Consider the following 258,573-nt stretch of genomic DNA (forward strand, 5'->3'; position numbering starts at 1 on the left):
GTTGAGATGTGTCCTCTGCAGCAGAGGTAAACTCTGGATCTTCCTTTCCTGTGGCGGTCCTCATGAGAGCCAGTTTCATCATAGCGCTTGATGGTTTTTGCGACTGCACTTGAAGAAACTTTCAAAGTTCTTGACATTTTCCGGATTGCATGACCTTCATGTCTTAAAGTAATGATGGACTGTCATTTCTCTTTGCTTATTTGATCTGTTCTTGCCATAATATGGACTTGGTCTTTTACCAAATAGGGCTATATTCTGTATACCACTCCTACCTTGTCACAACACAACTGATTGGCTCAAACGCATTAAGAAGGAAAGAAATTCCACAAATTAACTTTTAACAAGGCACACCTGTTAATTGAAATGCATTCCAGGTGACTACCTCATGAAGCTGGCTGAGAGAATACCAAGAGTGTGCAAAGCTGTCATCAAGGCAAAGGGTGGCTACTTTGAAGAATCTCAAATATAAAATATATCTTGATTTGTTTAACACTTTTTGGGTTACCACATGATTCCATATGTTTTATTTCATAGTTTTGATGTCTTCACTATTATTCTAAAATGTAGAAAATAGTAAAAATAAAGAAAAACTCTTGAATGAGTAGGTGTGTCCAAACTTTTGACTCGTACTGTAAGTATTCAGAGCCTTTGGCAGCAATTACAGCCTTGAGTCTTCTTGGGTATAATAATAATAATAATAATAATAATAATAATATGCCATTTAGCAGACGCTTTTATCCAAAGCGACTTACAGTCATGTGTGCATACATTTTTACGTATGGGTGGTCCCGGGGATCGAACCCACTACCCTGGCGTTACAAGCGCCATGCTCTACCAATTGAGCTACAGAGGACCACATACCACATCTGTATTTGGGGAGTTTTTCACATTCTTCTCTGCAGATCCTCTCAAGCTCTGTCAGGTTGGAGGGGGAGCGTCACTGCACAGCTATTTTCAGGTCTCTCCAGAGATGTTCAAGTCTGGGCTCTAGCTGGGCCACTCAAGGACATTCAGAGACTTGTCCCGAAGCCACTCCTGCATTGTCTTGGCTGTGTGTTTTGGGTTGTTGTCCTGTATGGAAGGTGAACCTTCACCCCAGTCTGAGGTCCTGAGCGCTCTGGAGCAGGTTTTCATCAAGGATCTCTGTACTTTCCTCCGTTCATCTTTCCCTCGATTCAAACTAGTCTCCCAGTCCCTGCCGCTGAAAAACATCCCCACAGCATGATGCTGCCACCACCATGCTGTAACGTAACAAAATTTGGAAAAAGTCAAGGGGTCTGAATACTTCCCGAATGCACTGTAGTCTATAAAACGCAACTTGCAACAATTTCAACTATTTTATTGAGTTACAGTTCTTATACAGAAATCAGTCAATTTAAATCAATTCATTAGGCTCTAATCTATGGATTTCACATGACTTGGCAGGGGCGCAGCCATGGGTAGGCCCACCCACTTGGGTGCCAGGCCCACCCACTGGGGAGCCAGGCCCAGCCAATAAGAATGAGTTTTTCCCCACAAAAGGGCTTTATTACAGACAAAGACTCCTCAGTTTCATCAGCTTTCCGGGTGGCTAGTCTCAGACGATCACGCTGGTGAAGAAGCCGGATGTGGAGGTTCTGGGCTGGCGTGGTTACACGTGGTCTGTGGTTGTGAAGCCAGTTGATCGTACTGCCAAATTCTCTAAAACAATGTTGGAGGCGGCTTGTAGTAGAGAAATGAACATTCAATTATCTGGCAACAGCTCTGGTGGACATTCCTGCAGTCAGCATGCCAATTGAATGCTCCCTCAAAACTTGAGACATCTGTGGCATTGTGTTGTGTGACAAAACAGCACATTTTAGAGTGGCCTTTTATTGTCCCCAGCACAAGGTGCACCTGTGTAATGATCATGCTGTTTAATCAGCTTCTTGATATGCCACACCTGTCAGGTGGATGGATTATCTTGGCAAAGGAGAAATGCTCACTAACAGGGATGTAAAGAAATTTGTCCACAAAATTTGAGAGATAAGCTTTATGTGTGTAAGGAACATTTCTGGGATATTTTATTTCAACTCATATTTTTGCTCAGTATATATATATATATATATATATATATATATATACAGTACCAGTCAAACGTTTGGACACACCTACTCATTCAAGGGTTTTTCTTAATTTTTACTATTTTCTATATTGTAGAATAAAAGTGAAGACATCAAAACTATGAAATAACACATATGGAATCATGTAGTAACCAAAAAAGTGTTAAACAAATCAAAATATATTTTATATTTGAGATTCTTCAAAGTAGCCACCCTTTGTCTTGATGACAGCATTGCACACTCTTGGCATATGATGGGTTGAGTTGGACATTTAGCCAGGACACCCTTCTTGCAACAAGTGCCATGGATCTGACCACAGAACCTCATCATAGTACCTTTGCAGGTTATGCTGCTTTTCGACTGTAACACCAGTGTTACACTTAAGCAATAAGGCCTGAGGGGGTGTGATATATGGCCAATATACCACCGCCAAGGACTGTTCTTATGATGCTATTCTCATGATGCAACGCGGAGTGCCTGGATACAGCCCTTAGCTGTGGTATATCGGCCATATACCACAAACCCCCGAGGTGCCTTGTTGCTATTATATAAACTGGTTACCAACATAATTAGTGCAGTAAAAATAAATGTATTGTCATACCCGTGGTATACGGGCTGTCAACCAATCAGCATTCAGGGCTCGAACTACCCAGGTTATAATAGTGTATATGTAACAGAGTAAGAAAATATATCCTGTTTTATTTGTGAATTACACCAAAAGTAGTTTAATCAGCATTGAATTCATGTTATTGAGTTCATGTTTCAATATGTCTTATAGTTTCAATTATTCCAATTGACAGGTTTCATTCATGGGTACTTAACTGACATCGTGTGGTTTGTTGACGGTATTGCATCCTAGCTGCTGTATTATTTTTGCGCTCCTTTTTCCCCTCAGACTTTTTAATGCTGATGGAATTTATAGTTGTTGGAAATGCTTCTCCACTCCTTTCCCAGTTAAAGGCACTTTCTTTTCATATAATTACGTCCAAACTGTCACAAAATATGTATGAATAATGTACAATGTAATGACGTAGTTTGCCATAATGGTAAGTGTATTTTGGTTGTTTTAACAGAGTTTTCATGCTAGCTCTCGTCCTGTTATGTACACTCTTAGCTAGGATTGTTTTCAACATGTACACGCCCTCCAAACCTATAAGGGTCAACATTTTTTTAGTTTTTTAAAATCCTTTTATGTTGTAGCTGTGTGAGAGAAGCCATAAGTCAACTAACACTGCAGTGCGTGTTATTGTCTGTCCCAGGTATGTGAATGAATGTGTTGTCTATGGATAATGTGTATTTGTTCTATGTAATTGTTATTGTACATTTGTATTTGATAATTTTATATGGAGCTGGTATGCATTATGAAAGAAAAAAGAAAAAAGACTATATGATCAAAACAAGAATAATATAACAGACTGTTTCTTGCTGATTGATTTAATGGAGTGTGAGAGAAGCCATAAGTCAACTAACACTGTGGTGTGTTATTGTCTGTCCCAAAAAATAAAATCAAAGATTGCATGAGCTCCAGTACCATCATGTCCCTGCCTGCTGATTGGTTGCCTTGGAAAGGAGTTCCAACGGGAAGGTTACACTTGGTGCCAGAACGTCCGGACTCCGACTCAGCCGATCACCGAGGGACATCTGCAGCAGTGCCATGTATCCAGTGCATCTCAAGTGGATTTAATTTTGCTACTTTTTTATTATATGTACTTATGTATTTATGTACTTTCTCTCTGAATTTCACTATTTGTTATTTTGAGAGTGCATTTCTCCAAGTCATTTGAGTTTTATTTTTAAACAGTTTCTCACCCTGTGGTGAATTTACATTTTATTTGACTTTTGTGATATTTGAATATTAATACCAGAAGGTATTGATAGAACCAGACTAGGTACAGGTTATGGTGGCGCTAGGCCCAAAGGTTCAGTGCACTTTGCTGATCCTAGCTCAGACCTTGATTTACCAGATCTTGAAGCCCTTAGTGACAATGAGGATTTCAGTACTGACGAGCAGCCTACTGTGAATATGCCACTGCACACATCAACACCCAGGTCCTCTAGTGACCCAGTCAGAGAGTTAGGTGTGTTGATAGAGCAGTTAGGCAAGCACATAGGCAACTCAGTTACAGCCAGACTACTGTCTTAGGGTGAAGGTGGGAAAACATCTCAGTCCTTCAGTGGTCGCAGTGGTTTAGCAAACTCCAGCCCACAGGGTACAAACCTAGATCTATCTCAGTTTAATGTAATCCTCAAATCTGATGCCAAGGATCCACCAGTCTTCAGAGGGTCAGACAAGTGTGACATTCAGGAATGGGTTGATGTGATGGGGATGTACATGAAGAGAAGGAGTGTCCCGCTAACCAACCAGTCAGAAGAGATCATGAGTAGGCTTATGGGGAGGGCAAAGGATGAAGTGAAGTTCAGTCTATGCAGTGACTCATGAATAGACCATGTGAATCACCCAGACTTCATCTATGGCATTCTAATGCAGCACTTTAGTGTGATATCATACTCCAGCATGCCACAGTTGAATTTCTACAGTACACTTCCCAGAAAAGGTGAGATATGTTGTGTGTATGTATTTATATGTAGACTGTGTGCCGTTTTTAAATGTATGTAGTTCTGTCCTTGAGCTGTTGTTGTCTATTAATGTTCTGTATTATATCATGTTTCATGTTTTGTGTGGAGCCCAGGAAGAGTAGCTGCTGGGGATCCTAATAAAATTCGAAATGAGTAGCAGCAGTACAGAACCATTGCTAGACCAGCACATTGACAGAAAACATTCTGCACTACTTTTTTTTTTTTAGGGCGTAGATCAGCTTTAATATTTAAGATAGATTGTAACTTCCATCAATGTAATTGTCTGCATCACTTCCAATCCCCCATATGTTTTTTTCTCTCGCAAATATATATATATATATATATATATATATATATATATATATATATATATATATATATATATACATATATACAGTGAGGGAAAAAAGTATTTGATCCCCTGCTGATTTTGTACGTTTGCCCACTGACAAAGAAATTATCAGTCTATAATTTTAATGGTAGGTTTATTTGAACAGTGAGAGACAGAATAACGCATGTAAAAAATGTTAAAAATTGATTTTCATTTTAATGAGGGAAATAAGTATTTGACCCCCTCTCAATCAGAAAGATTTCTGGCTCCCAGGTGTCTTTTATACAGGTAACGAGCTGAGATTAGGAGCACACTCTTAAAGGGAGTGCTCCTAATCTCAGTTTGTTACCTGTATAAAAGACACCTGTCCACAGAAGCAATCAATCAATCAGATTCCAAACTCTCCACCCTGGCCAAGACCAAAGAGCTCTCCAAGGATGTCAGGGACAAGATTGTAGACCTACACAAGGCTGGAATGGGCTACAAGACCATCGCCAAGCAGCTTGGTGAGAAGGTGACAACAGTTGGTGCGATTATTGGCAAATGGAAGAAACACAAAATAACTGTCAATCTCCCTCAGCCTGGGGCTCCATGCAAGATCTCACCTCGTGGCCTTGCAATGATCATGAGAACGGTGAGGAATCAGCCCAGAACTACACGGGAGGATCTTGTCAATTATCTCAAGGCAGCTGGGACCATAGTCACCAAGAAAACAATTGGTAACACACTACGCTGTGAAGGACTGAAATCCTGCAGCGCCCGCAAGGTCCCCCTGCTCAAGAAAGCACATATACAGGGCCGTCTGAAGTTTGCCAATGAACATCTGAATGATTCAGAGGAGAACTGGGTGAAAGTGTTGTGGTCAGATGAGACCAAAATCGAGCTCTTTGGCATCAACTCAACTCGCGTGTTTGGAGGAGGAGGAATGCTGCCTATGACCCCAAGAACACCATCCCCACCGTCAAACATGGAGGTGAAAACATTATGCTTTGGGGGTGTTTTTCTGCTAAGGGGACAGGACAACTTCACCGCATCAAAGGGACGATGGATGGGGCCATGTACCATCAAATCTTGGGTGAGAACCTCCTTCCCTCAGCCAGGGCATTGAAAATGGGTCGTGGATGGGTATTCCAGCATGACAATGACCCAAAACACACGGCCAAGGCAACAAAGGAGTGGCTCAAGAAGAAGCACATTCAGGTCCTGGAGTGGCCTAGCCAGTCTCCAGACCTTAATCCCATAGAAAATCTGTGGAGGGAGCTGAAGGTTCGAGTTGCCAAACGTCAGCCTCGAAACCTTAATGACTTGGAGAAGATCTGCAAAATCCCTCCTGAGATGTGTGCAAACCTGGTGGCCAACTACAAGAAACGTCTGACCTCTGTGATTGCCAACAAGGGTTTTGCCACCAAGTACTAAGTCATGTTTTGCAGAGGGGTCAAATACTTATTTCTCTCATTAAAATGCAAATCAATTTATAACAGTTTTTACATGCTTTTTTCTGTAATTTTTGTTGTTGTTATTCTGTCTCTCACTGTTCAAATTAACCTACCATTACAATTATAGACTGATCATGTCTTTGTCAGTGGGCAAACGTACAAAATCAGCAGGGGATCAAATACTTTTTTCCCCTCACTGTACATACATCCATACACACACACATATCCTTTTTTAAATTATATTTCCCTTAATTACTTTCCAACCCCACCCCTTCCCCAATTGGAGTACTGCACTACTTTCTCTTGTACACTAATGACCCGGGGAAGAGCTGCAGGGGAGAGGAGAAAATAAGAATGTGACTATTTGAAACCTATAAAAAAAATTAGTAGCTTGTGGTGTTTTTTTTTTTTTTTAAGTAGCTCTCATGCTAGAAAAGGTTGGAGACCCCTGCTCTAATGTACAGTTGAAGTCGGAAGTTTACATACACCTTAGCCAAAGACATTTAAACTCAGTTTTTCACAATTCCTGACATTTAATCCTAGTAAAGATTCCCTGTCTTAGGTCAGTTAGGATCACCACTTTATTTTAAGAATGTGAAATGTCAGAATAATAGTAGAGAGAATGATTTATTTCAGCTTTTATTTCTTTCATCACATTCCCAGTGGGTCAGAAGTTTACATACACTCAATTAGTATTTGGTAGCATTGCCTTTAAATTGTTTAACTTGGGTTAAACATTTCAGGTAGCCTTCCACAAGCTTCCCACAATAAGTTGGGTGAATTTTGGCCCATTCCTCCTGACAGAGCTGGTGTAACTGAGTCAGGTTTGTAGGCCTCCTTGCTCGCACACGCTTTATCAGTTCTGCCCACAGATTTTCTATAGGATTGAGGTCAGGGCTTTGTTGTCCTTGAGCCATTTTGGCACAACTTTGGAAGTATGCTTGGGGTCATTGTCCATTTGGAAGACCCATTTGCGACCAAGCTTTAACTTCCTGACTGATGTCTTGAGATGTTGCTTCAATATATCCACATAATTTTCCTTTCTCATGATGCCATCTATTTTGTGAAGTGCACCAGTCCCTCCTGCAGCAAAGCAACCCCACAGCATGATGCTGCCACCTCGTGCTTCACGGTTGGGATGGTGTTCTTCGGCTTGCAAGCGACCCCCTTTTTCCTCCAAACATAACGATGGTCATTATGGCCAAACAGTCCTATTTTTGTTTAATCAGACCAGAGGACATTTCTCCAAAAAGTACAATCTTTGTCCCCATGTGCAGTTGCAAACCGTAGTCTGGCTTTTTTATGGTGGTTTTGGAGCAGTGGTTTCTTCCTTGCTGAGCGGCCTTTCAGGTTATGTCGATATAGGACTCGTTTTACTGTGGATATTCCCATGATGTCAAACAAAGAGGCACTGAGTTTGAAGGTAGGTTTTGAAATACATCCACAGGTACACCTCCAATTGACTCAAATTATGTCAGTTAGCCTATCAGAAGCTTCTAAAGCCATGACATCATTTCCTGGAATTTTCCAAGCTGTTTAAAGGCACAGTCAACTTAGTGTACGTAAACTTCTGACCCACTGGAATTGTGATACAGTGAATTATAAGTGAAATAATCTGTCTGTAAACTAATGTTGGAAAAATTACTTGTGTCATGCACAAAGTAGATGTCCTAACCGACTTGCCAAAACTATAGTTTGTGTGTGGTTGAAAAACAAGTTTTAATGACTCCAACCTAAGTGTATGTAAACTTCCGACTTCAACTGTATGTATTCAAATCGCTAGTCTAATTAAAAACTGAACATGTCTAATTCATAAGTGTCAGATAGAAGAACCTTTTGGCTGAACCCAGACTGACATTTCAGAGCCATAAGGTTCTATCTACTATTGTACCCTCTAAAGAAAATAATTTACAAATGTCTCCGGATTTTGATACTCTGTACTTTAGGTGAGGACCTTAATGGGTTATGAACGAAGAATTCACTAGAAAATCTGGGATGTGAAAACTTTGATGCTCAATATCTCAGAACTATGGCATATAACTATGCTTTACGCAGACAGAACCTTATAGTCCGAAGGTCACTAAATCTTTGTCTATTTATTGAGAGAGCCCTTTTCATTATTTTGATTATGTAATAATACATTTTAACAACAAATTCCAAATAAGTAAATTATACATTTCAAGCAATTTTGACATACCAATAGACCAGTAGGCCTCTGCTAGTAAGTGTTGCTTGATGCCCCATTGCTGGTGAGCTTGCAAAGTAAACAGTTAATATTCTTGATCACCAAACCATTTTTGGAGGTGCATATTAATTTATGGCAATCCTTTCTCCATACAATTTGAAGTTTGCACTGCACTCGATCCCATAGCTGTACAGTAAATCAGCAATCTGTTCGCTAGCTCAGTGGTTCTCAAACATTTTTGATCCACGACCCCCAAAAAGGAGTGGTTGCTCTGGCAAAGATGCATCTGTAGCAGATTTCCACAGGTGGACTCCAATCAAGTTGTAGAAACAGCTCAAGGATGATCAATGGAAACAGGATGCACTTGAGCTCAATTTTGAGTCTAATAGTGAAGGGTCTGGATAATTATGTAAATTAGGCATTTCAGTTTTTTATTTTTAATACATTTGCAAAAAATTATAAAAACCTGTTTTCACTTTGTCATTATGGGGTATTGTGTGTAGATTGATGAGGGGGAAAAAATATTTTATCATTTTTAGAATAAGGCTGTAACGTAACAAAATGTGGAAAAAGTCAAGGGGTCTGAATACTTTCCGAATGCACTCTCTGCCCTATCAATGGGAGTCGTTTTCCACAAAGTGGCATGGCAGGCTGTCTAGCTCCCCGCCTATCCTTTAGATTGGTGGATACATCTCATTATTGTAATTCTTTTTGAATATTCGATGAGGGTTGTTGACATCAACTGCCTGTATTCAATGGAGAGATATGCTATGCTACTAGCCTCATGTCATGAATATGCATAGACATCACGAGAACTCCGATAAAGTGTTTTTTCTCAAAGTTGCTGGGATGTGTCCTACTTATATATTAGTACACTCGTAACAACTTAAGCATTCCGAAACTTCTATTCGATCAAATAAACCTCACAGCAAATAAGCCATTAATTTTTTCGTCTACCAAATACAACACTTTTTTTGTTGTTTCGCTCACCAAGCAAGGAGTATGGAGGTCAAAGAGTGTGTCGAATTTGGTCAAGGTTTATTTGATCGAATAGAAGTTTCGGAATGATTAAGTTGTTACGAGTGTACTGATATAAGTAGGACACGTGACATCGCGGCAACTTTGAGAAAAAACACTATTGGAGTTGTGACTATGAAATGACTATGCATATTCATGATATGAGGCTAGTAGCGTACTGTAGCATCTCTTTCCATTGAATGCAGGCGGTTGAAGTCAACAACCCTCATTGAATATTCAAAAAAGGATTGCAATAGGGAATGGATAGGCGGGAGATAAGATAACCTGCTGTGCTGCTTTGTGGACAACGACTCCCATTGGTAGGGCGGAGAGACATGTATCTTGTCAGTATATCCATAATCTTTGTTATACCTTAGTAGACCAGATTTGTGACGACATTGTCTTAACCTGTATATTTTCGACCTAGGCTGCGTTTCAAACTCAAAGGCTGCAGTCCAAACAGTTAAAAGACACACCCTCTCCCCACAAATTAAGTGGAAACTTCTGATGACGTTCCATGACGTCTGACGAGTTGACACTTGCAGGGCAAGGGAAGAATTCATTCATTTTAAATGGAATGCTCTTGCCCAGAAAATGTTCACTCGTTCGTTCCACGGTTGTGTTTTCAGTCATCATGGAACCACCGGTAGCTGTTGTGTGTGTGTGCTTTAGATTCGCTACAGTCAATAATGATTGCATTTCATATCTTGGCTAGAAGACAACACATCCGCAGACATCGAATGTTAGCCATCCGACTATATCAGGTAAATCAAAAATTACAATGTATAAGTGTGATGTCAGGGAAAGTTGTATGCGCAAGCTAACGTTTCCAAAAGCTAACCAAACAAAAACATAACTTTTATGAAACGTGTTTGAGCTGTCATGTGCATTAGTAGCACAACTTCTAACTTATTTACATTCGTTTTCACTTACACTTAAATGTTGACTTCTCCATATTAATGTTGGTTTTAAGTTTTGGCTGACTTTTCTTGAATTGAATTATGAGGCGTTTCAGGCCCCGGAGTGAACATAATTGTACACTAGTAAACTCGATCAAAAACGAGGGCTGAGGGGCTTATGTTACCAACTTCCCTTGCTTGGCTAATCATTTGGACCGACTTGCTTGGCTAATCATTTGGACCGACGACAAAGATGGCCGCGGGGATTCCCCCAAGGGCATAAGGCGAGGGTAAGTGGAGGAGGGTGTCTTTTTATGTGTTTGAAACGCAGCCAAAGTAGACAGCCCTTGGCTCTAAACCCTCAGCGTTTTACATCGTCACATCCGAGTGTACCTTAAAAGAAGGATTACTTTATCCTATCCCAGGTATTCCTTAAAGAGGTGGGGTTTCAAATGTCTCCGGAAGGAGAAGATTAGTTGTGTATCGTCAGCGTAGCAATGATAGGAGAGGCCATGTGAGGATATGACAGAGCCAAGTGACTTGGTGTATAGGGAGAAAAGGAGAGGGCCTAGAACTGAGCCCTGGGGGACACCAGTGGTGAGAGCACGTGGTGCGGAGACAGCTTCTCGCCACGCCACTTGGTTGGAGCGACCGGTCAGGTAGGACGCAATCCAGGAGTGAGCCGCGCCGGAGATGCCCAGCTCGGAGAGGGTGGAGAGGAGGATCTGATGGTTCACAGTATCAAAGGCAGCAGACAGGTCTAGAAGGACAAGAGCAGAGGAGAGAGAGTTAGCTTTAGCAGTGCGGAGAGCCTCCGTGACACAGAGAAGAGCAGTCTCAGTTGAATGACCAGTCCTGAAACCTGACTGGTTTGGATCAAGAAGGTCATTCTGAGAGAGATAGCAAGAGAGTTGGCTAAAGACGGCACGCTCAATAGTTTTGGAAAGAAAAGAAAGAAGGGATACTGGTCTGTAGTTGTTGACATCAGTGGGATCGAGTGTTGGTTTTTTGAGAAGGGGAGCAACTCTCGCTCTCTTGAAGACGGAAGGGACATGGCCAGCGGTCAAGGATGAGTTGATCAGCGAGGTGAGGTAGGGGAGAAGGTCGCCGGAGATGGTCTGGAGAAGAGAGGAGGGGATGGGGTCAAGCGGGCAGGTTGTTGGGCGGCCTGCAGTCACAAGTCGCAGGATTTTATCTGGAGAGAGAGGGGAGAAAGAAGTCAAAGCATAGGGTAGGGCAGTGTGAGTAGGACCAGCAGTGTCATTAGACTTAACAAACGAGGATCGAATGTCGTCAACCTTCTTTTCAAAGTGGTTGACGAAGTCATCCACAGAGAGAGAGGAGGAGGGGGGGGGGGGGGGGGGGGGGAGGATTCAGCAGGGAGGAAAATGTGGCAAAGAGCTTCCTAGGGTTAGAGGCAGATGCTTGGAATTTCGAGTGGTAGAAAGTGGCCTTAGCAGCAGAAACAGATGAAGAAAATGTAGAGAGGAGGGAGTGAAAAGATGCCAGGTCGGCAGGGAGTTTAGTTTTCTTCCATTTCCGCTCCGCTGCCCGGAGCTCTGTTCTGTGAGCTCGCAATGAGTCATCAAGCCACGGAGCTGGAGGGGAGGACTGAGCCGGCCGGGAGGATAGGGGACACAGAGAGTCAAAGGATGCAGAAAGGGAGGAGAGGAGGGTTGAGGAGGCAGAATCAGGAGATTGGAGGGAGAAGGATTGAGCAGAGGGAAGAGATGATAGGATGGAAGAGGAGAGAGTAGTGGAAGAGAGAGAGCGAAGGTTGCGGCGGCGCATTACCATCTGTGTAGGGGCAGAGTGAGTAGTGTGGGAGGAGAGCGAGAGAGAAAAGGAAACAAAGTAGTGGTCGGAGACATGGAGGGGAGTTGCAGTGAGATTAGTAGAAGAGCAGCATCTAGTAAAGATGAGGTCAAGCGTATTGCCTGCCTTGTGAGTAGGGGGGGACGGTGAGAGGGTGAGGTCAAAAGAGGAGAGGAGTGGAAAGAAGGAGGCAGAGAGAAATGAGTCAAATGTGGACATAGGGAGGTTGAAATCCCCCAAAACTGTGAGGGGTGAGCCATCCTCAGGAAAGGAACTTATCAAGGCGTCAAGCTCATTGATGAACTCTCCAAGGGAACCTGGGGGGCGATAGATGACAAGGATATTAAGCTTAAATGGGCTAGTGACTGTGACAGCATGGAATTCAAATGAGGAGATAGACAGATGGGTTAGGGGAAAAATTGAGAATGTCCACTTGGGAGAGATGAGGATTCCTGTGCCACCACCCCTCTGACCAGATGCTCTCGGGGTATGCGAGAACACATGGTCAGACGAGGAGAGAGCAGTAGGAGTAGCAGTGTTTTCAGTGGTAATCCATGTTTCCGTCAGCGCCAGGAAGTCGAGGGACTGGAGATTAGCATAGGCTGGGATGAAGTCAGCTTTGTTGGCAGCAGAACGGCAGTTCCAGAGGCTGCCTGAGACCTGGAACTCCAGGTGTGGGGTGCGTGCAGGGACCACCAGGTTAGAGAGGCAGCAGCCACGCGGTGTGGGGCGTTTGTGTAGCCTGTGCAGAGAGGAGAGAACAGGGATAGGCAGAGGCATAGTTGACAGGCTGTAGCAAATGGCTACAATAATGCAGAGGAGATCGGAATGAAATGAACTAAACATCTGGGAGAGTAGAGAGCAGGGCCTCCCTCACCAAAAACTTCTACCTCAGAAACTATAATTGTTTCACTGAACCACCCGAACAAAAACTCTACCAACTTCCACCTTTAGAAATCAGAATTGTTGTGAACCACAGCGGTTCAATGTTTAAAGGAATAGACTCAACCCACTTTATTCAGCTAGCTAACTATGACACCATAGCTAACTAGCATGCTAGCATCCAAAAACACACAGTTTAGCACCAACACTTGGTCACAACAAACCACCAATAGTGTGTTAACACACTAAGCAGATAATTCGTGTCCGTGTCTGTTGGCTAGCTAGCAATGGCCACTGTGTTGACCTTGTTTGAAGAACGGCTAGCTAGCTAGCTTCGTGCTACCCCCGGCACCGCCGAAAAACAATGCCAACCCACAGTAACTACCCACAACAGCCCACGATGCCTAGCTATGACGCCATAGCTAACTAGCATGCTAGCATCCAATAACACACAGTTTAGCACCAATACTTGGTTACAACAAACTACCAAGAGTGTGTTAACACACTAAACAGATAATTCATGTCCGTGTCTAGTTCCTTTCATAACGCAGCAAAAATTAAACGTTGGCTAGCTAGCACATTAACATTGGAAACAACTCTCCACCGTTGCACTAAACAGATAATTACCAATAAACGTTACCAGTAGCTACCCGCTAGCTAGCTAGCATACCAAGAGTGTGTTAACACACTAAACAGATAATTCATGTCCGTGTCTAGTTCCTTTCATAACGCAGCAAAAAATTAAACGTTGGCTAGCTAGCACATTAGCTAGCACATTAACATTGGAAACCACTCTCCACCATTGCACTAAACAGATAATTACCAATAAACGTTACCAGTAGCTACCCGCTAGCTAGCTAGCCTCGTGCTTCGCCGGGCTCCGCCGTAAACAATACTTAAACAATACGTAAACAATACTTACCTACAATAATTGCCTACGGAAACCTACAATAATAACTACCTAAATAAACTACCTACCTACGATCTAAATACATGGTTTAAGCTTTACTCAACACCATATGAGAAGCCAAGCTTACCTCCTGCTAGAGAAAACACAACCTCTCCTGTAACAGCAGTTCACCAAACATCAGTAAAACCGATAGGTTTTCCTTCCTTTTCCCATCCACCACACAGGTCAAACGACGTGTCTACCACTCCTGGAATGTTCCCGAAAGTAGAAGGATTACTTTATACTATTCCAGGTATTCCTTAAAGAGGTAGGGTTTCAAGTGTCTCCGGAAGGTGGTCAGTGACTCCTCTGTCCTGGCGTCGTGCGGGAGCTTGTTCCACCATTGGGGTGCCAGAGAAGCAAATAGCTTTGACTGGGCTGAGCGGGAACTGTGCTTTCGTAGAGGTAGGGGAGCTAGCAGGCCAGAGGTGGATGAACGTAGTGCCCTCGTTTGGGTGTAGGGTCTGATCAGAGCCTGAAGGTAAGGAGGTGCCGTTCCCCTCACAGCTCCGTAGGCAAGCACCATGGTCTTGTAGTAGATGCGAGCCTCAACTGGAAGCCAGTGGAGTGTGCGGAGGAACGGGGTGACATGAGAGAACTTGGGAAGGTCGAACACCAGACGGGCTGCAGCGTTCTGGATAAATTGTAGGGGTTTAATGGCACAGGCAGGGAGCCCAGCCAACAGCGAGTTGCAGTAATCCAGACGGGAGATGACAAGTGCCTGGATTAGGGTATCAAAGAATGCATGCACACACCTAAAGAGAAAAGTAGCCCCACTACAGTGCCTTCAGAAAGTATTCACACCCCTTGACTTTTTCCACCTTTTGTTGTGTTACAGCCTGAATTTAAAATTGATTAAAATGAGATGTGTCACTGGCCTACACACATTACTCCATAATTTCAAAGTGGAATTATGTTTTTTACATTTTTTACAAATTAAACATTTAATTAAATAAGCATTCAACCCCTTTGTAATGGCAAGCCTAAATAAATGCAGGAGTACAAATGTGGTTAACAAGTCACAAAATAAGTTGCATGGACTCACTGTGCAATAACAGTATAACATGATTTTAGAATGACTACCTCAGCTCTGTACCCTACACATACAATTATCTGTAAGGTCACTCAGTCGAGCAGTGAATTTCAAACACAGATTAAACCACAAAGACCAGGGAGGTTTTCCAATGCCTCGCAAAGGGCACCTATTGGTAGATGGGTAAAAATAGAACAAGAAGACATTGAATATCCTTTTGAGAATGGTGAAGTTATTACACTTTGGATGGTGTATCAATACACCCAGTCACTACAAAGATATAGGCGTCCTTCCTAACTCAGTTGCCAGAGATTAAGGAAACCGCACAGACATTTCACAATGACATGCTGACTAGATATGTTGATTTTGTCCATCCATCCAGACCAGACGCGATCATGACACGCAGGTTGAACTATCAAAACCAACTCTGAACCAACTATATTAATTTGGGGACAGGTCGAAACACATGAAACATTCATGGACATTTGGCTAGCTAATTTGTCCTGGAATATAAACATTGGGTTGTTATTTTACCTGAAATGCACAAGGTCCTCTACTCTGACAATTAATCCACAGATAAAAGGGTAAACCTAGTTAGTTTCTAGTAATCTCTCCGCCTTCAGTCTTCTTTGGACTTTATATGGCGGTTGGCAACCAACTTTAAGATGCATTACTACCACCAACTGGACTGGTGTGTGGACCTCAGTTCAGCTTTCAATCACCCACGTGGGTATATGCTCCTAAATGAAGAGATGGAAGAGGCGGGACTTGCAGTGCGACAAGCGACAAGCATAAAAAATAGAACCAAGTTATATTTTAGCACCTGGCTTCGCAGACGCTCGTTGACGTGCGCTAGAAGTTTGGATTAAATTATTGAATAACATGTATGTGTACATTTCTTTTGCAACGCCAGCGGTGTGGTCAGCATGTGAGGCCAATGGTGACTTTAAAACAGTTAGAGTTGAATGGCTGTGATAGGAGAAAACTGAGGATGGATCAACAACATTAGTTACTCCACAATACTAACTAAATGACAGAGTGAAAAGGAAACATGTACAGAATAAAAATATTCCAAAACATGCATCCTGTTTGCAATAAGGTACTAAAATAAAACTGCAAAAAATGTGGCAAAGAAATTAACTTTATGTCCTGAATACAAAGCGTTATGTTTGGGGCAAATCCAACACATCACTGAGTACTACTTTTCAAATGTTGAGACTGCGACCGCGCCTCAACATAAACCAAACAGGGGAGGGCTGGGTGGGCATTCCTCCTCGGAGGCGGTTCCGGCTCCGGGCTTGCCCACCACCCTCCAATAATCCCCCCGTAGCGCCCCTGGTCCGTTCTGGCCCCGCTGGCTGGAGCTGGACTGGACATTGTAGGAGCGGATTGCTTAAGCTCCGGTGTGGAGCAGCTGACCGGTACCTGACCAGGCACCGGTGACCCAGGCACGGGTTGTGCCGGACTGACGACGCACACCCCTGGCTTGGTGCGTGGAGCAGCAACGGGCCGGACCGGGCTGACGATGCGCACCCCTGGCTTGGTGCGTGGAGCAGGAACGGGCCGGACCGGGCAGACGATGCGCACCCCTGGCTTGGTGCGTGGAGCAGCAACGGGCCGGACCGGGCTGACGACGCGCACCGTAGGCTTGGTGCGAGGGGCAGGAACAGGCCGGGCCGGGCTGGCGACGCGCACCGTAGGTTTGATGCGAGGGGCAGGAACAGGCTGGGCCGGGCTGGCGACGCGCACCGTAGGCTTGGTGCGAGGGGCAGGAACAAGCCGGGCCGGGCTGGCGACGCGCACCGTAGGCTTGGTGCGAGGGGCAGGAACAACCCGGGCCGGGCTGGCGACGAGCTGGCGACGCGCACCCCTGGCTTGGTGCGTGGAGCAGGAACGGGCCGGACCGGGCTGACGATGCGCACCCCTGGCTTGGTGCGTGGAGCAGCAACGGGCCGGACCGGGCTGACGACGCGCACCGTAGGCTTGGTGCGAGGGGCAGGAACAGGCCGGGCCGGGCTGGCGACGCGCACCGTAGGTTTGGTGCGAGGGGCAGGAACAGGCCGGGCCGGGCTGGCGACGCGCACCGTAGGCTTGGTGCGAGGGGCAGGAACAAGCCGGGCCGGGCTGGCGACACGCACCGTAGGCTTGGTGCGAGGGGCAGGAACAAGTCGGGCCGGGCTGGCGATGCGCACCGTAGGCTTGGTGCGAGGGGCAGGAACAGGCCGGGTCGAGCTGGCGACGCGAACCCCTGGCTTGGTGCGTGGAGCAAGAACGGGCCGGACCGGGCTGACGATGCGCACCCCTGGCTTGGTGCGTGGAGCAGCAACGGGCCGGACCGGGCTGGCGACGCGCACCGTAGGTTTGGTGCGAGGGGCAGGAACAGGCCGGGCCGGGCTGGCGACGCGCACCGTAGGCTTGGTGCGAGGGGCAGGAACAAGCCGGGCCGGGCTGGCGACGCGCACCGTAGGCTTGGTGCGAGGGACAGGAACAGGCCGGGCCGAGCTGGCGACGCGCACCGTAGGCTTGGTGCGGGGAGCAGGAACAGGCCGGGCCGAGCTGGCGACGCGCACCATCAACTTAGTGCGGGGAGCAGGAACGGGCCGGACCGGACTGGTGACGCACACCACTTGCTTGGTGTGAGGAGCGGGACTGGGTTTCTTCATCACCCTCCGCTCCCTCAGCTGCCTACACAGTTCCTCTCGCCGTGCCTCTATTCTCACCTTCTCCCTTATCGCCTCCAGTAGCTCCACCCTCTGCACCACTAACTCCTGCTCCCTCTGGGCCAATAGCCCCCTTAACCTGGTGGCCTCCTCACCTAACCTCCTAATACGCCCTGTAGCTGCCTCCTGCTGCCCCGTCGCCCATGCCGTGTGCCCCCCCCCCTAAAAAATGTTTGGGGTTGCCTCTCGTCCGTCCGACGACGACCCTGTTGACGCCGTTGCTCCTCTCTCCGTCGCGCCTCTACCGTCTCCTTCCATGGACGGCGATCCATCCCGGCCTGGATTTCCTCCCAGGTCCAGGACCCCTGCCCGTCCATTATCTGCTCCCACGTCCAGGCTGCCTGCTCCTGGACACGCTGCTTGGTCCTGGTATGGTGGGATCTTCTGTCACGATCGTTGAACGGAGTAGACCAAGGCGCAGCGTGATTAGCGAACATACTTTATTAACCAAAGTGATAATACGAACAAAACAATAAACGATGACGTGACGTCCTAGGTTAAACAACCAAACACGGAACAAACCAAAAGGAACAAGATCCCACAACACCTGTGGGAACACAGCCTGTCTAAATATGGCTCCCAATCAGAGACAACCAGCAACAGCTGACACTCGTTGCCTCTGATTGGGAACCACTCTGGCCAACATAGAAATACAAATACTAGACTGTGACCATAGAACAAAAACACATAGAATCTACACACCCTGGCTCAACATATAGAGTCCCCAGAGCCAGGGTGTGACACAAATTAAGAGGAAGAAATTAGGTAATTGGATGGTGGACATCCTTTACCCCCATCGTGTTTGCCCCCTCCTGTTGGCAGCTCCTAAAATCACAGGGTTTGTGTTTTTTAAAGATTCTAATCTCTAATGGAAGGAAAAATTCTTCATACATGCTCATCTACTGGGAAGGTGGTATTTACAACATACATCTGGGAAAAGTCCACTTGAACGCACCTCCAACTGGTAATTATTAGTGGGAAACTTGTCTATCATCGCTGAGCTCCGACTTCTCCCACATGCTAACCTCTGATGTCCTCTACTAAGGAAATTTCCTCTAACAGCATTTTCGGCAGTTAAATGCAACAGCAAAACATTATTTATAAAAACCAATCTATTAATATGGTTTTTGAACACTATAATTTGTTTACAAGCATGATGGCTGTACTTCTATTTTATGGTTGACGCAGCTTGTGGGCCATTAGCCAAACAGCCTTTCTCAACGAGTTCAAAGCACGTGAATGCATCCAACTGGTATTTAGGACTTCACAACTGGTCATTTCCACCTTCCCACTTGGTTATGAACGCAGCATAAGAATACCTTCAGACTGAAAGTTCAAGCCATAACGGAACAACCCAGTGGAAATGATATGGTTAGATTGCTTGCTGATGTACATTTACGGTGCCTTCAGAAAGTATTCGCACACCTTTACTTTTTCCACATTTTGTTGTGTTACAGCCTGAATTGAAAATGTATTACATTTATATTTTTTGGGGTCACTGGCCTACACACAATACCCCATAATGTCAAAGTGGAATTATGGTTTTCAAAATGTTTACAAATTAATAACAAATGAAAAGCTGAAATATCTTGAGCCAATAAATATTCAACCCTTTTGGTATGGCAAGCCTAAATAAGTTCAGGAGTAAAAATGTGCTTAACAAGTCACATAATAAGTTGCTCAACATGATTTTTGAATCAATCAATCAAATCTATTTATAAAGCCCTTTTAATATCAGCAGTTGTCACAAAGTGCTTAAACAGAAACCGTGCCTAAAACCAGATCATTTTGAAATAATATATTTTTTAACATGTAGGTATATGATCACACTGGTACTAGATAATGTGTTGTATTAATTATGAGGCACAGCTGAGTGAGCATTATTTTTTTATTTTTTTTTACTGGACTGATGGCCTGCATCTGATGGTCAGTCTGAGGGGAGGGAGGGAGCAGCGGTGAGGCTGCCTCTCACCCGACTCACCGTCCCTCCACTCTCCCTCCCTCTGCTGAGAAAAGGGGACACAGTCTTCAAGCTGATGGCGAAACTCAAGTAGCACCAGTAGCGGTGCGTGGGTAAAATCACTGGGGAAGCCAAGTCAGAAAAAAGCCCTATTACAACCTGTGTTGTGATAATTGCATTGTTTGCTCTATAACCCGTTTGTTCATATGCCTTGCGACCGTGATATACAGTGGCTTGCGAAAGTATTCACCCCCCTTAGCATTTTTCCTATTTTGTTGCCTTACAACCTGGAATTAAAATTGATTTTTTGGGGGTTTGTATCATTTGATTTACACAACATGCCTACCACTTTGAAGATGCAAAATATTGTTTATTGTGAAACAAACAAGAAATAAGACAAAAAAACTACTTGAGCGTGCATAACTATTCACCCACCCAAGGTCATTACTTTGTAGAGCCACCTTTTGAAGCAATTACAGCTGCAAGTCTCTTGGGGTAAGTCTCTATAAGCTTGGCACATCTAGCCACTGGGATTTTTGTCCATTCTTCAAGGCAAACCTGTTCCAGCTCCTTCAAGTTGGATGGGTTCCGCTGGTGTACAGCAATCTTTAAGTCATACCACAGATTATCAATTGGATTGAGGTCTGGGCTTTGACTAGGCCATTCCAAGACATTTAAATGTTTCCCCTTAAACCACTCAAGTGTTGCTTTAGCAGTATGCTTAGGGTCATTGTCCTGGTGGAAGGTGAACCTCCGTCCCACTCTCAAAATCTGGAAGACTGAAAAAGGTTTCCCTCAAGAATTTCCCTATATTTAGTGCCATCCATCATTCCTTCAATTCTGACCAGTTTCCCAGTCCCTGCCGATGAAATACATCCCCACAGCATGATGCTGCCATCACCATGCTTCACTGTGGGGATGGTGTTCTCGGGGTGATGAGAGATGTTGGGTTTGCGCCAGACATAACGTTTTCCTTGATGGCCAAAAAGCTCAATTTTAGTCTCATCTGACCAGAGTACCTTCTTCCATATGTTGGGGAGTCTCCCACATGCCTTTTGGCAAACACCAAACGTGTTTGCTTATTTTTTTCTTTAAGCAATGGCTTTTTTCTGGCCACTCTTCCGTAAAGCCCAGCTCTGTGGAGTGTACGACTTAAAGTGGTCCTATGGACAGATACTCCAATCTCCGTTGTGGAGCTTTGCAGCTCCTTCAGGGTTATCTTTGGTCTCTTTGTTGCCTCTCTGATGAATGCCCTCCTTGCCTGGTCCGTGAGGTTTGGTGGGCCTGATCTGTACTTCTCCACAACTTTGTCCCTGACCTGTTTGGAGAGCTCCTTGGTCTTCATGGTGCCATTTGCTTTGTGGTGCCCCTTGCTTTGTGGTGTTGCAGACTCTGGGACCTTTCAGAACAGGTGTATATATACTGAGATCATGTGACACTTAGATTGCGCACAGGTGGACTTTATTTAACTAATTATGTGACTTATGAAGGTAATTGTGGTTGCACCAAATCTTATTTAGGGGCTTCATAACATATGCACGCACCACTTTTCCGTTATTTATTTTTTCAATTTTTTCTAAACAAGTTATTTTTTTCATTTCACTTCACCAATTTGGACTATTCTGTGTATGTCCATTACCTTAAATCCAAATAAAAATCCATTTAAATTACAGGTTGTAATGTAACAAAATAGGAAAGATGCCAAGGGGGCTGAATACTTTTGCAAGGCACTGTATAGGCCTAAGGCCGAGACAATAAGAAGACACAGTGGCAGGATAAGTTCAACCACACATTTGTTTCATCACAAAATCGGAGAGCTACCTCTGTCTGGTGAAGTCCACAAAGCATATTGCATGTAACAAACAGTTACATTACCTACAAGCAAGTTAATGTTTCCGACATTTTCGGACTACTAAACATTTATTGATTTAGAACCACGGAGAATTACTGCAAGTTGCAAAGAAAACAGGAGCTGCCTCCACTATTCCAGCACCATTTCAACTTCAACATTTCAACATCATCAAATCACCTATGCTTAGTCTGATAAAGTGACAACTCAAAGATACGAAATACATTTTATTCCAATCAATGTAAGCTAAATATGATGTGGCTGTCCATGGTTCTGATTTGTGTGTGTGTGTGTATGCGTGCGTGCATTCGTTCGTGCAAGTATAATTTTTTTTTTGCCTCACCCTACTTGTAGGGAAACGCCAATGCCTTCCTCCTCTCTGTCATGTTGACGAAATGGTCTATGACTCTGTCAGACAGTACACTTTAATTTTTTGTTGTCCTGGGCTACCTGGCTAAAATGCTTGCTCGCTAGCCTAACTTCCTTTCATGGGCAATGTTAGCTAGTTAACATTAGCCTTCTACGTCTAGCTACATATTGAACTTCCATCCTCTAAGTCCAGGGGCACAATGTATGAATTTATGGTTGGATCAGAATCACCATTATAATCATTGGCCAGTACAGAGAATTAAGTAAAACCACAAGTCCAAATCCCTATCTCCATCCATGGCTAATTTAGGAAAGGGCCAATTTTAGATAGCTAGCTAGCCACCGGAGGACAACAACACAATGAGATGCAACAATTCAAGTTGTTTCTGTCAATTATATATTTATCTTGATGCGATGTGATAGGAGTGAATCCTAACTGGCTTCCCTTTACACTTTTTTTTTGGTGCGCCAGGATCATTCACAGCTGAGCTCACTCAGTTTAGCTCAACACTGATTGGCTATTATGTTATACTTTTTTTATGGAGGGAGGCCAAATGCTCGCTGACTTGTTGCCGCCCATATAATGTCATACTCTTTATGACCAGAGTGCATCAGATAGATGGGCTACACGTACATAGACAGAGGGGCGCTGTTTCACTCGCTCGGATGCTTTCTCTGGTGAGATACATTCGGCCTCTTTTGTGAATTGAAGGAACATTTGGAAAACACAGAGAGACGAAAGATACATTATTTTATGTTTTTTCTTGGTCAATTTTTGGGAAGAGCCTGGCTTCCCTTGGCATCCATGAATACACACCACTGAGTAGCACTGCATTATTTCTGCCTCTGGCTTACCTGGTTAAATAAAGGTTAAATAAATAAAAAATTCTGCCTCATGCACCAATTCATGTTATTTTTACGTTTATTTAACTAGGCAAGTCAGTTAAGAACAAATTCTTATTTACAATGACGGCCTACACCGGCCATACCAGGATGACGCTGGGCCAATTGTGCGCCGCCCTATGGGACTCTCAATCACGGCCGGTTGTGATACAGCCTGGAATTGAACCAGGGGGTCTGTAGTGACGCCTCAAGCACTGAGATGCAGTGCCTTAGACTGCTGCGCCACTCAGGAGCCACTTGTTTCTCGTATGACCAGAGAAAGTGAAATATCCATCGTTATTAAAAAAGACACAAGCCGCTAATAATAACAACGCAAGCTTATCGGAGCTCTTTGCTATACTCATTCATTGCAGCTGCAGTGCTAGTTGTAGCGGTAGGCCTATAGGTGCTCTTGGCCTGCCGGGTAGGCAGAGTTCTACCTTCAGACACATTAAATGGTTCAAAATGGGAACACTTTGCCTTCCCGGCGCTAGGGCTGCGGAATCAAGTGCACCTACCACCAATAGTGCGAAAAATAGGAACGCAATGCGTTATTGTTTTTTTTTTTTTTACAGAAATGTTTGGTGATCGACTAGGAAAGCCTTGGAGATCGAACAGTGGGTTGGTGATCATTGTTATAGAGGGTGCAACGGGGGAGAGAGGGAGCATACCAAAGACCACACAGGACACCAGATAAGATAGGAGAATTACACCAGATATGACAGACTTACCCTAGCCCCCCAGCACATAGACTGTTGCAGCATAGATACTGGAGACTGAGACACTGTGGCCCCGTCCAAAGTTACCCCCAGACAGGGCCAACCAGGAAATAACCCCACCCACTTTGCCAAATCACAGCCCCCACACCACTAAATGGAAATACTGACAAGATAAATGTCTCTCTGTCCTAACAATGGGAGTCGTTGTCCACGAAGCGGCACTGCAGGCTGTCTAGCTCATGCCTATCTTTTCTTTGGATTGGTGGATGCATCTCATTAGTGTAATATAATTTTTAATATTCGATGAGGGTTGTTGATGTCAAACGCCTGTATTCAATGGAGAGAGATGCTATGCTACTAGCCTCATGCCATGAATATGCATAGACATCTCGAGATAACTCTGATATAAAGTGTTTTTTCTCAAAATGTCCTACTTATATCAGTACACTTACAAAATGTATATTCGATCAAATAAACTTCAAGTAGCAAACAAGATATAAACATTTTTGTTGACCAAATTCAACACTCTCTCGTTGAACTCCATGCAAAAACTCCTTGCGTGGTGGGCGAAACAACAAAAACGTGATGACTAAAGTGTCTTATTAGGAATTTTCTAATCTGACATCTCTATGTGGCCGTCTATGGAAATTGTATTTCTGGGCCGGGCGTCAGTTAAACTGCAGTAGCGAAGCAAAACTGTAGGAGCAGTCGAAACCGTGCTTTAGACCGGAACCCTGGCCCGTTGCTCGAGATGCGCATATACTTCCTATTTGTCTTTAGTTGATGTTTTTAAAATGGCGCCGTTGGACTTGGATAAGTATGTTGAGATTGCAAGACAGTGCAAATATTTACCAGAAAACGACTTGAAGGTGAGCATGAATCTACTTTTTATTCGTGTACTTAACCAATACCCTTATGTTAGTACATTCGCTCTAGCTATATCAATCATATTGCGACATCAATATGGCTAGCTAGCTAAACTAGCCTGATTTCCGACTTCTTCAGCTTAACGAAAGCAGCTAACTTTAGCCAGTGCAGTATAGCTTGCAGTTTGCCTGTTGTTAGCCGAACACGTCACACATTTTAGCGTCAAACCATGGGGTAATCGCTGTAGAATATATGTATATTCTTGCTAGTAGTTATCTTGCGAACTAGTTAGACCTGTGAGCTAGATATGCAGATGACTAACGTTAACGGTAGCTAACGTTAGCTAGCTAGCCATGGTTTGTGAACTAACGGGCTAACGTTAGCTACGGTAGCAGATTACTATATAGGAAGGATACTAGCTTTCAGCACATACATTTATAGTTATCTAGCCAGCTTAGTATAGTACATAGCAAATATTGTTGTCATTCGAAAACGTAACATTGTGCGTTGAAACTACAACGTTATTTCAATATTGATACGTCTAACGTTAGCTAACCAATCAGGCCCCAATAAGTTGTAGCTAACTACCATTGCACCCCTAGGTTTAACAAATCACCTGTGAAGTAGCTGGTTTGAGAAACTCGGATACCTGTGAAGATAGGGTTCCCCACTTTTCTGCTGTCTGAAATGGCCAAATATGCGGAAATTGGCAAATTCAAAGATGTTTGTATAGAAATAGCAGTAGGTCCAGTGTGCAAGCGTTATTATGCAGTCTAATAATTGTCATATCTCGCCCCTCTCAGAGATTATGTGACTATGTATGTGATTTGCTACTCGAGGAATCAAATGTTCAACCAGTATCCACTCCAGTCACTGTTTGTGGAGACATTCATGGCCAGGTATTATCCAATGTCCTTTTTGATACCTTTCCCAAATTCATTCGTTCTCCTAGTTTTGTTTTTTACATTTCAAATCATCCTCAATGAATTTAAATGCATTATCCACATGTGTTTGTATTGTTTTAAGTTATAAAACAAATCTATCTATCTACTATGCGCATTCTGAATATCCCAATTTTTATAGTAAATGTGAAATTATCTTTCTGATCCCCGTCTCCAGTTTTATGACCTATGTGAACTCTTCAGAACTGGCGGACAAGTTCCAGACACAAACTACATTTTTATGGTAAGTGAGAAGTTGTATTATATTGTTATGCTCTGCTGTAACAAAAATGGTATTTAGAACATTAGAAACTGGATCTGACTTGCGATTGATCTGAATCCTGGTCATGGCCTGTCTGTTTTCCCCAGGGAGACTTTGTGGACAGGGGTTACTACAGCTTGGAGACATTCACATACCTGCTAGCCTTAAAAGCCAAGTGGCCGGACCGTATCACGCTTCTACGAGGAAATCACGAAAGCAGGCAGATCACACAGGTGTACGGCTTTTATGGTGAGCAACATGCCTAATTGCTGGGGGCACATCAACTCTAACAACACATAAGACAATATGGATCCTTGTAGGGTCTCGGGCCATAGTTATTGGGACAATTGGTAACTAACCTGGTACCAAGAAGCAAACAAGTAGCTGAATTTCTAGTTTATTACGGTGTAGTTACCATTTTACCTTGTGATTTAAAGTATACTGAACAAAAATATAAACGCAACATCTGTGGCTATCAAGAAGCTGATTAAACAGCATGATCATTACACAGGTGCACCTTGGTTTGGGGACAATTAAAGGCCACTTTAAAATGTGCTGTTTTGTCACACAACACAATGCCACAGATGTCTCAAATTTTAAGGGAGCGTGCAATTGGCATGCTGACTGCAGGAATGTCCACGAGCTGTTGCCAGATAATTTAATGTTACTTTCTTTACCATAAGCCGCCTCCAACGTCGTTTTAGAGAATTTGAATTTGATTTGCCACTGTCCTGCAATTCCTGGAAGCTGAAAATGTCAGTTCTTCCATGGCCCGCGTACTCACCAGACATGTCACCCATTGAGCATGTTTGGGATGATCTGGATCGACGTGTACGACAGCGTGTTCCAGTTCCCGCCAATATCCAGCAACTTCACACAGCCATTGAAAAGGATTGGGACAACATTCCACAGGCCACAATCAATCAATAGCCTGATCAACTGTGTGTCGCGCTGCATGAGGCAAATGGTGGTCACACCAGATACTGGCTGGTTTTCTGATCCACACCCGTACTTTTTTTGTTGACCAACATATGCATATATGTATTCCCAGTCATGTGAAATCGATAGATTAGGGCTTAATTTATTTATTTCAATTTACTGATTTCCTTATATAAACTGTAACTTAGTTAAATCTTAGAAATTGTTGCATGTTGCGGGCAAAAAAAATCTGTGTTAAAAAAAAAGAAAAGTGCTACCAGAATTGTGAAGTATACTAGAATTTAACTTGTTGTTTTTTGCAGATGAGTGCCAAACTAAATATGGGAATGCAAATGCCTGGCGATACTGCACTAAAGTGTTTGACATGCTAACAGTAGCGGCTGTAAGTCCAATCACCTTGACCTTTCACTCTTCTTTTGAGTGCATGTGCTTTATCTATCTTACATTTTCCCACACATATGAATCAATCACTAATAGAGTTTCTTACCACAGTTGATAGACGAGCAGGTCCTTTGTGTGCATGGTGGCCTTTCACCTGACATCAAGACCCTGGACCAGATCCGCACGATTGAGCGAAACCAAGAGATTCCCCACAAAGGGGCCTTCTGTGACCTGGTGTGGTCGGACCCAGAGGATGTGGACACCTGGGCCATCAGTCCGCGAGGTGCAGGCTGGCTCTTTGGCGCCAAGGTCACTAATGAGGTAAATGCATCAAATTGTTCTCCTGAGTAGAGGGCTAACTACTAAAGCTGATGATGATATGAGCAGACCTAGACGCTAGGCTTGGGTGGTATATACCTGGGTATTTTGAAATACCAACGGTATGATTTTCAATACTGTAAAAAAGGCGGGGGTTTAGGGCACCCTAATGCTCAGGGTTTGCATGCTAAACCACTGTTTATAAATATAAGTTAACTATCTAAGATGTGCCAAATAAATTATCTCCAGCTCAGGGCTCCAGTTTTGCATTTGATTCTCTAACTTGCTAGCTAACTGGCTAGCTTGCAAGATCAAGCTTCTTGGTTACAGCAGAGACAGACAATCCCCTCCTGGATCAAGATCCCTGCTGACCAATTTATTTTGTGCATTTTTGTGTTTTTCTTTTTCCGTTTGGAAAGAGATACCTCCTAGGTTGAATACTGAGCTCATCCATGGTTCTGTTTTACCCATTTCAGTTTGTTCATATCAATAATCTGAAGCTGATTTGCCGTGCACACCAGCTGGTCCACGAGGGCTACAAGTTCATGTTTGACGAGAAGCTGGTGACTGTGTGGTCCGCGCCCAACTACTGTTACCGCTGTGGAAACATTGCCTCCATCATGGTCTTCAAAGACGTGAACACGCGGGAGCCCAAGCTGTTCCGCGCCGTGCCCGACTCGGAGCGGGTCATCCCTCCCAGAACAACAACACCTTATTTCCTCTAATCACAAGAGCCATTTTGTTCACTCCCAAAATAGCCCCTTGCCTCTTTCCCTCACTCATATCTCTTTTGCAGTCTTAAGGAAGTGGATTGGTGTAACTAAGAAATATGACAATACAATGGCTTCACCTCGGTCTAGTCCAGAACTAACCATAGCTCTTACCCCTTCAGTGTTTACAGATCTGAAGGAATGACATGGGTATAAGCAACATGATGTAAGCTCCGCTAAGCCTCATTGAATAGCAATGTTGAGCTGTCACTAGTTTGTTTACTTTACATCTGTCTCATCCCTTCAGATCTGCAAAAACCTAAGTGATAGATTCTTCTGGAATGAATCTTCTAATAGATTTAGGGGAGCTATCTATTTTTCTTAAACCTATCTGGTTCGTTGTCATCTGCAAAGGGTTAGCGGTTTTGAGACTGGGCAATTGTCCCCACTGGGCAATTGTCCCCCCCCCCCCCCCAGCTTCTCCCGACGTGACTTGCATCTCTCTATCTGTTATAATGTCAATTTTCTTTCTTGGAGTATCCAATCTCAGTCCTGCCTCATTCCCTTGATAGTATTTGATGTTGCCTAAGGCATATTTGTTTTTGTAGATAACATTGTTGCATTGGATGAATTGAGTCAATAGTCCTGTTGGCCCTTAATTTCAATTGAAGCCACATCTTTATACTATACTACATGCCAATACACCTGATTTTTAATTTCTACTCCTTCAAATTCTATTTGATGTGAGTAAATGGGACACGCTGTTCCGATCAAATGTAATTGTAGCCAACAATGTATTTGTTTGAATATGTTTTGCAGCTTTGTGCACATTCAACGGTCATTCATCTACTCTGCTTCTTTATAGGGTTATCATATGCTGTCGCGGATCGAATTCCTTTAATTGCACTGTCTCAGAATTCCATGTTAAATATTGAATGGAGTTCAGTGATGTGTAAGTGTTATCGTTCCAACTGGGTCGATAATGCAATTATGCTAAAGGCATGTCAGATCTGATACTATGGACTCTCAGCTGTAATCTATAGAAGAAAACAGTTTTCTCCTCGTGCCGTACTATCCTCACAGATATTATTTCCACCGAAGACAGCAACCTAAGTATGTTGTTTATTTTTAAACCAGATCTGGGTGATGGGGAGGGGGTAAGTCTTCGGGACTGAGTGGTCTATGAGGCTTTTGTACATTCAAATAATTGTATTGATTATTTCTCCTATTTTTCTTCTCTTATTTGTTGTATTTTATTATTGTAGACTGCAAGCAACCTACCAATTGAAAATAAAAAGCCTTTATTAACTTAAGTACCTGTTTAGTATTTTGTTGAAAAATATCCTAGAAGTGTCTTCCAACGGTGGTTGCTGCATTCGTGGCAGACGAGTTGGCATCCTGACTAGACTACGTTGGTGTGCAAATAAACCGCCTCTACCCTCCGTTCTGTTGGCGAATGTACAGTCACTAGAGAACTAACTGGGCGAGCTGCGTTCAAGACTATCCTATCAACGGGACCTGAAGAACTGTAATATTCTATGTTTCTCTGAGATGTGGTTGAACAAGAACATGGATAATATACTGTACAACTCGCTGGCTTTTCCATGCATCACCAAGACCGGTCAGCAGCCTTGGGTAAGATGAGGGGTTTGTCTCTTTGTTAACCAACTGGTGCATGATCTCTAATGTTAAGGAAGTCTCAAGTTTTTGCTCGCTTGAGTTACCAAACCTCATGATAAGCTGCAGACCATATTATTTATCAAGAGAGTTTTCAACTATATTTTTCGTAGCTGTCCATTTACCACCACAAACCGATGCTGGCACTAAGACCGCACTCAACGAGCTGTATAGGGCCATAAGCAAACAAGAAAATGCACATCCAGAGGCGGTGATTTTAATGCAGGGAAACTGAAATCCGTGTCCACATCACTAACGATCTATCATGGTCCAGACACACCAACACAGTCGTGAAGAGGGCACGACAACGCCCCTTCGGCCTCAGGAGGCTGAAAAGATTTGGCATGGGCCTTCCGATATTGAAAAAATTATACAACTGCACCATTGAGAGCATCTTGACTGGCTGCATCACCACTTGGTATGGCAACTACTTGGCATCTGACTGCAAGACCCTACAGAGAGTAGTGCGTATGGCCAAGTACATCACTGGGGAAAGGAGCTCCCTAGCTCCCTGCCATCCAGTTGCCAGTTGTCTTGAAAGCACCATAAATCCAGAGAATGCCAGACTTTGATGACAAAGTTTGATGAGAAAATATGCCCACAAAGACCGCCGCGCCACCTTCCTGTTCAAGTGAGCACAGCACAACAAGATGAGTCAAAAATGTTATTGTATGCTGCTGCATAAATGATGTAATATTTTACATTTTAGTCATTTAGCAGACGCTCTTATCCAGAGTGCATACATTTCTTTTTTTCATACTGGCACCCCGTGGGAACCGAACCCACAACCCTGGCGTTGCAAACACCATGCTCTACCAACTGAGCTACACGTGACTAATATGCCAGGGAGATATGTATACTGTAGCTAAGAAAGTAATACTAAGTGTATGTTGTGTAGTAAGCTGTTAGTAGCCCATGTGCCTCACCCTAATAATTTGATCCCATAACTTAGCCTACGGTTCAGACTTGGTGGTGCACATGTAGCCTATATCCTGTTTTAGATAAATGTTATAATCAAATATTGTAAGAGCTTTCATTGTCTGCTTAAATGCCCCTTTATTTATCTTATGGTTCTGACTTGGTGTACAGGGAGAATACTGTAAGAACGGCCCATGTTCTGAATTCTGTCGCTCTATATATCAAAAGTGCTAAACAAATAGTTATATTGACTACGTCCGTCCTAGCTCGCTCATTAATGTCTTAATCGAAATTATCCGCTCGTCGTCCCCTTATGCCATAGTTTGTACATCTCAATTGTCAGTAGAAACCACATTTGTTCAAGCAAGTCAGCCATGTTTTTTTTTAAAGGCAGTAAATGAGGCTGAAGGGACTGTTTCGCTGCCAGACAAGGATTCACACCATGGTGCTGAAAAGAAAGCTCTGCTGTTGGGACAGCTTTATGTAGGTCCTAACAGTGTGGGCACCGTTTGTCACCATTTATAGTGCAATTAATGTATTGTTTAGTGTTGTGTAGTGACTTTGCTGGCATGCATCAACAACAACAAAAATGAGTTTGCCCCACCAAGATTTACATGCTGAAATCGCCACTGCTCTCTGCTACCGCACGGCAAGCTGTACCGATGCACCAAGTCTGGAACAAACAGTTGCCCTGAACAGCTTCTACCCCCAAGCCATAAGACTGCTAAATAGTTAACCAAATACAGTGCCTTCAGAAAGCATTCACACCTCTTGACTTTTTCCACATTTTGTTATTGGGATTAAAATGGATTTGTCTTTTTTTTATTTTATTAGAACGATCTACACAAAATAGTTAAATGTGAAAGTGGAACAAAGATTCTAACATTTGTAAAACATTAACGAAAAATAAAACTCTGACCATGTGTTTTGGGTCATTGTCATGCTGGAATACCCATCCACGACCCATTTTCAATGCCCTGGCTGAGGGAAGGAGGTTCTCACCCAAGATTTGATGGTACATGGCCCCGTCCATCGTCCCTTTGATGCGGTGAAGTTCTTCTGTCCCCTTAGCAGAAAAACATCCCCAAAGCATAATGTTTCTACCTCCATGTTTGACGGTGGAGATGGTGTTCTTGGGATCATAGGCAGCATTCCTCCTCCTCCAAACATGGCGAGTTGAGTTGATGCCAAAGAGCTCAATTTTGGTCTCATCTGACCACAACACTTTCACCCAGTTCTCCTCTGAATCATTCAGATGTTCATTGGCAAACTTCAGACGGCCCTGTATATGTTCTTTCTTGAGCAGGGGGACCTTGCGGGCGCTGCAGGATTTCAGTCCTTCACTGCGTAGTGTGTTACCAATTGTTTTCTTGGTGACTATGGTCCCAGCTGCCTTGAGATCATTGACAAGATCCTCCCGTGTAGTTCTGGGCTGATTCCTCACCGTTCTCATGATCATTGCAACTCCATGAGGTGAGATCATGCATGGAGCCCCAGGCCGAGGGAGATTGACAGTTGTTTTGTGTTTCTTCCATTTGCGAATAATCGCACCAACTGTTGTCACCTTCTCACCAAGCTGCTTGGCGATGGTCTTGTAGCCCATTACAGCCTTGTCTAGGTCTACAATCTTGTCCCTGACATCCTTGGAGAGCTCTTTGGTCTTGGCCATGGTGGAGAGTTTGGAATCTGATTGATTGCTTCTGTGGACAGGTATATTTTATACAGGTAACAAACTGAGATTAGGAGCACTCCCTTTAAGAGTGTACTCCTAATCTCAGCTCGTTACCTGTATAAAAGACACCTGGGAGCCAGAAATCTTTCTGATTGAGAGGGGGTCAAATACTTATTTCCCTCATTAAAATGCAAATCAATTTATAACATTTTTGACATGCGTTTTTCTGGATATTTTTGTTGTTATTCTGTCTCTCACTGTTCAAATAAACCTACCATTAAAATTATAGACTGATCATTTCTTTGTCAGTGGGCAAATGTACAAAATCAGCAGGGGATCAAATACTTTTTTCCCTCACTGTACATGTTAGAATCAGCTTCAGCGATTACAGCTGTGAGTCTTTCTGGGTACGTTTCTAAGAGCGTTCCACACCTGGATTGTGCAACATTGGCACATTATTCTTTGAAATTCTTCAAGCTCTGTCAAATTGGTTGTTGATCATTGCTAGACAACCATTTTCAGTTATTGCGATAGATTTTCAAGCAGATTTAAGTCAAAACTGTAATTTTATAATTTAAAAAAACGGATAAAATGTACATAAATATTCAGACCCTTTACTCAGTACTTTGTTGAAGCACCTTTGGCAGCGATTACAGCCTTGAGTCTTCTTGGGTATGACGCTACAAGCTTGGCACACCTGTATTTGGGGAGTTTCTCCCATTCTTCTCTGCAGATCCTCTCAAGCTCTGTCATGTTGGATGGGGAGCGTCGCTGCACAGCTATTGTCAGGTCTCTCCAAAGATGTTTGATCGGGTTCAAGTCCGGGCTCTGGCTTGGCCACTCAAGAACATACAGAAACCTACCCCGAAGCCACTCCTGCGTTTGTGTTGGCTGTGTGCTTAGGGTCGTTGTCCTGTTGGAAGGTGAACCTTCGCCCCAGTCTGAGGTCCTGAGTGCTCTGGAGCAAGTTTTCATCAAGGATCTCTCTGTACTTTGCTCTGTTCATCTTTGCCTCGATCCTGACTAGTCTCCCAGTCCCTGCCGCTGAAAAACATCCCCACAGCATGATGCTGCCATCACCATGCTTCACCGTGGTGATGGTGCCAGGTTTCCTCCAGACGTGACGCTTGGCATTCAGGCCAAAGAGTTCAATCTTGTTTCTCATGGTCTGAGAGTCCTTTAGGTGCCTTTTGGCAAACTCCAAGCGGGCTGTCATTTGCCTTTTACTGAGGAGTGGCTTCCGTCTGGCCACTCTACCATAAAGGCCTGATTGGTGGAGTGCTGCAGAGATTGTTGTCCTTCTGGAAGGTTCTCCCAACTCCACAGTGAGTTCTTGGTCACCTCCCTGACCAAGGCCCTTCTCCCCGATTGCTCAGTTCGGTTGGGCGGCCAGCTCTAGGAAGAGTCTTGGTGGTTCCAAACTTCTTCCATTTAAAAATGATGGAGGCCACTGTGTTCTTGGGGACCTTCAATGGTGCAGAAATGTTTTGGTACCCTTCCCCAGATCTGTGCATCGATACAATCCTGTCTCGGTGCTCTATGGACAATTCCTTCGACCTCATGGCTTGGTTTTTGCTCTGACATGCAATGTCAACTGTGGGACTTTATATAGGCAGGCGTGCGCATTTCCAAATCATGTCCAATCAATTGAATTTACCACAGGTGGACTCCAATCAAGTTGTAGAAACATCTCAAGGATGATCAATGGAAACAGGATGCACCTGAGCTCAATTTTGAGTCTCATAGCAAAGGTTCTGAATACTTATGTAAATAAGGTATTTCTGTTTTCATTTTTTTATATAAATATGCAAACATTTCTAAAAACCTGTTTTCGCTTAGTCATTATGGGGTATTGTGAGTAGGTTGATGAGGATAAAAAACAAACAATTTTAGAATAAGGCAACAAAATACTTTCCGAATGCACTGTAGATTTGGCCCTGTTTTTTAGGTTATTGTCCTGCTGAAAGATGAATTCATCTACCAGTGTCTGGTGGAAAGCAGACTGAACCAGATTTTCCTCTAGGATTTTATTTTTTGATCCTGATCAAACACTTTGCTTGAAAATATGGAGAGTGGTACTCAGTAATGTGTTGTATTGGATATGCCCCAAACATAACACTCTGTATTTAGGACAAAAAGTGAATTGCTTTGCCAATTTATTTGCAGTATTACTTTAGTGCCTTATTGCAAACAGGATGCATGTTTTGGAATATTTGTATTCTGTACAGGCTTCATTCTTTTTACTCTGTCATTTAGGTTAGTATTGTGGAGTAACTTCAATGTTGTTGATCCATCCTCAGTTTTCTCCTATCACAGCCATTGGCCTCATGGTGAAATCCCTGAGCGGTTTCTTTCCTCTCTGGCAACTGAGTTAGGAAGGACGCCTGTATCTTTGTAGTGACTGGGTGTATTGATACACCACCCAAAGTGTAATTAATAACTTCACCATGCTCAAAGGGATATTCAATGTCTGTTTATTTAGATTTTTACCCATCTACCAATAGGTGCCCTTAATTTTGAGGCATTGGAAAACCTCCCTGGTCTTTGTGGTTGAATATGTGTTTGAAATTCACCGCTCGACTGAGGGACCTTACAGATCATTGTATTTGTGGGGTACAGCCATGAGGTAGTTATTCAACAATCATGCTAAACACTATAATTACACACAGAGTGAGTTCATGCAACTTATTATGTGACTTGTTAAGCACATTTTTACTCCTGAACTTATTTAGGCTTGCCATAACAAATGGATTGAATACACTTATTGACTCAATACATTTAAGCTTTTCATATTTAATGAATTTTGATAAACATAATTCCACTTTGACATTATGGGGTGTTGTGTGTAGGCCAGTGACAAAAAAAATCTCAATTTAATCTATTTTCAATTCAGGCTGTAACACAAGCAATTGTGGAAAAAGTGTAGTGGTGTGAATACTTTCTGAAGGCACTGTAGCTCCGTGGACTATCTGCATTGACCCTTTTTGCGCTAACTCTTTTTGCGCTAAATCACACGCTGCTGCTACTGTTTATTATACAGTGGGGAGAACAAGTATTTGATACACTGCCGATTTTGCAGGTTTTCCTACTTACAAAGCATGTAGAGGTCTGTAATTTTTATCATAGGTACACTTCAACTGTGAGAGATGGAATCTAAAACAAAAATCCAGAAAATCACATTGTATGATTTTTAAGTAATTAATTTGCATTTTATTGCATGACATAAGTATTTGATACATCAGAAAAGCAGAACTTAATATTTGGTACAGAAACCTTTGTTTGCAATTACAGAGATCATACATTTCCTGTCGGTCTTGACCAGGTTTGCACACACTGCAGCATGGATTTTGGCCCACTCCTCCATACCTTCTCCAGATCCTTCAGGTTTCGGGGCTGTCGCTGGGCAATACGGACTTTCAGCTCCCTCCAAAGATTTTCTATTGGGTTCAGGTCTGGAGACTGGCTAGGCCACTCCAGGACCTTGTAATGCTTTTACGTGTATTAGGATTATGCCTATGTTAAATGTTTTTAAGTGGAACTGAAAGAATGTTGATTTTAGTATCAAGAGGGAATGTTTTAGTGTAACGCCACATACAACAGACAGGAAGTGTGTTGTAGACAGGGGAGACTGGTGATTGGCCAGAAGAGGGAGCCCATCTTTTTGCATTGTTTATAAGTAGGGGTTAAACGAAGGAGAAGGCAGAGCGGCCATTCTGAGGCGTCGCTCTCCGGATGTCATGTCATCTGTCACTTATGCTGAAGCTTTTGATATGAATAAACCTTATGATCAAAGTTCAGTATGAGCGGACTCCTTTGTTTATCAGCAATAATTGCCACCATTCACCCGATACGACAAATGGCACCCAACGTGGGGCTGGTCTGCAATCCTCCTTTGTTTCATGCGTAGCCGCCAAGCTAACTCGGTCTGAAGTGCCAGAAAAGGGTGAGTTTTCCTCACAGCTTTGGAGCTTGTTAGGTTGGATGCTATGTGATTGTACACTGGAGAAATGTACCATACGACCGTGCCTCGGGTGGCGTTATTGCTGATGACTGGGGGTCTGGCTAATCATTATAAAATTTTAAAAACTGCGCAAAAGTGGTTAGAGTTTATGGATTGTTTATAGAGATGTGTTGCTTGAATAGTAAGTCAAGAACAATCGGGGCCAAGATATGTATACAAGTTAGGACATTGCAGGATTTGATAAAGCCCTCGTAACAAACGGGGCGACCGCATGGTGGGCCATAAATCCTGGTAACGCTTTATGGGTTTCAGGTCAGTCTTAGACTGGGGTTTGGTTGTAGATTTAGTGGGGGTTGCTTGCCCATCTTCTGTCCGACGGGATATTTGCTTGGGGGGGACCGCTCATATAAATATCCATACTCACGGCAGAATAAAGTTAGGACAAATGAAAAAGTAATTAAAGACGCAATGTCGGGTGCATTGTTTTTATGCTACATGGTGCATACAGGCTAAGGCTAAATGCTAATGCTAATATGCTGCATGCTAACATGTGACCGTAGAGGTCCCACTGCAATGGGAGAAAGCCTCTTAAATTATGTTTGTATGTGGAATTTCGTTGTGAGCGCTGTTAAATGTTGTTTGACTATGAGGGGGAAAAGGAGGTACAGCAGGACTGTTAACCGTCTATTTGGGTTGGGGAGAGGTCTAAGAATCTCCCTTCCACGGTGAAAAAGTATTTTAGAATGTATGCGCATGCGTTTAATTTTGCGACACTACACCACAGAAAGGGGGAGTTTATGGCACGAGATTAGGACACGTTTTGGTTTACGGTACTAAACTACAACACGTTTTTGCTAATGGGTCATATTTCTGTTGGGGGCTGCAGGGGGAGACAGAGAAACACACAGACAAAGAGATATTTGGACACGAGTATTCTAGTTGTAAAGCGGCGGTTGGTTAAAGATGAAACTTATTTTGTGACCTATTGAATTGATAAATGAGAGAGATATGTTGACGGATTATAATAAATTGAATTAGAAGACGATTAAAATAAAATAAAAATGTTTTTGAGCGATCTATTTAGTCCTGAGTTAAATGACGGATTAAAATAAAATACGTAATGAATTAAACTAAGTCTTAAAGCGAATGTGAACGAAGGAATATTGAATATGCTTGAAATAACTCAGTGATTGCATTAACTACTAAAATATTTTCCTGTGTCTCTGTTCTTCTGTCATATGAGAGGAACGATAAGCGAGAGGAGAGAGGAGATACAGGAAGTGCTGACGTGACATCACGTGACGCGGCAGAGGATCAAGTCAAAAAGGGTTTGAGACTGGTCTGGTTACAAAATATTTGATGTTATGACAATTTCACATAGGCATGGCAAATACTATTTCATTAAAAATTGCATTTTGGAGGCTATGTGCATCACTTGGGTTAGTTACAGATGTGTTGGGAATCAAGGACTGACATTATTCTGTAAAATTAAGATAATGGGAATTGTAGTGTTGAAGGGTTAGAGGCTTTGTTTTTGGGATTGCTTTGAAGTTGACTAACTTACATTTGCATTTGATGGGTTGTGGTAAGATAGCCACCACTAATTGATAAATTGGTGACATAGGATATAGGAATAAAAATTGGTTTTAATTATTCATGATTTTAATTGATTTTTTTTGGTTTGTTTAGGTTTATATTAATAATTAAAGGGGGGAAGCCATAGGCTATATAGTCTAAAATAAGATAATTCATGATAAAGGAATATAAAAGGGTTCTTACAATGGGGAAAAACGACATCAAGGCTATAAAAAGTCATTACACCGGTTGATATAATACAAAATGGTAATCCTTTAACTAAAGTATTGCTAGGTTATCCGGCAAGTGAAACAAAAGTTGCCCTTCATTCTCAAACAAAAACTGATAAAAGATTCCAGCGATAAGATAAACAAAGCTATAGAGATAAGGCTAAGGGAAGTAGAGCTTAGGGATGTTTATCCTCAGTTTCCAGTGATCATCCAGGAGGGTGATTGTTGCATCAGAGATGAAGATGAATAATAGATAGAGGACAAGCAGAAACGACGATAAAGATGAATTCAAAACTCCAGAAGGAAGAAAATGAGATGTCTGGAAGAGAAGAGTGAGGTTAAAGAAGACGAGGATGATGAAGATGAGAGTGATTGAGAAGAGGTCATGGGTGGATATGACTCTGTGATCAGAAGGAAGTTGGCAAGAGAGGAAAGAAGAAGGATACTAGAGATTTGATCTCTGATGGAAGTTGAAGGATACAAGAGATTCGAGTTCAGATGAAGACAGCGAGAAAGAGGAGACTGAAGGTGCTGTGTATTCAAAAGGAGTTTATCCTACAAGGACTAGCAAAGAAGAAATAGAGATATAGACCGATGTTTATCATGCCTGGATAAAGCAAATAGTTTAGAAGAAGTAACACAGCTGAAGATACAGAAGAGGAGAAACTGCTGAGAAAAGGATCCCAAGAATTGGAGAAGAAGAAGGAGAAGAGAAGCTTTGGTTATGAAGAATCAGAGTGAACCAAATCAACAATCACTGTTACAGCTTCAACTGAACAATATCAAATGCAATTGTACCAGCCAAGGGGGGTACCAGGTGTTCCATATCCACAGCCAGTTTCTGGACAGACACAGAATTGGAGAGGAAGAGGACGAGAAGGCTTAGAAGGAGGAGGAAGATTTCAGCTACACTTCCAGCAACTTTCAGAAGACTGTTATAATTATGGACAGGTTGGTCACTTTACCTGTGACTGCAACAAGTCAGGAGGAAACAACAGAGAACATTTTTAAGGAAGATACAGGGGCCAGTCAAGATCACCTGTTCTCCAGGTGAACCCTAAAGATTCTAGAGTGCCTAGAAGATACGAAGGGGGGTGTCAGCTGATAGCATCGATTAGAGAAGAAGAGAAAACTAACAATTGAAGTAAAACCAGAGGACTATGAGAAGTGATAGTGAATAGTGTAAAAGCTTTTATCTGTGTTGAGCCTAAAAGAGGTTAAACATCTCACTATGTAAAATTAACTAATTAGGATAGGGATTTGAGGTAGTAAAACAGCTACTCTTAAGGAAGCAATTGAGCTCTGCTATAGAACTCAAAGAGAAATCAAAATAGACATACTAATATTAGTACCTATTGCATTGTTGGGAAGAGAGGCATTGTTTAAATTGAATTGTACAATAAGATGTACACTAAACGGCTGTCTGGTAGAAGATTTTAAAAGTAGGGTTTTTGGGAATCATATTTGCTTAAAAAGATAATATCATAGGAAGGATGATAATCTATTAGACTGCCTATTAGACAATCTGTCTGAAAAATAAAGTTAAAAGGGGTGACTGTTATTCTGGGTTACTGTCACGGTTTCGGCCGAGGCTGCTCCTCTTCCTTGTTCGGGCAGGCTTCGGCGGTCGTCGTCTCCGGAGTACTAGCTGCCACCGTTCTATGTTTCATGTTCGTTTGGTTTTGTCTCTTTGTAACACCTGTCCCTTGTTTGTGTTTGATGATGTTCCCTATTTAGTTTCGTTTGTTTGGGTCAGGTGTTATGCGTGATTGTTTATTGTCAGCCTGCCTCTGAGGAGTTTATTTATCTCTCGTTGTTGTTTTTTCCGAGAGTTCGCACTGCGTGCGCTTTTCTTGTGTATACGCACTGTGTTTTGTGCGTAATTGTTTGCGCCACCCGGTTGGGTTGGCGACTCATTGTTCACGTGTTTGAACATTACTAAAGACGGTTGAAGTCATCCTGGTTCCTGCGCTTGATTCCTTCCACTCATCCAAACACACCACTCTGACAGAATCACGCATCCTTCCATGGAATCAGCAGGAGCGACCGCGCCAACAGCAGGGATGGAGGAACGTCTTCGTGGGCAGGAGGATCGAATTAACCAGGTCTGTCATGCCCTGGAGGGGGTGATGAACACTCTCCACCGATGGGAAACCAGCGGGGTACCCACGACCCCACGAACCGAACCATCCCCATCGGTCAGTCCTCCTGCCCCATCTCCGGAACCCAGTGGGATTCGGCTCTCGCTCCCGAGGGCGTACGACGGCTCCACTGCCGGGTGTCAAGGGTTCCTGCTGCAAGTGGAGCTCTACCTCGCCACCGTACACCCGGCGCCCTCGGGACACGAGAGCGTCTCAGCCCTCATCTCCTGTCTCACCGGCAAGGCGTTGGAGTGGGCCAACGCTGAATGGAGGAGAATGGACGCCGCTACCACTAACTATGCGGAGTTCTCCCGCCGCTTCCGTGCTGTGTTTGACCATCCACCAGAGGGGAAGGCGGCGGGGGAGCGTCTGTTCTACCTCCGACAGGGGATGAGGAGCGCCCAGGACTTTGCCTTGGAATTCCGGACTCTAGCGGCCGATGCAGGGTGGAATGAGCGGGCCCATATAGACCACTTCCGTTGCAGCCTCCGGGAGGACGTCCAGCGAGAGTTGGCGTGCAGGGACACCTCGTTGACCTTTGACCAACTTGTCGACATGGCCATTCGGCTGGATACCCTGCTCGCCACCCGTGGACGTCCCGGGTGGGGTTCGCCCATTCCACTCTCCAGCACCTCCGAGCCGAGCCCTATGGAGCTCGGGGGTGCTGGCGCTAGAGAACGGAGGAGTAGGAACCCGAGGGGGGCCGTTCCCTGCACTAACTGTGGCCGTGGAGGGCACACCGCGGCTAGGTGTTGGGGAGGGTCCCCCGGTGGAGGAGAAGGCAGGTCACGCATTGGGGGGTCCCCCCAGGTGAGTAGGCGCCCTACTTACCCAGAGCTTTCTGTCGTGCACCTAACCTTGCCTGTTTGTTTTCCACAGGTTGCACCTCGTTCCCAGCATAAGGCGCTGGTAGATTCAGGCGCAGCTGGGAATTTTGTAGATCGCCAGTTTTGTATAGAGTTAGGGATTCCCCTCCTTCCAGTTGATAAGCCTTTCCCTGTTCATGCCCTAGATAGCCGTCCGTTAGGGTCTGGGTTGATTAGGGAGGTCACAGCACCCCTTCAGATGATGGCGCAGGAGGGTCATGAGGAGACGATTCAGCTCTATCTGATTGACTCTCCTGCGTATCCGGTAGTGCTGGGCCTTCCCTGGTTGATGACCCATGACCCTACTATTATGTGGCGAGAGAAAGCTCTTAAAGGGTGGTCTGCCCAGTGTGAGGGGCGGTGTCTGGGTGTTTCCATAGGGGCGACCTCGGTGGAAAGTCCGAATCTAATGACAGCACTGCATATTCCCCCCGAGTATGAGGATTTGAAACTGGTGTTTAGTAAGACTAGGGCGGCGCAGCTGCCGCCTCATAGACGGGGGGATTGTGCGATAGATCTCCAGTCAGGAGCAGCTCTCCCGCGGAGCCATGTGTATCCCTTGTCTCAAGAGGAGAGGAAGGCAATGGAGACGTACATCGCTGAGTCTCTTAGACAGGGATACATACGGGCCTCCACTTCACCCGCTTCCTCGAGTTTCTTTTTTGTGAAGAAAAAGGATGGAGGTCTGCGCCCGTGTATTGATTACCGCGGTCTCAATCAGATCACGGTGAAGTACAGCTATCCACTTCCTCTGATTGCGACTATGACGGAGTCACTGCACGGTGCGCAGTTCTTTACAAAATTGGATCTCAGGAGCGCATATAACTTGGTGCGCATTAGAGAGGGCGATGAATGGAAGACAGCGTTTAGCACGACTTCCGGACACTACGAGTATCTAGTCATGCCATATGGGTTAATGAATGCTCCCTCAGTCTTCCAATCCTTCGTCGATGAGATTTTCCGGGACATGCAGGGACAGGGAGTAGTCGTGTACATCGACGACATTCTGGTGTACAGTCCTACCCGAGCAGAGCATGTAGCCCTGGTGCGCCGAGTATTGAGGAGGCTGTTGGAGCATGACCTATATGTCAAGGCAGAGAAATGTCTGTTTTTTCAGAAGTCGGTCTCCTTTCTGGGTTACCAGTTGTCTGCGTCAGGGGTGAAGATGGAGGTAGACCGGGTGTCAGCTGTGCGTAATTGGCAGACCCCAACCACTGTGAAGGAGGTGCAACAGTTCTTGGGTTTTGCGAATTATTACCGGAGGTTTATCCGGGGTTTTGGACAGGTGGCAGCTCCCATAACGTCTCTGTTAAAGGGGGGTCCGGTGCGCTTGCGGTGGTCAGCTGAGGCGGACAGGGCATTTGGGAGACTGAAGGACCTGTTTACCTCGGCGCCGGTGTTGGCGCATCCGGATCCCTCTTTACCGTTCCAGGTAGAGGTGGACGCGTCAGAGGCCGGGATAGGGGCCGTTCTTTCCCAACGTTCTGGCACTCCACCTAAACTCCGTCCCTGTGCGTTTTATTCAAAGAAGCTCAGTCCGGCGGAGCGGAATTATGACGTAGGAGACAGGGAGCTGTTAGCCGTGGTACAGGCCCTAAAGGTGTGGCGGCATTGGCTCGAGGGGGCTCAACACCCTTTCCTCATTCTAACTGACCATCGTAACCTGGAGTACATCCGGGCAGCTAGGAGACTGAATCCTCGCCAGGCCCGCTGGACTATGTTTCTAGCCCGGTTTGTGTTTAAGATCACATACATCCCTGGGTCCCAGAACGGGAAGGCAGATGCTCTGTCTCGGCGGTATGACGTGGAGGAGAGGTCCGTTGAGCCCACGCCCATACTACCAGAGTCTTGTCTGGTTGCACCGGTGGTGTGGGAGGTTGATGGCGAGATCGAGCGGGCGTTACGCACCGACCCAAGTCCTCCACAGTGTCCAGTGGGTCGGACGTACATTCCGCTCGAGGTACGCGATCGCCTCATTTGTTGGGCTCATACGTCCCCCTCCTCTGGCCATCCGGGTATCGGCCGGACAGTGCACTGCCTTAGCACGAAGTACTGGTGGCCAACGTTAGCTAGGGATGTGAGGATTTATGTCTCCTCCTGTTCGGTGTGTGCCCAGTGTAAGGCGCCCAGACATTTGCCCAGGGGTAAGCTACAACCCCTGCCTATTCCACAACGACCCTGGTCCCACCTCTCGGTGGATTTTGTTACCGACCTTCCCCCCTCACAGGGGAATACTACCATCCTGGTCGTTGTGGATCGGTTCTCGAAGGCCTGTCGTCTCCTTCCCATGCCAGGTCTACCCACTGCCCTACAGACCGCAGAGGCTCTGTTTACCCATGTCTTCCGGCATTACGGGGTACCCGAGGATATAGTGTCTGACCGAGGCCCCCAGTTCACCTCCAGAGTGTGGAGAGCATTTATGGAACGGTTGGGGGTTTCGGTAAGCCTTACCTCGGGTTACCACCCGGAGAGTAATGGGCAGGTTGAACGTGTTAACCAGGATGTGGGTAGGTTTCTGAGGTCATACTGTCAGGGCCGGCCGGAGGAGTGGGCGAGATATGTGCCCTGGGCCGAGATGGCACAGAACTCTCTTCGCCACTCCTCCACCCAACTAACCCCTTTTCAGTGTATATTAGGGTACCAGCCGGTTCTGGCACCATGGCATGAGAGCCAGATCGAGGCCCCCGCTGTGGATGAGTGGGTGCGGCGCTCGGAGGAGACGTGGGACGCTGCACACGTCCATCTGCAGCGTGCCATACGTCGACAGAAGACGAGCGCCGACCTACACCGCAGTGAGGGGCCAGTGTACGCACCTGGAGATCGAGTCTGGCTCTCAACCAGAAACCTGCCCCTCCGCCTGCCCTGCCGGAAGCTGGGTCGGCGGTTTGTGGGGCCCTTTAAAGTCCTGAGGAGATTGAACGAGGTGAGTTACAGGTTAGAACTACCTATTGATTACAAGAATATTAACCCCTCGTTCCATGTGTCTCTCCTCAGGCCGGTGGTAGCTGGTCCACTCCAGGACTTTGAGATTGAGGAGACTCCTCCACCCCCGTTGGACATCGAGGGGGCTCCGGCGTACACCGTGAGGTCCATCCTTGATTCGAGACGCCGGATGGGGGGTCTTCAATATCTCGTGGAGTGGGAGGGGTACGGCCCGGAGGAGCGGTGCTGGGTGCCAAGGAGGGACATATTGGACCAGTCCCTGCTGACCGAGTTCCATCGGGGTCATCCTGCGCGCCCTGCTCCGCGTCGTCCGGGTCGTCCCCGAGCCCCGGGTCGGCGCACGGCTGGAGCCGCGCGTCAAGGGGGGGGTACTGTCACGGTTTCGGCCGAGGCTGCTCCTCTTCCTTGTTCGGGCAGGCTTCGGCGGTCGTCGTCTCCGGAGTACTAGCTGCCACCGTTCTATGTTTCATGTTCGTTTGGTTTTGTCTCTTTGTAACACCTGTCCCTTGTTTGTGTTTGATGATGTTCCCTATTTAGTTTCGTTTGTTTGGGTCAGGTGTTATGCGTGATTGTTTATTGTCAGCCTGCCTCTGAGGAGTTTATTTATCTCTCGTTGTTGTTTTTTCCGAGAGTTCGCACTGCGTGCGCTTTTCTTGTGTATACACACTGTGTTTTGTGCGTAATTGTTTGCGCCACCCGGTTGGGTTGGCGACTCATTGTTCACGTGTTTGAACATTACTAAAGACTGTTGAAGTCATCCTGGTTCCTGCGCTTGATTCCTTCCACTCATCCACACACACCACTCTGACAGTTACATTCTTACACTAAGAGATTTCAGGCTAGGGTAAAAGGTGTTTAGTCGTTTGCCAAGTCTGTGTGTAAAGAAGTCAGAAGCAGGTGGGGACTTTCCCAATCACATATTCTAAAAATTGGTGGTAAAGGGATTTTGTGAATAAATCAGTGGAAAAGGTTTTTAAAGGTTAGGAGGAAAAGATTAGATTAAAATAAGTTAGGAGAACTAGGTTGAAGGAACTCTTAAGACAGTAAGCTAAGTTTCAAAGTTAGTAGTAAGAGAGAGAGAACAGTGGTGAAGGACATTTTAGGGTTTAGTGGGAAGATATGGTAGGAGTTTAGATCTGTTAGGAGCAGATGCATTGAGAAAGTATGTGTTGCTGAATAATAAGAGAAGATTGAGGGTGATTGAGTATCTATATTTACAATCCCCAGCAGGGAGATCAAGATAATTATAGGTGTATTTTTTATAATCAAAAGTTTGAGAGGTAGGACTGAGAGTTGGGAAAAAGTGACACTAGTGGTGATAGATGGAAGTACAAGCAAAGAGTTCAAAGCTTTGGGGAAAATGGGTGAAGTAACAATAAGGACATTAACACGTCAGTCTATTAAAACAACAGTGAGAAGCAATTTAACTCTTTCAACATTGATAGTTAATTAAAGCCATAAATATATCGCATTTGATTATAAGGGAACCAATAGCTCCAGCACCAATTTTAGGGGGAAAAATACTTATTAGGGTTAGGATGGGGACGTTCCTCCCACATGGAGAGATAATTATGGAGAAGAAGTATACTTATCTAGTGCAAGCATTAAAATTTGTTCCGGTTAAGAATTATTGGTTAAAAGGCTATGTAATTTGTAAAGTGACGCTTATAATGGAAAATGTGAAATCTGTTGAAGCTTCCACAGTCACCGAAGGAGTTCAGGAGGAGTAGATTACAGTAGCCACTCCAACAATAAATAATACACAGAGTATATAAGGGATTAATGATACGATGGCAATAGCAAATGTAGGAAGTATGACACAGACAACAACTTTTATGTTACGGATGGAGAGTGCTGTCAATGATAGTACGAATAGGGTTAAAATAGGAGAACAGATAGTAGTAGAGAGAATATAGATTCATCATGGAGGTACAGGATGAGGTCTTTGATTTTAATGACAGACAAGGAGAGGTATCTGATCAGTACCGCTCGTTAGGGAAGAGAGAAACTAAAGGGAGTGGTTTGATTCTTCTGTTGTGAAAATTAGAGATAGATGGGCAGGTTCCAGCAGCTCATTCTGTAAGATCAGTGAGGAATCTTGAGGGTCCATCTCTGGTGAGAATTCCAGCACCAAACATGTTAGAGACGGTCGCTCGACCTCTATCAAGTATGTGTCAATTTTATGCTTTGTCATGACTGTGGTATCAGCAACAATCAGTAACCAATAAAATAATGTTGTTGTCACAACATTTGTTTAAGCCTAGGTATAAGTGTTCTTGGTTAAATGAATTACCCTGTGTGAATATGTTGGATGGTAAAGAAAGTCAGGTAGCAGCGAACCCTGAATCATTTGAGGTGAAAGTAGTGAGGGCTAAAAGTTGTTTGGTTCTAATAAAACATATGAGGTAAGGGGTATGTTTATGGGAATATCAGATTGTGATGATTATATGATAACTTTGGGTATGCATGACCTTAAGGGTAGTAATGAGAAATATAATGTAACTTTTTATGTTCCAGTTAGTAAGAAGAGCAGGACTTTGATGGTTAAAGGAGTAGCTTTTGACTGACAATGTGACTATTGGGAATTTTAGAGCTATTTTGAGGGTTTGTGGTAATAAAGCATATATATTCTTACCCTATGGATGGATAGGATGTTGTTACATGTCAACGTGGAAGGTTCCATATGAGGTTTCTACCATTAAAAGAGGGGTAGCACCGGACACAGAAATCTGAAGCTAGGTTTGAAATTGGATGAAAAGAGACATGGCTACATGTCATAGTCTTCAAGCCTATCATTGAAGTATAAATCTAAGGGAGAAGGGGGGACTTTTTCCATGGTATGGTGTAACATTTGGGAAGATCCTATTGATAATGTTAGTTATACTTTGAGTCCAGATAGTTCAGATATTATCACTAGGGTTATATATGCATTGAAGAATATAAGGGATGCATTTGGGAGATCTGAGGGAGCTGGATGGTCAGCGAAGACTTGGTTGCAAGATCAGGTAGGCCAGTAGGGGCAGTGATGGGTTACATTTAATGGCAGCTTTGATAGCACTGTGTGAGATGTTTGTAATTTGTTACTGACCTTTGAGAAAGTTATGATATTGAGATAGGTTGGAGAGTGATGCCTGGAGACAACACTCAGATGCCGGTGTTGACTGTTCCTGATCTGGATGAAGATGGACAAGAGGGACTGGATGGATAAATATCCTTTTTGATTATTTGATCATTTTTCTTTTTTTTTTTTTCCAATATTGGGGTGATTTTGGTATGATTTTATGAATCAAAGGGGGGAAGTGTATGAATGAATAATTATCCTAGTTCATTATTCTATCATTTAATGTGATTCATACATCATTTATATATCATTTCTATATTCTTAGTTGATATTGATGTTCAATTTGAAAGTGTTGTTTTGCAAAAGATACTGTTTGGTCTTTTCTTTTTCTTCCAGAAGCATTTGGGGTAACATGTGGAGATTGAAATACTCAAACAAGGACAATATGAAGGGACAATATGACTGGAGGAGATGAAACAAGGAGGGTGTGGAAAGATTCCGATTCCATCATCAACAGTCCATTGGAAGAGGAGACTACGGGGAGATGAAGTGTAGTGGACTACATTCCAGTGTCTGCAATGAAATATAGACATGTGTAATACATAATTTGTGTCATAGCCTTAGGGATTAATTTTTGTAGAATGATATTTGATGTTATTGAATACATGTGAGGATCTTAGATGTTTTTGTTTATTTCGTGAATGCTTAGGGACAGGGAGTCTAGGCAGGGAGAGGTCCACTATAGGGTCCAATGGGTTGACCAGCCATAGAGTGGATATTTTTTGGATAGGATTTTGTTTGCAGGGGCTTACATGTGTATTTAATTGCATCATAGTTTCAAATGCATTTACATTGTTTATGAGTTTATTTGGAGTACCGTGGTGGTTGCCTGGGGCAGAGGGACCGTGAGAGAATTTTACTGTCTTGATTGATGGATGGATATCTGAAAAGATGGCTGCCGGACAGTTTTTCGCTCTTACACTCCATAAAGATTTGTTCATATTTCATAGTAATGTATTCACACTTCATAAACAGTTATTCATATTTCATAGAAAGGTATTTACACTCTAGAGAATAATGTTTTTGGTTTAATGTTAAAGATACTCAATAAGATAAATTGTTACTAGTCATAATCCTATTCTGTTTGTTTTCGAGACTTTTAGTTCGTCTCGAAGGGGGGATATGTCGTGTATTAGGATTATGCCTATGTTAAATGTTTTTAAGTGGAACTGAAAGAATGTTGATTTTAGTATCAAGAGGGAATGTTTTTGTGTAACGCCACATACAACAGACAGGAAGTGTGTTGTAGACAGGGGAGACTGGTGATTGGCCAGAAGAGGGAGCCCATCTTTTTGCATTATTTATAAGTAGGGGTTAAACGAAGGAGAAGGCAGAGCGGCCATTCTGAGGCGTCGCTCTCCGGATGTCATGTCATCTGTCACTTATGCTGAAGCTTTTGATATGAATAAACCTTATGATCAAAGTTCAGTATGAGCGGACTCCTTTGTTTATCAGCAATAATTGCCACCATTCACCCGATACGACAGCTTCTTACGGAGCCACTCCTTAGTTGCCCTGGCTGTGTGTTTCGGGTCGTTGTCATGCTGGAAGACCCAGCCACGACCCATCTTCAATGCTCTTACTGAGGGAAGGAGGTTGTTGGCCAAGATCTCGTGATACATGGCCCCATCCATCCTCCCCTCAATACGGTGCAGTCGTCCTGTCCCCTTTGCAGAAAAGCATCCCCAAAGAATGATGTTTCCACCTCCATGCTTCACGGTTGGGATGGTGTTCTTGGGGTTGTACTCATCCTTCTTCTTCCGCCAAACATGGTGAGTGGAGTTTAGACCAAAAAGCTCTATTTCTGTCTCATCAGACCACATGACCTTCTCCCATTCCTCCTCTGGATCATCCAGATGGTCATTGGCAAACTTCAGACGGGCCTGGACATGCGCTGGCTTGAGCAGTGGGACCTTGCATGCGCTGCAGGATTTTAATCCATGACGGCGTAGTGTGTTACTAATGGTTTTCTTTGAGACTGTGGTCCCAGCTCTCTTCAGGTCATTGACCAGGTCCTGCCGTGTAGTTCTGGGCTGATCCCTCACCTTCCTCATGATCATTGATGCCCCACGAGGTGAGATCTTGCATGGAGCCCCAGACCGAGGGTGATTGACCGTCATCTTGAACTTCTTCAATTTTCTAATAATTGCGCCAACAGTTGTTGCTTTCTCACCAAGCTGCTTGCCTATTGTCCTGTAGCCCATCCCAGCCTTGTGCAGGTCTACAATTTTATCCCTGATGTCCTTACACAGCTCTCTGGTCTTGGCCATTGTGGAGAGGTTGGAGTCTGTTTGACTGAGTGTGTGGACAGGTGTATTTTATACAGGTAACAAGTTCAAACCGGTGCAGTTAATACAGGGAATGAGTGGAGAACAGGAGGGCTTCTTAAAGAAAAACTAACAGGTCTGTGAGAGCCGGAATTCTTACTGGTTGGTAGGTGATCAAATACTTATGTCATGCAATAAAATGCAAATTAATTACTTAAAAATCATACAGTGTGATTTTCTGGATTTTTGTTTTAGATTCCGTCTCTCACAGTTGAAGTGTACCTATGATAAAAAATTATAGACCTCTACATGCTTTGTAAGTAGGAAAACCTGAAAAATCGGCAGTGTATCAAATACTTGTTCTCCCCACTGTATATCCTGTTTCCTAGTCACTTTACCCCTACCTATATGTACATACTGTATCTACCTCAATTACCTCGCAACCCTGCACATCTACTCGGTACAGGTACCTCGTGTGTATGTATGTATATATATATATATATAGCAACGTTATCCTTACTCAGTGAGTATTTATTCCTCGTTATAATTTTTTCCCTGTTATTTTTCGATTTTTGTCTGCATTGTATGGATGGGGCTGTAAGTAAACATTTCACTATTAGCCTACACCTGTTGTTTATGTAGCATGTGACAAATACAATTCCATTTGGTGTCAGAAGTGGGATGGCGCAACTACCTGCAACAGCTTGAACTCTCTTTGGATTGTGGTTAGCATACTTCAGTTGGCTTGAAGTCAGGGTTTGAGCCCTGCAGTGGTTGCACTGATTTACATATTGGTCAATTTACTTTCATACTTCATACATGATTTGAAGGTGTCATAATTAAAGGAATATATTATATCCTTAGGTTTTTGGTTATGATAACCTACGGCAGTTTACTAATTCAAGTATGTCATGAAAGTATAAATTCATTCTTCAAAATCAATGTGTTTATTTAATTTATTGAAATGACTGGAACTCTTAAAGACTGGCTTTAACCAGTTAGCAAAGACGACTGACTGAAAACGTGAACTTGATTGGTCATAAACCCCTCGTGCAGAACGTTGACGCTTTTTCTCCATTCACCCTCCTTCTTCCACAGTCTGAGCACACACGTATACAACCACCCGCAGTTAGTTTGACTGCCATCCGCTTGGTGCACCACTGTTCCGTTTATTTTTCCTAGTGTAAAACAGCTGTAAATGACAGTGTGGCACTGCATTGGAGGCTCTGACTTAAAAGGGTTCATTCATTTATACCTGGATACGGTTGCTCTGAGGACGACAGGGTGGAGACATCAGGACTGAGTCAGGTAGTTAGCCAGTTTAGCTAGCTAACTAGCTAGCTAGTATATTTGGGGTAGTCGAGAAATGGCTAGCTAGCTTTATTTTCTTTAGCTGGCTAGCTACAGTAGCTACGTATCCCACTGCCCAGTTGTTTTCGCAGCTAACTAGTAGCCAGGTGAAATTGGTTGCACATCATTAGCAAGCTTCTTAGATTTATGCATTGCTAATAGCTAGCTAACTACATGCATTGCGCTACAGTAATTGATTGCATAGACAAAAGAATCGAGATACAATAACGGTTTTGCATTACCAAGCAGTGGTAAGGCTATTTTTTCATGCACGCTTCCAAATCTACCTAGTTAGTAACGTTAACGTTACAACCTCAACGTTACCAACTAGCTAACTAACGTTAGCTAGTTTGCTACTTAATAGGTGCATGCATTATTGATTTGATGAATGAGTGCAGCCATACCGTTATTAGCTGTCTAGCTAGCTATGTAGTTATTTGCACAACGTTAAATCACCCACATAAAATCGTGAATTTACGATGTAACGATAGCTCAACTAGCTAGCTAGTAACTGGCAGTACTTTGTCACTGCAAATAACGTTACTTGCGTGTGGCCGTTTAATTTGTGCACAAATTGTCATTTTAATCAATACCTCTTCACTGATATCAAAACAATCTCATTTTAAGACGTATAGGCACCTATAGGGTCGACCTCTACTGTTCCAAGTGGATTCCGACTTGACACAAGCCTGTCCTGTTCTGAGAGGTGAGTACATTTGATATGATTTCTGAAGCCTTGGTCGCCAGATGATGATATGATCCACGTTATACACTGGAGATTTGAAATGCAATAGCACAAGCTCTTGAGTGGCAATTGTCCAAAATGTCCACTGAAATGAAATGATGGCAATGAAGCAAATTGTGACGATTTCTCCACTACTTCCAACTCCAGTCTGGGGAGGGAGCCATTCATTTGAATGGAACCTACTTTTTGGACTATACAGTGTCCCTTGCACAGTTGTCACTTTTTGTTGTTTTAGGGACCAGCATGTCAATTCAATCAACTCTCCTCTTGACCCTGTCCCCATTTATTGCCAATGACAATCATACCAATAACATGATGCAACATTTACATTTACATTTACGTCATTTAGCAGACGCTCTTATCCAGAGCGACTTACAAATAGGTGCATTCACCTTATAGCCAGTGGGATAACCACTTTACAATGTTTTTTTTGGGGGGGGGGGGGGGGGGGGGGGTGGAGTAAAAGGGGGGGGGGGTAGAATGATTACTTTATCCTATCCCAGGTATTCCTTAAAGAGGTGGGGTTTCAAATGTCTCCGGAAGGTGGTGAGTGACTCCGCTGTCCTGGCGTCGTGAGGGAGCTTGTTCCACCATTGGGATGCCAGAGCAGCGAACAGTTTGCTGCTTTAATTTGTGGATCATTTCAATATGATGTTTGATTGCCCCAGACCCTAGCTAAGTTCTCAATGCTGCCACAATATACTAGGCTACATTAGTGATACTATTGATACTGCTTCCCTTAACCACAAGGGGAAATGTGTGTAGCTAGATGTCTGGGGGCAAGTCTTGTATTCTCACACAAATTCATGAACTAGTGGCTTTATAAAACATTATCCAAAATGTCAAACATATTTTTCTGTAAAACTGGTTATAATTGGTTACACCTATTCTGCAAAAGGGGAAGTAATATGCTTGAGCTGGTTGGCTTTAACAGCAGTTGGACAGTGTAGAGCCCTTTGGTCATCTGGTGATGCAGAAAATATGCTTGCACGCTACATTTCAGTGTGTGTGTATGACCCAATCTTACACAAACACACACACACACACACACACCTTGTATGCATGCGCTGGTTGGCAAGTTACATGCTCATTGCCAGAGTCTGATCACCAGAGCTTGACAGTGAATTGTTGGACAGTGTAGAGCCCTTGGGTTTTCTGGTGATGCAAAAAAGACACACACACACACAAACAATATATTTCAGTGACTGTGTGTAGGGGGGGAGGGTGTGCATGTGTGTTTGCTGATCTGTCCCTCTTCAGCTGCATGACATAGCAGATGAACAGTGCCTATTTAGCCTCTGGCCTCACTGGCCTCCCACACACTACCTCCATTTTAACCAGGACCAAACCTCTCATAATAGACTACTCACTGTGATGAGGCTTGCTGTTCTTCCCTATGCTATGGTTTTACCTTTTCCCACAGTTGTTTAAAAGACACAAGTTCCCCCCATTTTTTTTGTGGTCTTTTGTAATCTTCCAAACAAAATGTATTCCACAGACATGGCATTTGCAGGCTTCAATTGAAAATCTATTATTCCAATTTATTTTTGTTTGAGCTTACAGACATTATATGGATATTATCTACAACAAAGAATGATAAATGACAAAATGCCCTTTAGTTTTACCATACATATTATGGCCTCTGTCAAGTCATAGATGCTCTCTGGTTTTTCAGGGGAGAGAAGCAGGTGACATGACTGGAGCTGGGGCTGAGGATGACATCCCATTGGGTGAAAGGAAGACGGTCACAGACTTCTGCTACCTGCTGGACAAGTCCAAACAACTCTTCAATGGTCTAAGGTCAGTCTCTGTCTCTTGAGGTTTCTGTAGTTGTGTTTGGATTTATGGCTGTTGATGAGTCGTTTCTAAATGTTTACTTCTCAATGGAATACTCTTTAGTTATCTGTGACATTCAATGCAGTAAGATATAAAAAATGAAAACAAATGCGCTAGGGATGGGCACGGTTAATCGATCAATCCAATATCCGAACGGACGTTAGTATTAGATTACTTGAGTGAGTGTTCATCTTTGGAGAAAATAAATGGTAGGCCTATTTTAACATTGAAAAAGCTCTAGATTTAAATGATCCTTGTGACATTTTTACCTACAATGATATACCATGATATTTGAAATTGTTAATTTAATAAAACAAACTTTTGAATTGCGTTGAGCTACTGCTGTCCATTTAGCCATACAGTCTGTCCCGAGACCGGTATGTTATTTCCCACACTTCAAATAGCAATTACAGACATGCACTTAATGTGTGTTTTGCATTGACACAGATCAATGCAAAACACTCACCAGAACATATTTTTGTTTCAGAATTAGTTCTATCATGACGAAAAAATCTGGCTTCTCTTTCAATAACCAGGTTTCCCTCCTACCTTTTTATGCCAGTAAAGTACGTCTGATAAAAAATGTAACGACAGGCCTGATGGAAACAGATAATTTGTCGGTAAACTTTCCAAATGTCGACAAACAAAACTAGACAAGGTGGGAGCATGTTTTTGTTGGTGCAATAGATTATGCGACAATTAAGGTGGAAACGCTTTTATGTGCAAATATTGACATAATAACCATCACATCGAAGTAAACTTGCAGTAACGTGATGCTATGTTGTGTGGTCCCACTGCGACTTGGAAAAGCATGCACAGTTTATTAGGTTACAGACAAAATAAGTTATGATGAACTTCACAGGGTAATTTGTGGTGGTGAAATGATGATTGGTGCTTGGCTGTCAATTGACAAAAAAATTATCCTACTCTTATCCATAATCTCATCATGTACCCTCTGCACTGTATCTGCCAGCTGTTGGCTAGAGCGCACGTACCAAGATCAGTGTGGGCACATTTGCTTTGCTGTTTATCGCAGACTTTTTGTACCAAAATCATCGACATAGATAAAAATAGGATGGAAACACTATTTTTTTCTTGGATGAAGGAAAAGTTATACGACTAAGTGCTTTATATGTGCACCAAGTCAGTTTAATGGAAACACACCTCTGGTAGGAAAATGCACATCTTTTTAAAATGCAGATTTGAGAGTATTTGCATGAAAATCTGTCGCAAATTGCTGTTAGCCAAAACTACGGAGAAAATCAGTCTGTCCCATTTACCTCTGCCAGGTGCATTTGCTTCGTTTTCATTTGTCAAGAGCAATATCTGAAAAAATGATATTATTTTAGTAGTAAAATCATTTCAGATGCCCATCCTTCACCTGCACACGTAGTTATATTTAGTAAATCGCTCGTAGACCTGAAATGATCAGTGTTGGAAATAAGCTCCATACTCTTAAAATTAAGGTGAATAAAAATATGAAGCTGTAATACACCATTTCTTTGTATCAACCCCAATTTGAAGAGTGCAACGTTGTCATTTTAATGTGGCACTTTGTCTCTTTTGCCAACCCTTACTGTTGGGTTAAGATGTTTTCTTTTCAATACATCACATACACAGAATAGACGCATGCAATCACGCACACATTAAAATTGAAAAATATTCATGTCAGACCATGTGTTCGCCATATCCCATGTGGCCAATGGGTTGTGTTGGAGTTAATCAGTCATTTCTAGTCTATTTTTAGGCTAGGTATGTCAGTAGCTGCAGGCCTCCCTTTGCTCGCTCTCTGTCTCCCTCCCCCGCTCTGTCCCTGACGAGTGTGTACAGTAGTAACAACGCGTGCCTGAATGATTGTCTGAGAGCTTGGAATTGGTCGCTTCATTACTTCTCCATTCCGCTCGTCCCTAGGATGTATGGCTAGAAACTGAAGTGGCGTGACAGCATCCCACTCTGAAACAAACGCTTCCCTAGAAGAGACGGGAAACACTGCAAACTAATTACAGCTCGACTCACTGCAACGGTGTGGTCAGACACAAGTGTTGTGGCTGGTTGTAATTGAGACACGTGCATCGCAACAGTGTTGTCAAACATGAGCGTTTTGGTTGACGCATTGGTGAAATCTGTCTCACTGCATCAGCGTTGTGAAGTCCTGCATAGAAGCCCTTTGTGTTGAAATGGGAGGGGTGGCATTATGGGGGTGTGTTTATGATAATTGCCTGTGCTAGTACGCTCAAGCCAACGTAAACAAGATGATTTAACACCCAACAAAACATGGTTTCACCGATACCAAATCACCCCAAAGGACTGGAGCATCTTGCACTGTGCGATAAGCTCTCTGCACTAGGGATGGGCACGGTTATTCGAAATATCTGAACGGACGTTAGTATTCGATTACTTGGGGGAGTATTCGTTTTGAGAAAAAAATGTGTGTATATATACACTACCGTTCAAAAGTTTGGGGTCACATAGAAACGTCCTTGTTTTCCATGAAAACATGCATGAAATGAGTTTGAAGAGGAAATATAGCAAAATGCATAGGAAATGTAGTCATTGACAAGGTTAGAAATAATGATTTTTTTATTGAAATAATAATTGTGTCCTTCAAACTTTGCTTTCGTCAAAGAATCCTCCATTTGCAGCAATTACAGCCTTGCAGACCTTTGGCATTCTAGTTGTCAATTTGTTGAGGTAATCTGAAGAGATTTCACCCCATGCTTCCTGATGCACCTCCCACAAGTTGGAATGGCTTGATGGGCACTTCTTACGTACCATACGGTCAAGCTGCTCCCACAACAGCTCAATAGGGTTGACATCCGGTGACTGTGCTGGCCAGACCATTATAGCAGCTGACTGCTTCTTCCCTAAATAGTTATTGCATAGTTTGGAGCTGTGCTTTGGGTCATTGTCCTGTTGTAGGAGGAAATTGGCTCCAATCAAGCGCCGTCCACAGGGTATGGCATGGCGTTGCAAAATGGAGGGATAGCCTTCCTTCTTCAAGATCCCTTTTACCCTGTACAAATCTCCCACTTTACCACCACCAAAGCACCCCCCAACCATCACATTGCCTCCACCATGCTTGACAGATTGCATCAAGCACTCCTCCAGCATCTTTTCATTTGGTCTGCGTCTCACAAATGTTCTTTGTGATCCGAACACCTCAAACTTCGATTTGTCTGTCCATAACACTTTTTTCCAATCTTCCTCTGTCCAGTGTCTGTGTTCTTTTGCCCATCTTAATCTTTTATTTTTATTGGCCAGTCTGAGATATGGTTTTTTCTTTGCAACTCTGCCTAGAAGGTCAGCATCCCGGAGTCGCCTCTTCACTGTTGAGACTGCCAGTTGAGGACCTGTGAGGCATCTGTTTCTCAAACACTAATGTATTTGTCCTCTTGCTCAGTTGTGCACCGGGGCCTCCCACTCTTTCTATTCTGGTTAAAGCCAGTTTGCGCTGTTCTGTGAAGGGAGTAGTACACAGCGTTGTACGAGATCTTCAGTTTCTTGGCAATTTCTCGCATGGAATAGCCTTCATTTCTCAGAACAAGAATATACTGACAAGTTTCAGAAGAAAGTGTTTTGTTTCTGGCCATTTTGATTCTGTAATTGAACCCACAATTGCTGATGCTCCAGATACTCAACTAGTCTCAAGAAGGCCAGTTTTATTGCTTCTTTAATCAGCACAACAGTTTTCAGCTGTGCTAACATAATTACAAAAGGGTTTTCTAATGATCAATTAGCCTTTTTTAAATGATAAACTTGGATTAGCATACACAACGTGCCATTGGCACACAGGACTGATTGGTTGCTGATAATGGGCCTCTGTACGCCTATGTAGATATTCCATTAAAAATCAGCTGTTTCCAGCTACAATAGCCATTTACAACATTAACAATGTCTACACTGTACTTCTGATCAATTTGATGTTATTGTAATGGACCAAATAATTGCTTTTCTTTTGAAAACAAGGACATTTCTAAGTGACCCCAATCTTTTGAACGGTAGTGTATGTAAATAAACTCAGCAAAAAAATAAACGTCCTCTCACTGTCAACTGCAGACATGTGACAAAGGGGGGGTCAAAATCAAAAGTAACAGTCAGTATCTGGTGTGGCCACCAGGTGCATTAAGTACTGCAGTGCATCTCCTCCTCATGGACTGCACCAGATTTGCCAGTTCTTGCTGTGAGATGTTACCCCACTCTTCCACCAAGGCACCTGCAAGTTCCCAGACATTTCTGGGGGGAATGGCCCTAGCCCTCACCCTCCGATCCAACAGGTCCCAGACGTGCTCAATGGGATTGAGATCCGGGCTCTTCGCTGGCCATGGCAGAACACTGACATTCCTGTCTTGCAGGAAATCTCGCACAGATCGAGCAGTATGGCTGGTGGCATTGTCATGCTGGAGGGTCATGTCAGGATGAGCCTGCAGGAAGGGTACCACATGAGGGAGGAGGATGTCTTCCCTGTAACGCACAGCGTTGAGATTGCCTGCAATGACAACAAGCTCAGTCCGATGATGCTGTGCCACACCGCCCCAGATCATGACGGACCCTCCACCTCCAAATCGATCCCGCTCCAGAGTACAGGCCTCGGTGTAAAGCTCATTCCTTCGACGATAAACGCAAATCCGACCATCACCCCTGGTGAGACAAAACCGCGACTCGTCGGTGAAGAGCACTTTTTGCCAGTCTTGTCTGGTCCAGTGACGGTGAGTTTGTGCCCATAGACGACGTTGTTGCTGGTGATGTCTGGTGAGGACCTGCCTTACAACAGGCCTAAAATCCTCAGTCCAGCCTCTCTCAGCCTGTTGCGGACAGTCTGAGCACTGATGGAGGGATTGTGCGTTCCTGGTATAACTCGGGCAGTTGTTGTTGCCATCCTGTACCTGCATGGGTACGAATTGTCTTTGAAAGACAGGGTCCTGAAAAAGGGACGTTTCTTTTTTTGCTGAGTTTATGTATATACACTACTGGTCAAAAGTTTTAGAACACCTAATAATTCAAGGTTTTTTCTTTATTTTTACTATTTTTTACATTATAGAATAATAGTAAAGACAAACTATGAAATGACATATGGAATCATATATTTGAGATTCTTCAAATAGCCACCCTTTGCCTTGATGACAGCTTTGCACACTCTTGGCTTTCTCTCAACCAGCTTCATGAGGTAGTCACCTGGAATGCATTTCAATTAACAGGTGTGCCTTCTTAAAAGTTAATTTGTGGAATTTCTTTCCATGTTAATGCGTTTGAGCCAATCAGTTGTGTTGTGACAATGTAGGAGGGGTATACAGAAGATAGCCCTATTTGGTAAAAGACCAAGTCAATATTATGGCAAGAACAGCTCAAATAAGCAAAGAGAAACGACAGTCCATCATTACTTCAAGACATGAAGGTCAGTCAATACGGAACATTTCAAGAACTTTGAAAGTTTCTTCAAGTGCAGTCGCAAAAACCATCAAGCACTATGATGAAACTGGCTCTCATGAGGACCGCCACAGGAATGGAAGACCCAGAGTTACCTCTGCTGCAGACGATACGTTCATTAGAGTTACCAGCCTCAGAAATTGCAGCCAAATAGATGCTTCACAGAGTTCAAGTAACAGACACACAAGTAACAGACACGGACACATGAAGCTGGTTGAGAGAATGCCAAGAGTGTGCAAAGCTGTCATCAAGGCAAAGGGTGGCTACTTTGAAGAATCTCAAATCTAAAATATATTTGGATTTGTTTAACTCTTTTTTTGGTTACAACATGATTCCATATGTGTTATTTCATAGTTTTGATGTCTTCACTATTATTCTACAATGTAGAAAATAGTACAAATTAAGAAAAACTCTGCAATGAGTAGGTGTGTCCAAACCTTTGACTGGTACTGTATATAAATATAAAAACAAATAGGCCTATTTTAACAATGAAAAGGCTTTGTCTAAAATGAAATAAAATTCTCTGTAACATTGCTACATAGCCTACCATTACGTAAAACATTTATAAATACAACAGCTACGGAAAAATTACGGAATTAAATTAAGTTGGCTAAATGAGAAGGTCAACAGTTTTGGCTTTTGTTTCATATGAATGGAGTTGTTGTAGACAAGTAGCTATAGGGAGCGCAGCAAAATTGCCTCAATTATTCTTGCTACTTTAGTTAGCTAACTGTCTAACCTAGCTGGCTACTGTAGCTAGCTAGCTTCTTTACAACGATGTAATGCAGTCAAGACAGGCACTACCAGATGGTATGATAGATAACCTATGGCAGCAACAAGTTTGTCTAACAAGTGTCGGTCGGTTTGGCTACTTTCGCTCTCTCTCCCTCCATGCCACACACAGACTGTCACATACACCGGCCCCTGCGCCTCTCTCGCCCTACCCTCCAGCTTAAACAAGCAGAGTGTAGCTCACCGGCTCTTGAGTCGTGCGAGCAAGTCTCCATTAAAGTTATGTTTTTTTATGTTTTTCGTTAAAACACATGTACACTGAGTGTACAAAACCGTAGGAACACCTACTCTTTCCATGACATTGACTGACCAGGTGAAAGCTAGGATCCCTTATTGATGTCACTTGTTAAATCCACTTCAATCAGTGCAGATGAAGAGGATGCATTTTTAAAGAAGGAATTTTAAGCCTTGAGACATGGATTGTGTATGTGTGCCATTCAGAGGGTGAATAGGCAAGACAAAAGATTGAAGTGCCTTTGAACCGGGTATGGTAGTAGGTGCCAGGCGCACCAGTTGAAGTGTGTCAAGAACTGCAACGCTTTTTGGTTTTTCACACTCAACAGTTACCCGTGTGTACCAAGAATAGTCCACCACCCAAAGTACATCCAACCAACTTGACACAACTGTGGGAAGCATTGGAGTCAACATGGGCCAGCATCCCTGTGGAACACTTTTGACACCTTGTAGTCCATGCCCCGACGAATTGAGGCTGTTCTGAGGGCAAAAGGAGGTGCAACTCAATATTAGAAATGTGTTCCTAATGTTTTGTACACTCAGTGTATTTCAACTATCCCCGGATATCCCCCAAAAATATATTATTTGAATAGTGAAATAATTTCAAATGCCCATTCCTACTCTGCACTCTGGTCCTATAGTAGCCGTCACACTGGGCGATTTGGTAACACATGACAGACAGAGCCTCCACCTTAGAATTTGGGAGTTGCCAGGGAAACGGCTCCAAACGTTGTCTGTGTGTGTAGTAGAATCTCTGACTCATGCTAAGAGATGATGATGGAACGATAGCTAATGGAATTGATTGGCCTAAATGTTGACAGGGATGTTTAAAAAATAAATAAATCACATCTTCTTATGTTGCACTCCATATAATCGGTATGTATATTTACAGTATAGCTTTGCAAATGATTTACAAAGAAACTAACTCGTGTTGCTGAAGAGCGTGGCAATTTCCCTCGAGCTTTGGACTCTTTTATTTTGATCACGTTAACTCCCTGACGAGCTAAGGCTCAAAGACAGCTGTTGTTTTTCATAGCTCCAGACTCGGTTCCACATGGAGTGTGATGCTTGTAGGCCTGTACCTGAAACCCTATTGTAATTGGTAGGATTCACAGGTGGCTGGTGGCACCTTAATTAATTGGGGTGGAGTAATGGCTGGAACGGAATAAATGAAACAGTATCAAACGCATCCATTCATTCCATTCCAGCCATTATTATAAGCCGTCCTCCCCTCAGCAGCCTCCTGTGGTAGGATTCTTATCATCCTGATGGGTCCAGGCAGCGTAGCTTTTTGGACGAGGCCTGCGTGTGAAATCTGGGGCACAGTGACCCTGTCTCTGGAGGCTTGGTCCCATCCTGGAATTAACCAAAGCCAGCCCTGCTGTAGTGCTCTGTTCCTCCATGCTAATTACAGAGGTTTGGTTATTAGAATCAGACCAAAGATTGGGATCAGTGTCCTAGTTCTTCTTTGGGACTTTGCTTGTTTGGTGCCCTGTGTCATATTTCAATTAAATAATTGGAATTGTTATGAATAAACTAGGGGATTTAGCATTTTTTATATAAGGTAACTGCAGACAGGTCAAATGCAACAAAGCTTTCCTTTTTACACTTTGAATGTACTTTGTAATTACAGTGCGTTCGGAAAGTATTCAGACCCCTTGACTTTTTCTACATTTTGTTACGTTACAGCCTTACTATGAAATGGCTTAAATTCTTTTTTCCCCCTCATCAATCTACACACAATACCCCCACAAAGTGAAAACAGGTTTTTAGACATTTTTGCGAATTTATATATATATATATATATACACACACACACACTACCGGTCAAAAGTTTTAGGACACCAACTCATTCATGGGTTTTTCTTTATTTTTACTATTTTCTACATTGTAGAATAATAGTGAAGACATCAAAACTATGAAATAACACATATTAAATAATGTAGTAACCAACAGTGTTAAACAAATCAAAATATATTTTATATTTGAGATTCTTCAAATATTTGACATTTTTTTTTATTCCGTAATTTTTCCGTAGCGGTTGTATTTATACATTGTTTAACGTAATGGTAGGCTATGTAGCAATGTTACACAGATCATTTTATTTCATTTTAGACAAAGCCTTTTCATTGTTAAAATAGGCCTATTTGTTTTTATATTTATATACAGTACCAGTCAAAAGTTAAGACACACCTACTCAATGCAGAGTTTTTCTTAATTTTTACTATTTTCTACATTGTAGAATAATAGTGAAGACATCAAAACTATGAAATAACACATATGGAATCATGTAGTAACCAAAAAAAGAGTTCTACCAACCAGTAAGAATTCCGGCTCTCACAGACCTGTTAGTTTTTCTTTAAGAAGCCCTCCTGTTCTCCACTTCATTACCTGTATTAACTGCACCTGTTTGAACTCGTTACCTGTATAAAAGACACCTGTCCATCCCAGCCTTGTGCAGGTCTACAATTTTATCCCTGATGTCCTTACACAGCTCTCTGGTCTTGGCCATTGTGGAGAGGTTGGAGTCTGTTTGATTGAGTGTGTGGACAGGTGTATTTTATACAGGTAACGAGTTCAAACAGGTGCAGTTAATACAGGTAATGAGTGGAGAACAGGAGGGCTTCTTAAAGAAAAACTAACAGGTCTGTGAGAGCCGGAATTCTTACTGGTTGGTAGGCGATCAAATACTTATGTCATGCAATAAAATGCAAATTAATTACTTAAAAATCATACAATGTGATTTTCAGGATTTTTGTTTTAGATTCCGTCTCTCACAGTTGAAGTGTACCCATGATAAAAATTAGACCTCTACATGCTTTGTAAGTAGGAAAACCTGCAAAATCGGCAGTGTATCAAATACTTGTTCTCCCCACTGTATGTATGTATGTATGTACAGTGAGGGGAAAAAAGTATTTGATCCCCTGCTGATTTTGTATGTTTGCCCACTGACAAAGAAATGATCAGTCTATAATTTTAATGGTAGGTTTATTTGAACAGTGAGAGACAGAATAACAACAACAAAATCCAGAAAAACGCATGTCAAAAATGTTATATATTGATTTGCATTTTAATGAGGGTAATAAGTATTTGACCCCTCTGCAAAACATGACTTAGTACTTGGTGGCAAAACCCTTGTTGGCAATCAGAGGTCAGACATTTCTTGTAGTTGGCCACCAGGTTTGCACACATCTCAGGAGGGATTTTGTTCCACTCCTCTTTGCAGATCTTCTCCAAGTCATTAAGGTTTCGAGGCTGACGTTTGGCAACTCGAACCTTCAGCTCCCTCCACAGATTTTCTATGGGATTAAGGTCTGGAGACTGGCTAGGCCACTCCAGGACCTTAATGTGCATCTTCTTGAGCCACTCCTTTGTTGCCTTGGCCGTGTGTTTTGGGTCATTGTCATGCTGGAATACCCATCCACGACCCATTTTCAATGCCCTGGCTGAGGGAAGGAGGTTCTCACCCAAGATTTGACGGTACATGGCCGCGTCCATCGTCCCTTTGATGCGGTGAAGTTGTCCTGTCCCCTTAGCAGAAAAACACCCCCTTAGCATAATGTTTCCACCTCCATGTTTGACGGTGGGGATTCTTGGGGTTATAGGCAGCATTCCTCCTCCTCCAAACACGGCGAGTTGAGTTGATGCCAAAGAGCTCCATTTTGGTCTCATCTGACCACAACACTTTCACCCAGTTCTCCTCTGAATCATTCAGATGTTCATTGGCAAACTTCCGACGGCCCTGTATATGTGCTTTCTTGAGCAGGGGGACCTTGCGGGCGCTGCAGGATTTCAGTCCTTCACGGCGTAGTGTTTTACCAATTGTATTCTTGGTGTCTATGGTCCCAGCTACCTTGAGATCATTGACAAGATCCTCCCGTGTAGTTCTGGGCTGATTCCTCACCGTTCTCATGATCATTGCAACTCCACGAGGTGAGATATTGCATGGAGCTCCAGGCCGAGGGAGATTGAGTTATTTTGTGTTTCTTCCATTTGCGAAAAATCACACCAACTGTTGTCACCTTCTCACCAAGCTGCTTGGCGATGGTCTTGTAGCCCATTCCAGCCTTGTGTAGGTCTACATTCTTGTCCCTGACATCCTTGGAGTGCTCTTTGTTCTTGGCCATGGTGGAGAGTTTGGAATCTGATTGATTGATTGCTTCTGTGGACAGGTGTCTTTTATACAGGTAACAAACTGAGATTAGGAGCACTCCCTTTAAGAGTTTGCTCCTAATCTCAGCTCGTTACCTGTATAAAAGACACCTGGGAGCCAGAAATCTTTCTGATTGAGAGGGGTTCAAATACTTATTTCCCTCATTAAAATGCAAATCAATTTATAAAATTTTTGACATGCGTTTTTCTGGATTTTTTTGTTGTAATTCTGTCTCTCACTGTTCAAATAAACCTACCATTAAAATTATAAATACTGCTAAAAAAACACTAACACTAAAATAACACATCCTAGATCTGAATGAATGAAATAATCTTATTAAATACTTTTTTCTTTACATAGTTGAATGTGCTGACAACAAAATCACACAAATATTATCAATGGAAATCAAATTTATCAACCCATGGAGGTCTGGATTTCAAAATTAAAGTGGAAAACCACACTACAGGCTGATCCAACTTTGATGTAATGTCCTTAAAACAAGTCAAAATGAGGCTCAGTAGTGTGTGTGTGGCCTCCACGTGCCTGTATGACCTCCCTACAACGCCTGGGCATGCTCCTGATGAGGTGGCTGATGGTCTCCTGAGGGATCTCCTCCCAGACCTGGACTAAAGCATCCGCCAACTCCTGGACAGTCTGTGGTGCAACGTGGCGTTGGTGGATGGAGCGAGACATGATGTCCCAGATGTACTCAATTGGATTCAGGTCTGGGGAACGGGCGGTCCATAGCATCAATGCCTTCCTCTTGCAGGAACTGCTGACACACTCCAGCCACATGAGGTCTAGCATTGTCTTGCATTAGGAAGAACCCAGGGCCAACCGCACCAGCATATGGTCTCACAAGGGGTCTGAGGATCTCATCTCGGTACCTAATGGCAGTCAGGCTACCTCTGGCGAGCACATGGAGGGCTGTGCGGCCCCCCAAAGAAATGCCACCCCACACCATGACTGACCCACCGCCAAACCGGTCATGCTGGAGGATGTTGCAGGCAGCAGAACGTTCTCCACGGTGTCTCCAGACTCTGTCACGTCTGTCACGTGCTCAGTGTGAACCTGCTTTCATCTGTGAAGAGCACATGGCGCCAGTGGCGAATTTGCCAATCTTGGTGTTCTCTGGCAAATGCCAAACGTCCTGCACGGTGTTGGGCTGTAAGCACAACCCCCACCTGTGGACGTCGGGCCCTCATACCACCCTCATGGAGTCTGTTTCTGACCGTTTGAGCAGATACATGCACATTTGTGGCCTGCTGGAGGTCATTTTGCAGGGCTCTGGCAGTGCTGCTCCTGCTCCTCCTTGCACAAAGGCGGAGGTAGCGGTCCTGCTGCTGGGTTGTTGCCCTCCTACGGCCTCCTCCACGTCTCCTGATGTACTGGCCTGTCTCCTGGTAGCGTCTCCATGCTCTGGACACTACGCTGACCGACACAGCAAACCTTCTTGCCACAGCTCGCATTGATGTGCCATCCTGGATGAGCTGCACTACCTGAGCCACTTGTGTGTCTCATGCTACCACTAGAGTGAAAGCACCGCCAGCATTCAAAAGTGACCAAAACATCAGCCAGGAAGCATAGGAACTGAGAAGTGGTCTGTGGTCACCACCTGCAAAACCAGTCCTTTATTGGGGGTGTCTTGCTAATTGCCTATAATTTCCACCTGTTGTCTATTCCATTTGCACAACAGCATGTGAAATGTATTGTCAGTCAGTGTTGCTTCCTAAGTGGACAGTTTGATTTCACAGAAGTGTGATTGACTTGGAGTTACATTGTGTTGTTTAAGTGTTCCCTTAATTTTTTTGAGCAGTATATATATATATATATATATATATATATATATAAATAATGTATTCAAGTGAATGAATAAAATGCATTATTTTGCTAAATTGGCAAAGAATGTGTTTGATTATCCCTGTTTCCAGTGTGCCCGCCGAGAGGGGATTCTTTCTCCAAAACAGAGTAAAGACAGCTTCAAGATCGCGCCATCTTGAGGACAAAGTAACGAGGCTGATGTCCATTTAAGCTGTTCCAAGGAGTTGGACAGTTTTGACTTCCCAAAAGCAGCGGCTCACTTTGAGCAGGCCAAGGTCCACCGCAAACGCAAGTAAATTGGAGGCAAATGATTGTCTTCGTCAGACCCGGTCCTAGCAGTTCTGCTTCTGCCCTAGGAAAGATCAACATATGCCGCCCCTGTGTCATGTACAGTGGCTTGCGAAAGTATTCACCCTACTTGGCATTTTTCCTATTCTGTTGCCTTACAACTTGGAATTAAAATTTATTTTTGGGGGGTTTGTATCATTTGATTTACACAACATGCCTACCACTTTGAAGATGCAAAATATTTTTTCTTGTGAAACAAACAACAAATAAGACAAAAAAACAGAACTTGAGTGTGCATAACTATTCACCCCCCCAAAGTCAATACTTTGTAGAGCCACCTTTTGTAGCAATTACAGCTGCAAGTCTCTTGGGGTATGTCTCTATTAGTTTGGCACATCTAGCCACTGGAATTTATGCCCATTCTTCAAGGCAAACCTGTTCCAGCTCCTTCAAGTTGGAAGTGTTCCGCTGGTGTACAGCAATCTTTAAGTCATACCACAGATTCTCAATTCTTTGACTAGGCCATTCCAAGACATTTAAATGTTTCTCCTTAAACCACTCGAGTGTTGCTTTAGCAGTATGCTTAGGGTCATTGTCCTGCTGGAAGGTGAACCTCCGTCCCAGTCTCAAATCTCTGGAAGACTGAAACAGGTTTCCCCTCAAGAATTTCCCTGTATTTAGCACAATCCATCATTTCTTCAATTCTGACCAGTTCCTCAGTCCCTGCTGCTGAAAAACATCCCCACAGCATGATGCTGCCTCCACCATGCTTCACCATGGTGTTCTCAGGGTGATGAGAGGTGTTGGGGTTGTGCCAGACATAGTGTTTTCCTTGATGGCCAAAAAGCTCAATTTTAGTCTCATCTGACCAGAGTACCTTTTTCCATATGTTTGGGGAGTCTCCCACATGCCTTTTGGCAAACACCAAACGTGTTTGCTTATTTTTTTATTTAAGCAATGGCTTTTTTCTGGCCACTCTTCCCTAAAGCCCAGCTCTGTGGAGTGTACGGCTTAAAGTGGTCCTATGGACAGATACTCCAATCTCCGCTGTGGAGCTTTGCAGCTCCTTCAGGGTTATCTTTGGTGTCTTTGTTGCCTCTGATGAATGCCCTCCTTGCCTGGTCCGTTAGTTTTGGTGGGCGGCCCTCTCTTGGCAGGTTTGTTGTGGTGCCATATTCTTTCCATTTCTTAATAATGGATTTAATGGTGCTCCGTGGGATGTTCAAAGTTTCGGATCTTTTTTTATAACCCAACCCTGATCTGTACTTTTCCACAACTTTGTCCCTGACCTGTTTGGAGAGCTCCTTGGTCTTCATGGTGCCACTTGCTTGGTGGTGCCCCTTGCTTAGTGGTGCCTTTCAGAACAGGTGTATAAACTGAGATCATGTGACTCACAGATTGCACACAGGTGGACTTTACTTAACTAATTATGTGACTTCTGAAGGTAATTGGTTGCACCAGATCTTATTTAGGGGCTTCATAGCAAAGGGGGTGAATACATATGCACACACCACTTTTCCGTTATTTATTTTATAGAATTTCTTTCACTTCACCAATTTGGACTATTTTGTGTATGTCCATTACATAAAATCCAAATAAAAATCCATTTAAATTACCGTAATTTTCGGACTATAAGCCGCGCCTTTTTCCCCATTTTTCGACCCTGCGGCTTATATAACGGTGTGGCTAATCTATGGATTTTTACAGCTAACGGCCACTAGAAGACCTCTTAAATCTATGGATTTTACAGGTTACAGTCCACCAACTTTAACTCTATGGGCTCTATGACCGGTCCGCGCCCCCCACCTTTAAGCGGCGGGCTCCAGCAGGAAAAGCTGGAGGCCGGAAAAGAGTGGTACGAGAGACAGAACGAGAGACAGAACGAGGGCAAGACAGACAGACATTACGAGCGCGAGACATTTTGTGCAAAGGAAGTTTTCATGCACAAAGCCTCATTATGGAAAACAAACGTAGAAATGCATATGATGCAGCTTTTAAGTTAAAGGCAGTCAATCTGGCTGTAAAAGAAGGAAATAGAGCTGCTGCACGTAGCCTTGGCATCAATGAGTCAATGGTGAGACGTTGGAGACGCCAGCGGGAAGAACTGTCTCAATGCAAAAAGTCAAAAAAAGCTTTCAGAGGTAATAAAAGCAGATGGCCCGAACTTGAAGACTTTCTTGAAGATTGGGTGAACACACAGAGAGCAGACGGCCGAGGTGTTTCCACCGTGCAGATCCGACTGAAAGCTGAAACAGTCGCCACCGAAATGAAAATTGAAAATTTTAGAGGTGGACCATCCTGGTGTTTTCAGATTTATGAAACGAAAGGGACTGTCCATCAGGGCGCGGACGACTGTGTGTCAGCAACTCCCTCCCGACTACCAGGAAAAAATAACAAACTTCGGCGAATTCACACAAAGAAAGATAGAGGAATATTCCATCGGACCGGACCGGACCAGATCATAAATATGGATGAAGTGCCTTTGACGTTTGACCTGCCTCTCACTAGGACTGTTAACAAGAAAGGTGAATCGTCCATCACGTTGAGAACCACTGGCCACGAGAGAACGAATTTCACTTGTGTTCTTGGCTGCACAGCATCTGGATTAAAGCTTCCGCCAATGGTGATTTTTAAGCGGATTACAATGCCAAAAGAAAAGATCCTGAACGGCATCTCCTTTAAAGTCAACAAGAAAGGGTGGATGATGGAAAGTGTAATGAATGAGTGGCTGAATGAGTGCTACGTCAAGTGCCCTGGAGGATTCTTTCGCCAAAAAAAAAGCTTAGCTCGTTTTGGACAGCATGAGGGCCCATATAACGGATTATGTGAAAGCAGCCATCAAGAGCACAAACTCGATTCCAGCTGTGATTCCTGGGAGCACAACGAAGCATCTGCAGCCACTCGACATCAGTGTCAATCGTGCGTTCAAAGTGGCACTACGCGTTCAGTGGGAGGCGTGGATGACTAGCGGCGATAAATCATTCACCAAAACTGGTCGCATGCGAAAAGCAACTTTCACTCAAGTTTGCGAGTGGATCCTGATAGCGTGGAGGAGTGTCAAAACATCCACGATCATTAACGGGTTCCGAAAGGCTGGACTACTGCGTGATGAAGAGGAGGACGCCGTCACAGCTGAGGCCCTTCAGAGGCTGTTCGATTCCGACAGTGAAGATGTGGACTTTGGTGGTTTTAGTACGCAGGAAGAAGACGGAGATGAGGATTAATGACTTGACCTTTCTGGTTACAGCCGTGTACTGCACCTTAGCCTAAAAGATGAAGACGAGGATTAATGACTTTTCTGGTAGGCTGATTACCGTATATATTTTAAGCAGCCGTGTTGCTGCAACTTTAGGCTTACGCGCTTACTGTCGTGTTACAGGCACTTTATTTAGCACTTTAAAAAAAACACATTTAATTTAGCCATTGATATTGCCCCGTCAAGCGCTGTAAGCTTTGTTTTTTGTTATGGTACTACTGTAGGCTATAATGTAGATAAATATTCAAAGATGTGCACACTTTTTCAAGGTTTTTCAAAAATAACCAAAGTTAAGTGGTTAAATGATTGTGACGCTATTAACTAATTTTGCTAGGGAACCCCTAGCACTCCCTCAAGGACCACTGGTTGAAAACCACTGCTGTAGATCACTGCCGGTATGTGCGCTGGGAGCGCACCGTTTAAGTTTGAAAGTTGAAAAGTTTGTGTGTCTGAAACGCTATGTGATACAGTACAGTTTACACAGCACAGTATATGTTCTGTAGCTACTATTGCACTAAATGGTAACACTTGAATACGTTATGCAAATATTCAACTTGTTTGTTGAAATGTTAATAAATGGGAGCTTCCTCAAGCGGCCATCTCTTTCCCGACAATCCCCTCTGTGCACGAACCCTTACATATGGTAATTAAACATTAAAACACCTGCGGCTTATAGTCCAGTGCGGCTTATATATGTACACATCATTCAATTTAGCTGCTGCGGCTTATACTCCGGTGCGCCTTATAGTGCGGAAAATACGGTACAGGTTTTAATGCATAAAGATTTGGAATGGGTTGATAGACTAGTATAATGATGTTTATCATGCACAATTGGTGCATTTCAGTTGAGCTTATTCAGTAGCAGTTGGAAACGGAAGATCATTGCCAACTGTTCACATCAGAGTTACAATGTTGCAATCACTAGGCAGCCAGCTGCCTGGAGTAGGAAACAAACTTGTTATCAATAAGCCACGTACATGGAGTATACAAAACATTAGGAACTCTCTTTCCATGACAGACTGACCAGGTGAATCCAGGTGAAAGCTATGATCCCTTATTTGATGTCACTTGTTAATTCTACTTTAATCAGTGTAGAAGAAGGGTAGGAGACGGGTTAAAAAATGATTTTTAAGCCTTGAGACAATTGAGACATGGATTGTGTATGTGTGCCATTCAGAGGATGAATGGGCAAGACAAAATATTGAAGTGCCTTTCAACAGGGTATGGTAGTAGGTGCCAGGCGCACCGGTTTGTGTCAAGAACTGCAACGCTGCTGGGTTTTTCACGCTCAACCGTTTCCCGGGTGTATCAAGAATGGTCCACCACCCAAAGGACATCCAGCCAACTTGACACAACTGTTGGAAGCATTGGAGTCAACATGGGCCAGCATCCATGTGGAATGCTTTCGACACCTTGTAGAGTCCATGCCCCGACGAATTGAGGCTGTTCTGAGGGCAAAAGGGGGGGTGCATCTCAATATTAGGAAGGTGTTCCAAATGTTTGGTATACTCAGTGTATATCACACAAGTCACAACCCCACGATAGTTCAAATTACAATAAACATAACGTTTATTAACATCATCCAGTAGAACTATACAAAGAGTGAGATGTATAATTTGAGCTTTGGAAACAAGTGTTTTCATAAATGCATGGCCCGGGCCTCATTTCACATGAGCATTGTAAAATACGTTTTCTTTCAATGAACCAGCCTTGACGAATTTCGTTAATTTACATATCGAATTCGATTGTCCAACATCAGTTATATCATTTCTTAAATGTGTGGCCGTCTAGTGTCCTCATTCCACTGCTGTGGTGCTGAATCTTAGCGGGATTGGGGCGGGCCGGCCTGGTCATGGCTAGAAGGGATCAAGCTTTTGTCAAATTAACGTCAAAAGTTGATTTCTTTTGCATTTTACCTAATCATTTTCCTAACCTTAATCTAATTATCATAACTTGCTGCCTAAGTTCTCCTAACCTGCTACGAAAAGTCAAATCGGACATTAATTTGACAATAGCTGGGTGACCGGCCGGCCCTTGTGTTCGTAGACATCCATGTTTTGTTATTTATTAGGCCTAATCAAAATGTTCATGCCTAGGCTAAATTAAATTAGAGGGGCTTAGATTCTGTTTGAAAACATCTGTTTTATTTATTTATAAAAATGTTCATATAAATAGCCTATAGGACAGGTCGTTCGCAAATTAGATTATACAAATATTATATTTGTAACCCTAGGTGTAAAATAGTAAATAATGGCTATTTCTCAGAAAGTTTTAAACTGTCAAGAGGAGTGAAACAAGGTTGTCCACTATCGGCATTTCTATTTATTGTGGCCATCGAGATGTTAGCTATTAAAATCAGATCCAAAAATAATATCAGGGATTAGAAATCCAGGGCTTAAAAACAAAGGTGTCATTGTACGCTGATGATTCATGTTTTCTTTTAAATCCACAACTACAATCACTCCACAGCCTCATAGAGAATCTAGATACATTTTCTAACCTCTCTGGATTACAACCAAATGATGACAAATGTACTATATTACGTATTGGATCAATAAAAAATTTAAATGTTACATTGCCATGTAGTTTACCAATAAAATGGTCTGATGGTGATGTGGATATACTCGGAATACATATCCCAAAGGAAATAAATGATCTCAATTCAATAAATTATAATAGAAAGTTAGCAAAAATAGATAAGATCTTGCTACCATGGAAAGGTGGGTGCCTGTCAATTTGTGGAAAAATCACCCTGATTAACTCTTTAGTATTATCCCAGTTGACCTATTTGCTTATGGTCTTGCCTACGCCTAGCGAACAGTTTTTTAAATTATATGAGAAAAAAATATTCCATTTTATTTGGAACGGCAAGCCAGACACAATTAAACGGGCCTATTTATATAATGAATATGAATTCGGAGGACAGAAATTATTAAATATTAAAGCATTAGACCTATCACTAAAAGCTTCAGTCATACAAAAGTTACACTTAAATCCGACCTGGTTCTCTAGCAAATTAGTAAGATTGTCTCACCCCATGTTCAAGAATGGCCTTTTCCCCTTTATACAGATTACAACCACTCACTTTCAGTTATTTGAAAAGGAAATCATCTCCCAGATATCACTATTTCTAAAACAAGCCATAGAAAGTTGGTTGCAATTTCAATTTAATCCTCCAGAAACGACAGAACAAATAATGCAACAAATATTGTGGTTAAACTCAAATATACTAATTGACTAAAAAACTTCTTTTTTTTGACAAAATGTTTAAAAAAGGTATAATCTTTGTAAATGATATCATCGGTAGGACTGGTGGAGTTATGTCGCACATGCAGCTAACAAAAACATATGGAAATGTCTGCTCTACCCAAAATTACAACCAAATAATTGCAGCCTTACCGCAAAAATGGAAGAGGAAAGTGGAAGGGGGAAAAGGTAAGGAACTTCTGTCGGCCTTGCATTAAATAACATAATTGGTTAAAGAAAACTGTGATAAATAAAAAAGTATATCAGTTTCATTTAAGGACCAAAGGATTGACAGCCGTCCCATATAGATTGCAAAATAGTTGGGAAGAGGTTTTTGACGTACCGATCCCATGGCATAGTGTTTATGAACTGATACGCAAAACGACACCGGATTCAAAACTTAGAATCTTTCAATTTAAATTATTATATAAAAATCTTGCTACCAATAGAATGTTATTTATATGGGGGATACAATCTTCCCAGCTCTGCAGATTTTGCTGCGAAGAGACAGAATCATTAGATCATTTGTTTTGGTACTGTCCATTTGTAGCTTGTTTTTGGACACAGGTCCAGGAATGGCTAAAGGATTGCAATATTTACCTCGAGCTAACCCTGCAGATAGCACTACTGGGTGATCTGAAAAGTCATAGTCAATCGATCAATAACATAATAATACTATTAGCAAAAATGTATATTTTCAATTCACAATCTGTAGAAACAATGAGAATAGAAAGGTTCAGAACTTTTACAAGACATCACAGTACAGTTGAAATATATATGGCAAATAGAAATCCTAAATGGATGGTGTTAAAAGATAGATGGGAGGTGTTGAATGGAATTGAAGGATGGGACTAATAACAACTAACAACAAACAATAACAAGATAACTAATAATGTAAGCACGGTGTGTCCATAATAAGTGTATGGGTTGTAGGTTGGGAGCTTTTGTGAAGGAGCACAGTTAGAAAGATATGGCATATAGAAGCAAACCGGATGGACATCATGAAAATGATCGGAGAGGTTGAGAGTAGAAGTAGTTCAGGAGAAAGAACAAACAAAATGTAATTATTGTAAAATTGACTGTGTCCATAAAATGTAGATAGTGGGTATGGGCTGGAAGTAGAGGGCTAGGCGTTGTTGTTCACTAGTTTACTCCAAGTGGGGAAAGGGTGGCGGGGTTGGAAAGTAATAAAGGGGAATATATATATTTTTTAAAGGATATGTATGTGTGTGTGTGTATATGTGTATATATATATATGTATATGTATGTATATATATTAGATAGATAGATAGATAGATATAGAAGAAAATAAAACAATTATAATTTGAAGTTTTATTATTATGTAGGCAACTTCTTCTTCTAGGCTAAATGTTATTATTTTTAAAAAATGATATTCATTTATGATTTATAGCAGGGATGAAGACGCAACGGGCAATGTATTTATTTTCAATAAAACACTAATTTCTATTCTGTTAAAATGAATTACAATCTAAATGTGATTTTGAGCACCTTGGGTGGACGCCCCAACGCGTTAAGCACCCAAAGCATATGGATGTCCGATACATTTAAAATCTTGCGGGTCACGTTGTCTGGCGGCAAATTTACGGAAACCCTGCTAAAACATAATCATTTCAAACCTTGCTTACATTTGTATACGATCACATAATTCTCTCTATTATGCATGGGAATACTTTGGAACAGATTTCCACAATTAAAATCACTTGGTGCTGATTTGCTGCAGTTTCAAAATGTCCCTGCTACATGGTATTGGAATAGCTTTATGTAAAGTGAGTAAAAACATTTTAAGTGGATGATTAAATAAATAGCATTTCATTACTTATTGAGACCCACCCCTTTTTACAACAACGACACCCACATTTGTATAGGTTTTCCAGTATCTATCAGACTGACCGGAAACAACAGAACAGGTTTAGCGATCTTGCGCATTTTTTGCGGATTTCCTTCTCCATCCCTTTCTTCACTCTGGTTGGGAATATGTCTTGTGGGTATTAATCTTGTTCATAGCGATACGAAATGAGTGGTGCATGGAATTAGGCTAAATTGAATTCTGCTTGATTATTTGACCCATCTTCCTGACTTGACATTCATTGTTTCCCACAGCCAGCAAGGGCATTAGGGTAAGAGATAATCACACGGGAACAAATAGAGAAATCAGTAGGCCTCAGTGTTACGTACCAGTGTATAGGAGCACACGTTTTCTTTGTGTCATTTTTACGAATGAATCTTCTATCCATTGTCCTCTATTTCATTATCTGAGAAAGGCAGTCTGTGTTGCGTTTTTTGACACCATGCATTTTCAAAAAGAAGTGCACACTGTACATATCCCCTTTTGCGTATTTGAGTACAAAGACTAGAGTTTGAAATGTATTGTCGGTCTGTCTGTTGTGTTTAGTGTATCTGCATTCCATATTCTGTATGCCAGTCTGGGTGAGAAATGTGTCGGCTGTATAATTGTGGCATAAATGGCACAATGTTGTGCCAAACATGCAGGGAAGGATTTGGGGTGTGTAGTGTTGACCAGTGTAGTGTTGACCAGTGTAGTGTTGACCAGTGTAGTGTTGACCAGTGTAGTGTTGACCAGTGTAGTGTTGACCAGTGTAGTGTTGACCAGTGTAGTGTTGACCAGTGTAGTGTTGACCAGTGTAGTGTTGGGTGTTTTCAGGCAATGTGTGCGTTTGCTGCTGCACTTTTTCCGCCACAGCCACCATTGCCCGTTCCTCTACACAGTCTCCAGAAACGTTGTCATGGCAATGCTTCAATGATAACGAGGCCCGGAGCTTCAGCGGGGAAATTAGAGGCAAAGTGGCCGACTTGCACCCCAGCTGACAGGCAGACCTCATCCAATTCCATCACATCACCACCCCTCTGACTCACTACTGCACGCAGCATAGCCCACACACACACACACACCACTCCTCAGGCACAACGTTGGCTAGTAGGAAAGCAAAAAATAGCCCAATGTCCAGAGAATGTCTCTGAGGAAGACCTTCAGAGGGTCTCAACTTAGCCTTTCTGCTTTGCTGTTGTGCGAATGAGTTGATATGACAGCTCAGAGGTGACCTGGATGGAAGTTTTGCATATGTATACTTCGCTATTATACACTGCTCAAAAAAATAAAGGGAACACTAAAATAACACATCCTAGATCTGAATGAATGAAATAATCTTATTAAATACTTTTTTCTTTACATAGTTGAATGTGCTGACAACAAAATCACACAAATATTATCAATGGAAATCAAATTTATCAACCCATGGAGGTCTGGATTTGGAGTCACCCTCAAAATTAAAGTGGAAAACCACACTACAGGCTGATCCAACTTTGATGTAATGTCCTTAAAACAAGTCAAAATGAGGCTCAGTAGTGTGTGTGGCCTCCATGTGCCTGTATGACCTCCCTACAACGCCTGGGCATGCTCCTGATGAGGTGGCGGATGGTCTCCTGAGGGATCTCCTCCCAGACCTGGACTAAAGCATCCGCCAACTCCTGGACAGTCTGTGGTGCAACGTGGCGTTGGTGGATGGAGCGAGACGTGATGTCCCAGATGTGCTCAATTGGATTCAGGTCTGGGGAACGGGCGGGCCAGTCCATAGCATCAATGCCTTCCTCTTACAGGAACTGCTGACACACTCCAGCCACATGAGGTCTAGCATTGTCTTGCATTAGGAAGAACCCAGGGCCAACCGCACCAGCATATGGTCTCACAAGGGGTCTGAGGATCTCATCTCGGTACCTAATGGCAGTCAGGCTACCTCTGGCGAGCACATGGAGGGCTGTGCGGCCCCCCCAAAGAAATGCCACCCCACACCATGACTGACCCACCGCCAAACCGGTCATGCTGGTGGATGTTGCAGGCAGCAGAACGTTCTCCACGGCGTCTCCAGACTCTGTCACGTCTGTCACGTGCTCAGTGTGAACCTGCTTTCATCTGTGAAGAGCACATGGCGCCAGTGGCGAATTTGCCAATCTTGGTGTTCTCTGGCAAATGCCAAACGTCCTGCACGGTGTTGGGCTGTAAGCACAACCCCCACCTGTGGACGTCGGGCCCTCATACGACCCTCATGGAGTCTGTTTCTGACCGTTTGAGCAGACACATGCACATTTGTGGCCTGCTGGAGGTCATTTTGCAGGGCTCTGGCAGTGCTCCTCCTGCTCCTCCTTGCACAAAGGCGGAGGTAGCGGTCCTGCTGCTGGGTTGTTGCCCTCCTACGGCCTCCTCCACGTCTCCTGATGTACTGGCCTGTCTCCTGGTAGCGCCTCCATGCTCTGGACACTATGCTGACAGACACAGCAAACCTTCTTGCCACAGCTCGCATTGATGTGCCATCCTGGATGAGCTGCACTACCTGAGCCACTTGTGTGGGTTGTAGACTCCGTCTCATGCTACCACTAGAGTGAAAGCACCGCCAGCATTCAAAAGTGACCAAAACATCAGCCAGGAAGCATAGGAACTGAGAAGTGGTCTGTGGTCACCACCTGCAAAGCAGTCCTTTATTGGGGGTGTCTTGCTAATTGCCTATAATTTCCACCTGTTGTCTATTCCATTTGCACAACAGCATGTGAAATGTATTGTCAATCAGTGTTGCTTCCTAAGTGGACAGTTTGATTTCACAGAAGTGTGATTGACTTGGAGTTACATTGTGTTGTTTAAGTGTTTGAGCAGTGTATAATACGGTGGAGCTCTGGGACACTCAGTGGGTAGTGCCGCTGAGGCAGACAGATTTACACTTAGAAATGATAAAACCATGTGTCAGTACGAAGCTGTCGCATAGTATTCACCCAAAATAATACAACCATGTGTCAGTACGAAGCTGTCGCATACTATTCCCCCAAATAATACAACCATGTGTCAGTACGAAGCTGTCGCATAGTATTCACCCAAAATAATACAACCATGTGTCAGTACGAAGCTGTCGCATAGTATTCCCCAAAATAATACAACCATGTGTCAGTACGAAGCTGTCGCATAGTATTCCCCAAAATAATACAACCATGTGTCAGTACGAAGCTGTCGCATACTATTCCCCCAAATAATACAACCATGTGTCGGTACGAAGCTGTCGCATAGTATTCCCCCAAAATAATACAACCATGTGTCAGTACGAAGCTGTCGCATAGTATTCCCCCAAAATAATACAACCATGTGTCAGTACGAAGCTGTCGCATAGTATTCCCCCAAAATAATAAAACCATGTGTCAGTACGAAGCTGTCGCATAGTATTCCCCAAATAATACAACCATGTGTCAGTACCAAGCTGTCGCATAGTATTCCCCAAATAATACAACCATGTGTCAGTACGAAGCTGTCGCATAGTATTCCCCAAATAATACAACCATGTGTCAGTACGAAGCTGTCGCATAGTATTCCCAAAATAATACAACCATGTGTCAGTACGAAGCTGTCGCATAGTATTCCCCAAATAATACAACCATGTGTCAGTACGAAGCTGTCGCATAGTATTCCCCAAATAATAAAACCATGTGTCAGTACGAAGCTGTCGCATAGTATTCCCCAAATAATACAACCATGTGTCAGTACCAAGCTGTCGCATAGTATTCCCCAAATAATACAACCATGTGTCAGTACGAAGCTGTCGCATAGTATTCCCCAAAATAATAACAACATAGTAAAGATGATACATGCACACCTGCAAAAAGCCTTAAATGTCATACTTGTAGTAGTAAAGGCCGCCCCCAAGCCTGACAAGGCGCTAAGCTCTAATGAAGAGGTGTCCTCACATTACGATGTCTTCATTTGTTATGGGGTTGAAGGCTGGAAGGTTGCCCTTTCTCCAATCAGGAAAGAGGGTGTGAGTGTGCTACTTGGCTGCATTTTCCTTCCTCTCAACCCCCTCACCCTCTTGTCTCTTGCAGAGATCTTCCTCAGTACGGGCACAAGCAGTGGCAGTCCTACTTCGGCCGCACCTTTGACGTCTACACCAAGCTTTGGAAGTTTCAGCAGCAGCACAGGTCAGCTGACCACTGACTGCTCCGTTCTCTCTGACACACATTTTCCCAGATGGATAGATCAAGAACGTTTGAGCCTAGTGGATTAGATGGAGAAATGTGTTGGCTTAAACATTAATTTTAAACGCAGCATTGCTTCTTTTTTTTCTATTCTTGCTTGGGAGCAGGCAGGTCCTGGACAATCGGTATGGCCTGAAGAGATGGCAGATAGGGGAGGTGGCATCCAAAATAGGCCAGCTGTACTACCACTACTAGTAAGGTTCCTCCCAACTGCACACGCACACACACACACACAGAATGTTGTCACATATCCTTATCTTTCATGTCCTGGAACATTTTGTTTGTCTGATCCGTGCTTAAACTCCGGTAACTTGTGTGATAACGAATCCTGGTTCAAACAATTTATGGTACTTGATGGAGAGGTCGGTCCAGTATCTAGGATCTAGGGGTGGGCCCGACTCTAAATCCGTTATTCGGATGTGCACAAAAAGTTAAACTGGGAAAGAAAATACTAAATGTTTCAGAATTAGCTGCCATTTGTAGCTATTTAGTTGCCACATGTAGCACTGTTTGTGTGCACCTGTGAATTAAGCAATAAAAAAGGTACAATGACAAAAAAACAATGAAAATCTTGTAAACTAAAATTACTATTTTATTTGGGATTAAAACTAATATGTTTGGCATAACTGAATTTTGGAAAGACTGACTAAAACAAAATAAAAAACGGTGTGAGATGGATTTCTTTACGGTATAAAAACAAGCTGACATGCAGAATTCGTATTTCCTGAAGCGTTCTCTAAATGTATTGAGTTGATCAAATTTGTTTCGTTCTTGATACACTTATTCTGGAACTACCAGGGTACCATTGTCACACTCAATACCGAGGTCTTGGCACACCATTTTCTCTTTTTGTGTTGTAGTCTTCGTACCTCAGAAACAAGTTACCTGAATGAGGCCTTCTCGTTCTACTCGGCCATCCGCCAGCGGTCCTACTACTATCAGGTCAACAAAGAGGATAGGTGAGTGCCAACGCAAGGCATTTTATTGATTTTAAGAAATTTGATAGAGCACTCTGAACATGCCCGTCTGGCTTCCATTCATTTTTGGTCCCAGGAGGTTAATGCTAGCCAGAGGCTGTTGTAACATAGCAAAACAACTGAACTATGCACTTAAAAGCGTGGGTCAATTGAATACAGACAAGGTATGGATAAAACCATATACATTTGTATTTGGAGTGAAGTATCCCTGACAGTCAGACAACTTAACAATAATGCAAAAATACATATGAGTAACAGGGGTAGTTTATATACTTGCAGTTTCTGTGATTTCTGTGATTTAAATCAAATACATATATTTTTTTTACCCTCAGCACATTACGTTTTTCAACATGTTCAAGAGCTTTTGAGGTCTGAACAACTTCAACCAATGAGATTTTAGATAGCTAGCTAACGTTGCTAATAACTTAGCTAGCTTGCTAAGGTTGGCAATGTGAACAAACTAGCTACATGATTAAGGCTGTAAATGGCTTTGTTTCATTACCTATTGGTTGAAAAGGTGAACGGTCAGTGATGAAACGTGTCAACTCGTAGACTCAAATTCTGAGTTTCCCACTTGTAACCCCGACTTGGAGCGTCGTTCGGCTATGTTAGAGTTGGAAAGTTGTATTTCCGAATTTCCGACAGCACTTGAATGCAGCTTTTTTAGCCACTAAATAATTGTCTGTTTGCTGCTGAACCAGGTGAACGTAGTAATGGGTTAGCTGGCTTGCTAACAGGTTTTAAAAAATGACATTTTTCAAAACCCAGCTAAACCACTGATGAGCTGTAAGAGCTGTGAAAGGTGGGTGAGTGATTTAGCTAGCAACAATCCACATGGCGATAATGTTTATTTTTACATAATGATATTTGTTGAAGGTGTTTATGGTAGACTGAGCCAAATTACATAATCACATTTAAACAAGTATACATGTCTTTGTCACTTGTATGAGCTCTCAAAAAGTCATGAAATCTATAGAAAGATACTGGCAGAGTACCTGCAGTCACAAAATTGTTGTGAATGTTCCAAAAGCTAGATTCATTTGGTGCTGCTGGAACAAAACACATAAACATTTTACTCTGTGTGTTTGTGCTTGCCAGGGATAGATTGTAACACAACTCTGTATTCCATTGTCTCACCCTCCTGTTAGGCCTGAGTTGGTAGTGAAGAAGCTTCGGTATTATGCCCGGTACATAGTTGTCTGTTTACTTCTGAACAAGATGGACCTAGTGAAACTGCTGGTCAAGGTAAGAAACATGTGGATAAACAAACGATTACCAGAGGATGTTCTCAATCTCCTTTGTATCTATTTAGGCCTTTCTGTTGTATTTATTTTATTTTTGGAGTTTAGTATGTAGACGTTTCAGCCTGAAAATGTTTAATTATAAAATACATATATTTAACTTGCATGCATTAGTGTGCTTTGTATGGTGTGTATAACATGGGTCTCCCCTCCTGCAGGAGCTGTCAGAGGAAATCGAGGACTACACACAGCGTTTCAACACAGAAGATCAGTTGGAATGGAATCTGGTCTTACAGGAGGTGGCAGCTTTTGTGGAGGTCAGATCCCAAATAGGTTGTGTGTTTGTACTGATATGTAGGCTACGTGTGCCTTTTTAAAATTGATGTAGTTCTGTCCTTGAGCTGCTCTTGTCTATTAATGTTATGTATTATGTCATGCTTCATGTTTTGTGTGGACCCCAGGAAGAGTAGCTGCTGCTTTCGCAACCGCTAATGGGGATCCTAATAAAATACCAAAGAATAACCTGACTGTATATAAAGAAACACTGCAGGAGTGTTTTACACACTAATGATAGGCAGTTAACCCCCTTAGAGTCTATGTCCGCGGCCCCGCAGAACAATTTAATTAGCATGATAATAATAAATCCCCATCAAAATCTGTCAGTTTAAGCTATAATGACCCCTCTTCATGGAAAGATGAGACTCTAACGAACACGATAGTGTTCTCTGTTTTGTTCTACGACCCTCACAAGCGTCACGGGACTCGTCTGAAGTCAGAACAGCCGATCTGCCAACTTCTGTCTGTAGCGTCCAAACAGTTTGGGCTACACTCTATGACCACTGTATGGAAAGGCAAGTCTGTCACGAACACGTACAGTACCAGTCAAAAGTTTGGACACACCTACACATTCAAGGGTTTTTCTTTATTTTTACTATTTTTTACATTGTAGAATAATAGTGAAGACATCAAAACTATGAAATAACACATATGGAATCATGTAGTAACCAAAGAAGTTTTAAACAAAAAATTTTTTTTGAGATTCTTCAAATAGCCACCCTTTGCCTTGACAGCTTTGCACACTCTTGGCATTCTCTTAACCAGCTTCACCTGGAATGCTTTTCCAACAGTCTTGAAGGAGTTCCCACATATGCTGAGCACTTGTTGGCTGCTTTTCCTTCACTCTGCTGTCCGACTCATCCCAAACCATCTCAATTGGGTTGAGGTCGGGGGATTGTGGAGGCCAGGTCATCTGATGCAGCACTCCATCACTCTCCTTCTTGGTCAAATAGCCCTTACACAACCTGGAGGTGTGTTGGGTCATTGTCCTGTTGAAAAACAAATGATAGTCCCACTAAACCCAAACCAGATGAGATGGCGTATCGCTGCAGAATGCTGTCGTAGCCATGCTGGTTAAGTGTGCCTTGAATTCAAAATAAATCACAGACAGTGTCACCAGCAAAGCACCCCCAAACCATAACACGACCTCCTCCATGCTTTATGGTTGGAACTACACATGCAGAGATCATCCGTTCACCCACACCGCGTCTCACAAAGACACAGTGGTTTGAACCAAAAATCTCAAATTTGGACTCCAGACCAAAGGACACATTTCCACCGGTCTAATGTCCATTGCTCGTGTTTCTTGGCCCAAGCAGATCTCTTCTTCTTATTGGTGTCCTATAGTAGTGGTTTCTTTGCAGCAATTCGACCATGAAGGCCTGATTCACACAGTCCCCTCTGAACAGTTGATGTTGAGATGTGTCTGTTACTTGAACTCTTTATTTGGGCTGCAATTTCTGAGGCTAGTAACTCTAATGAACTTACCCTCTGCAGCAGCGGTAACTCTGGGTCTTCCATTCCTGTGGTGGTCCTCATGAGAGTCAGTTTCATTATAGCGCTTGATGGTTTTTGTGACTGCACTTGAAGAAACCATGAAGCTGGTTCAGAGAATGCCAAGAGTGTGCAAAGCCGTCATCAAGGCAAATGGTGGCTATTTGAAGAATCTCAAATATAAAATATATTTTGATTTGTTGAACACTTTTTTGGTTACTACATGATTCCATGTGTTATTTCATAGTTTTGATGTCTTCAATATTATTCTACAATGTAAAAAATTGTACAAATAAAAACCCTTGAATGAGGTAGGTGTGTCCAAACTTTTGACTGGTACTGTATATGTCGGTTGTTTTGCTCTAGGACGCCCACAAGCCTCACAAGAATAATCTGAAGGTAGCCGGGTACCAGTTAAAAAAATTAATGAAGGTACAGTTGAAGTCGGAAGTTTACATACACTTAGGTTGGAGTCATTAAAACTTGTTTTTCAACCACTCCACAAATGTCTTTTTTTTTAAACTATAGTTTTGGCAAGTCGGTTAGGACATCTACTTTGTGCATGACACAAGTAATATTTCCAACAATTGTTTACAGACAGATCATTTCACTTATAATTCACTGTATCACAATTCCAGTGGGTCAGAAGTTTACATACACTAAGTTGACTGTGCCTTTAAACAGCTTGGAAAATTCCAGAGAATGAGGTCATGGCTTTAGAAGCTTCTGATAGGCTAATTTACATAATTTGAGTCAATTGGAGGTGTACCTGTGGATGTATTTCAAGGCCTACCTTCAAACTCGGTGCCTCTTTGCTTGACATCATGATAAAATCAGCCAAGACCTCAGGAAAAAAATTGTAGACCTCCACAAGTCTGGTTCATCCTTGGGAGCAATTTCCAAACACCTGAAGGTACCACGTTCTTCTGTACAAACAATAGTACGCAAGTATAAACACCATGGGACCACGCAGCCGTCATACCGCTCAGGAAGGAGACGCGTTCTGTCTCCTAGAGATGAACGTACTTTGGTGCGAAAAGTGCAAATCAATCCCAGAATAACAGCAAAGGACCTTGTGAAGATGATGGAGGAAACGGTTGCAAAAGTATCTATATCCACAGTAAAACAAGTCCTATATCGACCTAACCTGAAAGGCCGCTTAGCAAGGAAGAAGCCACTTTTCCAAAACCGCCATAAATAAGACAGACTATGGTTTGCAACTGCACATGGGGATAAAGATCGTACTTTTTGGAGAAATGTCCTCTGATCTGATTAAACAAATATATAACTGTTTGGCCATAATGACCATTGTTATGTTTGGAGGAAAAATGGGGCAGCTTGCAAGCCGAAGAACACCATCCCAACCATGAAGCATGGGGGTGGCAGCATCATGCTGTGGGGGTGCTTTGCTGCAGGAGGGAGTGGTGCACTTCACAAAATAGATGGCATCATGAGGAAGGAAAATTACGTGGATATATTGAAGCAACATCTCAAGACATCAGTCAGGAAGTTAAAGCTTGGTCGCAAATGGGTCTTCCAAATGGACAATGACCCCAAGCATACTTCCAAAGTTGTGGCAAAATGGCTTAAGGACAACAAAGTCAAGGTATTGAAGTGGCCATCACAAAGCCCTGACCTCAATCCTATAGAAAATGTGTGGGCAGAACTGAAAAAGCGTGTGCGAGCAAGGAGGCCTACAAACCTGACTCAGTTACACCAGCTCTGTCAGGAGGAGTGGGCCAAAATTCACCCAACTTATTGTAGGAAGCTTGTGGAAGACTACCTGAAACGTTTGACCCAAGTTAAACAATTTAAAGGCAATGCTACCAAATACTAATTGAGTGTATGTAAACTTCTGACCCACTGGGAATGTGATGAAAGAAATAAAAGCTGAAATAAATCATTCACTCTACTATTATTCTGACATTTCACATTCTTAAAATAAAGTAGTGATCCTAACTGACCTAAGACAGGGAATTTTTACTAGGATTAAATGTCAGGAATTGTGAAAAACTGAATTTTTAAATGTAGTTGGCTAAGGTGTATGTAAACTTCCGACTTCAACTGTATATGTGGAGATACTAGTTTAGTGCATAAAATAAGGGGTTAAATCCATGTAAAAATAATGAAGTTTCGTATATCTCTGATATAGGACATATACTTCAGAACAAACTTCCTTTAGATAATTTTTTTGACCATATGTTATTCCATGAAGCTGTTATTCAATGCGTTTCTTTGGGTTAATTAGCAGTAAGGCAAAAAAAAAAAAAGATACCTTACGTGGTCCTAAAATTTAAAATGAAACAGCTAAATGATCCTTGGTTGAAAAATTCCATATGTTCGCTTAGTAGAACCTGACTTGTCTTGTTAAATAAAGGTTACATTTTTTTAAATTCAAAAATATGCAGGGACATTTCATAAAGATACTCAGAGTAAACTTTTGCAGTCTTGAGAGAAATGATCAGCTTTGAGGATGGGTTTGGCTTATGTCGTTATAAGCAGAGGTTTTGGTTTTTAACAGTATTGGTATGAACTTACTTTATCCCTTCACGATCTCTTGATGACTTTTACCTTACTGTGCCTACTGCCCATTTCCTACTACGAAAGGGGGAAATGTCATAACTTATGAATGAAGGATATAATCAACACTTAAAGGAGGCCTCCACGAGTCAGCAAAAATTGGATGGGTTTCCACCAAGCATTACTAAAGTATTATCAACAGTGGCTAACCTATTAACTGAAGGACTGTCATTTAATTAATTCAGCATTTGGGGGATGAAATTATGAATGTGTATTTGTCAATCTGCGATATTTTGTGTAAAAAATGTTGCATACCACAGAAGTGTTAGTAGAACAGTGTGCACATTCGAGTACAAGTGAAGCTGTGCACAAGTGAAGCTATGTGTGATAGGTTTGTAAAGTGTGTGTGTGTGTGTGTTTTGTTTCTGTGAGCAGGCAGACCCAGTGGTGGTGCTGAACGATGAAAATACTGTGGTCTTCACATCCAATCGACTACAGGAGGGGGGCGTGCCTCAGTTGGAACAGGGAATGGTGGTTGGCCAGCTCACCCTGGCAGATGCACTAATCATTGGCAACTGCAACAACCAGGTGTGTGAACACAGATTCTAGTCTAAAGCCCAGCTCTAAAACAACTCCTAGACCACATTCTAAACTATAATAATTTGTGTTTGTCAGGTCAAGTTCAGTGAGCTAACCATCGATATGTTCCGCATACTCCAAGCTTTGGAGCGGGAACCAGTCAACCTGGCTACGACGACTTCTAAACCTGGAACATTGGTGAGGGGGAATACTGGAAACGCATCTTACACTAATGTGTTGTGGACAACAACACAGCCAGAATATTGCAAATGTAAAAGTCTCGAATGTGATATGGGCGAAAGGCAGCGCTGGCAACCCTGCATGAAACCTGTCCTGTAAACAGCTGCTTACTCTGTGTCTTCCTTCACAGGCCCTTACCCCATGTCTTCCTTCACAGGAACCCAGCGAGAAGCCAGCCAAGAGAGAAAACCCTCACAAGTACCTGCTGTACAAGCCAACGTTCAGCCAGCTCTACACCTTCTTGTCTGCCTCCTTTAAGGTCAGTCTCCACCGGTCTTCCCTCTGCTCTGCCTTCATGTTCCAAAATGGCTGCTTAGCCATCATGCTTGGCCGAGCTGAAGAAAGTTGTTGCTACTTTTCATCACCCCCACCTTTTATCTGCCTTTTTATAAGCTTGTGGATTTAGCAAAATGCCAGTAGCTTTTATATGTAGTCGTTTTAGTGGTACTCTACTCCTGTGCAAAGAATTCTGTCTAGCTTACCTTAAAGGTGTTAATTTGACAACAAATCAGGTCCTACCTAGGGCTGTTACGGTGACCGTATTACCGCCACACCGGTGGTCACGAGTCATGAAGGCAGTCAAATTCCACGTGACCGTTTAGTCATGGTAATTAGGCTTATCCAAGCTCTGATGCTGCTGATGGTCATTAGTAGCCTACCAAACTTGCTAACTGCCTGGTACTCAGCACTCTAATCACTCTGACTTCAATGCAAATCTAATCAAACATTTAATGAGAGCCCATGAGCTCATGTTGCGCAACATTTCTATAGGCTATGCAATTGCATGCAAAAAACAGAGTGATGGCCTCTACTAAAAAGAGGAGGATCCCATCAGCTTTCTATAGGCTAGGCCTACTATATTTATTTCTCAACTTTCCTAATATTAAGCACATTGCTTATCTTTACAACAGGAGTATAGCCTACCTGGTTGGCATGAAATGAACCACGGGAAAAGCATCCTTCATTCGCTATTTAAGTGCGTAGATGACATGTATTTTTTTACGCTGCCGCTGTTTCGAGACAGGTTCATGATAATGGTCCATTCTAAATCAAAACAAATTTCACACATATTTAGTATATGTAAAGACGAGATTAAAGACAAGATTAAATCAAGAATAGTGTGATGGGTGACAATATTAGCCTATCACTTGTGAATTATGTATTATCACTTCTGAATGATGCCCAGCTTAAGGCAAGAAACGGCACATTATATATATATTTTTTCAAATCATAGTCGCACACCTCATGGTAACCTACAGTGAGGGAAAAAAGTATTTGATCCCCTGCTGATTTTGTACGTTTGCCCACTGACAAAGAAATGATCAGTCTATAATTTTAATGGTAGGTTTATTTGAACAGTGAGAGACAGAATTACAACAAAAAAATCCAGAAAAACGCATGTCAAAAATGTTATAAATTGATTTGCATTTTAATGAGGGAAATAAGTTTTCGAGGCTGACGTTTGGCAACTCGAACCTTCAGCTCCCTCCACATATTTTCTATTGGATTAAGGTCTGGAGACTGGCTAGGCCACTCCAGGACGTTAATGTGCTTTTTCTTGAGCCACTCCTTTGTTGCCTTGGCCGTGTGTTTTGGGTCATTGTCATGCTGGAATACCCATCCACGACCCATTTTCAATGCCCTGGCTGAGGGAAGGAGGTTCTCACCCGAGATTTGACGGTACATGGCCCCGTCCATCGTCCCTTTGATGTGGTGAAGTTGTCCTGTCCCCTTAGCAGAAAAACACCCCCAAAGCATAATGTTTCCACCTCCATGTTTGACGGTGGGGATGGTGTTCTTGGGGTCATAGGCAGCATTCCTCCTCCTCCTCCAAACACGGTGAGTTTAGTTGATGCCAAAGAGCTCAGTTTTGGTCTCATCTGACCACAACACTTTCACGCAGTTCTCCTCTGAATCATTCAGATGTTCATTGGCAAACTTCAGACGGGCCTGTATATGTGCTTTCTTGAGCAGGGGGACCTTGCAGGCGCTGCAGGATTTCAGTCCTTCAGGAATCCTGCAGGATTTCAGTAGTGTGTTACCAATTGTTTTCTTGGTGACTATGGTCCCAGCTGCCCGTGTAGTTCTGGGCTGATTCCTCACCGTTCTCATGATCATTGCAACTCCACTAGGTGAGATCTTGCATGGAGTCCCAGGCCGAGGGAGATTGACAGTTATTTTGTGTTTCTTCCATTTGCGAGTAATCGCACCAACTGTTGTCACCTTCTCACCAAGCTGCTTGGCGATGGTCTTGTAGCCCATTCCAGCCTTGTGTAGGTCTACAATCTTGTCCCTGACATCCCTGGAGAGCTCTTTGGTCTTGGCCATGGTGGATAGTTTGGAATCTGATTGATTGATTGCTTCTGTGGACAGGTGTCTTTTATACAGGTAACAAACTGAGATTAGGAGCACTCCCTTTAAGAGTGTGCTCCTAATCTCAGTTTGTTACCTGTATAAAAGCACCTGGGAGCCAGAAATCTTTCTGATTGAGAGGGGGTCAAATACTTATTTCCCTCATTTAAAATGCAAATCAATTTATAACATTTTTTACATGCGTTTTTCTGGATTTTTTTGTTGTTATTCTGTCTCTCACTGTTCAAATAAACCTACCATTACAATTATAGACTGATCATTTCTTTGTCGGTGGGCAAATGTACAAAATCAGCAGGGGATCAAATACTTTTTTCCCTCACTGTATTCCATAGGCCTATATGTTTTAATAAGGTTTGTATCACAACTAAAGTGGCCAAATAACTTCTTAAAATTAAGCACATTCATCTGCTTTACAATGGGTGTAGAGCCTAACTGGCATACGTACACAGAGTGTGAGTTTCACCATTGAAATGCACCTTTATAATAAAAGCATTACATGCATAATCGCATTTGTGGTCACGTTTGAGAATGGTGTTTTCCTGCTAATGGAACATTCATGCTTATAGCCTGCTGCCGTGTGTGCATTGCTGTCCTTATAATGTGAAGAAATAGCCTCATAGTTTATCAACATTTTAAGCTAAACGTTCTCATCTGTTGCGTCAGGCTCATTGCTTTAAACAGGTTTTTTGATGCAGGTGGTTGTATTAATTTGGGATCTATCACATCCCACAACTGTCCCAGACTGTTTGGAATATTTATTTATCGCACAGAATAGAATAGGTCAACTTTTGTACTATGGGGGATAGTAGATTGACATAGGCTAGTGCTTTTGCTGTTCGTTAGGCCTACTCATCTAGTTGGCTGACGAAAAGTAAATGTGGACAGTTCTTCCAATATGCGCCTCGGAGTTGTGTCCCCAATGTGTCAGTCTTCACTTGTAGCCTGTGAGAAAGATCCAATCACGTGACTGAGAGCCCCGTGAGTGAGAGATGCTTCGGCACGCAGCCGGGAGAAGGGAATTATTATATTCAGCCCAAGGGCACAACTGCATGGATCTTTTATAGGGGCATTACGGCCACACAAAGGGGATGCAGCTGGGAAATTCGAGGCATTATCAAGTGCTTGTCAAATTGTGAGTGAGAGGTGTTTCTTTGTTAACCGCTCAACACAGAATAGCCGCATGTGCGCACTCCCTCAAATCGTTTGGAGAAAATATCCTTTCTATTTTATTCAGCTTTGTTCAATTGTATTCTTCATACTATAAAATAATAAGCAAATGTTGTCTGCTAAATTAACTACTGTAGCCCACAGCCAATTGACATAGCCAGATCAGGACCTAACATAAGGACAAGTCAGAGTATGCTATGCTGTTCTTCTAAAATAGACTACATTTTCTTCCTATCATGTTTCTTTAGACCTGTCTAAAATAAATAATGGATTTATTGTGAAGGTGTAGGCTATATTACATGGATTTATTAGACTTTTTTTAAATGAAGGTGTTCCAAAGGTCTGCATCAGTGACTTGTAGGCTGTGTGTGGAAGCCAGGAGATGCTAAATGTGTTTATGTTAATTAACAGTCAATTACCGTGAGACCGGCAGTTATTTGCTTGACTGTCACCGGCTGATAATATTTCATGACCGCCACAGCCCTAGTCCTACCCAATGGAAATGGAAACGCTGAACAGAAAAAAATCTACATCCTGTTCTAGAGAACATCCTAATGGAATCCCATCAGAATTGAATAAAATGTAAATAAAATGTATATTTGAATAGATTAACGTAGATTTGACCAAACTCTACAATTTCTGGATGGTATTGGCTGATTTTAGGTGTTGTTTTGTAGGAGTTGCCAGCGAACAGTGTGCTGCTCGTCTATCTTTCAGCTACTGGAGTCTTCCCTACCGGACGCTTGGATTATGAGGGTACACCAGCCCCCCCTTACATTTTGTAAACACACACTCACTGGTTCACACACTGGTCAGCTTCTTCCAGCAGGAGCTGAAATTCATCTGATAATTTATTCCAAAAATGTATTTGACTGTGTTTTTTTTATCAGGACCATATGACTTTGGAGGAGTTCTCACCAACACAAACCGTGATGTGGTGAACGGGGAGACTGTACAGAAAAGGAACCAAGCCCAAAAAGAGATGCACTGGTAAGGAACAGGCGCTGGCAGTCCACTTTCCTCAATATGTTTTTTAACATTTGGCAGACATGAGATGCATGTACAGTATTGGCCTTTAAGAAGTTACAGAGAACTTGCAAAGCCCACTTTATTTGTAAACATACTCTACGATATTCACCCAAATTGTTTGTAACGTGTGTGTGTGTACATGCAATGACTGTTGACTTCTGTATGCCTTAGCCTTCACCCTGGGGACTTGTTCCCTTTCACCCGGAAGCCTCTTTTTGTCATTGTGGACTCTTCCAACAGCACAGCCTATAAGGTTGGTGAGAATTACATTCATCACAATTACACCTTTTTTGGGTTAAGATGAGGATAATGATAACTTTATGAGGTGCTTTTCATACATTGGTAAAACACTCAACAACTTGTTTTAATTAAGACTTTCATCAGCATACTTAAATTGATTGATGGTAGTTCCCTGGATTTTCGTCATATTATTTTACTGAACAAAAATAGAAAAGCAACATGCAACAATTTCAATGATTTTACTGAGTTACAGTTCATATAAGGAAATAAGTCTATTGAAATAAATTCATTAGGCCCTAATCTATGGATTTCACATGACTGGGCAGGGGTGCAGCCATGGGTGGCCTTAGGAACCAGGCCCATCCAATCCCCACAAAAGGGCATTATTACAGACAGAAATACTCCTCAGCACCCCCCACCCCAACCCTCAGACAATCCCGCAGGTGAAGAAGCCGGATGTTGAGGTCCCGGGCTGGTGGGGTTACACGTGGTCTGCGGCTGTGAGGCTGATTGGACGTACTGTCAAATTCTCTAAAACGACGTTGGAGGCACCTTATGATAGAGAAATGTACGTTCAATTCTCTGGCAACAGCTCTGGTGGACATTCCTGCATTCAGCATGCCAATTGCAAGCTCCCTCAAAACTGTGGCATTGGGTTGTGTGATCAACTGCACATTTTAGTGGCATTTTATTGTCCCCAGCACAAGGTGCACCTGTGTAATGATCATGCTGTTTAATCAGCTTCTTGATATGCCACACCTGTCAGGTGGAGGGATTATCTTGGCAAAGGAGAAATGCTCACTAACAGGGATGTAAACAAATGTTTGCACAAAATTTGAGAAATAAGCTTTTTTTGCGAATGGAAACTTCTTGGATTTTTTTATTTCAGCTCATGAAACATGGGACCAACACTTTACACGTTGCGTTTATATTTTTGTTCAGTGTTGTATTAAAAACAAAATAATAAAGGTAACACAACACAACCCAGGGGGGCACCAGGGAGATAGGGAGACAAGATAGGGAGACAAGATTGAGAACAAGGCATGCAGAGCTTAGTTAGGAGATCAACTTGTTAGACTAATTTTAAGATGCATTTAAAGAAAAGTGGACTATTCCTTTTGAGAATTCACTCTGGCGTGATCCTTACTAATGCTAATATTAATGCATTCTTGTATCTCCATGTAGAATTTCACCAATCTCTTCGGTCAGCCGCTGGTGTGCCTGCTATCTCCCACAGTCTATCCAAAGAGCATGCAAGGTTAGTTTGTCACTATTATTACAGCTTTTTACGCCTATGTACTCCTCTTAATTAGCGCGTTACAGGCAACTGTCAATTACTGTCATTGTTGAAGTCGGCAATTACACTGTGCAAACTCTTAACTATTCTAGAAAATAGCTCGTAGAGCTTGTCAGTTCATTCTCAAATGCATTGGCCTATTAATACCAGCCATTGTACTCGTTTAGACCTACTTATGTGGCAGATTGTTTTCCATTGGATTCTGCTATTATTTTAATTCATTTTATTGATTTGGTTTAGAAATTTGTGGGCAGAATAAGCCACGTGAGATGAGACGTTTTTGTGGGTGTTCTGAGAAAAACTGTTCTATGAATGCATCTCAACCTGGTCTCCTTCTTCTCTCAGACCAGTCCCAGCGCGGCAGCCTCTTCACACTCTTCCTTTACTGCCCCCTTCTGGCCTTCCTGTCAGTGTGTGGCCTGAGCAGCCTACGCCAAGGATTGTGGGAGAAGGCAGAGGAGTTTCTATACAAGGTGTACCGTGACATCGGCCAGATGATTACACGCTCACAAGCTATAGGTATGTTTATTTTTGTGGCAATTTTTTAGACGTTTTGTCATTTTAAGTGCAAATGTCACAACCATAACGGTGGAATTTCTCCTTCACAGACCAAGCTTTTCTACAGTTCTACGGTGATGAGTTCCTTCGATTGTTACTGATCCGCTTTGTGTTCTGCTCGGCTACACTGAGACTGCACAAGCTCTTCCGGGTAAATCAGTTTTATTGTGCCCTTGATACTTAGTTACATCTCCCATAGTTATTCACGGCAGTTACGGTAATTAGGGGCTAAAATGTAATGTCCCTTCTCTCTCTGTCTGCCTTTTGCAGGAGTCCAGGAGCTTCCCGGAATCGTACCCTCAGCTACCCAAACAGGACACGGTGGAGAGCAGCCTCCTGCAGAAGCATGTTCTGGAGCTGGCTGCCATGTTGGATGTGCGGAGCCTCTTTTGGGACGGAACGCTGGACGTGAACTACTGACCTTCAGCTGCCCAGCTAGTCACCACAACTATACAAACACAGACCAACCACAGACACGCAGACCACCGCTATACACACTCGCACAAGGGAGAGTCCTCATCTTTCAGAGGTAATGAAGTTACTGGTTGAACACACTGCAATAGTGTCCGTTTCTTTTTAACCCAAGACCCCCTTATTTTCCCCACCTTATCTACCTTTTTACCCTATCGGCTATATTTATTTTGAATACATTCATACAGCTACTTGTGGAAGTCAACTATGTACAATGCAAACATGAACAAGTCACCTAGCTACTTATATCCACATGAGATGAGCATGTACTTCCGTGTTGTTACTCATAAAAAAGCACTCAAATGAACACATGGTGCAGCTATTTTAGTCTGAGGGCGGCAGGAGGACATATGAAGCTATTGAGGGCTTTTACACTTAAAAAGACAGAAAAGAAATTAACATAGTTTTGCAACAGCACTGCCTGCAATGGGTTCTAGATGGACTGCAAATGGACTTCAATGCAAGCTGCAGGGATGTCTCATCTTCTGTGCGTGGGTAGATGTGTTGGCCAAGTTGACTGGATGTAGGGTTTAGAGTGAGACTACTCTGCATGTTTGTTTACCCGACTAGATCTGCTGGTTTTAACACATATCTAATTCTAACGTAATTGCCTGGAAGTTGCTTTTTTTAGTTTTGTTTCATTAGTCTGTTCTGTATAACTGAGGCCTGGAGGGGTAAAGTAACAGAGTGCCTATGCAGACCCTCATGAACAGTTTAGCCCTGTTCAGAAACAACCCCTTGCCCCTACCCTCTAGGCACCAGCTCCGACCCTTTAGGTACCAGCTCCTACCCTCTAGGTACTAACATAGGGTGGCGTAGTCGGCGGCTCTGAATGATCTGCAAACATGTCAGCTCATTTAGTGCAGTGACTGAGCAAGCGGGTGGTCGCTAATCTATTTTCACTGTCTTTTACTCCTTGTATCAGAGAAAGTTTTCGGACTGTGTTTAACACGGGTATATGTTTAAGCACCCTGCAGGTACACAGCTACCCAGCCCCTCACAGGCTAATCAAAATAGATAAATAGACATCTCTCCCAATCTTCTGCTTTTTCAAAGAAATCACTTCAGAAACCAGGGTAACACTCCTTCTGGGGTGGATCTTTTAAAAGATTTTTCTTTGACCTTGATTGGCAGCATATCGTTGGCAGCATATCTTTTGAGACATTGCAGGGTTGGAAAAGGCCTCTTTCTCCATGCTGTAGCCTATATGTTTTGGGGGTTGCATCCCATGGCAATTCTAGTCTTACGTGTATCCTCTTCTTTACCGGCTTTCTCCTGACCAGTTCTTTCAGACCAGTGGGGATGAAGGAAAGTAGGTAAAGGGGGGAGATTCTGAGATTCACCCCTCCTGATTCAAAAACGGTTGGTTTCTGGGAAATGTAGGACTTTTAGAGGCCCTGTGTCATTCATTATAACTAAGCCCCCATAATGGCATTCCTCTGTCTTACGCATGATGGTTTACTGGAGAGAGTTCATGCTGCTGTTTCTCTCTTTCTTTGCATGTCTTATCAGTATTATTGTCCATAGAGTTTACTCTGTGGAGTTCATGTTAGTCTGATTGCAGGTCAGTTCCAGCGTTAGCCGTCTAGCGAGTGCTCTGCATGGCAGCAAGCATCTTCTCATTTCCTTTTATTGATGGGGGCTTGAAGCAATGGAACCGGCTAGTGCTGAAACGGACTCCTGGCAACCAGTTTTAAGTATGTGTGTGGTGATGAACAAAAATAGCCAAACAATTTAGTTTTTTGTATTTACTGAGAGAGAAAAAAATGAATTTCAAAAGTAAGAAAATCACAATTTTAAATGTATATTTATGTATAATTGAAAATAACCGTATGTGATACAGAGAGATGTTTTGTCTTTAGTACGTATGTCGAATAGTTAATTGTAGAAGCTGTGAAAAATATATGCAGTTGGCATAGCAATTTAATGAATGAACTGCACATTGTCCCCCCCCCCACCCCCCATCAGTTGTTTTGGTCAAATTCAGCCAGCATACATTCCAAGGATATGGAGAGAGTTGGGGAAACTGACACGGTTCTCCCAATTGTAACATTGAAACAAACAAAAGTGGACCATTTCAACATGGGAAATACTACTCCCCATGGCAATTATAATAATATTTTGTTTATTTGTTGACAATGATAATATGATTAATAATGATGATAAAAAACAATAGTAGCCTTGCACTTTACTGTATTGAATTATGACCTAATCTTATTTGTCATGCTGTTGGTAAAAAGGCATGCCAGAGACCATCCAATCCATTATTCCCTACGCCACCCCACGATCATTGTAATACACATTTAGATATTTGATGTTTTTTGTCAATGACAGTGGACAAGAACACTGTCCATATTTTTTGTAAAAACATTAATTGTTGTGATATATGATATTATCTATGTTCTTTCATTAGAGCATGCATGTCTGTCCATGTTTGGGATGGCAGCACAGGGCATGATCATCCATGCATGATCATCCAGATCACACAAGACAAGCAGCCTAGCTCACTGGGAAGCACAAACTAGCGCAACAAGCTACACTACCGTAGCTCATATTCTCTTCACTTAAGGGACCCACTTTCATAGAAATGTATATCTACAAAGCCTCTGTGGACTGTTTCATTCAAACTGCCTTTTGGTTTTATCCAGTTTCTTTTTTCTTTTTTCTTCAAGCACATCATGGACCAGGCATCACAATCCAATTTTTAATTGCCTCCATTTTTATGGACAACTCCAATTCCCATAAGAGTTATCACTGCCAATACAAGTTGACTGATAAACTGTCAGGGGAAGGCCATGAAGAATTACTGTCCAGTTGAGCATATCACCCATGTCTTCTTGGACTATCCCTGATTCATGAATTTACAAACATGACAAAATCCTCAAGGGAAGAGGAAAAGCCCAAACACCCATACTTAACTAAACCTGATTCACCTGATTGATGCATTGTGACCGTGTCATATCATAACACTGTGAATTGTATGCAGTAAAACCATTTCGGGACACGTTTTCCTGCTTTGTCTTTGGGCCTTTGTTTACAGCCCGTTTTAATCTCGTGGTGACTTTACTCTCCTCCATGTAGTGTGTTATTGTGCATTGTAGTTAGGAGCAAGAGGGGAACAAAAAGCACTCATATTCTTACAGAAAAGTGTCAACGCTTCCTGTGCAAACTTAAGTGAAGCAACCCCTTTACTGTGTATCCCCATCCCAAAATAGGTCTTACTAGTGAGGATAGTACAGTACATGTAAAGTACATATGATATTTATGCATAATGACAAAGCCCTAGACACCATTTATTTATGTTATAATACCGGTAAACTTGTAAATCGTGACAGGATGTGACTGTCCTCTTTCCCCTGTTGGCATGTAGTTGAAGCCCTAATAAGGTGGAACGTTGAGAAACAAAGGAATGTCCATTCTATAAATTACTTACCTATTATTTGAAAGTCATGTCAATTCTGTGCAATATATTTCTATCTGCAATGCTCTGAACGTTTCGCACCATTGGATAAGCCCTAGACGAGTAACACAATGATATGGAACAAAAATATATTTAAATATGAACCTAAATTAATTTCTTGGGCCTAAATCTAAAATGTTACTTTGAGAGTAAGGGTGTTCTTTCTACCGGTTCCTACTGTTGTGGGAGGGAACGATTTCAAAGTGAGATATTGGTCGGAATACTCTTTCTTTATAAGTTAAGGGTTTCTAGAGATGCTAGTTAAACATTATTTGGCATTCTTTTGTTTATGTCCTTTAAACGGTTCTGTCCCATTTGTTGCCAATTATATTTGATGTTATTGTGAAGTATGAAGGAAAAACAAGTTGACTAAAATACCAAAACATGCAAGCTTTTTTGAATGCTCTTTAAGAAAAATTAAAAGTTTGACTGTTTTGTTTCAGTTTGTGTGAAATGTATTGTCTTTATTGAATAATCTTCTGACAGAATATATTGTTTAAATCTATTTTATTTATATATCCTTTTTTAAATAGGTGATTCCTTTGACTCTTCTCTGTTAAAAATGTGACTTGTCACAAAAGCATCACTCAAACATTTATTTCACACACAAAATCAACAATACAGTAGGCATAGGCAAGATATGAAGAGATGCCTTTGGACTGAAGACATTAACAATGTTGCTGAATTCATTTACAGACTCCAATTTTAACAGATTTTTGCAATGTGTTCCAGGGCATGGGAGTGTAGTAGTTAAAGGGATATTTTTCTAACCAAAATCAATGTCCCTCACTTATTAGCATACTATGAATTGTACCTGTTTCTTCTTGCTCTCAAAACGAAAAACAAATATTTCAGGAACGAAAAACTAAATATAAAAGTCCTTACTGTGTGACAATGGTCCCTTTTTTAATGGTCTTCAGTAATCTGATTTATCGAAGGGGTTTATGGACCGATATCTGTGTCAGTGATGGTTCTTACAATTAGACACCCCTAACTTGTGGGGTATTGGTTGATTCCCTGGGTGGCTGTAAGGTGTACTTGTTTAAAACCCTGTACGAAGAAACGTCATTTGGAGCTTAACATTTCTGGTTAAGCATAGAGGGTAGGCAGTTTTCATTCATTTGATTTAGGGCTCTATTCAATCCATATCGCGGAAGTTCTGTGTGATTTTAAATTGAAAGGTAAAGTTCCCATGTCAGTGGAGACTGCATTCACAGTAAACGCTGCATGTCGGCCCAATCGAAAATTAACTTTGTTTACTGCCGCCAACACTGCTTTACAATTTTTATAAATTCAACCTTGCCTCCTGATAGGTATAGCCTTCTTAAATTGATAGTTCACAAAAAATACAAATGTACATGATTTAGCACTTACCAAGGGTATTGTCGAGCAAACATCCAAAACCAAATTGACCCCTACGTACTTGTTACCACATAGCTCCACTTTACCTTATGATAGACCAAATGGAATTTTCTCCATATTGCAATCCTCACGGCTCTCTACAAGTGCATAGGACGGGGTTACTGAAAATATCCACTTTGTGCTTGCATAGCTCATCTAATTAAAATGTGTTAAAAACGAAAAAAGAATATACTATTTGGATGAGTGGTGTTTTTCTCTGGAACTAAAGTTTGTAGATTCACAAGAAGATGAGTTCCTAGTGTGGAGATGGAGCTAGCAGTTTGTCACACATTGTGTTCAATCTGAACAGGAATACAGGTTCCACAGCCAAATTCACTACCAACCTGCAGAATATACTAGACTAGAGGGCAAATGACAAGGACACTTGTTCCCAGTTAAGATGATCCATGAGTTTTATTGCAGCAGGCACTTTACAATGAAATACCCCATTATTCAATATCCCCCACCCACCAATTAATTGAATTCAATGAATCTCAATCTCTTTATATTAAATGTACTTTGTCTGTACAAAAATGACAATGAGACAAACTTAAATCTAAATATTCAACACTGTAAGCCAAAGGACATACACTCGCAAGCACACTCAATGTGTCACACAACACACACACTGGTATAAAGGTACAGTTGGTACCAAGTAACACTTGATGCACACCCTTTTACCTGCCATGTTCATGTCTCGTTATTGGTGTATCTGTCTTTTCCTTCCCCCACCCTCAAAGAAACAAATGCTGATGCTTATGAATAGTATTAGAACAGAAATGCAATGGTGAAAGAACGACAAACTTGTGATTGGGTACAAATGATAATCCTATACATATAATTTCCTTTAGTTACAGCTAAATATTTTCTAACAGAAAATAATGTTTCCTTTTTTTGTATGTTTTTTTTTTTTGTCTTTAACTTATGTAGTGTAAGGGTTTTTATCTTCAGGAAGAAATGTATTGTAATTATAAGCTACTATCCCTTATACAGAAGGCAGTCACTCCTCTTGCCAGTGGTCATGCGGGAGATGCTCCACGTGATGATAAAGCACGTCCCCTCAAACTGTCTTTCGGGCCGTCAGAACTCGAACGATTGACCCTAAGCCCCCAACTGCGAAAGCCTGAGTGAAGACAGAGGGGAAGAGCCAAATGAACAAACATCATACACACATGATACATTAGGTCAGGGATGGGCAATTTTGATGGGGGTGGGGGTCACATCTGAATTCATCATGAGGGGCCGCAGTTGCTCGCAGGTCTGCGTACCCATGTGCATACCCCCCCCCACCACCACCACCACATTGTGAGCAAGACATTTTAGCAGCCCCCCTCTTGACAGCTGAGAGAAATTTAAGTTTTAGAGTTAATTTCGTGCAATTCTACACATAGAGAAAATTTTGTTTTAAAGCAAGTTTGCTGCAACTCTACAAATTGCCATGGAGCGGAGAGACAATTTAGCAATATTACACATTTCATGTAATTCTACTAATTTTGTCATGGGACGGAGAGGAAAATGTGCTGTTTTATAGCACATTTCCTGCAATTCTACACATTTTGCTATACAGTGGAGAGAAATGTTTACCGTTTTTAATATAAGTGAGACTGACTAACAAAATCAATGGGGGCTCCCCGGACAGTAATTCAACCAAAATAGCTGGCCGCTAGACTAATTTACCAATCCAAAGATGTTTTGCTGACATGGGCTAATTGAGTGACTATCAGTAAAAAAACTGCTGATGCACAACCAAATTTCAAAATTGCACCTTGTGTATTTTACTATTCCAACTTGCCACAGTAAATTGAGACCCCGACTAAGTTTCCCCCATAAAAAAAAAAGTTTGTACTAGGTGGCTTAGAGTTTAAAGTTCGCAAGTTCAGATAGCGCTTTCACACCTTTTCGTGCCACTGTAGGAGAATGGCACTGCTATTGTCAGAGGGCTTCTCGAAGCCTCTATATATGTACTTCATAAGCAGGTCCACCCCACTTCTGTCAAGCGACTTGACGGCTGGCTCAATATCGCCGGACTTGAATGACGTCAACACTCGCAGCACTATTGCCAGAGCCCTTTCCTGCAAGACAGCAAGAGAGAGAGAGCATGTTTACGAAAGTTATTTACATCAGTGCAGATTCCCACGAGAGGCAGGCAACATTTTTTGGATGCTTGCTAAGCCTCCTGCCATGAGCTAGTGTTACGACGTTGCTTGTTGGCGAGTACCACTTGCACCAGATTCGGCTCATGCCTGGCTTGAACTCGGGACCTCTGCTTTGCTAACACGCGTGACCGCCCTCCTTGACAACATTCCAATGGTTTGAGCCACCCAAAAGGTACCAATTGGATGGCTCCATCCACGACATTTCAAGCTAGCTGTGGAGTGGGCTTACGGTACGTTCTTAACTCTGTTACACTAGCATTCTAAACCAATGTCAATATTGACAAAAGGAGCTTCCCACAAAGTTACATGATGCAAGAGTACAATTTCAGATTTGATTCACATCTTGGCCCATTACCTTTATTGCTGGATTCTTAGAGTTGACAGGAGGGTTCCGGAGAGCAATGTGAAAAGCTGTCATCATGTCTCCTGTGCATTAGTCGGTTAAGGAATGTAATACTTCCTATTGTCATATCCTAAATAGGTTTAAGGGGCAGGAACACATAATGCATCTCAAATGTTTTTCGACCAACAGAAACAGACCGATATCAGGGAGGGTTTTGATGCCAGCATCCAATGTGAGATCTCTTTCTTGAGACCTTAGGCTGCGGTTACACAGCCAGCCCAATTCTGATATTCTTCCAGGAATTGGTCTTTTGACCAATCACGTCAGATCTTTTTCAGAGCTTATCTAATTGGTCAAAATATCAGTTGGGCTGCCTGTGTAAACGCAGCCATAGAGGTGTCCGATCATAAACAGCCAGACCAACCATATTCCCAAATGATTCCTCTCAAATGGAGCAGAATGACGCAGAGGATCAAGCGCAGAGAGATACATAGCTATACCACCTTATAACGTGGGGGGAAAAATATATATTTTACTGGCTTTAAACTAATCCTGACCTGGTGTCACTGCCCTGAATGTGGCTCACTCGAAATAAACATACCTCGACATAAGGCCCTTATTAAAGGGGCCATGTTGACCCAACTGACACTCTGAAACTCCTGCCTCACCCAAATCAAATGGCACAGTGATTTCCCTAATCGATACTGGAGCAACTGTGTGTGCTTTGCATGCTAGTTATAGCCAACTATGTTTAGACATAACTACCTAGCTAACTGTTAGTTAGCAAATAGCTAAGACATTCAAGAGTCTCGGGTTTAGGTAGCTCTGGAGGGCGCCCTGGTCTGGACCAGAGCTAAGGACTGTTCAGCCAGATATATCCTCCATTGGCTAGCTAGTTAACAACCTAAACATACATATTTACACAACATCAACTAAGCTAGCTAGCAAGATACATTTGTCAGCACGAACACAAAAGCTATGTTGAGCATTTGGGTTTTGGATTAAAAACAAAATCACATCAAATCGCCGAGGCTATCTGTTAGCTAAATGTGCTAGTTAACATGGGGGGCATGCGCATGAACGTAAAGGATATTGCCTGATGAGGTTGTCTATCTCCGCGGCGTCCGGTCCTTGATTATCGACAGCCTCATCGTGATCATCCACGAATTTGTTCTCATCAAATTCATCTATGTCGAGTTTCCTGAATCGCGACGAAAGAGTGTTTTTCGCCATCGGAGCCACTTCGCTGGAGGAAACAGTAGCTAGCAAGCCAGCGAGCTAGTCCTCCACGGCGCTGTTGTTGAGTTGATTCGAGCGTAGTACAGCGTACTTGCTCTGTCGGTGCTCTTGCTAGCTACTTGCAAGCAGCCACAGTCTACGCAGATGAGACAAGCTAACGGTGTTTTGATTGTAATTTGTCTATATAATATTATCTGCCAGTGTTACAGTCATTACTTTTCAACCAAGTATCTAGCTAACTAATTTGACACGCGATAGTGTTGTTGTCAGATTCATTTTCACCTACGTGAAGCCAGCAGCACCAACCGTCACTTCCGGGTCAAATATTTGAAAAATCCTTCAAAATAAGTGTACTGCCCTGAAACCTAGACAATTATTGTAAATAAAATATAAATGCCAAAAAAAGTAGTACGGTACACCTTTGTCATTATATATTATTCAACTTATCAAACTCAATACATTTCGAAAAAAATTGTGTTTTTTAGTTTCAGTCCATTGGCCTTTCTGCCACTTATATTCGTCTCATAGAGAATGATAGAGGCCTCTAGTGGCCAAAAAGCTATGTTAGCATGGGCAGCGCCATTGAGGGCTTCCACCATTTTAATGTAGTCAACTGGGTGGGACTGAAGGTGTCCTAATGCTTCCCAGCCGGATTCGGAAGAGTTTGTGCATTTATTATGATGACATTTTGTGACTTTTTGGTCGTTTTGGACTTCGGTGAGGGTTTTTGACTTCGGTGAGACTATTTTGAGGAAGTGTATACTGACGATGGCGTCTCAAAATGGAAAAACAGTACTATTGACACTTCTTTCTTGTTTTTTAAGCGAAGGTCTTTTAAGGCAGTATGCGAGCACACTCGTTCGGTTCGGCTAGCCGAGTTTGGCTAGGCGCCAGCTTACCTGAAGCATGCTGACGCCTTTCCAACTTAATTGTCTGATCCCTCCTGGTGACCATGTTGGAGTCATGTCCAACGGGGTCATCAGTAGGGATCAGCCAATCGTGAAGAAGAAAATGTACTACTTCAAAATGGAGATTGCCTCAATGGTGCTGCCTATGCTGTCACAGACGCTACAGTATAATGGCACAGATACAAAGATGAGTCCTCCATTTATCTCTATGATTCCTGTAGTTCAATGGATGCTTTTCCTCTGGTTGGCTGTGAAGTTGAGGGTTGGGGCTGTTGGGAAAATGTAGCATAAGTTACCACTCTCAAATTCATATATTGTGTTTTGAGATCAACTACATTACAGTCTGACTGTGCAGAATCACTGATCTACAGATCATCTTGTAATCCAAACTGATTCTCTCAAATGCACTGATAGACAGAAATATAGGTCTATGGATGCAAGGACCTAGACCAACAATCAAAAGATTTAAGTGACAACCATAACATGAAAAGTGGAGTAAAACAACCGTAGCCTATGAATTTGGTTATTACTAGGGTAAGACAGGACTGAAAATGTTGAGTTAAATTCTTCAAGAACCAATATTAAAGGGAGTCAAATGTAATCTCATGTTCGAGGGGATACACCTGAGCAAGGTGCTGTGTAGATTCACTAATGTTCACATAATGAGTTGAGGTGCTACACTTATTTTTATAAACTCGGTGGTTGGAGCCCTGAATGCTGATTGGCTGAAAGCCATGGTATATCAGACAGTTTACCACGGGTATGAAAAAAAGTACTATTTACTGTTCTAAATACGTTGGTAACCGGTTTATAATAGCAATAAGGCACTTCGGGGGTTTGTGGTATATGGCCAATATACCACGGCTAAGGGCTGTGTCCAGGCATTCTGCATTGCGTCGTGCATAATAATATCCATGGTATATTGGCCATATACCACACCCCCTCATGCTTTATTGCTTAAATATATCCAGAGATTTTGCGCAGCTTCTTCTCCTTCGGTGGGGTTTTGCAGCAGACTACATAATTTAATGCTGTATTGCCGCCACCAACTGGACGGGGGTGAAAAATGTGTCAAAGAAAAGTAATTCCATTACAGGGAAGGGAGAGATAATATTAATCCGCACAAACTACAAAAAATTATTAACATTTAAAAAATATATATATATATTATTGTGTGTCCACACCTACTCTTTCAAGGGTTTTTCTTTATTTTTACTATTTTATACATTGTAGAATAATAGTAGCCACCCTTTGCCTTGTTGACAGCTTTGCACACGCTTGGCATTCTCTCAACCAGCTTCATGAGGAAGTCACCTGGTATGCATTTGCATGCACCTGGTATGCAGTGGTCTAAGGCACTGCATTGCAGTGCTAGCTGTGCCACTAGTTGAAGTAATATGTACCCACATGTACATATTACTTCAACTACTTCAACTAGCCGGTGCCCCCGCACATTGACTCTGCACCGGTACCCCCCTGTATATATAGCCTCCCTACTGTTATTTTATTTTACTTCTGCTCTTTTTTTCTCAACACTTTTTTTGTTGTTGTTTTATGTTTACTTTTTTGTTAAAAAGAAATGCACTGTTGGTTAAGGGCTGTAAGTAAGCATTTCACTGTAATGTCTGCACCTGTTGTATTCGGCGCATGTGGCCAATACAATTTGATTTGATAGAGATCCTGGTTCGAATCCAGGCTCTGTCGTAGCCGGCCGCGACCGGGAGACCCATGGGGCGGCGCACAATTGGCCCAGCATCGTCCAGGGTAGGGGAGGGAATGGCCGGCAGGGATGTAGCTCAGTTGGTAGAGCATGGCGTTTGCAACGTCAGGGTTGTGGGTTCAATTCCCACGGGGGGCCAGTATGAATTTTTAAAAAAATAATAATAATGTACACTAACTGTAAGTCGCTCTGGATAAGAGCGTCTGCTAAATGACTAAAATGTAAATGTAAATGTAAAATTAACAGGCGTGCCTTGTTAAAAGTTAATTTGTGGAATTTCTTTCCTTCTTAATGCTTTGAGCCAATTGTGTTGTGACAAGGTAGGGGGAATACAGAAGATAGCCCTATTTGGTAAAAGACCAAGTCCATATTATGGCAAGAACAGCTCAAATAAGCAAAGAGAAATGACAGTCCATCATTACTTTAAGACATGAAGGTCAGTCAATCCGGAAAATTTCAAGAACTTTGAAAGTTTCTTAAAGTGCAGTCGCAAAAACCATCAAGCACTATGATGAAACTGGCTCTCATGAGGACCGCCACAGGAAAGGAAGACCCAGAGTTATGGCAATTAACTGCACCTCAGATTGCAGGCCAAATAAATGCTTCACAGAGTTCAAGTTATTTTATTTATTTATTTTTGTGTGTGTTTTTTTTTCACCTTTATTTAACCAGGTAAGCCAGTTGAGAACAAGTTCTCATTTACAACTGCGACCTGGCCAAGATAAAGCAAAGCAGTGCGATAAAAACAACAACACAGAGTTACATATGGGGTAAAACAAAACAAAGTCAAAAATACAACAGAAAAAAAAAATATATACAGTGTGTGCAAATGTAGCAAGTTATGGAGGTAAGGCAATAAATAGGCTATAGTGCAAAATAATTACAATTAGTATTAACACTGGAATGATAGATGTGCAAGAGATGATGTGCAAATAGAGATACTGGGGTACAAATTAGCAAAATAAATAACAATATAGGGATGAGGTAGTTGGGCGGGCTAATTTCAGATGGGCTGTGTACAGGTGCAGTGATCGGTAAGGTGCTCTGACAACTGATGCTTAAAGTTAGTGAGGGAGATAAGTGTCTCCAGCTTCAGAGATTTTTGCAATTTGTTCCAGTCATTGGCAGCAGAGAACTGGAAGGAATGGCGGCCAAAGGAGGTGTTGGCTTTGGGGATGACCAGTGAGATATACCTGCTGGAGCGCATACTACGGGTGGGTGTTGCTATGGTGACCAATGAGCTAAGATAAGGCGGGGATTTGCCTAGCAGTGACTTATAGATGGCCTGGAGCCAGTGGGTTTGGCGACGAATATGTAGTGAGGACCAGCCAACAAGAGCGTACAGGTCACAGTGGTGGGTAGTATATGGGGCTTTGGAGACAAAACGGATGGCACTGTGATAGACTACATCCAATTTGCTGAGTAGAGTGTTGGAGGCTATTTTGTAAATGACATCGCCGAAGTCAAGGATCGGTAGGATAGTCAGTTTTACGAGGGCATGTTTGGCAGCATGAGTGAAGGAGGCTTTGTTGCGAAATAGGAAACCGATTCTAGATTTAACTTTGGATTGGAGATTCTTAATGTGAGTCTGGAAGGAGAGTTTACAGTCTAACCAGACACCTATTTGTAGTTGTCCACATACTCTAGGTCAGACCCGTCGAGAGTAGTGATTCTAGTCGGGTGGGCGGGTGCAAGCAGCGTTCGGTTGAAGAGCATGCATTTAGTTTTACTAGTGTTTAAGAGCAGTTGGAGGCTACTGAAGGAGTGTTGTATGGCATTGAAGCTCGTTTGGAGGTTTGTTAACACAGTGTCCAATGAAGGGCCAGATGTATACAAAATGGTGTCGTCTGCGTAGAGGTGGATCTGAGAGTCACCAGCAGCAAGAGCGACATCATTGATATACACAGAGAAAAGAGTCGTCCCAAGAATTGAACCCTGTGGCACCCCCATAGAGACTGCCATAGGTCCAGACAACAGGCCCTCCGATTTGACACATTGAACTCTATCTGAGAAGTAGTTGGTGAACCAGGCGAGGCAGTCATTTGAGAAACCAAGGCTATTTAGTCTGCCAATAAGTAACAGACACATCTCAACATCAACTGTTCAGAAGAGACTGCGTGAATCAGGCCTTCATGGTCGATTTGCTGCAAAGAAACCACTACTAAAGGACACCAATAAGAAGAAGAGACTTGCTTGGGCCAAGAAACACAAGCAATGGACGTTAGACCAGTGGAAATCTGTCCTTTGGTCTGATGAGTCCAAATGTGAGATTTTTGGTTACAACCGCCGTGTCTTTGTGAGACGCAGAGTAGGTGAACGGATGATCTCTGCATGTGTGGTTCCCACCGTGAAGCATGGAGCAGGAGGTGTGATGCTGCTTTGCTGGTGACAATGTCAGTGATTTATTTAGAATTCAAGGCACACTTAACCAGCATGGCTACCACAGCATTCTGCAGTGATACGCCATCCCATCTGGTTTGCGCTTAGTTTATATCAGTATAGTGTACCATATACACTTCTACAGTATAGTGTACCATATACACTTCTACACGTCAAAGAGGGCAGTCATGCACACGCACAAACACACAAACACACACACACACTCACATACACACACACACACACACACACACACACACACACACACACACACACCTCAGTCTGAAGGTATTTTTATGTTCTTACTTCTGAAACCCAGCACTCTGATTTTGATTCTAAAAGTCCCCACAATGTAGGATTATAATACATAAGAAATGTGCTTAGAACTGAGATGCTTTATGGGTACATCCAACAATGGCACCCCTAATCTAAAAAAAACTAAAATTGTCTGCACAAAACATGGTTGATTGAAATTGTCCCCACCAAACTGTTCCTTGTGGGGACCTGTCTGAATATTGGTGTTGGTACACAGAGAAACTAATCAGGGATTTGTGTAGTTGGCAAGTAAACCACTATTGAATGCCCCAGCTGTTTTATTGCTGTGAGAGACCACCTTGTCTCGACATCGTTGCATTGCCTTTTTCCAATGACGTTTAAAAATAATTTATCTCATTTGGATTATATAGTAATTTGTGTCGTTTAGCAGAAACTCAACATTACAACAAGGAGGCAGAATGACAGTACAATTACTGGATGCATCTACATTTTCTGTCCATATAGTTTTTTTTAAATACGGTGCTTCCACTCACACTAGGAAAGTGTGACTATCATTTGTTTTTCAACAGGACAATGACCCAAAACACACCTCCAGGCTGTGTAAGGGCTATTTGACCAAGAAGGAGAGTGATGGAGTGCTGCATCAGATGACCTGGCCTCCACAATCACCCGAACTCAACCCAATTGAGATGGTTTGAGATGAATTGGACGGCAGAGTGAAGGAAAAGCAGCCAACAAGTGCTCAGCATATGTGGGAACTCATTCAATACTGTTGGAAAAGCATTCCAGGTGACTACCTCATGAAGCTGGATGAGAGAATGCCAAGAGTGTGCAAAGCTGTCATCAAGGCAAAGGGTGGCTACTTTGAAGAATCTCAAATATAAAATATATTTTGATTTGTTTAACACTTTTTTGGTTACTACATGATTCCATATGTGTTAATAGTTTTGATATCTTCACTATTATTCTACAATGTAGAAAATAGTAAAAAATAAAGAAAACCCTTGAATGAGTAGGTATGTCCAAACTTTTAACTTGTACTGTATATAGATACAGTGCTGCTTGAAAGTATGTGAACCCCTTGTGCAAGTACAGATTTGTTCAGTTTTTACCATGAAATCTTCATTTAATCAGAACCAGTCTTTTTGATCTGACATAACAGTTTTATATTTACCAATACCATATGCTGGTGTAGAGGAAATCATATGTGTAGTAGAAAAACAAAATTAAAAAGGAATTAGTGCATGTGCAAAAATAAGTGAACCCCAAGTTGCGTTGGTTAAATCAAGTAGGTAAGTAGAATCAGGTGGGTAAATAATTAGCTACCAAATGAACCAATCAAAGGAGAGATCCTTAGGAAAGAGTTTGGGCGGGACTCTGATATATAGAGATAAGAAACCTGATCAGTTTGGTGTTACCCATCCAGCTGAATGCAAAGCACACCATGCCGAGAGGAAAGGACATCTCAGAGGACATCAGGACGAGGGTAGTGAGAGCTCATCAGTCTGGGAAAGGCTATAAAATCATCTCAAAAAGATTTTAGCTCCATTAGTCCACTGTGAGGCAAATCATTTACAAATGGAGAGCATTTAACATGACAGCAACTCGGCCTAGAAGTGGACGCCCTTCCAAAATATCCCCATGAGCCACAAGAACAATAATACATCTGGTAAAAGCCAACCCAAACATAACATCTAGAGATTTGCAGCCCTCCCTTGCTGTATCTCAGGTAACTGTGCATGCTTCAACAATAAGAAGAACACTGAATCGAAATGCCATTCATGGGAGGGTTGCTAGGAAGAAGCCTCTGCTGTCAAAAAAGAACCAAACTGCCCGTCATAACTTTGCCAGAGACCACCTGGACAAACCTGAAGGTTTCTGGAAGTCCATTCTCTGGACCGATGAGTCCAAAATTGAACTTTTTGGTCACAATTAACACCGCTATGTTTGGCAAAAACCCAACACTGCCTACCACCAAAATAACCTTATCCTAACAGTCTAGCATGGTGGTGGGAATGACAAGATCTGGGGCTGCTTTTCCTCCTCTGGACCTGGATGAATCCACATCATTAAGGGAACCATGAATTCTGAGGTATACCAGGAGATTCTTGAACAGAACGTCAGGCCATCAGTCAAGGAGCTAAAGCTGGGCCGAAAATGGGTCTTCCAACAAGACAACGACCCAAAGCATTCAAGCAAATCTACCAAAGAATGGCTCAGGAGAAAGAAGATTTGTGTTTTGGATTGGCCAAATCAAAGACCTGACCTAAATCCAATCGGGATGCTGTGGCAGGACCTGAAGCAGGCAGTTCATGCCAGACACCCCTCAAACCTCACTCAATTGGCTGAGTTCTGTAAGGAGGAGTGGGCAGAAATCCCTCAAAACAGATGTCAGAGACTGATTACTGGCTATAGGAGACGTTTAGTCCAAGTTATCGCTGCTAATGGAGGTGCCACAAGCTATTGACTGAAGGGGTTCACATAACTTTGCACATATCAAATCTGAGTTTCTGCTAAATAAACCACTTTTGTTAAATAAACAATGAAAATATATCATGTTTTTTAGTTTCTGTCATTTACTTGGAATGTCTTTATTACAAACTGGGTTTTAGATAAGGATTTTATGTTTATTTTAATATTTTATAGCAAAATAATGACCAGCCTGTAGGGTTCACATACTTTCAAGCAGCACTGTATATATTCCCACTCCTTAAATAATTTGAGGAGTAGCTTAGTGGTTAAGAGCGTTGTGCCAGTAACCAAAAGGTCGCTGGTTCTAATCCCCGAGCCGACTAGGTGAAAAATCTGTCGATGTGCCCTTGAGCAAGGCACTTAACCCTAATTGCTCCTGGATAAGTGCGTCTGCTAAATGAATAAAAAAATACCCTGCTTAGCCTCTGAGGCCTCAGATGGTGGGACCGCAGGAGACAGTGTGGCTCAGTTGGTGGAGCATGGTGCTTGCAACGCCAGGGTTGTGGGTGCGATTCCCACGGGGGCCTAGTACTAAAAGGAAAGTACGAAATTGTATGTACTGACTATTGTAAGTCACTCTTGATAAGAGCGTCTGTTAACTGTAGGTAGTCCATGTTGCTCCTCAGATGTGAAATCTTTTAATCGCAGAAATATTTCAGGTGCAGAAACAATGATGTCGATCTTTCTTCACTTCTGTTCAACTTGTGCAGTGCCGTTTACCACCATCGCTATAAAATACACAAAATACACTTTCTTAAGATTTCTGGGACATGCTGGTGATTCACTACCAAGGGGCCTTCAGAGATAATCTTTCTACCCTTTTGACAGCCTCCGCATAGGAAACTCTCAACTGCCCTGATTTTGGCGACCTCAGTCTCTTTCGCCCAACTCGGGCATTCCAGGGATGTCACCTCATGTTCTCCACCACATTTACAACACTTTGCTCCTTGCCGATTTGGCGCAGCTCCGTGCTCAGGCCAATTTCATTAATCATGCTGTGAATATGTTATGGAGTACCACAGTGTGTTATTTGACAGACATCCCTATGGTTCATTTTTGGTCTAAACATTTATTGGTTATTATATAGCTATATATGTGTGAGATATTTATTTAATGCCGTTTTAATGTTCACTGTGAATAAAGCTTGAATGTTCACTGTGAATATTAACATATTATAACACATTTTAATTTATTAATGCGTTCAACATGTTCTAAATTAATGCTAAATGTGCACCAAGTTGTACCAATATTTCAATCACATACAGCTGAAATTATTTTGTTTTGATTTCCCCAAAAAATGCATTAACTATTACAATACTACTTACTGTACAACAAAACTGCTAAAAAGATGTCCATCACTTATCCTACTATGCTTATTTTTTTACTGGGAGATTTTATTTTGAAACCGGAAATCTAACTGATACCAGTTCTTGTCAGCATTACGAAGATTCTGATTGGTCGATAATAACCCGGTAGATGTTCCTACCTAGCCCCTCAACTTCCTTTTGGTGAGGTATCAGCGACGACGATGGTAAGCAATAATCGACAATAACTCAATCTAACACAATCTTCCGTCATTCAGGCAATTTTTGTATAGTAACGTTTATAAAATTGTTGACACACATCTCTGGGCTTCGTGTGATGAATTTGTGATTGAGGCTGTCTTCGTATTCGCTGATTAGAATGTCTAGAATCCGTGGTACATTTTTGGGGCTAACCCCCCTCAGATGGTCAGGTTTACATTACGAGAGACAGGCAAATGAATGACACTGACTGTCAACTAGGTAACTTTTATCTCACCTAGTGTAGTTAGTTGGTTGTCAATTGAAGTTTTTATTAGTCGCTAGTTAGACCTTGCAAATGTGTTGTCTGGTGTGAAGTATTTAGAGGCATTTATATAATTAAGCACTTGTCAGACCACAACTTTCTTTGGGGTTGTTTGTTAGTGCTGCATTTCATGGTTTAGGGTTTTGGATGTTTATCAAGTAAATATGTTTGTATGGGCATCTTGCCTGAACCATCCTCAATCCTAATTTAAGTAGCCTAGGACATGGTCATCATTTCTAGGAGGCCATGGTTGTGTGTTTTGGTTTTCCCTGTAGGGTGAACATTGTCATTCACTTGAATCAGAGAAATTAAAAATGTTATTGTAGATATCCTGTTAGATCTGTATGATTAGGCAGATTGCAAATATTCCATGTTAGTCTGAAGTCATCAGTAAAGCACTACCGTCCTAATGAACGTTTTGTTTATCAATTATAATTTTTTAGGCAAAAATCAAGGCCCGAGACCTGCGGGGTAAGAAGAAGGAGGAGCTCCTTAAGCAACTTGAAGACCTCAAGGTGGAACTATCTCAGCTCCGTGTTGCCAAGGTTACGGGTGGTGCTGCATCCAAACTGTCCAAGATGTGAGTATTGTTTAAAATCACTCGCACTGGCTAACAGTTCATTTCACCTTTCCTCCCACAATGTTTTGCAGACGGGTCATACGCAGAAGTGTTAGTGGCGTCATTAAAAGCAGGCATAAGGTGAATGTAAACAAATGCAACTGCACCTATATGAGCATTTCCTCACCTTTGGACAACAATGGCAGGAGTTAAGATGGAATGCTCACAGATGTGCATTACTGTGTCCAATTCACCACGCTTGACGTCTATGGGTTCTCAATACACACATTTCTGGGAGGGTGCAGGTGGGCTAAGTGAGATCACAACAGCGCACTTCATAGGATCATTATGCGCTCTACCCTCGAACCAGTTACTGGCCCAATGCTCTTAACCACTAGGCTACCTGCCGCCCCTGGTAGAACCTGAAATCTCAGGTAATGGACTGTCTATCCTGTTGACCTGGTTCTGGGTTTCCAGATAGCGATAGAAATAAGCGTGTTCAGCGATGCATCGTTCCTAAAACGGCCGACGATATCACATGCGTTTCCCAAAACTCAGCGTAGAGAGAATGTTCACTAAGTGGGTCTTTGGAGCATGTGTCGATACTGATAAGGAAGTGCTGCTCTCGGATCAGCTTTCTCTATTCAAGTTCTTACATTTTAGTCATTTAGCAGACGCTCCTATCCAGAGCGACTTACAGTTAGTGAGTTCATACATTTTTCATACTGGCCCCCCGTTGCAAGCGCCATACTCTACCAAGTGAGCTACAGGAGGGCCTAACATAAGTAGTCATACACACTACTGACGTCGGATCAGCTCCTAGAGAGACTATTATCACCTATGGCTGCAAATATTGAGGTGGTTTATTCTAATGTGGTAGCCTATAATAATGCACTAAATCATAATTGTCACATCATTGCGCGCATTGTTGTTACACGGGAAATATATTGAGGCAAAATTACTAAGCCGCAATAGCAAAATAGAACTCAATTGTATTTAAACTGAAATTGAATTCAATGTTATTGAAATATGGAGGCATATGTAGCCTGTTGACCTTAGAATGAAGTAATCTCGGGAAACCCGGCCCTGAAGGTTTTTCAACAACCTTCATTTGAGCATTTTAAAGGGAACTAATGTATCTTATGAGCATGGGTGAAAGTAGATTTAACTTCTTCCCGGGACGGGACCTCTTGTGTACGCACGCTTAATCATAGAATTACATATACAGTGAACAGAAATATAAGTGCAACGTGTAAAGTATTGGTTCCATGTTTCATGAGATGAAATAAAAGATCCCAGAAATGTTCCATACTCACAAAAACATTATTTCATGCAGAAATTTGTTTACATCCTTGTAAGTGAGCATTTCTCCTTTGCCAAGATAATCCATCCACCTGACAGGTGTCGCATTTCAAGAAGCTGATTAAACAGCATGATCATTGCACAGGTGTACCTTGTACTGGGGACAATAAAAGGCCACTCTAAAATGTGCAGTTTTGTCACACAATAAAATGCCACAGATGTCTCAAGTTGAGGGAGTGTGCAAATGGCATGCTGACTGCAGGAATGTCCACCAGAGCTTTTGCCAGATAATTTAATGTTCATTTCTCTACCATAAGCCATCTCCAATGTCATTTTAGAGAACTAAGTGGCTTGGGGAACAAAACATCGACATTTTGGGTCCATGGCCAGGAAACTCCCTAGACCTTAATCCCATTGAGAATTTGTGGTCGATCCTCAAGAGGTGGGTGGACAAACAAAAACCCACAACTTCTGACAAACTCCAAGCATTGATTATGCAAGAATGGGCTGCCATCAGTCAGGATGTGGCCCAGAAGTTAATTGACAGCATGCCAGGGTGACTCTTTGCATAAACTGAATGTCATTGTCAATGAAAGCATTTGACACTTATGGAATACTTGTAATTATACTTCAGTGTACCATAGTAACTACTGACATAAAGATCTAAGAACACTGAAGCAGCAAACTTTGTGGAGACCAATACTTGTCATTCTCAAAACTTTTGACCACGTGCTTGTTTTGTCACAAACTGTAATTAGGTGAACTTTTAGAATTTTAGCAACCAGGAAATGGCGGAGTGTTTTCTGCATAGTGCATCTTTAACTTTTGTTAAATGTATTACCTTTTTATTGTGGCATAAACACAACCAGTCATTATGTTTTTATCTGATTGTCAGACAATCACTTCAAAATAATCCTTTACTAGGCAACCTGCAGATGTTCATCCACTCGCAACATATTTCCAGCCTGCAAACAGTGGTGAATGGAAAGCGATATCTGTTACACAAATCACCAAAAAGTGTCATGACATTTGGCGATTGTCATTAGGTTAGCAATTATGCGTCCACTGCTGTCCTCATCTCTGTGTCTGCCATTCATCTCTGCCTTGCCAAAAATGTCAGTGTTCTGGTCGAACCACATCGCATTTTGGAATGTAGGCTATACCACCCGTTTTCAAGTTAATTAGCAAGTTTTTCATGCCTTTGACATGCGGTAATGATAAAAAGTGGTGTTATAGCCTACAGTTTTCTTGACATTTTGTTTTAATTATTGTGATACGCTCGTGTTTTACCGGTACGGCGTACCCCAACTATTTATTTTTTCGCGGTACCGGACCGTAGCGCCTTACTTTCACCCCTGCTTATGAATATTATTTGATCGTGAAAATCAAGTCTGAGTTGACAGATAACATTACCATATGGCCAGTTCGAGAAAAACATGTTCGACTTGCATATACTGCGCATTGTTTGACATTAATATATGGCAGAAAAGCAATTGTACATTTCCCTACGTCTTATCTGTCCAATTTGAAAGATACAATTAAAACGCGGTAAATAGCAATATGTCATTAGTTGCCACGAGCAGCACCGCAGATATTGAGATGCGCAAGATTCAAGACTTTGCTTTCACACAGTCGCACACAGTATCTGCTCATGTGCATGGGTTTGCTTCACGCTCTTACAGCGTGGGAGCAACAGGAGAAGCTGAGCATCGTGCTTCAACGCACTTAGTTGCGGAAATTCAACCACTAGAAATTGACCCACTATGCTGTTTACTTTTTGCATCTACGTCATATTGCGGAGTCTACCTTTAAGCTGTTTTCAATAATATGTTGAAAGTGCAATGTTTCATGTAATTCACTCATTCCCACCTTTATTTCAGCCGTGTCGTTCGGAAGTCCATTGCCAGAGTCCTGACAGTCGTCAACCAGACCCAGAAGGAGAACCTGAGGAAATTCTACAAGGTAGGCCTTTTATTTAAAACTTTGTTGCTGGCTTCATGGATTTAAGTTATAGGATTTTATAGTATAGAATCGCAATATCTATGCGTCATGATGGTATAGTATCGTGAGGTCACTAGCAATACTGAGTTGTAATTGTCATCACGGATTTGGTGCATCAGCGTTACAGATTATTTTCACAAATCTTTATTTGGTGCATTAGCGTCAATTATTATTTTGCTGAATTATCGAAAGTGGAATTTCCTCTAGTTCAAATCCAGCCACTTCTTCCCCAAGTAGGGCTGTTGCGGTGACCGTATTAACGCCACACCGGCGGTCACGAGTCATGAAGGCAGTCAAATTCCACGTGACCATTTAGTCATGGTAATTAGGCTTCTCCAAGCTCTGATGCTGCTGCTGGTCATTAGTAGCCTACCAAACTTGCTAACTGCCTGGTACTCAGCACTATATTGTCCCTCTAATCACTCTGACATCAATGCAAATGTGATCAAAAATCTAATCCAACACTTCATGAGAGCCCATGAGCTCATGTTGCACAACATTTCTATAGGCTATGCAATTGCGTGAGATGGCCTCTACTAAAAAGAGGAGGATCCCATCAGGTTTCTATAGGCTAGGCCTACTATATTTATTTCTCAACTTTCCTAATATTAAGCACATTGCTTGTCTTTACAACAGGAGTATAGCCTACCTGGCTAGCATGAAAATGAACCACGGGAAAAGTGTCCTCCATTCGCTATTTAACTGCATAGATGACATTTATTTTTTCCCGCTGCCCCTGTTTCTATACAGGTGCATGATAATGGTCCATTCTAAATGAAAACAAATTTCACATATTATTTAGTATATGTAAAGATTAAATCAAGAATAGTCTGATGGGTGATAATATTAGCATATCACTTGTGAATGATGCCCAGCATAAGAAACAATGCCTTTTTTTTTGTGACTGTTTTGAATCATAGTTGCACACCTCATGTAGCCTAGCCCATAGGCCTATATGTTTTGATAAGGTTTGCATCACAACTAAAGTGGCCAAATAACTTCTTAAAATGAAGCACATTAATCTGCTTTACAATGGGTGTAGAGCCTAACTGGCATACATAAGCAGCGCGTGAGTTTCAAGTTTGGGGAAGATCATTTTCACCATAAAAATGCACCTTTATAATAAAAGCATTACATGCATAATTGCATTTGGGGTCACTTTTGATAATGGTGTTTTCCGCTAATGGTACATTCGCGCTTATAGCCTACTACCATGTGCGTATTGCTGCGCTTATAATGTTAAGAAGTAGCCTAATAGTTGATCAACATTTTAAGCTAAACGGTCTGATCTGTTGCGTAAGAAAGTTTTATTTTTTTAGATGCGAGTGGTTGAAATAATTTGCGATAGAATAGGTCGACTTTTGTACTACGGGGGATAGTAGCTTGACATAGGCTAGTGCTTTTGCTGTTCGTTAGGCCTACTCATCTAGTTGGCTGACGAAAAGTAAATGTGGACAGTTCTTCCAATATCTTCAATATGCACCTGGGAATTGGATAAGGACGCGCACAGTTGCATCCCCGATGTGTGTCTTCACTTCTAGCCTGGGAGAAAGACCTGATCACGTGATAGAGAGCCATGTGAGTGAGAGGTGATTCGGAGCGCGCAGCACTCAGGGAGAAGGGCATAACGGCCACTGGCTGCAAAAGGCATGGATTTTTTTAGGGTGCATTACGGTCACACAAAGGGGATGCCGCCGTGAAATTCTAGGCATTATCAAGTGCTTGTCAAATTGTGAATGAGTGGCTGATGTAGTGTGTATGGCCTGCGCAAAAAACAAAGCAGAGCTCATGCCTTTCTACTTTTTTCAAATCATCATTAGTCGCATCATACAGCCTTAAAATGTATTAAAAATCAAAACATATATAGCCCAACATTTGTAGAACTAAAGTTAGGTCTCAAAATTAAGCATATAGGAATAACTATTTTTGTTAACCGCTCAACACAGAATAGCCACATGTGCGCACTCCCTCATCGTTTGGAGAAAATATATTTTCAGCTTTGTTCAATTGTATTCTTCATACTATAAAATAATGCCACGGAATTCTAAGCAAATGTTGTCTGCTAAATTAACTACTGTAGCCCACAGCCAATTGACATAGCCAGATCAGGACAACTCAGAGTATGCTATTCTGTTCTTCTGAAATAGACTACATTTTCTTCATATCATGCTTCTTTAGACCTGTCTAAAATAAATAATGGATTTATTGTGAAGGTGTAGGCTATATTACATGGATTTATTAGACTTTTTAAAATGTAGATGTTCCAAAGGTCTGCATCAGTTGCTTGTAGGCTATGTGTGGAAGTCAGGAGATGAAATGTGTTTATGTTAATGAACGGTCAATTTCCGTGAGACCGACAGTTATTTGCTTGACAATCACCAGCTGACGAAATTTCGTGACCACCACAGCCCTAGCCCCAAGAAATAAATGAAGTTGGCTAGCTAGCGCTGGAATTGGTTATGGGTTCCAAGACCTGGGGATCATTTGCAGAATGGCACATACAGCCTGGATCAAACACTGCATTGCTGAATCCCAAACCAGCCCCTCACCCCTACCAACTCCTCACCCCTACCAACTCCTCACCCCTACCAACTCCTCACCCCTACCAACTCCTCACCCCTACCAACTCCTCACCCCTACCAACTCCTCACCCCTACCAACTCCTCACCCCTACCAACTCCTCACCCCTACCAGCCCCTCACCCAAACCAGCCCCTCACCCCTACCAACTCCTCACCCCTACCAACTCCTCACCCCTACCAACTCCTCACCCCTACCAACTCCTCACCCCTACCAACTCCTCACCCCTACCAACTCCTCACCCCTACCAACTCCTCACCCCTACCAACTCCTCACCCCTACCAGCCCCTCACCCCTACCAGCCCCTCACCCCTACCAGCCCCTCACCCCTACCAGCCCCTCACCCCTACCAGCCCCTCACCCCTACCAGCCCCTCACCCCTACCAACTCCTCACCCCTACCAACTCCTCACCCCTACCAACTCCTCACCCCTACACTTTTTTGCTTATTTTGCAGGGTAAGAAGTACAAGCCCCTGGATCTGAGGCCCAGGAAGACCCGCGCCATCCGCAGGCGGCTGAACAAACATGAGGAGAGTCTGATGACCAAAAAGATGCAGAGGAAATCACGCTTGTACACTATTCGCAAGTTCGCTGTCAAGGCTTGAGTCTGTACCTTTTTTATATTGAAAATAAATTACCTTTCACAGGAAAAAATATAACTTTGTCTTGTAAGTGTTTGAATTAAATCTGTCAGAGAATCCCAAGGGAACAGCTTATTTTTTAACAGTATTGTTTGTCTTTTAACAATTGGAAAAAATGTACACAGCGTTAAGATGTGACAAACAAAACAAGGGAAACGACATGGGGAAAATGATGAAATAAAATGCTGTGACCTCATTCCCTCCCCTTGGCTGTGAAGTATGCTCTCTTCATTCTCCATCATTTGATCTAAAACTATGGACTGGTGTATAAAAGTTGACTATGATCTTATCCAGAAACAACCTTTTGTCACTACTACTAAGTTAGGCATTTCAGATTTTGAAGCTGCAAAAAATAATGGTACAGGTATAAGCAATATGGTTGTTGTTTCACCTTGCTATCTTGATAGGCTAAAAGGCTTTGCATGGTCAATCTGCCGTCTACGAGCCATATGGCATTTACTGCGATGAGGCCTCTGCAGAAGTCAGGGCATTTATAGTTGTTGCGCTTCGGAGAGCGGTTGTCAAGGAAGTGAGTTTGTGTTTATACTGGACCACCCGCCCCCACCTACCGTCAACCAATCATGTCAATGCAGAGCTATATCGAGCCCTCCGCATTGTTACAATATTTGGGCAGCGCACAGCGATGCGGTACAGAGCTCAATTTGGCCTCTGCATGCGCCTGGAGGCTCCGCATACGGCGCCACCGACCACACTTTCAGATGAAACATAAATGAGCTTTTAGGTGAAATATTTCCAATATTGAGTTTAGGAGTAGGTCCTGACCTTTGGTTTCGATGAGTCGTCACCAGATGGTGCTCTTGGTTCCCATGTAATGGACACTTCAATAAAACCATATGTCATGAAGTCAATCATGAACAGGCTTTTAATAAATGTTGGAAAACTTAATTGATTCGTTACTAAATCAACCAAAACCCGTGTTATGTATTCAGCTGAATTTTGATTAATTAACATGTTTTAATGTTTTGCAGTTTGTTCTCAGGCTCTCTAGGCTAGAGTAGAGCACTCTGTAAAAGAACTAAGTGTGAAATGTTTAGGTATGCAATAAATGATAAAGGGAAATCTAAAAAGTACAACTCTTAATAGGGCTCTCTGCATTGGTTGGAGCGCTTGTCAATCATATTGCCTCATTGTCTCGTTGGTGCGACCGATAGTAGAACTCGAGCTGGTTGTAAGCGTGAGGAAACAGTTGTGGCAGCAGAACCAGTGCTGGGCGCACGGGTGCACTGATTTCAAGTGCTGTTTTGTTGGAATTGTTCTGACTTTTACGTGGGGAGTTGAAAGAACATGAAGTGTGAACTGAGAACTATGTTTAGGTCAACGATGCTGGAATTACTTTTGTTTTCATTGACAGCTGGGTTATATCGTACTGCACCGCGCGCCTCCTACAACAATGAACTGTCTGTATCAAAGCAACCTGCCATGTCCGAAATCACACTCGGGCAGCTCGGCACTACCATGCCAAACTATTTACCCGAGGACAGTGTGAGGTTGTCCACAATTTCAGCGCTCTCCCCAGTTTCTACCGCGACCACGTCGGCAAACAGGATTACAGGTAAAACCACTAAATCTTACCGAACGCACAAGTTGACCCGAACAGCAAAGACCACCATAAGTGAGTCCATATCTAAGGATTCCTCTGTAAAAAACAATGATGGTACAGCCGACATAACGCCGACAATTTACATAGGAATAATTCGAACTACAACACTAACTGCTTCAACAATTTCTACATCGAGGGCTCCCGAAACAAAGACAAATTATTTGCCCACCTCGCAACCTCCACCTGTCCCCACCACTGACAGGCAACAAAGTAAGTCTCTGCTCTACCCAGTTTTGGAAATTGAAATACAGTAGGATGTTGACATTTATTTTGAAACAGGATTATTTTCATGTCCAAATACCTCGTAGTATGAAATATTGCATGAAATAAAATATTTATTTAAAAAAGCAACGAGAAACGAGGCAGTGCACGGTCACTGCCATTTGTCTCAAGACACATTACCCTTTTCCAGTTACACAAGTCAGAAAAGGCGATGGCAAATGTATGTTAACTATCTTTGAATGTCCATCAGGTAGGTGTCAGGTAAAATATAATACATTAGCCCACCCTACTCCTGGGGAGCTACAGATTACAGGGTTTTGTTCCAACCCTGCTCTAACACATTCTACAAATCATCTGCACGCATCAGGGTCTTGAAAGTTACAGGTTTTGGGAAAAAATAACTGAGCAAAAAGACTATCGAATCGGTAAACTGTATCGGTTAATTGGGGTCCCGTGTAGCTCAGTTGGTAGAGCATGGCGTTTGCAACGCCAGGGTTGTGGGTTCGATTCCCACGGGGGCCAATATGAAATAGGTATGCACTCACTAACTGTAAGTCGCTCTGGATAAGAGCGTCTGCTAAATGACTAAAATGTTAATTCTGATATGAATCAAATATATATATTTTTGGGAATGTCATTGTCTTGCCACATGTATACACCCCTACTCAACACAATAACTCGTATGTCACACTCCCTACAGGTATATCTATCCAGTCTGGAATATAGGCATTTGTCAGCTGTTTCTGGCTACCTTCGTTTTTGTGTAGTTGTTTTGTGTCAAAATAAAGTAACATTGGGAGGAAGTCACAGATGATGGAAAATGGATATCATTGCAGGTCTGTGGGAGTGACATGAACATGAACTGATAAGCCTGTGATCTTCATGTGTGGAGTGAGATTGTAAGTCACAGCGTAGGTGACATCGAACGTGCCCTGCTTCACATTCAGAAATCCCTATCCTTTCTTACCACGCTTCGGTGCAGCTGAAAGAGGCCGGTTTCTCTGCACCTGGTTGGATAGTATCCCCAATGCTCCCCACAGCCCCTGCCAAGCCCTGACAGACATTGTGGTTTGGCTCTGATTTACTTTGTGCTAATGAGTTTGTGATGGCAAGGATTGCAGACTCCTAGATCCAGGAGATGTTTGTCACAGCGCTGCCTGTCAGCCCATGTTGCCCCTCTCTGTGGTCTCCCCCTCGTATAGAACTATTTAATCAGTTTTGTCTGGTTGTGTGGTCTTTTAACTCGTCTCACTGTCAAACTCTGCTTATTCTTTTGTAATAAATGTTTCCATCTTGACCATTTTCTCTTTCAAATGTCTACTGAGCGAACAGAGATGCCTTGAGATGATGAGGTCTTTAGAAGCAGTGTGAGTTCTTCTAGTCCCTAGGCATACTATCTGATGATTGCATTAAATAATCATGGAAGCTCATAGTAGAGTAACTCTCAAATCAAATCAAATTTTATTTGCCATGTGCGCCGAATACAACAGGTGTAGACATTACAGTGAAATGCTTACTTACAAGCCCTTAACCAACAATGCAGTTTTTTAAAAGAAAAAGTAAAATAAAATAAGTGTTAAGTAAAAAAATTAAAGCAAATAACTAAAGAGCAGCAGTAAAATAAAATAACTGTAGGGAGGCTATATACAGGGGGGTACCGGTACAGAGTCAATGTGCGGGGGCACCGGCTAGTCGAGGTAATATGTACATGTGGGTAGAGTTAAAGTGACTATGCATAAATAATAAACAGAGTAGCAGCAGCGTAAAAGAGGGGGGTGGGGGGACAGTGCAAATAGTCTGGGTAGCCATGATTAGCTGTTCAGGAGTCTCATGGCTTGGGGGTAGAAGCCTTTTGGACCTAGACTTGGCGCTCCGGTACCGCTTGCCGTGCGGTAGCAGAGAGAACAGTCTATGACTAGGGTGGCCGGAGTCTTTGACAATTTTTAGGGCCTTCCTCTGACACCGCCTGGTATAGAGGTCCTGGATGGCAGGAAGCTTGGCCCCTGTGATGTACTGGGCCGAAAGCAATACCCTCTGTAGTGCCTTGCGGTCGGAGGCCGAGCAGTTGCCATACCAGGCGGTGATGCAACCAGTCAGGATGCTCTCGATGGTGCAGCTGTATAACTTTTTGAGGATCTGAGGACCCATGCCAAATCTTTTCAGTCTCCTGAGGGGGAATAGGCTTTGTCGTGCCCTCTTCACGACTGTCTTGGTGTGTTTGGACCATGATAGTGTGTTGGTGATGTGGTCACCAAGGAACTTGAAGCTCTCGACCTGTTCCACTACAGCCCCATCGATGAGAATGGGGGCGTGCTGAGTCCTCTTCTTTTTTTTCCCCGTAGTCCACAATCATCTCCTTTGTCTTGATCACGTTGAGGGAGAGGTTGTTATCCTGGTACCACACGGCCTGGTCTCTGACCTCCTCCCTATAGGCTGTCTCATCGTTGTCGGTGATCAGGCCTACCACTGTTGTGTCGTCGGCAAACTTAATGATGGTGTTGGAGTCGTGCCTGGCCATGCAGTCATGGGTGAACAGGGAGTACAGGAGGGGACTGAGCACACACCCCTCATTACAAGTTTTACTGTGCTTTATTGGTTGAGGTAGGAGTGGATTTCATTGGGCGGAAAATGAGAACTCCCGCAAACACAGTATTACCTCTGCATGTAGTTCTTTATTGTGTCTACGTTTCGTTCAAGACGTGGTTGGAGTGGAGTTGTAGACTCGCTTTTGTGGTACAGTAGATGGACTACCACTGCAGCTACGCGGGGGATTCATTTCCCCTGGTTTTTGATTTGTTCCCTGCACAGGGACCCTGCACAGGGACCCAATGGGCAGTAACTAGAGGGCTACTGTAATGGGGCTGTATTTGATCGATAGCCAAGCCTTCAGGGCGTCCTGGTCAGATGAAAAAGCATCTGACCTTGTCGCCGTTATCACACCACAGATATGCCTCATTCTGTCGTACGGGGGTAGATTGAGGCTACCGAGAGGCAGTGCCACAAAAACAAGAATCCCACACAGCTTCCAATTGGCTCATTCATCCCCCCTTTTCTTACCCAGGTCATTGCTGTAAATGAGAATGTGTTCTCAGTCAACCTGGTAAAATAAGGGTAAAATAAAAAATAAACACGGTGCCGTTGCTGAATCTGCCATAATGTCGCACAGCTGCAGTAAGATTAGGTTTCCCCTCGCTCTACCTAGACGTTGGGAAGCCATACGGTGTGCCTTACTTGAAAAGGATTCATGGTAACCTCTGACCCTGACCACCCGTTACACTAGTATTGGTTGCTTGGTAAAACTTCCCTCGACCTGCAGCTAGACTCTAGAGTAGCCCCTTGGACATCCCTCTTGCCATAAACACACTAAACTGCTCCATTTGTCTACTGTGTCTGTCTTCTTGTCCGCTATTGTGTTTATCTGGCCTTTTCAGTTTATGACCTTTGTTTGTCTTGTTTTAAACTATTACTGTGAGAAGAATGATATCCTTTAGGATATTAATCAACATTTTTTAAAAACTCTAAACAAGCAGTGTGATGACAGATAAACGGAACGTGTGTCTTCTTAGGGTCAGAAATTGTGCTGAACCAGAGGATTTGTTCTCTCAGAGGAGAATGGAATCCAAGTTTGTGACGCTGTGGATCCTTGGGAATATGTAATGGTTCTACCCGCTGTAGAGTGTGCTGAGAGCGGCCAGTCGGCCAGGGATGACCTCAGCAGAGGTCTGCGTGTAGGACAGCAGCGTTGCTCTTGGCATCTCCTGGCAGCCCTTCTGGCAGGTCCCCCTTGATGAGTTTCGCAGGTCAGGAGAGCGCCGTTCTAGCTCCCCAGCTGGAAACTTGGTGGACACAGCAGCAGTGTCTTGTACAGTACAATACTGTTTTGCTTCTCTGATTAATTTTTTCTGTGTGGGACTGTCAGTGTCTGCAGTATACAATCTCCCTTGTTCTCCCTGATATGTCTGTGCTGAGTGCCTGTGGGCTTTGTATCTTCATGTCTACTGTATGAGGCAGTGTATCTTCACGTCTACTGTATGAGGCAGTGTATCTTCATGTCTACTGTATGAGGCAGTGTATCTTCATGTCTTCTGTATGAGGCAGCGTATCTTCACGTCTACTGTATGAGGCAGTGTATCTTCACGTCTACTGTATGAGGCAGTGTATCTTCATGTCTACTGTATGAGGCAGTGTATCTTCATGTCTACTGTATGAGGCAGTGTATCTTCATGTCTACTGTATGAGGCAGCGTATCTTCACGTCTACTGTATGAGGCAGTGTATCTTCACGTCTACTGTATGAGGCAGTGTATCTTCACGTCTACTGTATGAGGCAGTGTATCTTCACGTCTACTGTATGAGGCAGTGTATCTTCACGTCTACTGTATGAGGCAGTGTATCTTCACGTCTACTGTATGAGGCAGTGTATCTTCATGTCTACTGTATGAGGCAGTGTATCTTCATGTCTACTGTATGAGGCAGTGAAAGTGAAAACAAAGTTCCATTCTTGCATAATACCAACGATTTATTCCATATTCTCGACATATTTTGGACTTGCGCACTTAAGAGTCTCAGAGTTCGAGATGCAAGACAAATTTCTGAATACAGTTAGGCCAATAAAGTGACCCAAACCACACTGAGCTGGATTGGAGATTCTCTACTCTGGCTGTAAGGGTCAGTTGTGATGTAAGCTGTGAGGGGGATCACAAAAGTGTCGGGCAATGCAAGGTGACAGTGTCACAGCAAATTCCGGGGGTCAGCGGCTCTGCTGCCAGGAGCGGGGACATGTCTCTCTCTCTCTGACTGCTCAGGCTGGTTGCGTAACTCCTGTCAAATTCTATTGGAATGTAGAACCACTGGTCAAAGAATACTTTGCACAACAAAGCCCACGTCTCTTTTGATCAGGGGGCACAAGGGAACACTTTGAGAGGAACCAGGCTTTGGAGTGTGGGAGGCACAGTTAGTTCTGACCTCTTTCTCCTTTGTCCTATTCATGCAGTCACTCTCTTACGTAACACTGGGAAGCCACCGGGCCTCGTTATGAAAGTTCCCAGGCCACCACCTGAACTGCCAGCCTACTGCTTCAGTGACCGCTGTGCTGTCCCTGCATGTGCTAATGTACATACCGTGCTCCATCCTATAGATCACTGCTGAATGGGGAACTTGATATGTTCAATGTAAAAACGGGTGGTAGTGTCCACGTCCTCCAATGCCAGAGCCTCAAGCTCATTGGACATTGTACTCCCGTTTTCACCCTAACCAGACCTCGTTATGACATGCATATCTGAATTAGGCCCACAGAATTATACCTACGGAGGAGCGGCTTCTATGAAGGAACTTTGAATGTCTTTGAACTTCAGAGAGTTGGCTTAACTAACGTTGGACCAGAGCGAGCCCTTGATCATGACTCTCAGTTCCATTACGTTACACATAATGCTGCCTAGAGTTTGAGAGCTAGACCAGATCTAGCTAACAAGCTTGTGTGCAGAGTGGCACCAGAATTAAAATAAAAACACGTCTTACCAATGTGAACTGTGATAACTATAGTATCCTTAACTAGCATTGAAAAAGTGAATCTATTCTAATTAAAAATCTCTCCCTAATTTCGTAATCATGCTTGTAACATCAGTAGCTACCGCAGACTATGCTTTGGAGAGAGGGGCAGACACTGGAATACGTTTCTGGCTGACAAATGAGGGCTTTGCATAGGCGCTTTGTGTTTTTTTGTGGGATTGGAAAAAAATGCCCGGAACGTAAAATAACGTTATTAACTGGTTCCCATGCTTTTAAAATGACTGCTCTGTTCTGGAACCGTATAAATCACTTTTGTTCTGTTTCTGTTCCTCAATTTCTATTTTACGGTTCTGTTCCCTGAACCGGTTCCAACCCCTGCTTTTGAGGTCTTTATAAGTCCCTCCCTGTTGTGGCTGTTTGAAGAGTGAAAGAGCCTTGTGTTCAATGTTATATAATGATAATCACTCTCCACTATAAAGAGCAGGATACCCCTTTCACATTTACTATATAGAACTCCAAACCCGTCCTTTATCATTGTCCTCCTGATAAAGCCATGCCGTTGACAGGAGGAGAAAGTGCTTGTGTAAAGTCAGTCAAGGGTCCTGTATCTACAACCATCAGGACGATTGAGCAGTCTGCGGCAATGAGGAAAAAAGGTGCACACTGGTACATTTTCACATTGTGTAATCTTCTCTGTGGCAACAAGGTCACCTCTGATAGAGGCTCCTCTTTCCCCAGCCGAACGGTGCTGTTAGCTGGTGCTACATTTCTGACTGCTGTATCCCTATATTTCTCACTGCGTCACCGGGCCATGTTCGCTGCTGACTGGCGGAATTATATTACAATCGCAAAATAACTGCCATCCCAGTCACTGCAGTCCATGACGTCCTTTGTTTGTGTCTTGCTATTCATTCAGTTGATTATGTAATAATGAATGCAGCTAACCATTCATCATCGCCAGGGATGAAGGAGAGGGAGAAGGAAAAATATGACTGTTTTTGAATGCCTTTGATGTGCAGAAAGCAGCAAGTTGTCATCCGTAAAGTACTTTCAAAGTGTTTTCATAGCAAATTAGAATTGGAAAAATCTATTGTTTAGTCAAATTTAAAAGGGGTTGATACTTTTGCAAGCCTGTTAGTGTGATGACAGTGGGTTCAAGTAAAGTGTCATTGATATGTCCACTTGTGATGTGCAAATATGATGCCTGTGGTCACTTTCAGTTGGCAGTCTTTTCAATGGACTTATCCACAATCCAAATGCCATGGTCACTCCACTCATTCCACCTGCCGTAACAATCCATCATGGATTTAATCTGGATCACTTCATACACAATGTTCACTCTGAATCACTCACTCACTATATTCAATTCATAATAATAGTAGAACAACACACTTGCAGACAACGGTAACACGCATTGTGCTCACAAAGAAACTGGGGATGAAAGAGTTAACACGCATTGTGCTCACAAAGAAACTGGGGATGAAAGAGTTGAACAGAGATTGCCGCAAACGCAACATTTTACCCATTTACCTTGTAATACAATGGGTAATAGACCTATAGTCCCCTCAGAGAGAGAGTGTCTCCCCCAGGACATACAGTGAGGGGGAAAAAGTATTTGATCCCCTGCTGATTTTGTACGTTTGCCCACTGACAAAGAAATGATCAGTCTATAATTTTAATGGTAGGTTTATTTGAACAGTGAGAGACAGAATAACAACCAAAAAATCCAGAAAAATGCATGTAAAAAATGTTATAAATTGATTTGCATTTTAATGAGGGAAATAAGTATTTGACCCCCTCTCAATCAGAAAGATTTCTGGCTCCCAGGTGTCTTTTATACAGGTAACGAGCTGAGATTAGGAGCACACTCTTAAAGGGAGTGCTCCTAATCTCAGCTTGTTACCTGTATGAAAGACACCTGTCCACAGAAGCAATCAATCAATCAGATTCCAAACTCTCCACCATGGCCAAGACCAAAGAGCTCTCCAAGGATGTCAGGGACAAGATTGTAGACCTACACAAGGCTGGAATGGGTTACAAGACCATCGCCAAGCAGCTTGGTGAGAAGGTGACAACAGTTGGTGCGATTATTCGCAAATGGAAGAAACACAAAAGAACTGTCAATCTCCCTCTGCCTGGGGCTCCATGCAAGATCTCACCTCGTGGAGTTGCAATGATCATGAGAACGGTGAGGAATCAGCCCAGAACTACACGGGAGGATCTTGTCAATGATCTCAAGGCAGCTGGGACCATAGTCACCAAGAAAACAATTGGTAACACACTACTCTGTGAAGGACTGAAATCCTGCAGCGCCCGCAAGGTCCCCCTGCTCAAGAAAGCACATGTACAGGCCCGTCTGAAGTTTGCCAATGAACATCTGAATGATTCAGAGGAGAACTGGGTGAAAGTGTTGTGGTCAGATGAGACCAAAATGGAGTTCTTTGGCATCAACTCAACTCGCCGTGTTTGGAGGAGGAGGAATGCTGCCTATGACCTCAAGAACACCATCCCCACCGTCAAACATGGAGGTGGAAACATTATGCTTTGGGGGTGTTTTTCTGCTAAGGGGACAGGACAACTTCACCGCATCAAAGGGACGATGGACGGCACCATGTACCATCAAATCTTGGGTGAGAACCTCCCTCCCTCAGCCAGGGCATTGAAAATGGGTCGTGGATGGGTATTCCAGCATGACAATGACCCAAAACACACGGCCAAGGCAACAAAGGAGTGGCTCAAGAAGATGCACATTAAGGTCCTGGAGTGGCCTAGCCAGTCTCCAGACCTTAATCCCATAGAAAATCTGTGGAGGGAGCTGAAGGTTTGAGTTGCCAAACGTCAGGGTCGAAACCTTAATGACTTGGAGAAGATCTGCAAAGAGGAGTGGGACTAAATCCCTCCTGAGATGTGTGCAAACCTGGTGGCCAACTACAAGAAACGTCTGACCTCTGATTGCCAACAAGGGTTTTGCCACCAAGTACTAAGTCATGTTTTGCAGAGGGGTCAAATACTTATTTCCCTCATTAAAATGCGAATAAATTTATAACATTTTTGACATGCGTTTTTCTGGATTTTTTGTTTGTTATTCTGTCTCTCACTGTTCAAATAAACCTACCATTAAAATTATAGACTGATCATGTCTTTGTCAGTGGGCAAACGTACAAAATCAGCAGGGGATCAAATACTTTTTTCCCTCTCTGTACTGTAATGTTCTCCCAGTGTGGCCTTCTTCCCTCACTGAGCAGTTATTCTCTCCTTCCCTGTACTGCAGTGTTAAATATACACTAGGGCTATCCTCTCACCAAAGTACCTTCCTCCAGGACATCGTTTGTTTGTGTTTTCTAAAGTTGCTATTTTCACCACTGAGTCTAAAGAAAGGCAAAGCGTCCGGAAACTTCCAGGCTTTCATGGCATTTAGTTTTATGCAAAAGCAATTGGCTAGAGTGAGGGGAAGAATACGTCTCAAAGCTCGCTACCAAATTGCCTCTGATCTCCTCTGTCCAGGCTGCGAGTCAGTATCGTTAAGCATCATGCGGATCCCATTGCTAATGAAATATGGTCTTGTTTTCTGTGAAGTGGGTAAAAAAGGATAGTTCTGCTCGACACAACCCAGCACATCAAGGTCATCTGGCTCTAGTGCAGAGATAATGATCAACCAGTTTTTGGCTCTTCTGAGGGGGATTTTTGAAAATGCAGGCCTTTTTAAATATTTAAACAGGCTTTTAATGAGATGAACCTCAATTTGATATGTATCTTGGCAGAGATTTACCTTGTCTTCTCAATTAGGAACTTGATAATAAGAGATACTGGGAATTAGCTGATTAGGATGTTGAATATGTTTGCATAGGTTCTTTGTACAGTATGTGACATGTGATGTGACAATTATTCCAAATGATCCCTGCTGGGATTGAACCCACGACCTTGGCTCTTACCAACTGAGCCACTTCAGCAGTGTCTTAAAGCTATTGGTTGGCTGAGGGCAGAATGTACATGTCGCACAAGCGCTAGAGCACCTTGGTGTGATGTCACACAAACACTGGAGCACCTTGGTGTGATGTCGCACAAACACTGGAGCACCTTGGTGTGATGTCACACAAACACTGGAGCACCTTGGTGTGATGTCACACAAACACTGGAGCACCTTGGTGTGATGTCACACAAGCACTAGAGCACCTTGGTGTGATGTCACACAAGCACTAGAGCACCTTGGTGTGATGTCACACAAACACTAGAGCACCTTGGTGTGATGTCACACAAACACTAGAGCACCTTGGTGTGATGTCACACAAACACTGGAGCACCTTGGTGTGATGTCACACAAACACTGGAGCACCTTGGTGTGATGTCGCACAAACACTAGAGCACCTTGGTGTGATGTCACACAAACACTAGAGCACCTTGGTGTGATGTCGCACAAGCACTAGAGCCCCTTGGTGTGATGTCGCACAAGCACTAGAGCCCCTTGGTGTGATGTCGCACAAGCACTAGAGCACCTTGGTGTGATGTCACACAAACACTAGAGCACCTTGGTGTGATGTCACACAAACACTAGAGCACCTTGGTGTGGTATGAACAGTAACCTGTGATTGTACACCTCATCTGAATAACCCACTGCCTGTTCTGTCCCCAGCTGAGTTCCTGTGTAACTGTAGCAGCGAGGGATCTCTGGATGTGGACAACTGTGACCGCAGCACAGGGCAGTGTGTCTGCCTGTTGGGCTACATGGGGCTGCAGTGTGCTGACTGCCAGGAGGCCCACTTCAACAACGGCACCACCGGCTGCATCCCCTGTAGCTGCGACTCCTACGGTGCTCTCGGACCCCTCTGCGACAGGTGAGACTTTTCATTCATTTGTGCGTTATCAGTGTGTACCAGGTATTCCAGACAAGGCAGAATTCATTCCATAGCAGTGTCTTCTTGGTTTACGAATGACTGCCAATGTAGTGGAGGAGTCTATGGGGAAGACGTTGGGTTAGCGTGTGAAAGCTCCCCGGTTGGAACCCACCAGTTACACCCAACCCCTGAAATAGCCTGCCTTTGAAATATCTCTTTCAATATGAATATCTGCTTTATGTGAGCAGTCTGGTCTCATGGGACAACGCCTCAGATGTTTTTACAGGTATGATAACTAAAAGGTGTGTCATCTGACATCACATTGTCCTTAATGTGCTCCTGCTCTACCTGTTAGACTGGTGACTCACTCACCTGAACCCAGGGTTGTGTTCTTTAGGGCACACAACTGAAAACGTTTTGCAACGGATAGCGGAATTTAGTGTTGTTTATTGGACAAGTCCAGGTAGTCCCTCCCTATTTCAGTCCGTTTTCTTTCATTTGGTGCTTTATGAACTCCAAAGAAGAGGTCTCAACCCCAAGACATGCCCTGGTAAAGTAGAGGTTAAATAAGCGCAATGACGTCACTGCAAAGTTACGAGGCAGGGAGTTCCGTCTCTGTCTATTCACTCGTGTGAGAAAATATTCCCTCAAATATCCAAAGTTGTCTGTGCATTAATTGCGTCCCGGGGCTATTGACCTCTGTGCCTGGTTTCAACTGTAATTTTTCACCTGAAAGCCAGAAGACGCTGTGTAATTCTCTAACTCTAATTTCTCTGCAAGTCTGACACAATGGTTGGTATTTTTGAGAGTTTCATGCTTGGGGTTGTTGTGGGGTTGTTGTTTATCCAATTGGTACTGGGGAAACTGTGTACAGTGTAACTACTGAGGACTCTGATGCTGTAATTAGAGCGTAACACACCCCACCATTCTAGAGAAGACCAACAGTCCTGATGAATGAATGGTGTTCCAGTTCCATTCACTGCTTATAGAATCTCATTAATTGAATCACATACCTTTAGTATTATCCCTGGGATCCCTATTACAATCATAACCAACCCCACACAGTTTCCTGAATCTTTATACCCTCCCACAAACATGTATTTTTGTGGTGTGTGAGTGCCGGGGAGTTGGGGTGACACACCATTCATACATATAGTACATGCCTAAGTGTGTATTTCAGAGGGAGAGCGTGCAATGGATGTGTACACTCTGTACATTGATACTATACCATAATATCAGATGGTGTTCAAGCCCATGACCATACACTCTTTCAATGATCTCTGTATAGTAGCTGTTTATGTCTTCAGTTCTTGTTCCTTAATAGCCCCATTGCTGATGGACTGTCATGTGACACTTCTCTCCCAAGGTTAATGTAGCATGAAATGTAGACATGGTTAATGTAGTCATGAAAGACTAAAGCTTGAACCCTGGTCTATGACTTACTGACATCTCTAAAGATCGATCAGTAAAATAGTGCAATATTGAGTTTGTTTGGAAAGAGTGGCCATCAGCGGCAGACATCAGTCTCCCTGCTGTGCTTCCAGTGACCTTCTCCCGCTGTTATATTTATAAATGCCAGCGCATCAGTCAGCGTTTTCACGCTGCCTATTTTGTCTCTATGGATTGTGGATATAATGTGAGTTCATCTCCTGAGGATGTTCTAGGATTCCTGCTGAAATGCAACCGCAGTGCAGGTGAAACACACCCCCACACACACCGTAGCATATCCTTTTCCCTGCCCAAGCAATCTCAGGTTCTATCTCAAAGGCCTGAAAAGGGCCTGTAAAGAATAGGTTATGAGGTTGTGTCACTTTCGGAAGATGCCACTGTAGTCATGATTAGGAAAATCAATGATGGCAGTAAAGTTCAGGATTCAGTCATTCCCCGCCAAAGAAAACAGCAAGTCCCTGTGTAGCAACAGCAACTCAGAAGTAAACCGTTTTTGTAACCTTGCTGTTCTGCCAAAGTGAAAGAAGAAAAATTCTCAGCTTTCCTCAGCGGAGGACAAAGTTGGGAAACTGTTGAAATTGGTACTCTCCTACATTCCTGGCTGACCCGCCTGCACTGTAATGGAATGTCGATGAGACCAGAGAGTGGCTGAGCTGCACAGAACCATCATCACAGAACATCACTATACCACAGAACATCACTATACCACAGAGTGGAATAGTGACTGGCAACAGACCGACAGTCAAAGTGGGAAGGCAGTCAGCAGTACGTTATATAAGTACAGTGCAAGTCAAAACCTCAAAGGTTGAGGCTCAACCTTTGTGACAACGAGAATGGAAAAATATGTAGACAAAGTTCTAACATGAGACTGCATCATATTGTATCTGTATCCATCGATTGGCTGCCCCATCAGCGAGCGACTGTGTACTCTCCAGTACTACTGTACTCTCGGTTTCCCAGGGGATCCCTCCCTCACACACTCGCACTCTGTTGCTTTTGTCTATTGGCTCATCAACATATTTTTGTTGTACTAGGTAAAACTGGAGAAGAGTGTCTGCAAAAATTACTATAGCGTTTATGGTGAAGTATTCTTACTGTCCTGAAATGGTTCCTCTTTACAGTTCCGGCTTTTTTCACTGCAACTGAGAACTTCTCCTTCCAGCCCCAAGATGGGGGCAAGTTGGAGCCATCTCTAGGGACTTCAGATTGGTCAAAGGTTCATAGGGCCCTATAATCCTTATTTTTTTCTCCCAAATTGTATTTTCTCCATTTAGTTTTTCCAGGTTTCCGTTTTCCAGTCCCCCCCCCCCCCTTTTTGTTCTTTTTTTCTTCAGGTTTTCGCTCTCAAAATCACACTTTTTAAAATGGGACATCATTGTAAATAAGAATTTGTTCTTAACTGACTTGCCTAGTTAAATAAAAAAATAAAAACATCCAATTTAATAGTTTTTCTAAGTCTACAACAATGCTTAAACCACATCTGGAGACCACTTTTGGAAAAAGATTTAGATTTTTGGGTCTTGTTACCCCTTTAACTCCAGTGTGCACCTAGCAAGAGGCTGTTGGTTAGCGGTGTTTTTGTAGGGCACATATGATGGTAGAGTTTGCAAAACAAATATCCACTGGATTGATAATCATGATATCATTCTGCCAGGTAAGCATAGGCTACTTTATAGTTAACAGTTTAATTGAGAAGGTTTTTAGGAAAGCCTTTCCATCTACCAGAAGATTTTTCATTAGCATCATTGGTAACGGCTACACGAATTGGTAGCTGCTACGCGCACCACATACACAGACAGGTGGAATTCTCGTTGCCTCTTCAGAAACATGCAGGAAATACGAATCACTGATGCATTCTGTTCATGTCTTATGATCAACTTGGGCAAATGATTTAATTCTCAATATATTTAGTTGATTCACTATTAAGTTCGATACATATTTTAATATTGCTGAATTCCGTTTTGTCTGGATTCAATCCACTCTCTCCATATCTCGGATTTTGTAGGACCCTAGGCTCGGGAAAGGAGTTGGAGGATATTTCTGTTTTTCAACCAGGCAATAGTGTAGTAGGGATGAAAAAGTGCCGTGGCATCTGTCTGGATACTGTGTACCTTCTGCAACCCTTCCCCTATCTGCAGTGGGAAAAGGGGGGCTTGGAAGCCCGACTCCTGATGTACTGAGTTAATTGACATGGAATGGGAATGACCTGGGTTTGACAGAACCAATAGAAATGGAAGACCTGAAACCTGGGACGACTGCTGCAACATTCATAAAGACTAATCAACCTATATAAACAGACACTCACACAATCATGCATAAACACCATCCGTCTCTCGCTCTCACACACACACGCGCGCGCGCACACACACACACACACACACACACACACACACACACACACACACACAGACATACATACATGCCTGCAGACACACACACACACTCATAAACAGACACACACACATGCCTGCAGAGACACACACACATGCCTGCACACACAATTATCTCCTATCATTCAGATCCATCTTCCACTTTCTCTGGTTGTAAATCAAGTAAGCTTTGACACTTTGATAATGAGATGTTGGTTACCCTGCCTAAGCCACTTTAATACTCTGAGCCAAGAACACAGGGGGGAATACATCCCCCTTTAACTTTATAACCCCCCCCCCCCCCCCCAAACAATCATGAAAACAACTCTTGAGGAAGATGTTATTTAGCTGGATGCAGTGGCTGGTGCTGTTGAGTTAACTCTCTGAGGGACTTAGGAGCAGGAAGATCTCTCTCCAGGACCACCAGGCAACTGTTCATTAGAGATACCGGCGTGGAGTGTGCTGGCACATAATGGAAATGTGAGAGGTTGCTTAGCAACCCCCCGACAGTCCCCCTCCCCAGTAAAGTGTTAATGTGACAAGCAGATGAGGAAATGCGTCCAGGGAAGCAAGAAAGTGGGAAGGACTGGGAAGCAGGAGGGGTATGGGGGTAGCAGTAGACCACCATCTGTGAGCCAAAGCCCACTGTCTCTGAATTGGGAGAGAGAGTGAAAGTGTGTGTGTGTGTGTGTGTGTGTGTGTTAGGGGTGGGGTTTGAAATTAGGTCATTTAGCAATTGGTTAACGCACATGGCTTTACAGTGTGCAGTTTTGCAGCATATCTACAATGGCCTCAATGCAAATACCACCATAGTATGTTGGCATGTAACATATACACTACCGTTCAAAAGTTTGGGGTCACTTAGAAATGTCCTTGTTTTCCATGAAAACATACATGAAATTAGTTTGAATAGGAAATATAGCAAAATGAATAGGAAATGTAGTCATTGACAAGGTTAGAAATAATGATTTTTAATTGAAATAATAATTGTGTCCTTCAAACTTTGTTTCCTCCATTTGCAGCAATTACAGCCTTGCAGATCTTTGGCATTCTATTTGTCAATTTGTTGAGGTAATCTGAAGAGATTTCACCCAATGCTTCCTGAAGCACCTCCCACAAGTTGGATTGGCATGATGGGCACTTCTTATGTACCATACGGTCAAGCTGCTCCCACGACAGCTCAATAGGGTTGAGATCCGGTGACTGTGCTGGCCACTCCATTATAGACAGAATACCAGCTGACTGCTTCTTCCCTAAATAGTTATTGCATAGTTTTGAGCTGTGCTTTGGGTCATTGTCCTGTTGTAGGAGGAAATTGGCTCCAATCAAGTGCCGTCCACCGGGTATGGCATGGCGTTGCAAAATGGAGTGATAGCCTTCCTTCTTCAAGATCCCTTTTACCCTGTACAAATCTCCCACTTTACCACCACCAAAGCACCCCCAAACCATCACATTGCCTCCACCATGCTTGACAGATGGCATCAAGCACTCTTCCAGCATCTTTTCATTTGGTCTGCGTCTCACAAATGTTCTTCTTTGTGATCCGAACACCTCAAACTTCGATTTGTCTGTCCATAACACTTTTTTCCAATCTTCCTCTGTCCAGTGTCTGTGTTCTTTTGCCCATCTTAATCTTTTCTTTTTATTGGCCAGTCTGAGATATGGCTTTTTCTTTGCAACTCTGCCTAGAAGGTCAGCATCCCGGAGTTGCCTCTTCACTGTTGATGTTGAGACTGGTGTTTGCGGGTACTATTTAATGAAGCTGCCAGTTGAGGATCTGTGAGGCGTCTGTTTCTCAAACTATACACTAATGTATTTGTCCTCTTGCTCAGTTGTGCACCGGGGCCTCCCACTCCTCTTTCTATTCTGGTTAGAGCCAGTTTGCGCTGTTCTGTGAAGGGAGTAGTACACAGCGTTGTACAAGATCTTCAGTTTCTTGGCAATTTCTCGCATGGAATAGCCTTCATTTCTCAGAACAAGAATATACTGACAAGTTTCAGAAGAAAGTGCTTTGTTTCTGGCCATTTTGAGCCTGTAATCGAACCCACAATTTCTGATGCTCCAGATACTCAACTAGTCTCAAGAAGGCCAGTTTTATTGCTTCTTTAATCAGCACAACAGTTTTCAGCTGTGCTAACATAATTGCAAAAGGGTTTTCTAATGATAAATTAGCCTTTTTAAAATGATAAACTTGGATTAGCAAACACAACATGCCATTGGAACACAGGACTGATTGGTTGCTGATAATGGGCCTCTGTACGCCGATGTAGATATTCCATTAAAAATCAGCTGTTTCCAGCTACAATAGCCATTTACAACATTAACAATGTCTACACTGTACTTCTGATCAATTTGATGTTATTGTAATGGACAAAAAAATTGTTTCTTTTGAAAACAAGGACATTTCTAAGTGACCCCAAACTTTTGAACGGTAGTGTACATTTAACAAAAAATGTAAACGCAACATGTAAAGTGCTGGTCCCATGTTTCATGAGCTGAAATAAAATTTCCCAGAAATGTTCCATATGCACAAAAAGCTTATTTCTCTCATTTTGTGCACACATTTGTTTACATCCCTGAGGGAGTATGCAATTGGCATGCTGACTGCAGGAATGTCCACCAGAGCTGTTGCCAGATAATTTAATGTTAATTTCTCTACCATAAGCCGCCTCGGTCGTTTTAGAGAATTTGGCAGCACGTCCAACCGGCCTCACAACCGCAGACCACGTGTAACCAGGACCTCCACATCCGGCTTCTTCACCTGCGGGATCGTCAGGGGGTGGGTGCTGAGGAGTATTTCTGTCAGTAATAAATATTCTGATTGGCTGGGCCTGTCTCCCCAGTGGGTGGGCCTGTCTCCCCAGTGGGTGGGCCTCGCGCCCCTGCCCAGTCATGTGAAATCCATAGATTAGGGCCTAATGAATTTACTTCAATTTACTGATTTCCTTATATGAACTGTAACTCAGCAAAGTCTTTGAAGTTGTTGCGTTCATCCCACATAGGATGTCTGAGGTTGTTGACCCCTATACTTAAGCCTTCATAGCTTGACTCCGGCATAGAGGCCTATGAAGAACTGTGTTTAGTGTCTTGCACCCCGTGCACATATTTAGTCTGGGTAGCACATTCTGAGCAGTAGGTCAGATTGTGAGAACACCACAACCAGACACACAGTCAAGCTCCCCCCCCCCCCCCCCCCCCCCCACACACACACAATTGGCCTCTTCTCCACGTATGCGGTTCATGTGGCGGGCAGCTAGACAAGCAGGCAGGCATCCCTGACCCACATTAGTGTGTCTCACTGCATGTTTCCAGAAGTGGGAGGGTCTGTGGGGAGAGATGGGGAATATTGCTGTGATGGAATGTGGAACGGGAATGACAAACTGTGGCACTTGTCCTTTTTATTAATGGAGCCCCATCAGCTGAATTGAATTGGATTTAGCTGCTGTGATCTTTGGGTGTTGCTATCATTTGTCCTTTTTAGGAAGGCTCAGAAAATGTTGTTTGCTTGTCATCATCTAGCTTTGCATTAGAGGAAAGTATTAGCCTTTGTAGGTGAATTGCTGCATCATCAGTAAAGGCGTCCGCATACATCGGTTTGGTTTGCTCTCAGCAGAACTTGACTAGGCGACGCGAGCGTCTGTGCTCGCATACTCCCTAAAGACCTTTGCTTGAAAAACGGCAGTAATTACTTCCTCAAAATTGTCAGACTAAAACATTTAAAAAACCTGCCGAACACCAAAATGGAACAAAAACATCATAGCATTTCATCATAATATATGCACAAATTGTTTAGACTGGGATGCAGGCGAAAGGGTTTGGTATTCATAATATAATGTTATGTGTACAAAAATTCATGTTTTAATGAAGCAAGGGAGAATGGGGTAAGTTAAGCCATTTGTTACATTCCGCATCACTCGTGAAGGGAAATATAAAAAAATTCTAACAAAGATATCTACATATATTTCAGGATGTTGTGTATCCCTGGAAACAATCAGAATTCATTGAAACATTTTAGTTTTAAAAACATAGCTTGTCCAAAAGAAGTGGTCTCTTGACACAACTTTGTACTTTTTAAAACACTTTTAACATAGGCCCTTACCTCTTAAACGGGTATGTGTTCACCCCAGCGCATATCCACTCACCTCTCTATTACCATGGAAGCCCATTACAAACGCCTGCTCTCATAACTGGACCGATAACGCCCCTGGTGCTTCAGCAATCTCCATCTCAAGGTCTTGACTGCTGGCGTCACGGGGAGTACAGTGATGATGGGGCGTGCTGTGTCCAGAATATCATATTACCATATAAATCATTGCTCCCCCTTTGAGATGGGCCCCCTGTTGCTTACTGTCTGCTCCCTCTCTTCTCGTGGCCGCGCAGCAGTCTTCAGCACCACTCCGTTCCCTCTGAAGGTTTCGCTGCTTTAGCATCTTCAAGGCACAAACCCCAAAACAAAGGCTTCTTCTCCGGTCGGTGGCGGTGCACTGAGACAGAGCTGTTTTTCCTCTGGTTTGCCATTGAAGTGGTGGAGATTTGAAGAGCGGAGAATACATAATGCAAGTACTGCAGTTGAACGGTGACTGAACAGTTCTTGTCAAGTGTTGCTCTGCATAATGTTTTCTACTTTTGGCAGAGGGCTACATTCAACAGAGCACAGTATGCAGTAGACCTGTTGACCTAAGTGAGAAGTCCTTCTAAACAAACATACTTTTAGAGTGGAACGGGCCCCGACTGGGTCGGGAGGAGCTATATGCTGCCCTTTTGAACCCTAGACTGGAAATGGCTTTAGGATGGCGTAAAATACAAGACACCAGAAACCTGACATAACAGGTCACTAGGCTTGGGCGGTATCCAGATTGTCATACCTTCATACCGACCTTGTGCAATCCTGGGATATTCGGTAACAATGGTACTGAACACAAGGGGCGCTATTTTTAAACCCCACTGAGCCTCTGCAATCCGAAGATTAGCAATGCTAACAATTACATGTAAAATCTCATAGAGAATGCTAACAAGCGCATTGCGAACATTTAATAGTTTCTTACCTAAACTATACTGGACAAAAATATAAACGCAACATGCAATTTCAAAGATTTTACTGAGTTACAGTTCGTATAAGGAAATCACTCAATTGAAATAAATAAATTAGGGCCTAATCTATGGATTTCACATGACTGGGAATACAGATATGCATCTGTTGATCATAGATACCTTTAAAAAGAAAAGTAGGGGTGTGGATCAGAAAACTAGTCAGTATCCGGTGTGACCACCATTTCCCTCATGCAGCGCGACACATCACCTTCACATAGAGTTGATCAGGCTGTTGACTGTGGCCTGAGGAATGTTGTCCCACTCCTCTTCAATGGCTGTGCGAAGTTGCTGGATGTTGGCGGGAACTGGAAACACGCTGTCGTTCATGTCGATCCAGAATATCCCAAGCATGCTCAAAGGGTGACATGTCTGGTGAGTATGCAGGCCATGGAAGAACTGGGGCATTTTCAGCTTCCAGGAATTGTGTACAGTTCCTTGCGACATGGGGCTGGGCATTATCATGCTGAAACATGAGGTGATGGCGGCGGATGAATGGTACGACAATGGGCCTCAGGATCTCGTCACGGTATCTCTGTGCATTCAAGTTGCCATCGGTTAAAATGCAATTGTGTTTGTTGTCCGTAGCTTATGCCTGCCCATATCATAACCCCATCACTAACATGGGGCACTCTGTTCACAAAGTTGACATCAGCAAACCGCTTGCCCACATGACGCCATACACGTGGTCTGCGGTTGTGAGGCCAGTTGGACGTACTGCCAAATTCTCTAAAACGACGTTGGAGGCGGCTTATGGTAGAGAAAGGAACATTAAAATATCTGGCAATAGCTCTGGTGGACATTCCTGCAGTCAGCATGCCAATTGCACACTCCCTCAAAACTTGAGACATCTGTGGCATTGTGTTGAGTGGCCTTTTATTGTCCCAAGCACAAGGTGCACCTGTGTAATGATCATGCTGTTTAATCATATTCTTGATATGCCACACCTGCCAGGTGGATGGATTATCATGGATGTAAACAAATGTGTGCACAAAATTTGAGAGAAATTAGCTTTTTGTGAGTATGGCACATTTCTAGGATATTTTATTTCAGCTCATCAAACATGGGACCAACACTTTACATGTTGCGTTTATATTTTTGTTCAGTGTATTTGCAGGACAGACATCCCAGCTCAAAGTTATACAAGTAACTAAAACATTTTACTCACAGTTTTGCTGCACGCACAAAACAAATATTAAATCAAATCAAATCAAATTTTATTTGCCACATGCGCCGAATACAACAGGTGTAGACATTACAGTGAAATGCTTACTTACAAGCCCTTAACCAACAATGCATTTTTTTTACAAAATAAAAAGGTGTTAAGTAAAAAATTTAAGCATTGTTTGTTTATTTTGTTAAAAAAATGTCACCTTTATTTAACCAGGTAAGCCAGTTGAGAACAAGTTCTCATTTACAACTGCGACCTGGCCAAGATAAAGCAAAGCAGTGCGATAAAAACAACAACACAGAGTTACATATGGGGTAAAACAAAACATAAAGTCAAAAATACAACAGAAAATATATATACAGTGTGTGCGAATGTAGTAAATTATGGAGGTAGGGCAATAAATAGGCCATAGTGCAAAATAGTTACAATTTCGTATTAACACTGGAATGATAGATGTGCAAAAGATGATGTGCAAATAGAGATACTGGGGTGCAAATGAGCAAAATAAATAACAATATGGGGATGAGGTAGTTGGGTGGGCTAATTTCAGATGGGCTGTGTACAGGTGCAGTGATCGGTAAGCTGCTCTGACAACTGATGCTTAAAGTTAGTGAGGGAGATAAGTCTCCAGCTTCAGAGATTTTTGCAGTTCGTTCCAGTCATTGGCAGCAAGAGCAACATCATTGATATACACAGAGAGTAGAGTCTGCCCGAGAATTGAACCCGGTGGCACCCCCATAGAGACTGCCAGAGGTCCAGACAACAGGCCCTCCGATTTGACACATTGAACTCTATCTGAGAAGTAGTTGGTGAACCAGGCGAGGCAGTCATTTCAGAAACCAAGGCTATTAAGTCTGCCAATAAGAATGCGGTGGTTGACAGAGTCGAAAGCCTTGGCCAGGTCGATGAAGACGGCTGCGCAGTACTGTCTTTTATCGATCGCGGTTATAATATCGTTTAGGACCTTGAGCGTGGCTGAGGTGCACCCATGACCAGCTCGGAAACCGGATTGCATAGCGGAGAAGGTACGGTGGGATTCAAAATGGTCGGTGATCTGTTTGTTAACTTGGCTTTCAAAAACTTTCGAAAGGCAGGGCAGGATGGATATAGGTCTGTAACAGTTTGGATCTAGAGTGTCACCCCCTTTGAAGAGGGGGATGATCGCGGCAGCTTTCCAATCTCTGGGGATCTCAGACATTACGAAAGAGAGGTTGAACAGGCTAGTAATAGGGGTTGCGACAATTTCGGCGGCTAATTTTAGAAAGAAAGGGTCCAGATTGTCAAGGCCAGCTGATTTGTAGGGATCCAGATTTTTCTGCTCTTTCAGAACAGCAGCTGTCTGAATTTGTGTAAAGGAGAAGCGGGTGGGGGGCATGGGCAAGTTGCAGCGGAGGGTGCAGAGCTGGTGGCCGGGGTAGTGGTAGCCAGGTGGAAAGCATGGCCAGCCGTAGCAAAATGCTTGTTGAAATTCTCGATTATTGTAGATTTATCGGTGGTGACAGTGTTTCCTAGCCTCAGTGCAGTGGGCAGTAGGGAGGAGGTGCTCTCATTCTCCATGGACTTTACAGTGTCCCAAAACTTTTTGGAGTTAGTGCTACAGGATGCAAATTTCTGTTTGAAAAAGCTAGCCTTTGCTTTCCTAACTGATTGTGTATATTGGTTCCTGACTTCCCTGAAAAGTTGCATATCACGGGGGCTGTTCGACGCTAATGCAGTACGCCACAGGATGTTTTTGTGCTGGTCAAGGGCAGTCAAGTCTGAGGAGAACCAGGGGCTATATCTGTTCTTAGTTCTGCATTTTTTTGAATGGGGCATTATTTAAGATTGAAAGGAAAGCACATTTAAAGAACAACCAGGCATCCTCTACTGATGGAATGAGGTCAATATCCATCCAGGATACCTGGGCCAGGTCAATTAGAAAGGCCTGCTCGCTAAAGTGTTTTAGGGAGTGTTTGACAGTGATGAGGGGTGGTCGTTTGACCGCGGACCTATTATGGACGCAGGCAATAAGGCCGTGATCGCTGAGATCCTGGTTGAAGACAGCAGAGGTGTATTTAGAGGGTACATTTGTCAGGATGATATCTATGAGGGTGCCCATGTTTACAGATTTTGGGTTGTACCTGGTAGGTTCGTTGATCATTTGTGTGAGATTGAGGGCATCTAGTTTAGATTGTAGGTTGGCCGGGGTGTTAAGCATATCACAGTTTAGGTCACCAAGCAGTACAAACTCTGAGGATAGATGGGGGGCGATCAGTTCACATATGGTGTCCAGGGCACAGCTCGGGCTGAGGGGGGTCTGTAGCAAGCGGCAACCGTGAGAGACTTATTTCTGGAAAGGTGGATTTTTAGAAGTAGAAGCTCAAACTGTTTGGGCAGAGACCTGGATAGTATGATAGAGCTCTGCAGGCTATCTCTACAGTAGATTGCAACCCCACCCCCTTTGGCAGTTCTATCGAGACGGAAAATGTTGTAGTTGGGGATGGACATTTCTGAATTTTTGGTGTCCTTCCTAAGCCAGGATTCAGACACTGCTAGAACATCAGGGTTGGCGGAGTGTGCTAACGCAGTGAATATCTCAAACTTAGGGAGGAGGCTTCGGATGTTAACGTGCAAGAAACCAAGGCTTTTACGGTTACAGAAGTCAACAAATGATAACGCTTGGGGAGTAGGAGTGATACTGGGGTCTACAGGGCCTGGGTTAACCTCTACATCACCAGAGGAACAGAGGAGGAGTAGAATAAGGATACGGCTAAAGGCTTTAAGAACTGGTCTTCTAGTGCGTTGGGTACAGAGAAAAAAAGGGGCAGATTTCCGGGCGTTGTAGAATAGATTCAGGACATTATGTACAGACAAGGATATGGAAGGATATGAGTACAGTGTAGGTAAACCTAAGCGTTGGGTAACGATGAAAGAGATAGCATCACTGGAGGCACCGATTGAGTCGGTCTCCGCGTGTATGGGGGGTGGGACAAAGGAGCTGTCTAAGGCAGGTTGAGCTGGGCTGGGGGCTCTACAGTGAAATAGTACAATAAGAAATAACCGAAACAGCAATAAGCAAGGCATATTGACATGGGAGAGAGGCATAAAGCAATCACAGGTGTTATTCGAGAGAGCTAAGACAACAGCTGGTAATGGCGACAAAGTTTGGGCTGAGGCTAAACATAAACAGGATGCGGTACCGTATAAAGGAACAGTCCAGCAGGCATCAGCTGTATAGCTGAGTTATCATAAGGTCCGGTGAACAGCAATAGGAGAGTTCGGAGGTAGTTTGGGGGCTGCTACAGCACTGGCGAGCAAGAGGCCCGGCTTGCGTGTGCTAGCGGGCCGGGGCTAGAAGATGGATCTTCGTGGTCGACATTGTAACAGGAAGCCTGTTGAAACCACATCAGACGATTTTGTCGGCAAACCAGTCATGTTGGATCGGCGGGGCTGTCAACACTAGGAGGTCCCGTCCGGTTGACAGAGAGGTAGATAGCCGGGAGATGGGCCTGGCTTGAGGCTAGCTCAAGGCTAACTGGTGCTTGCTAAGGGGCAATGGTAATTAGCCAACGACAACAGCTATTTGGTTGCAGCTAGCTGGATGCGATGATCCGGCGCTAGGGTCCAGTGATTCTGGCAGAAAATCCGATATGCTCTGGGTCGATAGCACGCTGTGCAGACTGGCCGACAAATTGTCCAGGCTAGAGCTGGCTGGTGGGTAGTGCAGGCCACGGACAATGGTGAAGATGCTAACGGTGGCTAATAGCAAGTAGCCATTCGGTTGCAGCTAGACTAGTTTCAGCTTAAGGTTCTTGATAAAGGTTATAAAGAAATAATAGAATCCTTTCCACGTTGAGTGAGGCGGGTTGCAGGAAAGTATATTTAGTTAAAGAATGAAAAGTAAAAATTGAGAAATATATACAAAATAGACAAACTTAAAAAACTGGCTATTTACACAAGGACACAGGAAAAAAACACGACCACACTGCTACGCCATCTTGGATTGACTAAAGAGAAGCAGTAAAATAAAATAACAGTAGGGAGGCTATATACAGGGGGGTACCGGTGCAGAGTCAATGTGCGGGGGCACCGGCTAGTCGAGGTAATTGAGGTAATATGTACATGTGACTATGCATAAACAATAAACAGAGTAGCAGCAGCGTAAAAGAGGGGGATGGTGTGGGGGTGGGGGGGCAGTGCAAATAGTCCGGGTAACCATGATTAGCTGTTCAGGAGTCTTATGGCTTGGGGGTAGAAGCTATTGAGAAGCCTTTTGGACCTAGACTTGGCGCTCCGGTACCACTTGCCGTGCGGTAGCAGAGAGAACAGTCTATGACTAGGGTGGCTGGAGTCTTTGACAATTTTGAGGGCCTTCCTCTGACACCGCCTGGTATAGAGGTCCTGGATGGCAGGAAGCTTGGCCCCAGTGATGTGCTGGGCCGTACGCACTACCCTCTGTAGTGCCTTGCGGTCGGAGGCCGAGCAGTTGCCATACCAGGCGGTGATGCAACCAGTCAGGATGTTCTCGATGGTACAGCTGTAGAACTGAGGACCCATGCCAAATCTTTTCAGTCTCCTGAGGGGGAATAGGCTTTGTCGTGCCCTCTTCAAGACTGTCTTGGTGTGTTTGGACTATGATAGTTCGTTGGTGATGTGGTCACCAAGGAACTTGAAGCTCTCAACCTGTTCCACTACAGCCCCATCAATGAGAATGGGGGCGTGCTCAGTCCTCTTTTTTTTCCTGTAGTCCACAATAATCTCCTTTGTCTTGATCACGTTGAGGGAGAGGTTGTTATCCTGGCACCACACGGCCAGGTCTCTGACCACCTCCCTATAGGCTGTCTCATCGTTGTCTTTGATCAGGCCTACCACTGTTGTGTCGACAGCAAACTTAATGATGGTGTTGGAGTCTTGCCTGGCCATGCTGTCATGGGTGAACAGGGAGTACAGGAGGGGACTGAGCACGCACCCCTGAGGGGCCCCGAGTTGAGGATCAGCGTGGCAGATGTGTTGTTACCTACCCTTACAACCTGGGGGTGGCCCGTCAGGAAGTCCAGGATCCAGTTGCAGAGGGAGGTGTTTAGTCCCAGGATCCTTAGCTTAGTGATGAGCTTTAAGGGCACTATGGTGTTGAACGCTGAGCTGTAGTCAATGAATAGCATTCTCACGTATGTGTTCCTTTTGTCCAGGTGTGAAAGGGCAGTGTGGAGCGCAATAGAGATTGCATCATCTGTGGATCTGTTGGGGCGGTATGCAAATTGGAGTGGGTCTAGGGTTTCTGGGATAATGGTGTTGATGTGAGCCATGACCAGCCTTTCAAAGCACTTCATGGCTACAGACGTGAGTGCTAAGGGTCGGTAGTCATTTAGGCAGGTTATCTTAATGTCCTTGGGCACAGGGACTATGGTGGTCTGCTTGAAACATGTTGGTATTACAGACTCAGTCAGGGACATGTTGAAAATGTCAGTGAAGACACTTGCCAGTTGGTCAGCACATGCTCGGAGTACACGTCCTGGTAATCCGTCTGGCCCTGCAGCCTTGTGAATGTTGACCTGCTTAAAAGTCTTAATCACATCGGCTACGGAGAGCGTGATCACATAGTCTTCTGGAACAGCTGGTGCTCTCATTCATGCTTCAGTGTTGCTTGCCTCGAAGCGAGCATAGAAGTGATTTAGCTAGTCTGGTAGGCTTGTGTCACTGGGCAGCTCGCGGCTGTGCTTCCCTTTGTACGTCGTCATTAGACAGCAAGGCTCTTGATCTAGGAGGGGATTCTCTGCTGTTACCAAGCGAAGCTTGATTTTGGAAGAAGCTTGACTCTAGATGGCTAACTAGCTACTAAGTTAGCAAACCAAATGCACAACTGCAGAGCATGTTGCACATTTTAGACAGTTAACTTAATAGTTATAAGATATCTAGCCGGCAAACATTTAGTTGTGAATTCCATACTGTAACCAGATCACCTGGCGTGTGCTGGCTAACAGTGAGTGACTCAAGGCTCCGGTCTCTCGTTGTGTGCTTGTAAACAAACCCCAGATCACTGGGGACTACCGGTAAACATTTTGTGACAGGTGAAATGAAGAACGAGATCTTCTTTATCTCATAATGTATTGCACAAGTTAACTGCAGGTATTTACTTAAAAAGTAGCTACAAATATTCACATTTATAAAAAAAACTTAAAAGAAATAGTTTCAACAGTATTGGAAAAACCATCCTGTGGCTATATCCAAATACCCCGGTATACGGTATACCACCCAAGCCTACTGGTCACGTCGTCAGCCCTGAACGGGTCACGTCGTCAGCCCTGAACGGGTCACGTCGTCAGCCCTGAACGGGTCACGTCGTCAGCCCTGAACGGGTCACGTCGTCAGCCCTGAACGGGTCACACTTGAACGGGTCACGTCGTCAACCCTGAACGGGTCACGTCGTCAACCCTTGAACGGGTCACGTCGTCAACCCCTGAGCGGGTCACGTCTCATCCCTGAATGCGTCACCCTTGAACGGGTCACGTCGTCACCCCTGAACGGGTCACATCGTCACCCCTGAACGGGTCACGTCGTCAACCCTGAACGGGTCACGTCGTCACCCCTGAACGGGTCACGTCGTCACCCCTGAACGGGTCACGTCGTTACCCCTCTGCCTCGTGGGCATTATTCCAGTTTTACCACTCTTAGTTTCTCAGTCTTAACACTCAAAAGTCCAACTTTAGCTGAAATATTCTGTCTTGAACAACAAGGCAACTGAACCTCAGCAGGAAACTCTATCTCCATCCATCGCATGTAATCTTTTTTTCCTTTGTCCTTTAAAAAAAAACTCTCTCTCCCACTCTAGCACTGCATCTTCGTTAATACTCGAGCCAGCTAAATGCCGACAGTGGTGACGGCACATTGATAAAGGGAGTAATTATTTCAGGAGCCTGAATAAAGTGGTGTCCAGGCTTTCCTGTACAGACCAGTCAATGCACAAGTAGCTCAGTGGGCCCAAACTGTTGAAGAGGAATGGAGGACATTTGAAGAGAAAACATTGACATTATCCATGAGCCTATGGTTGTGCACGTCTTTGATGTACGGCTGTGTGGCTGTGTGTGTGTGTGTCACCTTGCATGCACGCGGTGTGTGTGAGTAAGAGCATGTATGCACGCACGTGAGAGATGCTGTCGTCAAGTGACTCCCAGCCTCATCCCTCATCTGTTCCCAGTTGGTGGCAAATTAATTCCAGGTGATCCCAACATCCTTCCCAACTCCCAAGGTTGTTTCACCAGGAGTTCTATCTCCCTACAGAATTCTGCGACCTTTCCAGATTGCTCACTTCCTGCACTCAGATATAATATTTACACTGAAATTGAAATGGAAATTACAGGGTAGTTGGTGGTCTCCTTCTCAAATGTCACCTTCTTTGCCCACCCTGGTAGATGGAAACTTCAGGGGTAATAAAGAGAATTAATGCATGCCGTAGTCTCTGTACCAGCCTACTTAAAGGTATAATTCAGTGTAATTATGTATTATATATTTTAATGAACTATCCCTTTAAGTTCTCAGACTAGGTGATGTTATTTTATTCACTGTTGCTCACAACAGCTCTTTCCAGAAGTTTCCCCAGAAACCTCCCATCAACGGTTTCTACTGAAAAGAGGAAGTGTTGTTCTGCCATGACGTACTTCTATTCATAAATACTTTTCAGCATGCGAGGGTGTTCTTTCAGCATGCCGTGTTAGCGTACACCCATATGTCAAACAAGTCCAAAAAGTCACCTAGAGAGGGGGTGAAAACAGTGAAAGTAGATTTGCCCAGATGTTGAACACATTCTCCTCTCTAGCTAGTCTCCTCTGTCAGCTCCTAGTGGAGTGAATCCTTTTCTGGGCAGTTTTCTTAACTTCATTCCACGTGGACTTCCTTATCTCTTTTCATTGGTCCTTCTCAGTGTTTTTCTTGTCCAAGAATTAACATCTTTATCAAACAGCGATATTAACAAAATACTATCTCCATATCAAACATTGAGGACGCTGCTACCTCAAGTCATACGGCACCCTCTCTGTGTCACACCACTGTGTGCCACTGTCAGTCTAGCCGGCACCCTTCCAATCTGTGGCACTTCCAAGTGGCTGTGAAGGAGATTGGAGATGAGTAGTGACACCATAATCTCTAATCACTATGTCCTCAGAAGGCAGCACCACTAGACAGCAGTTGTTTGGCCTAGAAATGGAATTAAACTGAGTTTGCACTTATCTGGTGTGCAGCTATCGACTGTTGGCTGTATTTGCTGTGTGTGTGTGTGTGTGGGCTTACAGTACCCTTGTTTGTGTTTCATGTATTTGACCTCTGGAGTGAGTGAATGATGCAGATCAGGCTGTTGCTCAGCGGCAGCAGGCAGATGTAACTGATGGCTGTCTCCACATCCCTGTATATATTTAGCAGGAGGTCCTGGGGAGAGGCTACACGATGTCATGGTCTTCCATGGCGCTTGCACGTACAGAATCCTCGGTCGTGGTACACAAACCCACTGGTGTGTCCTTGAACTGACTGATCTTTTTCCACTATTTTAATTAAAGGCACTGTCATTAATCAGCTGTGATGATTGCAGGTACCACCCTCTCCTGTAGTAGCTTGGAAGATGAATTGAACTGTGTTAGAAGTGTAGCCATCTATCTTCTGTTTTCTCCCCTCATCAATATTTTCGGTGGAATCAAGGGGACTAAAAATATTTTTGTCTTTTATGAATGATCCACACATATTCACTCTGCATATAATGAGCTAGCTAGATAGCGCTAGAGCAAGGTCTTGTCTATACTTGCTACATAGGTTAGTTGGCTAGTTAGCTACAGTAGTTAGCTACTGCCATCAGTTGTTGTGTTATCATATTTTCTCTATTCCACCATTTGTAGAATACGTACTGGCATTTGAATATAGCGCGGGAAAAGGGAATCCGTACACAATGTGGACACGGTAGACCCATTTAAATGTAGGTGTAGACGCATGACGCGTTTGGAATTCCATGATCAGAACTCTGACCAGAATACTAAAGCTACATGAACTGTCGTGTCTAGACACTGCCCAATACATATCTGATCTTCAAACGCAGAAGGGTTTGGGGTTGGGATTGGGGAATTCATCTCTGTGCTGCTAGTTGCTTACAGCTTTGCGACAGATAAATCATGTTCTCTCCAGCTGCTCTTCCTCTCCTCCTGTAAATCTTTGCATCCTTTGTTTCCTGTTTTCCCGTATTCCACTCATTCATTTGTCCGCTGGCACATCCGCCGTCCGTACACTCAAATGAAATTGATTATTGCCACGGAATATGTGTCAGCACACCACATGCCTGTGCCAACTAACCTACACCTTACAGCATGTGTTCTGTCTGTGCTAGAACTCTACATTTGCTGACAAGGGCTGTCGCTCCCCTATTTTTTGCTTTGTTTGCGCTTCCCTGCTCCCTCCCTCCCTCCCTCCCCCTCTCCCTCCCTCCCTCCCCTCTCTCCCTCCTTCCCTCTCTCCCTCCCTCCTTCCCTCTCTTTCTCTGCGGATGGGGGGGGAAATGAACACGCCGAGTCTGTAAGTCTGTGGGTTTGTTTTTTATCAGGTCAGCAAGCTGTGGGGCGGCTCTGCGGCTCTTTCGGCAGCAGGTCGTATTCTCCGATATGTGTTCATGTCTCCAGCGAGGTGGGGGAGGAGGGGCGAGAAGGAGGGTCGAGGAGGAGGAACGTGAGGCTGCGTTTGGGATCTCGGGGTGCAACTATATTGTAGGTGTCTAGGGAGGTCAGGGAGGAGGTGGACCTCTGTTACTACACTTTACAGTCTGTTGTTTGGTACTTGCTTAGAAATGGAGTGAATTGGCATTTATATTATTTTATGCTTGGGGAGTCATTATAACAAGCACTGTTATGTACCATTCAGTTCTATCAGGCTACTTCTTTGGCTGAGTAAGTGGTTTCTGTTTAGAGACTCGGATACAGTACAGATGCACGTAGGGCCTACTACACTCACTCAAGGTCACAACGATAGTAATATACAGTGCTATGAAAAAGTATTTGCCCCCTTTCTAATTTTCTCTACTTTTGCATATTTGTGATACTGAATGTTATCAGATCTTCAACCAAAACCTAATATTAGATAAAGGGAACATAAGTGAACAAATAACACAACAATTACATATTTATTTCATTTATTTCATAAACAAAGTTATGCAACACCTAATTCCCCTGTGTGAAAAAGTAATTGCCCCCTTACACTCAATAACTGGTTGTGCCACCTTTAGCTGCAATGACTCCAACCAAATGCTTCCTGTAGTTGTTGATCAGTCGCTCACGTCGCTGGGACCCATCTGGTCCAAAAAGTTTACTCAAGTTTGCCAAAAAGCACCTGGATGATCATCAAGACTCTTGGAAGAACGTTCTATTGACAGATGATTCAAAAGTATAACTTTTTGGACGACATGGTTCCAGTAATGCCTGGCGAAAACCAAACTCTGCATTCCACAGTAAGAACATCATACCAAAGGTCAAGCATGGTGGTGATGGTTTGGGGATGCTTTGCTGCCTCAGGACCTGGACGACTTGCCTTAATAGAAGGAACCATGAATTCTGCTCTGTATCAGAGAATTCTACAGGAGAATGTCAGACCATCCGTCTGTGAGCTGAAGCTGAAGCGCAGCTGGGTCATAAAGCAAGACAATGATCCAAAACACACAATTAGTCTACATAAAAATTGCTAAAAAGCAACAAATTGGAAGTTTTGGAATGGCCTAGTCAAAGTCCAGACCTAATCCCAATTGAGATGTTGTGGCAGGACTTGAAACGAGCAGTTCATGCTTGAAAATCCACACGTCACTGAGTTAAAGCAGTTCTGCATGGAAGAGTGGGTCAAAATTCCTCCACAGCGACGTGAGAGACTGATCAACAACTACAGGAAGCATTTGGTTGGAGTCATTGCAGCTAAAGGTGGCACAACCAGTTATTGAGTGTAAGGGGGCAATTACTTTTTCACACAGGGAATTGGGTGTTGCATAACTTTGTTTATGAAATAAATATGTAATTGTTGTGTTATTTGTCCACTCATGTTACCTTTTATCTAATATTAGGTTTTGGTTGAAGATCTGATAACATTCAGTATCACAAATATGCAAAAGTAGAGAAAATTAGAAAGGGGGCAAATACTTTTTCATAGCACTGTAGGTTGCGTCTGAAACTGTAACCAGTAACGTTACAGCTGCTGGTTCACACCACAGCCAGACTTTTCCCTGTCAGACACGGGTTTCGAACCAGCAACCCTCCGTGCTCTGGTCCGCCTGTCTAACCCCAGATCAGTTGGATGGAGCATAGTGGTAACTCCAGCATGATGCAGGCAACACCAAGTATGTGAGTCCAGGACTGGCTACATATACTGTAACAATAGACTTTGTCTAGAACGTATTCTAAAATAAATAGTTTTTTTGTGTGCTCGCTGTCTATGGATTTGTGTCTGTAGGCTAATGGGCCAAGTAGCTGTTACAGCAGACTATTCCTGCCGACCACAGTGCTGGCCCGGGAGACTTGCATATAAAGCTAGAGGCTACTTATACCCTGGGAGGAAATTCCAGTGAGAGAGAGAGAACCCACTCGCATTCCTCCCCATGGTCATGGAGAGAGAGGGTGGAGTCTCCAAGACAAAAAAGAGGGAATTTCGGATGGTGCCTCAGTAGGAATTTTCACAGAATGGGTTTTCCTTTAGTCACAATTGGATGAAGGCGAGGGTGAAATCGAGCCAAACTCAATCTTTCCATTTTTAACACGATGTATCAGAATGTCCACATCTTTTCACACTTTCATTTGTTCTTTGTCTGACTCTCTCTTGTTATTATTCAGACTGGGTTCAGTTGGCTGAGATTGTTCCATTGCTGAACAGATGAATGTTCTCGCTCTGACTGCAGTAATCAGCTAATCAGCCCTAAACTGTGTCGGCACGGTAACCCGGGCCTGATGTCACAGCTATAGACAAGGGATTTCTGGTGCAGCACAATCAAGGGGCTTTTTCGTGTGTGTGTGTGCATTACTGTCCTCGTGGGTACCGGATGGCCCACAAGGATAGTAAAACAAGGAAAGTTCTCCCTTGTGGGGACATTTCCCAGATCCCAACGAGGACAAAGGCTATTTTAGGCTTAGGGGTTAGAATTAGGGTTAGGTGTGTTTCAGTGTGTGGGTTTCACTGTGTGTGTCCACTGCGTGTGTGTGTTTCAGTGTGTGTGTGTGTGTGTGTGTGTGTGTACGTTAGGCCTGGGAATTGCCAGGGCCCTCACGATTTGATATTATCACGATACTTAGGCCTAGGTGCCGATACGATATGTGTTGCGATTCTCACGATTCGATGTATATCACCCCGCTATCATCCAGAAGGCGAGGTCAGTACAGGTGCATTAAAGCTGGGACCGAGATAATGAAAAACAGCTTCTATCTCAAGGCCATCAGACTGTTAAATAGCCATCACTAGCACATTAGAGGCTGCTGCTGCCTATTGAAATCACTGGCCACTTTAAGAAATGGAACACTAGTCACTTTAATAATGTTTACATATCTTGCACTACTCATCTCATATGTATATACTGTATTCTATTCTATAATATTCTACTGTATTTTAGTCCATTCCGCTCTGTCTTTGCTTGTCCATATACAGTGGGGAGAACAAGTATTTGATACACTGCCGATTTGGCAGGTTTTCCTACTTACAAAGCATGTAGAGGTCTGTAATTTTTATCATAGGTACACTTCAACTGTGAGAGACAGAATCTAAAACAAAAATCCAGAAAATCACATTGTATGATTTTTAAGTAATGAATTTGCATTTTATTGCATGACATAAGTATTTGATCACCTACCAACCAGTAAGAATTCCGGCTCTCACAGACCTGTTAGTTTTTCTTTAAGAAGCCCTCCTGTTCTCCACTCATTACCTGTATTAACTGCACCTGTTTGAACTCGTTACCTGTATAAAAGACACCTGTCCACACACTCAATCAAAAAGACTCCAACCTCTCCACAATGGCCAAGACCAGAGAGCTGTGTAAGGACATCAGGGATAAAATTGTAGACCTGCACAAGGCTGGGATGGGCTACAGGACAATAGGCAAGCAGCTTGGTGAGAAGGCAACAACTGTTGGCGCAATTATTAGAAAATGGAAGAAGTTCAAGATGACGGTCAATCAACCTCGGTCTGGGGCTCCATGCAAGATCTCACCTCGTGGGGCATCAATGATCATGAGGAAGGTGAGGGATCAGCCCAGAACTACACGGCAGGACCTGGTCAATGACCTGAAGAGAGCTGGGACCACAGTCTCAAAGAAAACCATTAGTAACACACTATGCCGTCATGGATTAAAATCCTGCAGCGCATGCAAGGTCCCCCTGCTCAAGCCAGCGCATGTCCAGGCCCGTCTGAAGTTTGCCAATGACCATCTGGATAATCCAGAGGAGGAATGGGAGAAGGTCATGTGGTCTGATGAGACAAAAATAGAGCTTTTTGGTCTAAACTCCACTCGCCGTGTTTGGAGGAAGAAGAAGGATGAGTACAACCCCAAGAACACCATCCCAACCGTGAAGCATGGAGGTGGAAACATCATTCTTTGGGGATGCTTTTCTGCAAAGGGGACAGGACGACTGCACTGTATTGAGGGGAGGATGGATGGGGCCATGTATCGTGAGATCTTGGCCAACAACCTCCTTCCCTCAGTAAGAGCATTGAAGATGGGTCGTGGCTGGGTCTTCCAGCATGACAACGACCCGAAACTCACAGCCAGGGCAACTAAGGAGTGGCTCCGTAAGAAGCATCTCAAGGTCCTGGAGTGGCCTAGCCAGTCTCCAGACCTGAACCCAATAGAAAATATTTGGAGGGAGCTGAAAGTCCGTATTGTTCAGCGACAGCCCCGAAACCTGAAGGATCTGGAGAAGGGTCTGTATGGAGGAGTGGGCCAAAATCCCTGCTGCAGTGTGTGCAAACCTGGTCAAGACCTACAGGAAACGTATGATCTCTGTAATTGCAAACAAAGGTTTCTGTACCAAATATTAAGTTATGCTTTTCTGATGTATGAAATACTTATGTCATGCAATAAAAAGCAAATGAATTACTTAAAAATCATACAATGTGATTTTCTGGATTTTTGTTTTAGATTCCGTCTCACAGTTGAAGTGTACCTATGATAAAAATTACAGACCTCTACATGCTTTGTAAGTAGGAAAACCTGCAAAATCGGCAGTGTATCAAATACTTGTTCTCCCCACTGTATATGAGGTATCAATTAATGTTCCCAAATGCAATTTGCGGGAAAACACAGTTCTAAAATGCTCACCACACATGAGAGCGGTTTCATGGACAGAGATGAAAATATCCATTAGGAATTTAGAAAGAGGTGAGATCTAAAGATGCAACAACTATTATCGGTTGCTAATACGACTAGGATGCCTTTGGCTGCTAGACAATAAAATAAAGTTGAAAGAAAACCAATAGAACGCATATGAGGAAGTCTTTATAAAACAATTGCCTCCATGTTGCTATGGTGGGATTTACATTTACATTTTAGTTATTTGCCGAATACAACAGGTGTAGACCTTCCAGTGAAATGCTTACTTACAAGCCCTTAACCAACAATGCAGTTTAAGAAAAAAAAAAAAGGGTTAAGTAAAAAATAGCAAATAATTAAAGAGCAGCAGTAAAATAAAATAACAGTAGGGAGGCTATATACAGGGGGGTACCGGTACAGAGTCAATGTGCTATAGGCTACTTTGAAGCAAGGTAAGGCCTCATAATATGAAGTAAAACGTTTTCAAGCAGGAAAAATATAGCAATGCTAACGATAGGCCTTCAAAAAGTATTCACACCCCTTGACTTTTTCAACATTTTGTTGAGTTACAGCCTGAATTTAAAATTGATTAAATATATATTTTTTAAATGGTCACTGGCCTACACACAATACCCCATAATGTCAAAGTGGAATTATGTTTTTACACATTTTTACAAATTAATTAAAAATGAAAAGCTGAAATGTCTTGAGTAAATAAGTACTCAACCCCTTTGTTATGGCAAGCCTAAGTAAGTGCAGGAGTAAACATTTGCTTAACAAGTCACATAATAAGTTGCATGGACTGTGTGCAATAATAGGGTTTAACATGATTGTTGAATGACTACCTGATCTCTGTACCCCACACATACAATTATCTGATAGGTCCCTCAGTCGAGCAGTGAATTTCAAACACAGATTCAACCACAAAGACCAAGGAGGTTTTCCAATGCATCGCAAAGAAGGGCACCCATTGGTAGATGGCTAAACAAAACAAAAACAAAACATTGAATATCCCCTGGTGAAGTTATTAATTATCCCCTGGTGAAGTTATTAATTACACTTTGAATGGTGTATCAATAAACCCAGTCACTACAAAGATACAGGCATCCTTCCTACCTCAGTTGCCAGAGAGGAAGGAAACCGCTCAGGGATTTGACCATGAGGCCAATGGTGACTTTAAAACAGTTTAATGGCTGTGATAGGAGAAAACTGAGGATGGATCAACAACATTGTAGTTACTCCACAATACTAACCTAATTGACAGATTGAAAAGGAGGAAGCCTGTGCAGAATATTCCAAAACATGCATCCTGTTTGCAACAAGACACTAAAGTAATACTGCAAAAAATGTGGCAAAGCAATGAACTTTTTGTCCTGAATACAAAGCGTTATGTTTGGGGAAAATCCAATACAACACATTACTGAGTACCACTTTCCATATTTTCAAGCATAGTGGTGGCTGCATCATGTTATGGGTATGCTTTTTATCGTTAAGGACTGGGGAGTTTCTCAGGATAAAAAAATTAATAGAATGAAGCTAAGAACAGGCAAAATCCTAGAGGAAAACCTGGTTCCGTCTGCTTTCCACCAGACACTGGGAGATGAATTCACCTTTCAGCAGGACAATAACCTAAAACACAAGGCCAAATCTACACTGGAGTGGCTTACCAAGAAAACAGTCAATATTCCTGAGTGGCTGAGTTACAGTTGACTTAAATCTGCTTGGAAATCTACGGCAAGAACTGAAAATGGTTGTCTAGCAATGATCAACAACAAATTTGACAGAGCTTAAACAATTTTGAAACGTATAATGTATAGATGTCAATTCAACGTCTAATCCACGTTGGTTCAACGTAATTTCATTGAAATGACATGGAAACAACACTGATTTAACCAGTGTGTGCCCAAGTGAGCAATGCAAACCTGGCAGAATGATATCGTGATTATTTGCATCAATCCAATGGCCATTTGTTTTGCAAACGCCATCTCATGTGCTACAGAAACACCGCTAACCAAACAGTGCTAAGAGCCTGCTCTTGAATGAAAGGATACCTATACAAACATTTTTTCCCAGACCTCAAAAGTGGTATCCTGATGTGGTTTAAGCAATGTTGTGGACATAGAACATCCAATTTAGTTGTTTTTCTATTTAAAAAGTGCGACTTTGTGAGTGAAAACCTGAAAAGAATGGAAAAAATCTGAAACCTGTGAGTCATTTGACAGTCTCATTTATCTGTTTCAATAGTAGGACTACTATTATCCTACTAGCACAGTACAGCTTGGGTTGGCCTGACTGTGAAAGACCAATATGGGATTTATAATTTTAGGTAATTCAGAGTGTATGTCACGGTTTCTCATATAATTATTCCACACAGGGCGCCTTTCCTTCGTCGGGTGGGCCGTTTGGGAAATTTGGGGCAAATTCAAAGTATACCCACTTTTCCAGGCACCACTAAACCACTGATGGGAGTGGTCTACGGAGGGATCAGACAAACAAAGGCACCTTGGATAACTTATAAGCCCCCCCCTAATCATCACCATGGGATATGATTACACCCTAACTCAGAGCTCTCCACATGTGTTTTATTACTTCAGTGTTCAGACTGGTCCCAGAAATCAGGATCTTAGTGAGCAATCTGTCCAGCATCAAATGTGCAATTAAAATAATTATAAAGAGTTGGCAATGTTATTTGCCTTTTGGTAGGCAGTTGGTCCTTTTCAACAATGATCACAGATAAACAAACGTATGTACATAAAAAGGGCCCTATTAAACCAAAACAGTTCACTGAGGTTTCTAGAGTAAATTGTATTTGCAATTATATGAACATTTCTCCACAGAAATATAATTTTCCCACTACGTTATTAAGGAAATCAGTCCAAACATATTCTAGTCATATGCCAGAAGCCCATAAGCTAGCCACAGACACAGTGAGGTATAACTAATATATAATATAATATAATAATATAATAATAATATAATATGCCATTTAGCAGACGCTTTTTATCCAAAGCGACTTACAGTCATGCGTGCATACATTTTTTAGTGTGTATGGGTGGTCCCGGGGATCGAACCCACTACCTTGGCGTTACAAGCGCCGTGCTCAAAGATTGATGTCCATGGAACCGACATGCAGCTGGCACGTAACCAACCTACTCACTTGGACAGAAATTGGACAACCCTGAAATTAAACGGACTGTTTTGAAAGCATAGGACTGAAAGTATCCAGGAGGAAAGGATACATCTCCATTCTATTCATTATTCACATCAGGTTTTACGAACCCACAGTATCAGCAGTCAGGCCTCTCCTCAGACTGACGGAGAGTTCTTTTTCTAAGAGTTATTTTCTAAGAGATAATGAGTCCAGCTAAGACTAGCAAGACTACTGCCTACTCTCTACGGTATTTCATGAAAAACATAGATTTGTCGGGTTAAAATTATTTATAAACCAAGGGGCATGAATCCTAACATTCCCAATGGGGGGGGGGGGCTTTGTTTCAAACCAACCAACAAGCCAGCCGACACAGAAAAGTCTAAGAGTTTTGGCCTTTAAATGTTACCAGCACATCCACCAACGCAGCAGAGCCTCAGTGGAGGAACACAACAGTAGTCTGTCGGGAGGAGGGAGTAGAGAATGATACTGTAGTGTACACCCACCGGCTCCCAGTATACTGCATAATTGATGCTGCATCTGGCAGCAAACAGTTGAACTTGTTTCTTCCAATCCCTATGATGAAGAGAAATGTCCCCCCTTCCCCATCTACTAACAGTGTATAACAGAGTCCGTTTCCATTAGCCAAAGTAGCTGTCAGGGGCTCTGACAGCAGTATGGGTGGTGATGGGCAGAAGAGGGATGAGAGGAGCACTAGTCCAGAGTCCAGACAGAGGCGCTTTATGGTGGACTTATTGATCGGAGCCCCATCAGACCTGACAGCTTTCGGCCCGCCTTAGCATAGAGGAGAATGAATGGCAGTGTCCCTAGTGGCGCTATTTAAAGGCTTATAAAAAATTATCCAAATTGAAATAATTTTTCTAATATTTTTTTACACTACATGCAGGATATACTGTATCATACAATGCATACAGTAATCCCATTGAGCAACATTTCCTACCACCACAACCAAACCTAACACCCAAACTAAGAAATTACAATTTCTATCCACTATGCACACAGATCAAACTACGCCATTGCAAACAGAAATGGCCTTTTCACTTGTGTGTCCTTGGACAAGTGTCTGGTGTGGAGTGGACTGGCGTGGAGTGTCTGATTGTGGGGGTGGGGGCACACAGAGGTCTTGGCAGCAGGCTTGAATCGTATCCAACAGCCACAGCACATTGAGAACATCCACTGCTGGGACACCAGTGATAAAACACTGCCAACATTCACACTGAAACATTTGAAAATAAAATGTGTGTATAGTGTTTATTTTGAACATGTATAATTAGGGTTTAAAGGGGGACGTCTGTGTGTAAGTGGTGTATGATATGCATACCCATATAGATCCATGTCATGTGAACGGCAATCCATAGAAAAACGGTCCGTTTTCCACCACCACCAACACAACATAAAAACCTAGAATCTATTTCAAAGCAATAGACCATTATGAAAATATGCATTAATATTTGATGATTAAAAAACAAACTAGCCTACCATTTAAAAACAGGCCTGAAACTCTTGCCAATAGTCTATTTTATTCCCTCATATTTAAATTACCTGAGATTAAACTCTGCCCTGCTTTGAACTGTAAATGACACTTTCAATGTGGATTACTTGAAGGAAGCCTATGCTGAATTAACCAGTGGAGGTTAACTCTAGTAGCAGGCAGACCTTGGTTCGAATAATATTTAAAATCTTTTAAATTCTTTGAGTGTTTACTTTAGCCTACCTGGAGTGCCATTTCCAACTATCTATTGGTTCCATTAAGTCAGTCAAGCTCAATCAAGCACCGATAAAGTATATGAAATTATTTCAAATAGTATTTGAATTCAGGTCTGCTTTTGGCAGGCTGGAAGTGAATGTGTGCACTGGATCTGAGATATCTCTGCATAACTGCCAGACCGGATTAGCCACAGAGGCACTTAGCATTGGCCCGCGTCTGGGAGGACAAATCTGCTCATCATCAATACCTTCAACTTTTAGAGAGTATTTACATTTTAAGCCATTTGAAAAATTATTTTCAATAGGAAGCAATGCTTTGCAGGATCGTTTTATATATAGGCTGATGACAGAGTTTCCGTTGGTAAAAATAATCCCAAGTGCCTGCCCATACACACACATCTCTGAAGTTAAATCTGAAGTCTTGAATGTCTCGGATTACACGTCTTCCCCTCTTTCCTTGAAAGGTGACAGCTGCTTTGGACTACTAGATTAGGGTTTAGACCGTATTTTTCTCTAATCTCACATCCTTTAAAATCAGTATTTATTTCAAAAGCAGTGAAAAGGCATTGATGACCAGCCAAACCACTCAAATCACTAAATTGATGCAAACAAGAGGACATCCATTTCAGAATTTCAGAGCAGTATCAAGCTTCAGTCATTGTCATTCCACATCACACAGCCCAAAAAACAAAAGTACTCAACAGGACTGCGATCTTGAGCAACTCTCTCCATAGGCCTCTCTCTAAGTGGACCCTGCAGGCTGATTTTGACATTTTCCATCTGGCCATAATGAAATTCTAGTTGACACGATTAGTAGCCATGACTGGAGGCTGCAGTGCAACACAGACAGAGTGACAGAAGGCTGCAGTGCAACACAGACAGCGTGACGGAAGGCTGCAGTGCAACACAGACAGCGTGACGGAAGGCTGCAGTGCAACACAGACAGCGTGACAGAAGGCTGCAGTGCAACACAGACAGCGTGACGGAAGGCTGCAGTGCAACACAGACAGCGTGACGGGAGGCTACAGTGCAACACAGACAGCGTGACGGAAGGCTGCAGTGCAACACAGACAGCGTGACGGAAGGCTGCAGTGCAACACAGACAGCGTGACGGAAGGCTGCAGTGCAACACAGACAGCGTGACGGGAGGCTACAGTGCAACACAGACAGCGTGACGAAAGGCTGCAGTGCAACACAGACAGCGTGACGGGAGGCTGCAGTGCAACACAGACAGCGTGACGGGAGGCTGCAGTGCAACACAGACAGCGTGACGGAAGGCTGCAGTGCAACACAGACAGCGTGACGGAAGGCTGCAGTGCAACACAGACAGCGTGACGGAAGGCTGCAGTGCAACACAGACAGCGTGACGGAAGGCTGCAGTGCAACACAGACAGCGTGACGGAAGGCTGCAGTGCAACACAGACAGCGTGACGGAAGGCTGCAGTGCAACACAGACAGCGTGACGGAAGGCTGCAGTGCAACACAGACAGCGTGACGGAAGGCTGCAGTGTGTGCGAGGCCCCCGCTGCTCAGCCTGTGACAAAAGCCCTTTTGGAAGCAGAAACAGTGAGCTGGTCTGTTGTCCACTTGAGCAAGCCCTTTGTTCTTTACACAATGGATGAGAAGGGATGTTTTCTTTTCCTCTAAGCAACAGGCTCAGAGATTTCCCCTTTTTGAAATAGGAATCATGACTAGTACTTGGAGAGGCAGCTTGAGACAGGGCTCCAGTCAGTCATTAGAACTCAGGAACAGGGCTGAGGTCAATTCCATTTCAATTTAGTAGATTTGCTACAACAAACAGGGTGACATTTTGATCGTGCCTGCTGAAATGGCACTGTAGTCAACAGAATCGATTCAAATATGCAGTGAAGCACTTAGGCTACTTCAAAGAAAGTCTGCAATGAATCAGATTCAACTGTATTGCACGCATAATATATCCAATTTCAAGCCTGCATGAATTATTGCCACCTGCTCGTGGACATAAACACAGGGACAAATATTGAGTAAAAGTCTCTTTGGACCGCTTGTTTTACGTTATGAACCCGGACCAAAGAGAGCTCAACAGGTCAATGAGAGCGTTGTGACAGTCAGTCAGTGGGTTAACAACTCATTTAAACGAAGCCAAAACAAAGTGTCACTTGCCAGCCGATACACCCTCAAATCAGCAAACTCCAGACATGGAATTTGCCGCAGGTCTTTAAAAGCAAACCGCAGACACCTGCCTAACATTGCCCAGTGTCTGAATACCATTTGAATAATATAATAGTTAAATCCCATTTCATGCGGCCTTAAACCTAAAATATTCATGAGCCAGCGGAGCTAGGAGCTTCCAGCACCTGACGGTTTCTGGGCTAATTCATCCCCCTGACTTCCCCGTCACTCCCCCTATTGTCTGGCTTTTCCACTTAATGAGAATGGCAGCCATTTTCACTGAACTGTGAAGCTCAAAAGCAGTGCGACAAGAATTTGAATGACAAGAAGATAAGAGGGGAAGGAAGGAACTGTTGAAAAGTAAAACCTTTCTGCTAACTAATGAAGACACCCTTTTGAGGAACCATGAAGCAGATCAAGGAAAACAAAAGGCCACAAAATGATTATCTGATGAAAGTACAGATCACAGTTCTCCCATCCAAATGTCAAGCTGTGACATGAAATCATACGGCTAGATATGCTGTAAGCAAAGAATCAGTTAATGGAGAGCAACATTAGAGTTCGACCAGGGCCCAGTGGGTAAAAGTGGTTGAAATGACGTCTTACAACCAAACTGGTTAGTTATGCCCGCAGGGGAAACAATCATGAGCTGCACTCCCACTGACACACCCTGCACTCCCACTGACACACCCTGCACTCCCACTGACACACCCTGCACTCCCACTGACACACCCTTTTCACAATATTACTCCGATCCGATCTCGGCTCAGCATTATGAGAGAAAGCTACTACAAACCTAATCTGGCCCACCAGCTGGCTCTCTCTCTGTCGAAGTCTGGTTTCAGAGCGCCTCAGAACAGGACTTGAATGGCAGTCTATGGCAGGAGTGGCTAAAATACAGCCACCGGTTTTAATTGGCTGATCTCTCAGTCCATTACCATCTAGCACCTCCCCCTCTTTGTGAATTTCAAAAGGGAGAGCAGCGCAAGTAATGGGCTAAACAAGGAAGTGAGTTCCGGGAAATCGGAAAGTATGTATCTACGAAATAGTTGACTTTATATGCCCCAACTCAGAATCAAATGGTCTCTCCAAAAATAATATTGTCGCTGTGATAGAAACATTTTCAAAGTCCCATTTAATACAGCTGTAGCAGGCTTGCTCAATCTCCTACCTTGATTTTAACCAGACCCATTTCAAGTCCCACTTTGTTGCACAGTGTTACCAGGCACTATGCGACCACCAATTGAAGCCTGGGGACGAGGTTACTACCAACCTCACAGGTGGACTCCCCTGTCCCACTCAGAGTCCTATAACCAATGTCATTACCAATCCCCTGAAACCTTTCATCGCTGCACTTACTTACTTACTCATTCAGTTCAATGAGTAGCCCTGGGAGGTCAGATATTGACCTATGTCCCCTGACCTCCCTTCGTCCCCTTCATGGATGAAGCCTATTGAAAAGTCTTCATCAAATTCCCCCACACCCAGTCACCACAAGGCCCAGACCTAAGCCTGAGGGTTGGTGGTGGCGGTGGCCAACAATACTGGTGCTGTTTCTCACCATTACCTAACTAACAGAAATGAATGGACTCCTCAGAGCTTCATGCAGATGGGACACACAAATACACACTAGTGATGGGGTAAAAAACAATAGTTACATCTTGCAATATTATTTTTGGACGATATTATATAGATTTTACTCCAAGTATCGATTTGTCCAAAAAAAATATGTTGTTGTTTTTTTACTCTACTGTGGGTAGCATTAGCTAGCGCTAGTCGGCTATAACTGTGCCAAAAGTCCAGTATTTTTAATCCTATAGCTTGTTCTCCATCTTCTTTTGAAATAGTGAGCCAACATGTTTTGAGCACTTTTATTACCCTGACTGATCAAAACTTGTTATCACGCGCTCTCGTCTCTCTGCAGCAGATATACACTGAGTGTACAAAACATTAAGAACACCTGCTCTTTCCCTGGCAGACTTACCAGGTGAAAGGTATGATCCCTTATTGATGTCACTTGTTAAATCCACTTCAAATCAGTGTAGATAAAGGGGAGGAGACAGGTTAAAGAAGGATTTTTAAGCCTTGAGACAATTGAGACATGGATTGTGTATGTGTGCCATTCAGATGGTGAATGGGCAAGACAAAATATTGAAGTGCCTTTGAACGGGGTATGGTAGTAGGTGCCAGGCGTACCGGTTTGTGTCAAGAACTGCAACGCTGCTGGGTTTTTCACGCTCAACAGTTTCCTGTGTGTATCAAGAATGGTCCACCACCCAAAGGACATCCAGCCAACTTGACACAACTATGGAAAAGCATTGGGCCAGCATCCCTGTGGAACACTTGAGACCTAGTAGAGTCCATGCCCCGACAAATTGAGGCTGTTCTGAGTCCAAAAGGGGTGTGGGGGGGGTTGCAACTCAATATTAGGAAGGTGTTTGGTATACTCAGTGTATAGTAAGCAATATGTTCGCAACATCAAATTGAAATATAAAATAAATCTAATTTTATTTGTCACATACACGTGTTTAGCAGATGTTATAGCGGGTGTAGCGAAATGCTTGAGCTTCTAGCTCCGACAGTGCAGTAATATCTAACAAGTAATATCTAACAATTTCACAACATATACCCAATACACACACATCTAGTTAAGGAATGGAATTTAAGAATATATACATACAGTGGGGAGAACAAGTATTTGATACACTGCCGATTTTGCAGGTTTTCCTACTTACAAAGCATGTAGAGGTCTGTAATTTTTATCATAGGTACACTTCAACTGTGAGAGACGGAATCTAAAACAAAAATCCAGAAAATCACATTGTATGATTTTTAAGTAATTAATTTGCATTTTATTGCATGACATAAGTATTTGATACATCAGAAAAGCAGAACTTAATATTTGGTGCAGAAACCTTTGTTTGCAATTACAGAGATCATACGTTTCCTGTAGGTCTTGACCAGGTTTGCACACACTGCAGCAGGGATTTTGGCCCACTCCTCCATACAGACCTTCTCCAGATCCTTCAGGTTTCGGGGCTGTCGCTGAGCAATACGGACTTTCAGCTCCCTCCAAAGATTTTCTATTGGGTTCAGGTCTGGAGACTGGCTAGGCCACTCCGGGACCTTGAGATGCTTCTTACGGAGCCACTCCTTAGTTGCCCTGGCTGTGTGTTTCGGGTCGTTGTCATGCTGGAAGACCCAGCCACGACCCATCTTCAATGCTCTTACTGAGGGAAGGAGGTTGTTGGCCAAGATCTCGCGATACATGGCCCCATCCATCCTCCCCTCAATACGGTGCAGTCGTCCTGTCCCCTTTGCAGAAAAGCATCCCCAAAGAATGATGTTTCCACCTCCATGCTTCACGGTTGGGATGGTGTTCTTGGGGTTGTACTCATCCTTCTTCTTCCTCCAAACACGGCGAGTGGAGTTTAGACCAAAAAGCTCTACTTTTGTCTCATCAGACCACATGACCTTCTCCCATTCCTCCTCTGGATCATCCAGATGGTCATTGGCAAACTTCAGACGGGCCTGGACATGCGCTGGCTTGAGCAGGGGGACCTTGCGTGCGCTGCAGGATTTTAATCCATGACGGCATAGTGTGTTACTAATGGTTTTCTTTGACACTGTGGTCCCAGCTCTCTTCAGGTCATTGACCAGGTCCTGCCGTGTAGTTCTGGGCTGATCCCTCACCTTCCTCATGATCATTGATGCCCCACGAGGTGAGATCTTGCATGGAGCCCCATACCGAGGGTGATTGACCGTCATCTTGAACTTCTTCCATTTTCTAATAATTGCGCCAACAGTTGTTGCCTTCTCACCAAGCTGCTTGCCTATTGTCCTGTAGCCCATCCCAGCCTGGTGCAGGTCTACAATTTTATCCCTGATGTCCTTACACAGCTCTCTGGTCTTGGCCATTGTGGAGAGGTTGGAGTCTGTTTGAGTGTGTGGACAGGTGTCTTTTATACAGGTAACGAGTTCAAACAGGTGCAGTTAATACAGGTAATGAGTGGAGAACAGGAGGGCTTCTTAAAGAAAAACTAACAGGTCTGTGAGAGCCAGAATTCTTACTGGTTGGTAGGTGATCAAATACTTATGTCATGCAATAAAATGCAAATTAATTACTTAAAAATCATACAATGTGATTTTCTGGATTTTTGTTTTAGATTCCGTCTCTCACAGTTGAAGTGTACCTATGATAAAAAAAGTACAGACCTCTACATGCTTTGTAAGTAGGAAAACCTGCCAAATCGGCAGTGTATCAAATACTTGTTCTCCCCACTATACCTCCACTACACTACTTTGATACGCATCGTGGGGATTAATAAGTGAGTATACGCAATGCCCATTGAGAAATAAGTGGGTATGTGGCGTACATCCTCCACTACACCACTGCCTCCCACTTAAATAACAAAACCTATGGCTGGCCATTGGCCATGTTGCTCGTCCCCTTATCCCTGTGTCCATCCCCCAATCAGACGAGACTGTAGGCTACTTGTACATCATTCTCCACTCACAGCCGCCATCACAGTGCAGGGCGAACGGGCGCCGGCCATGGTGTTGTTGCCATGGAAACCCCAACCCCTATTGCGCCTCTGGGGATAGGATGGAGTGAGCTGCGGCTCTGCAGCGTTTGGGGATTATCCCCAAGATGCATTAAAATAGGGTCTGTTCTCCCCTTATTAAAAATAGGGTATTTTCTCCCCAAATTAAAATAGGGTTTGTTCTCCCCACATTAAAGTGAAATATCTCCCCGTGTGTACCAGCGAAGACTTGTGTAAGCATCAGAATGTAGGAACATAATGTTTTACTGTTGGTTTTGCCAATCCTCTCATCTGTTTACATTGTCACCATGACACATTGTGCTCTGCAGCAACCTTTCTCTTTATCCTGGCAGCTCCCTCCATCTAAACATGACTGAGAAAGAAAATCATCAAAGGACTGCCGGTGCCTGTGGCAGATCAGTGTCAGAGCAGCAGGCCTGTAATAATAAGCTGAGGAGAGCTGAACACCCTTCTATTCTATCACTGCAAACTCACTCCATACAAACACCAACAATACAGGACAAAGCTATTTCATTAACACATTCAAATGAATAGATTTGACCATTTTAAAATGCCATTTCAGGTGCTCCAAATAATGGAGTATCTCCAAATATTTTAACTGCCTAGGTACTCGCTGCTCAAACATCTGGAGTGGAGATGCTGGCCTAACTTAAGTGGATACTGCAAGCAAACACAAGGTGTAGAAATCTCCATGTAAAATACTAGACTTAATCTACTAGAGCTAGCCTAGTATTTACTATATGGAGAGATTGATGCACCTTGATTTTAAACCAGCTCTGTGTACTTACTATCTTAGCCCATGAAGACTACTGCAGTGACAGCCACACACTACTGTTCAGTGAGAACACTGCACATTGGCATCTTAATCAATCTCAAACTACAAACACATTTCCTCTTCCTCTCCTCCTCTTTTCCTTGAATGAGGGGAATCTCCCTCCTCGCTCTAGGACGACCCATACAAAATTCATGATCCCTTTATTAATTGAAGGTCTGTCTCCACCGTGTGTGTGTATATGTCTGTGTTTGTGGGCCAACCCACCCTCTTTTAATGCATGAGTCTGTTGTTGTTGTAGTAGTAGAACACACTTGTCTGGTGAAGTGATGAGGTAAAACTCAGGACAGGCTGTCTGGGACTGGGGGCAGTTAGTTTAGTCTGGTTTCACACACTCCTATGAGGCTCATCATCTGGCTCAGCTCTGACCCCTAGCCTGGTCCCAAGACTGCATTCCGTATTTACACAGAAGGAGCAATTCCATCATACTGGGTGGATGCTGCAATAGACAAAGTACATATTCAATGAGGACAATGCGGAGACTAACCATATAACTAGGCATAATACAAGTTTACTCTCTACAGGCAGTTCATACATTGTGTGTATTCAGAGATGAAAAATGGGAAGTTTTAAACAGCCTCAACATTTCATAAGGGTGGCGTTCCAGGCTCTGTCGAGTTGCACGCATCAACCAATATTTTGAGATCTGGCAAGCGACTGCAATGTAGTCGGCCTGGAACGCGGCCCACGTCTCATCCCTTTGCTTTGAATATGCCTACTGCAGGTGAAAGCTCTCAGGATCGAGTGCTCTTGAGACAGGAACGCTATTCAGGTCCCCTTTTTCATTGCCTGTTTTGTCAGCTAAGGGGCAGAGACATTTTTAAAAACATTTTAGTCATTTAGCAGATGCTCTTATCCAGAGCGACTTACATACATGACGTTGCAAGCGCCATGCTCTACCAACTGAGCTACACGGAGGAACCTTGAAATCTAAACCTCTTTGTGCCTTCTGCTTGCGATGAAGAGGGCTTTTTCAATTATGTTTATGAGGACTGAGGAGGGTCTAATGAAGAAATGGCATGACCTTGATTGCACAACCACTTACCGTTTCTGGGTCATCGCAACAACTTGCCGTTTTTGGGTAATCTTGCTTTATGATGATCTGTATGTCATTACTAGCACATGTATGCAGTAGCATACGTCACTCCTATGTTATATTACCAGACATAGATGTATGTCTGGAGGTTTCCTTACACCTCAAGCAGATTTTAAGAAACGCTCTTGTGAATGGAAAGAACCTATAAAATGAATAGTAGGTTTAAAGAGCTTTGATGGATGGCTCACTTGAACATTTGATGTGTCAAAGCTCCAAAGCTACAGGTTTTCAGAAGTAAAATCTCCCAGGTTGGGGTGCACGGGGTCACTGTTTAGTAAGTGGTATGTGAGTTATTTGAGGGAGAAGTAATGCAGGCAGTTAAAATGAGACCTGTGTGTTTCATGTGATTTAAGTGCACAATGTTTCGCAAGTTAAGTCCCAACTGTGACCTGTTTCAACCAAGGGAAACAGGAATGCCATTTATTGTGTGCATCCTGGACTGGGCAATGGCAGTCCTGAGAGATGAATGAATGAGGACTTTCCACCTCTGGCCGAGCTCTTCTGTTGCAGTATAATATACTTTTGTATATATAGTGTATGTGGACACCCCTTCAAATTAGTGGATTCGGCTATTTCAGCCACACCCGTTGCTGACAGGTTAATAAAATCGAGCACACAGCCATGCAATCTCCAAACATTGGCAGGAGAATGGCCTTACTGAAGAGCTCATTGACTTTCAACGTGGCACCGTCAAAGGATGCCACCTTTCCAACAAGTCAGTTTGTCAAATTCCTGCCCTGGTCGAGCAGCCCTGGTCAACTGTAAGGGCTGTTATTGTGAAGTGGAAACGTCTAAGAGCAACAACGGCGCAGCCGTGAAGTTTTAGGCCACACAAGCTCACAGAACGGGACCGCTGAAGTAGTTAGCGTGTAAAAATCATCTGTCCTTGTTTGCAACACTCACTACTGAGTTCCAAACTGCCTCTGGAAGCAACGTAAGCACAATAACTGTTCGTCGGGAGCTTCATGTAATGGGTTTCCATGGCCGAGCAGCCGCACACAAGCCTAAGATCACCATGCGTAATGCCAAGCGTCGGCTGGAGTGGTGTAAAGCTCGCCGCCATTGGACTCTGGAGCAGTGGAAACACGTTCTCGGGAGTGATGAATCACGCTTCGCTATCTGGCAGTCCGACGGACTAATCTGGGTTTGGCGGATGCCAGGAGAATGCTACCTGCCCCAATGCATAGTGCCAACTGTAAAGTTTGGTGGAGGAGGAATAATGGCCTGTGGTGGTTTTTTTCATGGTTCGGGCTAGGCCCTTTAGTTCCAGTGAAGGGAAATCTTAACGCTACAGCGTACAATGACATTGTAGACAATTCTGTGCTTCCAACTTTGTGGCAAGAGTTTGGGAAAGGCCCTTTCCTGTTACAGCATGACAATGCCCCCGTGCACAAAGCGAGGTCCATACAGAAATGGTTTGTCGAGGTCGGTGTGGAAGAACTTGACTGGCCTGCACAGAGCCCTGACCTCTCAATCCCATTGAACACTTTTGGGATGAATTGGAACACCGACTGCGAGCCAGGCCTAATCGGCCAACATCAGTGCCCGACCTCACTAATGCTCTTGTGGCTGAATGGAAGCAAGTCCCGTGGCAAATCCTTCCCAGAAGAGTGGAGGCTGTTATAGCAGCAAAGGGGTCCAATTGCTTGTTAATGCCCATGATTTTGGAATGAGATATTCGACGAGCAGGTGTCCACATACTTTTGGTCATAACTCCCGAGTGGCGCAGTGGTCTAAGGCACTGCATCGCAGTTCGAATCCAGGCTCTGTCGTAGCCGGCCGCGACCGGGAGACCCATGGGGCAGCGCACAATTGGCCCAGCGTCGTCCAGGGTAGGGGAGGGAATGGCCGGCCATGTAGCTCAGTTGGTAGAGCATGGTGTTTGCAACGCCAGGGTTGTGGGTTCGATTCCCACGGGGGGCCAGTATGAAAAATAAAAATGTATGCACTCACTAACTGTAAGTCGCTCTGGATAAGAGCGTCTGCTAAATGACAAAAATGTAAATGTATATAGGAGGATGGGATCCACACAAATCATTTGGGTTCCTGGATCCTTTCACAGCATTATAAGGCTGCGTTGAGACAATGACCCAGCTCAGTTAACCCCTACCATTGTGACGCTGAGTTGTCATAATGCTTCAGCAAATGTACATAATACTTGGGGTGTTGGTAGACACAATGTAAGTAACCTAATTTATGTCCCTCTAACTACCCTGAATGCCTCTGCTGATCCTACTAGGTGTGCCCTAGTAGGAAGTACTCTGTGTGCAGCTCTCCCTGCACCAACATAAATAACATGAGCATATCTATTTCTGCTAAGCTTCCCAGTAAAGCAATGAAAACAAGTAAGCATCCCAGAAGAAAAGTTCTCAAAATACCCCATGTTAACATATGTAGCTTAAGAAACAAGGTTAATGAAATCAGTAATTTGCTAGTAACAGATGACATTTATATTCTGAGTATCTCTGAAACTCACTTAGATAATACCTTTGAGACAGTGGTAGCAATACAAAGTTATAACATTTACAGAAAATACAGAAAAGCCAGTGGTGGAGGTGTTGCTGTTTTATATTCAGAACAAGATTCCTGTTAAGCTTAGAGAGGATCTCATGTTAAATACTGTTGAAGTAATATTGGCTACAGGTTCATCTGCCTCACCTAAAGTCCATTCTTGTGGGCAGCTAACAGTCAGTATCTGGATAACTTGTGTGAAATGCTTGATAATGTATGTGATATCAACAGAGCGGTATATTTTCTGGGTGATTTTAAATAGTGACTGGCTTTCATTGAGCTGCCCACTCAAGACAAAGCTTCAAACTGTAACCAGTGCCTGCAACCTGGTTCAGGTTATCAGCCAACCTACCAGGGTAGCTACAAACAGCACAGGAATGAAATCATCAACATGTATTGATCACATCTTTACTAATGCTGCAAAAATTTGCTTGAAAGCAGTATCAAATCAAATCAACTCAAATTGTATTGGTCACATGCGCCGAATACAACAGGTGCAGACATTACAGTGAAATGCTTACTTACAGCCCTTAACCAACAGTGCATTTATTTTTAACAAAAAAAGTAAAAATAAAACAAAAAAAGTGTTGAGAAAAAAAAGAGCAGAAGTAAATCGATCGGATGTAGTGATAACAATATAGTAGCCATATCTAGGAAAACCAAAGTTCCAATGGCTGGGCCTAATATAGTGTATAAGAGGTCATACAATAAGTTTTGTAGTGATTCCTATGTTGATTAATATTAATATTTGTTGGTCCTTGGTGTGTAATGAGGAGCAAACAGACGCTGCACATGACACATTTATGAAATTGCTTATTCCAGTTACTAATAAGCATGCACCCATTTAAGAAAATGACTGTAAAAACAGTTAAATCCCTGTGGATTGATGAGGAATTTTTAAATGGTATGGTTGAGAGGGATGAGGCAAAAGGAATGGCAAATAAGTCTGGCTGCACGACCGATTGGCAAAAGTATTGCAAATTGAGAAATCATGTGACTAAACTGAATAAAAAGAAGGAACTACAGTGGCTTGCAAAAGTATTCACCCCCCTTGGCATTTTTCCTATTTTGTTGCCTTACAACATGGAATTAAAATGGATTTTTGGGGGGTTTGTATAATTTGATTTACACAACATGCCTACCACTTTGAAGATGCAAATATGTTTTATTGTGAAACAAACAAGAAATAAGACAAACAGAAAACTTGAGCGTGCATAACTATTCACCCCCCCCCCCCCCCCCCCCCCCATTCTTCAAGGCAAAACTGCTCCAGGTCCTTCAAGTTGGATGGGTTCCGCTGGTGTACAGCAATCTTTAAGTCATACCATAGATTCTCAATTGGATTGAGGTCTGGGCTTTGACTAGGCCTTTCCAAGACATTTAAATGTTTCCCCTTAAACCACTCGAGTGTTGCTTTAGCAGTATGCTTAGGGTCATTGTCCTGCTGGAAGGTGAACCTCCGTCCCAGTCTCAAATCTCTGGAAGACTGAAACAGGTTTCCCTCAAGAATTTCCCTGTATTTAGCGCCATCCATCATTCCTTCAGTTCTGACCAGTTTCCCAGTCCCTGCCGATGAAAAACATCCCCACAGCATGATGGTGTTCTCGGGGTGATGAGAGGTGTTGGGTTTGCACCAGACATAGCACTTTCCTTGATGGGCAAAAAGCTCAATTTTAGTCTCATCTGACCAGAGTACCTTCTTCCATATGTTTGGGGAGTCTCCCACATGGCGTTTGGCGAACACCAAACGTGTTTGTTATTTTTTTCTTCAAACAATGGCTTTTTTCTGGCCGCTCTTCCGTAAAGCCCAGCTCTGTGGAGTGTATGGCTTAAAGTGGTCCTATGGACAGATACTCCAAACTCCGCTGTGGAGCTTTGCAGCTCCTTCAGGGTTATCTTTGGTGTCTTTGTTGCCTCTGATTAATGCCCTCCTTGCCTGGTCCGTGAGTTTTGGTGGGCGGCCCTCTCTTGGCAGGTTTGTTGTGGTACCATATTCTTTCAATTTTTTTATAATGGATTTAATGGTGCTCCGTGGGATGTTCAAAGTTTCTGATATTTCTTTTATAACCCAACCCTGATCTGTACTTCTCAACAACTTTGTCCCTGACCTGTTTGGAGAGCTCCTTGGTCTTCATGGTGCCGCTTGCTTGGTGGTGCCGCTTGCTTAGTGGTGTTGCAGACTCTGGGGCCTTTCAGAACAGGTGTGTATATATACAGAGATCATGTGACAGATCATGTGACATTTAGATTGCACACAGGTGGACTTAATTTAACTAATTATGTGACTTCTGAAGGTAATTGGTTGCACCAGATCTTATTTAGGGGCTTCATAGCAAAGGTGGTGAATACATATGCACACACCATTTTTCCGTTAAGTAATTTTTTTCACTTCACCAATTTGGACTATTTTGTGTATGTCCATTACATGAAATCCAAATAAACATCAATTTAAATTACAGGTTGTAATGCAACAAAATAGGAAAAAAGCCAAGGGGGATGAATACTTTTGCAACGCACTGTAAAGAATGATAGTAAAAAGCTTTGGAGCACCTTAAATGTGTTATCCAAGTATATCTGACCAAATTATGAAAGACAGAATTTTGAGTTCTGAATTCCGTAAAGTGAGTGTGGAAGAGGTAAAAATATTATTTTTGTCTATCAACAATGACAAGCCACCGGGGTCTGACAACTTGGATGGAAAATTACTGAGGATAATGGCGGACGATATTGCCACTCCTATTTGCCATATTTTCATGTTAAGCCTATTAGAAAGTGTGTGCCCCTGGGCCTGGAGGGAAGCAAAAGTCATTCCGCTACCTAAGAATAGTAAAGCCACTTTTACTGGCTCAAATAGCTGACCAATCAGGATGTTACCAACCCTTAGTAAACTTTTGGAAAAAAAATTTGAGCAGATACAATGCTATTTTACAGTAAACAAATTGACAACAAGACTTCAGCAAGCTTATAGGCAAGGACATTCAACAAGCACAGCACTTAAACAAATGACTCATGATTGGCTGAGAGAAATGTATGACAAAAAGTTTGTGGGAGCTATTTTGTTAGACTTCGCTGTGGCTTTTGACATTATGGATCATAGTCTGCTGCTGGAAAAACGAATGTGTTATGGCTTTACAACCCTGCTATATTGTGGAAAATGTTACCTGTCTAACAGAACACAGAGGGTGTTCTTTAATTGAAGCCTCTCCAAGATAATCCAGGTAAAATCAGGAATTCCCCAGGGCAGCTGTCTAGGCCCCTTACTTTTTTCAATCTTTACTAACGACATGCCACTGGCTTTGAGTAAAGCCAGTGTGTCTATGTATGCAGATGACTCAACACTTTACACGTCAGCTACTACAGCAACTGAAATGACTGCATTAACAAAGAGCTGCAGGTAGTTTCAGAGTGGGTGGCAAGGAATAAGTTAGTCCTAAATATATCAAAACTTAAAGCTTTGTATTTGGGACAAATCATTCACTAAACCCTAAACCTAAACTAAATTTTGTAATAAATAATGTGGAAATTGAGCAAGTTGAGGTGACTGAACTGCTTGGAGTAACCCTGGATTGTAAACATATTGATACAACAGTAGCTAAGATGGGGAGAAGTCTGTCCATAATAATGCGCTGCTCTACCCTCTTAACAGCACTATCAACAAAGCAGGTCCTACAGGCCCTAGTTTTGTCACTCCTGGACTACTGTTCAGTCGTGAGGTCAGGTGCCACAAAAAGGGACTTAGGAAAATTGCAATTGGCTCAGAAAAGGGCAGCACGGCTGGCCCTTGGATGTTTTTTTTATTTGTTTTAACCTTTATTTAACTAGGCTAGTCAGTTAAGAACAAATTCTTATTTACAATGACGGCCAAACCCGGACAACGCTGGGCCAATTGTGCGCCGCCCTATGTACACAGAGAGCTAACATTAATAATATCCATGTCAATGTCTCCTAGCTCAAAGTGGTGGAGAGATTGACTTCATCACTACTTGTATTTATGAGAGGTATTGACATGTTGAATGCACCGAACTGTCTGTTTGAACTACTGGCACACAGCTCGGACAACCATGCATACCCCACAAGACATGCCACAAGAGGTCTCTTCACAGTCCCCAAGTCCAGAACAGACTATGGGAGGCGTACAGTACTACATAGAGCAATGACTACATGGAATTCTATTCCACATGAAGTAACTGATGCAAGCAGTAAAATTAGATAAAAAGAAACCAGATAGAAATACACCTTATGGAACAGCGGGGACTGTGAAGCAACACAAATATAGGCACAGACACATGCATGCACACGATAACATACGAACTATACACACACGTATACATGGTTTTGTATTGTAGATACAGTTGAAGTCGGAAGTTTACATACACTTAGGTTGTAGTCATTAAAACTTGTTTTTCAACCACTCCACACATTTCTTGTTAACAAACTATAGTTTTGGCTAGTCGGTTAGGAGATCTACTTTGTGCATGACACAAGTAATTTTTCCAACAATTGTTTACGTACAGATTATTTCACTTATAATTCACTGTATCACAATTCCAGTGGGTCAGAAGTTTACATACCCTAAGTTGACTGTGCCTTTAAACAGCTTGGAAAATTCCAGAAAATGATGTCATGGCTTTAGAAGCTTCTGATAGGCTAATTGACATAATTTGAGTCAATTGGAGGTGTATCTGTGGATGTATTTCAAGGCCTACATTCAAACTCACTGCCTCTTTGCTTGACGTCATGGGAAAATCAAAATAAATCAGCCAAGACCTCAGGAAAAAAATTTGTAGATCTCCACAAGACTGGTTAATCCTTGGGAGCAATTTCCAAACAGCTGAAGGTACCACGTTCATCTGTTCATACAATAGTACGCAAGTATAAACACCATGGGACCACGCAGCCGTCATACCGCTCAGGAAGGAGACGCGTTCTGTCTCCTAGAGATGAACGTACTTTGGTGTGAAAAGTGCAAATCAATCCCAGAACAACAGCAAAGGACCTTGTGAAGATGCTGGAGGAAACAGGTACAAAAGTATCTATATCCACAGTAAAACGAGTCCTATATCGACATAACCTGAAAGGCCGCTCAGCAAGGAAGAAGCCACTGCTCCAAAACCACCATAAAAAGCCAGACCACGGTTTGCAATTGCACATGGGGACAAAGATCACACTTTTTGGAGAAATGTCTTCTGGTCTGATGAAACAAAAATAGAACTGTTTGGCCATAATGACCATCGTTATGTTTTGAGGAAAAAGGGGGCAGCTTGCAAGCCGAAGAACCATCCCAACCGTGAAGCACGGGGGTAACAGCATCATGCTGTGGGGGTGCTTTGCTGCAGGAGGGACTGGTGCGCTTCACAAAATATATGGCATCATGAGGAAGGAAAATTATGTGGATATATTGAAGCAACATCTCAAGACATCAGTCAGGAAGTTAAAGCTTGGTCGCAAATGGGTCTTCCAAATGGACAATGACCCCAAACATACTTCCAAAGTTGTGGCAAAATGGCTTAAGGACAGCAAAGTCAAGGTATTGGAGTGGCCATCACAAAGCCCTGACCTCAATCCTATAGAAAATGTGTGGGCAGAACTGAAAAAGCGTGTGCGAGCAAGGAGGCCTACAAACCTGACTCAGTTACACCAGCTCTGTCAGGAGGAATGGGCCAAAATTCACTCAACTTATTGTAGGAAGCTTGTGGAAGACTACCTGAAACGTTTGACCCAAGTTAAACAATTTAAAGGCAATGCTACCAAATACTAATTGAGTCTATGTAAACTTCTGACCCACTGGGAATGTGATGAAATAAATAAAAGCTGAAATAAATCATTCTCTCTACTATTATTCTGACATTTCACATTCTTAAAATAAAGTGGTAATCCTAAATGACCTAAAACAGGGAATTTTTTACTAGGATTAAATGTAAGGAATTGTGAAAAACTGAGTTTAAATGTATTTGGCTAAGGTGTATGTAAACTTCCGACTTCAACTCTATGTGGTAGTGGTGGAGTAGGGGCCTGAGGGAACACAGTGTGTTGTGAATGTATTGTAATGTTTTTAAAATTGTATAACTGCAGCTAATGGGGATCCATAATAAATACAAATATAGTGTAGTATAGGAAAAAATGCATCACTTCTCTGCCCCTTTGCTATAGTTTGGTAGGGTAATCGGACCAAACTGCTTGTTACAAGCTATCATTATCTCTACAGTGCTGTTATATCATGTCTTACTTTATAGGCTATGGTTTGGAGATGACATAGCCTTGTACAGACAGAAGCATGTCTGATCTACGAAATATATTATGTATTATCAACTATTTGATTTTGTCTGTTAAGCTGTGTGCACTGAACTGACATGCATGATTGTTGCTGAAACTCCGATGTTCAGATGATGGGAATTCATTTGTCTATCATGCGCACCACCGGTGTGTCTCAGACAGAGGTGTGTCTCAGACAGAGGTGTGTCTCAGACAGAGGTGTGTCTCAGACAGAGGTGTGTCTCAGACAGAGGTGTGTCTCAGACAGAGGTGTGTCTCAGACAGAGGTGTGTAGCCTACTGTAGCTGCTGGCAAAGTAATTCAAAGCCTAGACTTTATCGCTCAGGATGAAACTTTCCAGTGCTTCTATTTTTGCCATGTAATGTTGTTATTAAAAATAAAATCAGACAACCCCATAGTAAAGTAGTTGACCGAGTCGGCTTGTTGTGTGTTCTATGCAAGATAAATATTCCTCTTGAGGCGCATGTCAAGTTGCGAGAACCATAGGGAGGGAAACGTGTATTCTGACAAGCAGTGAATGCACTACAATTCTTAATGCAATTGCGGAACAATGCTTTAGAAAGCAGTTTTGCAATGCTACCACTTCATTTTACAAATGCAGTTACAACTGGAGTTTCCAGCATGGTTTAAGAGCAGCTGCACAAAAGTAGTGATGGGTCGTTCGCGAACGAATGGCTCTTTTTGAACGTCTCTTTTTGGTGAACGTCGGGAACCGAATCGCATATGTGAAAGAGCCGTTCATTTGGCTCCCTGATTTGCATACTGTTACTATTGCTTTTTGAGCACCAGACATCGATTTATCTGCAGATAAATTATAAAAACATTCTCTGAAGATGGTAATTCTGCAGTGCAGGAACAATATAGTGAGGAGAGAGCAACATTCTTATTAGGTCTGGGTGATATGGGCAAAATCTCATATCGCGGTATAAAAATTTTTTAAATGACGTTTTGACGGTATTTTATCTTTTTTAATAATATAAGTTCTAAATTTGCTTTGTGAGTAGTACGTAACCCTAGGTTGGCAACACATACATTCTAAGTGATTTCAATGGATCTTTCTCCATTCTGATTTGTTTTATACTTTTCAATTAAACTTCAACCAAAAATTATTTTCATAAATTTCTCATTTGAGGTCATTTCCACACTGCCACGTAGGACTGCATGATATCGGCAAACAACATAGGCCTTATTTTTAACCAAATGTTGCAATTGCGATTTGACTTGCGATGTAGAGCAAAACACTTGGGTGAACTGTTGGAATCATAGAAATAGAATGATTATTCTAATTCTGTAGTTAGAATATAATAGTTGGCACTTTGAATACAGTGTTTGACATGACAATGAATGAAAATGCTAGGCGGAGTTATCGTGACAGGGTAGGAACCAAAGTGTTGGTCAGTGTTTCCTAGGGGACCCTATAATCTTTGGCTACATCTCTTAGCTACTTCATGTAGCTAACATTCATGCTTCGCGTATTCCTCTTTGATTTAGAAGATACTGTTGCACAAACAACCTGCTGTTTTAGGTCTACACCATCACTGGTATTATCAGGCTGTATAGCTAGTTACGTTTGCTCTGACTCAGTACATTTATTAGCTAGCTAGCGAGCTAACTAGCAATTAGCATTAGCGGCTAACACAATTTAGGCCCAACTTGCTAAGAAAAGCAGATGTAAGAAACACAAACTAATAGTGTAATTATAGAATGCTAGTGGATTTATATTAAGAAGCAAAGTGAAAACAGCATCATTGTCATCAACATTGTTGCATGTGCTGCATTGAACATGCAGACTGAACGCAAGTTTGTCATGGTCGAGGAGCAACAAATGTGCTCCTTGAGTGACCAGCGCACAAAAATTGTGAGAAATCTCACCTTATGAGCCGGTGTCTTGAGCGGGAGTCACTTCGCAGCTCATGAATGGAACACTGGAGAGACGCATCACGCCCCAAATGTTACTCGTCGCCATTCTGTGGTATCTAAATAATGTTGCTAATTTTGCTGTGAGAACAAGGAGTCCGCTTACACTGTACTTTGATTATAAATGTTTATTTATATCACAAGATTTCAGCATAAATTGACAGACATCTGCAGGCATCTGGAGAACAACGGACTCAAAATAATATGTTGTGCTGTCCTCCTTTGTTTTAACCGTGGTATTTATATCCTATGCCCTATGTAACATAATATGGGTGTTTTCCCATAAACCAATCCCAGGAGGCCACCTAACAGACTTCTTCTAACACACCATTTGCAAACATCAACAAAGTCATACACTGTTTAAACACTACACCTAAAAGCTTGATGGTCATGACTTTCTTACATGAAAGGGTAGGTTAACTTGGCCCCAGACAATCGATCTGAGATCAACGTAAGTTTCAGCAATGATAATTTTTTTTGCTTGAATAACCCCTGGGTCTCTAACTCACTGTTACTTCAGGAATTGAACCAGTGTTCTCATTAAATGTGAGATGTGCAAAAGTGTGTGTGTGTCTGTATCTGTGACATTCTCAATTTGGCTACCCCATTGTAGTGCACATTTAAGCAGGCATTATAAGAACCCAGGGGTCCTGACTGAAGTGTCACCAGCTTTCCGTTCATTCCACAGCTCTGGGACGTGCCGGTGTAAGACAGGCGTGTACGGTGACAAGTGTGACGAGTGCCACCCGGGGTTCTTCCGCTTCAGCAGCACGGGGTGCCAGCCATGCCAGTGCAATAATCAGTCCAACTTCTGCCACCCACAATCAGGTGAGTCACCCTCGCTGTGCCCAAGGTTGAAACAAATGTCTGCCATAGCCTCTACTCTATGCCAGGGCTGTGCAGACTGCAGAGAAGCAACACATTCGCACAGATGTAGAAATGCATTAACCAAATTTTAATTTTGATGAATCAAATGAACTCTAAGGACGTATTTTCCATGTAATCATATTCATAACATGTCCCCATCAGAGCTGTTTATGCAGTAAACACGAAACAGCATTAGTTGTTATGTAACGGTAAAGAAACTGATATATTGAATTCTCCGGAGCGATTCGCTCCCATGCTGCCTGCTGACAGACTGTTTTGTATTCACACTGTGTGATATTGCCTTGGCCTTAAAAGAAAGAATTGCAAAAAAAAGAACATCCATTGGCTGTTAAAACGACTTTGTCGACCACAGTCAACATAGCTCCCATTCCGCTAATGAGGAAATGTCAGAGTCATCACTCCGCTGCAATCACTGTGATAAGCATTTTCCCCTGTACCCTTTCGCTTTTCGATAGTTCACAGCTGGGCAGAATGGCAGGCCTAAGTACCGTGCAGCATGATAAGCGAATTACGCATCTCTCCTCCTACACACATTAATGAGTATCGATCTGTATATAATGACAAGATGCTCATGTCTCTGCCCTAACAATGGGAGTCGTTGTCCCAAAGGTGGGAAGGCAGGCGACAATCTTAGGGACAAAATAAGCACATAGAAACGCATTGCGCTTATTTTGGACAGATTTTGGCAAGAGTGAAACCTCTCGCTTCGCATCTTCCTCTCTGTTTACACACACACTCATCTTCCTCTCTGTTTACACACACACGCCAAGCCCCTAACCTGCCACTCACAACAACAAAGATGAGAGATCACTTCTGATAAATGGTTCCAGCTCGCTATTTGCATTTTAGGTTTAGTCCAACAGAATCTGTCATATGGACACCGAAACGCATTGAGACATTATTTTACTGTAATAGAGGAGAAGTTAACCTTTCTAACAATACCCTTTTTATGTTTCAACTCCTCAAATTGCGAGCAGAGCAGACACTACTAAAACGGGAGTTGATTTTGGAAAATGAATGCTCACTTTGTCGCTCACGGCTTTTCTATACCACGAACCCGTTATACTAGCTGTCTAGTCTGTGTTTTATAAATGTGCAATAAGCATAAAACACAATTATATAAAGAATTGATTGATTTCAACATCTGAACAAAGTGGACAGGCTAGCATGCTGTCCAAACAATTGGAGACAGACAGAAGGGTGTGTTCATAACAAGTAAACTGTTCTGCCTTGTTCACTACCAAATAGATCCAAGTTGGCTGAACTTGAAATATAAAGATTAGCTGGCTGCTCACTATCACGTGGGCTTGTGCTTGAGAGATTGTTTAAGACCTGTGTTCATTTCCTATAATGCCTGCTACAAGAAGATAGTCATTGGGCTATTAGTGAATGTGCATTATGCTTGGTTCTGGTTCAATTTATAACACACATTTCATTTTAATAGACAGACTTGAACACCAGATCAGTGATTATTTCAAAAAAGCAGGTTAAACTATTTTGATAAAATATACTGAACAAAAATATCAACGCAACATGTTTCATGTGCTGAAATAAAAGATTCCAGACATTTTCCATACGCACAAAAAGCATTTCTCTCAAATTTTGTGCACAAATGTGTTTACATCCCTGTTAGTGAGCATTTCTCCTTTGCCAAGATAATCCATCCACCTGACAGGTGTGGCCATATCAAGAAGCTGGGGACAATAAAAGGCCACTCTAAAATGTGCAGTTTTGTCACACTACACAATGCCACAGATGTCCCAAGTTTTAAAGGGAGCGTGCAATTGGCATGCTGACTGCAGGAATGTCCAGCCTAGCTGATGCCAGAAAATGGAATGTTCATTTCTCTACCATAAGCCACCTCGTTTTAGAGAATTTGGCAGTATGTCGAAAAGGCCTCACAACTGCAGACCACGTGTAACCACGCAGTGGGTGGGCCTGGCTTCCAAGTGGGTTGGCCTATGCCCTCCCAGGCCCACCCATGGCTGCGCCCCTGCCCAGTCATGTGAAATCCATAGATTAGGGCCTAATGAATTTATTTCAATTGACTGATTTCCTTATATGAACTGTAACTCACTAAAATCGGAATAAGTCCATATTATGGCAAGAACCGCTCAAATAAGCAAAGAGAAACGACAGTCCATCATTAATTTATGACATGAAGGTCAGTCAATCCGGAGAATTTCAAGAACTTTGAAAGTTTCTTTAAGTTCAGTCACAAAAACCATCAAGCGCTATGATGAAACTGGCTCTCATGAGGACCACCAGAGGAAAGGAAGACCCAGAGCTACCTCTGCTGCAGATAATAAGTTAATTAGAGTTACCAGCCTCAGAAATTGCAGCCCAAATAAATGCTTCACAGAGTTCAAGTAACAGACACATCTCAACATCAACTGTTCAGAGGAGACTGTGTGAATCAGGCCTTCATGGTCGAATTGCTTCAAAGAAACCACTACTAAAGGACACCAATAATAAGAAGAGACTTGCTTGGGCCAAGAAACACGAGCAATGGACATTAGACTGGTAGAAATCTGTCCTTTGGTCTGGAGTCCAAATCTGGGTCTTTGTGAGACACAGAGTAGGTGAATGGATTATCCCTGCATGTGTGGTTCCCACCATGAAGCATGGAGGAGGTGGTGTGGGGGTGCTTTGCTGGTGACACTGTCTGTGATTTATTTAGAATTCAAGGCACACTTAACCAGCATGGCTACCACAGCATTCTGCAGCGATACGCCATCCCATCTGGTTTGCGCTTAGTGGGACTATCATTTGTTTTTCAACAGGACAATGATCCAAAACACACCTCCAGGCTGTGTAAGAGCTATTTGACCAAGAAGGAGAGTGATGGAGTGCTGCATCAGATGACCTGGCCTCCACAATCCCCTGACCTCAACCCAATTGAGATGGTTTGGGATGAGTTGGACCGCAGAGTGAAGGAAAAGCAGCCAGCAGGTGCTCAACATATTTGGGAACTCCATCAGGACTGTTGGAAAAGCATTCCAGGTGAAGCTGGTTGAGAGAATGCCAAGCGTGTGCAAAGCTGTCATCAAGGCAAAGGGTGGCTACTTTGAACAATCTCAGATATAACATATATTTTGATTTAACAAACACTTTTTGGTTACTACATGATTCCATATGTGTTATTTCATAGTTTTGATGTCTTCACTATTATTCTACAATGTAGAAACTAGTAAAAATAAAGAAAAACCCTTGAATGAGTAGGTGTGTCCAAACTTTTGACTGGTACTGTATATCATTAATCACCCGTAAGTTGAAAAAAATAGAGATGATTTTTGGGCCTTATCGCCCAGCCCTAGGGTATACACAAGGCACTCAATACCTTCAGTCATGTGAGTGTTGCAGTGTCATTCATAACGTCCTTTATAACACAACACTGGTCTGCGACTATTATGGACCCGTTTGGCTTTCTGTGCATTGGGCGTTGACCACACACTGTGTTGTCACAGAGTAATGCATCAATTTATACTTTTAGAGACAGTAGCCAAATTAATGCCATGGTAAAGATACTATTTCATGAGGGTTGATCTGGACAATGATAATAGCAGCTATACAGAAGAGGAAGCAGGACCGACACCCTCCCAGCTTATGTAGGCTACCATGAAATAGCATACATTTCAAGCTTATGCAATGCTTTTCAGTGCTTGAATGCTAGAGTCTTGAGTCATTTTCTATACTAAGGTTGCAAAATCCAGAAATCCCAGTTGGAGGATACCTGGAATGAGGAGGGAGTAAGAAGGAAGTGAATCCTCCTCTAACCAGAATTTCAGCAAAAACTGTGTTTCTGTGGTAAGACTGCTTGCCTCCCCAGCCTTAGAGTAGGGTGTGTACTGTACGGTCCAGTTACTCATCTATCTCACTCTCAGATCACCTCTGACCTCTAGCCTGGTCCCCGATCTGTTGCCATTGGAGTTGGCTATACAGTACAAACACACCAGGCTTTCTGACCCCAGGTCACCATAGCAGAACCCTCCAGAGAGCTGGTTGCCTTAGTGGGCCTAGGGCAGTCAACCATCTTTGAATACAGGACATGAACAGGAGACCTAATGATCCATCTCCATCTTTGTTCTCGGTCCCGGGGGGACGCCAGGGGTCTTGTGTAGGAAAAGCCCCAGCGGATGTGTCTTACAAGGGGGGTTGTCTTGGTAGACACAGCTCCTTTGATCCCTGCCTTCAAAGATGGACGGGAATAAAGGACTCCACTGCCTAGTGCCTCCTAAGCTTATTCCATTAAGTCTCTTGGTGTGTCAGACTGTCAGGGAATTATGCTTATCATCTGGTGTGCAGTTACTACTACGAAGCAGCAGTTCGAGGCCATGCTCCATCGACTGAATAAGAATAATTGGATGTCAAGACTGAAAGCTCAAAGCAGTCAAACCTCCATTGCAGTATTAACACAGTGGGTTTTTCTTGCCATGATCAAATAAAATCTCAGAATGGTTTGCCGTTGTAAAAACCTACTGATTTTAAGATCACTTTATTGGTCAATTGCACACAAAGTCCAACTGTAATTTGACATCCGCTTTTATCTCAACCCCTCTGAAAGACACTCATACATACACATACAGGTTTTTTGAGAGGTGCGGGGGGCCCCCACACTGGGCACCCGGGGAGCTGTTGTTGTGGGGGGTTAAGTGCCTTGCTCAAGGGCACAACGGCAGGCAATGGCATCTAGGATTTGATACTAGCAACCCTCTGGTTGCCAGCTCACGTCCCGCCAGATTTTTCCAGATGGACCCGGGATTAGAACTGGCAAACCACCGGTTGCTGGCTCGCCTCTTTAATCACTAGGCTACCTGCCACCCGACTGCTGCTACCAGTTATTCTCCTCCTTGGTAGGATCTTTCAGAATAACAGGTGGGCAGATGTTTGTGAATGAGGATACTGTGCGGTAATAATAATAGTAATACAATTGTATTCATAACATTTTATGGACAGAGACCTTGGTGACTTCCGTCTCGCTTCCGCATTGTCTCCGTACTGCTGTGCTGTTTGTTGCTACTTGGCTACCTGCCAAACTATTCACGTTTTACTTTTAATAAACGTTTAATCAATCTCTGTGTTCAACAAATTTACCAACTTTTTAGTTTTGTCCTCACTCATCTTTTTTCGTTAAACTTTTTCACCCCGGACGTTTATCCCGAGACAGAAGAGTCATTTTCCTGTGCGTTTTAGCTGCCAACTTTACGTTATTTTCCTTTTTTCCATCGCAACTTTTTTCCCTTATTCAACTTTTTCACTCCGGACGCTTTATCTGGACATGGTTCATCAACATCTTCAACAGCCGAAGCTAAGTAGTAACATTAACATGATGTCTTCTAATTGCAATCGCTGTACTCATAATATACAGGAGAATTGTGCTACAAGCCCAGCTTCAGACGCAATCGTTAGGCAAGGGTAATATCAGTGTAGGAAAGGAAGAAACAGCGTCTGTGCCACCAGTAAGTACAGACAGTAACGTTAGTATAAATCCCCCCGCACAGTCCCCGCAGCCGGACAACTTTCTCATGGCTTCTGGAGGGAAATACTGTTGGAATGCTCAACCGGTGTCGCTCATTCAGCCGACAGAAACCTTCAACCGGTTTTCCCCATTATGTAGCGAGTCTGAGTCTGAGTCTTCTCTAGTCTCTACTCCTCCCGTTACGGGGTCTGAGACTCCGAAGGCTCCCACCATTAGCTCTGACAAATTGAAAACCCTAGTCATTGGCGACTCCATTACCCGCAGTATTAGACTTAAAACGAATCACCCAGCGATCATACACTGTTTACCAGGGGGCAGGGCTACCGACGTTAAGGCTAATCTAAAGATGGTGCTGGCTAAAGCTAAAACTGGCGAGTGTAGAGAGTATAGAGATATTGTTATCCACGTCGGCACCAACGATGTTAGGATGAAACAGTCAGAGGTCACCAAGTGCAACATAGCTTCAGCGTGTAAATCAGCTAGAAAGATGTGTCGGCATCGAGTAATTGTCTCTGGCCCCCTCCCAGTTAGGGGAAGTGACGAGCTCTACAGCAGAGTCTCAGCACTTAATCGCTGGTTGAAAACTGTTTTCTGCCCCTCCCAAAAGATAACATTTGTGGATAATTGGCCCTCTTTCTGGGACTCACCCACAAACAGGACCAAGCCTGACCTGCTGAGGAGTGACGGACTCCATCCTAGCTGGAGGGGTGCTCTCCTCTTATCTACCAACATAGATAGGGCTCTAACTCCTCTAGCCCCACAGTGAAATAGGGTGCAGGCCAGGCAGCAGGCTGTTAGCCAACCTGCCAGCTTAGTGGAGTCTGCCAATAGCACAGTCAGTGTAGTCAGCTCAGCCATACCCATTGAGACTGTGTCTGTGCCTCGATCTAGGTTGGGCAAAACTAAACATGGCGGTGTTCACCCTAGCAATCTTATTAGGATAAAGACCTCCTCCATTCCTGCCATTATTGAAAGAGATCGTGATACCTCACATCTCAAAATAGGGTTACTTAATGTTAGATCCCTCACTTCAAAGGCAGTCATAGTCAATGAACTAATCACTGATCATAATCTTGATGTGATTGGCCTGACTGAAACATGGCTTAAGCCTGATGAATTTGCTGTGTTAAATGAGGCCTCACCTCCTGGTTACACTAGTGACCATATTCCCCGTGCATCCCGCAAAGGCGGAGGTGTTGCTAACATTTACGATAGCAAATTTCAATTTACAAAAAAAAAAATGGCGTTTTCATCTTTTGAGCTTCTAGTCATGAAATCTATGCAGCCTACTCAATCACTTTTTATAGCTACTGTTTACAGGCCTCCTGGGCCATATACAGCGTTCCTCTCTGAGTTTCCTGAATTCCTATCAGACCTTGTAGTCATAGCAGATCATATTCTAATTTTTGGTGATTTTAATATTCACATGGAGAAGTCCACAGACCCACTCCAAAAGTCTTTCGGAGCCATTATCGACTCAGTGGGTTTTGTCCAACATGTCTCTGGACCTACTCACTGCCACAGTCATACTCTGGACCTAGTTTTGTCCCATGGAATAAATGTTGTAGATCTTAATGTTTTTCCACAAAATCCTGGACTATCGGACCACCATTTTATTACGTTTGCAATCGCAACAAATAATCTGCTCAGACCCCAACCAAGGAGCATCAAAAGTCGTGCTATAAATTCTCAGACAACACAAAAATTCATTGATGCCCTTCCAGACTCCTTCTGCCTACCCAAGGACGTCAGAGGACAAAAATCAGTTAACCACTTAACTGAGGAACTCAATTTAACCTTGCGCAATACCCTAGATGCAGTTGCACCCCTAAAAACGAAAAACATTTGTCATAAGAAACTAGCTCCCTGGTATACAGAAAATACCCGAGCTTTGAAGCAAGCTTCCAGGAAATTGGAACGGAAATGGCGCCACACCAAACTGGAAGTCTTCCGACTAGCTTGGAAAGACAGTACCGTGCAGTACCGAAGAGCCCTCACTGCTGCTCGATCATCCTACTTTTCCAACTTAATCGAGGAAAATAAGAACAATCCAAAATTTCTTTTTGATACTGTTGCAAAGCTAACTAAAAAGCAGCATTCCCCAAGAGAGGATGGCTTTCACTTCAGCAGTGATAAATTCATGAACTTCTTTGAGGAAAAGATCATGACCATTAGAAAGCAAATTACGGACTCCTCTTTGAATCTGCGTATTCCTCCAGGGCTTAGCTGTCCTGGATCTGCACAGCTCTGCGAGGGCCTGGGATCGGGAGAGACACTTAAGTGTTTTAGTACTATATCTCTTGACACAATGATGAAAATAATCATGGCCTCTAAACCTTCAAGCTGCATACTGGATCCTATTCCTACTAAACTGCTGAAGGAGCTGCTTCCTGTGCTTGGCCCTCCTATGTTGAACATAATAAACAGCTCTCTATCCACCGGATGTGTACCAAACTCACTAAAAGTGGCAGTGATAAAGCCTCTCTTGAAAAAGCCAAACCTTGACCCGGAAAATATAAAAAACTATCGGCCTATATCGAATCTTCCATTCCTCTCAAAAATTTTAGAAAAAGCTGTTGCGCAGCAACTCACTGCCTTTCTGAAGACAAACAATGTATACGAAATGCTTCAGTCTGGTTTTAGACCCCATCATAGCACTGAGACTGCACTTGTGAAGGTGGTAAATGACCTTTTAATGGCGTCAGACCGAGGCTCTGCATCTGTCCTCGTGCTACTAGACCTTAGTGCTGCCTTTGACACCATCGATCACCACATTCTTTTGGAGAGACTGGAAACCCAAATTGGTCTACACGGACAAGTTCTGGCCTGGTTTAGATCCTACCTGTCGGAAAGATATCAGTTTGTCTCTGTGAATGGTCTGTCCTCCGACAAATCAACTGTACATTTCGGTGTTCCTCAAGGTTCCGTTTTAGGACCACTATTGTTTTCACTATATATTTTACCTCTTGGGGATGTTATTCGAAAACATAATGTTAACTTTCACTGCTATGCGGATGACACACAGCTGTACATTTCAATGAAGCATGGTGAAGCCCCAAAATTGCCCTCGCTAGAAGCCTGTGTTTCAGACATAAGGAAGTGGATGGCTGAAAACTTTTTACTTTTAAACTCGGACAAAACAGAGATGCTTGTTCTAGGTCCCAAGAAACAAAGAGATCTTCTGTTAAATCTGACAATTCATCTTGATGGTTGTAAAGTCGTCTCAAATAAAACTGTGAAGGACCTAGGCGTTACTCTTGACCCTGATCTCTCTTTTGACGAACATATCAAGACTGTTTCAAGGACAGCTTTTTTCCATCTACGTAACATTGCAAAAATCAGAAATTTTCTGTCCAAAAATGATGCAGAAAAATTAATCCATGCATTTGTTACTTCTAGGTTAGACTACTGCAATGCTCTATTTTCCGGCTACCCGGATAAAGCACTAAATAAACTTCAGTTAGTGCTAAATACGGCTGCTAGAATCCTGACTAGAACCAAGAAATTTGATCATATTACTCCAGTGCTAGCTTCCCTACACTGGCTTCCTGTTAAGGCAAGGGCTGATTTCAAGGTTTTACTGTTAACCTATAAAGCGTTACATGGGCTTGCTCCTACCTATCTTTCCGAGTTGGTCCTGCCGTACATACCAATACGTACGCTACGGTCACAAGACGCAGGCCTCCTAATTGTCCCTAGAATTTCTAAGCAAACAGCGGGAGGCAGGGCTTTCTCCTATAGATCTCCATTTTTATGGAACAGTCTGCCTACCCATGTGAGAGACGCAGACTCGGTCTCAACCTTTAAGTCTTTACTGAAGACTTATCTCTTCAGTAGGTCATATGATTGAGTGTAGTCTGGCCCAGGAGTGTGAAGGTGAACGGAAAGGCTGGAGCAACGAACAGCCCTTGCTGTCTCTGCCAGGCCGGTTCCCCTCTCCACTGGGGTTCTCTGCCTCTAACCCTGCTGCAGGGGCTGAGTCACTGGCTTGCTGGTGCTCTTTCATGCCGTCCCTGGGAGGGGTGCGTCACTTGAGTGGGTTGAGTTACTGACGTGATCTTCCTGTCTGGGTTGGCGCCCCCCCCTTGGTTTGTGCTGTGGTGGAGACCTCTGTGGGCTATACTCGGCCTTGTCTCAGGATTGTAAGTTGGTGGTTGGGGATATCCCTCTAGTGGTGCGGGGGCTGTGCTTTGGCGGAGTGGGTGGGGTTATATCCTTCCTGTTTGGCCCTGTCCGGGGGTTTCTTCGGATGGGGCCACAGTGTCTCCGGACCGCTCCTGTCTCAGCCTCCAGTATTTATGCTGCAGTAGTTTATGTGTCGGGGGGCTGGGGTTAGTTGGTTATACCTGGAGTACTTCTCCTGTCTTATCCAGTGTCCTGTGTGAATTTAAGTATGCTCTCTCTAATTCTCTCGTTCTCTCTTTCTCTCTGAGAACCTGAGCCCTAGGACCATACGTCAGGACTACCGGGCATGATGACACCTTGCTGTCCCCAGTCCGCCTGGCCTTGCTGCTATTCCAGTTTCAACTGTTCTGCCTGCGGCTACGAAACCCCTACCTGTCCCAGACCTGCTGTTTTCAACTCTTAATGATCGGCTATGAAAAGCCAACTGAGAGACCTGAGCCCTAGGACCATACGTCGGGACTACCGGCCGTGGTGACTCCTTGCTGTCCCCAGTCCGCCTGGCCTTGCTGCTATTCCAGTTTCAACTGTTCTGCCTGCGGTTATGGAACCCCTACCTGTCCCAGACCTGCTGTTTTCAACTCTTAATGATCGGCTATGAAAAGCCAACTGAGATTTATTCCTGATTATTATTTGACCATGCTTGTCACTTATGAACATTTTTGAACATCTTGGCATGGTTCTGTTATAATCTCCACCCGGCACAGCCAGAAGAGGACTGGCCACCCCTCATAGCCTGGTTCCTCTCTAGGTTTCTTCCTAGGTTTTGCCTTTCTAGGGAGTTTTTCCTAGCCACCGTGCTTCTACACCTGCATTACTAGCTGTTTGGGGTTTTAGGCTGGGTTTCTGTACAGCACTTCGAGATATTAGCTGATGTAAGAAGGGCTATATAAAATAAAATTGATTGATTAAACACACCACCTGTGTGTACAAGACATAAACATTAAAAACAGATTAAAAACCAGCTTGAGGGAAGCGATGCAATATCTGATATATAATATGGTCTAAAGAGATGACAAACCTAATCTTTTTGAGACAGAAGTAGAAGTCGTCAAAGAGAAATGAGTGAAACTAGAGCCTCTGTGAGGTAGAGGACCAGGGAAGGAAGTTGCATAGTTGTGTAATATACTCCATCTACTGTACTCTAAATATACTATAACTATAACCTGTGGTCCCATCACCACATGCAATGACCTTGGCATAGTAGGACTAACTATGTAGGCCAAAATACCAGACGTGGGTTCAACTACTATTTGAAATAATTTCAAATACACTACATGACCAAAAGTATGTGGACACCTGCTCGTCTAACATCTCATTCCAACATCATGGACATTAATATGAAGTTGGTCCCCCCTTTGCTGCTATAACAGCCTCCACTCTTCTGGGAAGGCTTTCCACTAGATGTTGGAACATTGCTGCGGGGCTTGCTTCCATTCAGCCACAAGAGCATTAGTAAGGTTGAGTACTGATGTTGGGCGATTAGGCCTGGCTCACAGTCGGCGTTCCAATTCATCCCAAAGGTGTTCGATGGGGTTGAGGTCAGGGCTCTGTGCAGGCCAGTCAAGTTCTTCCACACCGATATTGACAAACCATTTCTGTGTGGACCTCGCTTTGTGCACGGGGGCATTGTCATGCTGAAACAGGAAAGGGCCTTCCCCAAACTGTTGCCACAAAGTTGGAAGCACAGAATAGTCTAGAATGTAATTGTATGCTGCAGTGTTAAGATTTCCCTTCACTGGAACTAAGGGACCTAGCCCGAACCATGAAAAACAGCCCCAGACCATAATTCCTCCTCCACCAAACTTTACAGTTGACACTATGCATTTGGGCAGGTAGCGTTCTCCTGGCTACGCGCTTCAGCACTCGGCGGTCCTGATCTGTGAGCTTGTATGGCCTACCACTTCACGCCTGAGCCGCTGTTGCTCCTAGACATTTCCATGTCACAATAACAGCACTTACAGTTGACCGGGGAAGCTCTAGCAGGGCAGAATTTTGATGGACTGACTTGTTGGAAAGGTGGCATCCTATGACAGTGCCACGTTGAAAGTCACTGAGCTCTTGAGTAAGGCCATTCTACTGCCAATGTTTGTCTATGGAGATTGCATGGCTGTGTGCTCGATTTTATACACCTGTCAGCAACTGGAGTGACTGAAATAGCCGAATCCACTAATTTGAAGGGGTTTCCACATACTTTTGTGTATATAGTCCACTTTAGTGGTGCTTGATTGATCTTGCCTGTTGCAATGGTACCAATTAAAAAGTCTCTAACATGCAAACCCTGTCCCCTGGCACACCAGGTGAAAGAAAATGTTAAAAGTATTTGAAAACTATTTAAACCCAGGTTTGGTATATACAGAGCACAACTGCGTAAACTAACTGCAAAGTCCGACACTAAAAAAGACTGCAATTGGTTTAGGGGTCCATAGAGCCCAATGAGCAAAACATTTTCAGAGCCAGCTGGTCAGCTTTAGGACTTCAACTGAAGAGGGTTTTCTATTGGTATTCATTCACTTTCAAGAGCAACAGAAAATTGTAATCCCACCACCTCACCAGCCAGTGTTGTGAGGTTTAGCCCTATGCTGAAAGCAGTGGCCTGAATGAGTAGCATGAAATCATGTGGTTGTTGCCAAGTCTCTGTCCAAATCAATATACCTGTCTACAATGAAGTCAGTCAGATAAGGCCAACTGTCACGAAGCAATCAGGTGTTAAATAGATATATATTAGCAGAGGGTCCTTGTGAAACACTGATGTAGTGGTGAAAAAGGTGTGTAAGCACTGAACGGCCGTCAGGATGACATGTGGCGAGTAACCTAAACGCTACTGCTAACAATGCTAATTTAGCATAATCGTTGCTCCACGTAGTTGAGATGCTTTCTTGCTTCTAGCAAATAATTTAATTTTACAGTTTTAAGTTAATGGGGTCCTTAGAATAAAACAATCGATCAAATTAGATTTGAGTTGTTGTGGAATGCCTCTTTGAGGGAAATGTCAGGCCTATAGCATGGCGTGCTTGTTTCAACAGCTCTTCACTATGTGATTATGTTAATTTGATTAGGTTCACTTATTAATTCACTGTCTCTTATAAAGTATGTAAAAATCCAGTATTTCCCAAGAAATTCAATTTCACCTTGAAAATGACTGTTACTTTGTGGGAAAATTCTTGTTACTCAGTACTGCCTATACTTGCTATATTCTGTAGGCTATTTATGTTCATACTGTATGTAACATTATAGAAGTTCTCCTATTGGAATCATAATGAAAGCACCAGGGCTGTCCCCGACTAAAAAATACATCCAAGAGTCCTCTTTTCTTTCGACCAATTGATTGGTCAAAATTAAAACGTATGTTTCCATATATAGACACACCCTAGATGTTTTTAATAAAATCAACTATATGTACTGTCCTTTTCTGATGCTTTAACCACACTGTTTGATTTAAATAATTAAGAGACATAAATTACTTGAGGGAGCCAGAGATTATGATCCTGAAGTTGCCGGTAATAGGCTACACCAGCGGGCGGCAACCTTTTCCATTTGGAGTGCCAATTTATCTTACCATTTCTACCGATCTGGGTGCCAGTTATGATTTTCATATGCAACTTTTCATGGAACAGTTTCATTTAATTTATAATATTCTTTGTATCTCAATTATTGTCTGTGGTTAATCTACATTCTATCTAAATGAAAATTATATACATTTAAAGTAACTTTTTATTGCCATTGCCAATATGTAAAAATAGCCTACATAAAGCCAACAAATAAAAACATTGCAGCCTGAAGGTAGAACATTTCCTGATTAAAAAATAAATATCTGCAACGAACTTGAAACATTGTATCAACTAGGTCACCAGAAACTGGCACTAGCAAACTTGCAACATTGTATAAAATATTCTGGGCCCTCAGTTTCCCACAACAGTGAGCTCTGGACAGACAGCTGTAGGCTATTTATGCAAGGGATATGAAGTAATCAGGTTTTTTATGACGTTTCCACTGGATCAGAGCATTACATTTTTCCCTTTTATGCCGAGTGGTTATCGAAAGGGAGAGAGCTGGAAATATGTTTCAAATACTTTGAGGAACTATTGACATTCTCAATTGATTCTAAAAACAGACTTTGTTTACTTGCTCTTTGAGGTGAAGAAAAAACTACTTTGAGAAGCTCCACAGCTCATTAGTGGTGGTAAGTTAAGACAATCAGAAATACAATCAGACATCCCCAAATCGGCACATTTATAGGCCTACATTTGCGCGCAGGCCAGGTATACTAGTCCTACTTCTATTTGCGTGATCAGGTGTGCGTCCTTACTCATCATTGACAGGAGCGTTTCAAACAAAAGACGACGAATAAATTGACAAAACTCGTAAATGGAATGAAATAAACAAAACATTGTTTCTCACAAGTGTAGCACAGGTTGTGAGTTCTGCAAACATGTCAACTCCGACAATGACAACGGTAAACCACTGTAATAATAATATATTGAATGCATTAACAGAAATGACCTTAACCAAACAAACATTGCAGATTAGAAATGATGGGAATTAACGGTAAATGTAGGCTGCTACTGGTGATGATATATGTAATGGGGAATTGATAGACACAGCAGAAAATGCACACAATGAAGTTATGAAACAATGAATAAACACAAATTGGCGGGAGAGAGCGCATTCTGGAGAGAGAAGTGCCTTTTGCATCTGAGGCACACTTCCCTTATTCTTGGACCGTGTCATCCCCGTGGCGGCCTCAATGGATTCATTCACTGAGACAGGCGCAAATCAGACAGGTGTCTCGTGTGCCATAAAAAAAAGCCTATTTACAAATGCGCAAAAAAAAAAAGCCTATCGTCGGCTAAATAGGGTCAGCCCTAGAAAGCACACACAGTTCCGTTTGAACACTGTTCCTCCCCCTACAGAGTCACTTCCTGGTTCTCTGAGCTTTGCAGTCACATGAACTCTTTTGCACTTTCAGTTACCAGGCTGAGTTTTTTCCAGCCCTCTGCCTGTTTTTTTCAGACTCAGTCAGAAACTCACTCTCCACTGCCCTGCGCACAAGCTCCACTTCCGCCCTTCTACCCCTGTGACTCTACCTCAGTCGCTCAACACTGTGTCAGTCAGCACAGTCAACTGTTTACCTAACCCCTTGTCCCTCCTCTTTTTCTCTCAGGCTTCTGCTTGAACTGCCAAGGCAACACCAAAGGACCCAGCTGTGAGGAATGCAAGTATAATTTCTATCGGAGGCCCGGCGCTGCCCTGACTGAAGTCTGCGTCCCCTGCCCCTGCTCCAGCGTCACCTCTTCTGGCAGCTGCCACATTGGTGAGTCCCCGAATCTACTGAACCACTGACCACCACCTCATTAATAACTCTGCCAACTCTGCCTGGCTGGCTGTGTCTCCCCCCTTTGTGGGCAGGAAGCAGGGAGGCAAAAGCGGGAAGTGCCCCTACATTTGTTTTGGTTTACAAGACTGGCTAACTGGCTTAATTATGTAACAGTAGCTGCCAAGAGGCAGCCATTATAATTTTAGACAGACATCTTGTACTAACAAAGAGCAGAGTTTAGTCCCCTATGACTAGAGAAGGTTTAGGATAAAGTAAAGGACCAATGTTCTCGCCCTGTCTCAGTCCATTTTCTGTTTCCTATTGAGATTTGTTAACAAACCACATCTATGAGAACATTTTCAATGTTTCATCACGTTAGAGGTGGTGTAATAGCCCTGGTTGTAATAGCTTGTTGTCTGTCGGTACAGTCACTTGTTCCATGCCAGAGTGGTGTGTTTTTATCTCAGTGGAGAGATCTCTCTCTGTCAATTCAATTCAATTCAATTCAAAGGGCTTTATTGGCATGGGAAACATATGTTTACTAGATCATTAACAAAAGTGAAATAAACAATCAGAAATGAACAGTAAACATTACACTCACAAAAGTTTCAAAGGAATAGAGACAATTCAAATGTCATATTATGGCAATGTACAGTGTTGTAACGATGTGCAGATAGTTAAAGTACAAAAGGGAAAATAAATGAACATAAAAATGGGTTGTATTTACAATGGGGTTTGTTCTTCACTGGTTGCCCTTTTCTTGTGGCAAAACGTCACAAATCTTGCTGCTGTGATGGCACAATGTGGTATTTCACCTAATAGATATGGGAGTTTATCAAAATTGTGGGTCTGTGTAATCTGAGGAAGATATGTGTCTAATATAAAGTAAAGGACCAATGTTCTCTCCCTGTCTTAGTCCATTTTCTGTTTCCTATTGAGATTTGTTAACAAACCACATCTATGAGAACATTTTCAATGTTTCATCACGTTAGAGGTGGTGTAATAGCCCTGTTTGTAATAGCTTGTTGTCTGTCGGTACAGTCACTTGTTCCATGCCAGAGTGGTGTGTTTTTATCTCAGTGGAGATCTTTCTCTCCCCCTCTCTCTCTCTCTCTCTCTCTCTCTCCCCCTCCCCCCACTCTCTCCCCTCTCTCACGCTCCCCCCCCCCCCCCCCCCCCCCCCCCCCCCTCTCGCTTTCCCCCCTCTCTCAATAAATTTCAAAGGGCTTTATTGGCATGGGAAACATATGTTTAATAGATCATAAACAAAAGTGAAATAAACAATCAGAAATGAACAGTAAACATTACACTCACAAAAGTTTCAAAGGAATAGAGACAATTCAAATGTCTTATTATGGCAATGTACAGTGTTGTAACGATGTGCAGATAGTTAAAGTACAAAAGGGAAAATAAATGAACATAAAAATGGGTTGTATTTACAATGGGGTTTGTTCTTCACTGGTTGCCCTTTTCTTGTGGCAAAAGGTCACAAATATTGCTGCTGTGATGGCACACTGTGGTATTTCACCTAATAGATATGGGAGTTTATCAAAATTGTGGCTCTGTGTAATCTGAGGAAAATATGTGTCTCAAATATGGTCATACATTTGGCAGGAGGATAGGAAGTGCAGCTCAGTTTCCACCTCATTTTTTGGGCAGTGTGCACATGGCCTGTTTTTCTCTAGAGATCCAGGTCTGCCTACGGCGGCCTTTCTCAATAGCAAGGCTATGCTCACTGAGTCTGTACATAGTCAAAGCTTTCCTTAAGTTTGGGTCAGTCACAGTGTTCAGGTATTCTGCCACTGTGTACTCTCTGTTTAGGGTCAAATAGCATTCCAGTTTGCTCATTTTTGTTGTTGTTGTTAATTCTTTCCAATTTGTCAAGTAATTTGGTGAGTCTAATTGTGTTGCTGTCCTGGGGCACTGTGGGGTCTGTTTGTGTTTGTGAACAGAGCCCCAGGACCAGCTTGCTTAGGGGACTCTTCTTTAGCTTAATCTCTCTGTAGGTGATGGCTTTGTAATAGAAGGTTTGGGAATCGCTTCCTTTTAGGTGGTTGTAGAATTTAACTACTATTTTCATTATTAGCGGGTATCGTCCTAATTCTGCTCTGCATTCATTATTTGGTGTTTTAACGTTGTACACAGAGGATGTTGTTGCAGAATTCTGCATGCAGAGTCTACATTTTTTGTTAATTCTTGGTTGGTGAGTGGACCCCAGAACTCACAACCATAAAGGTCCAATGGGTTCTATGTGCCATTTGACTTCAGATTCTAGTAGGGTGCGGCCGGGTGCTGCAGACTGTTCTAGTGCCCTCGCCAATTCATTGATACACTATAAATACAAAAGTATGTGGACATCCCTTCAAGTTAGTGGATTCGGCCACACCAGTTGCTGACAGGTGTATAAAATCGGGCACACAGCCATCCAATCTCCATAGACAAACATGGCCTTACTGAAGAGCTCAGTGACTTTCAACGTGACACCGTCATAGGATGCCACCTTTCCAACAAGTCAGTTCGTCAAATTTCTGCCCTGCTAGAGCTGCCCCGGTCAACTGTAAGTGCTGTTATTGTGAAGTGGAAACATCTAAAAGCAACAACAGCTCAGCCACGAAGTAGTAGGCCACACAAGCTCACAGAACGGGACCGCCGAGTGCTGAAGCGCACACTCACTACCGAGTTCCAAACTGCCAATGTCAGCACAAGAACTGTTAGTTGGGACCTTCATGAAATGGGTTTCCATGGCCGAGCAGTCGCACACCAGCCTAAGATCACCATGCGCAATGCCAAGCGTCGGCTGGAGTGTTGTAAAGCTCACCGCCATTGGACTCTGGAGCAGTGGAAACGCGTTCTCTGGAGTGATGAATCACGCTTCACCATCTGGCAGTCCGACGGCCTAATCTGGGTTTGGCGGATGCCAGGAGAACACTACCTGCCCGAATGCGTAGTGCCAACTGTAAAGTTTGGTGGAAGAGGAATAATGGTCTGGGGCTGTTTTTCATGGTTCGGGCTATGCCCTGACCTCAACCCCATCGAACACCTTTGGGATGAATTGGAATGCCGACTGCGAGCCAGGCCTAATCGCCCAACATCAGTGCCCGACATCACTAATGCTCTTGTGGCTGAATGGAAGCAAGTACCCACAGCAAGTACCCTCGCTCTCTCTCGCCCTCTCTCGCCCTCTCTCGCTCTCTCTCGCCTTCTCTCGCCCTCTCTCGCTCTCTCTCGCGCTCTCGCTCTCGCCCTCTCTCGCCCTCTCTCGCTCTCTCTCTCACTCTCCTCTCTCTCTCGCTCCTCTCGCTCTCTCTCTCTCGCTCCTCTCGCTCTCTCTCGCTCTCTCTCTCTCGCTCCTCTCGCTCTCTCCTCTCTCTCGCCCTCTCTCGCCCTCTCTCGCCCTCTCTCGCCCGCTCTCGCTCTCGCTCTCTCTCCTCGCTCTCTCCTCTCTCTCGCTCTCTACTCTCTCTCGCTCCTCTCGCTCTCTCTCTCTCTCGCTCCTCTCGCTCTCTCTCCTCTCTCTCGCTCTCTCTCGCTCTCTCTCCTCTCTCTCGCTCTCCTCTCTCGCTCTCCCCTCTCTCCTCTCTCCTCTCTCTCGCTCTCTCCTCTCTCGCTCTCTCCTCTCGCTCTCTCCTCTCGCTCTCGCTCTCGCTCTCTCTCGCTCTCTCTCCTCGCTCTCCTCACTCGCTTTCTCTCCTCTCTGCGCTCTCCTCTCTGCTCTCTCACTCTCTCGCTCTCTGCTCTCTCGCTCTCTGCTCTCTCGCTCTCTGCTCTCTCGCTCTCTCCTCTTTCTGCTTTCTCTCGCTCTCTCTCCGCTCTCTTCTCTCGCTCTCCACTCTCTCTCGCTCCTCTCGCTCTCTCTCTCGCTCTCTCCTCTCTCTCGCTCTCTCCTCTCTCTCGCTCTCTCCTCTCTCTCACTCTCTCCTCTCTCTCTCGCTCTCGCTCTGTCCGCTCTCCTCGCTCTCCTCACTCGCTTTCTCTCCTCTCTCGCTCTCTCGCTCTCTCCTCTTTCTGCTCTCTCTCTCTCGCTCTCTCTCCGCTCTCTCTCCGCTCTCTCTTTCTCTCTCCACTCTCTCTCCTCCTCTGTGTGTGTGGTCCCCTCCTGTTCATGCGGTATAACTTACTGCAGATAAAGGCTCTTTAGAGGACACTGATTGGGCCAGGTATTTTCTGATCTGTTTTAAATGGCTTCTCTTTAGCGAAGCAACATTTTGTCTGGTGGTCCCAGGCCATCTTCTCACCATAATCTAACACCTACCAATCAAATAGCCTTCCCCACCATAGCCTTTTGGGGGTTTGTTTCATTTTATGAAGCCTTATAACTTTGGCCCCAATTAACGACAGGGTTTATTTAGCCAATCCCTGATTTAAAGTAGTTTTCTCTAGAAGGAAAGGCCGCTCTGTAGGGATCAATGTCCCGCAGAACAATTATCTTACAAGCAGGCTTAAGTCATCTATCAAAGTGATAAATACATCCAATATGTATCCTATCCTCCTTGAAATTACTCCTGATGCTTGCTTCTTTGTGAAGGAGAGACTGCCAAAGTAGCCACTTCACAGTGATTAAGCGCTCTGTGTTTGGACTGCAGGGTAAGAAGGCAATTAGTGACCTGCTTCACGAGGATAAAAAGTGGATTAAAAAAACGCAGGTTGTGCTCATAAGCAGGGCCGCAACTTTCACTGGGGATGGGGGGGACATGCCCCCCCCCCCCCACTTCTAAAACCAAAGTTGCGCCCCTGCTCATAAGGCCCAGACTAAACCAAGTCATGGAATGACTTGAAAAGCATTTTCAATGGAGATTTTGATTTTCCATTGAACAGGCTTTTTAATGCAGGAGTTGGCCTAATCTGGGTTTTGAGAGTTTGCATACCAACTCAGGATTAAAGGGATAGTTCACACAAATGACAAAATAAGATATTTTTTTCTTACCTTAAAATTAGTCTATGGGCAAAGAGACTAATTCACAGTTCCAATGTGTTACTTAGCCACTGCCACGGAATACTATTCAGACTGTAGGCGTGCCATCTGTGTACATGTTGCATGGCCACCTCTCAGTTAATTCAAACCAAGTTATTACACAATCACTTTGAGGAATAGCAACTCTGCCAGGGATTGTGTCATTAAACAACTTGGTTTGAAGGTATTATGATGATTTTAGCCTACATTTTAAAAGAGGATTTTCACTTGCCTTGACTTGTTTAGATTGGCCTATTTAAAGGCAGGGTGCAGTCAAAAACTAGATTTTCCTGTGTTGTGTGTGTGTATATATACAGTGGGGAGAACAAGTATTTGATACACTGCCGATTTTGCAGGTTTTCCTACTTACAAAGCATGTAGAGGTCTGTAATTTTTATCATAGGTACACTTCAACTGTGAGAGACGGAATCTAAAACAAAAATCCAGAAAATCACATTGTATGATTTTTAAGTAATTAATTTGCATTTTATTGCATGACATAAGTATTTGATCACCTACCAACCAGTAAGAATTCCGGCTCTCACAGACCTGTTAGTTTTTCTTTAAGAAGCCCTCCTGTTCTCCACTCATTACCTGTATTAACTGCACCTGTTTGAACTCGTTACCTGTATAAAAGACACCTGTCCACACACTCAATCAAACAGACTCCAACCTCTCCACAATGGCCAAGACCAGAGCGCTGTGTAAGGACATCAGGGTTAAAATTGTAGACCTGCACAAGGCTGGGATGGGCTACAGGACAATAGGCAAGCAGCTTGGTGAGAAGGCAGCAACTGTTTGCGCAATTATTAGAAAATGGAAGAAGTTCTAGATGACGGTCAATCACCCTCGATCTGGGGCTCCATGCAAGATCTCACCTCGTGGGGCATCAATGATCATGATGAAGGTGAGGGATCAGCCCAGAACTACACGGCAGGACCTGGTCAATGACCTGAAGAGAGCTGGGACCACAGTCTCAAAGAAAACCATTAGGAACACACTACGCTGTCATGGATTAAAATCCTGCAACGCACGCAAGGTCCCCCTGCTCAAGCCAGCGCATGTCCAGGCCCGTCTGAAGTTTGCCAATGACCATCTGGATGATCCAGAGGAGGAATGGGAGAAGGTCATGTGGTCTGATGAGACAAAAATAGAGCTTTTTGGTCTAAACTCCACTCACCGTGTTTGGAGGAAGAAGAAGGATGAGTACAACCCCAAGAACACCATCCCAACCATGAAGCATGGAGGTGGAAAAATCATTCTTTGGGGATGCTTTTCTGCAAAGGGGACAGGACGACTGCACCGTATTGAGGGGAGGATGGAAGGGGCCATGTATCGCGAGATCTTGGCCAACAACCTCCTTCCCTCAGTAAGAGCATTGAAGATGGGTCCTGGCTGGTTCTTCCAGCATGACAACGACCCGAAACACACAGCCAGGGCAACTAAGGAGTGGCTCCGTAAGAAGCATCTCAAGGTCCTGGAGTGGCCTAGCCAGTCTCCAGACCTGAACCCAATAGAAAATCTTTGGAGGGAGCTGAAAGTCCGTATTGCCCAGCGACAGCCCCGAAACCTGAAGGATCTGGAGAAGGTCTATATGGAGGAGTGGGCCAAAATCCCTGCTGCAGTGTGTGCAAACCTGGTCAAGACCTACAGGAAACGTATGATCTCTGTAATTGCAAACAAAGGTTTCTGTACCAAATATTAAGTTCTGCTTTTCTGATGTATCAAATACTTATGTCATGCAATAAAAAGCAAATGAATTACTTAAAAATCATACAATGTGATTTTCTGGATTTTTGTTTTAGATTCTGTCTCTCACAGTTGAAGTGTACCTATGATAAAAAGTACAGACCTCTACATGCTTTGTAAGTAGGAAAACCTGCAAAATCGGCAGTGTATCAAATACTTGTTCTCCCCTCTGTATACCTACACTATGAGGTTGGAATAATAATGTGAAATTGTGGAAATTATGATAATGCCCTTTTAGTGTAAGAGATGTTTGAAAAGACCACCTAAAATTTCAGCCAATCAGACCACTCCCAGACAGTCGTAGCTAAATTCTTGCTTGAGAAATTGCTCTTTGCTAATATTTTGTTTCTTTTTGACCATTTTAATTGAAAACAATCACAGTAAGAGACTTAATTGTTACCCAGAAATGATTTGACATTGAGATAAAAACGGCTGCAGTGGACCTTTTTAAGGTAACGTAACAGTATACCATCAAATTTATGAATTACTTACCACCACCTTTAATGGCAACTGATTCACTCTTGTCCTTCATACTGTACTTACATAATGGCAATATATTAGATGTACCTAGATTGTCCTCGATGTGGAAGCGTCACAGCTGTTTTAGCACCGGTCAGTCTTCATTCCAATCTTTTTAGTATCTATTGATCGATCTATCTCCCCGTCTGTCTGTCATTTAACCTACACACTCTCCTAATACTACTACTTCTCTCTCTCTCTCTCTCTCTCCCTCTCTCTCTCTCTCCCTCTCTCTCTCTCTCTCTCTCTCTCTCTCTCTCTCTCTGGGTTTAACGCACAGTAAGAATGATTGACAGCCAAACTGAAGGGACCACAGAGGAGGAGACTGGTTGCCCTGGCAACGCCAACAAGTGTTAAAATGCCTGTACCCCTGATAATGCTCTGGGAGGGCTGTGAAAGCCCCTCTGGCTAAGTTGATGATGTGGATAAATGCTCCTGCAGTCCAACGCATACAAATGGAGGGTCAATCAGATACAGTGCGTCCTGGGGGGCTTATGTCTACTGAACAACGCCTGGCTGCTGACTATGAAATAGGCATGACATAGTATCAGAAATAGGCTAGTATCTTCTTTAATAAAATGTTATGCTGTTTTAAATGAAACAAAATGCCCTGCTCTTGTTAAAGCTTTTAGAATTAATTTGTTTGCTTGTTCCAGAGATTATTGCACCCATTCATCCAATACTTCACTTACTATATACGACAGCAGCATACTGAATGGAATTCTGTGTGTTATGTTTATTTGAGCTACTTAAGTGTCTAAATCCAACGTGGATACTGTATCATTTTATTGGTTTTTATCGCCTACCAATCATAAAATCGAATGATATGGCTACGCGGATATTGGATGGGTATTTTGTGACGCATTCACATTTTTACAACAAACTTAGGCTTAACTGCTTCTCCAGCACATTTAGGAACATGTCTTCTCCTGTTAAACTTCCAACCTGGTCCCTAGATTTGGATGTGCAGTGGTGGTGACAGCTTTACCCCTTGAGCGTGTGTTTGGCGGCATGTAGCCTAGCGGTTAATAGCGTTGGTCCAGAAACTGAAAGGTCGCTGGTTCGAATCCCTCAGCCAACTAGGTGGAAAATTGGTCTGTGCCCTTGAGCAAGGCGACCCTAATGCTCTTGTAAGTCGCTCTGGATAAGAGCATCTGCTAAATGACTAAAATGTAAAAAAAAAAAAAAGTGCTTTGGCACGTCTCATCTCGTTCTCCACTGACTCAGAAGATTGAAGTGTGTCTGTTGGCTGTGGAGGAGAGAAGGATGAGAGGAGATTCTTGTTATCCACTAGGCAGTGAGGAAACTGCGGGAGCCCCCTAGCTAGCACATGCCTCCTCGCTCGTGTGTCCCAGATATTGGTTTCATTTCACATGCTCTGTCTAGCATGGTTTAGCATTGGTCGCAGCGTCACTGGCCAAGACGCTGAAGTGTTATACTGTAGTCTAGTCCATCAAGCTTGGAGCTATATAATATAAGGGTCGTGCGGGGTAAGGTCTCTATCAGTCACCTCACAACACTCCCCTGACCCATGGAAATCCAAAGCCATTTTTAATATGATGTGATAAAAGGAAACTGCAACAACAAAAAATCATTTTGGTTCTTTTAGTTTATTCATATGCAGCTAAAAGCTGAATTACAATACATACATAAACTCATATAATTTCAGACCCATGTTGATTCTTGTAGTTTTGTGAGCGTTTGCCATCTGGGGAAGGATCCGGCCTCCATTAATTTGCTATCGGGTCAAAAATTGGGCCATCCTTCTGTGTACACATGACCCAAATCTATGAATATGTCACTTTGAGGTTTTAATTAACTACTCGAAGGCCTTTGAACGTCTTTTGAGAAGAAGCCTCTAGACTGGTACTCAGTTAATAATTCAACAATTCACCAGATACATTTACAGTGGGGGAAAAAGGTATTTAGTCAGCCACCAATTGTGCAAGTTCTCCCACTTAAAAAGACGAGAGAGGCCTGTAATTTTCATCATAGGTACACGTCAACTATGACAGACAAATTGAGGGAAAAAAATCCAGAAAATCACATTGTAGGATTTTTAATGAATTTATTTGCAAATGATGGTGGAAAATAAGTATTTGGTCACCTACAAACAAGCAAGATTTCTGTCTCTCACAGACCTGTAACTTCTTCTTTAAGAGGCTCCTCTGTCCTCCACTCGTTACCTGTATTAATGGCACCTGTTTGAACTTGTTATCAGTATAAAAGACACCTGTCCACAACCTCAAACAGTCACACTCCAAACTCCACTATGGCCAAGACCAAAGAGCTGTCAAAGGACACCAGAAACAAAATTGTAGACCTGCACCAGGCTGGGAAGACTGAATCTGCAATAGGTAAGCAGCTTGGTTTGAAGAAATCAACTGTGGGAGCAATTATTAGGAAATGGAAGACATACAAGACCACTGATAATCTCCCTCGATCTGGGGCTCCATGCAAGATCTCACCCCGTGGGGTCAAAATGATCACAAGAACGGTGAGCAAAAATCCCAGAACCACACGGGGGGACCTAGTGAATGACCTGCGGAGAGCTGGGACCAAAGTAACAAAGCCTACCATCAGTAACACACTACGCCGCCAGGGACTCAAATCCTGCAGTGCCAGACGTGTCCCCCTGCTTAAGCCAGTACATGTCCAGGCCCGTCTGAAGTTTGCTAGAGTGCATTTGGATGATCCAGAAGAGGATTGGGAGAATGTCATATGGTCAGATGAAACCAAAATAGAATTTTTTGGTAAAAACTCAACTCGTCGTGTTTGGAGGACAAAGAATGCTGAGTTGCATCCAAAGAACACCATACCTACTGTGAAGCATGGGGGTGGAAACATCATGCTTTGGGGCTGTTTTTCTGCAAAGGGACCAGGACGACTGATCCGTGTAAAGGAAAGAATGAATGGGGCCATGTATCGTGAGATTTTGAGTGAAAACCTCCTTCCATCAGCAAGGGCATTGAAGATGAAACGTGGCTGGGTCTTTCAGCATGACACTGATCCCAAACACACCGCCCGGGCAACGAAGGAGTGGCTTCGTAAGAAGCATTTCAAGGTCCTGGAGTGGCCTAGCCAGTCTCCAGATCTCAACCCCATAGAAAATCTTTGGAGGGAGTTGAAAGTCCGTGTTGCCCAGCGACAGCCCCAAAACATTACTGCTCTAGAGGAGATCTGCATGGAGGAATGGGCCAAAATACCAGCAACAGTGTGTGAAAACCTTGTGAAGACTTACAGAAAACGTTTGACCTGTGTCATTGCCAACAAAGGGTATATAACAAAGTATTGAGAAACTTTTGTTATTGACCAAATACTTATTTTCCACCATAATTTGCAAATAAATTCATTAAAAATCCTACAATGTGATTTTCTGGATTTTTTTCCATCGTTTTGTCTGTCATAGTTGACGTGTACCTATGATGAAAATTACAGGCCTCTCATCTTTTTAAGTGGGAGAACTTGCACAAATGGTGGCTGACTAAATACTTTTTTCCCCCACTGTATGTACAGTACCATGTTGATTATTTAATGTACAATAGTACTCATTTTCAAGAGGCAGTTACGTGCTTTACCTGACTATAAGTCCTCGTTTTGTAATGAAAGGTAGACTCTGCATGTTGTGTTTCCTGCACAGTGGTGCTGACAGATGAGTTTATTGAGGGGCCACGCGTCCAGCTGGCAGCCACCCTGCTGTTTCCTTCCACAACACAGGAGCGGACCAACAATAGAACTTCCTGTAATCCTGTGTTTTTCAGACCAAGTCCAGAGTGGCCCCTTGCTCCGTTTCCCGCTCCGGGGCCACTCTATAGCCCAAAACAGTATATGAAACGCTGAGCACGTTTTACATGCACACTAATAATTCGATATCAAACGGATTATGGCAGTAGGCCGAGTATGGCATTAGTCATGTAAAAAACACCAAGGTCAAAATCGAACTAACACAATTTCCCATCTGCTGTTCACTGGAAGCTGCACACTGAGATAAATAAGGTATGGTGGGACAAGGGGACGTCAGAGGTTCGAGCTCTGCTTTAGTTATGGCTATGACCTTGTAGGCTCAGGCAATTTCTGCAGACTGATACAAGTCTGTGTTTTGACCAATATTAATACAGCAGTTCTGTATGGTTTAAAATGGGACTCCCCTGTGGCAAAAGTCAAATTAATTGCACAGGAAGGATTTATTTATCACATTTGCAATGGAAATTATTTTACACTCTGGTTCACCCAATACGCTGGGGCTGGATGTTTATTAGGCAAAAGGTAAAAAGGCCAATGCTAAAAGAGGAAACTGTTTCTCTCTCTGTGTCTCACTCTGTTTCTCTTCGTCATATGACACTTTTTCACTAGAGAACGTAGTGTCCTTAGGCTCCCTACAATCATCTGGCACACACCACACAGGTTTCAAGGAGTTTCTGAGGCACCTGAATACTTCCAGCGTGCATCACTAATCTGTCACTGTGTGTGTACACATGTGTGTGTGAAATGAATTTGCAGCCTCTCTGCTGCAACAGTAAATGCTTTTAAATGAGCCCCTCTAATATTTCACTTAATGTCACCGCTTTCTATTTCCCGTTTCCCTGCTGTGGCTGATGATGGTCATTATCCTCCTAGTCTGTTACTCTGCACATTACCTGTGAAATTGGTTTAGCTCAAAGTGTGTTCCCCCAGAGTCGCAGTCATCCGACGAGTGGATGTCCTTTGATCAGCTTGTTTTACATTCTGTTGGCAGTCCAATGCAGAAGGCAAAGTGAGAGAAGGTACAGAGAGAGGTCCTAGTGCTTACCGGTTCATTGCTTCCTGATTCAACAGTGTAGGAACTAGATGTGTATATCACCAAGCCTTTGCACCAGAGCAAATTTCACTCCTTTTTTTTTTTATCTTCCTCAGAATTGAACAATCCTGAGGTAAAGTTAACTCGAATAGTAAAAGAGTGAAATAAATTGTGCTTTTGCATTCTTTAATTCCCTCTCGTTGCCATAAAAAGAAGAGCACGTGACCGATTGATTAATTCATGATATCTAACAATACATTTGAAGTCAGTACTCACTCTTAGTTCGGGTAAGTTGGGCATTGTCAACATGCAATGAAAGCTATTAAACTACAGTATCCCAGTGGGCAGAAGTGTCTGGGAACGAGATTACTGTACCCACAGTCTCTCTGGCATGTTTTATCTCTGAAGACCTTAGACGTTGTGGGCCACGACACATCCATTTTGAGCTTAGTGATTAAAATTCTGGGCTTAAAAAACAAAGATGATGCACTGTGAGGAAATCTTGTTATGGTTTGTTTTTACAGTTAGTTTGAACACGACTCGCCTCCGGCGGATAACAGAGACTTCTGTGGTTAATCGTTTTTTAATTAGATTGGGAGTAAAGACTGCACAGACACAAAGGGTAGAAGTGGAAGCAACCGCACAGATTGTGGAGCTCAGATGTAGAACAGAAATGTCAGTCATATGTTGGGGCTTCAGTTTAATAGTACAGTACAAGCTGCTCATACAATTCCACCATTCTTTCTAATATTTTGTGTTCTAGACTGTTGGGCCCTGTGTACATCTGGTTGTAAAATGCATCTGATGATAGGATTGTGGCCACAGAGCGACATTGGATGTTTCTGGTCAACTAGGTGTACAGTATGTGCAGAGGACAAATCACCATCTTAGTGTGACACCATCTTAGTGTGACACCATCTTAGTGTGACACCATTGTAGTGTGACGGGATCTTAGTGTGACAACCTTCTTAGTTTGACAGGATCTTAGTGTGACGGGATCTTAGTGTGACGGGATCTTAGTGTGACGGGATCTTAGTGTGACGGGATCTTAGTGTGACACCATCTTAGTGTGACGGGATCTTAGTGTGACGGGATCTTAGTGTGACGGGATCTTAGTGTGACGGGATCTTAGTGTGACAGGATCTTAGTGTGACACCATCTTAGTGTGACGGCATCTTAGTGTGACACCATCTTAGTGTGACACCATCTTAGTGTGACACCATCTTAGTGTGACACCATCTTAGTGTGACACCATCTTAGTGTGACGGGATCTTAGTGTTACACCATTTTAGTGTGACACCATTTTAGTGTGACACCATCGTAGTGTGACGGGATCTTAGTGTGACGGGATCTTAGTGTAATGGGATCTTAGTGTGACGGGATATTAGTGTGACACCATCTTAGTGTGACACCATCTTAGTGTGACACCATTGTAGTGTGACGGGATCTTAGTGTGACAACCTTCTTAGTGTGACGGGATATTAGTGTGACACCATCTTAGTGTGACACCATCTTAGTGTGACGGGATCTTAGTGTTACACCATTTTAGTGTGACACCATTTTAGTGTGACACCATCTTAGTGTGACAGGATCTTAGTGTGACACCATCTTAGTGTGACACCATCTTAGTGTGACACCATTTTAGTGTGACACCATCTTAGTGTGACACCATCTTAGTGTGACAGGATCTTAGTGTGACACCATCTTAGTGTGACACCATCTTAGTGTGACACCATTTGAGTGTGACACCATCTTAGTGTGACGGGATCTTAGTGTGACACCATTTGAGTGTGACACCATCTTAGTGTGACACCATTGTAGTGTGACGGGATCTTAGTGTGACAACCTTCTTAGTGTGACGGGATATTAGTGTGACACCATCTTAGTGTGACACCATCTTAGTGTGACGGGATCTTAGTGTTACACCATTTTAGTGTGACACCATTTTAGTGTGACACCATCTTAGTGTGACAGGATCTTAGTGTGACACCATTTTAGTGTGACACCATCTTAGTGTGACACCATCTTAGTGTGACACCATCTTAGTGTAACGGGATCTTAGTGTTACACCATTTTAGTGTGACACCATTTTAGTGTGACAGGATCTTAGTGTGACACCATTTGAGTGTGACACCATCTTAGTGTGACACCATTTGAGTGTGACACCATCTTAGTGTGACGGGATCTTAGTGTGACACCATCTTAGTGTGACGAGATCTTAGTGTGACAACCTTCTTAGTGTGACGGGATCTTAGTATGACGGGATATTAGTGTGACACCATCTTAGTGTGACACCATCTTAGTGTTACACCATTTTAGTGTGACACCATTTTAGTGTGACACCATTTTAGTGTGACACCATCTTAGTGTGACGGGATCTTAGTGTGACACCATCGTAGTGTGACAAGATCTTAGTGTGACACCATTTGAGTGTGACACCATCTTAGTGTGACGGGATCTTAGTGTGACAGGATCTTAGTGTGACACCATCTTAGTGTGACACCATCGTAGTGTGACACCATCGTAGTGTGACACCATCTTAGTGTGACACCATCTTAGTGTGACACCATCGTAGTGTGACACCATCGTAGTGTGACACCATCGTAGTGTGACACCATCTTAGTGTGACACCATCTTAGTGTGACACCATCTTAGTGTGAAGGGATCTTAGTGTGATGGGATCGGTGTTGAAAATTAGTGTACTTAGCTTCTTGATGGTATCCTAGCATCTTTGTCAATAATAATAATATATTCCATTTAGCAGACACTTTTATCCAAAGCAACTTTGTCATGAGTGCATACATTTTACCTATGGGTAGTCCTGGGAATTGAACCCACTATCCTGGCTTTGCAAACACCATGCTCTACCAGCTGAGCAAGGCAATGCCGTACTGTATGTTGACTTCTTATCCACAGAGAGAATAAATGTAACCCATCAATATATTGCAAGTGGGAGGGACATTTTACCCTAACACATTCGTGATTGGTTCACATTTGAAGTTGTCTCTGGTGTTACATTTCTGCCACAGTGCTTATATGCATCCTGAGAAATGTTCTTTTGTGCAGAGATTTGCCATCTTGAAAACAAATAAGGGATGTCGGAAATGATCTTTGTTCTCACAAAAAAGCTCTTGTGGTGTGTAAAGTATACTTTCTATTTTCAGTTTCAATTGTCTATCATACCAACACAACCCACGCTCCAGTCAAGCGTTACAAACGTTTGATCCCATAGTACGCTACCACCACCTAGTGGTAGAAGGTATTCTTGACTCCTCATACTGAACCCAGCTGTGATGTCTCTGTCTTCATCCCAGACCCCAGTGGACAATCTGTGTGTGACCAGTGTAAGCCAGAGTACCAGGGGCCCCACTGTGACCAGTGCAGGGGTGGCTTCTATAACGCGGACAGCATCTGCCTGCCTTGCAACTGCAGCGGGAACGCCGACCCCGGGACCTCGCCCCGCATCTGCAACCCTGAGACGGGCCACTGCCTGAGCTGTGTCAACAACACGTCGGGGAAACACTGCGAGCGCTGCGCTGAAGGCTACGTGGGTAGTGCCATCATCCACAGCTGCAAAGGTCAGAATCATTTAAGAATAATCATCATCATTGTTCTACCGAGTATCTTTTCATATGGATGAGGAGCGCTTCAAAGCAATTAACTCTGGCAGTGTTAAATTTAACTCTCTTACTGTCTGTGTTAAATTAACATTTTGACAATGTAACTCTAAGGCAGTGTTATTTTTTCAACACTCTTAAAAGTGGTAATATAACACTAGATTATAACAATGGATTCACACTGAGTTAAATGTACATTAGCAACGTTTCTGTGAATGTGAGATATTCCCCTGTAATCACCATTGAATAAGTATATACACTGCTCAACAAAATAAAGGGAACACTTAAACAACACAATGTAACTCCAAGTCAATCACACTTCTGTGAAATCAAACTGTCCACTTAGGAAGCAACACTGATTGACAATAAATTGCACATGTTGTTGTGCAAATGGAATAGACAACAGTTGGAAATTATAGGCAATTAGCAAGACACCCCCAATAAAGAAGTGGTTCTGCAGGTGGTGACCACAGACCACTTCTCAGTTCCTATGCTTCCTGGCTGATGTTTTGGTCACTTTTGAATGCTGGCGGTGCTTTCACTCTAGTGGTAGCATGAAACGGAGTCTACAACCACACAAGTGGCTCAGGTAGTGCAGCTCATCCAGGATGGCACATCAATGCGAGCTGTGGCAAGAAGGTTTGCTGTGTCTGTCAGCGTAGTGTCCAGAGCATGGAGGCGCTACCAGGAGACAGGCCAGTACATCAGGAGATGTGGAGGAGGCCGTAGGAGGGCAACAACCCAGCAGCAGGACCGCTACCTCCGCCTTTGTGCAAGGAGGAGCAGGAGGAGCACTGCCAGAGCCCTGCAAAAAGACCTCCAGCAGGCCACAAATGTGTCTGCTCAAACGGTCAGAAACAGACTCCATGAGGGTGGTATGAGGGCCCGACGTCCACAGGTGGGGGTTGTGCTTACAGCCCAACACGTGCAGGTTTGGCATTTGCCAGAGAACACCAAGATTGGCGAATTCGCCACTGGCGCCCTGTGCTCTTCACAGATGAAAGCAGGTTCACACTGAGCACATGTGACAGACGTGACAGTCTGGAGACGCCGCGGAGAACGTTCTGCTGCCTGCAACATCCTCCAGCATGACCGGTTTGGCGGTGGGTCAGTCATGATGTGGGGTGGCATTTCTTTGGGGGGCCGCACAGCCCTCCATGTGCTCGCCAGAGGTAGCCTGGCTGCCATTAGGTACTGAGATGAGATCCTCAGACCCCTTGTGAGACCATATGCTGGTGCGGTTGGCCCTGGGGTCCTCCTAATGCAAGACAATGCTAGACCTCATGTGGCTGGAGTGTGTCAGCAGTTCCTGCAAGAGGAAGGCATTGATGCTATGGACTGGCCCGCCCGTTCCCCAGACCTGAATCCAATTGAGCACATCTGGGACATCATGTCTCGCTCCATCGACCAACGCCACGTTGCACCACAGACTGTCCAGGAGTTGGCGGATACTTTAGTCCAGGTCTGGGAGGCGATCCCTCAGGAGACCATCCGCCACCTCATCAGGAGCATGCCCAGGCGTTGTAGGGAGGTCATATAGGCACGTGGAGGCCACACACACTACTGAGCCTCATTTTGACTTGTTTTAAGGACTTTACATCAATGTTGGATCAGCCTGTAGTGTGGTTTTCCACTTTAATTTTGAGGGTGACTCCAAATCCAGACCTCCATGGGTTGATACATTTGATTTCCATTGATAATTTTTGTGTGATTTTGTTGTCAGCACATTCAACTATGTAAAGAAAAAAGTATTTAATAAGATTATTTCATTAATTCAGATCTAGGATGTGTTGTTTAAGTGTTCCCTTTATTTTTTTGAGCAGTGTATAAAGATATATAATAAAATAAACAAACCAAGCTGAGGATGCATAATAGTAAAACAATTAGCAGTGACCTTTATCACGAGACAAGACAGTGAAGCGTTCCTTGTGCTAACATACACACTTGCCTCTCTTCCCCAGCCATAGTCACTCCCACCCCTGAGCAGAACAGGACAACGACTGCCCCCACCACCACCACTCTGACCCTGCGCTCCACCACCACTACCCCCTCTAGTGACCACACCATGACTTCCACCTCCAACGCCACCACCACTCAGCTGACCACCACAGCCTCCAGCACCACACCAGGTCTCCTCACCAACACCACGGCCGCCATCTCCGAGGTGTCCTGGACCCAGTTCAATGTCATCGTCTTGGCGGTGATCATCGTGGCGGTGGTGGTGCTGATGGGCGTGGCGGGCGGTGTCTACACCTACCGCGAGTACCGCAATCGCAAGCTGAACGCTCCGTTTTGGACCATCGAGCTGAAGGAGGATAACATCAGCATCAGCAGCTACCATGACAGCCTGCCCAACATGGGGGACGTGTCGGGCTTGCTGGAGGAAGAGGCCGGCATGGAGGTGGCGCCCAACGGCCAGCTGGCGCTTAGCAGCCCCGTCAACATATACAAGGCGTGATGATGGGCCATGGGCGGGGCTGCTTCTTCTTCTTTGGTGTTTTAACGGTGGTGTGCAAGCCAATGTTTATTGGTGTTACCACCGCCCTCTGGACTAGTGTGGTAAAGACATGACGCATCCTCCTGGAAACCGTATTCTGTCCCATCTCTACCACACCCGCCCACCCCACCCCTGGTGGCCACACCCACCCAGGGACTCTGACTGGGGGAGGCAGAGATAGGGGGAGGGAGGTCTCTGACTGGGGGAGGCAGAGATGGGGGGGAGGCAGAGATGGGGGGGAGGGAGGTCTCTGACTGGGGGAGGCAGAGATGGGGGGGAGGCAGAGATGGGGGGGAGGGAGATCTCTGACTGGGGGAGGCAGAGATAGTGGGGAGGGAGGTCTCTGACTGGGGGAGGCAGAGATTGGGGGGAGGGAGGTCTCTGACTGGGGGAGGCAGAGATAGGGGGGAGGGAGGTCTCTGACTGGGGGAGGCAGAGATAGGGGGGAGGGAGGTCTCTGACTGGGGGAGGCAGAGATAGGGGGGAGGGAGGTCTCTGACTGGGGGAGGCAGAGATAGGGGGGAGGGAGGTCTCTGACTGGGGGAGGCAGAGATAGGGGGGAGGGAGGTCTCTGACTGGGGGAGGCAGAGATAGGGGGAGGGAGGTCTCTGACTGGGGGAGGCAGAGATAGGGGGGAGGGAGGTCTCTGACTGGGGGAGGCAGAGATAGAGGGGGAGGGAGGTCTCTGACTGGGGGAGGCAGAGATAGAGGGGGAGGAGGATTATCGTTCAGTCCTCAGGATTTTAATAATAAATGATTTACCTGTTGTGACGACTTCAACAGAGAGAATAATGTTGCGGGTACTAAAATGAGGAGGAGCTGGAAGGATGGAGTAACTTCAGAATCAGAAATCAACTGACTCCTGAGTCACCCAGACTGGGAGAAAAAATGTAACATGACAACCTGAGTTTGAATGGTTCAGAAGGGCCTTGGAGGAGGAACTTTGTTAAAGTGACAGAGACTTTGTGCCCTTCATGATTCAACCTTTGACCCACAGGGAACCAGGAAGAGAGTGGAGGCCCGTAAAGGCTGGGTATCCAGCCAGGCCTGTGAAACCAGTGAACTGAAGCCCACTCTGAAACGCTGCATCACACAATCAAAAACATACTGAATATTTACAGTATGTGCACCTCTTCATATACAAATCCTCAAACACTATGTTTGCACATACAGTACTGCACACACATGCACAAGCACTAAATAAACACATGCACACCTTGTACCATAACAAAACACATACACACAAAATAAAGGGAGAGTGTATTGTCCTGGTTGGTTTCAATGGAGGATAACTTGCTTCAAAATTGTGCATTTACATTGTATAATGAGAGAGAAAATGGACAATAGTTTTGCAACAATTATGATTCATACAACACTGATGTGGGGCCATTTTGGTATATTTTCCTCTGACTGAAATGACACTAAAATGAAACTATTGCAGGGCTCTGGTACATGTTAAGTATTGGGCCGATGGCATCTATTTCACTAGGAGAAAATGAGAGGCTCCAGATTTGAAACAAGTCCCGTTTTAAGTGTTTTTGTTGATGTTATTTTATAATGTATTGCTTTCTGTTTTCCTCAATAAGCTTACTGCTAATGTGTTGCACAGCCAGATTTTAGCCATGCAGATGCCAGAAGGCCCATTACAGAAAATGTATTGGTTTATGGCTGAAACTGAACGTTCTCTGACCGTTGTTTAAGTTTCAAGGCAGGAGAAGTCGTTTTCATGGTTTCTTATTTTATTAATAATAATAATAATAATAATAATAATAATAATAATAATGAATTAGATTTGTGTAGCAGGCGCTCAAAGAGCTTTACTCTTTATCTACTACTTCCACCTGGATGATGACGCTCGAGTTCAGTAGGCATGAAACAGAAGAAAAAGACTGAAACGGGGAGGCACTACCTGGACTTGTTTCGTTTTCTGTTTGAAAACGTTTTACTACCCGTGTTTCCTAGTGAACATCACCCAGCTGTCACAGAGGACAGATGAGGAAGTGCATCATCCTAATTATGAAGGGGTGATTATGGAGGCACGATTGTCTGAGGGCCTGACTGGGAATTTAGCCAGGACAGCGGGGTTTAACAACACCCGTACTCTTGCAACTTTTTTGTAGCTTAGCTAGTAATGCTACTGGAAACAGAATAAACCATTTAGCGATGAATTCAAAAGCATGCGGAAATAGGGAAGGCAGAGCTCTTTCCCAATTATTTTGAATCCAACGTAAACTGGTTTGAATTATTAGATTTGGGAGAACTATTGTCACCATACCAGATAAAGGTTTCTTTGAAATTGTAATTACCTAACAATTCTCATGCGCACTGAGTGTATAAAACATTAGGAACACCTTCCTAATATTGAGTTGAACCCACTTCAGCCTTCAGAACAGCCTCAATTCTTTAGGGCATGGACTCTACAAGGTGTCGAAAGCGTTCCACAGGGATGCTGGCCCATGTTGACTCCAATGCTTTCCACAGTTGTGTCTAGTTGACTGGTAGTGGATCTCCACTCTGAATAGCTTGTTCTATCTCATCCCACAGATAATCAGTTGGATTTAGACCTGGTGACTGGGCAGCCCACTGTTGTTTGTGGAACCATTCCTGGACAATCCTAGCCTTGTGGCATGGGGCATTATCCTGCTGAAATTTTTTTATTTGCAGATGGATACACAGCTGCCATGAAGGGATGCACTCAGTGTATATCACATGTCCAGCTTCAGTTATCACTAATGGTTCTTACCTTCCTTCAAGCTGCTCAACAGATCTGAAGCTTTGAACACCCCCCGTCTCCCTGCCATACATTTCTCCCCATCCTTCCACCTAGAGATGATGTGCTCTTACTCCTTCAGGTACTGTCCTGCTCATTGTAAATGTGAACATGATGTACAGATTGGTTGTAAATAAGAAGCTACTATTGTAGATAAAGGGTGAATTATTTTCAGGACTTTGGGAAATTCTGGGCCTCTTCTCTGGGTTGTTTTGACATCCAGCCATATTGGGGGTATTCTCAACTCTGATCTCTTCCCACTGAAACGACATACCAACCATGATTCTTCCATAGAAGCAGGGGCATAGGTGCTGAGGTTTACCAGAACCTTTTTCTGTCCGATACACCTTGTACATACCACAGCTAATGTAACCTACCAAAATTAAAATCAGTTTTTGTTAAATTTTTGTGTCAGCGTTGTTCATTTATTATATGAATGGTGCAATATGCAGAAATCGCTCCGGCATTTTCTGTTTGATAAAATTAGAATAGTTAGCTTAATTTCAGTTTGTGACAAAACAAGCAGTCATTGTGTAGAGAATCATTGTACCATCTAAAGCGCTGTGAAATTGTATTTTCAGTTGTTTGAAGCTGGTGTACAAAACCTAAAGTAAAAGACTCAAATTAATTCAAGAACAGGAAGCATAGAAATAGCACACATACTGTAGAACAGATCTACCGCTTCTTAGACTTGCTTTCAATTAGAATGATAGATCTATAACTGACTTTTCTTTGTGAATTTGGTCGGGTCGCCCAAAAAGTTACATATTGCACATATACTACATAACCAAAAGTATGTGGACACCTGCTCGTCGAACATCTTATTCCAAAATCATGGTATAACAGCCTCCACTCTTCTGGGAAGGCTTTCCGTTAGAAGTTGGAACATTGCTGCGGGGACTTGCTTCCATTCAGCCACGAGCATTAGTGAGGTCAGGCACTGATGTTGGGCGATTAGGCCTGGCTCGCAGTCGGCGTTCCAATTCATCCCAAGGGTGTTCGATGGGCTTGAGGTCAGGGCTCTGTGCAGGGTAGTCAAATTCTTCCACACCGATCTCGACAAACCATTTCTGTATGGACCTCGCTTTGTGCATGGGGCATTGTCATGCTGAAACAGGAAAGGGCCTTCCCCAAACTGTTGCCATAAAGTTGGAAGCACAGAATCGTCTACAATGTAATTTTATGCTGTAGCGTTGAGATTTCCCATCACTGGAACTAAGGGACCTAGCCCTAACCATGAAAAACAGCCCCAGACCATTATTCCTCCTCCACCAAACTTTACAGTTGACACTATGCATTTGGGCAGGTAGTGTTCTCCTGGCATCCGCCAAACCCAGATTTGTCCGTTGGACTGCCAGATGGTGAAGCGTGATTCATCACTCCAGAGAATGCGTTTCCACTGCTCCAGAGTCCAATGGCGGCGAGCATTACACCACTCCAGCCGATGCTTGGCATTGCGCATGGTGATCTTAGGCTTGTGTACCCATTTCATGAAGCTCCCGACGAACAGTTATTGTGCTGACGTTGCTTTCAGAGGCAGTTTGGAACTTGGTAGTGAGTGTTGCAACTGAGGACAGACACACTTTTACGCGCTATGCACTTCAGCGTGCCTGTTCTGTGAGCTTGTGTGGCCTACCACTTTGCGGCTGAGCCATTGTTGCTCCTAGACGTTTCCACTTCACAATAACAGCACTTACAGTTGACCGGGGCAGCTCTAGCAGGGCAGAAATTTGACAAACTGACTTGTTGGAAAGGTGGCATCCTATGACGGTGTCACGTTGAAAGTCACTGAGCTCTTCAGTAAGGCCATTGTACTGCCAATGTTTGTCTATGGAGATTGCATGGCTGTGTGCTCGATTTTATACACCTGTCAGCAACGGGTGTGGCTGAAATAGCCGAATCCACTAATTTGAAGGGGTGTCCACATACTTTTGTATAGATAGTGTACACTGTACGTCAGGGATCATCAACTAGATTCAGCCGCGGGCCGATTTTCTTCTGGAGCGGATGGTCGGGGGGCCGGAACATAATTACAAATAATTTGTAGACTTCAAATTGACCGCAAGAAGCCCAAACAGATATGTTTGACTAAAACATAATAATTTCAAACCTTGCTAACATTTGTATACGATCACGTGTCTCTCTATTATGTGTGGGAATATTTGGACAGATTTCTTAAATTAAAATCACTTTGAGCTGATTTCCTGATGTTTTTACAGTCTTATGTCCACATGGAAAATCCCGGAAAAGTCACAGAATTTTTAAATGGTGTTTCTCCAGGCCTGAAAAAGATTTGGAAAATGATCAAATCCAAAAAGTTTTGGAAAAGTCATTAACAGTAAAAATTAATGTCCATGTAATTTATTTAGGCACAGTTAAAAAATATATATTTTATCAATCAAATAAAAATCAACATATTGTATCAGCCAGGATCGGAATGACACTTTGGCACATCTGTGTTTGTGCGCATCACTTGCATGTGTGCAAGACGAGTGACAGTCGGACATTGCAGTAGCATGTAGGCCTATATAATATGATAGAGAGCAGAATAATAACTACAGTTGAAGTCGGAAGTTTACATACACTCAGGTTGGAGTCATTAAAACTTGTTTTTCAACCACTCCACAAATTTCTTGTTAACAAACTGTAGTTTTGGCAAGTCGGTTAGGACATCTACTTTGTGCATGACACGTAATTTTTCCAACAATTGTAACACTTATAATTCACTGTATCACAATTCCAGTGGGTCAGAAGTTTACATACACTAAGTTGACGGTGCCTTTAAACAGCTTGGAAAATTCCAGAAAATGATGTCATGGCTTTAGAAGCTTCTGATAGGCTAATTGACATAATTTGAGTCAATTGGAGGTGTACCTGTGGATGTATTTCAAGGCCTACCTTCAAACTCATTGCCTCTTTGCTTGACATCATGGGAAAATCAAAAGAAATCAGCCAAGACCTCAGAAAAAAAATTGTAGACCTCCACAAGTCTGGTTCATCCTTGGGAGCAATTTCCAAACGCCAGAAGGTACCACGTTCATCTGTACAAACACCATGGGACCACGCAGCCGTCATACCGCTCAGGAAGGAGACACGTTCTGTCTCCTAGAGATGAACGTACTTTGGTGCGAAAAGTGCAAATCAATCCCAGAACAACAGCAAAGGACCTTGTGAAGATGCTGGAGGAAACAGGTACAAAAGTATCTATATCCACAGTAAAACACGTCCTATATCGACATAACCTGAAAGGCCGTTCAGCAAGGAAGAAGCCACTGCTCCAAAACCGCCATAAAAAAGCCAGACTACGGTTTGCAACTGCACATGGGGACAAAGATCTTACTTTTTGGAGAGATATCCTCTGGTCTGATGAAACAAAAATAGAACTGTTTGCACATAATGACCATTGTTATGTTTGGAGTAAAAAGGGGGTGGCTTGCAAGCCGAAGAACACCATCCCAACTGTGAAGCACGGGGGTGGCAGCATCATGCTGTGGGGGTGCTTTGCTGCAGGAGGGACTGGTGCACTTCACAAAATAGATGGCATCATGAGGAAGGAAAATTATGTGGATATATTGAAGCAACATCTCAAGACATCAGTCAGGAATTTAAAGCTTGGTCGCAAATGGACAATGACCCCAAGCATACTTCCTAAGTTGTGCCAAAATGGTTTAAGGACAACAAAGTCAAGGTATTGGAGTGGCCATCACAAAACCCTGACCTCAATCCTATAGAAAATGTGTGGGCAGAATGCGAGCAAGGAGGCCTGCAAACCTGACTCAGTTACACCAGCTCTGTCAGGAGGAATGGGCCAAAATTCACCCAACTTATTGTGAGAAGCTTGTGGAAGGCTACCCGAAATGTTTGACCCAAGTTAAACAATTGAAAGGCAATGCTACCAAATACTAATTGAGTGTATGTAAACTTCTGACCCACTGGGAATGTGATGAAAGAAATAAAAGCTGAAATAAATCATTCACTCTACTATTATTCTGACATTTCACATTCTTCAAATAAAGTGGTGATCCTAACTGACCTAAGACAGGGAATTTTTACTAGGATTAATTGTCAGGAATTGTGAAAAACTGAGTTTAAATGGATTTGGCTAAGGTGTATGTAAACTTCCGACTTCAACTGTAGGTAGCCAATTCAAAACATACTGTGTCTTGTACCCTGTGGTTAACTGTTGAGCTATTATTAGCGTGTATTAATATTTTCGTCATGTCCCAAAAAACTTTCCACCGACACGCACGAATAAGGCCATACAAACTTGATTAACTTTTTAACGATTAATTTAAACAATTATTTTTTATGAAACGAAAGATTCACTTTGTATTAATTGTGATTCGGGTCAATCTTGGTGAATTGAATCATGTGAATCAAAATAATAATTAGGTGTACATGCAAAGCAATGTAGCTTTGCAAAGCAATGCACAACTCTAGATTTCTTACATACTCATATTATTATTATTGATTGGTTGTAAATAGGAAGCTACTATTGTAGATAGGAGAGGGTGAACTATTTTCATAACTTTTGGGAATTCTGGGCCTCTTCTCTTGAGTTGGTTTGACATCCAGGCAAATTGGGGCATTGTGGGTATTTTACATTTTAGTCATTTAGCAGACGCTCTTATCCAGAGCGACTTACAGTTAGTGAGTGCATACATTTTTCATACTGGCCCCCCGTGGGAATCAAACCCACAACCCTGACGTTGCAAGCGCCATGCTCTACCAACTGAGCTACAGTTGCATTACATATTGCATTACTCAGATTGGTTGAACTTTCCCACTGAAACATACCAATCATTCTTACATTGTAGCAGAGGTGCTGAGTTTTTCAGACAATTTTTCTGTTCAATAGGCTACACCATGTACAGCTAATGTAACCTACCAAAAGAAAAATCTGTTTTTGTAAAATGTTTGTGTCCGTGCTGTTCATTTATTATGTTAGTGTCTCACAGAATTCCTTTGGTCACCTTTTTGTAGTTGTAGCTTATTTCTGACTTACCCAGGGTGTTGAACCTTTTATTTAATTTTTTAAGTTTGCTGGTTATTTAGCAATGTCCAACATTTTCTGGGTCGCATTTTTGCAGCAATGCTAGTGGAACCTGAACCAGCTAGTGGTGCATACAAAAGCATGGGGCAAATGAAGGAAAGAAGCTATTTTATTTCAAAAGCACCGAAGACACAAAAAAAAAACTACCTCTGTCATGTACTGAGCAAGGAGACCAACTGAGATTTTAATTTGTATGCCATTTGGGATGGTCAGTCAATGTTCTCACTTTCAATATCAAGAATAGTCTGTTCATAGTCTTGTCAACAATGAGCACTTTTGTATACTGTGAGGTTTTTAACAGTTTATATTATTTACAGTATAGTGTCCTTTAAATGCTGTGAGAATTGGTTTGATACCAAGGCAATTTGACAAACCCTGTCTAATCATATGATACTGAATTTAATAGAAAAATTAGTCAACAGCGGTAAAATATAATTCATACTGATTAAGCCTACATTACATTTAGCTTGTTTCTTATCACACACAGCATGCCACATACTGTACATTGGGTCACTCCAGATGCATCATGGGAAAAATACTGAATGAAAACTGTGCAACTTGAGGATATCAACATACAACGCCCACATTTGTCAACAGGGTTGTCTATTTACAGGTAAGATTAGTGTTTTTATAGAGCTCATTTAAATACTTATTTCACCATTCCCTCGACTACAGCAGTTGCCAATTCTCTCCAACTCTTAAAAACATCCATTGAATTTATATTTGTAAGAGAGAACAGTTTGTGCACAGTATAAAAATAAAAGGAACATCTATTTCACTGAAGCAGTAGCGATGGAATGACAAGCAAATTGTGCCCCAGTCATTACCAGAGAGAGATGAGAAATAAATAAAAAACATTACAGAGGGAGGGAAATTATTGTCTTCTTTGTTGTGAAATTGTCACTGTCGGTGCATTGTCTAGGTGTAACATGGACTGATGAGGAAAAGTAAACGGGTAGCAAAATGCTTTTCTACCACACTCTAGAGGCTGTACATACCAGGGTACTGACCTAAAACAACTAACGTTCTGATTATGGCTACAGTGCATATAGTCACCTTAGTATTTACATACCAATATAATGCGTCTAACATGCATTTGCAAAGACATATATTTGAATACCTTTTGCCTCTCGTAGTTGTTGACCTAGCGTTCAAGATTTCAGTGAAGTTTCAAATTATTCATCATTCCCACCACAATCCGTGTCATTCCACCCTTTTCCAACTCATGATACATTTATATTGCATGTTGCATGACAGCACAACGGTTCAGTTATGATGGTACATTTGAGAGAAGACACTGATTATAGTGTGTCCGCAATTCAGTAGTGTAAGCCTCTAGGACTGCTCATAGACAAGCAACTGCTCAGCATTTAATCTCTATGAATCTCTATGTAATAGTTGGCTCAAACTCATACAGCATCAGTACACCGACGAACCTCGCCCTTGTTCGCTTCGCAGGTCTTAGTTGGTGTTGAAATCAATGACGTACTTCGACAATTAGAGCTTTGTGCGGCAGGAACACAGAATCAATATTAATTCATGCTGATGTCAAACATGAGCTGCTGTTATTTAAATACAATTAAATAAGGTGCACTTTTCCAAACGTTCTAAAAGACAGTCAGTGTGGCAGTAGCAGTTTCTAGTCGTTGGCTGCAGCATATTGAACTGATGCTCAGTATCACAGAACATAAATACATAAAGATGGTAACTGCTTAGATCCACGGTCCTTAAACTAGTAGTCTGTGTTCAGTCCCATGTAGTTCAATGTTCATTAGGCTTCGCAATGGATTTTTTAAAAAGTTGTTTCGCAACGGGAAATGAACATTTCGTATTGGACAAAGTCCAGGTAGTCCCTCCCTGTTTCAGATTGTTTTTCGCCTAATGAACCCTGGTCTTCTTCCTCTTACAGAAAAGTACCTAACTTCCTTCTGTCTGTCAGATAAATGTCTTGTAAACACATCAACGCCACTAGCTTCTGCGAAGGCGAACGAGTTTGCGGTTGTTAAATTTACTCTAATCCTGGAAACCATGATGATGAGTGATTGACAGCAGCGGCCCACCATTGTCAGCTTCCATGATTCCCGCTCTCTTCCTTAATAGGCTGAGGAGGAGTCAGAGGACAAGACAGGTAGCAGACTCCATCACTCACTTAGCAGGGTGACACAACGTTGACAGGCCATCATGGACAACTGTGGTGGGAAGAAAATAAATACATGTATAGGAGGAGAAAACTCAACTGTAAAATGTTCACGTAAATCATAATTTGAGAGGATGCGGTACTCACTGTGGGGAGTGTAGGGGAGCTGCTACACCAGTCCGTCGTACAGCGATAGAGCCTGGACGATGGAGGGGTCTGCTTTGGAGCCCTCCTGGAATTCCTGCAGGGTCAACATTCCGTCTGCGTTCTGAAAAACGACAAATCCTCACATTTTAATAATACTTTATTTAAATCACATATTACTGAATGGATAATGGCTGGATTGCTGTTCAATCTTTAAACCAGTAGAGGGCACTCTTCATCAGACCTAAGTCTCAGCATAATGTATAGCCTATTTACTGCACCCTTATACAACCGCATCAGTCAGCTTTGGTCTGGCCCAGTTCCGAATGCCTCTTGAGAGAGTATCTAACTCTCCATTGGGTTTGATAAGGAGTCTATCTGACAAAAAGCCTCAGGGCTTGGGCTAGCTAGTGCCTCCTTGAGGGGGGCATCAGAGTTTTCCGACTGAAAACAGGCCTTCTAAGTGAGCAGTGCCAGCCGCACAGGGCACATGTATCCTACTGAGCAGGCTAAGAAGATACATTGGAGCCGTTGGCCTATATTTCCCATGCATTAGACAGGTGTGTGTGTGTGTGACGGGTTTACTCTACCTTGTCCATCATGGCAAAGATTCGGTCCACTCTCTTCTCTGGTGTGTTTTCTTCCTCAGGCAACTCCACCGTGTTCCCCTTTTTTTGTGACCAAATGTTTTTTTAAATTTAATTTAACATATGCATGGTAACACAGACAAAATACAACAGTTAAGACAAAATACAACAGTTAAGACAAAAACAAAACATCCACCCCACCCTCACAGGACCTTGTTTTCAGGAAATATCACAAATTGCAGATCATAACAATTCTCTTTTTTTAACAACAGAAATTAATAACTCAACATTTGCCTCTTTAGCACCATGCATGCGGGACACAGAAAGATCCAGCTTGCAATGTTCATAAATGAAAGCACACATTGACGCCTTGGCAGAGAGTGAAGCTCCTGCCAAAGTAAAGCAATAAGCTTTTGCGGTGCTGTAAGTCCAGCAAGACATATTCGCTTTTCACAAACAGTAAGAGCCATGGAAGAACAATGATTGACAGTAGTGTTGTTGGTGAAAAGGGAATATTTTTTTGCAACAATGGTGGATAGACATCGAAACCTGATTCCAAAATGAGGAGACCTCTATGCAAAAAAGTGACTTGGGCACCATGGGGGCAGAGCAAACAATTTGGAATGGGAATTATTTTCATTTGAAATATTTTACGGGGTGTGGTGTATAGTCGATGTATGAAATCAAAATAGGTCATCTGATGATTGTGATTTCTTGATGATAGTGAGATGTTGGAACAGACCGAGCACCAGTTGATGCCAGTCTGGTAAGGATAGATCCCTACACCATTGTGTGTTAAGGGATAGAGGTTTATTTGTGGCTGTCAGAAGGTATGTATATCATTTATAGACTAAGGCCGGGATTCAATCCGATCAGCGGTAGAGCTGTGTTATAGCACGCTTGACATTTAAAGGTAGGCCTAATTTCAGATTGAGCCGACGTATGCAGCGTTTACCGTGAACCCAGGAACATTGCCTTTAAAAGGTGCAAAGCTGACAAAGCGAGATCGGATTGAATCCAATGAGCATAGTTTTGTTTTTTACAGGATTCGTAGTTAGCTCTGTTCCCCATGGCACACCATAAGCCCGGAGCGCTGCCCATAGCTGCAAATAAAACCAAAAAGAGGTCCTTGGTAAATTATATTGACATTGTACCCACCGTGTTCCCCTGTACGCGCGGCTGCGCGCAAAAAAACACATACGCACACACATAAATGCCTCAATTACCTGCAGGAAATTACTGAATGTTTCTTTAAAGGCTAAACACTACAAGGTATCATCTAAACTGTCCCAGAATGGCTCAATTAAGATTAACAACCAGACTTTCCCATTGAAATACTGATTATGATGCTCCGTCCCCATCAACAAAATTACGAGAATAGATCAAAGCTGAATATTTGATACTGAGACATCCGAGGGAGGACTTACCACCATCTGGTAAATGGCATCCACAATATTCAACATCTCATCCCGAGTTATGTAACCGTCGTTATCCAGGTCGTAAAGCTTGAAGGCCCCTGCAAAAGCCATGAAAACAGCACACAGAGAAAACTTTTTATATATTCCTTAGGACTGCTAATATATACAGAAAGGTGACACTTAATTTCACTTCGATTGAAATGCATCCTAACACCTCTCGAACTGTTAGCCAATTAATGCATCAACAACTGTCAGCAGTGGATCAACTCCTGCTAAAGACCTGAGGCATGCAGGGGTGTTTGTGTGTGTGTGTGACAGTGAGGGAGGATCTGCATGCATGTGTGAAAAAGTGTCAGTATAGCTCGACATTCTGCCTACATAGCGTTTATTCCTGTTATCCCTGCTGTTCAGGTACAACGACAGCTGTGACCACATACAGGTGTCTGGGAAGGTTAGAGAGCACCTTGGTGATGCAGATCCAGCATGGCTAGGTCAAAGGTTGGAAATGGTAGTACAAGGCAGTGAGAGAACAGGACAGGGAGGAGGGAGAGAGAGAAAGAGGGAATTGGTGTGTCATTTTTAATGCTGTGACCGACTGGGTTTGAACCCGGGTCGACTGCACGCCACAAGACTGTGCTAGCCTGCTGAGCTAAAGCTTAGGCCCTAGGATATTTTCTCCAGGCTTACATCTGAGCTTCTCATCCAGGGTCCCTCTGGAGGTGACTGACAGGGCCTGGATGAACTCTGCAAACTCAATACGTCCATCCTGCAGAGAAACAGAAGGAGAGAGGGAGATGTAAGTACAAGAGAATGAACAAAAGGAAGGAAAGAGAGTGAAGGGAAGAAGTAGAGCACAGGGAAGTAGGGGAGCTATTTTCTCCACTGAAGAGTGACAGAGACCAACCATTCAATCTAATCTCACAAATGGCTCTAGGAAAGATAACAGACAAAAAAACGAGTCTGGCTTCTCAATGGAAATGACTGCAGACAGCGAGGACACTCAATGCAAGCAAAAAAACAATTAAAGCCATTTAGCAAACGCTTTTATCCAAAGAAACTTACAGTCTTGCTTGCATACAGCTTTTGTGTATGGGTGGTCCCGGGAATCAAACCCATAGTGCAAGTGGCATGCTCAACCAACTGCGCTACAGAGGACCAGTACATTAGCCATGACATACAGTGAGGGAAAAAAAGTATTTGATCTCCTGCTGATTTTGTACGTTTGCCACCTGACAAAGAAATGATCAGTCTATAATTTTAATGTTAGGTTTATTTGAACAGTGAGAGACAGAATAACAACAAATAACTCAAGAAAAACACGTCAAAAATGTTATAAATTGATTTGCATTTTAATGAGGGAAATAAGTATTTGACCCCCTCTCAATCAGAAAGATTTCTGGCTCCCAGATGTCTTTTATACAGGCAAAGAGCTGAGATTAGGAGCACACTCTTAAAGGGAGTGCTCCTAAACTCAGTTTGTTACCTGTATAAAAGATACCTCTCCACAGAAGCAATCAATCAATCAGATTCCAAACTCTCCACCATGGCCAAGACCAAAGAGCTCTCCAAGGATGTCAGGGTCAAGATTGTAGACCTACACAAGGCTGGAATGGGCTACAAGACCATCGCCAAGCAGCTTGGCGAGAAGGTGACAACAGTTGGTGTGATTATTCGCAAATGGAAGAAACACAAAAGAACTGTCAATCTCCCTCGGCCTGGAGCTCCATGCAAGATCTCACCTTGTGGAGTTGCAATGATCATGAGAACGGTGAGGAATCAGCCCAGAACTACACAGGAGGATCTTGTCAATGATATCAAGGCACCTGGGACCATAGTCACCAAGAAAATAATTGGTAACACACTATGCCGTGAAGGACTGAAATCCTGCAGCGCCCGCAAGGTCCCCCTGCTCAAGAAAGCACATATACAGGCACGTCTGAAGTTTGCCAATGAACATCTGAATGATTCAGAGGAGAACTGGGTAAAAGTGTTGTGGTTAGATGAGACCAAAATCGAGCTCTTTGGCATCAACTCAACTCGCCGTGTTTGGAGGAGGAGGAATGCTGCCTATGACCCCAAGAACACCATCCCCACCGTCAAACATGGAGGTGGAAACATTATGCTTTGGGGGTGTTTTTCTGCTAAGGGGACAGGACAACTTCACCGCATCAAAGGGACGATGGACGGGGCCATATACCATCAAATCTTGGGTGAGAACCTCCTTCCCTCAGCCAGGGCATTGAAAATGGGTCGTGGATGGGTATTCCAGCATGACAATGACCCAAAACACACGGCCAAGGCAACAAAGGAGTGGCTCAAGAAGAAGCACATTAAGGTCCTGGAGTGGCCTAGCCAGTCTCCAGACCTTAATCCCATAGAAAATCTGTGGAGCGAGCTGAAGGTTTGAGTTGCCAAACGTCAGGCTCGAAACCTTAATGACTTGGAGAAGATCTGCAAAGAGGAGTGGGACAAAATCCCTCCTGAGATGTGTGCAAACCTGGTGGCCAACTACAAGAAATGTCTGACCTCTGTGATTGCCAACAAGGGTTTTGCCACCAAGTACTAAGTCATGTTTTGCAGAGGGGTCAAATACGTATTTCCCTCATTACAATGCAAATCAATTTATAACATTTTTGACATGCGTTTTTCTGGATTTTTTTGTTGTTATTCTGGCTCTCACTGTTAAAATAAACCTACCATTAAAATTATAGACTGATCATGTCTTTGTCAGTTGGCAAACGTACAAAATCAGCAGGGGAACAAATACTTTTTTCCCTCACTGTAACCATTTCAGTTATGCAATGGAACCCAATCCAAGCATTTGATAAGGGATGTTAAGTGATGTCCTTTCATACACTAAGCCAGTAAGGTTGTTAATTGGTTTACTGTTGTCCTGGCTTCTAAGAATATAAAATGAACATAAATGCATTCCGCAGGCAGCCTGTTACCTTGTTCTCGTCAAACACATTGAAGACGAAGCTGGCGAACTTGGTGGGGTCACCAAAGGGGAAGAATTGCTTGTAAATCTTCTGGAAGCCAGCTGAATCCAACTGACCACTAGGACAGTCCTTAATAAAACCCTTATACCTGGGGGTGGATGGAGGGAGGAATGGGGAAAGGAAGGAGAGGGGGATGCCCAGGAAGAGGGGAGGGAGGAGAGAAAACAGGTGAGGTGAATCGATGAATGGAACAATTACTGCATTCAGTGTGACTGATGAAACTCATTCCCAAAGTAAGGCTCCCTAAGGCCTGCTGGAAAGATCTGATAATGAATGTCCTGCTATCAAGTAACACACTGATAAGAGCTGTGTCTGCTTGGAAGGAGGCATAATAAATACATCAAATATTTGATATTTTGAATTTTTCTGAAATAAACTACGAAGAAATATTTAAAAGAAAAGAAAGCAAAGAAATACTGTATATAATAATAAATAAATAAATACTGAGCTATATTGTATGCTCAAAAAAGTTGGGAAATGATATTATTTAATACTAATACAATTGCTCAGAGAAATAGATTTTGTTTAATAAGTATAAAAACTATTCTCAAAAATTATTAGCACCCCTTTTGTATTTTTCGATCTTGTCTCATCGCTGCAACTTCCCAACGGGCTCAGGAGAGGCGAAGGTCAAGTCATGCGTCCTCCAAAACATCACCCGCCAAACCTTCTTAACACCCGCCCGCTTAACCCGGAAGCCAGCTGCACCAATGTGGCGGAGGAAACACTGACGACCGAGTCAGCCTGCAGGCGTCCGGCCCGTCACAAGGAGTCGCTAGAGCGCGATGAGTCAAGTTAAGGACCCCGGCCAAACCCTCCCCTAACCCGGACGACGCTGGGCCAATTGTGCGCCGCCCTATGGGACTCCCGGTCACGACACAGCCTGGGATCAAACCTGGGTCTGTAGTGACACCTCAAGCACTGCGATGCAGGGCCTTAGACTGCTGCGCCACTCGGGAGGCCTGCACCCCTTTTTTCAATACTCTAGCATGATACTGAGCCTTTTTCTAAAATGTTTTATCAGTTTGGAGAACACGTTAGGAGGGATCTTAGACCATTCCTCCATACAGAATATTTTCAGATCCTTGATATCGTTTGTTTGTTCTTATGGACTGCCCTCTTCAATTCAAACCACAGGTTTTCAATGGGGTTCAAGTCCGGAGACTGAGATTGCCATTGCAAAATGCTGATTTTGTGGTAAATTAACCATTTCTTTGTGGATTTTGATTGGTGCTTGTGGTTATTATCTTGCTGGTAGAGCCACTTGTGGCCAAGTTTCAGCCTCCTGGCAGAGGCAACCAGGGTTTTGGCTAAAATGTCCTGGCACTTGGTAAAGTTCATGATGCCGTTGACCTTAACAAGGGCCCCAGGACCAGTGGAAGCAAAATAGCCCCATAACATCAAAGATCCACCACCATATTTTAACTGTAGGTATGAGGTACTTTTCTGCATACGCTTCTATTTTTCTACGCCAAACCCACCACTGGCGTGGAGCTCTATTTTCATGTCACCATAGCACCGGTTCCAAGCCAAGTGCCAATGCCGTTTATCAAACTCCAGGCACTCTTACCTTACTGCTACTCAAACAAAACTACACCAAGCCTTGAGAAAGACCACAGAGTTTTTCATCCAAAGCCTTTCAGTTTACCCACACTGTTCAGTTTTCTTTGACTTTCACACACTGTATCTGTATCTGAACAAGGAAGAGATGAGGGACTGATACTGTGCTCCCACACAAGGATGTGAGCTGTAGGCTCACTAGTGGATGACAGCGACAGCCCCCGTTTTATTACCGCTTGATGTGTTGTTTGCCTACTCGGCAGACAGAACAATCCCCTGGCATTGTGATTTGAAATCGCTCGCTCGCCTCTATTCATGTCAGCTAGCTAGCACTGTGAACGCTGTGGGGGAGAATCTTCACAGCACGGGGTGATGCAAAATCACTTAAAAGAACACAAGCGAGGCAGAGGGATCGGCAGGGTATTGTGGTTGGTGGCGGGCGGAGAAGTTTGTGTGTGTGTGTGTGTTGTCTTTCCAATGGCTTCCTCTCACAGTGTGATCTTTGAGCTGTGATAGAAGCTCTCGTAGGCCTTTTTGCAGCTATAGAGAGAGACAAACACATTTCAGTCTAGCCCAACTCACAAAGGTATAACTGGGGTCAGGGGCATGACTAGGTACTGGGGACAGGGGCATGACAGGGGCATGACTTGGGCATGACTGGGGACATGGGCATGACAGAGGCATGAGTGGGGACTGGGGAGCGGATCAGAGTAAGCTTTAAGGCATTTGCTGTAAACTTTTCAGTATGCGCTTTGCAGCATTTTCTGTCATTTTCTGTCTCGCCTTCTCCTTCAGACTTTTCTTCCTCCTTTGAGTCTACATGTCATTTCATTCAGTAACATGTCTCTCCACGGTTCTTAATAAGTTTTTTATCAGAGTGGGCACTCGGCCCAGTGTCAACAGCTCTCCATCTGTGGTGTGTACGGGGCGCCACAAGAGAGTAAGCCACGGAACTTGGCACAAGCAGCAAAGTATTTGGAAATCAGAAATAGTCTTGCACTGGTCTGGGTCTGAGGTGATTTGTTGTGACAGAAACGTCCTTTGTTTCAATTGGCTATGTCGAACATAAATGTTTAGCTGCTTTTGCGACACCACATCTCTTGTGTTCTGCTCTTGCGGCCAGCTTCAACGCATTGTAGGTGTCTGTAAACTTCACTCAATCCTCACTGATATTTTTACATATTTAAGTTGTCGTATGTCCAATCGTGCATGTTTTACTTTTCATAAAAACAGTGAGTTCTGCCTAAATATAATAATGAGGCTGACGACCGGCAAAACGGGTAACCAATCGGAAGCCTCACCATAATTTAGCTGAAATGGAAAGGGGTGACATTTAGAAAAACATTGGCAGTGTATCAAAGCTGTCCTCAACATCAGGACACGGGACTACCTTCGTAACCCCAGAGACTAGCCAGAGGTTATAATGACTATGAGGAGATAACAACAGGGTTGTGGTACACAGCTACCACGGCAGCAGCTTGTCAGGGTGTGGCCCTCTGGCTACAGGATGAGGGCCAGGCGGGTCTAGCGAGGTTATGTCTGCAGCTGCCCCGACTGGTGGCGGTGCCAGCAAAGCCTCAGGCAGGAGAGAGCTGTGCCACTGGGCTCTGTTGTGGTACCTGGCCCACGTACATATGTGTGTGGCCTGACACCTCAGCCAACACACTGAGTCTGGGCACAGAGCCCGGCCAGCCCACCACCATACGTCAGAGGACAGCCAATGATGGATTGTTTTCATCAAGCCCTTCTTACTAGGTTTCACAGTGTTTTCCACCCCCACTATATAGGGATAGAAGTCAACCCATCCAACGCCAAATTGGGTGAAACAAGACAGCCATTTTGTGACCGAGCGCTCACCACACATCATAGTGGAGGAGAAAGCAGTGATTTAGCTTATTTGAGGCATGGGATAATTATAGGACAATGCTACTACATTACTGTGAAGGGCCAGGTATGACATTTAGAAAGGACACCCATTATTTTGCGATGTCACAGGATCTTTACCAACCACCTCAATTTAACGTTTCATTCAAAGGACGGTGTCTGTCCAAATTCAACTCAAGAGGCATCAGCTACAGTACTTTGAAAGCTGTAAAGCCTTACAAAGTGCCTTCTATTTCAAGATGTGGTTATGAAAACCCAGTGATGCATTGGGTGTCCATGGCAACGAAGGCTGAACAGGACGGTTGCTGTAACATAAACACTGTAGGAGTCTGCTGAAAGTTTTAGCGTTCCACAAATATGGTCGATGCAAAATCGACAGAACAGAGTGCCATTGCGTTCTGGTGCCGACTATAATGCACCTACAGCTGTTGTGCCCTTGAGCAAGGCACTTAACCCCTAACCTGCTCCAGGGGTGCAGTGCAGCTCTGCGGCTGAACCTGCAGTTCTCACAGCTGTATTGCATTGTTGTTGACTGACTGTACACAAGTATAATGCAGAATTTGCTAAATGAGGTTGACTTAATTGTTAGCTGTGACAATTTATTTTATTTTTTTACCTTTATTTAACTAGGCAAGTCAGTTAAGAACAAATTCTTATTTACAATGATGGCCTACACCGGCCGACGCTGGGCCAATTGTGCGCCGCCCTATGGGACTGCCAATCACGGCCGGTTGTGATACAGCCTGGAATCGAACCAGGGGGTCTGTAGTGACGCCTCAAGCACTGAGATGCAGTGCCTTAGACCGCTGCGCCACTCGGGAGCCCAATGAGAGAAACTTACCATTGTTGTACCTCTTTTTCAGTGACTGCAGACAGAAAACAGAGAAAAGGAGATTGTTAGAAGAATAAAAACTTGACAAAAAGACAACACACAAGACAGACATTGATCACTTTGTTATTATGTATTTACAGGGAGAGGCTGTTACATCTGAGGTAACATTAGGTTTACATGGTTGTTAATGGACCACATCTAACAATGTTGATTAGTGCAGTTGACTATGCTAATCTGTACCAGCCCTAGTTTCCAACAGTATTGACTGCTTCATATGTTATTCAGTCGCTGAAATAACTTACATCTCCTGGGAGTGAAATGCTATGTGTAGTCCTGCTCATCTTAATAATTTAAAGATAATATGTATATACATACAAAAGCCTAAATAAAAGGTAGAGAGTATGAATAATGAAACCCCTCTATGGAGTGATTTTAGTGCCAACAGAAAGTATATTTCTTAACACAAATTCAAAATGAAGAAATTCAGATTCGATTTCTGGTGCAACTAATATAACTCCATACGTCTCTATGCCATCCTGGTTTACCATAGCTGTGTTTCCCCCCTATATTGTGCGTAAACAGCCAACCAGAGCTGAGCTGTACTGCCCCGGCCTGGTTACACATCCACCATAGTTGCTGACACTGTACTGGAAAGGACCACGTGAAAATAAAATGTGCAGGTCTGTGTAGCTGGCGGGTTAACTACTACCATCGTCAGACCTAGAACTACAGATGTCGGATCTTAATTTGACCCCTTTCGTCGCAGAAGGAAAATAATCCTGCAGCAGGAGGATTTCAATATCTGAATAAATATTTAGAATGGCCACCAGGGGGCAGCTGGAAGCGGTGTTTGTATACACAGTGCAGTACCATACTTACATTGTACCTTGTGCCGGCTACAGAACATCTCATGTGAATTCTTATGTGGATTATAATAAATTGACATACACTACATGGCCAAAAGAACCTCTCATTCCAAAATCATGGGCATTAATATGGAGTTGGTCCCCCCTTTGCTGCTATAACACCCTCCACTCTTCTGGGAAGGTTTTCCACTAGATGTTGGAACATTGTGCTTGCTAGAGCATTGTGAACTGCTGTAGCGCAGTGGTCGAAGCAGCGCGCTTCGGGCGCAGAGCCTCAGGAGTTCGCGCCCTGTGCTGGGCGATGTAGTGACCAGCCTGAGCCTACAGTAGGCCCACAAGTTAATTGCATATATTTCAATGTTTTCATGATAATTTACATATCAAAGAAAAGTGTCTCAGCTCAATTACCTGGATAGGCTCAAATGCATAAACATCTTGTCAGCTTTACGAAATGAAATATTAAAGCCAAACCAAAGACCAGAACTAAATTGAGAAATTATACATAGCCTAACTATAAAACGTAGACGAGCATCCACTCTGGAAGAAAGTTTATCGTTCTACAGTAGGCGGGCCTACATCTGTCAATCAACTGATGGCCCAAATCAACTCAGCCAGGGAAACAAACAGTAGCCGATTATCGGTTTTCACACCTTTCATGATGTCACAATGGATAGGCTAACTGGTAGCCTACAGAATGTAGCCTATTGGAATATAATCAAATAACAAGGGGCCTATTGCAACCATCGATGGCACTAAGATTATCACTAGCTGATGTCTTGTTAAACCATCAATACTCGCTAAATTAACCCGCACAGCTGATCTCAATTGCAACCATTATTGGTCACCTCATTACCACTCCCTAAAAGATGATGTCTGTGTTACCTTAATCCTGGTGGCAACCAAAATCCAAATCAAATCAAAGTTTATTGGTCGCGTACACAGATTTGCAGTTGTTGACAAGCATTCCGTACAATACAAATAAAGGATTTAATTGTTTACCATTGGAAATCTACTGTGTTAATTTACTCGACACTTTGTATGAATGGAAACTAATGTTGATGTAGTCTATTGTTATTATTTGATTTGTTTCCTATTTATTTTATCCAAAGTGTCTGATATGGTTATTTCTTATCAAGATCCATAAAATATCCCAGGACTGTCCATATTTGAAATGTGGAAATAAATCTAGTCAAGCAGGGGATTGAGTTATTTGTGCCAGACAGGTGTGGGCCGGAATCGGACCCACGCCGACACGGTAGACCTATATGTGACACGGTAGACCTATATGTGACACGGTAGGCCTATATGTGACATGGTAGGCCTATATGTGACACGGTAGACCTATATGTGACACAGTAGACCTATATGTGACACGGTAGGCCTATATGTGACACGGTAGACCTATATGTGACACGGTAGGCCTATATGTGACATGGTAGGCCTATATGTGACATGGTAGGCCTATATGTGACACGGTAGGCCTATATGTGACACGGTAGACCTATATGTGACACGGTAGGCCTATATGTGATACGGTAGGCCTATATGTGACACGGTAGGCCTATATGTGACACGGTAGACCTATATGTGACACGGTAGACCTATATGTGACACGGTAGACCTATATGTGACACGGTAGGCCTATATGTGACACGGTAGGCCTATATGTGACACGGTAGACCTATATGTGACACGGTAGACCTATATGTGACACGGGGGGGCGGGGAGCAGGGGAGAGTGGGGGATAGCAGGGGGTTAGGAGAGCAGGGTAGAGTGGTCAAAGGAGCGTAGCCATTATTAGTCAGTGGAGTTAATCCATGCAAGGAGTGGGAGAGAGTGTGGGAGAGAGAGAGATGAAAGGAGTAATGATCCATGTCAGTGACGCCTAAAAAGCCGGTGACGTAGACCTCCGGAACTGGTGAACGGAATGAGCAGCAGTACCGGGGGGATCCGTAACACTTACAGTCAACTAATAGTAAAGCTGATTAAGAAAGTTACATTCCAAGAAAGAACATCAATACATCATAAATGTTAACACCATGTGCACTGTTAACAAGTGCATATTCTGTTACAGCTCTGTTATTACTCCTGATATCTGCATGCACCAGTTTAGTGCATGCTGTCACAACCATTCCAAGCAATTGCATTTATCAGGAGTCAACTGCATTTGTTAAAACCTAGGTATGTTCTGATAAACTATAATTTTTCTTATGAGTTCCTGACAAATGGCCAATCAACAGCACCACGAGTCCACGACTTCAACTCAACCATCTTCCAACGTTAGAATGAGCTCTATGCTCAGACTCCAGCTACGGGGCCTTTTGAACCAAATCCCATTTCCTCTGAGTGTCCATGAGAAAGTCGGCCATTAAAAATGACAGTGAATACGGTGAGCATTGCCAGAGAGAATGACATGGCTCTATTAGGCGCTTGTTTCTAAGGCTAAGGGGGCAAAGGTGACATCACAGTAGAGATGGGGACCAATGATGTGATTTGTGGTTAGTACAAGCGCAGCGTTAGTATACGTCCAGTACATTGGTTCTATTTGGATGCGCTTGCACACTCTGCATGGGCCTCCATCACCATTCTGTTGACAGTAAAGGCAGCTTAGGGATGAAATCAACTTAATGGGCTGCCTCTGTTCTTCAGAAAGAGACTGATGCTATGCAAACTGGCATCTGAGTGTTTAAAACTCAAGAGAGATATTGAGACAGCACTTGAGCTAATAGTGGATCAAGAACAGTTGAGCAGGAACTTAATTGCCCCCTCCCCAAAAAAACATATACCCAGAAAAGACTGTCGTTGGATACACTACAGTTCAAATGTGAACATTTCTGACATGATGTCATTGAGATGCGAGACGGTCTACCTTAAAATAACAGAGCTCTCCATACTCCCTAATCTCCTTTACTCAGTCGTACAGGTGGAAGAAAAAAACACCCAACTTCATTCAATCAAATCTACTACCTTGGGTCCGGAAAATAAAAACCTCATGTTGTGGGCTCACGGAAGCAATTCATCTCCATGGAAACCACAGAACAGATGCATATCAGCAGGAACAAAGGTAAAGCTGCAGTAGACAATAGGGAATATTCTGATTTTGAGTGAGTGCAGAACGTATATGAGTGAGAGAGTATTAAAAATGAGTTATTAGCCAACAATTGGTGGCAGTGGTGGGATGTTATGCTGTTGTTCAACAAAACTCCCTGTTTATGGTCAAGGTATACGTCACGCTCCATGCCAGATAAGCCGATCGATCTGGGCCAGGCTTAGGTTCAATTTCTATGCAGATAGGTAGGTAGTACACTCTTAGAAAAAAGGGTTCCAAAAGGGTTCTTCGGCTGTTCCCATAGGAGAACCCTTTCTGGTTCCAGGTAGAACCCTTTTGGGTTCCATGTAGAACCCTCTGTAGAAAGGATTCTACATGGAACCCAAAAGGGTTCTACCTGGAACCAAAAGGATTCTACCTGCAACCAAAAAGGGTTATCCTATGGGGACAGCCAAATAACCCTTTTAAGGTTCTAGATAGCACAAAAACAATTCTAAGAGTGTAGGAGGAGGGGGAGGAGGGGAGGGGGAGAGTAGGGGGAGGGGGAGGACAGTAGGGGGAGGAGGGGAGGGGAGGGGGGGGAGGACAGTAGGGGCAGGGGGAGGAGGAGGAGAGCAGGGGGAGGAGGAGGACAGTAGGGAGAGGAGGAGGAGAGTAGGGGGAGGAGAGCAGGGGGAGGAGGAGGACAGTAGGGGGAGGAGGAGGAGAGCAGGGGGAGGAGGAGGACAGCAGGGGGAGGAGGAGGAGAGCAGGGGGAAACAAAGAGAGAGGGAGGCTTTAAAAGGAGAAAGGATAGGGAGTGAGCCTCTCCAAGCGAAGGGCAGAGCAACAAGCAATCAGAAGAGACAAGCTGTGCTGAAAAGAAGAGGACAAAGTGGAAGAGAAGAAGAGAGAGGAAGCAACAAGAGAAGAAGGGAGAGGAAGCAACAAGAGAAGAAGAGAGAGGAAGCAACAAGAGAAGAAGAGAGAGGAAGCAACAAGAGAAGAAGAGAGAGGAAGCAACAAGAGAAGAAGAGAGAGGAAGCAACAAGAGAAGAAGAGAGAGGAAGCAACAAGAGAAGAAGAGAGAGGAAGCAACAAGAGAAGAATAGAGAGGAAGCAACAAGAGAAGAAGGGAGAGGAAGCAACAAGAGAGAGGCAGAATGAGAGACAAAGGGAAGAACAAAGGAAGAGCTAGATGGAAAGGAATGGAGAGAAGGGGAGTGAGAAGCAGAAGGAGAGAGGAATAGATCTAGAACGTGCATAGTGCAGAGCTATCGAGAGATGGGCAATTGGAGCTTTGTGGATGAGTGTGTGCATGGTATAGTGAGTTTGAGTGTTGCTTGTGCTGATGGATTGAGGCAATATGATCCTTTCAGCCAGTGTGTATGACTGTTCGTGTGCTGTATGGAGAGAGTGTGTGTACTCTGTGTGTGTGTGTGTGTGTGTGTGGGCGTGTTGAGCTATGCCAAAGAGAACCTAATTATACCATTCCATTTCTCAAGGAAAAACAATTACAGGGCAGAAAACAGGAGAAGCTTGCATAATCTGACAACAGCAAGATCATGCAAGACTGTAAAAAAGGGCTTTATAAATACATTTGATTGATTGATTGACTGATTTCAACCAGTCAACCAACTTAATCAGCTAACTCAGAACCCATTTACACCAGCCCCCTAGCTTATCACCAGTAACCCTGCACATTGATTTGGTGCTGACCCTGCATATAGCGTACGTTCTTGTGTAGTCTTATTTCAAGTTTGGGAAACCCTGGACTAAATGACCTCGGTGAGAGATGTGTAGCAAACAAAAGCTGGTTTCTCATCATTCCCTTTTGCATGCACATCACTTTCCTCCTCAGGACTGAAGACTTCCATGACAAATTCACTTTCCAGAGTATATGAGTGCCATCTTAAGTGCTTCTACAGCATATCCCTCATCATATCACTATCACCCTGCATTAAAATTGAAACATTGACTGTGGGGAATGCTGATTGCTGAGGCAATGAGACTAAATGGAAGTGATCTCCCTGCGATGAAGTCGCATTCAGAACCGAAGAGTGATGTCTCAACCGCACCCTCTCCCCGACAGCACTTTAGGTTGGCACACATACTCCTATAATAAGGAAACGCTCCCTGAGACCCAGTGTGAGAGCACGAAATTAGCCCCTGTGACACGCTCGCTTCCATTCTCAATGGGGGGCGTCTTCATCCAGACACACATCCACATATAAACACACACACACACACTCATTAGTTCACACGCTATGCTTCACCATGAGGAATGTATCTTGCCATCACACACACACAAACACATGAACATCTTCTGCTTATTTCTGTGAAATCTCTTCTGAATTCTAACTAGCTAACAAACTATCAAGGCTGAGCAGAGAAGCTTAAAGATGCACTATGCGAAAATTGCTCCGCCATTTCCTGGTTGTAAAAAATGAGTATAGTTCGCTTAATTTAGAGAATCATTGTACCATCTACACTGCTGTGAAATATCATTTCCATAACCCAAAATATTGTATTTTCAGCTGTTTGAAGCTGGTGTACAAAACCGAATGTAAAAGCATAAATGAAACTTAATAACGGGAAGGATAGAAATAGCGCACATAGAACAGATATACCGCTTCTTATACTTGCTTTCAATGAGAATGACAGGTCTATAACACATATTTCTATGTGAATATGGAAAAGTTATATATTGCAGCTTTAATATCTAACACTACCAGCAGGATATATACTGTACATCAGTAATTGTCTGGTAATAAATGTCAACTCCAACAACGATCCTTACCGCACATATAAGGTAACATATTACTATTGTCAGGTGAAATTGTTGCATACAGCACCTTTAAAGTTGCACTATGCAGAGATCGCGCTGCCATTTCCTGGTTGCTAAAATTAGAATAGTTAGCCTAATTTCAGTTTATGTGACAAAGAAGCAAGTATAGTGTAGAGAATCATTGTATCTAAACCGCTGTGAAATATCTCTTCAATAACGGGAAGCATAGAAATAGCGCAGGTAGGCCAGATGTACCGCTTCTTAGACTTGCTTTCAATGAGAATGACAGATCTATAACACACATTTCTGAATGAATTTGGTCAGGTCGCCCAAAAAGTTACATATTGCAGCTTTAAATATCGTATTTTTTCAGAAGATACAAAAGAAGGTAGCTTTTGAGAATTTCAACCATCTCAATGAGTGTTCTTGACCAGAGAAACAGTGAGACATAACATACATTGCGGGGGTGGCTTTTATCGTCATCCGCAAGAGTTTATCTTTACTCCGTGGGGGTGCTCCTTGAGGTCTGGTTCAACCTTTGACCCCTCAAAAGGTCAGAGTTTATCTCTGTTAGTATGGTGGTGAGTGATAAATAAGTCACATAGGCTACTGTAGGTGATAGCATTTCGCTGACACCATGTAGACGTATTGCCTGTAACGGTTTCTCAAAAGGACAGATACAGCTATTTAGTTATTGCTTTACTTGATTACATTTTAGCCTACTCTGATTTAGTGCAACATATTATTTGGTCGACATTGTTCTGGAGCATGGCTTCACCAGAAGTATTGCATCAAGCGCTAAACGGATTTCGAGTGACTACTCAGTCTCTAACGTGCATTAGCACTCCTGAGGGAAAGCCATTCAATCTGAGAGGAAGATGTACAATGGTTGCTCTGTCCATGTCTTCAAACCCCATTGCCAAATGGCTATCACCTTCCCGCATTCCAAAGGCTGTACAACCAATTTACAACAGTGTAATACACTGAAATACTTTTCAGATATTCAATATATATGATTTCAATAAGTCTCTCTTCAGTTGGGGATTTGAGATTTGCTCGTTAACAACCTAATGTCCAACTGCATTGTTGGTTAAGGGCTTGTAAGTAAGCATTTCACGGTAAGGTCTACACCTGTTGTATTCGGCGCATGTGACAAATACAATTTGATTTGATTTGGTAGGAGTAGCTGAAAAGCTTACATAGCAAAGGAAAGTCGCATAATTGTCTCCCACCATAGGATCGCCATTACAAATGTGTCTTTCTCTATGCCATTTTGGGCCCACACAGCTCTCTTCAGCTCTTCTATTTACTTGGCTTTTGCATACAATGAATCACTATCCAAGACTTGGACAAAGCACCTTACCTGGTGATCACATGGCTGTCTCTCAACAACAGAGTGCTGATAGCCTGCTTTAAAGTCGAGGATCGCAACCAACGGGTAAGTTATGTCATTTTACCTAAGGCTCTATTGTAAAATGCTAGATTCATTTCAAGGCATCCTCTTCTGTAGCAACAGATATATTCAATACAATCAAATGTTAATGATTTTTAGAAGTGGGCCATCAAAGACAGCACATAACAGAGGCTGTTGGAGAGGGAATAAGAAAGTATAAAAAGATAAGTGTTAAAAAAGAGGAAAAATGGTTTGTTATATCAAGACACAGACCAGTGGAAAATGAATAGAAAGGAAGGGAATAAAACATATATGAAAATAGTCTCTAAAGACATAGAAAGAGAGTACTGTACTTACAGTAGGTTTTCCTAGTCAGCTCCTCCACCACCTCAGGCTTTAGTTTGCTGTTGGACTTCCCCATAGCTCAAGCATATGCCTTTAAGCCTTTCTCCACGTGCCTTAAAAGACTCCTAGTTCTGACACCTTCATTACCATTTAAAAAATAAATATAATCAAAAAATACTTTTTAAAGTCTTGCTCTTCAGGTAGCAGACAAAAAATGAAGTGGAATTATAGAAAAAATAAAACAGAAAACAAGCAGGAAAAGGCAAAAAATGCGAAAATGCGATGAAAGAGCAGCAGTAGCACTAGTCTCTCCTCTCGGTGTAGCAGGGTGAGTCTGGAGAGAGGAGGGGTGTAGCCTGTAATCCACTGAGCCGTGTCCCTCCTGCTTCCTGCAATCCTGGTTTGCTGCTGCTGCTGGAACACCCTACTGGGAGTAGGGTGGAAGAGAGGCGGGAGTGTGTGAGTGTGTGTGTGTGTGTGTGTATACAGTATGTGTGTGTGTGTGGCCAGCCGGGGATGTGTTGATACTGTTGTCCCTGGCAACAGGAGCCACTCCTCCTCCTGCTCTCTCTCTCTCTCAATTAAATTCAATTTCAATTTAAGGGCTTTATTGGCATGGGAAACGTATGTTAACATTGCCAAAGCAAGTGAAGTAGATAGTAAACAAAAGTGAAATAAACAATAAATATTAACAGTAAACATTACACTCAGAAGTTTCAAAAGAATAAAGACATTTCAAATGTCATATTATGTATATATACAGTGTTGTAACAATGTGCAAATAGGAAACAAGTACAAGTGGGAAAATAAATAAACATAAATATGGGTTGTATTTACAATGGTGTTTGTTCTTCACTGGTTGCCCTTTTCTTGTGGCAACAGGTCACAAATCTTGCAGCTGTGATGGCACACTGTGGTTTTTCACCCAGTAGATAAGGGAGTTTATCAAAATTGGGTTTGTTTTTGAATTCTTTGTGGATCGCTGTAATCTGAGGGAAATATGTGTCTCTAATATGGTCATACATTTGGCAGGAGGTTAGGAAGTGCAGCTCAGTTTCCACCTCATTTTGTGGGCAGTGTGCACATAGCCTGTCTTCTCTTGAGAGCCAGGTCTGCCTACGGCGGCCTTTCTCAATAGCAAGGCTATGCTCACTGAGTCTGTACATAGTCAAAGCTTTCCTTAAGTTTGGGTCAGTCACAGTGGTCAGGTATTCTGCCACTGTGTACTCTCTGTTTAGGGCCAAATAGCATTCTAGTTTGCTCTGTTTTTTTGTTTGTTCTTTCCAATGTGTCAAGTAATTCTCTTTTTGTTTTCTCATGATTTGGTTGGGTCTAATTGTGTTGTTGTTGTTGTTGTCCTGGGGTTCTGTGGGGTCTGTTTGTGTTTGTGAACAGAGCCCCAGGACCAGCTTACTTAGGGGACTCTTCTCCAAGTTCATCTCTCTGTAGGTGATGGCTTTGTTATGGAAGGTTTGGGAATCGCTTCCTTTTAAGTGGTTATAGAATTTAACGGCTCTTTTCTGTATTTTGATAATTAGCGGGTATTGGCCTAATTTTTTGCTGTTTGTTTTCTGTTATAGGGCCAAAAAGATTGGAGAAGTGGTTTACCCATACATCTCCGTTTTGGATAGATAGCTCTTCGTGTTGTTGTTTGTTTAGTGTTTTCCAATTTTCCCAGAAGTGGTTAGAGTCTATGGATTCTTCAATTACATTGAGCTGATTTCTGACTTGCTGTTCCTTCTTTTTCCGTAGTGTATTTCTGTATTGTTTTAGTGATTCACCATAGTGAAGGCTCAGGTTTTCCGGGTCTCTATGTTTTTGGTTGGATAGGTTTCTCAATTTCTTTCTTAGGTTTTTGCATTCTTTATCAAACCATTTATCACTGTTGTTACTTTTCTTTGGTTTTCTGTTAGAGATTTTTAGATTTGATAGGGAAGCTGAGAGATCAAATATACTGTTTAGGTTTTCTACTGCCAAGTTTACACCTTCACTATTACAGTGGAACGTTTTGTCCAGGAAGTTGTCTAGAATGGATTGAATTTGTTGTTGCCTAATTGTTTTTTGGTAGGTTTCAACACCACTTTCCTTCCATCTATAGCATTTCTTAATATTATTCAGTTCCTTTGGCTTTGATGCCTCATGATTGAGTATTGCTCTGTTCAAGTAGACTGTGATTTTGCTGTGGTCTGATAGGGGTGTCAGTGGGCTGACTGAACGCTCTGAGAGACTCTGGGTTGAGGTCAGTGATAAAGTAGTCTACAGTACTACTGCCAAGAGATGAGCTGTAGGTGTACCTACCATAGAAGTCCCCTCGAAGCCTACCATTGACTATGTACAGACCCAGCGTGCGACAGAGCTGCAGGAGTCGTGACCTGTTTTTGTTGGTTATGTTGTCGTAGTTGTGCCTAGGGGGGCATATGGGGGAGGAAATGCTGTCACCTCCAGGTAGGTGTTTGTCCCCCTGTGTGCTGAGGGTGTCAGGTTCTTGTCCAGTTCTGGCATTTAGGTCGCCACAGACTAGTACATGTCCCTGGGTCTGGAAATGATTGATTTCCCCCTCCAGGATGGAGAAGCTGTCTTCATTAAAGTATGGGGATTCTAGTGGGGGGATATAGGTAGCACAAAGGAGGACATTTTTCTCTGTTGAGATAATTTCCTTTTGAATTTCTAACCAAATGTAAAATGTTCCTGTTTTGATTAATTTAATAGAGTGAGTTAGGTCTGCTCTATTCCAAATTAGCATACCAGCTCTCTGTAACCTAGAGGGCAACCAGTGGGTCCGTCTCCTCTATACCATGTTTCTTGTAGGATGACAAAGTCTGTATTTCCGATTTCTTTGGTGAAGTCCAGATTCCTACTCTTTAGGCCAAAGGCAGATGACCTCAGTCCTTGGATATTCCAGGATGAAATAGGCTTTGTGTTCCATAAAGTGTCTAATGTTGTTGGTTGTGTGGTTTGGCCTCAGTCCAGTAATTGTGAGCAGAGCCTGCTGAGCATCTGGTACATGCCATTGGCTTGGGCTAGTGTAAGAGTGGGTGTTGAGCCTGTTTGCCTGCTCACGGCCTGGGCGTATGTGTGACTTTCATGTTGAGGCCCTCTTTGTGGGAGTGGGGGGCTTGGGGTGGGTAGGAGGGGCATAGGTCTGATCTGAGGGGGCCTAAATGGGGTGTGGGCATGGTTGACTTGGGGGGGAGTTAATTGGTGGGGGTGGGGGTGTAGATGTGGCTGATGGTGCTGTGGTCTGGATGTAGGTCCTCTCTGCGGGGGTCCTCTATGTGTAGGTCCTGGGGGGGGTCCCGCAGGTCTGGGAGAGTGTCTCGCTGGTATGGGCGGGGTGTCTGTTGATCTGTTGCTCCTGTGTGAGGTGTTGGGTCTGCGGTTGAGGGTGATATCCTTTAGGGTCCGGGCGAAGGTAGGCACTGCTGCCTTGTATAGGTGGACCTGGTAATAAAGGCTGTTCACGTCCAGGGTGTAGTGGTGGGCCAGGTAGACATTTGGTTTTGAAGCACAGTCACAGGAAATACTTGCGTTTACCCGCTGTATGGTAGCAGGGTGGAAGTCTTTTCGTGGTAACAGGGTTGAGATAACCACTTGTGCATTGGGGAAAGTAGAAGAAGCTTTTTCTATCACTCCCTTGAGTGCTGTGGCCACCCTTTCCTGCTGTGTTCTCAGGTCATTTGTGCCTGTGTGTATTATTATGTGGCTGGGTGATCCTAGTCGGTCCTCAGACAGAAGGTTTAGGGCGCGCTGGGTGTTTGGACACCAGAGTTTAGACACTGTGTGTTTTGGAAAAAGTTTATTTTCTTGTATGTATTTCCCGTTTTAGTCCATAAGGAGTACAATCTGTGGCTTGTGTATGTCCTCAGTGGGTGTGGGGGGGTCGTCATGAGGGCTATCAGGGTGTCTGACAGAGGGGTTGCTCAGAGGGGTTGGGGTCCCCAGGGCTTGGGGTTTTTCATTTGTTTGTCTGGGTGTGATGTCGAGGCTATGGTCAGGGTCTAGGGTGTACTGTTCTGCTGGCTTCTCTGCGGGGGTGGCCAGCTCTTTAATGGGTTGTTCTATGTCACCTGTCATCGTTCTCACCTTCTCCTCCAGCACTCTGATCCTCTCCTCTAGTGCTCTGTTCTTCTCCTGCTCCTGCTCTTTCTCCTGTTGATGTTGTCTCACCACAGTCCAGAGTGCAGACATGTCTCTCTCTACCTCCAGCTCTCCAGGTCTAGTTAAGGGGGTGTTGTTGTGCTGGACTTTTGTCTGGGTCTGTGCTGACTGGAGTGTGTTCACCTGCTGTTCCAGCTCCACCTGCCTTACCTCCAGCTGGGTGAATTTATCCTTCATTTCAATGAGGGAGAAGTACTCTGTGCTGGGAAGTTGACTTCCTGCTTGGGGTTGCTCTGTGGGGTTATTTAATGAAGAGGTCTGGTCTGACCTGCTCGGGGTGGGGGTATCTTTCTCAAGGGAGAGCTTCTCCTGCTGAGCTATTTCTTTGATTAGGTGAAAGTCCAGCTGGAACTGTTTGGTGCTGCCTTGAACCAAAACGGTTCCAGATTTATAGAGATTAATATTAGACGACTCAGAGTCCTCGTTGTCCAGTATCCTGAGTTTCCACCCATCGCTAACACCCCCCCTCTTAACAGAGGGGTAGTGTGCTAGTATAGCACTGTGCCATGCCAGGGGATGGTCTGTGTGGAAGATAAGGTTGCTTATGTTCCCATTTTTATAAAAATCAGCAAAAAGTATCTCCTGATTCCCCAAAAGAAGTTTCATTTTGTACTCTTTTGTACTCTCTCTCTCTCTCTCTCTCTCTCTCTCTCTCTCTCTCTCTCTCTCTCTCTCTCTCTCTCTCTCTCTCTCTCTCTCTCTCTCTCTCTCTCTCTCTCTCTCTCTCTCTCTCTCTCTCTCTCTCTCTCTCTCTCTCTCTCTCTCTCTGTCTCTAGATATACAGTGCCTTCAGAAAGTATTCACACCCCTTGACTTTTTCCACAACTTGTTGTGTTACAAAGTGGGATTAAAATGGATTTAATTGTAATTTTTTGTCAACAATCTACACAAAATAATCTGTAATGTCAAAGTGGAGGAAAAATTCTAACATTTGCAAAAAAAATGAGAAATAAAATACTAATATATCTTGATTAGATAAGTATTCAACCCCCTGAGTCAATACATGTTAGAATCACCTTTGGCAGTGATTACAGCTGTGAGTCTTTCTGGGTAAATATCTAAGAGCTTTGCACACCTGGATTGTAAAATATTTGCACATTATTCTTGTTAAAATTCTTCAAGCTCTGTCAAGTTGATTGTTGATTATAGCTAGACAGCCATTTTCAAGTCGTGCCATCGATTTTCAAGCCGGTTTAAGTCAAAACTGTTACTCGGCCACTCAGGAACATTCAATGTCATCTTGGTAAGAAACTCTAGCGTATATTTGGCCTTGTGTTTTAGGTTATTGTCCTACTGAAAGGTGAATTTGTCTCCCAGTGTCTGTTGAAAAGCAGACTGAACCAGTCTGTGCTTAGCTCTATTCCAAAAAAAACTCCATGGTCCTTGCCGATAACAAGCATACCCATAACATGATCCAGCCACCATAATGCTTGAAAATATGAAGTGTTACTCAGTGATGTGTTGTGTTGGATTTGCCCCAAACATAACGCTTTGTATTCAGCAGATAAAGTAAATTCCTTTGCCACACTTTTTGCAGTTTTACTTTAGTCCCTTATTGCAAACAGGATGCAGGTTTTGGAATATTGTTTATTCCGTACAGGCTTCCTTCTTTTCACTCCGTCATTTAGGCTAGTATTGTGGAGTAACTACAATGTTGTTTATCCATCCTCAGTTTTCTCCTATGACAGCCATTAAACTCTGTAACTGTTTTAAAGTCACCATTGGCCTCATGGTGAAATCCCTAAGCGGATTCCTTCCTCTCCGGAGGAAGGACGCCTGCATCTTTGTAATGACTGGGTGTAATTAATAACTTCACCATGCTCAATGGGATATTCAATGTCTGAATTTTTTTTTTTTACCCAACACGTGCCCTTCTTTGCGAGGCATTGGAAAACCTCCCTGGTCTTTGTGGTTGAATCTGTTTGAAATTCACTGCCTGACTGAGGGACCTTACAGATAATTGTATGTGTCCATGCAACTTATTATGTGACTTGTTAAGAACATTTTTACTCCTGAAATTATTTAGGCTTGCCATAACAAAGGAGTTGAATACTTATTGATTCAAGACATTTCAACATTTAATTTTGTATTAATTTGTACAAATGTCTAAAAACATAATTCCACTTTGATATTATGGGGTATTGTGTGTAGGCCAGTGACACAAACTCTCTGTTTAATCAATTTTAAATTCAAGCTGTAACGCAACAAAATGTGGGAAAAAGTAAAGGGGTGTGAATACTTTCTGAATGGACTGTATATTGAAGTAATTTGTCTGAAATGACAGCTGATATATATATATATATATATATATATATATATAGACTCCCTACAAACTCCTCAACAGCATGAATGACTGTAGAAGAAGACCTACAGACTACATACAGTCCAGGCACTGTTACAACAGTATAAGAGTAAAAGTTGTTGTCACGTGACAAGATGGTGTATTGAACACACAGCGGTGCGAATCACCTCAAGATCAAAACGTAATATTCAATATCAGTAAGTTAGACTAAATATTAGCACTTAATATACTTGTGGGTAATAACATTCAATCTGGATAATAACACAAAACAAATCATAAGGCTAGAGAAAAGTATCAACAAATATTACAACAACAAGCAACACTCAAACATGACGGAAGATAAACGGGGAGAATCAATCTCCAAGAGAAAACACGACTCCTCGACGGATCCAGATGATTTACGCTTTTCACCACTGGGACTGGTAAGTGTGGAAAGCGATCTGTTGAAGTCGATAAATGACAAACTGGGCCTACTAGAGTTGGGCAGTAAGGAGGTAAAGGAGTTGAAGGCGAGTCTTGAAATGAGTGATGAAAAATCTGCAATAATAGAGAAAGATAGAAAAAGCTAAAAGGGGCGGTCACTAAGATGGAAACGGACGTTAGGGAACTTAAACAGGAGAACAACCTTCTGAGAGAAGCCTTACTAGACATACAGACTAGATCGATGAGAGAAAATCTAGTACTTACGGGTATCCAAGAAAAAGAAGGAGAGGTTACCGAAAAAATTGTGAAGGACTTCTTTCTTACAGCGCTTCAAATCTCACTCGATGCTGTTGATAAAAATCCAACTTGAACGTGTACACTGTTTCGGACAGAGATATGAGCGTCCAATCGTTGCCAAATTTGCTTTCTTTAAGGATAAAGTAATGGTTAAAAGCCTAGGTAAAAGACTTGCTGGCACGAAAATATGCATGAATGATCAGTTCCTGAGGGAGATTGCAGAATGGCGCAAAGTTCTGTACCCAATCTTCAAGGAAAATAGATTAAAAGGGAAGCGGGTTGCTCTCGTAGTCGATAATCTGTATATTGACAACCAAATGTTCCGCGACACAAAGACTACTCCATGGCTATTCTGAAAGTTCTAATAGAGGAGTCGAATAATGGAAGACCCAATACTAGCCATGGTAGGGATTGTAATAATAAAACACGTTTATAGTATGTATAGTATTTTATAAATGGATAAGAAAGGATAACAAGTGAAATAATACATCTTCAAATATAACTAATTAGAACATAAGTACTCAATCAACATAGTGGAGATAAAAACATAGCAAACAGAAGATATAGAAGGCACAGTATGTGGGTATGTGTGGATGTATTGTGATGGAAGGTGTGTTGTACGTTTTTGTGTTTGGAAAAGTGTGGCGTTAAGTGAGTGAGAAAGGAAATGGTTTGATATCCCAGAACCAATGTGTGTCTGTGAGCAGGGGTTGTGAGAGAAAGAGCATTCAATGTAGTGCAGATGAGGGATATGCATTTTAAAATAAAGTATACATCTAATATATTTTTTTATTGTCCTATCATGATGGAACGGTCCCCAACCCTATATCCTAGACACCCACCTGAGCGACCCATACACCAAAGAGAAGTCCCCATCTGTTTTATGGACCTGCTGTGAGTTGCCTATATGCAGCCAAAACAGAAAAATAAATGCAGTCAGAGACCTACTAGAGCAGCACCGCCCCCTCAAGATTCTGAGTCTGCCTGGCAGGGTTGGTCCTACAAAGCCAGAGCCCCCTGATGGGAGAGCATAATATACAAGGAAATTCTTAAAGCTGCTACTGAAAACCTTGACGACCTTGTACTTAGCCGGTGGGGATTCCAGTGGGGTACCCCCACTCAGGTAGTGGCTGTACTGCCAACACTGGCTGCAGTAACCCATGGGGAGGGGGTCACACTCAGACAATCAGAGAGGGGGCATATTATTGTGGCCCTGGTGGCACTTAATAATCAAAGGTCTGACTGCACGGAGATGCTTGGGAAAATGGTTACAACGGGCGACCAGAGGGTTTGTGTTTCAGCGGAAGAGGGTGGATCTGATCTCCATCACCTAGGACTTGACATAGGTTAATCAAATCTGACATTTTTGTCAATTTTTGCTCAATCTTGCATGCTTTCTCAAACAGCTGTAACGATTAGTTACCGGAGTGTAACTCCAGTTCTATGAGTGGAGCGGAGCCCCATAGGGGAGCTCTGCTCCTAGTGGTTTACCCTCTGCCCTAAGGCAGCAACAGCCTGAGACAAAATTATGCACACACCTGCAGCCAATAGGAGTACAGGTGTCCCTATAAGAGGGGATGCCTCCCCTCAATCAGCCTCCCGAGATATTTTTCTTCAGCGAGACTAGAGAGGGTCGGCAGGGCCTTAAGTCCTATGGGGCTCCGCTCCACTCATAGAACTGGAGTTACACTCCGGTAACTAATCGTTCTATATCGTGGAGCTCCGCCCCATAGGGGAGCTCTGCTCCTAGTGGTTTAAGGCGGAGCGTAGCGCTCCAAAATGTACTCCCTGCCGAGCCTAACACTTCCCATCGAAACGAGAAGGTCAGGCCTAGCAATGGCTGCAACCAAGTCCCGCAGTACTGCAACTAAAAACCCCTACGGGCGTCACAATATACCGCGTCATCGGTTAAAGACCCGCCCCACCTAGTCCAATGGCAATGCCAATGACTAGTGGGCAGATCACCAGAATAGAAGCCATACTAATCTGTACTAGCAGATAGATGTGCCTCAATATCCTGTGAAAACACTACCGACCACTAATGGAATGACACCAAGTGTCACTCTACATTGTGAACGCGGTAGACCGCCTCACTCACTCAATGGAATCCCAGAGATTAGTGGGCAGGAACAAAACATGGGTCATACTAAACTGAACAAGCAGATAGATGACCTCACATTCTGTCAATCAACGCATGCCTCTACTGTACTGAACCTGTCAGTCAGGATTCATGCCACAAAATATGTTTTCTTATCCAAAGCGGACCTGATGAAAACCTTGTCCATAGTCCTGCTTTTTCCTCTCTTCCTAGCTCAAGATCTCCCTTCAGCTATGCTGAGTACAGACCAAGCCAAAGAGTTAGAAAACACATCTATCAAAAAACACGTCTTCCTAACCAAAGCGGACCTGATGGAAACCTGTGTCCACAGTCCTGCTTCTCCTCTCTTTCTTGCTCAAGATCTCCCTTCAGCCACGCTGAGTACAGATCGAGCCAGAGAGTTAGAAGACATATCTAAGAGATAGAAACTGATAAATGGAGACGGCGTCGACCAGGATGCTGCTCTACAGATATCCTCTACCCCTGTTCCTCTGAAAAGGGCAGTAGAAGCCGCTACTCCACGAGTGGAGTGAGCTCTGATACCCTGAGGCAATTGCCGCCCCGCTGCCTCATAAGCTGTCTCAATGCCTTCACAAAGCCAGTGAGACAACCGCTGTTTTGAAAGTGGTCTACCTAGTGCAGCCGCACCGTGACACACAAACAACTGAGGCGATGACCTAATCGCCGCAGTGCGCTCGACGTAACACGCCAAAGCGCGTACCGGGCACAGGCGATGGAGCTTTTCCTCAGTCCTCTCTCTATGAGGAGGAGGAGAAAAAGCCCACAGCTCCACGGTCTGTGACCTATATGAACTCTTAATAACCTTCGGCACAAATGCCGGGTTAGGACGTAACACTGCTCTGCTCAGGTCACCATTGATGGCCAGGCAGTCAGGTCTCGTCGAAAGAGCACACAAATCAGTTAGGGGAAGTGACGAGCTCTACAGCAGAGTCTCAGCACTTAATCGCTGGTTGAAAACTGTTTTCTGCCCCTCCCAAAAGATAACATTTGTGGATAATTGGCCCTCTTTCTGGGACTCACCCACAAACAGGATCAAGCCTGACCTGCTGAGGAGTGACGGACTCCATCCTAGCTGGAGGGGTGCTCTCCTCTTATCTACCAACATAGATAGGGCTCTAACTCCTTTAGCCCCACAGTGAAATAGGGTGCAGGCCAGGCAGCAGGCTGTTAGCCAACCTGCCAGCTTAGTGGAGTCTGCCAATAGCATAGTCAGTGTAGTCAGCTCAGCCATACCCATTGAGACTGTGTCTGTGCCTCGACCTAGGTTGGGCAAAACTAAACATGGTGGTGTCCACCCTAGCAATCTTATTAGGATAAAGACCTCCTCCATTCCTGCCATTATTGAAAGAGATCGTGATACCTCACATCTCAAAATAGGGTTACTTAATGTTAGATCCCTCACTTCAAAGGCAGTCATAGTCAATGAACTAATCACTGATCATAATCTTGATGTGATTGGCCTGACTGAAACATGGCTTAAGCCTGATGAATTTGCTGTGTTAAATGAGGCCTCACCTCCTGGTTACACTAGTGACCATATTCCCCGTGCATCCCGCAAAGGCGGAGGTGTTGCTAACATTTACGATAGCAAATTTCAATTTACAAAAAAAAAAATGACGTTTTCATCTTTCGAGCTTCTAGTCATGAAATCTATGCAGCCTACTCAATCACTTTTTATAGCTACTGTTTACAGGCCTCCTGGGCCATATACAGCGTTCCTCTCTGAGTTTCCTGAATTCCTATCAGACCTTGTAGTCATAGCAGATCATATTCTAATTTTTGGTGATTTTAATATTCACATGGAGAAGTCCACAGACCCACTCCAAAAGTCCTTCGGAGCCATTATCGACTCAGTGGGTTTTGTCCAACATGTCTCTGGACCTACTCACTGCCACAGTCATACTCTGGACCTAGTTTTGTCCCATGGAATAAATGTTGTAGATCTTAATGTTTTTCCACAAAATCCTGGACTATCGGACCACCATTTTATTACGTTTGCAATCGCAACAAATAATCTGCTCAGACCCCAACCAAGGAGCATCAAAAGTCGTGCTATAAATTCTCAGACAACACAAAAATTAATTGATGCCCTTCCAGACCCCTTCTGCCTACCCAAGGACGTCAGAGGACAAAAATCAGTTAACCACTTAACTGAGGAACTAAATTTAACCTTGCACAATACCCTAGATGCAGTTGCACCCCTAAAAACGAAAAACATTTGTCATAAGAAACTAGCTCCCTGGTATACAGAAAATACCCGAGCTTTGAAGCAAGCTTCCAGGAAATTGGAACGGAAATGGCGCCACACCAAACTGGAAGTCTTCCGACTAGCTTGGAAAGACAGTACCGTGCAGTACCGAAGAGCCCTCACTGCTGCTCGATCATCCTACTTTTCCAAATTAATCGAGGAAAATAAGAACAATCCAAAATTTCTTTTTGATACTGTTGCAAAGCTAACTAAAAAGCAGCATTCCCCAAGAGAGGATGGTTTTCACTTCAGCAGTGATAAATTCATGAACTTCTTTGAGGAAAAGATCATGACCATTAGAAAGCAAATTACGGACTCCTCTTTGAATCTGCGTATTCCTCCAGGGCTTAGCTGTCCTGGATCTGCACAGCTCTGCGAGGGCCTGGGATCGGGAGAGACACTTAAGTGTTTTAGTACTATATCTCTTGACACAATGATGAAAATAATCATGGCCTCTAAACCTTCAAGCTGCATACTGGATCCTATTCCTACTAAACTGCTGAAGGAGCTGCTTCCTGTGCTTGGCCCTCCTATGTTGAACATAATAAACAGCTCTCTATCCACCGGATGTGTACCAAACTCACTAAAAGTGGCAGTGATAAAGCCTCTCTTGAAAAAGCCAAACCTTGACCCGGAAAATATAAAAAACTATCGGCCAATATCGAATCTTCCATTCCTCTCAAAAATTTTAGAAAAAGCTGTTGCGCAGCAACTCACTGCCTTTCTGAAGACAAACAATGTATACGAAATGCTTCAGTCTGGTTTTAGACCCCATCATAGCACTGAGACTGCACTTGTGAAGGTGGTAAATGACCTTTTAATGGCGTCAGACCGAGGCTCTGCATCTGTCCTCGTGCTACTAGACCTTAGTGCTGCCTTTGACACCATCGATCACCACATTCTTTTGGAGAGACTGGAAACCCAAATTGGTCTACACGGACAAGTTCTGGCCTGGTTTAGATCCTACCTGTCGGAAAGATATCAGTTTGTCTCTGTGAATGGTCTGTCCTCCGACAAATCAACTGTACATTTCGGTGTTCCTCAAGGTTCCGTTTTAGGACCACTATTGTTTTCACTATATATTTTACCTCTTGGGGATGTTATTCGAAAACATAATGTTAACTTTCACTGCTATGCGGATGACACACAGCTGTACATTTCAATGAAGCATGGTGAAGCCCCAAAATTGCCCTCGCTAGAAGCCTGTGTTTCAGACATAAGGAAGTGGATGGCTGAAAACTTTTTACTTTTAAACTCGGACAAAACAGAGATGCTTGTTCTAGGTCCCAAGAAACAAAGAGATCTTCTGTTAAATCTGACAATTCATCTTGATGGTTGTAAAGTCGTCTCAAATAAAACTGTGAAGGACCTAGGCGTTACTCTTGACCCTGATCTCTCTTTTGACGAACATATCAAGACTGTTTCAAGGACAGCTTTTTTCCATCTACGTAACATTGCAAAAATCAGAAATTTTCTGTCCAAAAATGATGCAGAAAAATTAATCCATGCATTTGTTACTTCTAGATTAGACTACTGCAATGCTCTATTTTCCGGCTACCCGGATAAAGCACTAAATAAACTTCAGTTAGTGCTAAATACGGCTGCTAGAATCCTGACTAGAACCAAGAAATTTGATCATATTACTCCAGTGCTAGCTTCCCTACACTGGCTTCCTGTTAAGGCAAGGGCTGATTTCAAGGTTTTACTGTTAACCTATAAAGCGTTACATGGGCTTGCTCCTACCTATCTTTCCGAGTTGGTCCTGCCGTACATACCAATACGTACGCTACGGTCACAAGACGCAGGCCTCCTAATTGTCCCTAGAATTTCTAAGCAAACAGCGGGAGGCAGGGCTTTCTCCTATAGATCTCCATTTTTATGGAACAGTCTGCCTACCCATGTGAGAGACGCAGACTCGGTCTCAACCTTTAAGTCTTTACTGAAGACTTATCTCTTCAGTAGGTCATATGATTGAGTGTAGTCTGGCCCAGGAGTGTGAAGGTGAACGGAAAGGCTGGAGCAACGAACAGCCCTTGCTGTCTCTGCCAGGCCGGTTCCCCTCTCCACTGGGGTTCTCTGCCTCTAACCCTGTTGCAGGGGCTGAGTCACTGGCCTGCTGGTGCTCTTTCATGCCGTCCCTGGGAGGGGTGCGTCACTTGAGTGGGTTGAGTTACTGACGTGATCTTCCTGTCTGGGTTGGCGCCCCCCCCCCCCCTTGGTTTGTGCTGTGGTGGAGACCTCTGTGGGCTATACTCGGCCTTGTCTCAGGATTGTAAGTTGGTGGTTGGGGATATCCCTCTAGTGGTGCGGGGGCTGTGCTTTGGCGGAGTGGGTGGGGTTATATCCTTCCTGTTTGGCCCTGTCCGGGGGTTTCTTCGGATGGGGCCACAGTGTCTCCGGACCGCTCCTGTCTCAGCCTCCAGTATTTATGCTGCAGTAGTTTATGTGTCGGGGGGCTGGGGTTAGTTGGTTATACCTGGAGTACTTCTCCTGTCTTATCCAGTGTCCTGTGTGAATTTAAGTATGCTCTCTCTAATTCTCTCGTTCTCTCTTTCTCTCTGAGAACCTGAGCCCTAGGACCATACGTCAGGACTACCGGGCATGATGACACCCTGCTGCCCCCAGTCCGCCTGGCCTTGCTGCTATTCCAGTTTCAACTGTTCTGCCTGCGGCTACGAAACCCCTACCTGTCCCAGACCTGCTGTTTTCAACTCTAAATGATCGGCTATGAAAAGCCAACTGAGAGACCTGAGCCCTAGGACCATACGTCGGGACTACCGGCCGTGGTGACTCCTTGCTATCCCCAGTCCGCCTGGCCTTGCTGCTATTCCAGTTTAAACTGTTCTGCCTGCGGTTATGGAACCCCTACCTGTCCCAGACCTGCTGTTTTAAACTCTAATGATCGGCTATGAAAAGCCAACTGAGATTTATTCCTGATTATTATTTGACCATGCTTGTCACTTATGAACATTTTTGAACATCTTGGCATGGTTCTGTTATAATCTCCACCCGGCACAGCCAGAAGAGGACTGGCCACCCCTCATAGCCTGGTTCCTCTCTAGGTTTCTTCCTAGGTTTTGCCTTTCTAGGGAGTTTTTCCTAGCCACCGTGCTTCTACACCTGCATTACTAGCTGTTTGGGGTTTTAGGCTGGGTTTCTGTACAGCACTTCGAGATATTAGCTGATGTAAGAAGGGCTATATAAAATAAAATTGATTGATTGATTGATTGAAATCACTGACCCGCTTAGCTGTAGTCAAAGCGAGCAACAGTGCTGTCTTAATAGACAGCATCTTGAGGGGTATTTGATTCAATGGCTCGAACGGCGACTTACATAGCGCTTCGAGTACCAAAGCCAAATCCCACTGAGGAAGCGTGACTCTAGGTGTTGGCCTAAGTCGCCGTGTTCCTAATAGGAAGCGTTTCACTAGAGGGTGGCTAAAGACATTGTCTCTGCCAAACCCCTCATGACAAGCTGAAATTGCTGCTGCAAACACCCTAATAGTGGCAGGCGATTTTTGCTTATCAAACATGAGCTGTAGAAAAGAGAGAATACTCTCCACCTGACAGCTCATGGGGTCTACACCTTGTGTGACACACCATCGTGAAAACACATTCCATCTACTGGCATACATCTTAGAAGTGGAACTGGCACGTGAACCCTGTATGGTCCTGATCACTGCATCAGATAACCCACGGCGCTCTAGCCTGTCCCTCTCAGCAGCCAGGCCTTCAGTGGTTGGCCGATTATGGGCAATTTCCCTATCGTGCCTCCCGCCTGAGACAACGCGTCCCGTCGATGTGGAATTGGCCAAGGTGGCGCAATCAACATCTGACTCATCTCCGCAAACCAAGGAGCCCCCGGGCGATCGGGCGCTATCAGTATCACTGACAGCCCCCCTGACCTCACCCTGGCTAGCAGTGGGAGAATGCAGGACAGCGGAGGGAATGCATACAGGAGAACTCTCGGCCACGGTTGGTGCGCAAAGGCGTCCCTTCCCAGTGGCGGTTCGTCCTGTTCCCTCAGAGAGAACCACAGAGGACATTGCGCGTTCACGCGTGACGCGAATAGGTCCACCTCGGCTCTCCCGAATTGTTCCCAAATCTGGAGAACAATGTCTGGATGCAGACACCACTCGTTGTCTCGAGGACCCCCTCTTGACATGAGGCCTGCTCCTACGTTCAAGTAGCCCGGAATGTGTGCTGCTCTCAATGAGCGAAGGTGCTCGTGAGCCCACAGCCACAATTCCTCTGCCGCCCGATGGAGAGCAGAAGACCTGACTCCTCCCTGGCGATTTATGTGAGCTACTGTGGTCCGGTTGTCTGACCAGACCAGCACATCGCGACCCAGAAGGGTAGACGCGAAGTGGGTCAGAACCAGTCGAACCGTTTCCAACTCCAAGAGGTTGATATGACGACCTGATTGAGGCCACACACCTCCTATCGCTTGGGTCTGACATGTCCCTCCCCATGTCCCTGCTCGTGAATACTGGGATGTGAGAGGACACCTTTCCTATCGGGACTCCGTGCGTGAGAACGCGCGGGTTTCTCCAATAGTTCAGATCTGCACTGAGCGAGAGTGGAACCACCACCAACCGATGACGTTGACGCAATGGGTCTAGTCTTAGTTGGGCGAACCATCGCTGCATCCTGCGCATATGCAGGAGTCCCAGCGGAACCACAGAGTGGGCTGACGACATGAGACCCAAAAGTGACATGATCGACAGCGCCGTCACCGTGTGATTCGGACGACACTTCCTCAGGGCTAGCAACAAGGCTACCCTTCGGGGGTCCGAAATTCGAGCCCTCATCCTCACAGTGTCTAGCTGTATCCCCAGGTAGACAATCTGATGAGTGGGCCAGGGCGCGCTCTTTTTCCAATTCACAGCAAACCCCAGACTTGTGAGATGCATCACTGTCTGTGTTGTGTGAGTGATCGCCAGCTCTGCTGACGGGGCGAGAACCAGTAGGTCGTCCAGGTAGGCTAGTAGCCGTATTCCCTGACGATGCAACGGTTCCAATGCCGCCTCCACACACTTGGAAAATGTGCGAGGTGCCAGGGCGTACCCAAATGGCATCCTCGTGTATTCGTACGCCACCCCTTGAAAGGCGAACCGCAGAAACTTCCTGTGACGCGGCTGAACCGGCACATGAAAGTACGCGTCCTTTAGGTCTATGCTCGTACAAAAGTCCCCTCTCTGGACACATTCCAGCAGACGTTTTGTCGTTAGCATTCGGAAGGGCCGTTTGGTTATGCTCTCGTTGAGAATGCGTAAGTCCAAAATCGGCCTCACTCCCCCCGTCTTTTTGGGCACTAGGAAATAAGGCGAATATAGCCCTTTGTTCCTTTGCTCCCGGGGAACTACTGTCACCGCCTCCTTCGCCAAAAGTTCCGTAATCTCTGTCATCAGAGCGGCCACTTTGTCTGGCGTTTTCATCACCGTCTCCACCACTCCCCTGAACGGGGGTGGGGTCCGGTGGAATTGGAGAGCATAACCCTTCTGCAACGTCTGTTCTAGCCAGCGTGAGAGGGTGCAGCTTCTTCGCCACTGCCAGCAATGCAGAGAAAGCGGCTGAGCACGAAGCTGTGGTGCATCCAGTAGGAAGGACCTGTATTCCTCTATGGCCCTTACCGCCACTGTTCCCCAACATTGAAGTGGTGGAACAGCCCAAGGTGGGCCTCCCGTGAAAGGGAGAGGAACCATCAATGCGTTCTGAGAGAGAAGGAGGAGCAGGGACGTCGGTTAAACTCGTAACCGTCGTATTCCTGCCCTCCTTGAACGCATCGTGGGTCTGAATTGTGCTGACCGAGGTCACAGCCTGCGGCAGGGCACCATCCCCAGCAAGCGATTGCGTCATCTTAGGTGACTACAATTCGCTATCAGAGCCCTTCACTACAGTACTCCTAGAAGTCTGTAGTATGAAGTCTCTATGAGGTAAAACAAGGCGGCGCCTTGATACCTTCTTAACTTTCACCTTCTGTGTGTATTCAACTCTGCACCCCTGGTGGGTTGATT

At 43.4% G+C, this 258,573-nt stretch overlaps 6 protein-coding genes across 6 annotated transcripts; 4 read left to right on the forward strand and 2 right to left on the reverse strand.

Annotated features, from left to right (window-relative positions):
* The first annotated feature begins 24,475 nt into the window (after nucleotides 1-24,475).
* Nucleotides 24,476-29,435, forward strand: LOC311127669 (serine/threonine-protein phosphatase 6 catalytic subunit-like). The gene is made up of 7 exons (XM_084159531.1): nucleotides 24,476-24,573; nucleotides 25,375-25,470; nucleotides 25,691-25,756; nucleotides 25,882-26,023; nucleotides 27,016-27,095; nucleotides 27,206-27,415; nucleotides 27,889-29,435. The coding sequence occupies exons 1-7, from the start codon at nucleotides 24,499-24,501 to the stop codon at nucleotides 28,135-28,137; spliced, it is 918 nt and encodes a 305-aa protein (XP_084015657.1). The 5' UTR covers nucleotides 24,476-24,498; the 3' UTR covers nucleotides 28,138-29,435.
* Nucleotides 29,436-50,757: 21,322 nt separating this feature from the next.
* On the forward strand, nucleotides 50,758-97,103 carry scai (suppressor of cancer cell invasion). The gene is made up of 18 exons (XM_084159832.1): nucleotides 50,758-50,801; nucleotides 51,471-51,549; nucleotides 53,264-53,388; nucleotides 78,534-78,629; nucleotides 78,794-78,880; nucleotides 79,547-79,645; nucleotides 80,812-80,908; nucleotides 81,123-81,221; nucleotides 85,690-85,842; nucleotides 85,930-86,031; nucleotides 86,204-86,332; nucleotides 90,291-90,369; nucleotides 90,504-90,603; nucleotides 90,814-90,895; nucleotides 92,068-92,140; nucleotides 92,525-92,698; nucleotides 92,788-92,888; nucleotides 93,008-97,103. Exons 3-18 carry the CDS (start codon nucleotides 53,282-53,284, stop codon nucleotides 93,155-93,157), a joined length of 1,728 nt encoding a protein of 575 aa, XP_084015958.1. The 5' UTR covers nucleotides 50,758-50,801; nucleotides 51,471-51,549; nucleotides 53,264-53,281; the 3' UTR covers nucleotides 93,158-97,103.
* Nucleotides 97,104-98,464: 1,361 nt separating this feature from the next.
* On the reverse strand, nucleotides 98,465-102,097 carry LOC311127302 (actin-related protein 2/3 complex subunit 5-like protein). Its single transcript, XM_084159112.1, has 4 exons — nucleotides 101,661-102,097; nucleotides 100,581-100,652; nucleotides 99,965-100,141; nucleotides 98,465-99,192 (listed from the first exon to the last, which is right to left on the reverse strand). The coding sequence occupies exons 1-4, from the start codon at nucleotides 101,799-101,801 to the stop codon at nucleotides 99,130-99,132; spliced, it is 453 nt and encodes a 150-aa protein (XP_084015238.1). The 5' UTR covers nucleotides 101,802-102,097; the 3' UTR covers nucleotides 98,465-99,129.
* An 8,915-nt stretch (nucleotides 102,098-111,012) lies between these two features.
* Nucleotides 111,013-118,490, forward strand: rpl35 (ribosomal protein L35). The gene is made up of 4 exons (XM_084159833.1): nucleotides 111,013-111,093; nucleotides 111,833-111,969; nucleotides 115,131-115,212; nucleotides 118,287-118,490. The coding sequence occupies exons 1-4, from the start codon at nucleotides 111,091-111,093 to the stop codon at nucleotides 118,434-118,436; spliced, it is 372 nt and encodes a 123-aa protein (XP_084015959.1). The 5' UTR covers nucleotides 111,013-111,090; the 3' UTR covers nucleotides 118,437-118,490.
* A 1,287-nt stretch (nucleotides 118,491-119,777) lies between these two features.
* Nucleotides 119,778-213,363, forward strand: LOC311127997 (multiple epidermal growth factor-like domains protein 9; the record flags this gene model as incomplete). Its single annotated transcript, XM_084159924.1, has 6 exons — nucleotides 119,778-120,303; nucleotides 130,453-130,654; nucleotides 179,919-180,058; nucleotides 194,944-195,093; nucleotides 210,407-210,670; nucleotides 212,671-213,363. 6 exons carry the CDS (start codon nucleotides 119,778-119,780, stop codon nucleotides 213,165-213,167), a joined length of 1,779 nt encoding a protein of 592 aa, XP_084016050.1. The 3' UTR covers nucleotides 213,168-213,363.
* Nucleotides 213,364-223,335: 9,972 nt separating this feature from the next.
* On the reverse strand, nucleotides 223,336-241,086 carry ncs1a (neuronal calcium sensor 1a; the record flags this gene model as incomplete). The annotated part of the gene is made up of 7 exons (XM_084159713.1): nucleotides 223,336-223,434; nucleotides 223,901-223,978; nucleotides 225,325-225,413; nucleotides 226,003-226,081; nucleotides 228,264-228,402; nucleotides 232,600-232,624; nucleotides 241,023-241,086. The coding sequence occupies 7 exons, from the start codon at nucleotides 241,084-241,086 to the stop codon at nucleotides 223,336-223,338; spliced, it is 573 nt and encodes a 190-aa protein (XP_084015839.1).
* Nucleotides 241,087-258,573: the final 17,487 nt, after the last annotated feature.

Source organism: Coregonus lavaretus (assembly GCF_964263955.1).
Source record: "Coregonus lavaretus genome assembly, chromosome: 4".
Taxonomy (NCBI): Eukaryota; Metazoa; Chordata; class Actinopteri; order Salmoniformes; family Salmonidae; genus Coregonus; species Coregonus lavaretus.

Bases quoted from the DNA above. Each gene is read 5' to 3' on its own strand.
- rpl35 (XM_084159833.1), top strand. The intron at 111,970-115,130 runs GTGAGTATTGTT...CCTTTATTTCAG, and splicing joins GCATCCAAACTGTCCAAGAT to CCGTGTCGTTCGGAAGTCCA. The intron at 115,213-118,286 runs GTAGGCCTTTTA...CTTATTTTGCAG, and splicing joins ACCTGAGGAAATTCTACAAG to GGTAAGAAGTACAAGCCCCT.
- scai (XM_084159832.1), top strand. From the start codon at position 53,282: ATGACTGGAGCTGGGGCTGAGGATGACATCCCATTGGGTGAAAGGAAG. The intron at 78,881-79,546 runs GTAAGGTTCCTC...TTTGTGTTGTAG, and splicing joins CAGCTGTACTACCACTACTA to TCTTCGTACCTCAGAAACAA. The intron at 81,222-85,689 runs GTCAGATCCCAA...TTCTGTGAGCAG, and splicing joins AGGTGGCAGCTTTTGTGGAG to GCAGACCCAGTGGTGGTGCT.
- LOC311127669 (XM_084159531.1), top strand. From the start codon at position 24,499: ATGGCGCCGTTGGACTTGGATAAGTATGTTGAGATTGCAAGACAGTGC. The intron at 24,574-25,374 runs GTGAGCATGAAT...CGCCCCTCTCAG, and splicing joins TACCAGAAAACGACTTGAAG to AGATTATGTGACTATGTATG. The intron at 26,024-27,015 runs GTGAGCAACATG...TGTTTTTTGCAG, and splicing joins ACAGGTGTACGGCTTTTATG to ATGAGTGCCAAACTAAATAT.
- LOC311127302 (XM_084159112.1), bottom strand. From the start codon at position 101,801: ATGGCGAAAAACACTCTTTCGTCGCGATTCAGGAAACTCGACATAGAT. The intron at 100,142-100,580 runs GTAATGGGCCAA...GCTGTCTTGCAG, and splicing joins CTAAGAATCCAGCAATAAAG to GAAAGGGCTCTGGCAATAGT. The intron at 99,193-99,964 runs GTGTGAAAGCGC...GTCTTCACTCAG, and splicing joins TCCTACAGTGGCACGAAAAG to GCTTTCGCAGTTGGGGGCTT.